The sequence below is a fragment of the Pseudophryne corroboree genome, chromosome 2, assembly GCF_028390025.1.
Source record: "Pseudophryne corroboree isolate aPseCor3 chromosome 2, aPseCor3.hap2, whole genome shotgun sequence".
In the NCBI taxonomy this organism is placed as follows: Eukaryota; Metazoa; Chordata; class Amphibia; order Anura; family Myobatrachidae; genus Pseudophryne; species Pseudophryne corroboree.
The window spans coordinates 794345990-794634347 of NC_086445.1; the positions used below are offsets into that span (position 1 = coordinate 794345990).

Sequence of the window (288358 nt, forward strand, 5' to 3'; positions counted from 1 at the left end):
ACATACAGTACATACCCAGACATACCTTACTGACACAAAAATGTACTGACACAGATACTTACTGACATATACCCTTTACTGACACACACTACTTAGTGATATACAATATACCCCTTACTGACACCACTTACTGGCATGTACTGTACATGGACACCCCTTGCTGACAAATATACAACTTACTGACACACACTACACAGACACCACTTACCGACACAAACGCTTACTGACATACACACTACTAACTCACACACACACTACTTACTGCACACACACACACACACACGCACACACACACGCACACACCACTTACTGACACACACGCCACTTACTGACACAAACACTCATAGACACCACTTTCTGACACAAACTACACAGACAGCACTTACTGACACAAACACACACACCACTTACTGACACAAATGCACATAGACACCACTTACTGACACACACAAACTACACAGACACTACTTTTTGTATCAGATGTAATCTTTGATGTATGTCCACCATGTAATCTTTGATGGATGTATGTTGAACTTTGCTATAAAATTATCCAACCACTTTTCTTAATAGTATTAGCATCCAGGATGAAAACAAGGCAGAAGCAGAAGCTCAAGAGGTAACGAGTGGGGAAGGGGGCAGCGGGAGTCCAATTGCGGGGGAGGGGGGGGAGGGGGGGGATGAACCAAGTAGGAACAAGCTGCAGGAGGAGAGGGGGGGGGCAGCGGGAGCCAAATATAGCTGTGGGGGAGCTGGTAACAAGAGGCAGCAGCAGGTGCCATTCGCTGACTGCCAGTGCTGATCACGGGAGCCAGTCGCGGGATTGAATGGAGGATGGGGGGGGGGGGAGCGCAGATGAGAAGTTGCAGGCGATCGTAGTGGAGAGGCGGCGCCGGAGCAGTAACACAATGCGGCAGCGGAGCGGACCAGGCCAGCGGGTGACTGCTTCATGATGTGCCCAAATGCAGGGGGGATGAAGGGGGGGGTACGCCGGTGCGGGCATCATGACGCGAGCGGTGGGAGACCATCGCGTGGGGGAGCTGCGCTGGTGAGAGCTCTCATAATGATAATGTGGGACCCCGGACCCAGGAGCACTGCTGCAGACAGGCGGCAGCAGCCTGAACACAACACATTCCACACTATGCGGGCTATCGCAGAGGTGTGGGGGGGGGGGGGGCAGGTTTGCTGAATCAATCAGGGACAGACTCACACATAGTCAGTCAACTCACTCGTTTGAAGACAGACGTGGCGGGCGCCCACGAGCTGCTCCTCTGTCTCTTAAAGAATAGGAGGAGTTTGGCTGGGCTGAGGCGAGGTAGATGATAAAGAAGGCATTCTCTTTCATTCACTAAGCGGTGCCGCCCTCCAGTGGTTGCCGCCCATAGGCAGCTGCCTAAAGCTGGCTAATGGTAGAGCCGGCCCTGAGTGTACACTGCTTCAGGGGCCATCTTACGTCCCACTATTGCTAGTACATGGATTGCTAAGGCTATAGTGAAATGGTCGGCTGCCTCAATGGAGGATTTGGATACAATGGATAGGGATGACGTTGCATTGTATTTGCGTAACATTCATGATTCTGCAGGTTTCATGGTGGAATCTATGAAAGACCTTGGTTCCATGGCTGCGGGAATTTCTTCCATGTCTGTTTCAGCTTGTTGGGGACTGTGGCTCCGCCAGTGGTCGGCCGACGCGGAATCCAGAAAGAGTGTGGAGTCGCTACCCTATACAGGTCAAGCTCTCTTTGGGGATGCCCTGGATGCATGGATATCTACCGCTACTGCGGGTAAGTCTCCGTATCTTCCCTCAGCAGCTCCTGCTCCGAAGAGATCCTTCTCCTCAGCTTCGCAGCAGTCCTTTCGGCCCAACAAGACCAGAAAGGCCAAGTCTTCCGGTTCCTTCTTCAGGGGAGGTAAGGTTAAGTCCAAGAAGCCTGCCGCTGCAGGTTCCCAAGAACAAAAGCCTGCTTCGGGAACCCCTAAGTCCTCCGTATGATGGTGGATGGGACGGCCCGGAGGTGGGGCCCGTGGGGGTGGGACTCAGGCTGTTCAGTCATGTCTGGGTCTCCTCTGGCCTGGATCCCTGGGTGGTGGATATTGTCTCTCAGGGATACAGGCTGGAATTTCAAAGTCTCCCTCCTCATCGGTTTTTCAAGTCGGGCTTGCCAACTCTGTTGGAGGACAGCACAGTACTACAGGAGGCTGTTCAACGGCTGGTAGAGGCACAGGTCATTGTGCCAGTACCGCCATATGTGATGGCGAAGGGTTACTATTCAAACATTTTCGTGGTACCGAAACCGGATGGTTTGGTCAGGCCCATCCTGAATCTGAAATCTTTAAACCCCTTTCTAAAGGAGTTCAAGTTCAAGATGGAGTCTCTCAGGGCGGTGATAGCAGGTCTGGAAGAGGGGGAATTCCTGGTATCCCTGGATATCAAGGATGCGTACCTTCACATTCTGGCTGCCGCATCAGGCTAATCTCCGATTCGCATTGCTGGACTGTCATTTTCAGTTCCAGGCTCTGCCGTTTGGCCTCTCCACGGCACCGAGGGTGTTTACCAAGGTGATGGCGGAGATGATGATGCTACTCCGAAAACAGGGTGTGAACATCATTCCTTATCTGGATGATCTCCTGATAAAGGCATCGTCCAGGGAAAGGTTGCGGCACTCCATTGTTCTTACAACACGGCTGCTTCAGAATCACGGGTGGATTCTGAATTTTCCAAATTCTCATTTGGAACTGACCCGGAGATTGTCGTTTCTAGGTATGATCCTGAATACGGAAGTACAGCAGGTGTTTCTTCCATGGGACAAGGCGTTGGTCATCCAATCCATGGTCCGGGATGTCTTGAAGCCACCCCGGGTGTCGGTTCATCAATGCATTTGCCTTTTGGGAAAGATGGTAGCCTCCTATGAGGCTCTGCAGTATGGGAGGTTTCATGCTCGGACCTTCCAACTGGATCTCCTGGACAAGTGGTCGGGATCTCACCTCCACATGCATCAGAGAATTCATCTATCGCCAAGGGCAAGGATTTCAGTCCTATGGTGGCTCCAATTGCCTCACCTGCTGGAGGGCCGCAGGTTCGGGATTCAGGACTGGGTCCTGCTAACGACGGATGCGAGCCTCCGGGGCTGGGGAGCAGTCACTCAAGGGGTGACCTTCCAGGGAAGATGGTCAAGCCTAGAAGCCGGCCTGCCAATCAACATTCTGGAACTAAGAGCCGCCTACAATGGTCTTCTTCAGGCGGCCCCTCTTCTAAGAAACTGGGCCATTCAAGTACAGTCAGACAACGTTAACAACTGGCTTACATAAACCGACAGGGCGGAATGAAGAGCAGAGCAGCGATATCAGAGGTCACAAGAATACTCCTCTGGACGGAAAAGCACGCCTTGGCGCTGTCAGCCATCTTCATTCCGGGAGTAGACAACTGGGAAGCAGACTTCCTCAGCAGACACGATCTCCATCCGGGAGAGTGGGGCCTCCATCCGGAGGTGTTCAAGGAGGTAACAGATCTTTGGGGTCTACCCCAAATAGACATGATGGCCTCTCGTCTCAACAAGAAGCTTCGGCGTTATTGATCCAGGTCAAGGGACTCTCAGGCAGTGGCGGTGGACGCCCTGGTGTCTCCGTGGGTGTTCCAGTCAGTGTACGTGTTTCCACCACTCCCTCTCATCCCAAGATTCCTAAAGCTCATAAGGAGAACAAGGGTTCAAGCGATCCTCATTGCCCCAGACTAGCCAAGACGAGCTTGGTACGCGGACCTTCTGGATCTACTGTAAGAAGAGCCGAGGCCTGCAGCAGGGTCCGTTCGCCTATCAAGACTTACCGCGGCTGCGTTTGACGGCATGGAAGTTGAGCGCCTGATTCTTGCTCGGAAGGGTTTTCCAAAAGAAGTGATTCCTACCTTCATACAGGCTAGGAAAGGGGTAGTGCTAAACATTACCATCGTATCTGGAAGAGATATGTTTCTTGGTGTGAGTCCAAGAAGTTTCCTGCGGTGGAATTTCAACTGGGACGTTTCCTTCTCTTCCTGCAGGCAGGAGTGGATATAGGGCTGAGATTGGGATCTGTGAAGGTCCAGATTTCAGCCCTGTCTATTTTCTTTCAGAAACAATTGGCTGCCCTCCCTGAGGTTCAGACCTTTGTGCCGCCTATGGCGCCTTGGGACCTTAAAGCGGTATTGCGGTTTCTCCAGTCGGATTGGTTTGAGCCTCTACAGAAGGTGGAGCTCAAGTTTCTTACATGGAAGGCAGTCACTTTGTTGGCTTTGGCTTCGGCCAGGCGTGTCTCCGAGCTGAGGGCTTTGTCATGAAAAAGCCCTTACTTGATCTTCCATGAGGATAGGGCTGAGCTCTGGACTCGTCCGCAGTTCCTTCCAAAGGTTGTTTCAGCATTTCATATCAACCAACCTATTGTGGTGCCATTGGCTTCTGACTCCTCAATTACTTCAAAGTCCTTGGATGTCGTGAGGGCTCTGAAGATTTATGTGAATAGAACATCTCGTCACAGGAAGTCGGACTCTCTATTTGTCCTGTACGATCCCAAAAAAATTGGGTGTCCTGCTACTAATCAGTCTATTTCTCGCTGGATTAGGTTCACTATCCAGCACGCCTATTCTACGGCGGGACTGCCGTGTCCTAATTCGGTTAAGGCCCACTCTACTCGTAAGGTGGGGTCTTCCTGGGCGGCTGCCATGGGGTGTCTCAGCAACGCAGCTTTGCCGAGCGGCAACTTTGTCGGGTTCGAACACGTTTGCAAGGTTCTACAAGTTCGATACTTTGGCCTCTGATGATCTGAAGTTCAGTCAATCAGTTCTGCAGGAGCCTCCGCGCTCTCCCTCCCGTTCTGGGAGCTTTGGTACATCCCCATGGTACTAATGTGGACCCCAGCATCCTCTAGGACGTTAGAGAAAATAGGATTTTGGTACCTACCGGTAAATACTTTTCTCGTAGTCCGTAGAGGATGCTGAGCGCCCGCCCAGCGCTTCGTTTTCCTGTTAATTGTTATTTGGTTCAGTACCACTTTGTTTAGTTGCGTACTGCATAGTTACTGGCTTAGTAACGTTTCAGACGTTTGCTGATTAGTTCAAGCTAGTTGTCTTGACGTGCCTGTATGTGTGAGCTGGTATGAATCTCGCCACTATCTGTGTTAAGTCCTTCTCTCGAAGTATGTCGTCTCCTCGGGCACAGTTTCTAGACTGAGTCTGGTAGGAGGGGCATAGAGGGAGGAGCCATCCCACACTCTTAAACTCTTAAAGTGCCAGTGGCTCCTGGTGGACCCCTCTATACCCCCACGGTACTAATGTGGACCCCAGCATCCTCTACGGACTACGAGAATAGGATTTACCGGTAGGTACCAAAATCCTATTTTACAATTGAAAAACGCGCAACAGAATTTTCTGCGCTATATAAGAAATTGTTAATAAATAATAAATATTATATGACCAGCATCTCCCTCCAAGGTTTTTTCAGCCATATTTCGGAATTGTGATCTGATCCGCATTATCATTTTATATTCCGCTACTTTCAGTGTATGTCATGCTGTAAATGTTTTCATGGTTACTTTCTGCTAATAAGATAAATTTCTATATGTCTTGTTGGTCGCCATGTGACCATATTTTTAACTATTGAGTTGTATTTCAGACTTGCCGCTTATATCCAGATGTGATAAAAATGTCTGCTCTGTACTGTGGCTGAGGCATTATTTTGCAATGCCTCAATAAAAAATGTTTTCCAATAAAAGGAATTTTTCACTTGTACATATCATAGTTGGGGTGCCGGGACAGATCTTCTGAGAGAGCCCTGTCCTGGCAAAGGGTTAGTAGTGAAGTGATAACTTCCTCTATTACTTTACTTCTGGCTACTCGGCGAGTGAAATGCACATGTGCCAGTACAGGACAGCGCCGGGGAGGATTCCCTTTCTGGAAAATAAGTGATACAGTAGCTGATAGACTACTATGTACTAATGCTCTCTGAAGACCAGAAGGGATTGCAGTAGATAACGCTGATGGTAAGCCTTTCATACATTGGATGCTTAATATTTGCAGGTATATTTAATAGTGTCCCGCAAAACTGTAATTTTTGGAGGCTTGCGCAAGAATATCTTGGATAAATAAGCCACCATATCTGTAGATGCTAATGGGCCCTACACACTGGCAGATCTCATTGCACGATATGAACGTTCTCGTTCATTAATCGTTGGTACCCCGTCGCTTATGCATGCAGGCCAATATGGACAATCTCGTCCATATTAGCATGCAGTGCTATAAAGCTGGGTGATGGGGGGGAGTGAAGAAACTTCACTCCCCCCGTCACCTCTCCCTGCCACCGGGTTGCCCGTCGGCCGTATCTGACGTCGGCAGCTCGGCGGCGGATCGCCGAATGTGTAGGGCCCTTAAGTGTATATCAGACCCACACACTCGGTCATTATCAGCTTGGTAGTGGGAAGCTGTGACAGGAAGTTTGGAGTTTCCGTGATAATATGTAGCACTTCAGCTATTTAAAAAGGAGAATTAAACCACTGATGTTTATTTATAGACTTTGAAAATGATATGAAGAGGATAACATTCCCGAAGAGTACAACAGATTCTATTGCCCATGTTACCTTAAAATAGGATTTTGGTTACCTACCGGTAAATCTTTTTCTCGTAGTCCGTAGAGGATGCTGGGGTCCATATTAGTACCATGGGGTATAGACGGGTCCACCAGGAGCCATTGGCACTTTAAGAGTTTAATAGTGTGGGCTGGCTCCTCTCTCTATGCCCCTCCTACCAGTCTAGAAACTGTGCCCGAGGAGACGACATACTTCGAGAGAAGGAATTACACAGATAGTGGCGAGATTCATACCAGCTCACACAAACATGCGAATCCGGCCAACATGCCGGAACAACTCAGCAACAGCTGAAACAGTAAATAACGCAGAACTTACCTAGGAACCAGGTAACACTGAACCATAAAAAACAACGCAGGAAAACGAAGCGCTGGGTGGGCGCCCAGCATCCTCTATGGACTACGAGAAAAGGATTTACTGGTAGGTTACCAAAATCCTATTTTCTCTTATGTCCTAGAGGATGCTGGGGTCTATATTAGTACCATGGGGATGTACCAAAGCTCCCAGTAGGGGAGGGAGAGCGCGGAGGCTTCTGCAACACTGCTTGACCAAACTTGAGGTCATCAGAGGCCAAAGTATCGAACTTGTAAAACTTGGCAAACGTGTTCGACCCAGACCAAGTAGCTGCTTGGCAGAGTTGTACCGCTGAGACATCCCAGGCAGCCGCCCAGGAAGAGCCCACTTTACGAGTAGAGTGGGCCTTTACAGATCTCGGACACGGCAATCCTGCCGTGGAATAAGCATGCTGGATTGTGAACCTGATCCAGCGGGAAATCGACTGCTTAGAAGCAGGACATCAAATTTTCTTTGGATCATAGAGGACAAACAGAGAGTCACTTTTCCTATGACGAGCCGTCCTCTTCACGTAAATCTTCAAAGTCCTCACTACATCCAAGGCCTTTGAAGTAATTAAGGAGTCAGTAGCCACTGGCACCACAATAGGTTGGTTGATGTGGAAAGCCGACACAACCGTTGGCAGGAACTGTGGACGAGTCCTAAGTTTCGCCCTGTCTTCATGGAAGATCAGATAGTAGATTGTACAAGATAAACGCCCCAATTCCGACACGTGTCATGCAGAAGCCAAGGCCAACAAGGTGACCGCCTTCCACGTGAGAAACTTGAGATCAGCCTCCTGCAGAGGCTCAAACCAAGCAGGTTGCAGGAACTGCAACACCACATCAAGATCCCATGGAGCCGTATGCGCCACAAAGGGAGGCTGGATGTGCAGAACCCCTTTCAAAAAGGTCTGAACCTCAGGAAGAACAGCCAATTGTTTTTGAAAGAAGATGGACAAAGCAGAGATCTGGACCTTGATGGAGCCCAATCTCAGTCCCATATCCACCCCTGCTTGCAGGAAAAGGAGAAAACGTCCAAGTTGAAACTCCACAGCTGGAAACTTCTTGGTCTCACACCAAGAAACATATTTCTTCCAAATGCGATGGTAATGTTGGAGATCGTCCAGATATGGAATTATATTCACCCCCTGTTTGCGGAGGAGAACCATCATATCCGCCATTACCTTGCTGAAGATCCTCTGTGCCGTAGAGAGGCCAAACGGCAGCGCCTTGAACTGATAGTAATCGTCCATCAGTGCAAATCTGAGATATGCTTGATGTGGCGCCCAAATGGGAATGTGGAGGTAAGCATCCTTGATGTCCAGAGATACCAGGAACTCGCCCTCCGTCAGTCCTGAGATGACAGCTCTCAGAGATTTCATCTTGAATTTTAACTCCCTGAGGTAAGGGTTCAAAGACTTTAAGTTTAGAATAGGTCGTACCGAACCATCCGGTTTTGGTACCACAAAAAGGTTCGAATAATAACTCTTGTTTCACTGTTGAGGTGGGACCGGAACAATGACCTCTGACACCACTAATTTCTTGATGGCCTCCAGAAGAATTGTCCTGTCCGCCAGCAGGGCTGGCAAACCTGACTTGAAGAAACGATAAGGCGGGGGATCTTGAAACTCCAGTCTGTACCCTCTGGACACTATATCCAAAACCCAGGGGTCCAGACCCGACGACACCCAGACGTGGCTGAACTGCCGGAGTCTTGCCCCCACCTGACCTTCCTCCAGGGCTAGTTGTCCACCGTCATGCGGAGGACTTAGGGTTATCAGAAGCGGGCTTCTGGGCGTGGGAACCTGCGGGAGCAGGTTTCTTTCCCTTGGCACGACCACCTCTGAAGAAGGTGTTCGAAGGCTTTTTCTTTCTATGCCTTGCGGGCCGAAAGGACTGTGACGTGGAAGATGAAAAAGGCTTCTTCGTAGCCGGTGCAGCTGAGGGGAGAAAAGGAGACTTACCTGCGGTAGCCGTGGCAATCCACGCATCCAGCGCCTCCCCAAAGAGAGCCTGACCTTTGTATGGTAGGCCCTCCACACACTTCCTGGATTCCGCGTCCACAGACCAGTTGCGCAGCCAGAGACCCCTGCGAGCCGAGACAGACATGGAGGAGATCCCCGCAGCCATGGGACCCAGGTCTTTCATGGAATCCACCAGGAACCCTGCAGAATCCTGAATATTACGTAAAAATAAATCAACGTCACCTTTGTCCAGCGTAGACGACTCCTCCTGTAGAGTGATTGACCACCTGGCAATAGCTTTAGCAATCCAAGCACAGGCTATAGTAGGTCGCAATATAGCCCCTGAAGCCGTGTAAATGGATTTCAGTGTAGCATCCACCTTGCGATCTGCCGGGTCCTTTAACGCGGTAGACCCCGGGACCAGTAATACCACCTGTTTGGACAGCCTGGAGACAGAGGCGTCTACGATCGGCGGGGACTCCCATCTCTTTCTAACTTCCTCAGGGAAGGAAAAAGCCACCAAGACCCTCTTGGGAATCTGGAATTTCTTTTCCGGAGTTTCCCATGCCTTTTCAAAGATAGCATTTAATTCTTTGGATGCTGGGAAAGTGAGGGGGGCTTCTTATTATCTGTAAAGAAGGCCTCCTCCACCTGTTCCGGAGCTGTGTCCGAAATGTGTAAAACATCCCTAACAGCCTCAATCATCAACTACACCCCCTTAGCAAGGGATGCTGTCCCCCTCAATACATCCCCGTCACCGTCTGCAGCATCAGAGTCGGTGTCTGTGTCATCCTGCATAATTGCAAGTGCACGTTTGTGAGAATGTACCATGGACCCCGAGGAGGCAGTATCAGACCATACAACCATAGAGGACTGGAGGACCTGAGTGGCATGCTCAGTCCTAGCCACCCTGATAAATAGTCCCCCTCAGAGAGACTAACCATTCTGGCTCTCTAGCTGGGATCTGCGCTAAAACAGTGCAATCCTGATTACATGGTATGGAGTCTTCCTGGGAAGACAACTCCTCTGCAGCATATGAAATAGTGTCCCTAGACATGTTGTCACACACCCTCAAACACCCCACAAACACACAGGGTATTATGTAGACAGAGCTTCCCCTCCAAGAGTGGCAGAGAGACACAGAGATTGTAGCCAACCCACACACAGCGCTATATGAGTATAGGGAGACCCTAAACCCGCGCTGGCTGTGCCCCTTAATAGGTGACACAGCCTATAATACAGCCTTTCCCCCCCCCCCCCCCCCCTTCTACAACCCCCTGGTACTGTACAGATAGCTGGTGATTGCTCTGGAGGGACCTGGATCCACTTGGCAGTGAGTGCAGGCAGGAAAAATGGCGCTGAATGCTGCTGAGTCCGCTCTGAGAAGCTCCGCCCCCTCAATGGCGCTGTCTTCCCGCTCTCTGAATGATTATACTGTCCGGAGGAGTTGTGCTGGCCTGGATCCGCAGACCCCGACAGGCTTGATGTGACCAGTGTAGGGTCCGGAGCTGGCCCAGGGCGCCCCCCCAGCGCCCCACCGCAGTACCGCTGAGCCTTCCAGGAGCGCGGTTAAGACCGCGCTCCTACCCTCTAGCCGCCCTCTTCACACTGTCCCCCCGCTTGCAAGGGGGGATAGTGACTCACTCGCCACTTCTTCAGCACCTGAGGGGGTGGCGGCTGGCTGCCGGGGTGAGCGTTCCCCTGTGGCGGGGCGCGATCAGACCCCTCTGGAGCTCACGTCCAGTCAGCGAAAGCAGTGGCTCAAGACCCCGCAGGGCGGACATTGCTCCCCCCCCCCCCCCCCCCCAGTCCCTCGCTACAGGGAGGCTGTCGCCCACAGCCTCCCTGTAAAATAACAAAATCTGAAAAGAAATAAAAAACTCTTTTTAAGAGAACTCTGTAGAGCTCCCCTAGCTGTGACCGGCTCCTCCGGGCACATTTTCCAAACTGAGTCTGGTAGGAGGGGCATAGAGGGAGGAGCCAGCCCACACTATTAAACTCTTAAAGTGCCAATGGCTCCTGGTGGATCCGTCTATACCCCATGGCACTAATATGGACCCCAGCATCCTCTAGGACGTAAGAGAAATTGGGGATTAGTATCCGCTTGTCATGTAATTGGAGAGATGTAACAGTTAACCACTGATAAATTATTGGGCACCCAAGAGATAAACAGGTGCTGTAAAAAAGCTGGAGAATAGACACTAGTCATACCCATTTACATCCTCTGACAGTAATTTTGAAATGCTTTCCATTGGTAGCTGTTGGCCTCATAGATATATATTGACTGTGGGCTGTGCTGCACAATATCCAGAAGCATTATGCAAAGTAGATTCCCAATCTTTGATGACTACAGAGGAGAGGTTCCACTGTGAAATACAGCACCATCATTTTTAATACAAGGTGTTTATGTTTGATGGTACCCAAGGCAAAACAAGAAAAAAATAAAATAAAGAAAAAGATGTGGTACAATGGATAGGCTCCCCAGTGGGCTGTAAAGCATTTCAGTACCGATCTGATAGGACAAACTGTAAGTGGTCTTGGCTGGTACCTTTCTAATAACCAGTGGCATAACTAGAGGCTTGGATATCCATGGCAAACTCTAAAGGTGGGCCTCCTATTTGATTTCTATAAACCCTTAGGTCTACTTGGGCAGCTGCAGCTGTGTAGGTAACAACAGTCAAACAGGCCCTGGGCAGATGTATTAAGCCTGGAGACGGCATAAGGAAGTGAGAAACCAAATATAAGTGTAAGGTGATAAATGCACCAGTCAATCAGCTGCTAACTGTTAATTTACATATTGGAGCTGATTGGCTGATGCGTTTATCACCTTCCACTTATCACTGGTTTATCTCCCCCCCCCCCCAATGACTTAATAATAACTCGCATTCATGGTATAGTCATAGCATAGTCAGGTTGTCAGACAAAAGACTGCACTAGTAACTATGATAAAAGCTTATTAGGATAGGGAAGACACTGTGACAGCAATTTTCTGCGTGCCAACAGAACAAACAAACTGATTACTGACAGAATCCAGCTCAGAACAAAGGACAAATTGCCTCCTACTAAATTACAGAGGAATGATTACAATGATTACATTTATTCTTTACCCCACTAGAGGGCATAAGTCTGGTTCCAATAAATACGGGCAGGGGGAAAGTGATGTGACATGACACTCTCTGACATGAGGCAGCCAAATGGTGAGGCAGCAGCTACTACATGCAGTTATGGTTATTCTACAGCTATCTGTGTATCCGTCTCTCTAACCTATTGAACATGGTAGTGTAGGTTATTGACACTTTATAAATAAAATATAACTTGCAACTCTGGGCCTAATTCAGACCTGATCGCAGCAGCAAAATTGTTAGCAAATGGGCAAAACCATGGGGGTGATTCAGAGTTGATTGTAGCTGTGCTAAATTAGCACAGCTACGATCAGGCACACTGACATGCGGGGGGACGCCCGCATGTCAGGCCCTACCCTGTAGCAGAAGTACAAAAGCATGGCACAGCGGCGATGCTTTTGTACTGTAGGAGTAACTCCCTGCCAGCGCAGCTCCTGCGCACTGGCAGGAGTTACTCTTCACTGTGAGGGCTGCAACGACTGCGTGTGACGTCACGTAGCCGCCGCGGCCCGCCCCCCCAACGGTAGAGGCACGCCTGCAGTGCCCGAACCGCGCCTCCAAAACAGCGGCCAAACGCCACCGCGGCCCGCCCCCTCCCACCCAGCGACTGCCTCTGCCTGTCAATCAGGCATAGGCGATCGCTAGATAAAGACAGCCGTCTGCATGCGCAGTTCAGACCCAATCGATGCTGTGCGAAAACGCACAGCAGCGATCGGGTCTGAATGACCCCCCATGTGCACTGCAGGGGGGGGGGGGCATATATAACATGTGCAGAGAGAGTTATATTTTAGTGGGGTGTGTTCAAACTGAAATCTAAATTGCAGTGTAAAAATAAAGAAACCAGTATTTACCCTGCACAGAAACACTATAACCCACCCAAATCTAACTCTCTCTGCATGTTATATCTGCCCTCCCCCCCCCCCCCCCCATGCAGTGCACATGGGGGTTAATTCCAAGTTGATCGCAGCAGGAAATTTTTTAGCAGTTGGGCAAAACCATGTGCACTGCAGGGAGGCAGATTTAACATGTGCAGAGAGAGTTAGATTTGGGTGTGGTGTATTCAATCTGCAATCTAATTTGCATTGTAAAAATAAAGCAGCCAGTATTTACCCTGCACAGAAATAAAATAACCCACCCAAATCTAACTCTTTCTGCACATGTTATATCTGCCTCCCCTGCAGTGCACATGGTTTTGCCGGGTTCACTACGATCTGCCGGCGGCCGGCCTCCCGGCGACCAGCATACCGGCGCCAGGAGGCCGGCCGCCGGCTTACAGACAGTGTGGCGAGCGCAAATGAGCCCCTTGCGGGCTCGCTGCGCTCGCCACGCTACGGGCACGTGGACCCCCACGAGGGAGAATAAGTGTCGGTATGCCGGCTGTCGGGCTCCCGGCGCCGGTATGCTGGTCGCCGGGAGCCCGACAGCCGGCATACTGAAGACCACCCGTTTTGCCCAACTGCTAAAAAATTTCCTGCTGCGATCAACTTGGAATTACCCCCATGGTTTTGCCCATTTGCTAACAAATTTGCTGCTGCGATCAGGTCTGAATTAGGCCCTCTGTTGTGAACTATTCAGTGCCAAATATTAGCACCCAGGATCCCATGATAGGATTTATAATCAAACACAAAACCATTTGAACAGTAATAAATCCACAATAACCTGTTTTCTTTCCATTTTTGTAAACATCTTTTCCATCATTTTTGGTAGAAGTGTGTTATAATTAAGTGCAACTTAATGCAATGCAATTAAGTACAACTAAGCTGCAATTTCAGTAAGAGACACTCCTTAGCAGGGACTTAATATTATATTCAGGCAATTAATTTGTCTGGCTAACAATGCTTCTATGTGTGTGAACATCAGAACCATGACAAGAATCTGAAATACTCATCAACATGTATTAGTAAATTGATTTATTCTTTGTGTTTCTAATTATACATGTATTTGGCCTGGAGTAACAGTAAGCATCAAGTTAGCTATGTCAAACTTGTCTTTAGAAAGAATACATTCACTTGGGTCAAGCTATAGCTCCAAAATAATAGACTTTAAAGTTATTTTTATCCTTTGTAACAATTTTTTATAAAAGTTGACCTTTCACAGCAGTTGCTAGGACATCATAGAGAGGAAAACCTGCTTTGCTCCCACCCTCTGGTCTAATAAAAACCTTCCAGGCTTTAAACAAGTTTCAAGAAAAAAACTAACAAAATTGGTTAATTGGTACTTTTAAAACTGCAATATGATCTCTTCATACATATAATAGTGAAATAGGAGTACTGTGTAATGTAACAGTCTCACCTGGTGCTTAGTTCTAGGCACACACCTTCTGAATTTAAGACACTTCTCTAATGCTTGTAATAATAGATAAGAAATGCAAAATACATTTGATATGTGTTTGATTTGAGTTTTACTAGACTTTGTATGGTTTCCAGTGGGTTGAAACATGGCAAATGTAAAGACAATGGGCCTGATGTAATGACGCCCGTGTTAGGCCGAATTCGGACGTTTTTTTTAAGGGACAATCGCTTACAAGGCCAAACAATGCCTTGTACATGATTGGCCCTTTAAAAAAAAGTCAGAGTTCGGCCGGCATCCGGCATGGCTGCGGAACTTGGTCATCATTACATCCGGCCCATAGTGTTCCAAAATATCCTACCACGATGCAAAGTCAAAACGCAAATGAGTGTAGTAACACTAGGAACAATCATGTCTAGTGTCAGATCTGTTTATATATATTTTACATTGAAAATAGGATTTTAATACCTACCGGTAAATCCTTTTCTCCTAGTCCGTAGAGGATGCTGGGGTCCATTTCAGTACCATGGTGTATAGACGGTTCCGCAGGAGCCATGGGCACTTTAAGACTTTTCAAGGATGTGAACTAGCTCCTCCCTCTATGCCCCTCCTCCAGACCTCAGTTATAGGAACTGTGCCCAGGGAGACGGACATTTCGAGGAAAGGATTTACTTTTACACTAATGGTGAGATTCATACCAGCTCACACCTCAACCATGCCGCACAACATGGAATTCAACATAACACACGCCAACAGGCATGAACCATTTACAGCAACATGCTGAAAGCGAATGAAACACAACTTGTGTAACTATAAAGAACAAACTGCAGGTAAAGTACGCACTGGGTCGGGCGCCCAGCATCCTCTACGGACTAGGCAAAAAGGATTTACCGGTAGCTATTAAAATCCTATTTTCTCATACGTCCTAGAGGATGCTGGGGTCCACTTCAGTACCATGGTGTTATACCAAAGCTCCAGTACGGGTGGGAGAGTGCGGATGACCCTGCAGCACCGATTGACCAAACTTGAGGTCCTCATCGGCCAAAGTGTCAAACTTATAAAATGTATCAAATGTGTCGACCCTGACCAAGTAGCTGCTCGGCAAAGTTGTAAAGCTGAGACGCCCCGGGCAGCCTCCCAGGATGAGCCCACTTTCCTAGTAGAATGGGCCTTCACCGACTTTGGTACCGGCAAGCCTGCCGTAGAATGAGCGTGCTGAATTGTCCCTCTGATCCAGCGCGCAATAGTCTGCTTAGAAGCAGGACACCCAATCTTGCTGGGAGCATACAGGACAAACAGAGCCTCTGTTTTCCGTAACCGAGCTGTTCTTGCGACATAAATCTTCAAAGCTCTAACCACATCTAGAGACTGTGACTCAGTGAAAGTGTCAGTAGCCACTGGCACCCCAATAAGTTGGTTTATGTGGAAGGACGAAACCACCTTTGGAAGAAATTGTTGACGAGTTCTTAACTCTGCCCTATCTTCATGGAAGATCAGGTAAGGGCTCTTGTGAGACAAGGCCCCCAACTCAGACACCCGCCTTGTGGATGCCAAGGCCAAAAGCATCACCACTTTCCAAGTGAGAAACTTCAATTCTATCTCCTGCAGAGGTTCAAACCAATCTGATTGAAGGATCTGCAACACCACATTAAGGTCCCATGGTGCCACTGGAGGCACAAATGGAGGCTGGATGTGCAGAACCCCTTTCACGAACGTCTGAACTTCTGGAAAGGAGGCCAATTGTTTTTGAAAGAAAACTGATAAGGCCGAAATCTGGACCTTAATTGACCCCAATCTAAGGCCCGCATCCACACCAGCCTGCAGAAAATGGAGAAAACGTCCCAACTCAAACTCTTCCGTAGGAGCCTTCTTGGATTCACACCAAGACACATATTTTCTCCAAATACGGTGGTAATGTTTAGAGGTTACTCCTTTCCTGGCCTGAATAAGAGTGGGGATGACTTCCTTGGGAATACCCTATCGGGTTAGGATCCGGTTCTCAACAGCCATGCCGTCAAACGTAGCCGCGGTAAGTCTAGATACACACATGGCCCCTGCTGTAGTAGGTCCTCTCGAGGAGGAAGAAGCGGAGGATCTTCTATGAGCAGCTCCTGAAGATCTGGATACCAAGCCCTCCTTGGCCAGTCTGGGGCAATGAAGATTGCTCAAACTCTTGTTCTTCTTATTATTTTGAGAACTTTTGGAATCAGTGGAAGTGGAGGGAAAACATATACCGACCGAAATACCCACTGGGTCACCAGTGCATCCACTGCTATTGCTTGAGGGTCTCTCGACCTGGAACAATATCTCTGAAGCTTCTTGTTTAGACGAGATGCCATCATGTCTACTTGAGGAACTCCCCAAAGACTTGTCACTTCTGCGAAGACTTCTTGGTGGAGGCCCCACTCTCCTGGATGGAGATCGTGTCTGCTGAGGAAGTCTGCTTCCCAGTTGTCCACTCCCGGAATGAAAATTGCTGACAGAGCTCTTACATGTCTTTCTGCCCAGAGGAGAATCCTTATCACCTCTGCCATTGCCGCTCAGCTTTTCGTTCCGCCTTGCCTGTTTATGTACGTGGCTGCTGTTACATTGTCCAACTGGATCTGCACGGGATGGTCTTGAAGAAGATGTACCGCTTGTAGAAGGCCGTTGTAAATGGCTCTCAATTCCAGAATGTTTATGTGAAGGCAGGCTTCCAGACTTGACCATTTTCCTTGGAAGCTTTCCCTCTGTGTGACAGCTCCCCAGTCGTAAATCCCAAACCTGCGTCCCTCTAGTAGGTGAGAACTGTGTAGCCACCACAGGAGCGAAATCCTGGCTTTGGGGGATAGGATTATTCCGGTGCATGTGTAGGTGGAATCCGGACCACTTGTCCAACAGGTCCCACTGGAATACTCTGGCATGAAATCGGCTAAACTGTATGGCCTCGTAGGCCGCTACCATTTTCCCCAACAACCGAATGCATTGATGGATCGACACGCTTGTTGGTTTCAATATTTGTTTGACCATTTTCTGGATTTCCAGAGCCTTTTCCACTGGAAGAAATACTCTCCGTACTTCTGTGTCCAGAATCATCCCTAAAAAGGACAATCTTGTCGTCGGTTCCAACTGCGACTTTGGAAAATTCATAATCCAACCGTGTTGTTGGAGTATTGACAGGGAGAGTGCGATGTTCTGCACCAACTGTTCTCTGGATCTCGCTTTTATCAGGAGATCGTCCAGATAAGGAATTATACTGACTCCTTTTTGACGAAGGAGGACCATCATCTTCGCCATCACCTTGGTGAATACCCTCGGTGCCGTGGAGAGTCCGAACGGCAACGTCTGGAACTGGTAATGGCAATCCTGTACTGCGAATCTAAGATAAGCTTGGTGAGGAGGATAAATGGGAACATGCAAGTAAGCATCCTTTATGTCTACTGACACCATGAAGTCCTCTTCCTCCAGACTGGAATCCACTTCCCTCAGGGATTCCATCTTGAACTTGAACCTTTTCAGGAAGAGATTCAGATTTTTCAGGTTTAAAATCAGTCTGACTGAGCCATCCGGCTTCGGAACTACGAAGAGGCTTGAATAAAAACATTCTCCTTGCTGTGACAAGGGTACCAGGACAATGATCTGATCCTGACATAATTTTTGAATTGCCGTTGTTACTGCCTCTCTTTATGGAAGAGAAGCTGGCAAGGTCGATTTGAAAAATCGGCATGGGGGGACGTCTTGAAACTCTAGTTTGTACCCATGGGACACTATTTGTAAGACCCATGGGTCCAGGCCAGATTGAATCCAGATTTGACTGAAAAGTTTCAGACGTGCTCCCACCCGAGCGGACTCCCGCAAGGGAGCCCCAGCGTCATGCTGCAGATTTGGCAGAAGCAGAGGTGGACTTCTGCTCCTGCGATCCGGGAAACGCTGCAGATTTCTTTCCTTTTCCCCTTCCCCTACCTGAAAAAAAGGGGAAACCTTTGGCCTTTTTGTATTTGTTGGGCCGAAAGGACTGCATGTGAGAGTGATGTGTCTTTTTCGCCGGTGTAGGCGCATAAGGCAAGAATGTCGACTTACCTGCGGTAGCCGCCGAGACTAACGCATCCAGCCCATCACCAAACAAGGGCTCACCTTTATACAGGAGAGCCTCCATATTTCTTTTGGAATCTGCCTCAGTATTCCACTGGCGAATCCACAATGCCCTCCGAGCCGATACTGCCATGGTAGCGGTTCTTGATCTCAAGAGACCAATATATTTCATGGTTTCTAGTACTTACGCAGCAGCGTCTTTGATATGACCTAACGTTAGGAGTATCTCGTCTCCATCTACTCACCCACGCACAGACAATGGTAGGCCTGAGTAGTGTCCCGAATATAGAAAAATGGAGAATAAGACTTAACCAGCGCTTATGTTTAGACGTCCAACTCTGACGTATTTCTTATATGTTCGTCCTCGTAGTATACCATATAAAAGGCGAAAGATGTATATAGCATAACACCATTTATTATACACAAAAACAAATAAAATGCAGCACAAATCCTGGAGTATTAACAGGTGCAGTGGGTAATTACCAGATGTTCCAGAACTGTGGTAAAACAGTTCTAAATAGGCATGAAGATATAACTGGTGGGATTCCGGATTAATCCCAGTGCAAAATGTGCATTTGCACATTTTGCACCTTGAAAAAGACCCCAGCCCGGGGTGGAAACACGTTGGTGAGATCCAGGGAGTTGATCACAGGTTTACAGTGGAGTGAGGATACGGCTGTAGCAACATCTAACCGACTACTGGGGAAAATCCGGAATCCCACCAGTTATATCTTCATGCCTATTTAGAACTGTTTTACCACAGTTCTGGAACATCTGGTCATTACCCACTGCACCTGTTAATACTCCAGGATTTGTGCTGCATTTTATTTGGTTTTGTTTTTGTGTATAATAAATGGTGTTATGCTATATACATCTTTCTCCTTTTATATGGTATACTACGAGGATGAACATATAAGAAATACGTCAGAGTTGGACGTCTAAACATAAGCGCTGGTTAAGTCTTATTCTCCATTTTTCTATATTCTGTGCACTTGTGGTGAGGGGTTGGAAGAAGCCTCACAGGAGTTTGAGCATTACTAGCTGCTGTTGCGCACGGAACACTTTTTCATTGTCTGTTGTTTGAGTAGTGTCCCATTGGCCACATCAATAGATCACCTCACTCACTTGCGCCTGTCGGCTCCTTAAGTGAAGCCATTCCAGGCGCAGGGAGAAACACCTTTTCTCTTTTACGACAGGGCCCTGTCTAAAATGCGGGGTGACTCCCACCTTTTGGAAAAAGGTAAGCTGCCTGAATTCCTTTTGGGAATCTGAAATTTCTTTTCAGGTTAAATCAGACTCCCTCCAAGAGACTGTTCAACTCCTGAGGTGGAGGGAAAATTACATTACTTCTTTACTAAAGTAAACCCTCTCCTTGTGGTAAAAGAGGGGGCTTCGTAACTTCTAACACCACCTTTATAGCTAAAACATGTTTTGAATGCTTTTTTGCTAACTTAGGACCTATTCCCCTGGAATCACTAGTGTCGACACAGGAATCAGAGTCCGTGTCGGTATCAGTTTGTACTACTTGTGCAAATTTGTATGTGACCCAGAGGGTCCCTGTGGATGAAAGGCAGAATTATTAAAAATCACATCTTCAACAGATTATTTTCAGTTTTCTGTATGAGATTCAGTAGTGATTCACACTATCATGTAACCTTTCACCCAGTCAGGCTCTTGGTGTCATATTACACCTCTGTGTCCCTAACATGTCTCCCACAGAGGAAGAGTTCCCTGCCACAGACATGTCACACACGTGCACAACCACACCACAGACACTCCGGGAGTTATAGGGGACAGACCCACAGTAAAATCTGTCAGAGGGACATAGATAGGATTTGCCAGTTCACAACCCAACGCCAGTAACACAATGTCTGTGAACACAAAATGCCCACAGACATGCAGCGCTTTTATAATGTTAATCACACAATTATATAGCACCAAATTCACTGTGGCCCCCCCTGTTTTGCACCCTGATACTTGTTCAGCAGTGGAGGAGGACCAGCGTTCTTCTCTGCAGTCTGGAAGAGAGAAAATGGCGCTGAGCAGTGTGCTGGCTGACTGAGGAGGAAGCTCCACTCTTCAATGGCGTGTTTCTCCTCAGCTTTTATGAGGTAATTTTTTATACTGGCGGGGGTAGGACTGTGCCTCAGCAACTTATGCCCCTTATTTATGCCAGTTTCCATAGGTTTCATGCTGCCCAGGGCGCCCTCCCCCCGCGCCCTGCAGTGCCTGTGTATGTGTAGGCAACATGGCGCGCTGCGCTCCCGCCAGTCGCGCTGTACCTTTAGCCGCCACTTTCTTGATTGAAGATCTGTCTTCTAACACTCACCTGTTTTCTGACATCTGGCTCTGTGAGGGGGGTGACGGCGTGCTGTGGGAGTGAGCATCTAGGCACGGCTAGCGTTCAGTTCCCTTCAGGAGCTAATGGTGTCCTGTCAGCCAGAAGCAGAGCCATGAAACTTTTTAGGAAGTTGGTTCCTACTTCTGCCCCCTCAGTCCCACGAAGCAGGGAGACTGTTGCCAGCAGTTCTCCCTGAAAATAAAAAACCTAACATAAGTCTTTTCAGAGAAACTCAGTAGAGCTCCTCTGGAGTGCATCCAGTCTGCCTGGGCACATTTCTAAAACTGAGGTCTGGAGGAGGGGCATAGAGGGAGGAGCCAGTTCACACCCTTGAAAAGTCTTAAAGTGCCCATGGCTCCTGCAGAACTGTCTATACCCCATGGTACTGAAGTGGACCCCAGCATCCTCTAGGACGTGTGAGAAAACACATCTAAAAGCCTTAATTCAGTGTATAGTGTGCCATAATGATCCCTCTTAGGGTGGGTGGTACTGCGCTGAGAACGCTGAGGGTACAAACATTCCGTTGTTACAGAAATGCTATGCGCTGTCATATGTAAGCCAATACAATAAAAGAGGCGCAGTGCAACAGGGGTATTTTAACACTGGATGGGGCCTGAGTGCAGATATCCGGGGGCCCATGTCCAGATATCCGGGGGCTGCCTCCCCTGAACAAAAAACATGGCAAGTATGTCATGAATACGCTGGCACTAGAAATATATCACTGGTGCCACATTTATAGTGTTTCCTGCAGAAACATGGTGCTGGTGCCACATTTCTGAATGTATTAATGGAATAACATTGCGGAGTGGGCAAGAAAAGGTAGCTGAGCGGAGTGTGCCCCTTCATCACAGGAGCCCATGTGTCCTGCACCACCTACACCCATTCTAGAAACGCCACTGCAGTACAGTTCATCTATTCGGGTGATCCAGAGAAGGACGCAGAACACGCAGAAGCTGCGTCATTGGCTGCAGCTGCTGTGTGTACATATACTAATGCTGCAGGAGGCGTCATGTGGAAATAGGCGCCTCCTGTCGGGTTCTGTGATCCGCTGCTGCCTCCGAGGACACAACATCAGCTCATCTGAGAAAACATTGGCCATCTGCGTAACCCCCAGGTTATGCAGGATGGCTGGTGGTATCACTAAGCCAGGGCCAGGACATATGCATCAGAAGATGCAGACTCTAGCCTTGGCACTCCCAGTAAACAGGGGTGACACCCCTCCATTTCCGTGATTGCTGCCCGGCGCCACCCCTTCCATGCCCACAAATGGCTGCAGCATGTCAATGAAGCTACAGTTTAGGGGAACTGCATGTGACAACATATGCAGAACGGGTCCTATGCATGGACAGTCCACCCACCATTGGAGCTGAATGCAAACTCTAATGAGGCAGGTGCAGTTTCTCTGTCCGTATATGGCATCCTAAGTAAGCAGCTGAGCGTACGATGACACCTGCAGCACTCCCATAAGTAAGACCTTTTCCAAGCATACGCTGAGGCACCTCCCTGTCACTCCTCAGCATCACTCACAACATTTTCAACACATTTCTGATACCGTGTGTATCCTGCGCGCCTTACTCGCATATCTGCCTGTGCGCACATGGTATCTGGACAAACATAGGTGCATGCACAAAAGAAACCCATGCATCCAACATTCTGTCTTTAGGGAAAACTTTACAATCTTGCTATTTCTTTACAACATTTCCTAAAAGTATAGTATTTAATGCACTGATGCCTGCCAATAGAAATCCCTCTGCCTAAGGGCAGTGTCCGAGGGGGGCTTTCATTTGCTGCAATGCTTTCATCAGGAATTTACAGCATAATACAGTGATGATATGCTCAGTTAGTATAACATAATAATGAATAGGGCATGATGTTCCCATCACATAATAAGATTAAGTTGCAAAAGTGCTGCATGTGGTCCTATAAAGCATCCATCAGACACTGCCCTCCCTGTGTCCTCTTCTGTGTCACCTCCTGTCAGCCATCTCATGCTGGATTGTACAGCGCTTCCTGAAACTTATTTATCTGTAAAACTCCCTTCCCCCAGCCAAGGCCCCCTCTACACCTACCCTCTCCCACTCTGTTGACATTCACTCTCCTCTGTTCCTCAAGTCTAATGTCAAGGAGTCCACCTTGACTCTACATTACTCCTCCCCACCATCTGAAATATTTCTAAAATCAGGCCCTTCCTCACACTGGTTGCAAATAAAACTCTTATTCATGCCCTCATAATTTCCTGACTTAATCCTGTAATCTATTTCTCTGGTCTTTTACACTTCTGACTCGCACTACACCAATTTATCCTCACTCTACTGCTTGCCTCATTTTCTCTTATGGCTCTACCTCTGCTGTCCCTCTCTAAGGTCACTCCACTGCTCCCTATACCATTCAGAATGACATTCAAACTCCTCTCTCATCTACAAAACTCCCAGTCTCACTGCATTTCCCTCCATCAACAGCCCATTACACACACACACACACACACACACACACACACACACACACACACACACACACACACACACACACACACACACCCCCCCCCCCCCCCCCCCCTCCTGCCCTTTTTATTCTGCTGACCTTCTCACGGACCACCACTTTCCTGTGCTGTCCTACCCTCTGGAATGCTCTCCCTTGTTCCATTCAGCTTTCATCCAGACTCCCATCCTACAGACTTGCCCTTAAAACTGTTTTTTTCATTCTGGCTTACCACTCCTCTACCTTATGCGAGTCTCTTCTCCCGTTGTGTCCACCCATATCACCTATATAGACCACAAACTTGCAGGAGAATGGACCTCTCCTCTTTTGTCTTCTCAACATAATTGTATCCTTGTGAACTTATATTCTGTATTAGTCTGTACTTATGCGTCCTATTATGTTTTATCCATTTATATAGCACTACGGAACACTTTGTGGCCTTATAAAGGGAAGCAGCACTGGATCATCTGTGAAAAACATTGGATATATGAGTAATCCTCAGGTTACTGAGGAATGGCTGGTGTTTTCACTCCGCTGGAGTCAGGAAATCTGTGTCAGAAGATGCAGACCCTAGCCTCGGCATGCCTATGTAATGGGGGCGACACGCCCAGTTGGTAGAACAGTCCTGTTATTGCCCCCGCTCTGCCCTCCAAATGTCCAGAGCATGTCAATCATACAGCAGCTTGGGGGCACTGTGAGCATACTCTCAGGAGACCTGCACGCACGCAGATCTAGCATTGTCAGTATTGTATGCAAAGCATTTGGTCAGGACCTATATGAGACTGCACACCTACTTTTCTACTATGGTAGGGAAACATTGCTTATTTTTTGCTTGCTCCTCTGTATATATTTCTCAGTTTTTATTTCATCTTCAGGAAGAATACATAAAGAACAAAGTGTAAAAGACTCCCCTATATAGCATGTCCATTAGACAGATAGATATCTTACCAAAAAGAATTCCATAATCACATCTCACATGAAAGAGCATTATAATGAAATTGCCGAGGCTGTAGTCTGGGGAACGGCAAAAAACCATAGCGAGACATTGTACATTCCTTGGGAGCATAGTGCAGGACATTGTGCTGAAGTGGAAGGAGGCAGCATCTACAGCAACGCTGCCTAGATCATAGTCACTAGACAAAGAGAGCACTTACCAGAGAATCTACTGAATGTGACAATATGTGAACTAAAAAAGTCAGTGGCTGCAAAGGAAGACCAAGAACATGGGTATACAGTACAGTCTACAGATTGAAAATAATGGGCTAAATGGGAGGGTTGCAGGTAAATATCCCCATCCCCAGACAGTACCAGGGCCCTCATTCCGAGTTGTTCGCTCGCTAGCTGCTTTAGCAGCATTGCACACGCTAAGCCGCCGCCCTCTGGGAGTGTATCTTAGCATAGCAGAATTGCGAACGAAAGATTCGCATAATTGCGAATAGAAATTTCTTTGCCGTTTCTGAGTAGCTCGGGACTTACTCTGCCACTGCGGTCAGTTCAGTCAGTTTCGTTCCTGGTTTGACGTCACAATCACACCCAGCATTCGCCCAGACACTCCCCCGTTTCTCCAGCCACTCCTGCGTTTTTCCGCACACACCCATAAAACGGCCAGTTTCCGCCCAGAATCACCCACTTCCTGTCAATCACACTCCGTTCAACAGAACGATGAAAAATCCTCGTTATGCCGTGAGTAAAATACCTAACTTTTGAGTAAAATAACTACCCGCATGCGCAGTATGCGACTAATCGCAATATAGCGAAACTCGGCAACGAGCGAACAACTCGGAATGAGGGCCCAGATGTCTTCTTGTGCTAAACACAGCACACCAGGCGGGTAACAGCTTGTCCATGGTGAAGTATCAGCTTTTCAGATTCTGCTCTTTGGCTGGGCTCGCAATCTTGTCAAGATGGATGGTATGATGAATGGTGAATATTACAGATACATCCCGGAAATAAAACCAGTTACCATCGCCAAAAAGTTTAAACTGGGGTGAAAATTTGTTTTCAAGCTGTACAATCATCTAAAGCCCTTTTGGAAGAGGATCAACAGAGTGGCTTAGAATAGATTTGATCAGATCTGCTGTTCCTCACAACTGTCCCAACTGACCTGACCCAGCCGGAGCAGTTTTGCATGGACGAATGGGCAAATAATGCTCCAGCTCAGTATTCAGAGTTAAGAGATTACTTATAAAAATACTGCTGGATATATATTATGTTAAATCTACACTGTGGTGCCACAAATATATACCAGTCATGATTAAGCATGTCATACTGACAATTGATATTTTGTAATAAAGTATATGGCAATCAACCTTCGAATGGTGTGCAAATTTCTGTTATCTTCCCTAATAGCCCTCTTTTTCCTTTTTATTTTATATATGTTCTTCTGTCTGTTCATGTAAATAACTATTTCCAAGACAAAAATCATACTCTATGTCTGTCACAACACAAATGGCATTGGATGCAAATACTAGGATGAATAGAGATGTTTCTGTACAGGAGTTAGTAGTGGGTGGATCCTAGTGGTTGGTAGTCAGGCAGTACAGGTTAAAGACTCACAAAACTGTGGAAGCTGGTTACAGGTTTTCTATGCAACAGAGTACTGCAGTGGCTGCAGTGCAGGCAAAGACCCAGGCGACTGGTGATACCAGACACAGTCCTCCAGATGCAGCAGAATAATGCAGAGACTGCAGTGTCAGAGACCCAGAGAGCTATAGAAGCTGGTAACAGGCCTGAGTTCTGCCATGACTGTTGTACAGGTGGAGTCCCATGGAGCTTCAGGAGATAAGAGACAGGTTCAAAACAGAGGTCAGGATCCAGAAAGCAGAATATCCAAAATACAAGTAGCGGCCAGGGATGGCAGAGATCATCATGATTAAAAGGAATCCAGGGATAAGCATATAGACACCCGGAACCAAAGTTGTTGAAAGCTTAGATATTGTGCAGACTACGCAATAATTACACTGGCTACAAGCAGGGTGGTTCCTAAATTATTCCTGCAATTAATAAGAACCAGGCAATTGGAATATGGATTGAGCATTGGGAACATACTGATGGCTTTAGCCTATGAAAGCTGTATCTCCTTGCAGGACATTATTTGCATAGGCCACATGGCCTGACACATCTTGGGAACTGAGAAGTTTAGCACCCATTACACATCAGTTGTGAAGCCAACTTTTCTAAATAAGTAGTAACTACCAATGTTTAATGTAATTATCCTTAAATGTTAATAGATTTAACTTATTCTGTATACTAGATCAGAAGAGTTTATGCTAGTTTGTGTAAAGAATAAGATGAGCCCATTTCAATTTACAAAAAAAACCCCAAAAAAACAATGTTCTGGCCTGGCCGGGGTTACATAGTGGCAGTATATGTACTTCTGCGCAGACTGGAGTAATAAATAGTTGGATGAAATGTCTAGAACTTCATTTTGTGACAAACCAGATATATAATCAATAAGGGGGTACTTGGCAGTCCTTAATCTGCTGGAACACTGCACACTTTCTGGGGGACATGGAACGGTCCATAGAAGTAAATCAATCAACTTTTATTCTTTTAGGAGGAATTGAAAAACACAAGTGCACAGTGTCCATTTACTGAACAGTTTTATTGCCTTTTAAGAAAAAGTCTTGTAAAATATAAATACAAAGGCAGGTGGTTTCCTTACAAAGTTTAAACACAGATTTCAAAACATTGCACACACATCTCAAGAAATTATTTTAGTTTATATACAATTTCGCTGGACTGCAACACTTTATCATACAGTCATAATATCTTACAAAAGGAAAAAAAAATAGCTCATGGTCTTTATTTTTTAAATTAAGAGCATAAAACGTTTGAACGTATGTATATATTTATATATGTATAGAGGTGTGTGCACACGTACATATAAATGTATACATATATACAGACACAGATATGCACACACTAAATTTAGGTGTGAAAACTAAATTTCCAAGATTTTAAATTAGAATACAAAACTTCAAAACAAATTTCTATGGATATTTATATATATTTATAATTTTATTTATATTACAAAAAATTTGGATTTTATCCAACATTATTTACCAAAAAACAGGTAATTTTTGTAAACATAAAAACGTCATGAAGTGCCACTCCTTTTTCCACATGACTTTTCGCATACGAATTATAAAGTATCTTTCGTGCCTTCAGTGCTTTGCAAAAAAGTCAAAGTAATAATAAAAAAAAAAATATAATAATAATAAAATAAAGTGTTACAGGTAAAAACAAAATTATATCTTCCAAAGCAAAATGTGCACTGAACTCTTCAGGACCATATAAATCTATTTAGGTTTTCTGAAAAAGACAGTCCCATGTTAGATTTATAGATATATATATTTTATTTTACACTGGTTTATATAGAATAGTGTTCTCTCTTTATAGCACATATTCACAAATAAGGAATCATTTTATTACACTATTAGGTAAGGGTCTGGCTTTTTAACAGCTGGCATAGGACGTGTCTCCTTCAGGATCCAACCACTCAACGGAGGATCCAAGTAATGTTTGCAGTTCACTTGTAAATTCCACCAGCTCGAGCATTTCTTTGCTGTCTGGACTAAAGCCTTCAAGATCGTCTGGTGAAGAAAAGAGCTGGCTTAGCGAAACCTGCTTGTAGAATTCGGCTTCAGAAATACTGGCTATTTCAAGGTGAGGATTCTCTATGCTAAAAGACTGTGAGGACGTCTTTAACCGCTTGGTTACGTCTGACAGAAGCAACCAGTTTCTTGGCCTAAGAAAAAATAAATTAATACATAAATAATTAAATGGTTGCAGTAACCTATGTAAGTATCTATAGTGCACATCATAGACCTAGTACATATAAACATTATAGGCAATATATTCTTTTTACCAGACAATAGTGACTTATTAGGAGAATAAAAGTTAACCGCCTGCCTACATCAACAGTAACCCGTTCATTAACCTTTTTGCTGCTGAAGGTTCTCACCCCTGTGCTGAGGGCATTACTAATGATGCATTCGTCACAGTCTAACATAAATATCACTGATCTTTTTGTGGGGTACCCACACAAATTATACTACGTGTTTTTTTCAGGACAGTGCGAAATGGGCAAAAAGTTTTTTTTCCTTTATTGAAAGAAAGTGAACAAAAAGTGAACTGCCATAGCAACCATTCAGCCAATAATCGCTTCCGCATTCATTTCAATGGCAGTGTCTGCGAGCGAAGGATTTAATAAGTATGAAACTGGTAGTTAGGTTGTGTGGGGTTTTGATTTGTTTTTATAAGAAATTGCTACAACATATTTGCTGTGGGACAGCACCCACTCATTGCAAAGTGTTTTATGTCTATCAATTTGGTAGACCAGCTCTTTTAGTACGAGGCTTGTCAATCCTTACCATATGATATTTTTTACTTTTATTAACATACTACACTATGAATGTTTATTATGTTTGAGTTTCTAGTATAACAAAGATCAAAGCAGTTATGGAAAACAAGCGCCGGTGGACTAATTAGTGAACGATTTGTTTGTTTCCATTTTCGGAGTATGTGGTGACACTCTTCCTACTAACGGGATCACCTGGCAGCTTAAAATAGGCGCACTAGCTTTTGTCTATAGCTATACTTGGGCCAGTGGGACCTTTATATCTAGGCATGCTGACAATTGTTGTTCCACAAGTGCCATAATGACAGGGCATTGACCTGTAGTCCACCTGTAAAGAACATTATTATTGTCTGTTATTTTACCATTAACCCCATACCCACTTCCACCAGGGGTGCAGGGCATATCCCTTTCCCGACTTTCTGAGGCATTCCAGTCCTGGACTGACGAATTTGGGGCTGGTAGTCATTATGGCAGTGTATCCCCCTGCCATAGTGCCAGCCCCCCAGATGGTTCAGCCTGGTGTTAGTTATAGGAGAATAGGGGGAGCCTTAATGCCATACCAGCCCAGGCTGAGAGGTCAGAGATGGTTTCTGATTTTAGGCGGGGAAGGGGGACCCATGCATATTTAGTTTTCATTAATCATTTATTCTCTTTTTCATATAACTGAGCCCATGACTTAGGTTCTAACCTATTCCAACCCTTTCCCAGTACACTCAAATTCTACGGGACCCAAACTGACCTAATCTGGGTATAAGTACCTAAAATGACCTATTTTGGAAACATTGTGTCTGATGGTCGCAAGGTGATCCAATGTTGCACCTTCAGACGCAGCACTCAGATCTGGAAAGCTGTCAGGAGGAGGCGCCTCCCGCAGCATCAGCCTATTAGTAGTACGGTAATGCCGCTTCTCTGCAGCTGCGCAATACCGTACAACTGTGAATCAGGCACTCAGATCTTTCACACAAAAGGTGTTTAAAAACAGCAACCTATAATAGATCATACAACACAGCATTTGATGCTTGTCCCATAAACTACCCTACCGTATAGTGTTCTATATCCTTGAGGAATGCTCCACAGAGATCCATTAGATTTTACAGTGCCGAAGCATGAGTGCTGCAGATAATAGGGCAGATGTATTAACCTGGAGACGGCATAAGGAAGTGATAAACCAGTGATAAGGTGATAAACGCAATAGCCAATCAGCTCCTAACTGTTAATTTAAATATTGGAGCTGATTGGCTGGTGTGTTTATCACCTTGCACTTATCACTGGTTTATCACTTCCTTATGCTGTCTCCAGGTTAATACATCTGCCCCAATGTTATAATTAATGCTTGTAAGAAAGTGTGTGTGAAATTCCTTTGTGAACATTTGTTTTTTTAACTATCCATATAATCCGCATTTTATAGCCTTTACAAGATTCAGGGTCCGATTCAGAGCCACACTAATGCAGATGTTGATGTAGTTGAACAATTTTTTGCATGCACCAAAATTCCTAAAAACTCATATGGTGCAGGTGTTACACAGCATGCACGCACAAATGCACTCCTGAAATCAAGGCACATGGTATCAGAAAGAGATGGGCGCTCCTGGGAAGTGGCTAGTGTTTTGGGAATGCTGCAAGAGGGTGTATACAACGACGCACAGTTGCAGGCATAGGAGGTCATAGTCAGATGGAGTACTACACCTGCCATACGGCTGATGCAAGTTTCCATATATGTCATCATTGGTTGTGCCGATCAGTATACTACTATATCCCCGCATGCTGAGAGTGGGCATCTCAGTACCACGTGGATATGTATACAAGGAAAGTCATTTGTATTTGAATAATGTGGCAGATGGGCGACTGCCAATAGATGATGTTCTGCATCCCACTCAGAATCAGGCCTTTAATGTCCTATATAAGCAGGAGCACAAATACACTGGATGAAAAGCTGTTGCACAACTGGAACTAAAATGTCAGGGCCTAAATGTCTAAATGCAAACACCTTCGCCAGAGGAATACATACAGTACCATATGTTGCCAGTGACATGAAACATGGTTGACAAGGTTAAAATGCTACGTAAAGCAAACATGATGTTAATAGCACTTATCCTGTGCTACCGACATTACCATGGTCGACAGGATCACTGGCGACATAATAAATGCGTCCTGCTCAAAGTATCATATTACTCTCTCTAGATGGGCAGTTTTGTGCAGACAGAATAATATAACAGAATATATGCAACATTCCTGTGGTAATCTCTATTGTGTACGTCTCAGTGTCTCAGTGTTAGGGAGAAGGGTGCACACTGATCTTCTGTGTGTCTGACCACACTCCCTAGTGCAGCCGCTTCCTCCCATCTATCCATGAAAATAATGGAGCAGTGGATTACTCAGAATCTGAAGAGAACAGACTTCGGTATCCCCATTAACTACCACACACGCTTAAGTGCAGTCGTTACAGAAAGCCAGTGGCACTGATGCTACAGATTTAAATGTGTACGTTCAGTGATATGCTGCCTCGCAGGTGGTCAGAACAACCAGCATGCACTAGCCAGTGTTTTAGCAAAGGAGAACTAACATCAATCAGTGAGTAATACTATATTATGCTGTACCTTTTATAACACAAAGTACAATAATGACGGGCCAAGCATAATATGGTAATGACACAAATATATTTAAAAAGCAATAACATTAAAAACAAATATAATGTCACTGTTTACCCCCTAGGTGTAAAGCAAATAAAAAAAATATGGATTGGGCAGAAATATCATACGTACATCCTTCTTATACCATATACACACATAACGAGCTATGGAAATGATGGTAGCACTAACAACTGTATGGTGGCAGGAATCTAACAAGCACAAACCTCACCATATACAGGTGCTAATGCTACAGCAAGAAGACAGCTTGATGAATGCATAAAGCTCACGTGGCTCGGTTTCCTGGGGTGTACCCCACAGATGGCTGTAGCGCTGTCTGACAGCTTTACAGGGCAGATCACAGGTGAGAAATAAACACCAACAACTGTGGTAGAACGGAGCATTCACATTCATCAACTGTCAGTCTGGTCCCAACTACAAGATCACTAGTCTCATGCAGGTGTCAGGGTTACTTATTATGAAACACAAACTTGAATGTATTTGCTGTAACAATGTTTGTTACATTTGTCTTGTTTTAGAAGTAACATGCACTGTTTCTGTATCTACTAGTTACTAGCCCGTCAAAATGACAGAACAGCATAAAAGTAATGTCAGCGCTGGCGGTTGTGTGCGCCCAAACAAAGCAACACCTGAATTGCTCCGTCAGCGCCATCTAGTGGCTGCCGGCACGCAAACCGCTTGAATTCCCTCCATAGAGGTGAACAGCATCGTTAGCCTTTTATTGTATCGGATAGTTGCTAATATTAATATATTAACTTACCCCTTTGAGAAAGAGACCTGGACATTGTAGCAAGGCAGTAGGGGGCTATCTGAGAATTCAAACTCAAAGGCATCTATAAAGCCATCTTCGTCATCATCAGGACCAGGCGGATTTGCCAAAATATCAAATCCATTTTCGTCTTTTGAATCTGCAGTTAGAGAACAGTGTTCATAGCATCAAATAATGGACAACAAAAATACACACCTAAAAGGCGCTCTTGATGTAAAGCCACAGAGCTGCCATTGAACTTATAAGAAGTGTCTTAATGAGCAGTTTCAAAAATTATGTTTAGGAAGCAGCAGAAATAGTTTCCTCATTGTTCATAATGAAGATGTTTCTGTTGCCATCTATAGAACACATGCCTCTGACAAACAGTTTTGGTAGACACCACTCAGATATCAACCCATGCTCTTTGTACATAGGGTAATTTTTCAGCAACAACTAGCTGCATTAGGAACCAAAGCCTTTGTTTATATTCATTAAAAATATAGATGTATCTATCACTTGCACTAAGTGCTATATCATTTACTGTACAGTGAAGAGGTAAAAGTCATGCTCACCACAGACGGAGCTGCCGTAGAAATCCCAGGAAAGTCCGGGGTCATCTCCATTTCGCCCCTGCAAATCCGTTAAGTACTCTGGGGGAGCAAAGATAAAAGCAAAGCTGTAAGCTATATATAATGCTAGAGTATACTTATAGCAGAACACAATACGGCCCTTATTGCTCCTTTGAAAGAGATAAACAACCATCTTTCTTCAGGATTTTCACAAAGCCCTATAGTTCGTTACTGGTTGATAACCAAGTTGGCGTTAAACATTTGCTATTCATCTGCAGGAAAAGTATTCAAAAATAATATGCACATGCTATTCATTTAAATAAGGTAGTCACATGAACTGTCAAGTTGTGTCAATTGGCATATAGCAGGTGTACACAAACATATAATTGAATCATGTAACCCTCTTTGATGCTATTAAGTTCATATACCCGAAGACAAAGGGTCTGATTCAGAGGTGGATGCAGTGGCAATGTCACACTCACGCAGCCAGTGTTTTATGTCTGTGCATGCCTCAGAGTCGCACTGCGCATACATCCTGATTGTTTGTGCACAGAGTCGCACAATAAATAAGGACACAAGGAGAATGGGATCAGTGGGTGTTCCTGGTAGGCAACACAGGGGTGGCTAGCCAGATGTCGGCGTATTGCAGACAGCAGCTGCGTATAAAGACACATAACGCCAACACAGGACGCCATGTTCAGATGGAGGAACTGCGCCAGCCATAAGGCAGTGGCAACTGATAGTGCATCTAAAGACGCACAAAGATGGATTTGCGCGCTGCCAGTTGCTATCTCAAGAGGAAGTGCTTCGGCAGCGGCATCAGCAGTCAGAAGAAGCTGCTGCAAAAGATGCTGCGGCACCTGCTACAAAAGGAGAATCAGCCCCAGAATGTATATAATATCTACATAAAACAAATAGTTTAAGGCAAAATAACACCTTCATGAGTAAAATATATTCACTGAGTATAAACTATGCAGCACTGCTAATAATCACTTCATTAATCTGGTTTGGTTGTACTATCATTTATTTTGGTCGTAGATGTCAAATAGGAAGCGTACAATCCAGCATTCCAGAGTCTAAACAGCCGTGATTCTGACAGCGGGGGCAGTGCAGATGTCGTATGCCAATGCGGGAGTTATTAAACCTGCAGGTTAAACCAGGTTTCAAGCCAGTCACAGGGATTTCTCATTATGCGACAGCTAAGATCATACTCTCGCTGCCTAATTTAGCTGTCTTTATCATGGTAGAAGGAGAGGGGGGAATAAAAAACAGTTATCACTTCGCACAGCAAAGCTGCCAGCAACTGTCTCCTGCTGTCTTACCATCGTAAAATGCTCTGGATAACGCAGAATGTGCTTGTACTTTTCATTTGGAGCAATTGCTTAAAAAAAAACCCAAAACACTCATGGGTCCTCTTTCTGGAATATGCGTATGTTGTTTGACATGCATTCAACCATGACACAACCATATCATTTTCAATGAGTTGGTGTAATGGAATAGCAACTCATGGATGCATAATCATTAAGTACCCCATGGAGTAAACAAATGTATAGAGGTTTGTAAACATTATCCTGTATCAAAACATATGGATTGCAAAGGACCCATACAGTATTTACTATCGGCCAATCACCGCAAACACTTGTCTGAACAGCAGACTCAGATTTTGCTTTGGGGGCCAAACTGGTGCCAATCTCAGTCCTAAATGTCTTGTAAAGTTGGTAATTGAGTTTCTTAACTTAAAGCAGGTGTTTTCTGTTAGGTAAGATTGTGCAAGAAAGGACACACACACACACACACACACACACACACACACACACACACACACACACCAAAGTTGGAGATTTATCCAACCGTCAACAGTGAGATGAATGCTATTTAGGAGTACCACTAACCTGCATTAAAAAAGCATTCTATGTAAGAAATGTTTCCCAAGATATAAGAGTGGAAACAAATGAAAGCAATAAAATCATCTAAAATCTACTGATCAATTCAAAAGGAAAAAAACAAACTAAAGCTGTAAAGTATTTCCCTTTCCATCTCTTGAAAAAGTTTGCTAAAAATTGCACCTTGCACATCTAGGATGATGTATGGTATTCATGTACAACGCCACAGAAATGTAGGTCACACTTTGCAGCCTTTCAAAGTTTCGATGTAATAGCAACCCAGTTTGGTTACATAAATGAAAGCTTAAGACTAAAGCTCACCAGTTAGGAAGGTTTCCATCATCTCACTGTGCGTCATTTTGGCAATTGTTCTCCCAGAGTACGTTGCCAGAGTAGGGTCAGCTCCATAGGACAGTAATAAACGTACAATTTCTAAGTGATCATTCTCCACAGCATCATGGATTGGCCTGAGAAGAGGAGAAAGCAATATTATATGAGTTAGGTGACCTCTCTCATTTAATAAGGTGGGAACGTTTATTGTCAATAAGGCAGTGAGACCACAGTCATGCCTGTAAATATGGGTCTAGTAGTGTGCCTACTTATTCCTTGTTCTTCAATACTTTCACTTTTCATAAAATGTAATTACGCTTTCTGATACTAAAATAAATGTAACATCCTCACACATAACAGTCATACATTTTCCTCCGTGGCTCTGCCAGTAGATGCTCACCTGGTACCATCCTGTGCACTACAATTGACATCTGCTCCGTGTTCTAGGAGATGACGGACGATGGTTAGCCAGCCTCTTGCACAAGCCTCATGTAATGCACAATACCCTGCATTATCTCGGTGGTTGACATCACAGGATTTGCTTTCCAGGCAATAAAGGACAACTTCCTGTAAAGAAAATGGGACAGTTAAAGTCTAGGTATTCAACTTTCTAGTATGTAAAATACCTATTGAACAATGATAAGGGGAAGAAAAAAAAATGACATAGTACACAAAAATAAAATCTCAGAAAAATAGAAAATCTCAGAAAAGATGTGAGAATTAATGCAAGTGCTACATGGAAATAAAGACAAATATGTGCACTACCAATTACATGGAGGTTGGAGAGCAGGCGGAACTTAAACTGATTTTCATATACTGATATCTGCAGTCATCTCACATTCAGTATACAGTGTCTTGCAGCAGGAGAATAATGCAATGTTAATAGACTGCAGATTTATGCAACGTTATCTGCATAGGGTAGGCCCAGCATTACTGTAAATTATTAGCATTTGTATCAATATGAAAAAGCATTATGCAAAGTTTAATACATTAAATAATTGTTAATATAGTTAAACTAATTGAAAGATGGGAAAATAAATCCACAAAAAAATGAAAATGAATGAATTTATTAGCAGTGTCAGAAACTGCACATTGCACTGTACATCAGAGTTAATGAATTGAACTTAAACTACACTAAAATAGTTAAAAACATGTTTTGAATACAAAAAAGTGTAAACCACAGTCCTTAAACTCTGTAATTCTCATTAGAGTCTATTATCCCACTGGTCAAAAGCAACAACTCGTAAGTTTACAACCTGGCGGTATTTTACTTATAAGGGACTACCTGCAGAGCCACGTTTCCATCTTTGGATAAAGACATTACTGCGGAAAACAGATATTTGTGTATAACAGACTGCAATCACCAATGGTCCTATGTGGTTCCTACTGTATTATACAAAAGTAAAAATCTTCCTTCTGCATCTTAGGGTGATATTGTAGATGGAAGGTGGCATTTCAGATGGGCTAATCAGCTGCTGTTTGTAGCTGTCACGGAATGTACTGAGCAGTGTGTGTAGATGGATTGATATTACGGTTACGCTGATCTATAGCTGAAATGTTACCACTTACATTAGATGTACCATTGATATAGTTTTAAAAAATATCTAACATTTTGTATTAAGAAAGGAGGATTCATTAGTTCCCAGATCTTTTAAGAGCCACCCCACCAAATGCTTTCCCATTACGATCAGTCTCTTGAGGAACATAAAGTTCTGTAACAGATGAAAACTGCTTTTACACATGGGGAAAAAAAGGAAAAACAGAAAAAAAGAAAAAAACTGACAACATCCTATTTTAACTAAAGTCATCTCTTCTTTAGGAACACAGATGGGAGTGAGGACTTCCACATGTACTCTTGTAAATAGACATGAAATGCTTACAGCAAGTTATAAAAAGGGTCTCGCAACAGCCGAGCAGAAAGAAATACCCCTTAGCACCAGCTGCGTGCGAGCTGGGCGATATGCATTCAAGGCAAAGACATATCCAGGCTGCACGTAAAGTGTATTGCCATTTCTCAGAAGCTGTAAGATCCAGGAAACCTGCTCTACCGATCTATAAAGGTTAAGGAGACTGCTCAGAGATGCTGCGCATGTTGATTCACTGCCTGGCGTTCAAGCTTGTTATTAGTCAGCAGGCGGAGGGAGGGGTGAGGAATAGCTCAAGAGCGTTTTATTCATTCTGATTCAAACCAAGCAGGGAGAGAGCACGCTAATCTGTGCTGTGAGCGCACCTGACCTGAGGATCTGGTCGCTAGGATACCGCATGAAGCCTTTTTCGTTTAGTCGAAGCTGCACATATTAGACCAAAGTGAGAAGCAGAGAGCTAATGAGATGTTCGTCCAAGTAAGGGAAAGACACACTTGTGTCACGTGTCAGGATCAGGTGCGGGCAACTGCATGGTACCAGCTCAGAGATCAGTTTTCTGACACGCAGGAGGCCAAGCAAGCACGCTTCAGTAACTCTACATCCTAGTCTAATGGCATCAGTTACGATACTGTTACAAGTTTGCAGCACAGCCTGAAAATGCAGACATACCTGAAAAGAGAATTCTACTGCCTACAGAAAACTTTTAATGGCTTTACTCTATAGGGCCGCTTCATTTATTAAGGGTCAATTGGCTCCTGATAATTAAGCATCCAAAGATAGTGTAGGTTCCGTAGTCGAGCTCCGTAAACACTGTTTTTGAAGTGTGCTGAATTCGGTGCGGCTGGATCAGGACCCTAATAATGAATATGAACGGGCCCTTTATGTAAAACCAGTGTTTATGCAAGTATAACGGGCCCCTAAGTGGTCATGAATAGTGCCCTATATAACTGGCTAAAATTTATTATTACTAAATATGAAATAGAGTTTTTCACAGAAAAGTATACCATGGTGTGGTATTTTTCCAATAAAAATGCTGATTATTTCACTGTACCTAGTGCTCCAAAAATATAAAGCTATAATATAATCTCCACAGGTCATGTTAAGAAGCGAGTAATGCCACTTTTTGACAAAGACTGAATTACTTACTGAGCCAAAATTATACGCATAAGAGAACTGGAGTGTTAATATTTCAGTAAGTACATCTACCCTGCTCTCCTCCAGTCCTCTACAGCAGGTAGACATGCTAGGACGGAGGTGCTTGTATAACTAAGCAGCCGGCTGTGCCTGACAGCTACATAGACTCGCTTGAAAAATAGTGTGGATTGAAGGATTTATACACAGGGCAGGGCCAGTGATGCCATAACAAATCAGTTTCCGCTTTATGACCTGTGTGAGATTCCATGGGAGAGCTTCCTTTGTCTGTAGCAGTGGGAGTTACTATTAATTTTATTTCTTAAACAGAGCCAGGCAAGAACTGGGGGAGGATATCTCAAAGTGTATGCCTACAATCATAGCCAGATTAAGGGGGGGGGGGGGGGGGATGCAGGGCATACTGTACCCCGGAGCCCCCTGAGTCCGGGGCCCCCCGGCCAAAGCACACTGTTATCACAAGCATTCCCTCTTAATGCGAGAGCCAGAATGCGAGGAGGACAATATGCAATGCAGGCAGAGACACAGGAATATCATGTTTCATGAGCTACCGACGGAGCTTCCTGACCAGAGGAGAGATAGGAGGGTGGAGAGAGCGGGATTCGGTCTCTAGGTCGACACTATCTAGGTCGACCACTATTTGTCGACAGTAACTAGGTTGACAGGGGTTCTAGGTCGACATGTTCTAGGTCGACAGGTCAAAAGGTCGACATGAATTTTTCACAATTTTTGTCTTTTTTTTAAGCTTTTCATACTTAACGATCCACGTGGACTACAACTGGGAACGGTAACCTGTACCGTGCGCAGCGAGCCATGCAAGGGGACACGGTGCACTAATTGGGGTTCCTCGTCACTCTACGCAGAAAACGGCACAAAAAAATACATAAAAAACTCATGTCGACCTTTTGACCTGTCTACCTAGACCATGTCGACCTAAAGACCCTGTCGACCAATAGTGGTCGACCTAGACACTGTCGATCTAGTTACTATCTACCTTCCATACCACACCAGGAGAGAGCTGTAAGTGACACAGGGATCCCAGCTTCTCCTCCTCCCTGCCTGGGTGTCTGAGTCCTGTGTAAACTTTTATGCAACTAAACCATTTGGGTCTAGAGAAAGAGAGACATACAGAGAGTCCTCCTGAGTCCTGTCCCAGTGTGTAAGTAGTACAGAGGCTGATGCTATTCTTGCATGTGACAAGATAAATTATTTTATTTTTCTATGTGTATTTTAAAGTTAAGTTGCTTTGTTCCACTACAATAAAATTGTATAATTTAGTTTAATATTAACAATCTATACCTCCCACCATGACCCATTCCAGGAGGGACAAAATGCTTTCTACCTGGACGTCCTTCTTAATTTATGATTGCAAACACCTGTGTTGAAACACCTTTCTTATCAATTAAATAGTTCAACACAGGTGACATCAATCATATATTAAGAGGGAAGTCCAGGTAGAGAGCATTGTGTCCCTCCTGAAATGGGACATGTTGGGAGGTACACATAATCTAATATACATCCCCCACCTTACACCGGGGGCCCCCCTGTCTTAAGTGCCCTGGGCACCCTCCAATGCTTAATCCGGCCCTGCCTACAATAGGTGTCAGGCTGACAGATAAATGCCGGTCGGTCTTATGGCCATCATTAGCAAGAGAACGTTGGTAAAGCAAGATATAGAATTTATGATTACTCTGTTTGGGCCGTCTGGAAATCACCAGAGAGTATTCTTGGTAGTGAGCAAAATGTAGACAACAGACATAGTTCTCTGAATATGAAAACCACTGGAGTGTTTCACAACTAGGTTTCAGAATGAGAAAGTAGAAGTAAAAAACTTATATTAAAACAGTAAAGAATTGTAAAATAAATTGTAAGAAAAACCTTTCTGTGCAATATTTGGTCTGCGACTTCATATGTATATGAAGAACAATAGTACTTAATGAAGAGTTAGGTTTTATTATATTTATTTTCACATACACATCTGAGATCAAACAGAGAAACATACACAGCTGCCAATCAATTGCATATTGTTCCTACATTAAGGTTTGTAGTGCAGCAAGAGGAGATGAGGTCTCAACACCTTACAATGAAAACAGCTGGAGATCTGTGCTCTCTAATAGGTAAAGCTGGATGAGAAAGACTAAGCTACTGTGCTCCTTACATTTTCATTGGCTGTATAACAGTGTCCGGGATGACCATGCTGAGATTACTGGTGCTTAAACCAAGTAACCTGGGGCTGTTGAATAAATGAGCTAAGCGGAGACTGGAGCAGGAACAAAGGGCCTTGGACTGATTCAGAAGTGGCTGCTAAGGCATTCGCGACATGCAAATTGCTGCCACTACCTGAAAATGTATCGAGACACCCACCAGCGGCTTTGCAGATCCCAGAAACTGCGTACAAACACGCAGTGGCAGCCATTATCCTTCAACACTCAACCATCATGACTGTCAACCACTGCAAATAAATCCTCACTGCAAGTGGCATCGCTAAGGTACCTTGGCTTATGCGCAGTGTGGCTGTATGCGTGGTCGGCTAATAATCGCTCAACTGCATAAACATTGTCATTGAGTACATATCTGAATCAGGTGAAAAGTATCTAGACCTCAACTTTATTTGTGGGCCCAGTGGTAGGAGGTGGTAGCTGGGCCCCTGCCACAACCGTAGTGACTGCATGGACAAACAATTTACTACTGGAACTCCTGCACTAAACAACTTTGCCAAAGCAGCAAGCACCCTAGTGGATGAGAAGTCTGTGCAGTCTCATGTCTGGAGACCGCATGAACAACCTGGAGATTGGCTCTAGTGTTCAATAGAACATCCACTCTCTCTGCATAACAAGACACAACCTGCATAACAACCACACACACAGGAGGAAAGGTGAATGAATAGCAAGTGTGGTTCAAGCCCAACTTTGCCCCAAGGCTTATCAGACTGCATGCTATGAAAATCCAATGTGCAAATCAATAAAACATGAAACAGCACTTACTTCATATCCCAACCGTGCTGCTCTTTGTAAGAGAGTCTCTCCGGCATTTTTGTTGACAATGAGACGACGTGCTTCAGGTGGCATTGGGCGGCTAGGTGTAGTATCCTGCAGGGCATTGGGCAGTGGAGACATCTGCGATAAGGCCTGTAGCAAAGGCAGCTGCTCTGGTATCTTTACAGGGGCATCGTCTGGCGAGAGCTCAATTGGTTTTCCGGACGCCCGTATGGTGACCTGGAAGAGGACATTGGACAATGAAGCAGTACTGTCAGCCCTTTGCCTTAGGAAACACTATTTAAAGTTCTAAAGCTTCTAGTGTTCAAAAACATGTTTAGCCTGTCAAAACAATAACAATTTCCCTGGGACAGGGCTTATCATTGCCTCAAGAAACCTAACTTGCTCAATTTGTATAAAAGATACATCACTTTTACAGCAACCTATAGAACTTTGTACTGTGGACCCGATACAGAGATATAAGCAATGCCGATGTTTACACAGTTAAGCGATTTTCGGCCGCACTGCACATACACCGAGTTACCTTTGCGAAGTCGCTAGCAGTGACAATTTATTCGCAAAGTGTTTTACAGGGACCATTTGGGGGCGGTTATGGGGCGTAGCAGCAAAAACTTGGGTGTGTTGCAAACAGTTTCGGAGCATGTATGCAGAAAACAAGGGGCCAGCATCTAGGTTCCCACTGCCATTATACGGGACAGTTTCCAGGCGGCTATGGCATTAGCATATATTTGCACATCTGCTGCGTAAAGGATCACATCTCTGAGTCAGTCACTGTGGTGGTTAGATGCTGGCAAATATACTGCAGTGTGACTGTTGGATGGGATGTAACAGGAAGAAGAGAGGTGTGAGAGCAACATATCACACATGGGACAATGACTACTACAGTAAGACAGTAATGTTCATAAAGTCAGACTTATCTAATTACACTGTAAATATTCTAATTTTTGTTATGGTGGAGAAATAAATTGTGCTCCTCTTCATAAATAAACACTGAGCAGAAGAAACAGGCACAGTATGAGGGCCGCATAATAAAGCGCCAAAGGACGTTACAAGGGGACAGGGAAAATGAATGTACAAATCCAGCAGACATAATACAATGTAACAAAACGAATGACTTCAAGATGTCTACGGAGAAGCAGGAAATATTAGAAATCTATAAGTGGGTGACCTTTCAGTTGCACTGCAATGTAGTTAGCACAGAACTAGCTATTAATCCTTTCAATTGTGAAACGATGCCTGTCGCATCGAAAAATATATTGTGGACCTCTCTGGAATAATTTGCCAGAATTTCATTTCACCTTATTAAAGACTGAAGAAAACTAACATATAGTGCAAATTACCCAGCACGTATAGCACCGATTTCTGAATGTGTGAACAACAGGCCCTCATACACATCAACAAGAGAAGACAGGACATTTACAGAACGTAACCGTCTGCATACAGAACTCTTACTTGATTGAAAGCATCACCATGTCATTTTCTGATTATGACAACCATTAAGTGCACCCATCACCTATTCTGGAACAGGTAAACGGCCTATACATTCACTAGGAACTAGTGACATTATCAAGTAATTTTGTTATTCATGTCTTAGTAATGTCATTAGTAGCAGTGAATGGTCAGGTTAGGTCTTGCCACAAAATGACTCCAACATCTATTAAAATGGTCTTTTATCAACGGTTCATAACTAAGGCTACCGGTATCTCTATATCATTTGAACTACAAATATATATGCAGAGCACCGATCTGGCAAGGCACAGTGAAACTTGTAGTTCAACATTTTCTGGAGAGTATCATGTTCTTCTCTCTGGATTAAAACTTATTTTTGGAACAAAGGATGAAATTTTTTTTTTTTTTTTACAGAATTACATATCAAGGGAACACCCAGTCTCCATGCTTAAAGGATTTATTGGAGCAAATCTGGCTTAAATTAGCCAGTCATTTATTAACTTCGCTAATTAAAAAGCACGTGGCACGGCACCTTCAGTTAATAATACGGTCTTGTTCCATGGTACATATAAAGTAATGAATGGTAGGAGTTATGGGTTTCACAAGTTGGAGGAGTCAGGAGACATTATGGTTGTTTACAAAAAACTATGTAAAGGCAACTACAAAGAAAGATTGCCAGCAAAACATGTGCTTATATCAATGTGGGTTCATGAGGGAAGAAGTTAGCTCAGCCATGTTCTAATAAGACTAAATCTAAGATCTTAGTTGCTGGTCCCAAGTGGGAGTATATCAGGGACGTGCAGTCAGGGGAGGCACTGCCTCCCCTGTGATTAATTATTAAAATAACAAAAAGAAGATACTTATGACACATGTTCTGTGTCATAAGTATGTTCTTTATGTTATTCTAATAATTTTAGGGCTTTAAATAGGTTTGGGAGGCACTGATAGCAGTGCCTCCCGTAGATAATGGAAACGGGGATCAAGCGGGGGGTGGGGCCAAGAAGTGGGCTGTAAAAGCCCATTGAAAAGCATAGGCAAAGCGGCACCTATAGAAGTGCCTCGCTGACATCACTGTCAGCAAGGCAGAAATAATTGGACAGCGGATCCAGTGCTGGATCCGCTGGTCCAATCATCCATACGAGGCGGCGGGACAGTAAGCTGCTCCCCTCCCTCCATCCCCCCGTAGTCCGTCACCTGCTGCTGCCTGCTGGCGATCATGTCAGGGACCCTGTGTAGAAGACAGCGTCTCTGTAGTGTAAGGCAAGTGGTGAAAGTCGAGCAGCGGCGGCTGGCGCTCTCCTCCTCCAGCCTCAGCAGCAGGTGTCTGTCTGTGTGTGCAGCGGAGCCGCGTCCGGAGTGCAGGGACAGCGAGAGGCGCCTGTGGTGAGTACAGCACATCCATCCATATCTCTATCTCTCTCTCGTGCATTGATGTATATAAGCATAAGTTTCAGTTTTTGCAGGTAACGGCCCTAATGGATTCTACTGGACAAGTGGACGTGATCGGCGTGGGATGTAGGTAAGTAATCTCTCTCTCATTTTTACAGGTACCCCTATTGGATTCTACTGGACAAGTGGACGTGACCGGCGTGGGATGTAGGTAAGTAATCTCTCTCTCATTTTTACAGGTACCCCTATTGGATTCTACTGGACAAGTGGACGTGACCTGCGTGGGATGTAGGTAGGTATGTGTGTGTGTGTGTGTAAGTGTGTTTTTAATAAACTTTTACTTTCACGGTGTGTGTGTTGTGTTTTTATTTGGGTATTTTTGTTGTTGTAGAACTACAGGTACCAGCGGGCCCGTTATTTCCTCGCACGCTGGTACTTGAGGTTCCCCAAGTACCAGCAAGCGGGGGAGGCTTGCTGGGCCTTGTAGTTCCACAACAAAAAACAATACTCTCTATCAGCCCGGCACCCACCGCCCAGGGGTGCTGGGGACAGCCTCGGGCTTCACCCCTGGCCCTTGGGTGCCTGGAGGGGGGGAACCCTTGATTTAAGGGGTCCCCACTCCTCCAGGGAACCCCGGCCAGGGGTGACTAGTTGGGGGGGTAATGCCACGGCCGCAGGGACCTACATAGGTGCTGGTTGTCTAAATACGGGGAACCCCTGTCAATTTTTTTCCTGGTATTTAAACAACCAGGACCGGCTCAAAGAGCCCGAGGCTGGTTATACTTAGGAGGGGGGACCTCACGCATTTTTTTTTTTATTTTTTTTAACCCATTCAGCCCTTTTCCATTAAGTTAATGGAAGCCCTGGACAACAAAATTGCATTCATGTCCTCCTCCCACTCCCTTCCCAAACACTAATTTTTATTTTTTTTCTATACAAATGTACAATATATCACAAGTATGATGAGCAGGCAGGTAGCAGGCATTGGCGGATTTGGACTGAGATGCAAATTAGTGGCGGAGGGCTGGGTCAGTTGATGGTGGGTGAGTTTGTAAGCCATTGGCGGTGGCAGCAAGCAGCGGCTCAGGGCAAGTAGCGGGCATTGGCTCGGCGGCGGTAGGGGCCATCGGCAGGATTCGGCGGACATTATGGCTATAGTGCCTCACCAGCCACTGACCTCACCGCACGCCACTGGAGTATATCTGTTACTTGCCATATAAACTATTAATAAAATACATTCATATTACAGCATGGGAGTATCGGGATTAATTCTTTATATACAGTATTTCTGCACTATTCAAAAGACAGTACCTTTTCCTCTGCGCTTTTTATATCCATGCTGTCATCTCCACCTAGAAACAATCTCTTCCTCCTCCTCTCCTGTGGTGTCATGTGCTTTGTCTTGCACTGTCGTTTTCCAGAGGGCTTCTCGCACTCTGTGTATTCCTCAAGCAATGACGTGACTTGGAGAGCCCTCTCTTCCTCTGTGCATGGTACACACGTCTTACGGCCATCTCTAATCTTCTGCTGCTTGGCTGTTAACCGAGGGGCTGGAGTGGGGTTTGGCTGACTCTGCCGTTTGCTGCTTGGGCAGCAGAGTGGAAAGATTTTCGTATGCGGAGACACAGAAACGTCTGAAGATGAGGGAACGGGGGAATAGGGAATGGAGATTGAAGAAGAGGGAGAGAAAAATTTAAGAAGTTAAATGCTACACAGCTGGAAAATAGAAATTAATATGGATTCTTACTGAATAGGCCTCCCCAACTCCGCTATTCCCTTCACATTAATAATTAAACAGCAATTATCTTCCTTTCAAAGCATAAATACATATATAGCAGATCAGTATGAGTTCCCAACAGGCATTGCTGTACCTTCTTCAGGACTGCAGTTTTTAAAATCCTCTGAGCATTTGCTTTCAGTTTTAGCCTTGATTGGCTCTTCTTCCAGGATCCTCTGCTTGTTTTCAGTGTCTGTGATCTCACGGCACTCAGGGAGCTCCTTCCTGCAAAGCTGTCCCAGCTCTCTGAGGTGCTGCAGATGCCGTTGCTTTTTGGGGTGCAGTCCTGTTAGCTCGATACACACCTTCAAGTTTGTGACCTCATTGCAGTGGGACTCTTCCAGGGTTTTTGAGGAAAGTTCTGTAAGGTCTCTTTCCGGCCAGTCATCTGTAAAGAGATCTATCGGTTAACTGAGATTGCAGTAACAGGCTGATACAATTCACATAAAGCACATGTAATCACAGCTCTGTTATCAGTTTATTGTGTCTGGGGCACAGTACAACCAACCTGAAAGTTTTATTCAGTACAATAAATGTCCCTTTCCTAATTTTTAGTAACAGGTACACATTTTAAGTGTAGAAATAAAATCACACAAGATTGCTCTCCCAAATGTTGCTAATGCATGGTTATGAACCAGATGGCAGCACCAGTACAAATTAATAAGTAATACTGCTAGCAGCTACTGCAATTTTTTTTTTATATAACAGCTAACAGAATCATAAGAAATAAAAGTAAGAAAATAGGGAAGTGGTATCTTGTATCAGTTATGTATTTAAATATAGGTTACAAAATCGCTTGCTCTAGTTTGCTTCTACCTTTTACTATGGAGATTACAGCAAGAATACTCACCAGGCTTTTTCCTTTTCACCCTGGCATCTTCCTGCACGGACTCTTCGCAGGTTAAACGTTTGTCAAAATCGTCAGCCAATGACTCACAAGGGTGTTTCCGCTTCAGCCCCACAAATTGTCCCTGGGTGCTTATGTCCGTTGCGAGCTCTGCTTTCTGCTTTGCTGCGTCATAGAAAACTAGTTTCTCCAAATGACATTCCGAAATGGGGACTTCTTTTTTTAAATACTGTGAAGTATCAATGAAATTGCCACTAGCCGTCCTCAGATCACCTGGAAAATACAAAGACAATGCTTAAATGATGTAGAAACCGAATCAAAGCAAGATTTTGAAAATGCACATGTATTTTAACGTAACTTCAGATTCAGCTTCAGTTGGTCACGGTTATCAGTACTCTCCAACTGACCAATAGAGTAACTGCCCCAACAAAGCATATTGACATAAATGGTTAGGAGAATACTTAACAAGTATGGATAGGGAGTTGTGTCTTGGACAACACTTTCCAAAGAGAAACACATATATTATAGATATATTTATAGTCAAAATGACAAAGGAGCAGGTTCCTGGAAATAGGAGTATCACAGGTCCGCAACTAATACAATGAATTAAGTTTTTTTTCTTGTCACATGTTGCATTGGTGATCAGAGTGAATCTATTCTGTTCCTTATATGAACTGTCAAATGTCTGACATGAGCATTCATTTCACTACTTCCTGCTAAAACACAACTAAAAATACACAGCAATTCTCAAGCTCCTTCAGCACTCCACGGAATGGATCATTTGTGGATTACTAGCTGAAAACGACAAGTCCCTGGTTATATAGTAGTTTTGCCATATCAGCATTACCTCTTTTACTGGCAAGAAAAGCAACACAAAGTTTCCACTCACATACACCACACTGCATCACATACCAGAAATGCAAAACCGGCAAAGACTATTTCCACACTAACGGCAATTCGTTTTACTCTAAGAATTAAAAAATTATGTGTAGAACAGTATTTCTTCGCAATCCTCTCTGGATATATATGACAAACACTCTATTCCCTAACTTAGACAACAAGGCACAGAATGGTTTATTAGATCTGAGAGCAGGAAAGACAAATAAGCCACTAAGATATGTTGTGCTTCTCTTTGGTCACACTTCAATTCTGTTTTGCCAGAAATGAGATCACAAACTCCTCTGCAACTCTAAGTCACTCACTGGTGTCTCACGATTTCAAATTTGCCTGTTGCTTCATTATCTTCCAGGACACGGTGTTCACGTGACTTGCACAGATGTGATGCTTGCACGCCAGTTGCTTAGATCATTCTATCATTTGATCTGAGAATCATATGACTCACGCAGCACATGCATCCCATAATTTCTCATTCGTACCGAGGAGCGGCTGCACAGAGGCATTGCCATAGCAACATTTACGAGTCTCCTGGACAACAAGTACAGCTTCACTGCCATACTCACAATGGCCCCCTGATTCCCAAACTGGATAAAAGAATGTGAAACCACTTAAGGATGATGGCCAGGTTCACTCTTCTACTATTTGGGCAGCTGCATGACTTGTGGCATTAGCTCGCCAGGGAAGAAATACAATATTAACTCATTGTAATTAAAATAATGCATTACTGGAACTACAGGAAAACAAAGTGTGACAGAAGTCTTATAAAGAGTAGAACTATGACAAGGATTCCAAGGGTGAAAATATTTACCGCACTCTGTCTACATGTAATAATATTTGTCAACACCTTGCATAAATCACATCACTCATATTGACAAAAATCGAAGCAGGACAATAAATGAATATAAGCAAATTGCTTTTAAGTAGACTTTTTTTTTTTTTTTAAATCAAACCGATTTAAAGCCGTATAGCCGCTTCATTAACAGTATACAGTAACTGCTGGATGCATTATCCAAAATACTTGCGCATTATGGTTTTCGCACAAGCCTAAATGATACTACGCTATAATACTAACGAAGTTGCAAACCGTTAGACTGAATAAGAAGCGAGGGGGGCAAGCTGCCGATTTGGCTCCGGACACAAATGATCGACCGCAGCCCTACTGTACAGAAAGTGGCATGTCTAAGTCGCATACAACTGAATGGACTCCTGAGTCTGACAATAGGAGGAAGCGCTTCCTGATCAGGTCTTTATGCATAACATGATCACAAAGTAGCACAAAAATATACAGAACTGTAATCCAAATATACTTAATTTACTAATCAGATTACATAGCATCCACTCTTTGTGGTCAAGAATTCTCAGCAATGACATGCAGGTTGGATATTTTTCTGTAATCTTTGATAAATTTAAGGCAACAAAATACTGAGCAGCATCGCTGGATAACTCACAAAGAAAAGGCCCAGATAGGGTTAAAGCTGCACTGCAGGGCTCTGAGGTTGTAATGGAACAGAAAATATTCTGCTTTCTGCACAGTAACCACATGCACAGGTTGAGATGATTTCAGCTCCACTGGTAAAATAGCGCACAGAATTCTGAATAGGGTGCACAGTGGGGATTCACAGAGCCCTTCTATCCAGGCTTGAGTGGCAATTAACACAGATGGAGCTCCAATATGCATTAACCAGGCATTGTACAGTAACCCTAACCCCTATTGTGTCACTAATGTGATGTTCACCATTAACAGACACATCGGAAATTGTGCAGACATGCGGGCTGAACAGTGACTATGATGAAATTTAAATCTACGCATACATGGATACAGAAACATTGCTTTAAATCTATGCTTTTGGAGAGTTATTGAGGTAATGTAACAAAGTATATCTCATGTCTGAATGAAGTCTTATTCAAATGTGAGGCCTATGCTTAACCTGGTAGTGATCATGCCACGTGGCTGAAAGTGGAGAGCTGTCATTATTTTCCTATTTGGCCATACACGCACTGGCCGAGATATGGCTACTCTGTGTGTGGTGACACTTAGCAGTATGTAGCTAATGCCACACAGACAGATAGCACTATGAATTGTGGGGGGTCTACAGCGATACACTGGGTCAATTGCCTACTGGTCATGATATTGTGTGCGAGACACACTACAAAGCTTAAAAAATACAAAGCATCTGAAATATTATCAAGAACATTTCTGTTTGTGGTTCACATGAGCTAGAGGTGTTTGGCTTCCTTCTTCTGCCATTAAAGATACTGGGAAAATGCCTCTGAATTATTATTTTTTATATTACCTAGATCTGAAAAAAAAAATCAGTTTTAGGTAATACTGTGGGTACAGGCTCTAGGTAAGGTTATCTATTCACCAAATAGCTTGATATGCCAATCCACATTATTAAACCGTAAAACACTGGAGATTTAACTATAAACCAGCTTCTAGCATTTACAGCAAGCTCAAAAACAGCAGAACGGAGCTAACCAGAGTGGATTATGAGGCTTTGGTGAACACTACTGAGGTCTTAGAGAAAAACCACAAGACACTGACGTCTGACTACTGGCAGGATGCCCGCACTCTCGATATCACCTAATCCCTCAGCTCCGCTATCTTTAATACACCAATGCCTGAAAAGCATTTAACTAAATAAAACCCATACTGAGCATAGGCTCTAACCCAATATCTCCATGGCTCAGACTAATGTTTGACAATTAGTTGAGAAATACACAGTTTGCTGACCAGCTACTGTCTGCTTTCCTCACCTTCAGGTTGTCTGATATTAGACTCTCCCAGGGCTGTGACGGCTGGCTTATTATTCTCTATTGCCGACTTTACTTCGGAATGACTGACTTTGCAAGCCTGCAAGTCTTTGGTAGGTGTGTGGTCCTCCCGCTCTTTCATTTCAATCTCAGAGAAGCGCATCATTGCACGCTAAAAAGAAAGGGGCAATGAACTACAACAAAAATATCTTTGCATAAAACATTTAAAAGGGTAAAATAAGCTTTTGATATGCACAACGATGAATCCACATTGTCTTACTTTGACTATGTGGCAACTATACCTAGAAAAATTAGTTGGGCTTAAAACACCAAAATATCAACGCCTGGATATCAATATAAATTTGGCTTTTGGTTGCATGCATATATTACATAGCTGTATTCATGCATTTGCACTAGCAATCCAGCCATTTCTGATATGCACTATAAAATTATCTGTCCAATCTTTCTGGTTAGAGCAAAAATTTGGTAATGTATGGGAGCAAAGGACAAATGACCATTTGCTCCCAAACACTGGGAAAAAGACAAAAAATTACATGCAGACAAATTGGAAAGATCCATTTTGGAGCAAATGCTTGATTGTCATTTGCTCCCATACATTACCAGATTTTCACTCTAACAAGAAAGATTGGATAGAAAATCTTATAGTGTGTATCCAGCTTTATTAGAATGTTGAAGTTAATCTGTCATTCACCGATAAAAATGTGAATTTACTATGACATACCTGAGGCACAGTGACAATTCACTGAGACTCATGTCATTAGACTAGTGACCTAGCAGACTGAATATTATTTATCCTAAAAACGGTCTACCTCAGTTTTGTTTAGGTTAAAGCTCTACTTTAAACAAATAACCACATAAATATTATAGGTTTATTTACATTATAAAACACCAAAACAAACTGGGTAATGAAACGGATGCTTTCTTTTTCTGAAAATGCTTTATAGCCTCTGAATACATTGCCGCATCGCTAATGTGTAACAATGTAAATGAGATCTGTATATTTTTACATTAAAAGTACTTTCTTTGTCTTAATATACATATATAATTAACATACAAACGTATGCTACTTTACCACTATTATTTTTGAACAATATATGGTAACTTGACAAATGTTTTTAAAGAAACCCATTCTTATGCTAGGTCAATTGGTTTAACTATTTCCAGACATGTATAAAAAGAAATACTTTTAGCCAGTTTCATGAAAAACGCCATCTTTAAACATCAAAATAAGGTCAGTGTAAGTCATAAGAAAAGGAAGCTTTGAAAAGTTCAGTCCAACTTATTTTAATAGGTATAGTCGCCTTTAAAAGGACAGCTATTATGAAATTTGTGATGCCAGTCTTGACATTGGAGAATGAATACTGCAGTCAGTTCCAATTCTCTGCCCGGTCATTCTCTGGAAATTATTCATGAAAAGCACACTTCTGCCCTTCTCACTTCATGCCGCCAGCCACTCCGCAAAGGAGGAGGGGCTGAACGTTAACTGTTCACAGGCACAGTGGTGCAAGCAAGACGGAGAAAGTTACAGGCCAGAATGCAGGTACCGTAACTGCTGCAGGTGTCCACTACTAAAAGCATCAAATTAAATTCAGTTTTGTATTATTCATAATAATATTAAAAGTTGAATATATTTGACAAGTGTAGTTACAGAAGGACACTGTTCAGCAGATAAGGCATCCTGAAATGAAGAGTAATTGAATCTAAACTCACAGTTTAAACAGCTATTATTCACAGTGCTGCCACGTATTAACACTATCTGTGTGTACTGTAGGTCTATAGCAAAACACATCAGCAATCTTCAAGTGGCTCCAAATTGTCTTAACTATTTAACGATAATTAAAAATGACAAAGGGGTTTAGGGTGCTTGGTAGAGGCAGAATGTGCACGTCCAATCAAGCATTTAGCCTTCATTTCTCACACGGCCTAAGGCAATGTCATAGCTGAATACGGGCTTGCTTGCAGCGAGACCTGAGCAACATCACAAACACCATGACCTGCTGACCTCTTTTGTGCAAGACACTACTTAATACAGTTCTTTAAAATGCATAAGCATGCTTTTAATACCAAACAAAGTTGATCATAAAAACAGAACAGCCAACAAGCAACAAATGTGTCAGTCAAGTTTCCTCCTAATTATGAACAAATTCATCATAAAGTATTGCTAAAAATGTTAAGTGGCAATTAAATAGGAGAGTATTCAGATGCATTGCTACATGCAAGGTAAACATCATATTAGCAGACATACATTTCAATGGATGTTGGAGACACAATGAACCATGGCCCATCACATACTTAGAAATTAAGTTAAAAAAAATAATAATGCATTAGAGTCTAATAATAAAAATGTTAATGACTGACCTCGCAGTAAGCAGCAGGTGGACTTAAAATACTGTCCTCTTGTATGCCTTCCATCTAAGTAATTAAAATGGGCACTTAATACATTATCTGGATAATCATCATAATCATCCAATTTTAAGTCAGCAAATACATTTTAGAAGAACAATGTAATACTATCTGGCTGAAGTTAGCCAGTTTGCTAGAAACACAACATATTACTATATTGTTAGATAATCATACTAGCTTTGCAGCACATTTAGCGGTAAGTGAGCATAATATTAATTCAATTAAACTTCAGTATCTACTGTTCAGAAAGTATACATTGTTTAGCCTTAATACAAATACAAACCATATTGACATTGCATCTTGGCGCTCGGACTTTATAAGGCATGTGGCACATTTGAGTTTAACAAGTGTGTGTAGCAAGTATATTGTTTACAGCTCATCACAGCGGTTAAAAGAAATATGCAAGTGAACATGTATAAAATATTCAACATAAAAATAGCTAACACAATCAAAATGTTGAACTCACAAAGCCAAAAATTATACTGACGATTTCATTAGAAACGTCAAGCTATATAAAATTTGCTATCTTGCATGCTGAGAAGACGAGCAAATTAAAAGTTTAGTAGCCAGGCGTAGTATTATTGAAGCACGTAGTATTATTTGTTCACTACCCCTGCTTTACAATGAACTCTGTTGCAAAATCTAATTTAAGTGCATACTAACTGTCTTTAGATATTTTTCCACTTTAATTAGTTATGCAATTGCTACAACGTGGGATTGTGCCTACATCATAATACGGTCAGTGTTTGCAATTTCATATGCATCCATTTAAAAATACCATGCTTAGAAAGTTAAAACATCAGTTTTATTTGATATATATGAATGCTGAGGAACACTCACCTGCAGAGCCCTTTGCTCACGGCCTAGTTGATTTGAGTCCATGTACAATTCGGTGGTCAGACATTTAAACCGGTCACCCACATAGCCGGCAGAATTTGCTATCCGTCTGGTTAAATTTGCGGGTCTTGTTTTCAGAAGATTTCCATTTATAGATTCAAATTCATCGGTACTATCTCTCACAACTGTCTCAGCCATTTCAGTATCTGAATGCCCATTTGCCATAAGAAGGGGCTTTGATTTTTCTTGTGGTTTGCCATAAAATCCAGCTAGTGCATCTTTAGTTTGACTAGATACCATGAAGCGAGCACATGGTTCAGCTGTAGCACAGTCCATGGTTTGGCTTCCACAGACGTTCTCCTGTCTAAAGTGAAAAACGGGGGAGTTCTGAGTAGGTTTGGGAACCTGAAAAGAATCATGATAGTCATTTTTTGGATTCTCATCTCTAGATATCATAGCATCTCTGTGTAGTACTCCTTGCTCTGGTTTCTGCAGGTCATTCAGAACATGTCTTTCAGGCATGAAACCATTGATGGGGAAATTAGAATCACATTTTGTCTCCCTTTCTTCTTTAGAACACAACATCTCTGTTTTAGAAGCATGTTTACTTGTTAACTGAGATGACTGGTGGGATTTCAATGTCTTATCTGAAGGAACTTCAAAAATAAGTTTTGGTGTTGAATTCGATATATCCAGCAGTCTGCCACCTGTCTCCTCATACCGAGGTCTCTCGTGTGATCTAGATCGTCTCTCTGCTTTGTCATCTTTGTTTACTTCCATTGTGGAAGGTGGTAGCAATATTGGGTGGACCATGCTCAAGGTATCTTGATAGGTCATGTAATCTCTGTTAGTTGGTATGCTGTAGGGAATACCAGGTTTAGGTGCCATTGGACCAGGAAAAAGGCTTCCATTGGGCAACAAAACAGGGTGAGGATAAACAGGAGCTTTTCCATGCAAGTGTAGATGTGATAATGCAAGGCTCTCAGAAACCTGATATGGAATAAAACTGCTTGGATATGCCAATGGAGAAGAGCAGAAGGGCTCATTCTGAGGCAAAAACATGTGTGTTGGAGGCAGGCTACTTTCACTCACTTTTATGGTGGATTCTAAGATGGAAGGTTTTGCTACCTTGCTGCCTTTACAAAGTGTGCTAGCTGGTTGAACTTTTTGTTGCATAACAGATTTATTACTGTCTGTTGGATTTTTACTTTCCCCATTTCCATTTGGAGCAGGTGAAGCAGATGCTGGACGACCTGCACTAGAGAGGCATCCGGAATTGCTTGTAATGACTCCATCAGAGCTTCCCATGCGGGGACATGAGGAACTCCTCTGCTGTGGCATAACCCTCTCTAACGCTTTCATTTTAAGGGGCATAATGATGCCACTCATGTCTTCAGTACTATTCATACCAGGTACTACCCATGACGAAGAAGCAGTGCTGATCATTTCAGGTGTAAATATAGCATTACCACATCCTGGAGAAGAGATGGCTTCTTTTTGAATGTCCCTAGTGCCTATTCCCAGGTTAGTCCCTGACCGCCCTGAAAGCAACATTGTTGACATTTCAGCATCACCAAGCTTTGATGACAGATCAAGTGGCTTTTCTCCATCTTTGTGAGGTGTTTGTTTTTCTATTAAACTAGGAGACTTGCTTTCCTTTCTTTCCTTTGTATGCTTTTTGGAGGGTGCTTGCATCTGTATATTATCACACTCAATAATTTTGTTGTTAGTCTTTGTGCTGCATGGCCTTAGAAGTGTGTGGTCACTGCTTACACTAGTATGTGCTTTTGTGTAAGCAACAGATGTAGGTGGGGTTGAGATTTTGACAAATGACGCTTGAAAATCTGAGTAGCTATCCCCAACTGGCTGAGCTGGATGGTGAAGCCTGGGCGATGGTCTTTGAGAAGGAGCCAATAATAAAGAGGCTTCTGGTGAAATACTGCTTGTCACAGACTTTGAACATGGAACCCTGGTCTGCTTATTGGTCTGCATGTGTGAATATCCATGAGCGTCAACAGACCCAGGATTAACTCCCATTTTCCAAGGTAAACTCTTTTCTAAACAATGTACAGCAGAGGCTGCTGATGGTGCAGGTATCCTCATGGGTGGTGCCAATGTTGACGGAATGTGAGGTGTTACATAGTGGGAAGGTGGAAGGTATACAAAGCGTTCACCATTTGGGCATACAGGCGAATAGGTCAAATGCTGTGGTAAACTGTAAGCGGACTGTTGAGGTAGAAATGCCTTATACATGTTTAATGAATACTTGTTTGGTGAATCGATGAAGGGGTACATAGCCGGTGATGTATTGTCCATGTAGGGGTGCACCCATGGAATTCTTAAATAATTAGCACCATTAACACCTAGAGGACTCTGCTTGTCACTAGCTGTTCTGTCCATAACCAGTGATTCACTTGTAGGGACAGATGTTTTCTGCAGTCCAGGTGGTGTTTTAAACAAAGAGTTAAAGCCATTGGGCTGTTTTCCATTCATGTGCGCGCTCTCCATTGTTTCACCAGCATTTGGCTTGAACTGAAGTTCAGGATTTCGATCAGGCGCATATCCAAGGCCTGGTATGGGATTGGAAGGTTCTCTGACTTTCTCTGTGCCTAGGCCACATAGACTAGAGTAGACCATAACACCTGGTACCCTCAAACCTTCCTGCATAAGTCCATTTCGGTCCATGCCGAGAGTGGTTAGGCCGTCCATGCGATGCACAGCTGCAGCATCCACCTTGCAATAAAGCAAAGCAAGAAGACATTAACAAATATTTTAACATGGAAAAAATAAACCAATTAAAAGATATATATTTAATTATACGGTGCTTTGTAAAACTAATGTTTGAAGTGTATGCAATCAATAAAAAATGTAATTTTAATTTATACACAAGTCATAAAGGGGCACTAAGAGGATAAACACCTTTGATACCAATTTGAAATACCTGACCTAGATACATGTTGTGTGCAGAGAACAATGGCCTTAAACATATTGCGCCTATGTAACTATGTGGACATAACTAAATATATGGATAATAATGACAAGTTCATACAACATTTAAACTACTACTAGAGAGCAAAGTGTGTACTATAAAGAGCAACTGATCATCTTTATTCATCACACCTTCTACGTGATTCAAAATGATCAGTGCTGCATATTCTAGACTCTATATTAAATAGTGTATATAATAAACCATCTATCAAAAGCTTAAATGGTCAAGTGGCTATGCTATGAGAAGTTGGGGGTCTTACATTACAGCTCTATTTGATTAGCCGGAACGACCTGTAGTCCAAAGGCAGTAACCAGCTGCCACTCACATATGGTCATATAACACAGAATCTGATGGTGTCTGACGCTTATGCAAAGATGATGATAACAAGTGTTCAAACCAAGCAAATGCAAAATGTAGCAACTCAAAGTTTCATTTGCCGCATTAATGTGCTAATAAACATAAAATGAGCTTTATGTAAAAGTCACAGCTAAATGCATATTACGTATAATATTATAATCATTGTATTCAATGCAACGATCAGAAAATATCCAAGTTGAGGGTGTGATCATGGGGAGTCCTTGACTTATAGTCTACTAGTTATGATCCCTGACACAAGTACAAGTCCCGTTAGTAGAAGATCTTACCAGGCTGTGACCAAGGTGATCCTCTCTCAGTTCAAGTCTAGCTTTCTGAAGGTCACCATCATTAATTAGAATTTTCCTAAGAAGAGATGGAGAGCCTGTGAGAATGGTTTAAACATAGTCCCGGCCACACGTGTGTTTTTTTGGAACATACAACAAATCATAATTAAAGATACAATGTTCACATGAAAGTGTAGTAATAAAGTACACACAATGTAAATTATTTCAAAACTAAATACATCGTCAGCAGCATCTCTTTACTCAAAGTGGTGTACACAGAGAAAAGGTGTATGTACTTATAATATCTTGAAGGTATATCTTTTGTAAATGTGTTTTTACAAGTTTTGGAGTATCTGACACATTTTGAAAGTGGCCTCTATAATAAAATGAAAGTAAATGTGCTGTTTCCTAGATTTGAATCACTAGATCCATTTTTCTCTTCTATATTTTTGAAAAAAATACTTTAGGTTAATGTGTGAAATTTTACCTAAAGAGGTTTCCATACAAATTCAAGTTTATGGGCAGGTAAACAAGCTCTAAGAATGGATTTCTGGATCCAGGCATGTTTCTACGATCTTTAGTTAAAGTTGTATGGACTAGTGGCCTGAGATCTCCATCTTTAGAACATTTTTAAAATATATTTACCTTTGCCATTGATTTCAACACCACCAGTTTTGCCATGCTCTGGTAAATGGAGCAGTTCCGTGTTTCTGCCTGCAGATGTTGCTATTACTATCTACAGTGTTTCTGAAAAAGTCAGTACTGTCAAATGCAACCCTTGTGATTATAAGACGGAGCTGTATTTCCATAAACTAAAAATAGTGGAGATGCGTCTGCATACATCTCCCAGCAATGGGAGTACCACTGGTGAGCCTTGCCATCACGTGATACAAATGTATATATTGTCAGTATCAGGTTTATATTTTGTATTGTGAATGAAAACCGGGAGATGGACTCTAATGTGTTTTACTTCTGAACGTTTGCTTGTTAGTCGTGTTTTCCTGAGTGATCTCTTGTATAAAACTTTTATTACTGTACAATTCCAGCAAACCATGTACTTGTTCCGGGAGAAGCTGCTCAGACAGCAACATTCCATGCGGGGAACCTATATGCTGATTAATGACGAAGGCTCACCAGATGCTATAATTTAGATTAATTAGGGCCATTACCTGTCTTCATTGATGCCACACATGCGGACCCTCTCATTGCTCATCCAGCTATGTACGTTCCCATAGAGGGGGGTTGCCGAAAGCATGTCGCCCCGTAACACTGCAGCCTTCCCTTTCTTCTCAATGTGTCCCCTGTGCGGAAACATTAGAAGGGGGGAATGAGGTGAGAAATTGGAAAGAGATCGGGCCGCGCTCGCAGTGTAAACAGAGACAGCAGCGATGGTATACAGGCACCGCCAGACAGACTCGCTCTCACCCCTCCTCCCCGTCCCCCGGGTAATTAATAATAAATGCAGGAGTTAGCTGCTGAGGTGGGGGAGATCAGCTTGTGCTAAACGCTAAGGGACATTCCCAGCAATAAAAAGGGTGAGAGGGGGCTATGCAAATCGAGGTCGTTTATAGGTCAAGGGAATAGCAACTTACTAGCTGATCTCATTAACCCCCTCAACGCTGGAGCCATTTGTCACACGCAATCACATTACGATCCTTTATGTAATGCTCGCAATCACCCTTTTTGCAGACTCCAGGCAGCAATCACTCGCCGTCACATAGCAGTTAATTGCTGTCATTATCAGACGTATGCTCTGTGCATTTAACCCTTCAGGTGCAATCGCACAAAGCCTTCATATGCCTCAGATCCCCTCAGCACTGTGACCGCACACATCCCGCACTCTCGCGTAATGCAGCAATACAAATAGAAGCATATCTGATCAAGGACATCCGTGCATTAGCAGGCTATTAGTGCTGGTATTAACCCCTTACTACTCTCTCTCTCTCAAGGCTACGAAAGCTGATGCTTCAACCGCAGTGAGAGCTGGGGATCATTGGGCGTATTATGTACAGTGCGCTGCCTGCCGTGTACGAGATACATATATAAGTAGATGGATTGGCCCTGTACGCGGCAGCGCTCCCCGCACGTATATAAATCACCGGCTGCCAGACGCGCAGGACACGATCGCGCCGCGTCTACTGATAGATGGGAATGTGTCTCAGCGCAGCAGCGCACGGAGATCGGGCGGCTCCGGGGTGGCTGCTCTCTGCAGCCCGAGCGCTACAACAAATGATGTGAGAGATGCTGGAACCGAGTGATCTAACATCGCGGCTCTCTCTGCCAAGCACGTACTGTAGTTGGGGGGAGGGTAGAGGAGGCTTCCGAGCGGCGTCTGCCTAATCCCAAAAGCAGTTGTTCTTCAAGATCAAGACAGGCACACACACATCACAGGGGGATTTCAGCGGCTCGTACCGAGAAATCCCCCGTACAGCCGCCTCCTGTTCGCAACACAGCCTGCGCTGCGCACGGAGCCGACACGCTCACAATCCTGCTGAGCCTCCGCTATACAGCCGCCCAACACATAGGTATAATGTGTGTGTGTGTGTGTGTGTGTGTGTGTGTGTGTGTGTGTGTGTGTGTGTGTGTGTGTGTGTATACACACACACACACACTATTATATATATATATATATATATATATATATATATATTATACACACACACACACACACACACACACACACACACACAACGGCATTAATTCTACTGCACTGTACAATGTGTGTGGTGCAGAATATTTATCAATACCATACTCAGTTTCACGATGTTACACGTGACCTATAACATACTTTATTCCAGCATTATGTGCAGTATACGGCAGTAATGAATGGCGCCCTATGACAGTACGGGGCTGGAATGGTTTAGGATTCAAATTTTACGGTTTTTAACGCTTAAATCCAAACTATAACGCCTTCTATAATGATCCTACAATACATACACGCTTGCTTGATAAATGTATAAACACAAGTGAATCATAGCTGCGCAGATGGATGGGATGAACATGAACGTATATATAACGATGACAATATACACAAGTGAAGCCCTGCTCTGTGTAGCGATCCCCGCACACGTGTCTGCACGGAGCACAGTACAGCAGCAGCCTTCTGGCTGCAGGGAGGAGGAGGAGGGGTGCGGGGAGATAAATCATTAGCCGGCGCTCCGAGAACTGCACAAGGCAGCAGGTGAGAGGTGAGCGGCCGCGGAAAGCCCAGCTGCGGGAGACCTATTATTTCCTGTCTGACTCCGGCCCCGCAAGCAGCCGCTACCAGGGGCCGCAACGCTAACAGACAGCATTTCCTAGACGGAGAAGCTGCCATTGTACAAACCAGGAGGCTGCGGAACGTCTTCCAACCTTATGCACAATACTATTCTGCTTAATAAGAAAGTACCCATTTTAATATAACACCAGACACTCATGGGAGATAGACAGATACACTATAATAATGACCTCTGCACTCTTAAATGGCTTCCTTGTGCAAAATATCACGCCAACAGTCCGTATTGCAGTAGGACGCAATTGAATTCTGGCATTACTTGTGCGGCACCCTGATGCGGTCAGGTATTGCCGGAGAAGCGGTGTGCATATACATATAACAAGGATAATACCCCCAAATAAACAAACATGGGTCCAACCTGCCATGAAAAACAGTTGGGTTTAAAAGAGTATTAATGGACTCAAAAAAAGAAAACAAGACACAAGTGCGTCCTATTCAAAATATGTACTATATATATGCAGTACATAGGGGTCTATTCATGCAGCAGTGAAAAGCCCTGTTTTGCGTTTAACAGGGCTTTTCTCTGCCTACTGCAATTCACAGAGCGGGTTACCGTGCGTGGTCACCTTTGTATGGTGAGTGCGATTCATGAAGGTGCTCCATGGAGTTCAGGTTCGCCATCTGAGGACGGCGTAACCTGAACTGTGGTGCGGAGACGGCAGGGAAGCTCAATGCTTCCCTGATCGCTGCTCTGCACCTCGCGCTGGCTCTGCCCCCCGACCTCCCAGCAACCACTGCGGCCTGCCGGGAGGTCAACACCCTGCGCATGCGCAAAGGGACCCGCCGCTGTACCCCGCGCATCGCTGGGAAGGACCGCTGGAGAAGACCTCACCACAGGAGCCCCAGACACCGCAGCGCATCGTCGGAAGGGTGAGTATACATGAATTGCTACTTATCACAGCTATACATTGCATCGAAGCAATGCGATGTATAGTGATAAGTAGCAATTCTGTTTTCATTTTCTGTATGAATAGACCCCTAAATATCCATGGTAACAACTCCGTTTAACCCCATTACCTGGATGACAAAACAGCATGGGGCATCATTCTGACTAGGGGGTCTATTCATGCAGCAGAGAAAAGCCCTGTTTTGCGGTAAACAGGGCTTTTCTCTGCTTACCGCAATTCACAGAGCGGGTTACCGTGAAGAAGTCCCTGACTTCCCCAGCGGCACCCCCGCTCTGTGGCTGAATCGCATCACCATACGTTTGTATGGTGACTGCAATTCATGTAGGAACCCCATCGCCATCTCAGACAGGCGATGGGGAGGCTTGTACAGGAGAAGAGCAGTGAAAACGTCCATCTCCTGCCTTCTCCCTGCCCCCTTCCGTGACAAGAGCCAATCAGAGGAGCTCAGGGCATATGCATCTGCATATGCTGGGTCACCTCCTCCTTGCTGCCCCTGCCCGCCGCTGGAGGTCTCGTTTCCCCGGTGCATGTGCAGATGACACCTGGAGGCAGGGGGGGGGGGGGGGGACTGCGCATGTGCAGAAGACCCCAGCTGCGGTATGAAGAGAGAAGACTGGAGAAGCCAGGATCGCGGAACAGCCGGATACCGCATCGCATCAGGGAACAGGTAAGTATTAATGAATTGCGTTAGAAATCTGAAAAAAACCCTGAAATAAGAATGCGATGTTTAGTGATAAGTAAAACATAAACATCGCATTCTTACATTAATAGACACCTTGATCGCTTGAAAGCTATTTTTTGCAGTGCTGCGAACAGATAGTCGCTGCCTATAGAGGAGTGTATTTTTGCTTTGCAAGCGTGCAATCACATGCAGCCGAGCACTACAAAAAAGTTTTGTGCAGTTTCTGAGTAGCTCAGAACTTACTCAGCCACTGCGATCACTTCAGCCTGTCGGGTGCCAGAATTGACGTCAGACACCCGTCCTGCAAACGCTTGGACACACCTGCATTTTTCCAAACACTCCCAGAAAACGGTCAGTTGACACCCACAAACGCCCTCTTCCTGTCATTCTCCTTGCGATCGGCTGTGCGAACGGATTCTTTGTTAAATCATTGCTCAGCAACAATCCGCTTTGTAGCCGTACGGCGTGCCTGCGCATTGCGGTGCATACGCATGCGCAGTTCTGACCTGATCGCAGTGAAAAATCTTAGCGTGCGATCAGGTCAGAATGACCCCCATAGGGAAGTGGCAGGATCACTCGGGTTTCTCAGTAACTGCACGGATTAGCACCTTCCCCAGATGTCCGACTGTGGACTCCAATGTGTCAAATCTGACACCTAATGAATACAAGCTGTCTGTAGCCATTATGGTAAAGAGGTTGATGAAAATGCAGAAACGGCCGTTGGCCATATTATGTGAATACACACCCACTTTCTATTTTATTTATGTTAAGGGACCTACACACCGTGCAATATGTACCCACGATTTAAACCAAATGGTTTCAATCGCATCGAATATGGTGCATATTGCACCGTGTATACAGGCTTGCGATGCCAATGCATGGTCCCGCCACATTGGTATCACAAGCCCACATCTCACGTGCATGCATGCCAGATTTGATCAGATCGCAAGCAAACACAGCGCATATCGCACAGTGTGTACAGAAAAGCCTTGCAATCCCGATTTATGTCACCCAAGCCATTCCCTGGCCACTCCTTGATCCCTCCTGCTCTTTTGACACTGCGCGGAGGAAGGAAAGGAAGCCATCATGCAGCAGCCAGAGCCCAGCAAAACTTGAGTTTAGGTAAGTAGTAAAAACCACTGACCACCAATGTGAAGCATTCAGCAGGAACCACAGAGCATTAAATGCAGAGATTTATAATGGCCACCGCTATTTATTCCCTGTGAAAAGGTGCCATCCACACCGCTGTAATACCAAGCCACTATTTAAATGAGATTTTTTTTTTCTCTAGCATGGTACAAATCACACATGGTTCAAATCGCACCGTGTGTATATGCAATATCGGCTCCCGGGACTTCAAAGGAAATCACATGGTACAAATCTCACTGTATGTTGGCCCCTTTAAGGTCATTCAGGGTCAGGGTCCCCCCCCCATCTAAATAAATACATGACATTGAGAATGTTTTGATGAAACCCTTGATGGTTTGTTTGTTTTTTAATTCAAACCTCCCGTCTAACGTATGATGGAGACTATGGAGGATACAACATATTTGGGTGTATTATTTAAAAGAAAATGAACCCAGCTACCATTTATCAACACATTTAAGCCCTATTCATTACCTTTTTTTGTAGGGACAGTGGCTCAGGTAAGAGTCAGCACCAAGGAAGAGTGCCAAGTAATTACTTTACCTGCTGGTTTCTAGACCCGGCTTTCCATACTGTTATCAGGCAGACAGAGGATGCCAGGGAGGAATCCAAAAATTCCAGCAAATAACTTTCACAAAGGTAGCCAATGAGCTACAATGGATAATACCATCTACGGCATTCGCTTTTGGGGCAAAGCAGCTTCTCAGAGCTTGATAAATAGGACTCACACCATTTTGCATTCTGTTGGTCATTAATCCATTATTGAAGGGAATATTCATCAACATACTCTATCTACACCCTGATGCTTTGGTATAAGACTCACCCCAATTGCGCTGATGGATACAAATATTACCGGACCTATTAAGACTGGGACAGCTGCTATGAAAACAGTTTTCCCTGAGGACCCTATCAGTAACAGTTCCTCAGCTAGTTCCCATAGATTGTAAGCTTGCGAGCAGGGCCTTCCTACCTCTATGTCTGTCTGTTTTTACCCAGTTGTGTTCTATTACTGTTCTAATTGTAAAGTGCAATGGAATATGCTGCGCTATATAAGAAACTGATAATAAATAAAATAAGAATTTACTTACCGATAATTCTATTTCTCGTAGTCCGTAGTGGATGCTGGGGACTCCGTCAGGACCATGCTGGGGACTCCGTCAGGACCATGGGGAATAGCGGGCTCCGCAGGAGACAGGGCACATCTAAAAAGCTTTTTAGGTCACATGGTGTGTACTGGCTCCTCCCCCTATGACCCTCCTCCAAGCCTCAGTTAGGTACTGTGCCCGGACGAGCGTACACAATAAGGAAGGATCTTGAATCCCGGGTAAGACTCATACCAGCCACACCAATCACACCGTACAACTTGTGATCTGAACCCAGTTAACAGTATGATAACAAAACGAAGTAGCCTCTGAAAAAATGGCTCACAACAATAGTAATAACCCGATTTTTGTAACAATAACTATGTACAAGCATTGCAGACAATCCGCACTTGGGATGGGCGCCCAGCATCCACTACGGACTACGAGAAATAGAATTATCGGTAAGTAAATTCTTATTTTCTCTAACGTCCTAGTGGATGCTGGGGACTCCGTCAGGACCATGGGGATTATACCAAAGCTCCCAAACGGGCGGGAGAGTGCGGATGACTCTGCAGCACCGAATGAGAGAACTCCAGGTCCTCTTTAGCCAGAGTATCAAATTTGTAAAATTTTACAAACGTGTTCTCCCCTGACCACGTAGCTGCTCGGCAAAGTTATAATGCCGAGACTCCTCGGGCAGCCGCCCAGGATGAGGCCACCTTCCTTGTGGAATGGGCATCTACATATTTCGGCTGTGGCAGGCCTGCCACAGAATGTGCAAGCTGAATTGTACTACAAATCTAGCGTGCAATAGACTGCTTAGAAGCAGGAGCACCCAGCTTGTTGGGTGCATACAATATAAACAGCAAGTCAGACTTTCTGACTCCAGCCGTCCTAACTATATATATATATATATATATATATATTTTTAGGGCCCTGACAACGTCTAGTAACTTGGAGTCCTCCAAGTCCCCAGTAGCCGCAGGCACCACAATAGGTTGTTTCAGGTGACAACGCTGACACCCCTTTAGGAAGAAACTGGAGACGAGTCCCAGTTCTGCCCTGTTCAAATGGAAAATTCTAATATGGGCTTTTGTAAAACAAAACCGCCCATTCTTTTTGACAATCGCCTGGCCGAGGCCAGGACTAACAACATGGTCACTTTCCATGTGAGATATTGGTCAACAGCATGGTCACTTTCCATGTGAGATATTTCAAATCCACAGATTTGAGCGGTTCAAACCAATATGATTTTAAGGAATCCCAACACTATGTTGAGATCTCACGGTGCCCCTAGAGGCACAAAAGAACTGTATATGGAATACACCCTTTACAATCTGGACTTCAGGAACTGAAGTCAATTTTTTCTGGAAGAAAATCTACAGGGCCGAAATTTAAATCTTAATGAACCCCAATTTGAGACTCAAAACACTCCTGTTTTCAGGAAGTGCAGAATCGACCTAGTTGAATTTCCTTCGTGGAGCCTTCCTGGCCTTACCCACGCAACATATTTTCACCACATGTGGTGATGACGTTGTGCGGTCACCTCCTTCCTGGCTTTGACCAAGGTAGGTATGACCTCTTATGGAATGCCTTTTTCCCTTCAGAATCCGGTATTCAACCGCCATGCCGTCAAACGCAGCCGCGGTAATTCTTGGAAAAGACATGGTACTTGCTGAAGCAAGTCCCTTCTTAGCTCCCCAGGCCCTTAGTCCTCTGTGAGCATCTCTTGAAGCTCCGGGTACCAAGTCCCTCTTGGCCCATCCGGAGCCACTAGTATAGTTCATACTCCTCTATGTCTTATAATTCTCAATACCTTGGTTATGAGAAACAGAGGAGGGAACCCATACACTGACTGGTACACCCACGGTGTTACCAGAACATCCACAGCTATCGCCTGAAGGTCTCATGACCTGGCGGAATACCTGTCCCGTTTTTCGGGCGGGACGCTATCATGTCCACCTTTGGTCTTTGCCAACGGTCCACAATCATGCTGAAAAACTTCCCTATGAAGTTTCCACTCTCCCGGGTGGAGGTCATGCCTGCTGAGGAAGTCTGCTTCCCAGTCGTCCACTCCCGGAAAGAACACTGCTGACAGTGCTATCACATGATTTTCCGCCTAGCGAAAAATCCTTGCAGTTTTGTCACTGCCCTCCTGCTTCTTGTGCCGCCCTTTCTGTTTACGTGGGCGACTGCCGTGATGTTATCCCACTGGATCAATACCGGCTGACCTTGAAGCAGAGGTCTTGCTAAGTTTAGAGCCTTATAAATTTGCTCTAAGCTTATTTATGCAGAGAGAATTCTCCAGACTTAATCACACTTCCCTGGAAATTTTTTCCCTGTGTGACTGTTCTCCAGCCTCTCAGGCTGGCCTCCGTGGTCACCGGCATCCAATCCTGAATGCCAAATCTGCGGCCCTCTAGAAGATGAGCACTCTGTAATCACCACAGGAGAGACACCCTTGTCCTTGGATATAGGGTTATCCGCTGATGCATCTGAGGATGCGATCCGGACCATTTGTCCAGCAGATCCCACCGAAGAGTTCTTGCGGGAAATCTGCCGAATGGAATTGCTTCGTAATAAGCCACCATTTTTACCAGGACTCTTGTGCAATGATGCACTGACACTTTTCCTGGTTTTAGGAGGATCCCGATTAGCTCGGATAACTCCCTGGCTTTCTCCACTGGGAGAAACACGTTTTTCTGGACTGTGTCCAGAATCATCCCTATGAACAGTAGACGTGTCATCGGAAAAAGCTGCGATTTTGGAATATTTAGAATCCACTCGTGCTGACGTAGAACTACTTAAGATAGTGCTACTCCGACCTCCAACTGTTCTCTGGACCTTGCCCTTATCAGGAAAGCGTCCATGTTTCCTTTTAAGAAAAGTCATCATTCCGGCCATTACCTTGGTAAAGACCCGGGGCGCCGTGGACAACCCAAACGGCAGCGTCTGAACTGATAGTGACAGTTCTGTACCAGGAACCTGAAGTACCCTTGGTGAGAAGGGCAAATTTGGACCTGTAGGTAAGCGTCCCTGATATCCAGTGACACCATATCGTCCCCTTCTTCCTGGTTCGCTATCACTGCTCTGAGTGACTCCATCTTGATTTGAACGCTTGTATGTAAGTGTTCAAATATTTCAGATCTCACCGAGCCGGTTGGCTTCAGTACCACAATATAGTGTGGAATACTACCCCCTTCCATGTTGTAAGAGGGGTACTTTGATTATCACCTGCTGGGAATACAGCCTGTGAATTGTGTGAGGGGGAGATGTCTCGAATTTCCAATGTACACCTGGGATACTACATGTAGGATCCCGGAGTTCCCTTGCGAGTGAGCCCCCTGCGTACTGAAACTCTTGAGATGACCCCCTACCGCACCTGAGTCCGCTTGTACGGCCCCAGCGTTATGCTGCGGACTTGGCAGAAGCTGTGAGGGGCTTCTGTTCCTGGGAATGGGCTGCTTGCTGCAGTCTTCTTCCCTTTCCTCTACCCCTGGGCAGATATGACTGGCCTTTGCCCGCCTGCCCCTATGGGGACGAAAGGACTGAGACTGAAAAGACTGTGTCCTTTTTTGCCGATATGTGATTCGGGGTAACAAAAAGTGGATTTTTCAGCTGTTGCCATGGCCACCAGGTCCGATGGACCGCCCCTTTATACGGCAATACTTCCACATGCCGTCTGGAATCTGCCTCACCTGACCACTGTCGTGTCTTCGTCTGGCAGATATGTAAATCACATTTACTCTTGATGCCAGAATGCAAATATCCCTCTGCGCATCACGCATATATAGAAATGCATCCTTAAAATGCTCTATAGTCAATAAAATCTTGTCCCTGTCAAGGGTATCAAAATTTTCAGTCAGGAAATCCGACCAAGCCCCCTCAGCGCTGCACATCCAGGCTGAGGCGATTGCTGGTCGTAGTATAACACCAGTATGTGTGTATATACTGTCATGATATTTTTCAGCTTCCTATCAGCTGGCTTCTTGAGGGCGGCCGTATCTAGAGACGGTAACGCCATGTTTTTATAAGCGTGTGAGCGCCTTATCCACCCTAAGGTGTGTTTCCCAACTCGCCCTTACTTCTGGCGGGAAAGGGTATACCGCCCATAACTTTCTATCGGAGGAACCCCACGTATCATCACACACTTCATTTAATTTATCTGATTCAGGCAAAACTACAAGTAGTTTATTCACACCCTACAAAATACCCTTATTTGTGGTACTTGTAGTATCAGAAATATGTAACAGCTCCTTCATTGCCCTTAACATGTAACTCGTGGCCCAAAAGGAAAATTACGTATGTTTCTTCACCGTCGACACTGGGGTCAGTGTCCATGTCTGTGTCTGTCGACCGACTGAGGTAAATGGGCGTTTTTACAAGCCCCTGACGGTGTCTGAGACGCCTGGACCGGTACTAATTTGTCCGCCGGCCATCTCATGTCGTCAACCGTCTTGCAGCGTGTTGACATTATCACGTAATTCCATAAGTAGACCATCCATTCCGGTGTCGACTCCCTAGAGAGTGACATCAACATTACAGGCAATTTGCTCCGCCTCCTCACCAACATTTTCCTCATACATGTCGACACACACGTACCGACATACAGCACACACACAGGGAATGCTCTGATAGAGGACAGGACCCACTAGCCCTTTGGGGAGACAGAGGGAGAGTTTGCCAGCACACACCAAAAGCGCTATAATGTATATAACAACCCTAGAAGGTGTTGTTTCTATATATGCGCTCTTAATATATCATTATATCGCCAATTTATGCCCCCCTTCTCTTTTAACCCTGTTTCTGTAGTGCAGTGCAGGGGAGAGTGGGAGCCTTCATCACCAGCGGAGCTGATCAGGAAAATGGCGCTGAGTGCTGAGGAGAATAAGCTCCGCCCCCTTTTCGGCGGGCTTTTCCTCCCGGTTTTTTAATAACTGGCCTGGGTTAAAATACATACATATAGCCTTAATGGCTATATGTGATGTATTTATTTGCCAAATAGGTATTTATATTGCTGCCCAGGGCGCCCCCAGCAGCGCCCTGCACCCTCCGTGACCGTGTCAGTGAGCCGTGTGACAACAATGGCGCACAGCTGCAGTGCTGTGCGCTACCTCTCTGAAGACTGTGAAGTCTTCTGCCGCCTGTTTCCGGACCTCCGTTCCGCCGTCTTTCTTCAGCGTCTGTAAGGGGGATCGGCGGCGCGGCTCCGGGACGAACCCCAGGCTGACCTGTGTTCCGACTCCCTCTGGAGCTCAGTGTCCAGTAGCCTAAGACTTCAATCCTCCTGCACGCAGGTGAGTTGCCAGTCTCTCCCCTAAGTCCCTCGTTGCAGTGATCCTGTCGCCAGCAGGAATCACTGATTAGAAACCTAAAAAAAACTTTACTAAATAGCTCCTTAAGAGAGCCATCCAGTTTGCACCCTTCTCGGACGGGCACAAAAACCTAACTGAGGCTTGGAGGAGGGTCATAGGGGGAGGAGCCAGTACACACCATGTGACCTAAAAAGCTTTTTAGATGTGCCCTGTCTCCTGCGGAGCCCGCTATTCCCCATGGTCCTGACGGAGTCCCCAGCATGGTCCTGACGGAGTCCCCAGCATCCACTAGGACGTTAGAGAAATAATAAATAGTAGCTGCTTGACTTTACACTGTCAGGTCTGACCCTGCAGTTCTGAGTACACACCTATACAATCCATGGCCCAATTAATTAGGTGAAAGGCCAATATGGTATATTGTTGCAGAAGCATTAGCAGATAAACAGCTTATAACGCAGCGGCCAGGTTTCGGGAGGATGCATCTTATTACCCCTTTTACGTGACCCAGGAATTTACCGGGTCTAGCAGCCTGCAAATTTAGCTCCATGACCCTGGCAGGGAGCAGAGTCAGGGACTGGGACTAAAGGGGTATATTGCTGTTGCGGTTTAATATTTGTCAGTCCGACTTCCAATCCTATAGAAGCTAATGTATTTATAGAACTGTGTGTATAGGTGACACAAAAGGCAAGCCAGGGACACACAGCTCTGCTGATCTGGAGTGTTAACCCGATCAGCATAGGGAGCGTAAAATTGTGTACCCAGCATGCAAACAGCAGGCCGACAAAGGTGGAGAGAACCACGCATGGATGGAAGATCGCCTTCATAAGCCGAACCTCCATTGCACATAGGAAGGAACTTGGTTGCAGGAACCAATGCCATTTTTCAGTTTCTAGGGTTTGATAAATGAAGGTCTCCATACCAGTGTGTATTTGGACTTCATGCAATATTGGGGCTGCAAGGATAAGCAGGAGATAGCTTATTCATTACCTGTGTAATGAATAAGCTAAGACTTGGATTTTACAAATGCAAGTAAAAATTATTATTTTCGCTCACATTAAGAGGTTTAATCATCTTTGGGGGGCCAGTCGGCTCTTGGCACCGCCTGGAACTCCTTGAACCAGCACCATCTTCAGATGGAGGTAGTGGCTTGGCCACGATTCAAAATGGGCTGCTTTTGCAGTCAGAAAATGGAGCATCCATGGCAGATATTAAAGTTATCTGCTATGGTTCCTGCTTGTTACAACATGAGGATGCTTAAGGACAAATTCAATTAGCCACAGTGTTTACCATGGGCTTGAAGCAGTGCCTGGTGTTATTCAATTACAGCCCACAGAAGTACCACAGGCTCAAATACCACATATTTCTCTTCTGCCCTTACCGTGAGTGTGTTAACTCATACTCAACTCAGGGCACTAAACCTGACAGAGATAATGAGTGGTAAGAAGAACCTACTGAAAAGTTTACAATCTATAGAATAATTGAACCTGTCTCTTACATTTTGTGGGGATCTCATCCCCCCCCAGAATCCAGTAAAAATTCAACTTGCTCCTGATGATGAAAGGGCCCCAAGAATGAACTAGCATGGTGTTCGACAGAAATGTATGGAGGACCTACCTCCTCCCATCACAGCTCTCACTGGCTGGCCAGACACCACAGCCTCTCCTCTCCCCAGCTAACCCCTCATCCACCCCCAGGGGAAGAGAACAGTGAAGAGAAAGTAAAAAGAAATCTCAGCAGAATAGCTAGGCACACAGTGACTGATGGGTCCAAAATACTGGTATATATCTCCCGAAAAGCAGTTTTACATTCCCTTGGTTATCTTCTTTTCAGATTATAAAATGTACATTTTACTATATTAAACTGCAAGACGATTTTTCAAATATGTGACACAGTAAATATCAGCAACAATTGTACTAGTGGTATAATAAAATCATTGCTAAGGGACCACAATGCCCATGTCAGTTTACAGAAAAACGTTCTAGGCACTTACATAACTGTAACTAAACACTGGGCAAAACATCTGAAAGTATGCGCAATGTATATAACATGTCCCACTTTGGGAGAAAAGATACAACCCCCAAATGAAAAAAACAACAACCAACCAACCAAACAAACAAACAAACAAACAAACAAACAAACAAACCAAGGCCATAGATGCATCTAAATATAGCATACTCTAATTGTTATAGAGGAGTGAACCCCAGAAAGACAGCTATGGGGTTAGTATCTGTGTCGCAATAGAAATGTGTCAAGGAACAAGCTGCGTTGTATTAACAGGATTATCGCTGCGCATGAATTATTCCAGGGCTGGATTTTAATTGCTCTTGGGGGAGGACTCGTTTTCTCGTGACTGCAATTTCACTTGCGTCCTGCTGCTAAATGCTGGGTTAATAAGAGGAGGGGGTGTCAGGGGCAGTGGGCTACTCACAATCTAGTGTGATGCTAAGCCTCGCAGCGCAGAGGAATATCCGACAAAAGTGATTTTTAAAACAGATTTCTGGAAAAGCGGGGCTATTGTTTTACTGGCTCTTTACAGCAGCTGTTCTGTATACCTCCCCTAAGGCTTCCTAACACTGATCAATAGGCTAGATTAAGATAAACCGATATTTCTTTTTCCGTATTATCGGGATGTAGATGCCGACTCTATGGAGGTTCTAGGCGTAGGCAAAGAATAATATATATATATATATATATATATATATATATATACACACACACACACACACACACACACACACACACACACATTACGCAATTGTATAAGGGCGTAATACATACCCGCAAAAATATTGCTGATTTATATAGTATTCTGCCCACTGCGAATGGAGAAGCTTTTAATTTGCATCTTGGAGGCAATCCCAAACAAGGGGTCCAATAAGTAATAGAAAACACAATCCAACATGCAGAAGCTTTCATTTACGGTAACCCAGGGGCAATCCTCTCTTGTGGTTCGAATGCATAGCACTACGGGCCTCATGTAATCTGCGGCGACTGTTCCGCAAGACGTCTATTACGTGCAAGCATGCGAGTGTTTTTACTTTCTACCAAGACAAGTTTCCAGGAACAGGGCAGTGTGAGACTCCCGTACCCACGTAAGATGCAACTTTAATGAGGGCACTGACAACAGTTCTAAATTGTCTCCCGTCGTCTATTTTCCACCACCAATTTCTATGGCTTGTCGCCAGCAGTCCCTGCGCTGGAAAAGATGGACATGGCCCCGGTGTTTTCTACTTCTGGATTATTAATACATTGTGCGAGAAGCGCTGTGTAATCACCCATTGCTAGGGCCAGTGGCGGCACATAGATGTCTGCGCGCAAGGCTCCCGCTTTCCCCCCGCTGTGCCGAGACGCGATCGGAGAATTAAACAGGCTCCTATTATTATACAGTCTCCGATGGAGAGAAAATAGCTGCAGCCAGCCTTCCAGCGACTCTCTCCCAGCTGTGGGCTTGCTGAGGAGACAGCCGCTGATGATTTCTGCATTCACCCTTTCAGCACCAGATTAGTAACTACAGCAAATCCACACGATGTACTGTGAGATGCTGGGGTCGGCACTATAGGGTATTCCCTAAAAGCAAGCTACAGTATTAACACGAACATTCTGTTGTAGCTTGTGGTCGGAGGAGCAACGTTTCGTGGAGAGCCCACTGGTGGAATGTGACATAAGTCCCAATACCACAAATAACTGCATGTGTTGTGCAGTTGAACACGTTCTTCATCTACAGACAAATAGACTTTGGCCCTATATTTCGGGCTGGTGTATATTACCTAATTTCAGCTGTTCTAGGACTACAAATGCCAGCATGTATTGGTTAGGCGTGGCTTCTTGGGACTCCTTCCGCAAAGGCTGTAGTGCAATACTGTGTTGACTGACTTTGGCAATGGCTGGAGTTCACGCAACACTGCCCTAGTGCACTGATAATATACATATACTTTAGCCGATAGGTTTAGCTGTTTACATTACATTGCAACACTGTTATGAAGTTCCATAAAAGACAACACTGTATCGAGTTGGTAAAGAGTTAAGATTTGTAGCAAACCCATGACAAGAGTCTGTTATCTGGCAGTGCTAGGCACAGTGCAGGGGAAACTACCACCACACAGGAACAGCTGCTTCCAGACAATGATCGCATTTCTTATAAGCCATAACTTCTGTTTTAAGCACTTTATGAACTTGAGCCAAACTATGCTATGACTTGCTCTAGCAAGTTTTTAGTTATTTTTTTTATGTGTCACCGCATCACTACAGACCGATAGGACGTAGACCTTTATCTGTATAGATTACACAACTACCATAAATGCAATATTTCAGCGTTTCCTAAGCCAGATAACAGTGGCGACGTGTTTAATGAATCTCGTGTCTGAGTACGTGCTGTAACTTCGTACGTCACCATTACCAAATCCAATTTCACTGACCGTGGAGATTCTATGATCTGCGCAAATAGCAACCAAAAGGCATGTAGGATTCCAGATGGGCCTCAAATGCTGATTTTCATGAAATGTCCCTAATAAACCCAGAAACTACGTTTTTATAACAGAGTTTTTGAGATTACAATTCTGGCGCTTGGCAGATATTGATGTACCTTTGATAAATTCCTCTTGGTGAACCTCCAGGTTGAGAAATGAAGCCTACTGACACCTGGAAGTAATCACGCAATTGTGAGCACATGATATATGTGCTAAAGTTCTCCCTTCTGTTGGCCGGTCTACAAAGTCCCTTTCAACCTGAGCTCAGCGAGTGCGATTATTGGGGCTACACACTGCGCTCAGGAGTCAGCGCCTTTGATGCTTGCCCCAAGATTTCCAGGGTATCTATACGGCTACAAATTACACAAACCATCATCACCATCTATATCTGAACACAAATGTGATTTTTGGTATGTATTTAGTGTTTTGTAACTGCACCTAGGGTGTGTTACCTGTAATACACCACAAAATTACAGTTTGTGTTTAAAATAACGTTTTGTTTTAATATTTCAGATACACAGAAAGATATAAACAAGGATGGCTGATATTTTACGGTTTAGATTTTCTGATCATCACTGCTACATAAATTTGCCTAATAAATTGCTAACACTTTGGACAATAGGTCCATGGTCTGGTCACTGTTGGACAAATGGCCACATTAGTGCCTAGCCTATGCGTAATTGTGCGGTTCCATCACTGAGCGCAGCCTGTTCCTCTGGAAAATGGAGCGCGATGTGCCTGCCTCTAGCTCAATCATGAGTCCCACACATATTAAATATAGGCTTTTATTTCCTGGAGCAGGGGCTGGGAGCGCAAGCCTTTTATTATTCGTATTAATCACGCATAACGCTTCCAGCTGTCCCTGCAGGGCTTGTATAGCTCGGGAGACAGCCCTCTGCTTTATCTCCAACTTCTCCCTAAGCAGGTTGTCTGCCTTCACCGAGGGGTATCTAAACGGCTTGTTGATGTTTCAATCTATAGATCTGTTCCAAATGGGGTTGGAAAGCTATCTGCTGCACTATTATACCGGCCACCGACGACAATCTGCAAGAACTCTAACGTGGGGCCAGTTCTATTCCGTAAATACAGATAAGGGGCTAATGTAACATTCATATTACACAATGACCTACGCTACAGGCTGTCTGTGATGGGACGTTCCCTTGATTTCCTGTGGCTGGGGACGTTCTGTGTATGTGGAATATAAATACAGCCATCAGACGCACTGTGTACATCGTGCAGCATTTCCGATCAGTTCGCTAGGAGACTGGAAGACACCCAGCTGTAGCACTACTTAGAATACGTGGGCCACAGCGGGTAATTTAAGCAGAAAACAGTCATGCAAAATAAGTCTGTCAAGCTCAATTTACTGCTGTTTCTGACATTAGTTTTCTCATGTACTCGGGTTATAAATCATACGGATGCAAAGAAAAAAAAATCCCACACATTTGTAGTAATGCAGGACTGATAACCACACAATAATCAATAGAAAGGCAACAGGAAAGTATGCCCAAATCAGCTATTAGAAAAACTGGTTTTAAAATCAGCTCTAAGCGAACCCAGAAAAGGGAGGTTTTCATTTCTGATTCCTGTTCAACATTAATTGTATTTATTTGACATTTCCAGGGATTTCACTTTCATCACCAAAAAAATATCTCATATCTAACAATTATTCCATAGGAAACGTAAAACGAAGGGGCGCTTTATATCCTAGCGCTGTGCTTCAGTGCAAGGCCAGCATTCGAGACTCCAGCAATTGGCAACGCAAGTCTTTGTATCTGCACCCCCTCCCCTTGGGCTAACTAATTATCATGAATCCCTTTCCAACTGATCAGTGTTTGTTTAGTGCTAGGCTGCTTCCTGCATCTGAATGGGAGGGAGGGAAGAGAGAATTTGCTATTCACAGAGGATACATGACGTGACAAAACATATAATAACCCATTCAGTACACAACTGACAAGTAAAAAAACATTAAAACGTTGCATATTAATGCTCATACACTATAATGATAATCACCATATAGTTCAACCCCACACCCAAAGCAGACCAACCCTAACTACAAAATTCGCTTTTAAGATCAGTAAAAAAATGATTATCCACTGTAACAGTACGGGAAATATGGTCCGTGGTAACCCGTATCACTCATCAGAGCAGAGAGTGTTCCCATTTCTGGCTCTTCCTTATAACATAAATACTAGCCAGGGGAGGCAGATGACAGCTATGGGCAGCGTGAAATGTAAAGGGATGGCCTGAATCGTTTAAAACAATGGTAAATGTGCATCAGGACAAACCATGTGTTCTGGCAGAAGGAGAACAGAGCCCGGCCACACGATGTGTAGAGCTGCTGCTATCCGACCACACTGCCAAGGGTTAAAATGCGCAGTGAGACATGACGGCCGCGCTGCCTCTGTAACGCACGGTTGGAGCCCTCTATCTGTGCATTAAACCTGTCACTTCACAGCCCGCAGTGCTTTATTGCGCTTATGAAATGGCCCATCTTGCCTAATTGCTTACATATTCATATCTTTACGGAGACAGGTTCTTACTGTTTCTTTCCCTCGTTGCTTGCTACGTACCGGGCAATATAGCGCATCGCTCGGCGCCTTTCCACTAGAGTGCGACCATCTCCAGGACATGCAGCGATCCTGCGAAACTAATATCCTGGTAAAAGCTTTTCAACACAGTTATGCATTGCCTATATTTATTTATATACTGTGCTATGGGGGTCATTCCAAGTTGATCGCTAGCTGCATTTGTTTGCAGCGCAGCGAACAGGCTAAAAATTGCCAGTTCTGTGCATGCGTATGCGGCGCAATGCGCACGAGCAATGTACGGGCACAACGAATGATGTAGTTTTGCACAGGGTCTGGCGATACATTTCAGTCGCACTGCTTGCCGCAGAGTGATTGACATGAAGTGGGTGTTTCTGGGTGGCAACTGACCGTTTTCAGGGAGTGTGCGGAAAAACGTAGGCGTGCCAGGAAAAACGCAGGTGTGGCTGGGCGGGTTTGTGACGTCAAATCCGGAACTGAATAGTCTGAAGTGATTGCAAGCACAGAGTAGGTTTTGAGCTACTCTGAAACTACACAAAAAAATTTTGTAGCCACTCTGCAATACAACCGTTCGCACTTCTGCTAAGCTAAAATACACTCCCAGTGGGTGGCGGCATAGCGTTTGTACGGCTGCTAAAAACTGCTAGCGATCAACTCAGAATGACCCCCCTATGTGTCCATAGTCGTGACTAATTTTGCACTATATTTAATAGAGACTAATGTGTAGGAAGAAAACTGGTATAGCGCTTAATGAGTGCCACTATAAAGAAGGTCACATCAAGACCATCTTAAAAGGCTGCAATAAAACCGACCAATTAGTGTTTTACAGTCGCCTGTGCATAAAGGCACCATAATTGCATGGAATATAGCAGGGTAGCTGGAGTCTGTGCCACCACGTACGGTGTGCCACGCCTGTTACCAGCTGCCCACGGCTGCTTCCACCATTCTACTTTTTAAACAAAGAAAAAGTACGATTGCGCACGGTAGTAGGTCCGTGTTCAATGTGCACATGACCACAAATCGCTAGTCACAGGAGGGATTAAGGTCACTGTAACCGAGGTGCAGGCAAGTGGTTAATGGCTAGTGACAGTCTGTGCCGGGGAGCAGCCTGCGGAGGATGTGCCAGATTAGAAGGAGTTAAGTCTCTCCAGCGATCAAATAAGGACTCGTAGCTGCCGCTTGTTGGTTCCGCCGCCTTCTTGTCGCTGATTTCATTCTTCACGGAACTGTGCGAAGTGAGCGCCCGGGGCACGGCGAGGTTACGGGGGAGGGTGTGTGCTGCCCCCTGCACCCCAGCGCTGCACCTCCTCCCTCCTCTGTTAACCACATCCTTGCCAGGAGGTGAGCGTTCATTATTGCTCTTCTGGAATGGCACTTTCTCCGGGTTGGTGTGTGGCTTACATTACACTATTGCGGTGGAGATGTGGCATGTACTGTAACTGGACTATCTGACGCAGGATAGCGCCAACCACACTAGTCACGCTATATGGCGCTGTTATAGGGTTAGGTAGTATTTGGGGGGAGCAGACATTTGTCAGTATAGTATATGATATATAGAATATATTAATAATATATAGTAGCACTACTCGGATGCTATAAGTCCTCGGATATAAGTCCATATCCCGTGCGTATATGGTTTATAAACTACTGCTGCATCTTGTGGTTTGGCTGTAGGAGACCCGGTGCGCGTTCCGAAGTCTCATACCACCACCACCTCCTTGGCTATCCGTTTCAGCAGGACCTGAAAGTGGAGTCTGGTGACCTCAGACTTATCTGGAACGAAATGGTCACTGTAATCAATAACGTCAAAGAAAAAGCCAGAGTGGCCGTCCATTGCTTGTGTGCAAGTACTTGCGCCCGGCGGAGGCACGTTTTCTCCAAGTGTGACCACAAGAACCTACCAGCTAGAGACTCCATAATACTCCCAAGCAACCGCAACCTTATGCTATGCTGCAGAGCGTTCTAATCGATTGGAACCATCTCGGCGCAGGATGTAATATGTTAAGCGCTTTACGATTAAACCGTGCCACATTGCGGGCACAGAGCAATAATCCGCAAGACCGGTACTATTAGTTGCTGCCAGGCTATATATACACACACTGGTAGATTATATTGTGAAGTAATAGCGCGACTCCACAACATACACATATTACACAATAGTCACTTTGAACTTAAAAAAAAATAATAAGAAATAATAATAATTTATGAAACCTTTCAATGTAGATCTAAGTAACACATTAATACGTCTCTACACAGCGAGATTGCATAGCAGCTCAGATGGCAGCAGACCCGCATGCAGAGTATTCATTTCACGCACTGTGGACAGGATGCGCAACCACGGGACTTTCCTCTGATATCCAAAATTACCCATTCCTCCTCCTCCCTCCAACCCACAGATCATGGTGATCAATGACACGCTACAACCTTCAGATAATGCGCTGTGACGGGGACAGAAGGGTATCTTTTAAACCGGTCTATAGATCGGAGCGATCTCGTTACGTGCAGGATGATCGCTCCGTGCGCTATGAGCCTGGGTGGTACACCGTATAACACACACTGCCTGTGCACACTGCAACGCTGCTTTTTTCCCTAGTACCCAAAATTAAAACAGCTTGCAGTTATAACGCTGAAGCAGGCGTTTACACGGCGGCATTCTAGAACAACTTGAAGTACACCGACACTAGTGTGATGTGGCAAACGTGTCCGGGACTGGAGCGAGACAACTGCTGCCACCCCAGTGGAAACACAGCAAGCCACGTACGTCTGGCAGGACATGACACAGCCTAAGCGCAACCCGTGAGGCTTCCGAGAGGATACACACACACCGCTCGGGTTACGGGTGGCTGGGTCACAGGCGAGGTGTAGCCCACGCTCATTACACAACATGAAACACTACTAGCCCCACCGGATAACCGAGGAATGTACAAACACACGTAAAATGTCACCGATTACTTTGCACCATCAGTTCCAGCGCATGGATATCACGGTAATTCATATATATAGTTTAATCCGAACCTCAGTACACACACACACACACACACACACACACACACACACACACACACACACACACACATGCTGAATTTAGTTGCTACTAAAAGATCTTGGCAAACTGTGTAACCTATCTACAGCAGCGTATCACCTCCATCCCGATATGGTAACACGACATCAGATTGTGCAACGTCCGAGATAAAGCCCCACTTATCACAGACCGCGACTATATATATATATATATATATATATAATAACCTGACCTCCTCTCCGTCCCCTCCCCATCCATGATCCTGGAGCAGTCAGCCAGCCGGGAGAGCAGGTGCCCCTGACCCCGTTTCCCCAAGCATCTCACCTGCAGTCCCGTGGTGGCTTCCGATGACGGACCCTGCCTTGTACGGAGCTCTATACCGCGGGTGACCGTGCCCGGCGCCGATCCTCTGTGTAAATCCCAATAGGAAAAAAGCAGCCCAGTCGCAGCATAATTCCAGATATGTAATAAATCCGCTTTGAGCCCAGATCCTTTCCCCAGTGACGGTCGGTGACTGTACAGCTCCACCACTTGTGTGCAGACCGGCTATCGTGATATCTGCGTTGCCGTCTCCAGACGCGCAGCGATCGCACCAAAGTTTATTATTATTTGCAGGATGCCTGGTCTGCACGCAGCGGAGCCGCTGGGAGGGATCGGGCCACTCCTCTGCCTGGAAGGAGGAGGAGGCGCCGGGTGGGGGTGGGTTAGCGAGGTCAATCTCCAAAGCCCCCAGGAAAGAAGAAAGATGAGCGGTGGGAGGTGGCAGCAGCAGCAGCAGCAGCAGCAGCAGCGGCGGCGGCGGCGGCGGCGGCCTCCTCCCCCTCCCCACCCTCTCCTCCCCCGGTGTTTGCTGCTGGGGGAACGGCGGCGTCTGTGCTGCGGGAGAAGGTGTTAGCTGAGGGGGAAACCCGATAGGAGCAGCTGTAGTCAGTCACAATAATAATGTGCGCTGCAGGCAGAACGCACCGGGGACCTCACCTGAGAACATTATGTGCTGGAGAAGAGGGAGTAATCCTCCCTGAATGCACAATAAACTAGCGCTAAACTCCCGCGGTGACCTCAGCTGCTGTAGAACCTCTTGGGAGGCAGCGCCGGGTTAGCAGATATAACGAAGCAGCAGCTGTGCTCTCTTATGTGTGATGTCCAACTGACGCTCCCAATTACCCTGCAACCATTCCCCTCATCCGAGCCTATTATTTCCTCCTGGCTGTCTCCCCGTAATGTCCTCATTACCTATCTCAGGCTGCTTGCTGACTGCTGGGTGTCTGAGCCAGTTGGTAATTGTGTACTGGTATCTGTCTCACTCCGCTTTCTGCTGCGCGTCTCTGTATCTTCCTGTACACATCTCTGCCTCGCTTCATATACGCCTCTCTCCTATCTCTGTATCTGCTAGTGCTCCGTGTGACTGGTAAATAGGGTGAGAGCCTTACTGACCCAGATACCCACCTTGCTGTTCTGTAGAGCCTCGTGTGCTGCATGTAGCAGAACCTAACTTATATCTATGTATTACATGCATGTCTATCACCTACTCTAATCTCTCAACGCAACTCGTTCCATTATAATAAGCTAGATATAGGAACAAAGCCTTTTCAACATCTATGTTTCTCTCTTCAGCCTGGAACTAATATCTGTACAAACTAGCGGACAAAAAATATCTATTTTAGGGTCTCCTATTCATCATAACAAACTCAGGCCAGCACTAGCACTAGGCTAACCTTGGTGGTTTCTTGGGGTGCCAGGGTGTTGGTGGGTGCCAAAAATGCCAGCCTATTTATCTTTTTTTTTTTTTTTTTTTTGGTCCCCTTAAATTGTGTGGAAAGAGGACTTTCTGCAAGATTTATCTATTGTTACTGTTTCTAATATGCTGAACTGCAGAAGATAGTGCTGATACCTCCTGCTTTATAGACAACATTGCAGCATGCCTCCATTTAGTATATTTCCAAAAAGCAGTACAGTGGAAACGAACGTTTTGTATCGCCACAGAATATATCAAATTACCGCTGCAATTCAAAGAGATCCCCTACTGTTGTAGCTGAGGTACCTGCCCCCTAATGCAGGCTCCAGAATCATCATGATCAAAGGAGAAAGTCAAAGGTGGTTGCTATGCCTATACCTAGTTACCTATCCTATTTTACAACACCTACAATTTATATTAGTACTGCAAAAGACAGGATCTATTATTGTATATATTTGTGGTTTTGAACTGATATAGGGGCCTACTCATCATTGGGGGGAGGGAGATTCGGGCAGCGCACAAAATTAAGCATTCCGTGGATTTTAAAACACCAGAGCAAACATTGCTCTGGTACGGGCACAGCTGCTCTGATAATCAGCTACCTCTGCAATCTCTATCACTACTGCCTTTTGTAAAAGTGAAAATTAGCACTGCCGAATCTGACCTGGGGGTCTATTCATGAAGCAGAGAAAAGCCCTGTTTTGCGGTAAACAGGGCTTTTCTCTGCTTACCGCAATTCACAGAGCTGGTTACCGTGGAGAAGTCTCTGACTTCTCCAGCGGTACCCCCGCTCTGTGCCTGAATCGCATCACCATACCTTTGTATGGTGAGTGCGATTCATGAAGGTGCGGAAAGCTCTGCTTTCCGCTTCTCCATGGAGTTCAGGTTCGCCATCTGAGGACGGCGTAACCTGAACTGCGGTGCGGAGACGTCAGGGAAGCTCAATGCTTCCCTGATCGCTGCTCTGCACCTCGCGCTGGCTCCGCCCCCCGACCTCCCAGCAACCACTGCGGCCTGCCGGGAGGTCATCAAGCTGCGCATGCGCAAAGGGATCCGTCGCTGGACCCCGCGCATCGCAGAGAGGGACCGCCGGAGAAGACGTCACCGTGGGAGCCCCAGACACCGCAGCGCATCGTCGGAAAGGTAAGTATACATGAATTGCTACTTATCACGGCTATACATCGCATCGAAGCGATGCGATGTATAGTGATAAGTAGCAATTCTGATTTCGTTTTGTACGTGAATAGACCCCCTGGTGTTGTTTCTGCGCTTGTGTAAACTTGGGTTCATGCCAGTGCATGAAGATCCCAACATCCCCCAGAAGGATCCCAACAGGGGTGGAGAGACCTGATTCCTCTATACAACTCCGGACCTTCTACCCATAGTAAGGCGGACCTTCTACCCATAGTAAGGCGCGGGCCCTTGGAACCGATGTCATCTGCCCGCTAGCAAACTCTGAGCTGACTACTAGGCGGCCCCATCAGGCCCCTAATAGTGAATGGCCCAATTACTTAAAACATGTGTAAACTAGCTTTCCTGCATGTGTAACAGGCTCATAATAGCCCCAAAATGAGCAGGCAGGAGGGAGTTTGGGGCAGAGTTTCATCTACATCTTGGTGGGGGAAAGGTTATTCCCTCCCGGAAGGCCCTTCTCTTCAGTGGACAAATCACAAGCACAATGCAATAAGCAGCAGATATTATCTTTTGTTATCAAATTGTGATAAGGTGAGTTTATCGCAGTTTAACAAACAAGGGACACACCCCAATCACCTAGCCGAGCTATGGCGATGCGGTAAACAACAAAAATAACAATTCTGAATGAGAAATCCCTTGAACAGAATGTGTGATAACTAGGCCCTGTTTTTTCAAAGAAAAGGGGCTTTTTACCACATGCACATCAGCGTTTACTAAATTGTGCATTTTATCAAAGTTTGTCTCAGATGGCTAACACCATCTTCAAATTACTCTTAAAATGACTTCAAATTACAGACTCTTCCATTGGTAAAAGATTTTCGGAATACAAAGAGGGATTCAGGTTTCTCCTCTCCTTGATGACTTCTCTGTGTGGGGCATGGATCACTAGGGGGTGAAACGCGGAAGTAGCCTTCTACCCCTTTTCCACTACCTTTAAAAACACAGGTAAATGCGCAGGAGCGCGCATTTACCAGTGCTTTTTCCTAGTGGAAACGCCCCCCCCCTGGCAAATTCCCGGATCAAGTGATCCGGGAATCCTACCCGGGTATCTTGCCGGGTTGAACATGTGTTCAATCCGGCAAGCTGTGTAGTGTGAACGGAAGCCGCATCGAGGCGACGCGGCTCCCGTTCACAGTGAATGGAAGGGCGGCGCTGGGAGATCATGTGATCTCCCAGCACCGCCCCTGCCGCGTCAGCGTCACCAACCCGGCAATATGCCAGGTTGGTGAGCGCTGTGGGAAAGGGGGCTGTAGTACGGGTCGCAGCCGTGTCAGGCTCCCGGCTGCGACCCGTAGTACAGGTGGAAAAGCTGTATTAGCTCTGTCAAATGCCAGAACTACTGTATGTGTAAAGACACTAATTAGAACATTTTCAGTATATACAGTGCTGTGCATAACTTTTAGGCAGGTGTGAAAAAATACTGCAAAGTAAGAATGCTTTTAGACATAAAAGTGTTAATTCTTAATTTTATCAATTAACAAAAATGCAACGGGAATGAACAGAAGACCCAGCTAAATCAAATCAATATTTGGGGCTGGATGTAATGCCGCCTGAATTCAGCCAACATGCAGAATTCTGGGCAAATTTGGATTGTTTTTAAAGGGGCAATCACTTACAAAGCAAAACCATATCTTGTAAGTGATTGCTCCTTTTTAAAAACATCCCTAGTTTGGCCAAAATCCCACATGTCGGAGAAACTTGGGCGGCATTACATCCCACCCTTGGTGTGACCACTTTTTGCCTCAAAATGTATTTGTACAACCCCAAACATACAGCCAATGTCATTAAGAATTATCTTCAGCGTAAATAAGAACAAGGAGTTCTGGAAGTGATGATATGGCCCCCACAGAGCATTGATCTCAACATCATTGAGTCTACCTGGGATTACATGAAGAGCCAGAAGGATTGAGCAAACCTACATCCACAGAAGTTCTGTGGTTAGTTCTACAAGATGTTTGGAACAACCTCCTTACCAAGTTCCTTCAAAAACTGTGTGCAAGTGTACCTAGAAGAATTGATGCTGTTTTGAAGGCAATGGGCGGTCACACCAAATATTGGGGCAGATGTATTAAACCTGGAGAAGTGATAAAGAAGTGATAAGCACATGGTGATAACGCACAAGACAATCATTACAGGTTTAAAAAATGACTGTTAGGAGCTGATTGGATGGTGCGTTATCACCTTCCACTTATCACTTCTCTAGGCTTAATACATCTGCCCCTGTGATTTGATTTAGATTTCTCTTCTGTTCATTCACTTTGCATTTTGTTAAATAGATAAAAATAAACTATTAATATTTCTATTTTTTGAAAGCATTCCTACTTTGCAGCATTTTTTCCACACCTGACTAAAACTTTTGCACAGTAAAAAAAAAAAAAAAGTATATATATATTTTTTTGTATAATTACTCTGATGTTTTCATCCTCACTTCTTTGGGGTCAATCCAATTAGGTGCGAGTTTGTCAAAGCGAGGATGATTTATGAAACCCGCAGAGCGGACAGTGTTATGTACAAGTGGTAGGGAATAAAGATTGTAAGCTCCACTGCAGCAGGGACTGATGTGAATGGGCAAAATATTCTCTGTAAAGCGCTGTGGAATATGTGTGCACTGTATAAATAACTGGTATTAAATAATACACCCCCCCCCCCCCCCCACACACACACACACACACAAATTTCCACTGAAAAAGCAACGCAAGTTTGGAATTGGATTGCAAATGAAACCTGCAGTGAAAAAGGCTTGCAGTACCCAACTCACACCTAATTGGATTGACCCCTATAATTTTATGTTCCTGATTTGCTAGTATTTCATATGCTACAGCATGTTGTATGTCCCTAATTGCTACAGTTGATGGGCTGGTGGTGGAGACTGGAGACAAGCAGAATGATCTTCCCTGAGAGAGGGGGCCCAGGGGCACTAAACACCTGTACCCCCCTCTTACCCTTGCTCTGATTATATGATAGATCAGTATATTTACTTAGATTAAATAGCATAAGTAAGAAAAATACAAAATTATGCCTTGATTATAATCGTCAATGCTCCTCAGATATGGATCAAAGATGAATCTGAGGCACAGCAATATAATTGAAATGGAGATACATATATAATTTCAAACACCTCCTGTGAATTATGTGCACATAGTGCCATACCAGGGCACTTCAGCTACCTGAGCAGGCCCGGGCACCCCAAGGCATCCTCCTCCCCGCACAAGGCTTGCGTAGTAAAGAGGTGGAGCCTAAAGAACCCCAAAATATAAACATAGTTGCGTATGTGCCTGAATGACCCTCAGTATGGCCCTGTGTGCACAAGTTAAACCTGTGGCAATTGAAAGAGGGGTACGTGAACAACAACACATCATAAAAAAATAAATATAAATATGCATTGGTCTCAGTTATAGAGATGATTACCATCAATAGGTAGAAAGTCACTGTATAGAACACAAATATTGTGCAAGCTACTATGGCAAGTGATCTTAAATATTATATTAGTCCCTCAAAATTTGAGCTCTACTAGTGAGACCCACAAAAGACTCTTTCCAGACCAGTTACTTAGGTAAATATCCAGAATATACTTATATTTTTATATTCTGCAATGATCCAGTGTAATTTCTTAACAGACATTTGCATTCACACAATCCTTGAACTTCCATGCTCCGCTCACAGATTACTCGAATGTGAAAGCAGAGATTACCGTATTTAACCAAATATAATAACCCCACCTAGCTGATATGAGGTAGCTCTTGCTTTAGGACTGAAGAGACAATATTCGCTTTTGTGACATAATGTACTGTATATAAGACAAACGATTAAACCTATTTTTTGTCTGGGCATCTTGGCTACAATTGTTTATTATTAATGATGATGAGGTGGTATTCACTAAATTGTTCTCAAAATACTATAAAAAAAAAAGAATGATAAAGATTGATAATAGAACACTGCTTATGTAATCAATCCAATGATATAAAAAAAAGTATTTCCATGTGCTCCTTAATGTCACGAGGGCCATACTCTAAATTGCCAGATTTATATAAACAATGCAGCATTTTATTGTATCTATTTATCTGTCTGAATACTCTGGATACTCTTCTTTTGTATACAATTGTGCTAATAAAAGAGTTGGTTGCAAAACGGTCAATTACTAAAACAAAAAAAAACAAAGTGCATGAAAACATATATAGTATTTCTGGCCATATGCAGAGACATACATATATTGAGAACTACCCAGCTACTCATCGGCAACATATGGCTTACAGTAAGTGGCGGATTCAATTACATGCGACCTGCTTGCGGCAGCTTGTTTTGCAAGTTTTTTTGGCAGATTCAGTTTGCACCTCCACAGGATGTGAGTAGAATCTGCCTTCTGCACTAAGCATGTGGAAGAAGTTGCCATGATCCGTTCAGGTGGTTTCTGTGTTTAAATGAATCATCCCCTTAGTCGTCATCATTAGCGTGCACTTGCACATTATACCCTCACTAACCGGCATATGTACGAGAAAGACAGTAGTAGAGTAAGGGCATGTTTGCGCTAATGCAGCTCATGGTGACCAACAAACACCATGAGCTGCATTAGCGCAAACATTGCCGCATATAAGGTTGTATCTAATTAGAGGAGATACGTTTTCAGTGGATAAAAATGGCCAGATTTGCGATTTTTGACGGATTGTCATTTTCACAGTATTCAATTAGACGTTGCTTTGATCGCCCGAAAATGGGCCCGCGATCGTGCGATAACACGCGGAATCCGGGATAAGCTTTTCATCTTGTGTTCTCACGGCTCCAGCAAACCATTTATCGTGGATTATGCTTTGGGTGCCTGGCATTGGGGCTAATAGAATAGCCCCCGGCGATCCTATTAGCAGCGATAAAGTACTGCTGCTAATAGGATACCATCCATAATCAGATTTTTACATGTGTACATGTGCAGTGCGAATGTGTGCAATTTACAATTTACAAACTGGCATCAATTCAATTGAGTCAGGCCCACTCTCTCTACTATATCTCGACTGTCTATTTGCCTTTAGATGAAGGCATAACTTGAATAAATTTGATAATACATTTTCTAAACCAAACATTATTTTAATGATCACAGTGGTGGTCCACTACTATGTCCAATTCAATTTATCTAAAGTTGGACTTGGATTTTTAGCATCTAAATTTAGATCAATAATGCACTCAATTGTTAAAACACAGACAGTAAATGAATGGACTATTCATATAAGTAATCCTGCCATAAGCCTTGCCAAAACCTGTCCTCTTAAATCCTCCTGCATGCCCTTAACTTTTTAATACCTTGGGGGCTATTCAATTGGCCGTGATAGTGTTGTGACTGCAAAAAACATGTTTTCGTGATTTTATTTTATCATTCCTATTCAATTATGCCAGAAGGAGGTCCCAGAGCTATTCAATTAAATGTGCGGTTATGCCTAACTAGAGGATTTCTGCTTGCGCCTCTACTGAGGTGTAAGCAGAAATAAACTAGTACCGTGATGCTGTTTTCTGCATTTAGTGTGGTGCAAATAGCATAGTGGCAAGAGAATGCCAGTTCCCGCAACTAAACACCCATTTTAAGGCAAAAGAACTGTCATCTCCCTACTAGAGATGAGAACAATTGAATAGTTCTGGGACCTCCTTGCCAGCGCTATTAACATCCAGCAGAATTGAAGCGAGCCCATAATGTTACAGCCTCTATAAGGTGGTGCCACCTATATATTGTCAACTGATGCACATCGCAGAAAGCCATGTAATTTGCATGCATGCTAATAACTGGGGTGAATGTACAACTTAAAATTGGGTGGACAACAGGTGACAAAGGGGCCTATTCATTATCATTAATCAGAGCCGCAACAGGGATTTAATGCATTCGGTGTAGCCGTATACACAGCAGGGTGCCTACCTGTAGCATCCTAAGGACGCTGTGAGCAGCACTGCCGCATTACTGGCTGCAGGGTTCCGTTACAGGGCCATGGGGCGACAATGGTGCATACTACAGTGCCCTGAGCTCTGTGCCACACCCCTAGTTACGGCACTGTCACTAAAGGGCCCATTAAAAACATGCAAATGCTAGTTTCCACATAATTTTTGTAATGGGGCCATTTTAGTTTTTGGGGTTTGCATGCAAGAATCAACACCATTTTCAGAAGGCACTGATTCTTGGAGCCCTGCTCCTTGTTATGGGAAGGATGGCTGGAGTTGCAAAGAGGGATCCCTCTGACACAGTGAGTGACCTCAGGTCATGCATGCGCACAGGGCAGACTTGACCCTATTCTGGTGTCAACATTATGAATGTCGGCATTGCGACTGTCGATAATCTAACTGCATATCCATACACCACCTCAAGTGTAACTGTCCAGAAGTTCAAGAGTGGTTGACAATCAGTACCCAGTAAAGATGATCACTAAGATCACTAAGAGGGTGATTCAATTGTTGTTTAGGTGGAGATAACCAGTGGGCGCCTGACGAAGCAATTTGATTGTTGCTGTGAGAGCGAGTGTCAAAGGCGCCCATGTTTCTGCTCACAGCCTCAAGAGATGGAAAGCAGAAATGTGCAAAAAGTCTGGCTTTTGGGTGCCCAAACAGCACTTTTTATGTTGCTCTCATTAAGGTTTCTATTCATGCAGCAGAGAAGAGCCCTGTTTTGCGTTAAACAGGGCTTTTCTCTGCTTACCGCAATTCACAGAGCGGGTTACCGTGGAGAAGTCCCTGACTTCTCCAGCGGTACCCCCGCTCTGTGCCTGAATCGCATCACCATACCTTTGTATGGTGAGTGCGATTCATGAAGGTGCGGAAAGTTCTCCATGGAGATCAGGTTCGCCATCTCAGGACGGCGTAACCTGAACTGTGGTGCGGAGACATCAGGGAAGCTCAATGCTTCCCTGATCGCTGCTCTGCACCTCGCGCTGGCTCCGCCCCCCGACCTCCCAGCAACCACTGCGGCCGGCCGGGAGGTCAACACCATGCGCATGCGCAAAGGGACCCGCCGCTGGACCCCGCGCATCGCTGGAAAGGACCGCTGGAGAAGACCTCACCGCGGGAGCCCCAGACACCGCAGCGCATCGTCGGAAGGGTAAGTATACATGAATTGCTACTTATCACGGCTATACATCGCATCGAAGCGATGCGATGTATAGTGATAAGTAGCAATTCTGATTTCGTTTTCTACATGAATAGACCCCTAATTGTGACGGAGGTTTAGCCGTGACAAGTGTGATAATTAATGGAACAATTTAACTGCTCCACCGAGCGCCCATTAATTGTCAACACCCAAAAAAAACAACTGAATTGCCCCCAAATACTCATGTTTTATAGGTAACACAGAACACCTTTAAGGAGACACATTCAACCCTTTTGTCAACCATGCAACAAATGTAAGTTATCCAAGACACAACATGGCATGGCACTCCTACGCCGCGCTCAGTATCTGTCTCTCGGTACCTGTCACTCAGTCTCTCTTCCTGTGCTCGCATATCTTTCTATTTCTGACTGTCCCTCTGCAGGCGTCTGACTGCTGCTTACGGAAGAGGCGGCTGACTCGCTCGCATTAACATGTGGGTGACTGTCGCGTAACCTACATGAGTCTGGTTGTTCCCCTGTGCGGTCTCTGCCTTACCAGTTATCTCTTTAACCTTATGTTTCCCGTGTCAGTCTCTGAAATGAGGCTATGCGCTTCCCTGTCCATTAGAAGTGTCTGTGGGCTGGTGCCAGCCTATCTGTAGGCATCTCCGTGCAGCAGCAGCAGCTCTGGCAGCGCATTCCGCGCATCGTGTCGCTGCCTCTCTCCGGTCTGCTGTCAGCGCGGCCCTCCTCCGTCTCCTCTCCTCCCTCTCCAGCCTGGCGGCGCGCCAGTTTCCACTGTCTATGGCCTCAGAGTCCTCACTAGAGCTGCAGGCAGCTAAGCTTCCAACACCTCTCCCTGTTCTGTACATGAGCGCTCCGCTCCCGTTAACCCTCTCATACTGAGCGCAGCCTGAGGCTCATAACCACCTCCGCCACGTTTCTTCCTGCCCATTACACGGCTCTTCCCCCGGACACAGCCGCCGCAAACTCCATGGGAACATCGCCGCAGAAGCCTGCTGCGGGAAAAGTCCAATGTATACGGAGTGTAGGGCTGAGTCCTGCGCCTCAGCAAGCCTTCATGCGCCCACACCTGTTCTCTGCTCAAATACCAGTCCCCCAAAGCCTGATTTCCCATCTATCATCTATAGAGCCATGCCATCCGCCCGCAGCCAGACCCCACTGCGCGCCATTCATAACACAGCCTGTACCACACTGCACACCTGGGGGCACTGACACCTCCACTCACACCCAGGGGTCACCAGGCCGGGCTGCTCCTATTTCATAATATTTGAATGGTCCTGTGACAAGTAATAAACGTTATTTGTGTTCTTTCTGATTACTTTCACATATGTACAAATGTACCTTTATTTTAGATTTTTTTTTTTCTATAAAACAATTAAATGATAGTAATGCCAGTGAAATATATACATATATAGCATTAGGTTTACACCGGTTACAAATAAGAATTTAAACCTGTGGTAAACCAGCCCTAATTGGCGGGTTCAGTATGGTATGCTGGCGGTCGGGCTCCCGGCGACCAGCATACCGGCGCCGGGAGCCCGACCGCCGGCTTACCGACAGTGTGACGAGCGCAAATGAGCCCCTTGCGGGCTCGCTGCGCTCGCAACGCTACGGGCATGGTGGCGCATATTTTATTCTCCCTCCAGGGGGGTCGTGGACCCCACGAGGGAGAATAAGTGTCGGTATGCCGCCTGTCGGGATTCCGGCGCCGGGATCCCGTCAGTCGGCATATTGCAGACCACCCCTAATTGGCACCTGGTATTTATTATAGATGTTGGCCCAATGCATAGGTTTCTGCTAAAGAAGTAGCAATGGCTGTAAAATACAAGGAGCATTCCTAAACTTGCCAATGAATAGTCACTTATACCCCTTTCACACAGAGGTTTTTACCCGGTAATTTGCTGGGTCAACCTGGGTCATTTTCTGTTTAAAAGGGTCAGCCCAGGTCGAAAATCCATGGACTTCAGTCCTGATTTTTACCAGGGTTGAAGACCCGTCAGTTTCAACCCTGGTTGACCCTTTCACACAGGAGAAATAAAAATTACTGGGTAGAACTGCTTCACCCAGCATATTGCTGTTCTGTGTGAAAGGGGGGTCTGGCTGAGATCGGCAAAATGACCCGGTACTCAAATGTTGGGTAAAAGCTGAGATTTAGGGCGTTTTCTGTGTGAAAGTGGTATTCGTTTCTCTGTTGAAGAGGAAAATAGACCTACTTGACAAAAGGCCTGATTTATTACCAATTATTTGCATAGCGCACACAGTACACACAACGCACAGTGCTTTACTGAGAAAAAGTCAGGCATTCACGTCAGACCCTGTCAAGGTATAGCTTACAGTCTATATTCCCTATCACATGGACACACAAATACTAGGGAGTCTATGCAATTAGGCAACGGCACCCGATCGCGCACCCTTCACAGCCTGGATTCTGCCTGAATTCATACAAAATTGCTTACTACCCTGTGGGGCAGTAAGCACTTTTAAACGAGTTCTGACTGCCGCAAAGTATGGCCGCTGCTGCAATGATTTGCTCCTGCGATATCATCGTGGCTAATTGGATTGACCCCTAAGTGTTTGGGTTTTTTTTCCATCAGAAGCTAATTAACCTACTATGCTTTTTTGTAGTGTGTGTAGAAAGGAAAGCATCCAGTGGTAACCCACGCAAACAAGGAGAATACATACAAACGCAATACAGAGACAGCTTTGGTCAGATATTGAGCTCATGGCTTTAGGGCTGTGAATCAGTAATGATGTACTTATTATTATTATTATTATTATTGTTCTCATTATTTAGTATATGGTGCCACAAGGGATCTGCAGTGCAGTGCCGTACATAAAGTGAAGCAGTATAAACAAAACAACTAATTGGGAAAAAAGCAAAAGACTTTGGGTCTAATTCAGACCTGATCGCTGCTGTGCGTTTTCGCACAGCGGGCGATCTGATCTGAACTGCGCACGTGTATGCAACGCAATGCAGAGGCATGACGGTCCGCAGCGCCGGGAAGCGACGAGATGGTGCGAAAAATCCGATCCCACCGGTGATCACAAGAAGATTGACAGGATGAGGGCGTGTGGGTGGCAACTGTCTGTTTTCAGGGAGTGTCCGGAAAAACGCAAGAGGGACCCGGCGTTTTATGGGAGGATTCGTGACATCAGCTCCGGCCCCGATCATCGCAGCGGCAGAGTAAGTCCTGGGCTGTGCAGAGACTGCACAAACTTCTGTTTGTGCAGCTCTCCTGCACATGCAAACGCACCCCTGCACAGCAATTTCCCCCTCCCCCTGTAGGCGGCGACTACCTGATTGCAGGTAAGCAAAAAATGCACCCTAGCAATCAGGTCTGAATTACCCCCTTAGAGGGGTATGTGATTAGCAGTTGTAATTTACCGCTGCTAATAGGTTTCCTGGAGGCTATCCAATTAGCTCCGATGCGGCGCGCTCCTCCACCCAATGTTGGCAGATATCAGGGATTAGGCTAAACATAATCCGCAATAAGTGGCTGTCAGAGATGCAATAACACATGGGATCGGGAACCTATCCCGGATCCCATGTGTTATTGCACGATCGCTGGTCCATTTTCGGTCAATAAAAACAACCTCTAATTGGATACCGTGATAATGAAACCGTATAAGGATACCGTGATAATAGTAAAAAATCCCGATATCAGGCTGTCAACCCTATTGTTTGCGAAAGGTGCTAGTTGCGTAGCAGCTGTGTTTCAACGCCAGCAACGGCACCCTCGCGATCTGATTTCTGCCCAGATTTAGACAGAATTGCTTGGAGCCCTATGGGGCAGAGAGCACTTTTGAGCAAGTTCAGGCTGCCGCAAAGTGCGGCTGATACAGTGACGACTCGCAGTGATGTCTAATTGGATGGACCTTTTACAGTATGAAACATTGCATACTATGCAACACAAGGTATATAACTATTGGTGCACATGCAGTCATAATGCCCCAAAGGTTCGCTGCCATTGCTGGCAACATGGACGAAATAAGTGAGGTTGGGAAAGCACATGAGGGAAAAGGGTCCTGCTTGTGAAAGTATACAATCTAAAGGTGAGATGCAAACACAGAGGGGAGAGACAGTGAGTGAGGAGAATAGAGTGGTGAGTTAGGATGAGACTTGAAAGGCTTTAATAAAGGAGAGGGATTTGAGAGCCCATTTGAAGCTTTGGAGAGAGGTCCATAGGTGGGCTCCAATATGGGTAAACTGGAACATGCTAACCACCATGCCAACCATGCTGTCCCATTCACTGCTCGCATAAAAATCTTCACATCACTCTAAGGGGGTATGGGGGGTGGATGGAGGTAGCCAAAAGGAAACAGTGAAGCAGGGGGGGTGGGCTGCATACGGGGTGGGTGAGACGGAGCAGAGGCAGACTGAGGTGACCTGGCATATGGCGGGTCCATCTACTAGTATTCTGTGCTGTAACATTCTTGGGGTATTTATGGTGATGTTACTCTCCTGCATGGACATAGAGCTAAAGAGATCAATGCTGTTAGCATAGGGATCACTGATTCAATTTTGAGTATGCACATAGTATTCAAAATGTGTTTTTAAACACAGAGCAAAGAACTGCACTGATTAACACATATTTTAATGATGCTCAGTAGTTTAGAAACAGGCCTGGTTGACAGTTACTATGGCTAGAATAGCTGTTATAGGAAAGCTTAGAGCAGAGGTTCTCAAACTCGGTCCTCGGGGGCCCACACAGTGCATGTTTTGCAGGTCTCCTCACAGAATCGCAAGTGAAATAATTAGCTCCACCTGTGGACCATTTAAAATGTGTCAGTGAGTAATTAATACACCTGTGCACCTGCTGGGTTACCTGCAAAACATGCACTGTGTGTGCCCCCGAGGACCGAGTTTGAGAACCTCTGGCTTAGAGCATTTGAATTTAGGGGGGAAAAAAAGATAATTTTTGTGCATTTTGCAAGAGTTTCAATGACCACGACAACTTGAAAACCTGGTTTTTGACAAGCAGCAGTAAGAGCAAGTGACTCCATATAGGACCTGATTCAGAGATACACGCAGCCAGATCTGCGTCCATCTCCTCACATGCAGGGGGCTGCCCAGCACAGGGCAAGGCCGCCCAGCATGTGTGACACGACGAACTAAGGTAGACTCCTGGCAGCGGAGCATGGCTGCGCCGTCACTCTGTCCTCCTCCATTTTTTTAATTGGATTGGCTGCATGAGACGGATGCGGCCGCGATGTGTAAGGCTGTGCACGCGCAATGCAGCCAGTCAAAATCAGTTTAATCTACACAGAGATAGCCTTTCTTACAAAATATATTTGGTCTGAGTTCCTATGTGATTCATTGTTCATCTTCTATTGTTGTGTCAAACTTAAATGATATATTAACTATACATAGCAATACTTTCCCTTATGGAAACCTAAATGCAGTTTCACCGTTTAAAAAATTGGCCTTTGCCAGGAGACAGATGAAGTTTGTTTTCATGAATACACTGACTTGTGGCAGATTTGTTCCTTGAATGACCTCGAATTGCTTGCATGCATATTGACATCTAGAGCAGCACTTGTTGGACGGTGGGGGGAGCAAGGGGTGGGGCTGTTTTTAGTAACGTCTGTGCAGGCGGCTGTTGACCTGCTTTATTCCGCTGCCTGTTTGGAGAGGAGGAGGTTTCAAGGTTCCCATTGCTTGGCTCAGCCAGCAAGTGAGAGATGACAAATCCTAGTTTCGTGCCGAGCAGCAGCTCTTGTCCCTGGATTGTCGTGGGCCTGATCAAGTTGGTTGTTTTATATGGAGTGGGACTGACACATAAAGAGCTAATTTTCACAGTTTTTCACTTGCAATGTTGGTGTTAAGTGCCTTCCCATAACTCATCACATGCCAGGGTGGCCACCAGCACACTGACACTGGCAGGTATACATTTATGTTCCTACTGTACTTTGATGGAATATGTCCAATAGGATAGTGAACAGTGTCATTATTAGTTATCGTATTAATAGATTTCTGGAGCATAAATCAGTAACTGGAAATGAACATATCTGTCACGAATATGCAAACAGCAAAAACTGTGGCCCCACATTGCTGATTTAAGTGCAGAACTGCACCTACTTGTCAGGTTATCAGATTTCATGGTAGACAACAGTGGGGGTCATTCCGAGTTGTTCGCTCGTTATTTTTTTCCGCAACGGAGCGATTAGTCGCGAATGCGCATGCGCAATGTCCGCAGTGCGACTGCGCCAAGTAAATTTGCTATGCAGTTAGGAATTTTACTCACGGTTTTTTCTTCGTTCTGGTGATCGTAATGTGATTGACAGGAAGTGGGTGTTTCTGGGCGGAAACTGGCCGTTTTATGGGTGTGTGCGAAAAAACGCTACCGTTTTTGGGAAAAACGCGGGAGTGGCTGAAGAAACGGAGGAGTGTCTGGGCGAACGCTGGGTGTGTTTGTGACGTCAAACCAGGAACGACAAGCACTGAACTGATCGCAGATGCCGAGTAAGTTTGAAGCTACTCAGAAACTGCTAAGAGGTGTGTAATCGCAATTTTGAGAATCTTTCGTTCGCAATTTTACTATGCTAAGATTCACTCCCAGTAGGCGGCGGCTTAGCGTGTGCAAAGCTGCTAAAAGCAGCTTGCGAGCGAACAACTCGGAATGACCCCCCGTGTTTTTCATATTACACCTAGTTTTGCAGATTAGCAAATGGGCTGGAAAATATGCAGGGTAGAACAGTATAGTGTATGTGGACGTAGTTACACAATTGATAAAGCTCTAAAAACTCTCAGTTTCAGAAACTGACTCTTCAGATGGCAGAAGTCCGCTGAGCCTCTTTCTATACAAAAAGGGACCACTCACATTGTGCATTCACAACCTAAGGTTGTCTATGAGCACTAACACTGCTGGGACACAATGCAGCCGTGTACTCATTCGCTGGGAATAGTAGCTTCACAGCAGTCGCCTTTATGCTGGGTACACACCAGGACAATTCTAGGGACCAGGGACGGACTGGGGTCCGAATTCTGCCCTGGCATGTGCGTGGGCGCGATGGCACTAAAGTCGGGGGCGTGCCACGAGTCGGGGGGGGGGGGGGGGCGTGGACTCACGGCATGTCTCCGTTTCCATGGAGATAGGCGGGGGTGGGGGTGCAGACTCGCGGCACGCCTCCATTTCTATGGAGACAGGAGGGGTGACGGGGGAGCGGCCAGAGCAGAGAGCCAGAGGCTGCGTTGCGTGCGGCCTTCCCGGCTCTCTGCCTGATAGGACCAGCCCAAGAGCCCATCACCCCCTTCTGACATTTGCTAGAAGTGCCAGATGGGCAGTCCGGCCCTGCTAGGGAATATGTTCATGATTTCAAAACATCGGATCGATATATCGTTAGTAAAAGTGCACATCGTGCACATTTTACTAACGTTAATGATCCGATGCCCGGCGGTCCCACGGGTCGTTCGTCGAATCTGTATATCTTCCCTGCTGCAGGGAACATCTGATGCTATCATTAATGACAGCATGCTCCTGGATGTGGCCACTTCTAGATCTTTTGCAAGATCTATCTTTTGTGTATTGCACTATATTGTTTGTCAAGGACCGCCAGGGAGCTGCCGGGTAGTTCAAGGGAAATCTGTAACGACATCGCTCATTTGCAAGTCGTTCTGGTGTGTACCCAGCAGTTAGTTAAACTTGGAAATCATAGCAAGCTTGATTGAAAAGTTGAGCAGCCTAAATACATATTTTGCTAAATAAACTTGCTAGTTTAGCTTCATTTAGGTCTTTTATCAGGGGTGAGGGGAAAGTTTCTATTAGATGCATTATTTTTGTAAGTTTGAGCTGCACATTACCATAGAAGCGCAAATGAAAAGTGCAAAATGCAATTATGAGTATAGGAACAGGACAAGTTCTTTGGTACTTTAAGGAAGACAGAGCAAAAGTTATTTCAGAGGGAGAAAAATGATGTGCCCCCCCCCCCACCCCACACACTCACACACACACACACACACACACACACCTACCTTGCGGTAAATACACCCTCTTTTTATTCCATTTATACAATAATTTTTTCCTAAATAATCTAACCTCTTTTCTGAATTTGATCGAGACTCTAGTGTATTCATGCACTTACCATGAAGTGCCATCAATCTTTCCAGCTACTCATCCCCACAAGAAACCATCTTGACCCACAAATCCATAGGTAACCTTAAAACTATGTCCAATTATGCAGAATTAGGCATCTTGAGCATTTGTGCTGAGGTTTTATACTATTGCTTCTTTATTCAGTCTGAGGTGACATTTTCTGCCTCCCTCCTTTCCCAACATGTCGTCTTTTCTATCTCTGGTCACCACGCTCTGCAAACGTGTCCAGAAAAAAAGTGAAGTATGACGCGCCAATCACCTGCACTTCCTCCTGCAATTACTACGTTAGTAGTGTGGTGATTGACAGTGTAGGTAGATTCAAGTAATGAGAGGTAGAATACATCCTTTCATTTGCTTGCCCATAGTGCAGTGAGATTGTTAGTTGCACCCTTACTATAAGGATTGCAGGAGGAAATGCAAGTGATTGGTGTGTCATACTGCCACGAGCGGATTGCAAGGGAAATCCAGCCCGGGAAATTTATGGAAGCAGCCCTAATGGGTGTGCGATCTGATGAGGGGGGTGGGATCCCTCCTCATAGGGCCTGATTGTACACAGTTGCGGCCTTCCTTGTGTCTTTTGCTGCAGTTGTGTCTGAGACCAGGGTTGGATTGGGAACTAAAAGTTGCCCTGTAAAAGTTTGTAGAAGTGGCCCGACATGGGCAGCACAAGAGATATAACATACCATGTAGCCATTGCAGCATCGCTGGATGGCAGAGTTGCTGTACTGTAGAGATGGAATAAAAGAACGCAGTGTACTGAGGCCCTCATTCCGAAAAACAAGACCAGGGTCAGACTTACTTACCCTGTGCGATGGATCCAGCGACGAAGGTCCCGGGATTGACATCAGCCCTCCAAACGCCTGGAAACGCCTTCCTTTGGATCTCCACGCCCGGAAAACGGTGAGTACCCGCCCCGGAACGCCTCCCCGCTGTCAATCTTCTTGCAATCGTGCTAGCGACCACTTTCTTCTCTCTTCTGCTGGTCGTTGCCCGGCGAGGGCTGTCGGTGGGCAACGGCGCGTGTGCACATTGCGGGCGCCGCGCATGCGCAGTTCCGACCCGTTCGCACCGCAGCGAAGAACCACTGCGTGCGAATGGGTCAGAATGACCCCCTGTGTGCGGTGGACTGGGGGGGTTGGGGCCACATGACAACACAAACAACAGGACCCACAGATGCGTTGGCCTACCAGGAATCTTACTGGTGAGCCCTATGGCCAATCCGCCCCTGCATACTGCTTTTCTTTTTGCAATCAATTACTGTATGTTACTGCATATAACCAGAAGCAGAGTCAACTCAAATCTAAAAGCAACAGTTTCAGATATAAAATTCATCTTTATAACTCTTTAATGAAATAGATCAAACAAGTAGCTCCCATTTACCAAGGCCTAGAAGTATGGTATCATATTATTAAAGTATTGCAGTGTGAAACACAGTTCTATATTCTTCTCTAGTATGGTGATATGATTACTAATATACCTGTAGAGAGGTGTTATTTCCTTGCAGAGATAAACAAAATAAGAGCTAACTAATGAGAAATAATATAGGTGTCATCAGCTCTGATAATGAAAATTAGTATTAAAATAGTGTAAGCTTTGTAAGATCATGATTTCAGAGAGTGTTTGATGAGTTTTTCCAAAGTGTAATATGTCCTGGGAATAATTAAAAAACCCTGGAAAATGGGGAACTGTCTATATGGGAGTGCGTGTAATAAGCACTATCATTTTAAACCTGTAAATGATAATACATGTATGAGGGTACTGTTATTTCATTATTTATACACAAAGTGAAATGTGTTTACATTACAGCAGGACACTGAGGTCTGAAACATGAATCAGGTTCTACTGCATTGACTAATTAGTGGTGTAATCCCGCAGCTGATAAGAAACTATATCTTCTTCTGCGCCAGTACTGGTTTTACCGGATTTGCTCTTGTTTGAGGAAACCTGGGGATGCCAAGCTCCTTTGTGATGCTAGCTTATGGTAGACACACAGACTGCCCACCACAGTCTCAGCTTCCTGAGAATGTGGGATTACAAGCACACGCCACTGCACCCGGATTCAATGACTGCACTTGAAAGCTACTGTACATAAATATTTCATTACTTTCAATAAATCAGGTACGTATCCTCTTCTGGTTTAGCCTCAACTGTGCACCTGAGAGAATCCTAAATATAACTAGCTTGCCTACTCACCTTTCTAGGCCTTCTAAAATAATGAACCGGAAGATACGGAAAACAGGGCAATATAATTCTGAGTGAAATGAATGCTTCTGATCAAGGACTTTATGGTCACTAATTTCTTGTAAAGATGTCCAATCAATGTACTTATTTCAAATAAAAACTTAAAGAAAAACAAACAAACAAACAAACAAACAAGAAAACAACACAATATATCCGACTTCCCAATATATCTCAATCTTTGGAAAAAAAAAAAAAAAATTGGTTTGGCTTAACTGAGCACTCAAATCACGCATTGTAGTGTGTTTGGACTGATTGGAGCAGACTCCGTTGGCCCTGAGCTATTCAATTAATTGCTGCTACCCCATGGGTTAAGCCCTAGAGCCTGCACTTAACAGATTTCTCTGCACAGCCTCAGGAACTTTGAGGAAATACCCACATTAAATGCATCCTCTGAGGCACATTGAGCAGCATAACCCAATAGATGTGAATTCAGTTGTTTTTGGGCTAACTGAATATCTCTTGTCGGGCGCCCATTACTTATTTTGCCGATGGGTGTGAGTGCCCATTACTTATTGCGCATGTTGAGTTCAAATGCACCGGGTTTACTTTAGACGTGTAAAGCGGCTAAACCATGCAAAGTACTAGGAGCGCTGCAGTTAGGGGCCCAAAAGCCCGATTTTGGGTGGACTAATACAGGCACTCACGCCAAACAATTGAATATATTGCCCGTATTGGGGCCGAAAAACAAATGAATTCCTCCTTTAACATACATTAGCTGCAGGTTTATTGCAAGGGTAAATACTATGATAATTGAATAGCTCCGGCCAATAAACCCAGAGCTTTAGACACGAGGCACAGAAGTAGCCATGCTCTTCTTTGCTGGGATGTTGCTGCATGATGTGCCAGGCAATGACTATTCGCAGACGGCGATTGCTTCATTAATTCCTTGGGAACAAGTTGGGGAACGTATTATACACCCCTCAGATCAGGCATTCCCAACCTTGGTCCCCAAGGCACACTTATGGGCCCTACACATTCAGCGATCCACCGCCGAGCTGCCCGACGGCGGGGGTGAGGTGACAGAGGGAGTGAAATTTCTTCCATCCCCCCCCTCACCCGGCTCCACAGCAGTGCATGCTAATATGGACGAGATTGTACATATTGGCCTGCAAGCATAAGCGACCCGGAACCAACGATGAACGAGTGCGGGCCGCGCATCATTCATCGTTGGTGCCTACACACGGAATGATATTAATGAGTTTTCGTTCATATCGTTCAGTGAAATCGCCTAATGTGTAGGGCCTATTACAGTGAAGGTTTTAGTGATACCCAGGCTGCAGCACAGATGGTTAAATCAAAATAACTGAGGTACTTATTAAGTCACCTGTGCTCAAGCATGGATATCACTAAAAGCTAGACTGTTAATGCCACCATACATTTCTGCGATTTCGCCCCTTGAGTCGCCCGGGAATTGGATCCCATTCCCCGCTGCCAGAGCCCGCCCCGAGTCAGTGGTCGGAAGCGCAGCACATCTTATCTCCAACTCCGATCTGATGTGCAAGGGACCACGCATTGGAGCGGATGTCAAACACATCTGATTTGGCCACTTTAAACCCAATTTCTCGGCCCGATCCATTGAATCGGGTGAAAAGTGCCCATATCGGACAAGTGTATGGCCAGCTTTAGTGTGCCGCGAGGACCGAGGTTTGAAAAGCCTACAATAGATAATGCAATAAATAAAAACAAACAACAAAAAACTCCCTCAGGTACAGGACGAAGGTTGAAGATCTTATGCCAGTAATTCGACATCTGATGATAAATTATAGCCTGCGCTGAGAGGATTTACATTCTTGCCGTGGTTACACGTCTCCCTCTCTCTCCCCCAGGCTATATACAGCATTAGCGAATCATTTGTGTCCAGCAACGAGCCGGTTAAAGCTGTGGAAACAAGCCCCAGCAGCTGCAGCACCCGCCCCATCCCCCCACTCTCCCGCCTGCCGGCCCTTATCAGCTTAGTCAGTCGTGGGACACAGAGCGCTGGCTGCGTCCACAGCGAGGGCAGGGACCGGGACGTGCCGGTCACACACAGCGCTGCTGCTGCTGCTGCTGCTGCTGCTGGGAGAGTGCGCGTCACTCCATGAATCACTCACTTCCCACCGTGATACGTGTCAGGTGCGATGGCAACTAGCGATCGGAAGCGAGAAATGCCTCGCTGCATGTACATCATAGGAACAGACTGCTATTCTGGAGCAGAACAGGGGAGAGAGACCGTGATCAGCAACCGCCAAGATATACAAAAAGCCAAGCTCTCCCCTCGTATTAATGGGTTAAACTGTTCATCGTCAGTTGTGTCAATCAGCATTCCTACATTGCACTGTATTAGCATAAAGGCTAATTATGGGGTTACTACTCCATTTAAGTATGTGCCACTTACAGCTATTACAGCACCTGGGCACAAGAAGTGTCTGGCTAATACATCATTACAGATGCACTTCCCAAAATGTGTACATCAAAGAGCACAACATAAAGATCATCTAGAAAAATAAAGTTTGCAATGGCTTAATAAACCAGTTGTTGTGTTATAGGCCCTACACACTTGCCGATTTTTAGAAAGATATGAACGATCTCGTTCATAAATGAACGAGAACTCGTTCATATCTTTCAGTGTGGAGACTCCAGCGATGAACGATGCGCGGCCCCGCGCTCGTTCATCGCTGGTCTCCCGTCGGCTGTGCATGCAGGCCAATATGGACGATCTCGTCCATATTTGCCTGCACTTCAATGCAGCCGCGTGACGGGGGGAGTGAAGAAACTTCACTCCCCCCGTCACTGCCCCCCCGCCGCCGGGTCGCTCGTCGGCCGTATCCGCTGTCGGGCAGCTCGGCGGCGGGTCGGCCAATGAGTAGGGCCCCTTAGTACAGAAGACTAGTGCTATCTGCACTGTGCGAGGGCTTATTAATCATCAATTGCAATTGGCAATCGCAAATTAAGTATGTAACTTGCAGCAGACACAAATCTATGGGAGCATTCATTATTGCTTCAGTGCCAGCTATTTTGCAAATCCTTAACAGTACTGATTTCAAAAGTTTGCTGGGCAGTGGTGGATTTAGAGGTCACACCGCCCCTAGGCACAAAATGATTGTTACCCCCCTCCTTCCCAAAAAATGTGTTGACTCCAGTAATAACAACAACAACATGTATTTTGGAGGAATTGCACCCTCTGTGAGTGACACTGTGCAGTATATGAACTAACCAGATCAACAATATGGGCAGGATTCAAATGTTCCCCCCTCCCTCACGTCCCCTGTCGCGCCCGCCGGTGGTATTCTAATGTTACTGCCGTTGGGCGTAACAACTTCATTTCAGCTCCCTATGCTAAAATGCCTGAGGAGAGACCCGTGTGTGTGCCCAAAGGGGTCACTTCACGATCGTGTCCATTACTTTAGTCGGGATTAGGTGCTTGAGGCGCCTAAACCAGACTGTAATGAGCGCAATCAGCGCGATAACGCGGCACATTTGAATATCGCTTCTCTATCTCCCGTCACTTTAGACAGGAGATAGCGAATGCGATATCATTTGAATCCGGCCCTAAAAATTGCAAAGTGCAGATGCCATGTTGGCAATGTATGGCACCTATGCCCCTGCCTAGATGCTCCCAGCTATCCCAGCCCATGCATCCTGGCACAGTGTCACGCTGCTTCTCCCCGGGCAGGATAGGACCAGCCTGCACACGAGTCCTAGCTGTCTGCAGCCTGATCTACACACAAAGGGAAGTCTTTACCTCTCACACAATTCCTTTGGAGAAAGTTTCTGTGCAGGGGCAGCAGGAGCCAGCTGCACATGGTCTCAACAAGCAGTGCAGGGAGGGCAGGATGGTGCCGGTCCCCAACAATCAGCCCCATTCAGTAGCATGAGAAGAATGTGTGTGCAGCCCCGGATCCTAGCGCCTGATGCCTCTCTGTCACCCTCTTCCCATCCCTGCTGACAGCCCCAACCTCACACATCTCCGTCGGCGACATTCCCCTGCAGTGAATAATAAAACAAAAAAAAGGCTGCTCTTATGGGGTTAATTGGTGGGGGGAGTGTGCTGCCCCCGGCAAGTGGCTCTCCTAGTCACATGCCTAGCGGGAAATTCGGCACTGCTCCTGAGCAGTGTTACTGTACATATGTGATCTCTGACCCAAATGGATCGCTCTTTGCAGTGTGGACTTCCTTGGGATAATACCATATGAAAATGTTTTCAGAGCATGATGAATAGCCCCCATACTAGCGTGTACACACAGCATTCCTTTTTGGGTTTCTAGTGCATGCAGGACATAGCCATATTATCTCCTGCGTAACTATGTTAATGATTTGTAACCTAAACATGAGAAAAACAAAGGACCACTTCCCCTTGTTAGGCCCCATTACTGGCCTATATTCTAGTAGTTTTTCTATTAAAAAGGATGCACCAAATGTGTATTTCTGGATCTGTCAGACTATTGAATGCTCGATTGCTGATTCAGAGTTGTATGCAAGTCACCCATAATTACTCCTGCTTTGTGTGCGTGGAACAAAATGCGTACCGTCACCCACAGGCAGGCTCCATGCATCTCTGTGGCTGGGCCGCCTCGGTCTGTATGCTTAGTTTCATAGCTGTCATCATTAGTGTGTGCTGGCAGCAGCCCCAACACCAGTGCAAAAGAGCTATCTGAAAACCGGCGTATTTACACAAACGCACAGATCTGCATAGCCCACAATTCCATCGCCACGCCCTGTTACGCCATTCAGTTACGTTATGCCACGCCCTGTTATGCCATTCAGTCACCGGTAGTTGCACATGCTTGGTTTCAGACAGTGGTGCAAATAGAAATATTTTCTTAGTGGTACTGAGTGACGAAAAATGGGCGTGGTCATGTGTTGTGAGGGGGCGTGGCCACATGCTGCTAGTGGGAGTGGCTACATGACACTAGTGGCGTGGCCACACGACAGCCCCTTTTTTTTTTAATCTGGAGGCAAGGCTAAACATATATAGTAATGCCTCCAGTATAATAGAAATATATAGTGATAAATGATAATACCTCCAGTATAATAGAAATACATAGTAATGCCCCCAATTTAATAACAATATATAGTAATGCCTCCATTATAACAGGAAAATACAGCCACTGTCGCACTCCCAGTAACCCTGACAAAGTGGGAAGAGCCGTCATGCTGCAAAGCACCATGGTCTTGTTGCTTTTTGGCACATTATAATTGTGGTAATGGCAAAGTGTGTGGCAGGTGGTACTGAGTACTCACTGCCAAATTCTTATGGGTACTCCGTACCCGAGCGTACCCGCATACTTGCACCGCTGGTTACTGAGCAGGTGTAGTTGCAAAAACATGTAAGATATGCTCTGCAAACAGACGTGTGTTCACCGCTGGATCAGCCTTTCTGTAACCTGCTGAATAGCATACAATTTATATTCCACAGCTTTGTACAATCATTTGACAAAAGAAACATAAATTAAAAACAATACTGAAAGTGGTGCACTGAGACTGAAGGAGAAAGCCTCATTTCAGTGCAAGAAACCAGCCTGTGTATTTTGAAAATATGCTTGGTAACAGTCACAGTTTCTCCAGAGCAGTGCCAATTACCAACAGCCGAAAGGGGCATGGTCTCACCATATATGGTTGAGGTTTGAATGTATTGAAAATTATTTGGGTGGATCATGGGCATGCCCTAGATTGCCTCTATTTTGCAATCCGGAATGTTGGCACAAAGCAGGCTAAACACATAGATGGCCAAACCGGCTAAAAGCCGGTCAGATCACTTGTGGCACGAGTGAAGCCTGTCAGTGTGATCGGAAGGCCAGTAGCAACTATCTGTTGTCATCTTCCAACCACATAATAATTATGAAGACTTTGCTCTGATTAGGACACTGCAGTCGTTTTTTAAGAGCATGTGCTGCATTGGGATGGGCATCTGAAACACATGGTTGCCAACCATCAATGTTTCAGATTCAATGGAAATGCTTTTCCTATTCGAAGCCAGGATTTAGACAATTATTATTACCTTTTATTTATATGATGCCACAAGGGGTCCACAGTGCCTTGCAAGGTATATAAATAAAAACAGGACTTAAGGGCCGTATTCACGGGCAGATTTGGGGAGAGATGTGTGCTGAAGGAACTGCTCAGCATACATCTCTCTCCCCCGCTCAGCACAGCGCGATGTATGCTGAGCGTGCGGGGGAAGACCGGGGATGGGGGGGGGGGGGCGCTCATTTCACCCAGCGGGTGAAATGAGCGACCTGCTAGATTGAGCCTGCATGGGGCTGCGCATCGCTATCGCTGTGGGGGGTACGCACGGAGTGATCACTGCTTAAAATCTAAGCAATCTAGTCAGATTGCTTAGATTTTAAGCAGTGATCGCTCCGTGAGTACCCCCCTTTATAGTATGGAACATTGCAGGACATGGACATGTTCATAAATATTGATGGGTCAGCAGTCATAATACTGAAATAAGCAGCAGGTTGACAGAACCCAAGGATTATGCACCATTGAAGGCAGTGGGGAGCAAATAATTGTATAAGTGAGGGAATGGGGCCTTCCTCCTGAGGGGTGTAGTACTGTATGCCGGCGGCCGGGCTCCCGGCGACCAGCATACCGGCGCCGGAATCCCCACCACCAGCATACCGACAGCGTGGCGAGCGCAAATGAGCCCCTTGCGGGCACGGTATTCTCCCTCCAGGGGGGTCGTGGACCCCCAAGAGGGAGATAAAGTGTTGGTATGCCGGCTGTCGGGATTCCGGCGCCGGGATCCCGACAGCCGGCAACCTGACGTCCACCCCTCCTGAGGGCTTACAGTCTAAAAGGGAGGGGTAGACAGAGAGGGGTGACACTGAGGAGAGAGACAGTGAGCAAGAAGCATGGAACAGTGGGTTAGGATGACAGCTGGAATGCTTTGATAAAGAAGTGGGTCTTAAAAGACCATTTAAAGTTTTGTAGAGAGGTGGAGAGTCTCATCAGGAAAAGGAAGAGTTCCAGAGGTAGAGAGCAGCACAGGCAAAATCGCGGGAGTAGGAGCAGATAATCAGATGGGAGAGGCGGCAATTACTTGTGGAGCAAAGTGGGAGGGCAGGAGTGTGAAGGGAGATAAGGTCAGAAATGTAGGAGAGGATTGGGTGAGGGCTCTGAAAGCGAGGATGAGTAGTTTGAATTTGGTTGCCACCATTGAATGCTTCTTCCAATGGTTTAACTGGTGGTGGATGATGTCCAATACACTGTGGACAGCAGGAAGGTGTGTCTACAGCAGAGTTCTTCAGGGGTAAACAGCACATGCATACTAACAATCGAATGGATACCTTGCAATGGCTACATACCATCATAAGGCATATTGTGATGGTGGCAAAAATACCGCTATTTCATAACCATCTTTCTATGGCCATACTTAATGTGCAAATACCTCTGTATCAATTATATCCAAGCGAGGATGTCCAGCGTAAGTGGCTGATCTGGCACCCAGTTGTAATCTATATAGTACTTTGAGAAACATTTTGTACTCACTGGACACAGGACAGACACACTATGCACTTGTGCTACTTTTCTGTCTACGGAGTCTGATGCATAAATATAAAACATTCCTCATAACTATCAGTAGATTATCTTGAGGTCCACTTAAAACTGCATTCACCTAAATTGTAGGGCTTTATCAAGACTCAGACACCATCAATATACATTTTTATAAAATTCCTCTAAAGTTACCAACAGAGACACTACTTACAGTGAACTATTTTCAACTAACTGGTCCACACAGTAATTGTACAAAAACAAACAACAGCAAAACCCAGGATTACAGGAACACACTGATTGGGCATAAAGGCCAGTGATCACACTGGCAGATATGTGTGCTGAGCGAAACGCAGGTGAAATGAGCGCGATCCTTGCTGAGTGTGCGGGGGGAGCAGCAGGTGAAATGAGTGACGTGCTAGATTGGCCTGTATGCAGGCCAATCTAGCACCAGCGATAGCGGTGTGCAGGGCTGCGCATCGCTATCGCTGTGTGGGGTACACACGGAGAGATCACTGCTTAAAATCTAAGCAATCTAGTCAGATTGCTTAGATTTTAAGCAGCGATCGCTCCGTGAGTACCTTATTTAGGGGTCTATTCATGTAGAAAACGAAAACAGAATTGCTACTTATCACTATACATCGCATCTCTTCGATGCAATGTATAGCTGTAATAAGTAGCAATTCATGTATACTCACCCTTCCGACGATGCGCTGCGGTGTCTGGGGCTGCTGCGGTGAGGTCTTCTCCAGCAGTCCCTCCCTGCGATGCGCAGAGTCCAGGGTAGATGCTAGAATCAAGTGGGCTAAGGGACCTTTTCTGTAAGGGGGAGGAGTTACGACGCAAGGGGGAGGAGCTAGGCCAGCGGGATAGTTCCTCTACTATCCACGCCACCGCGAGCCACCGTGCCCGAAGCGTGGCGAGCGAAGCGAGCCCGCGAGGGTACTTTTCGGGTACCCTGTTCGCCCGTAGCTCCTCCCCCTGGTGACGTAGCTCCTCCCCTCAATACGTCACAAGGTCCCTTCAGCCCCTCCGATATAGAATCAACCCAGAGTCCAGCGGCGGGTCCCTTTGCGCATGCGTAGGTTGGTGACCTCCCGGCAGGCCGCAGTGGTTGCTGGGAGGTCGGGGGCGGAGCCAGCGCGAGGTGCCGAGCAGCGATCAGGGAAGCATTGAGCTTCCCTGACGTCTCCGCACTACAGTTCAGGTTACGCCGTCCTGAGATGACGAACCTGAACTCCATGGAGAAGCGGAAAGCAGAGCTTTCCGCACCTTCATGAATCGCACTCACCATACAAAGGTATGGTGATGCGATTCAGGCACAGAGCGGGGGTACCGCTGGAGAAGTCAGAGACTTCTCCACGGTAACCCGTTCTGTGAATTGCAGTAGGCAGAGAAAAGCCCTGTTTACCGCAAAACAGGGCCTTTCACTGCTGCATGAATAGACCCCTTAAGGAGAAATCTGTCCTCCAATGATGGAATCTACCTCTCTGCACTGGGGCATGAGATAACAGGTAACGTGACCACTTGTATTAAATATATTCAGCTGTATGGCTATCCATTATAAGAATTTCAACAATATCACAAATGCTTGAAAAGTTTTACATCGATTTTTTGTAGTTTATACACACACACACACAAATATATCCAATTATCTGTTAAAATATGAATTTTGTGTGTTCCCAAATAAAAACATGTATATAATTCTAAAAGATAGTTCTGCACTAAGTAAAACTGGTGTAAAAGCCAACAGCAGCGAGAGGGTTAAGTCTGTATTGTCAGAGTTAGTTTTAGAACATTACCCTAGGATACATTGCAGACCTCTCTGGTAAAAAAAAAAAGGTTGTAGGACAGATGAACAATCACGGGGAATATTCAGCATGCTAGCGGAGTAGATGCAGCGTAACAGGCTATGATTGAACGGAAATAGTCTGCCATCTGTCCTGAAAGAGGCGTTTTCGTAGCTTGTTGTTGCAAAGCTGTTCCCAGCCGGGGGAATGCACGTCGTTAAAAGCCTGGATAAGTTCCGAGACATTTGCGGGAAAAGACTGAGATCCCACAACAAAGGCTGTAAAGATCCACTAACACTGATCCGTATGTAATAAGCAAAATATTTTAAACTCCACTGATCAAGGCCATTTTGTATTTTAGTCTGAGGACAACCATCCTACTCTACACAACTGAATATGCTGAAAGTTATATGATAAAGCCCTTTGTGAGCAGGAAGGAAAAGCGTAATGGGGGTTGGAGAATTCACCATGAAAGTTGTTTCACTGGTGCAGACGCCAGCAAGCCGCTCTGCATAGTATTTGTAATAATGACAACTACACATAAAACATGCTCTCACTTGAATGGTGTGAGTATGAGTCAGAGTCTGGTCATCAAATGAATGTGGTGAAGGTGATTATTTGTGAATGGATGGAGATGCACAAGACATTTCTGACAGCCTGTGCTCCTACCTATGAGCACGAGGCCTACATTAGAGTGACCTCATATTTTATTGTGCTACACAGGACATACATGAAGCAACTTCAATGTGTTTCCCCACTTCCACTGCTTTCACAGCGTTTCGTGTACACTACTTTTAAATGGCTGTTGTTTAAGGAACTCTATACACCCATAGATACTATACCCCATTCAGACAAAAAGCCCAGGTCATTGAACACTGGCTTCTAACCATGTCACAGCGGCCTGAAACCTGTTCACAGAACAGGCTGGATCCAGGTTACTGCTGGGTCTTCTCCTATGCTGATGCTTGGAGATGACTTCATCTCCAAGCACCGGTGAACCGGCTCTCAGTAGAGTTTGAACGGACCTGGGTTATCTGTTCAAACTGCCCTATAATCTGGGTCCTTCTAGTGTCCAAACCTGCAAGATATTTGTGTCACGGGACCCTTATACCCCTTTCAGACCGCATTTGGAGGGTCGCAACCGGGAGCCATACACATGTGCTTCCCAGGTGGCACCTGTTTATCCTGGTGGATGTATATGACAGCCCAAAGGCAGTGCATGAGCAACAGAGCAAGCTGGGTCTGAACCCAGCAGTAAAATTATAACATCCTGGCTTTTATTATAGCCACTGTCCCTGCAAGATAATCTTCATAAATAACACACAAAAATAATTTATTGCTACTGCGATAAACAATAATTGTTATCAGGAGAAAATTGTGGTATATAATAAACAGCGCTGTGGGATATATTGGCACTTTATTATCATATACAGGTAAACGTCGGCTGCGTCACTGAATTGTATCACTTTTGTGATCATCTAAACACTGAGGTTACAGAGTACAAGGTGCAATGCATGCACTAAACTATTACACTAGACAGATAAATTAAAGGGGGGTATTCACGGGAGAGATGTGTGCTGAGCGAACCGCTCAGCACAGCGTGATGTGTGCTGACAGATGCGGGGGGAGGACGGGTGCCGCTCACTTCACCCAGCGGGTAAAGTGAGCGACCCGCTAGATTAGCCTGCATGCAGGCTCAATCTAGCAGCGGCGATAGCGATGTGCGGGGCCATGCATTGCTATCGCTGAGGGGGCTACACACGAGTGATCTGTGCTTAAAATCTAAGCAATCTGGTCAGATTGCTTAGATTTTAAGCATGGATCTCTCCGTGAGTACCCCCCTTGAGACATACCATCTATTATGTGCAAATCAAGGGATACAGGCATAAATGTTAAGGGGGATACACACAGAGAGATCCGTGCCTACCTTCTAAGCAACCTGACTAGTGCTTAGAAATTAAGTACGGATCTCTCCGTGTGTATGCCCATAGTGATAGCGATGTGCAGCCCCGAGCGTCACTATCGCTGACTCTAGATCTGGTATGCATGCATGCCAAATCTAATAGATCGCTCACTTCACTGCTCTGTGAAGTGAGCCCCCCCCCCCCCCCCCCCCCCCCCGCTCAGCACGTATAGCGCTGTGTGCTGAACAGGGGGAGAGATGAGTGCTGAGCGGTTTGTGCTAGATCGCTCAGCACACATCTTCTCCATGTGTACGGAGCTTTACCCTTGCAGAGTTGAATTGGTGTGGGTTACAAATGAGCAGCTCAGCCACAAAGTAGCCAGATCGCTCTCATATTTTCCCATGCACATACATGTGTCACCAAATGTGACAGGTTCAACTGCTTTATACTAACCCATTGGCTGAAGAAGGGCAAAGTCACAATTATTGAACAATAACAGCATAAACAGATGTAATCTTACTGAATTCGCTGTCTATCCCAAAAAACAATACTCACTCAGATGTTAATCAGGATTGTACAGTATAGGTCCGTACACATGGAGAGATTTCTCCCAGAGATATGGGCTGAGCGATCTAGCACAGACCGCTCAGCCCACATCTCTCCCCCGCTCAGCACAGAGCGCGATGTGTGCCAAGTGAGGGGGGAGGGGACAGTGGACGCTCATTTCACCCAATGGTGAAATGAGTGACCTGACTAGATTGTACCTGCATGCAGGCTAATCTAATACTGGCGATAGCGACGCGAGGGACTGCGCAGCGCTATCGCTATGGGGCATACACTCAGAGAGATCCATGCTTATGCCCTTACTTATCAATGAGTGATAAATTTCACTGTGAGTGATAAATTTCACCAGCCAATCCGCTCCTAATTGTAATTTTTCAAACCCAGTCTGTGACATGGAAGTTAGGACCTGATTGGCTGGTGTAATTTATCACTCACAGTGAAATGTATCACTCATTGATAAATAAGGTCAATAATTTCTAAGCATTCTAGTGAGATTGCTTAGAAATTAAGCACTTATCTCTCTGCGGGATGTATTAACATACATCGCCGCGATGTTGGTCGCATATGTACTAACATATGCGATCTACATAGCAATGTGGTGACAGAGGCCCCTCCCAGCGATACCTGTAAGGTGGTGTGCAGGGGGGTCTCCGTCATCTCCCAGGGCTCTCCACACTCCCTCCATGCCTGGAAGCAGCAGCAGGCTGTCCCCGGCGCCTCCTCCACCCCCTGCAACCGGAAAGGACCACCGGCTGCGTTACTGGGGGGAGAAGTTTACCTTCCGAGTCCAGGCTGCCTAGAAGAAGGTATGCCGGGGGGAGGCATCTGTGGCGGTGGCCGGCAATAAGAAGCCCATAGGTTTCTATAGGGTATCGATACCCTGGGCGGCGAAAACCCGGCGGACGGGTCTTAGTACATTTGAAAATGTATGAGGGTTTTACCACATTTTTCCCTTAGTACATCCCGCCTGTATTGACTTTCTTCCCCCATGCTAGATGTCATTTAAAAGCCAATTACTGTAGGTATGCAACAACACCTTCAAACTGTGAGCAACATTCACACAGCCACATTATAGTTTCTTAAGCCCCCGACAGACATCACAAGGGACACAAACCATAAACATCCCTCATAAAAAAAAAATCCAGAATGAGGCCTGTTACGGTTATGTGCAGGGAGGATGAGAGTCTACATTGACAGAAATGCGATGTTGTTGCCAGTGGCAGTGCAGCGATCCATTAGTATTGCTGGACTCAGCCCGTGAATGGCTCCACCACCGAGGTCCTGACTGGGCGATGAGAAACATCTTTGAAAATTGTGCAGGCATCAGGATAATTTGGTGATGATGCCTACGCAGCTCTGCTGTTCACATGATTATAAGACGTAGGTAAGCTGGTGGATTGTCCGGAGTTTTGCTCTGACCCACGTAATGCCTTGATCAGCAGACGCGTACAGCCGCCTGTTGTCAGCTGTTCTGTGTAGTATACGACTTACACACACTCTGATAAAATGGTCATATAAATGAGCTCTGGCGTTCTGGCACTTTTATATTAGCATGGTTAATGTATAGTAACAGTTCTATATATTCTGGAATTGTGCATTAGACTGGGTTATGGTTAGGTTGGGCACAAAACTGTATACGTCAGACGTATGGGATTGTTTTGGCCATGCTAGTATATGTACCAGGTACTGAATGATGAACATGGGAGATAAACATGTGTGTACTTATTTTATAGCCTGCATGCTGATTACTTTAACACCATGGATGCCACAGAGTACATAGATTTCTTACCATGCCAGTAACCTAAGGGCAAAAAGTGTTTTGTTGGCAGTTGGGCTTCACTCTATAAACCACAAGGATTTCCCCAGAGATAGGTCAGGAAATAGGAATATCCCCCTCAGACTGTCCTGCAGTAGGTTAACTCTTACCATGTCAGGTCATTAACATCAAGGCAGCGGAGTATATCACCCAGAAGCACTGCAAACTGGATATTCCACATATGTTAAAACATTTGAGCATTCGATCTATAAATGCGTCAAGAGCAAGGACTGCATTTAGCCTACTTCCTATCTAGAGCAAGATTCTAGCCATAGCATCATTTATACAGCACTATAAAATGCGCAGCACGGCCGTGTCTCGGCAGAACACGTCCGCTCCGTGCTGAGTGCTGGCTGGAAGGCCGGGAGATCCGGAGAGCAGCGCAGCCAGTGTAGCCCAACAGCGTGTCATGCTGCTGCTCCCCGCCAGCGCCTGTGATGGGAGGTCTGGCCAGCTCTTAGCATTAACCCTTCGCCCGCGGTAACATGATGCTCGTCTCTGCCAGCGCGTACTGCCATCGTGCTCTGCCATCGTGCTGGTATTATACGTACGATCGTCACGAATCCCCATTACAGTAGCCCAGGAACGAGAGTAGGAGCTTCGACTCCCTACTAGGCAACAAAGAAGCCTGGCTGTTATTAGTCTTATCTAGCACTGCAGGTGTTAACAAAAGCCCGTCTGTTTAGTTTACTTACAAGGAGACTAATCAGGTATTTCCATCCTCCTAGTAACAGGAGGAAACATGTAAAGGGTTAAACCAGAGCTGACAAACTTCGGACGCTCCATATTATTCTTGCCTTACAGCAATTTAGGCGTCTGATGGAGAATGGGCAATCCTGTGTAACACCCCGCACACCTTCTAGTGTATGCCCAGCTCATACATAAGGCTGCCAATATATTAATTAGAGGACAAATTAATCTTCCAGTACCGGGGATGACACGGGGAAGGACGGTCAGGGGGTGGAATGTGGATACAGAATATTTGGGGTAAGGGGATTGCCCATTATCCGCATCAACTCCTCTGAGATCCGGTGACAAGTCTGAGACCCGCACATTTGAAGGGACTGCTCCCCTCTTTGTGGTTTGTGCAAGCAGTATCTCCAGCCTTCCTATCGCTTCCCGGTAATGGAAAACCAGAGGCCACAAGCACGCAGCTCTCCCACAGTGCTCGCCTCGCATGGGCCATTGTTTGCACCACAATGTCAATTAAGCAAACTTTGATCCCAGGCAGCAGCGCCGCGTATAGCGGTACATTACATAAGCGTATGATACAATAGCGTGAGGAATCCGTAAACCCCTTTATTATTGCTGGATTAATGGGTGTACGTTCCCAGTTCCTAGCCGTCTGCGCCATTTTACAGAGTGTTGGAGAAAAGGGGGGGGTGGTGGGGGATTTCAGCTGCTGGAGACAGCTAGGAGAAGAATTATATGCAGTGGGGGGCAGGTCTGGCAGTAATGTGCATTTCAGGTAATTATGCAAGCAATTCAGGCCTGGAGCAAAGTCTCTAAAGAATTGCATTAACTAGCTTTAACGCTTTCTCTTCCAGGACGTATTAGGCAACCAGACTCCTGCCCTTTCTACAGGAGACAAAGGGAAAGCAGACGGCAATAATGATGTGCTTTTATATGATATATATATAATATAGAAGTATGTGTGCTAGACATGGCAGGCTGATGCAGCGGTTGCAGGGTATAGATCAGTCTCTCTCTACAATTACACATACACCGCACGTGGACATCTGCAATATGGGGGTAATTCCAAGTTGATCGCAGCAGGAATTTTTTTAGCAGTTGGGCAAAACCATGTGCACTGCAGGTGTGGCAGATATAACATTTGCAGAGAGAGTTAGATTTGGGTGGGTTATTTTATTTCTGTGCAGGGTAAATACTGGCTGCTTTATTTTTACACTGCAAATTAGATTGCAGATTGAACACACCACACCCAAATCTAACTCTCTCTGCACATGTTATATCTGCCTCCCCTGCAGTGCACATGGTTTTGCCCAGTTGCTAACAGAATTCCTGCTGCGATCAACTTGGAAATACCCCCTATATGAGGAACTAATACGCACTATCTGCGAGCGCGGGACACACTGGGGGAAAACAATATATAATAATATTATATTTATATATATATCTATATCTAAATATATCTATCTATCTATTTATTTATTTATTTTCCCTCTCTATATAAATAAATATATATACACACACACACACACCTCAAGGAATTTATTTTTCAGCAAAATCATTAAACACGTCATTTTTATACATGGAAAATGTACAGCGTATGAGCATCTAAACAAAGTATCTACTGATGACAAAAATATTTGTTAAATGTAAACACAGGTGGCCACATATTAACACGTTTAGTAGATACAACGTAGCGTATGCATCACTGCATGAAGCAGCATTGGTGATAGAGATTTACGAATAGCAACATGTTTGTTAATGTATGCATTAGTCAGAATGGATGGTTATTTGATGACTAGCATTGTGTAGGGTCTAATGCATTGGTGGTCAGGGAGCACATTCTGCCCATTGTCAGTGTACGGAACTGCTATTATTCCTCTAGTCATCGGTTCTCAGCGCAATGGCTCATTCACACATGCAAATAGCCCGCGTCTCAGCAGCCACATTCCGGAGTACGGCCAGAGCCTCAGGAGCGATGAGTACCTGCACATATATAAGCAGTGTAATTCGGGACTGGACCCAATGCAGCGCACGTGGCCACTTTCTAGTAACAACTTTCATTATTTTCGGGCAGCGATCAGCAGACTTTTACAAAGGTGTCAGTGTGGCCTGAGATGTAAATAAACTCGCTGTAGTCTGTGTGACCTTCCGGGACAGGCGCAAGGAGAGCTCTGCTGTACAAAGGCACAGGCCCAGGGATTACTGATCAGTCACCAGAAAGTGGCAAATACTGGGCCAAGACTAGGATGCTTGCCTGGTACATCTGACTGTGTGGCGAGGTGCCAAGCACGGCCAGCCTGCCCAGGAGTGGCAGCACAGTAACAGGCAGCTACTGTTCTTTGCTTCTTACCTTGATGGTAAAATAATAGGGACAATCATTTTACTTTCTAAGACTGCTTTGGGAATCCATGTTCAGATTGGGCCTCCATAAAAGGCTGTACAGGCCACAGGCATAGGGGCAATCCCTACCCTTCAATACTGTGTACTAACTATGTAGCTCCTCTGTTAGGTGATGCAAAGACCCCATTACACTTCTTAAATGTAGCCTTAGGATAGTTATCAATGTTATTGTTAAAAAAAAACACAACTTCACAACTGTGCGCGCATGATACATTCGGCACTTGCTTGGCTACATTGTATGTGGCAGGGGATGATCGCTATGCGGTCGGTGAGATGAGTGTGCGCTGAGACCGTGGGAGACTGGGCTGGAGCAAGGCGCAGCCCTTCCCGGCGCTTGTCTGCCTCTAAGCCTTGAATTCATGCTGCTCCCTCCCCCACACGCTCCTCCGTCTCCCTTCTCATTTCAGCCGACAGGAAACTTGAAGTTAAAAGGAAAAACCCACACACAAACACATGCACGGAATTAGACACACACGCTGCCTGTGAAAGGACAAGAAGCGGCGCACCAATAACAGGGGGAGTTTCCCCGCTCATATGTACTGCTACTGACTCACACATAGGAAACAGAGATACAGTATGTACTGTAGGTAAAGATATACCGTATCGATATTATCCTTGCCAGACATATTTATTTATAGTTTTCATATGTCTGGATCAGACGCCTGTATACAAGTGAAAATACCCTCCCTGGAATGCTACAGTTATGCTCTAGGGTCATTGCTACCTGTATATATTCCTGGTTAAAGGGAAACATAAATACATACATAAATAATTAAAAACAACAAACAAAAGTAATAATAAAAAAAGTGACAAAGATGTGTCATTACTTTAGTCCTACATGATTTCATTGGCACTGTGATCCTTATTCAGAGATGGACGCAAATCCCGTTGCGACTGCAATTCTGCGATAATATGCAAATATGCACTGGTGACATCTCATATCCACCACTTGTGTATAAAACGCGGGAATTCTGCCACGGGATCATGCAGGGACATTCCCGGGTTGGGCCCGTTTATACCAGCATTTGGAGGCGGGACATCCCGGGTTGGCACCTTTCACACTGAACCCGGGATGGCCCTGCATTTCCTGAGAATGGGCGTCTCAGAAAAAAACACAAGACCAGGAAGTGCTCTGAATAGCCAATCAGCATCAGCAGAGGCAACCCGGGAAGGTGGGACATGTCCCTGCATCATTCACACTATCTAGGTTCCAGGGAACATCCCGGGACCAACCCTGGTCGATTGCAGGGTTGAAATGCAGGGACAGAAATCCCGGGTTTTTGTCCCTGTACCCTTTCACACTGAGAAATTTCCCGGGTTGATGCGCGTTCATGTGTTTTAACCCGGGAAATTTTGGGCTGTGTGAAAGGGGTATAAGTGATGGCTAATCTTGACACTCCAGCTGTTGTTGAACTACACATCCCAGCATGCCCTGCATCAGTTTTAGCATGGCCAAATAGCAAAACTGTAGCAGGGCATGCTGGGATGTGTAGTTCAACAACAGCTGGAGTGTCAAGGTTAGCCATCACTGGACTAAGCACTCACTGACTGTCAATCACCCTGCGTACAAAATCCTCACTGTTTCCACCGTTGGTAATCCATTGAGGCTCAGACGATGCGCAGTACAAAATAAAAATTGCTTAAATCCACAAACAGGTCAGTTAGCCAGTTACTATTGCTTAAAGTTAGGCTGGGGCCACACATAGCGGCCAAGGGTATCCCGCACTGTGTGAACACATACATTCAAATGTATGTGTTCACACTGAAATCCTGCTGTCCGGCCCAATCGCAGCGTGCTGCAGTTGGATCTGGCGGCGGTGGACTGACGCACATGTGTGGGCGCCTGCATAGGCCCCCATGTGCAGCTTCCTTGCAGCGAGACCCACTTGGCCGCTATGTGTGACCCCGGCCTTAGGCTTACCAAGCTATCCTTTAAACAGGGACACTAATGAATTACACAGGTTCTGTGGCTGGCTGGCTTCAACTCTGCATTTCACCCGGTTTTAATTAGCCACAGAACCTGTGGAATCCATTAGCGTCCCTGTTTAAAGGATAGCTCGGTAAGCCTAGTTAAAGGACTAGTTACCATTGGCCTCATTTTTGCCCCTATCAACATCTTTCAATGCCACAATTTACAACAGCAAGTCAATGGGCAAGATTCAGTTGTTTTATGCTAAAGTGACAGGAGATGGGAGGGGGGGGGGGGGGGCAATAGTCAATTGTAATTTATTTATTGTGCTCGCTGCACCGAAAAATTACCAGGTTTAGCTGCACACAAAGCTGCTAAACCCAACTAAACAAATGGGCGTGATGCAAAATGTGCCAGTTGGATGCCCAAACAGGTCATTTTTCACACATCTCCTCTCGCCACCCTGGGGGGAGGGGTGCGAGCTGAAATGCCGGCGTCGGCAGCTGTTCACGCCCAAAAGGAGCAACAACTGAATTGCTCAGTTGGGCACCTGGGAGTGACAGCTGCTGTACAAAACAATTGAATCTCATCCAATGAGGTCATTTACCATTACAATCATGCCGGCTTAAGACTGTCATGGCGAGGACTGTGCCCCTTTGAGAGTTCCTTCACTGATTGCTTATTGGGTTTTGACCCAGTATATATACTGCACTTGAATGGCCATCAGACCACACATGCATGCAGTCCAGGCTGCTGGAGAGGAATCCGGTGATATCACTAAAGGGGGGTACTCACGGAGCGATATTCTAAGCAATCTGACTAGATTGCTTAGAATTTGAGCATGATCGCGCCGTGTGTACCCCCTACATCGATAGCGATGCGCAGCCCCACGCATCGCTATCGCTGGTGCTACCAATCTAGCGGGTTGCTCACTTCACCCGCTGGGTGAAATGAGCGCCCCTTCCCCGTCTCCCCCCGCACGCTTAGAACAGAACGCGTTGTGCTGAGCGGCGGGAGAGATGTGTGCTGAGCGGTTCGCTCAGCACACATCTCTCCCGCATCGGCCCGTCTATATGGGCCTTTAGCTAGAGTCCCCATTTAGAATGATGGGGATTGTGATATGCTGCATTCATTTGCCTAATGCAGGAGATCCCTGTATCTCTTGTATTAAGCTTCTCTTAAATTGCCTCTATATTAAAATACATACAAAGCCATAAACAGCTATTTCCGCATGGTTTTAGGCTACATAAATAGGCACATTAACAGTCACTAACTATATATGTAAGCTGTCATGAGTAGGGCCCTCTTCCCTCATGTGCTTATACTTTTCTTACTTTAATAATCCTCAACTGCCCAGATCCCACAGTTTTTTGACCACCTGGAACTTATCTCTATGTTTAATGGTGTAGTTATGCTTAGTTGCCCTGTACTTGTCCTATATTGTCTTCAACTGTAAGCAGTGTTCATTCTAGCACCCTGCACCTTTCAAAATATGTGCAGTTCCTCTTTCCTGCCTGGGGTGTCGCTCTCTGTTGTGGTGCTTCTCAGCACACTCTGGTCTGTTACTCAGTGCTGTGATACAGACCAGAGTGTGCTGAGAAGCACCAGAGCAGAGAGCGACACCCCAGACAGGAAAGAGGAACTGCACAGGATTTGAAAGGTGCAGGGTGCTAGAATGAACACTATGTAAGTCACTGTTTTCCTATTTTTTTTTGTTTATGTGCATTTGTACTCTGTAATTGGGCGCTGCGGAACCCTTGTGGCGCCATATAAATAAAGGATAATAATAATAATAATAATAATAATATATACTTAGGCTTATTGGGGAAGTGCAACTACAGACAGTGAGGAAAATACCTCTTTTAAAAAGTAACCCTTGCTAACTAGTAGATCGTCAGTTACTGGGGAACTGATAGCTGCAGCATGCCCCCAGTTGGAGATCAACACCAGTCTATTTACCAGTTCTGCAGCTGTTTTGCAGTATTATTGGTACTAAAATTTACAACATTTCTTCTAGTGCCTTCATGCTGCCATACATAGGAACATCACTGGAAACAATGGCTAAAGCCCAAATTCCAGAATATCGAGCAAGCATTATATTGCAGCCTGACCTGCAGCTTCTCCTATTGTTCGTGTGAACAGTCGAGACATGCAGACATCATGGACAGTGATTTGTTTTCACATATTAAGGGGTCTATTCATGTACAAAACGAAATCATAATTGCTACTTATCACTATACATCGCATCGCTTCGATGCGATGTATAGCCGTGATAAGTAGCAATTCATGTATACTTACCCTTCCGACGATGCGCTGCGGTGTCTGGGGCTCCCACGGTGACGTCTTCTCCGGCGGTCCCTCTCTGCGATGCGCGGGGTCCAGCGACGGGTCCCTTTGCGCATGCGCAGCTTGATGACCTCCCGGCAGGCCGCAGTGGTTGCGGGGAGGTTGGGGGGCGGAGCCAGCGCGAGGTGCAGAGCAGCGATCAGGGAAGCATTGAGCTTCCCTGACGTCTCCGCACCGCAGTTCAGGTTCGCCATCTGAGGACGGCGTAACCTGAACTCCATGGAGAAGCGGAAAGCAGAGCTTTCCGCACCTTCATGAATCGCACTCACCATACAAAGGTATGGTGATGCGATTCAGGCACAGAGCGGGGGTACCGCTGGAGAAGTCAGGGACTTCTCCACGGTAACCGGCTCTGTGAATTGCGGTAAGCAGAGAAAAGCCCTGTTTACCGCAAAACAGGGCTTTTCTCTGCTTCATGAATAGACCCCTAAGGGGCCTATTTATCACCATCCGCATCCAGGATGCAGATGATAGGTGATAAAATCGCCCAATCTCGTAATTACATTGCAGGGATGTATCAATTATCGCATGCAGGAACAGAGCTTGCGATGCCTCTTCGCAGCATCATCTGGGTATTTTTCATAAAAAATACCCCGATGTCCTGCTGCGCATGCGCCGCCCCCGCCGACATCACCGATACAGCCGACGCCCTGTCGCCCCCCCTTCGCGACTACCCCCTTTTTCACAATATTTTAGTAAAAATATTGTTAATAAATAGGCCTCTAAGATCGGTTTAGTCATATTCCATCTGCAAAACCACACAAAGCTCATTATTTGGTCATATTGATGAACCCTTATATTAAAAAAGATTTTCCTCCAAATTAGGCCTTGTACACAAATTTATTTTACATTGTTTAACGTGCTTGTGAAATAAATGTCCTTTAATGACTAATAATTAAAACAAATAATGTAAGTTGTGGCAAATACAAGCTTTTACTTCCCATCAATTTTGAAATAGTGTTATCAAGCATAGAAATATACTGGAGATCCTAAAAGATTAGGTACATAGCACAATATACTAAAACCTTATTATATTAAAAGTACAATGTTTTCTTCTTGCTTCTAGTATGGGCCTGTGTATGAGTCCATAGGAAACCCAGTAGACTGGTGAAGCTTCCTTCATCCTGTAAACCTGCACTCTGCTCCCCACTTTTGGCCTGTAAAACCACTAACTCTACACTACACTTTAAGGTGACTTTTGGCAGCTGTAGTCTGTGACCTTGAACTGAAATCACTTCTCTAGACTTCCTTATGGCAGCTCGGATATTTGTTAACTGTATATAAACACCAGCAATACGTAATTAACGAACTAAAAACATTGTGACAATTGCACCATAGTCAACAAACACATAACTACATTTATTAACAGTGACTCCACCAGTAGCGCGAAAGTAACCTTCCTACTACTTCTTATATCGGGAGAACAGAGCTACAGTATACAGAGATCGGAGCGAGTGCTGCATGCTACGATCGTGGAAACCTGTAACGGAGCCCTCTCCCTCCACAGTGCAGCATTTCCTCTACAGAATGACACGGAGCACGCTGCACGATCTGCCTAGACTTCGTGCTAGATTACGATCTTCTAGTCTAGATCAGCAAATTGCAGGCCGGAACGTTTCCGTGCAGCTGGCCTTTGTGCAGAATGACAGTGATGGCTCTTATATTTCACGTAGTACTTTTATCACTGCACATTATTAGCAAAAGGGTTAATGGGGATTACAGAGGGTTGCAGTGCAAATCCCCACTCCCCTTACAGAATCACATAATTTAACCCTCTAAAATAAATGAATAATAATAATCTGTTTGCTTCTCGGGGATTGCATGAATAGAACATAAGCCTGGATTCCCTGCAGCAATATTGCGAGGGTTTGGAATACATTCACTATCCACGCCTTCCCTCACAATGGAACTGTGTACTCTGCGTCAGCTAATAGATTATCTTTATTAGTAATAACCCTTTAGGTGTAGTGATTGGCACGATGAAAGAAGAAAACCTGCGATACATACAGCTGTATGAAGATATTTAACGATCAACCACATCTTGTTTTGGCAGCAGTTCCGGTTGAACGGTTTCATTGATGACTATTGTGTTTGCAAGGGAGACTATTAAACTGAAACCCCCAAAACAAAAGCACATGTCCCTTTCTGGCTTTTGTGTCCCATCATTACGGCCAATCTGCATCACAACTAGCCCATTTGTAACGTTCTCGTAGCAATTGCTTAGCAAACACGTAAAGCCCCCGGCGCACGTTATCTAACCTCATCTTGCAATCACAGGGGCCTAGCTCCTCTTCCTCCCTGATAGATGCAGACAGCAGGGATTTCTACATCGTAATTGCAAACAGAATGCATGCATTGGAATTAACAAAGTAGCTAGCAAAAGAGACTCAATTTCTAATTGCTCTTTCCTTGGTGGAACAGGGGCATGGGAAATGAATGGCAGCCCAGGGGTTAAACGTGCATTTGCCCCGGCCGGGCCAGGGGAAGAAAGGGACTTTTATATGAGGAAGATGTGCAGTGATAGTGTAACCAAGAGGGTTAAACAAGGCAGGCATTCATCGCTAAGCGTTTGATCTTGCATGATCGTGCCTGACAGAAGCTGTGTTTCCCTCGTTTAGCAAGAAACAGCCTCAAGAGCGGCTGATTGATTAGGAGTCCCTCCCCCAACCCTTTTTATTCCGACCCCCTCCCCTGCTCAGATCACCAGGACAGAGATCCCCCGGGGATAAGGCAGTGGAGGAAAGCACATCTCATTATACGGCAAATGGCCGGCCTGCCGTACGTACACAAGGAGATATTAAACTTGCTCCTCTGTCCTCCAGCAGCTACTGTACCAGCAGTAACCCCTTCCTGGGCTGCCATTACCGGTGCACGCGGCGACTGTTACCCCGGGGCGAGTCGTTCTAACCGGTTACACGTGGCAAGAGCCCAGAACAGGCGTGGGCGCTACAATAGGGTGAGGATGTTGTTAGTTACTACTGATCGTAATCATCCAGCAAAAGCACAAACAGCCATGCATACAAAGTTCCGTACCGTAGCACAATAATTGCATGGTAATGCAATGCAAATGAATTCAAATCCTTATTGCTTACACTTTCCATTCTGTAGAACATACATCATGGTATTTCCATTCCGTAATCTAGGTGCAAGCAGAATGCTGTGAAGAGTATTCTCAGCCCTCTATATATTTTATGTATTCGGAAATGTAAAAATAATGGGGCACAATTAGCAACGCCAGTGCACAGATTAATGCACCTAATTAGGAGTCCTCCGTGCACGATTGCAGAAATGTCACTGCGATTTGCCGACGATTCCTCTGCGAGCCCTTATAGGTCAGTTGCAAACTAATATGTCTTTTTTTCTTTCTTTTTTTTTTAGGATGCAAATGGAAAGAAACCCAGGTTATCTCAGGAGAGATGCATTGATAACTATTGTATTGTTTTCCAACACAAAAGCTTGAATACATTTCCCTTATTTTAAAGTTCCCCGTAAGTGAAAGGTAAACAAGATCCTGGAACAATATTATTTAAGTTATAGTGGGTGAGAGGTGGGGTGTATTTATTGGGTTATTGATATATCGGTGCCCGTCATCCCGGCGGTCAGCAGTATGGGGCGAACGTAACGTAGCAGCAGGGCAAACGTAAAAAAGAGCCCCTTGCGGGCATGCTATGATCGCCACACTGCAGGCACGGTCGCGTGCTACGCTATTTATTCTCCTTTCAGGGGTGTTGTGGACACCACAAGAGGGAACATAGGTGTCGGTATCCTGATGCCAGTATGCTGAGTGCTGGGATCCTGACAGTCGGGATATTGAACGCATCCTGTATTTATTGCCTGCTTTCCCCAAGGACACAACCCTTATTTCTCCCTGGCAAGTGTAACACAACTTTCCTAAAACACAAATGTGACACATAATATAGTCCTTAGGACTCATCTCTCATGATTAAAACCAGTGTAAAGGGCCCCATACACTAGAATTATAATTCCCTATTTCATCCGAATTCGGGCTGATATATCGGGTGAAATCGGGCATTTTGGAGGTGTTTCCGATCCGATGCGCGTTACCGTGAGCATCGGATCGGATCCCCTAGAGTGCCTGTGCTGCACCAAACATCATGTCCGACCCCACAGGCATGGCTGGGATCGCATACGATACATCGTATGCAAAAGGACCGCATATGATGTATAGTATGCGATCCTGCTGCCGGGCAACTTTCAAGGGAAATCACATCTGACTTCAGCCTCAGACATATTGTCGTAGTGTATGGGGCTCTCTAGGCAACCAGTGACACTCCAGCTGCTGTGGAACTATACATCCCAGCATGCCTTTGCCATAGTTTTACTATTTAGACCAGATAAAATGGTGGCCTGGTATTCCACAACCCAACCAGGGAATGCTTGTAAGTGAAGGTTGGTTGGTCTTAAAGTGGATATAGGTTAGACGTTGATGTGACATGTTCCCCAGAGTCTCCATGTACCTTTTACATTTTCCATAATGCTAAACAGTCCATTAAAAACACACTCTTATATTAAGAATTTAATGTGGGCATGACCTTGAAATGCTCCAGCTGGACATGTGAAGAAATACTACGTGACTGCACTTTTTGCAGATCACAAAAGAACATTGAATGTCAGAGTGCTGGACACATTTTTACAGAAATATGGAAGCACGCGTTCAACTTGCACATTATCTGGGTGGGGGTGAAGAGGTAATCCCAGTTAAATGATGGCTTCATTTATTTTCATTGTCTTACTCCAAACATGGTCCATTCGAGGTCAATGACCAGTTCAATTGTTAGTACTAATATTGTAATAGAATAAAATAAGTTTGTGATGGCAACAGGGCCGGTGCTAGGGTGTTCGGCGCCCTCATGCAAACTATAAATTTGCGCCTTCCCATATTCCCCACCCCAGTGTTCTCTGCCAGCCAGTGTCACCTCCCCTCCTCAGTGTTCACTCCCAGTGTCACCTCCCACCCTCAGTGTCACCTCCCCACCCCAGTGTTCTCTACCAGCCAGTGTCGCCCCCCCCCTCCCCCTCAGTGTTCTCTCTCTCTCTCCCCCTCCCCACTCCCCCCCCCCCCCCTACCGATTTAGTGCTGCCTGTTGACCAGGTATAGCTGCGCCGCTTAGTGTCTGTGGTGGGCTGCCCATTGGAGTGCCTTCCACGTCTCCCGCACTCACTGGGCAGCGCAGGTACTGTACAGGCACTAACCTCCGATTCTCCCCCTCCGCATTGCCTTGCCCGGGTCAGCCTGCCTCTGAAAGTACGTCTCTGTACAGCAGCGGCTTCCTTCCCATTCCCACCCCTGCCCTGACGTTATTGGTTCCCGATCTTCCGCCCCGCCCACACACTGCCCCTACTCCCAGCAGCAACACAGAGCTCGCTCACTCACTGTGTGATTGCGGCTGCCGCTGCCTTGCTTCCTCCGGCGCGGTACCGCTCCTTCGTAAGTCAGAGTACAGCGCTACTGCTCAACAGAGATGCAGAGCAGGTACAGCGCCTCTCCAGGCCGGCGCCTACCTGCTTTGCATCCCTTTGCTGAGCGGTTTGCGCCGGCTCTGGATGGCAACTAAATGGTATGGTTATTAAGGGTCCCACTCATCATTCTTTAACTTAAAGAAGGTGAAAACATGATTTTCACCTACTTTTGAAGAAATTATGTAATGGACCTATTGACTGTAGATCAAACATACGAGAATCGCTGATATATCCTGCTTACCGTTCACTCCCCGTACCATAGTATGGGATCTCCAATCATAAAACTCTGATAACATTAGAGACTGCAGGCACATATACCATCTTCAGGAAGACTGATGGTCTGATACATTGAGGATTGCAAATGCAAAACCTTTGTATTTGCAGTCCGTAGCAATGCAAATGCAGGAGGAGGTGCCTTGATGTTGCAGTGTGGCTTGGTGGCCAAATTAACTGCATCTTGCAATGCAGTCCTTGGCCTCACCACACCCAGAAAACGGGGGCAATACGCCTCCATTTTCCTGAAAGCCGGCTGCCCCCGCCCCTCCCCATAGATGCCTCTGCCTGTCAATCAGGCAGAGGGGTTTGCATACATGCGCCGCGATCGCAGGACCAGTTCTGCACATTTGCAAAACGGGTCCTGTGCAGGAGCCTAACACCGGAGAATTGCAGTAAGGATCCTCACTAAGGGGCAGATGTATGAAGCCTGGAGAAGTGATAAGTGGAAGGTGATAAAGTAACAGCCAATCATTACGGGTTTGAAAAATGACAGGAGCTGGTTGGCTGATGCGTTATCACTTTCCACTTATCACTTCTTTATCACTGCTTTATCACTTCTCCAGGCTTAATACATCTGCCCCTAAATCACTCCCTGAGTTCACAAATGCGCACTAACCCTGCCAGGTCAGACACGGCCGTGTAAAATACCACTGCTACTAATTAGCATCAGAATCATCTGTGTAGTAGTGTAAAGCTACTTTTTGGAACAGCTGTCCTCATACCAAAACATTTAATTGCTCCGGTAATTTGGTATCTGACACTGCAACTCGTGGTGAGCTGGAGACCTAAGTAGCAGGGTTTCTATGGGCATATTGATGAACAGTCCCCTAATAGCTTCATTTTCTGCCTAACTCTGGTGCATCACAACCGTTTCCTCAAATATGTTCTGTTCCAGGGGTGGACTTCTTGCAAAGGCAAGGAGGTCTGATGGGCAAATCCGGCTGACTGAAGGCCTGTCCAAGCAACTCCGCCTCCTGGCGCTCTTATACGGGAGACTTCCGCAAGGCCACGGTTTGTGATACACAGTCTGTCCCAGTTATGTTCTAATAAGATCCTACTCTTACATATAGGTGTTCATCATGCTATGTGCAGCTACTCATCTTGATAATTACTATAACTACAGTTTCAATGTGTATTATAACTATAGATGGGACATTATTTCAAATATGTTCTATAAGGTTTTAGATTTGGGTGACTTATACTGGTCAAAAATTCATTGGTATAAAATTTTGTGTAGGACTTATATAGTCATTCCGAACTTTATTTGTATTGCATCAATGTGGTAAGGTATATGTACATTTATTCATTAGAAGTAGAGGTATGGCTTAAACCAACAATCAAGAATAAAATTAAACAATCACTATTCCGAAACTTTTATGCAACTGCCTTTAATTACCACAGTGGAGAACATACAATGTAAACTCAACAACATCTAAATTGATAAAAGTTAACAAAAATATATACACAAATAAAACCATGGTATGTTAGTAATTCTTTAAGTAATCCTAGGTTCCCCCCCCTAAACATGCCATGTTGTGGTCTTGTCCTCCCAAACCTAATTCATGCGAGTCCTTGCACCTTAACATCTCTGTTTTCTTCAGCTCACTGCAGTTTTCCCTGGAAGGAATCAGTTGATATGGGACATAAACAACCCAGACTGACAGCCTGTCCTTGATAATCTAAAATCAGTTGATCAGCCTGCACTATACACAGATGACCACATATTCAGGTACAGGCAAACAACTCCACGTTTCCAAAATGTCATCTGGTCGTCGATTCGGTTTAATGTTATTGATACCAGCCTTGCCAACCAGCACAATCTTGCTAAATCACATCAACCTCATGTCTGTTCTCCAGCCAAGTGCTTCCTGGTGGATCATTTGTGACTGTAAAAACTATAGCCTCTGCTGCCTGCTCCTCCAGTTATATATGCAAATATAAAATATTATAGTTGTTTATCTGCTATCAGAACAAATGTCTCCATTTAAAACTGCAACAATCCCTTGTGCAGAAAAGTAGTGTGGAGTACAGTGACTGCTTTGCTTCAGTGTATGGCAGATAGGATCAGCAAGAACTGTTGTAATTCACGCTCTCCGGGGAGGGGGAACACTGCAGAGTTGAGCTCCTAAGAGCTGCTACCCATGCTGGCCTGGTTGTGCTGGTCTTCCTGATGGTTGGAGGCCAGGTGGTCTTCTCAGTATTAGCATAAGTGAAACTCAGGGCTGGCATTCTGTGTTTTCCCAAAGGAAGTGCCCTGGGGACGGAAATTTAAAACCTAGGATAGTCTGAGCCCATGCCGTATAACTGGAGCCATCTGGTGATCCTATAAATTATATTGTGCTTTGAGCCTGTCATTGGCACAGCAAGACTCAGGAGTGTAGTTCATGTTCTTTTTGCACTGAAGGGGTTAATGCAATGAAGTTGGCTTCAAGTACAATTACCTAATCTCGCTAAGCTGCAAATAATGGTGCTTAATGGAAGTGGCCTGTGTCTGTTTCTCCAAGTGCCTTAGTACATAACGAACAATGCAGTGTGTGTCCATGTGGTAGAACATATTGTATTAATGGTGATTTTTCTCTCTCCTATTTACTGTCATTGAGTAAAATTACGACAGGCAGCGTCTCATAAGCTAGAAAAACATGCTCACATTGTGGAATTCTATGGGGACTGATCCTGGCAGTGGGATTTGGAAGTACCTTTCAGGGGAAACTATGAAAACATACATTTAGATATGTGATAATGAAGGTTTCTGCACAGGTTCAAAACTCCCCAAATTGTAGGAGTATTTAATAAAATGTAATTTGACCGAATGGACAAACTGTATGTGACCAGTTTATTGGGGTGGTCTTCAGGTTGCCGACTGTCGTTTATTGGTGTCTATTTTCCAATGCAGTTTTGAAAAAGATCACTGATTGGTTGCTATGGACCGCCGCGCTTTAAGGCGGGAGGGGGACTATATGCAGCTGTCCGTGATCCCCACCCACCTTTGGTGCAAGCGCGGACTGTCTCAATCTTTTGCATGTACACATTTCTGGCACCATTTTGGAGCTCTGGAGAAAGCGCCATATTTATGGTAATTGGCTACATCAGGGGTTCTTAAACTATTTTGCTCTGGGACGGACCCCATCAAGTTACAGGAGAATGGCTACTAAACATGCGTGCAGCATGTCCTTGTATGCATAGGAGCGCTGCGGAGGTACAAAACATAAATGACCACTAAAGTGATAACTTCATTTTTTTTTTACACATCGAAAGGACAAGCGCCTTTCGGACCTCGGGTCCTGTATGTGTTTAAGACATTCACGTGAATGTTACGTTTATAACCCTTTGAAGGCTTTGGGGGTGGCAGGGAGAGACGGTGGGTGACGGGGGAGAGGCACTGGGTGATTAATCTGTCAGTGCCCCCCTCCTTTGCCATCATGCTCCCAATGCTGCTGCCTTTTCTCCCTCCTCTACAACCCCCTCCCCCCCCAACTTGTGTATTATATTGTCATTTTCAAAGGCAGAGAAATATTTATCCTTATATGAAGCACATTTACAAATACTTACAAAATAATTTCTTATTGACAGATATGGAATTAGTTATGTACATTCTAAATTCTACTGACAGTTCCAGGCTTTGAGCACTGTAGAGTAATAACTTCCACAAAGTAACAGGATGGGGATGTGATATAACAAGTGTGTGACATGATAAGGAGACCTCAGGCATTATTTGTGCAGACATCTCCCCAGCACAGCAACCTGAGCCTCAGCCACAGTGTGGCCTCCATCATACAGCAACAAAGGACACTGGAGGAGGAGGGTCTGGCCTTAAGCAGCAGCCACCACAGAAGAGCACCCAGCCAGCAGCACTATTACACAATGCCGCAGCATCTACCCGCTGGTCGCATGTCAGCCCGGCAGCTGTGGGAGGCAGATAATAGATGCAGCTCTGTATAATGCAGTGTATATAGTGATGAGCCCGGCTGTGTGACACTCAGCGATCAGCCCGGGGTGATCCTCACTGTGCTGCTGCTGCTCCTCGTCTCACTTTAACTAGTCTGTGCTCTGGAGAAGCTGATCACTGCGGTGGGGGAGGACTGGAGAGCCTGATCACTGGGGTTGGGGAGGACTGGAGAGCCTGATCACTGGGGTTGGGGAGGACTGGAGAGCCTGATCACTGGGGTTGGGGAGGACTGGAGAGCCTGATCACTGCGGTGGGGGAGGACAGGAGAGGCTGATCACTGCGGCGGAGGAAAGACTGGAGAGGTTGATCACTGGGGTTGGGGATGACTGGAGAGCCTGATCACTGCGGTGGGGGAGGACAGGAGAGGCTGATCACTGCGGCGGAGGAAAGACTGGAGAGGTTGATCACTGGGGTTGGGGAGGACTGGAGAGCCTGATCACTGGGGTTGGGGAGGACTGGAGAGCCAGATCACTGGGGTGGAGGACAGGAGAGGCTGATCACTGCGGCGGGGGCAGGACTGGAGAGGCTGATCACTGGGGTTGGGGAGGACTGGAGAGCCTGATCACTGGGGTTGGGGAGGACAGGAGAGGCTGATCACTGCGGTGCGGGTAAGACTGGAGAGGCTGATTACTGGGGTTGGGGAGGACAGGAGAGGCTGATCACTGCGGCGGGGGAAAGACTGGAGAGGCTGATCACTGGGGTTGGGGACGACTGGAGAGCCTGATCACTGGGGTTGCATTATTGCAACTGCATTATTTGTGCAGACATCTCCCCAGCACAGCAACCTGAGCCTCAGCCACAGTGTGGCCCCCATCATACAGCAACAAAGGACACTGGAGGAGGAGGGTCTGGCCCTAAGCAGCAGCCACCACAGAAGAGCACCCAGCCAGCAGCACTATTACACAATGCCGCAGCCGCAGCATCTACCCGCTGGTCGCATGTCAGCCCGGCAGCTGTGGGAGGCAGATAATAGATGCAGCTCTGTATAATGCAGTGTATATAGTGATGAGCCCGGCTGTGTGACACTCAGCGATCAGCCCGGGGTGATCCTCACTGTGCTGCTGCTGCTCCTCGTCTCACTTTAACTAGTCTGTGCTCTGGAGAAGCTGATCACTGCGGTGGGGGAGGACAGGAGAGGCTGATCACTGGGGTTGGGGAGGACTGGAGAGCCTGATCACTGGGGTTGGGGAGGACTGGAGAGCCTGATCACTGCGGTGGGGGAGGACAGGAGAGGCTGATCACTGGGGTTGGGGAGGACTGGAGAGCCTGATCACTGGGGTTGGGGAGGACTGGAGAGCCTGATCACTGCGGTGGGGGAGGACAGGAGAGGCTGATCACTGCGGCGGAGGAAAGACTGGAGAGGTTGATCACTGGGGTTGGGGATGACTGGAGAGCCTGATCACTAGGGTTGGGGAGGACTGGAGAGCCTGATCACTGGGGTTGGGGAGGACTGGAGAGCCAGATCACTGGGGTGGAGGACAGGAGAGGCTGATCACTGCGGCGGGGGAGGACAGGAGAGGCTGATCACTGCGGCGGGGGCAGGACTGGAGAGGCTGATCACTGGGGTTGGGGAGGACTGGATAGCCTGATCACTGGGGTTGTGGAGGACAGGAGAGGCTGATCACTGCGGCGCGGGAAAGACTGGAGAGGCTGATTACTGGGGTTGGGGAGGACAGGAGAGGCTGATCACTGCGGCGGGGGAAAGACTGGAGAGGTTGATCACTGGGGTTGGGGACGACTGGAGAGCCTGATCACTGGGGTTGGGGAGGACAGGAGAGGCTGATCACTGCGGCGCAGGAAAGACTGGAGAGGCTGATTACTGGGGTTGGGGAGGACTGGAGAGCCTGATCACTGGGGTTGGGGAGGACTGGAGAGCCTGATCACTGGGGTTGGGGAGGACTGGAGAGACTGATCACTGCGGCGGGGGAAAGACTGGAGAGGCTGATCACTGGGGTTGGGGACGACTGGAGAGCCTGATCACTGGGGTTGGGGAGGACAGGAGAGGCTGATCACTGGGGTTGGGGAGGACTGGAGAGCCTGATCACTGGGGTTGGGGAGGACTGGAGAGCCTGATCACTGCGGTGGGGGAGGACAGGAGAGGCTGATCACTGCGGCGGGTGCAGAACTGGAGAGGCTGATCACTGGGGTTGGGGAGGACTGGAGAGGCTGATCACTGGGGTTGGGGAGGACTGGAGAGCCTGATCACTGGGGTTGGGGAGGACAGGAGAGGCTGATCACTGCGGCGCGGGAAAGACTGGAGAGGCGGATTACTGGGGTTGGGGAGGACAGGAGAGGCTGATCACTGCGGCGCGGGAAAGACTGGAGAGGCGGATTACTGGGGTTGGGGAGGACAGGAGAGGCTGATCACTGCGGCGGGGGAAAATGGATCCGACCTGGGCTATTCAAATGACATTTAAATTCGACTTTTAAAAAAGTCGAATTGAGATGCGGGGGAGGGGGGAGACGGGGAGAGCCGCGGGCAGACAGGGGAGAGCAGGCAGCGTCTACCCGGCTCCTGCAAGTGAGATCTCGCTTGCTGGAACCAGGTGGACGCTGATGTGAGCGGCGGCTGTGATACATCCTCCAGCACTGCTCTCCCCCCTGTCCTCCACTATGGTCCCTCATCTCAGTCCAACATTTTTTTATGTCGAACTGAGATGGTCAAAAAGGGGGCCAAAACTGACACGACACAAGCACGTGGCTTGGCAGCTATACCGCCGATCCACGTGCTTTTCGACAAGTCGAATTTCTCAACTTGTCGAAAATATTATATAGGTTGGAACCCCTTCCGACCTAAAAAATAAGAATTTACTCACCGGTAATTCTATTTCTCGTAGTCCGTAGTGGATGCTGGGGACTCCGTAAGGACCATGGGGAATAGACGGGCTCCACAGGAGACTGGGCACACTCTAAGAAAGATTTGGTACTATCTGGTGTGCACTGGCTCCTCCCTCTATGCCCCTCCTCCAGACCTCAGTTAGGATACTGTGCCCGGAAGAGCTGACACAATAAGGAAGGATTTTGAATCCCGGGTAAGACTCATACCAGCCACACCAATCACACCGTATAACTCGTGATATTATACCCAGTTATCAGTATGAAATATAACTGAGCCTCTCAACAGATGGCTCAACAATAACCCTTTAGTTAGGCAATAACTATATACAAGTATTGCAGACAATCCGCACTTGGGATGGGCGCCCAGCATCCACTACGGACTACGAGAAATAGAATTACCGGTGAGTAAATTCTTATTTTCTCTGACGTCCTAGTGGATGCTGGGGACTCCGTAAGGACCATGGGGATTATACCAAAGCTCCCAAACGGGCGGGAGAGTGCGGATGACTCTGCAGCACCGAATGAGAGAACTCAAGGTCCTCCTCAGCCAGGGTATCAAATTTGTAGAATTTAGCAAACGTGTTTGCCCCTGACCAAGTTGCAGCTCGGCAAAGTTGTAAAGCCGAGACCCCTCGGGCAGCCGCCCAAGATGAGCCCACCTTCCTCGTGGAATGGGCTTTCACTGATTTAGGATGCGGCAATCCAGCCGCAGAATGCGCCAGCTGAATTGTGCTACAAATCCAGCGAGCAATAGTCTGCTTAGAAGCAGGAGCACCTATTTTGTTGGGTGCATACAGGATAAAAAGCGAGTCAGTTTTCCTGACTCCAGCCGTCCTGGAAACATAAATTTTCAAGGCCCTGACTACGTCCAGTAACTTGGAATCCTCCAAGTCCCTAGTAGCCGCAGGCACCACAATAGGTTGGTTCAAGTGAAAAGCTGACACCACCTTAGGGAGAAACTGGGGACGAGTCCTCAATTCTGCCCTATCCATATGGAAAATCAGATAAGGGCTTTTACATGACAAAGCCGCCAATTCTGACACACGCCTGGCCGAAGCCAAGGCCAATAACATGACCACTTTCCACGTGAGATATTTCAGATCCACAGTTTTAAGTGGTTCAAACCAATGTGATTTTAGGAAACTCAACACCACATTGAGATCCCAAGGTGCCACAGGAGGCACAAAAGGGGGCTGAATATGAAGCACTCCCTTTACAAAAGTCTGAACTTCAGGCAGTGAAGCCAGTTCTTTCTGGAAGAAAATCGACAGAGCCGAAATCTGGACCTTAATGGAACCCAATTTTAGGCCCATAGTCACTCCCGACTGTAGGAAGTGCAGAAAATGACCCAGCTGAAATTCCTCTGTAGGGGCCTTCCTGGCCTCACACCACGCAACATATTTTCGCCAAATGCGGTGATAATGGTTTGCGGTTACTTCTTTCCTGGCTTTTATCAGCGTAGGAATGACTTCCTCCGGAATGCCCTTTTCCTTTAGGATCCGGAATTCAACCGCCATGCCGTCAAACGCAGCCGCGGTAAGTCTTGGAACAGACAGGGCCCCTGCTGTAGCAGATCCTGTCTGAGCGGTAGAGGCCATGGGTCCTCTGATAACATTTGTTGAAGTTCTGGGTACCAAGCTCTTCTTGGCCAATCCGGAACCACGAGTATCGTTCTTACTCCTCGCCTTCTTATTATTCTCAGTACCTTTGGTATGAGAGGCAGAGGAGGGAACACATAATCCGACTGGTACACCCACGGTGTCACTAGAGCGTCCACAGCTATCGCCTGAGGGTCCCTTGACCTGGCGCAATATCTCTTTAGCTTTTTGTTGAGGCGGGACGCCATCATGTCCACCTGTGGCCTTTCCCAACGGTTTACCAACAGTAGGAAGACTTCTGGATGAAGTCCCCACTCTCCCGGGTGTAGGTCGTGTCTGCTGAGGAAGTCTGCTTCCCAGTTGTCCACTCCCGGAATGAACACTGCTGACAGTGCTAGTACGTGATTTTCCGCCCATCGGAGAATCCTTGTGGCTTCTGCCATCGCCATCCTGCTTCTTGTGCCGCCCTGTCGGCTTACATGGGCGACTGCCGTGATGTTGTCTGATTGGATCAGAACCGGCTGGTTTTGAAGCAGGGGCCTTGCCTGACTTAGGGCATTGTAAATGGCCCTCAGTTCCAGAATATTTATGTGTAGGGACGACTCCTGACTTGACCAAAGTCCCTGGAAATTTCTTCCCTGTGTGACTGCGCCCCAGCCTCGAAGGCTGGCATCCGTGGTCACCAGGACCCAGTCCTGTATGCCGAATCTGCGGCCCTCTAGAAGATGAGCACTCTGCAGCCACCACAGTAGAGACACCCTGGTCCTTGGAGACAGGGTTATCAGTTGATGCATCTGAAGATGCGATCCTGACCACTTGTCCAAGAGGTCCCACTGGAAGGTCCTTGCATGGAACCTGCCGAATGGAATTGCTTCGTATGAAGCCACCATTTTTCCCAGGACTCGTGTGCAGTGATGCACCGATACCCGTTTTGGTTTTAGGAGGTCTCTGACTAGAGATGACAGCTCCTTGGCTTTCTCCTGCGGGAGAAACACTTTTTTCTGTTCTGTGTCCAGAATCATCTCCAGGAACAGTAAGCGTGTGGAAGGAACCAGTTGTGACTTTGGAATGTTTAGAATCCAGCCATGCTGTTGTAGCACTTCCCGAGATAGTGCTACTCCGACCAGTAACTGCTCCCTGGACCTCGCCTTTATTAGGAGATCGTCCAAGTACGGAATAATTAAAACTCCCTTTTTTCGAAGGAGTATCATAATTTCTGCCATTACCTTGGCACCCTCGGTGCCGTGGACAGTCCAAACGGTAGTGTCTGGAATTGGTAATGGCAATCCTGTACCACAAATCTGAGGTACTCCTGGTGAGGAAGGTAAATTGGGACATGCAGGTAAGCATCCTTGATGTCCAGGGATACCATGTAATCCCCCTCGTCCAGGCTTGCAATAACCGCCCTGAGCGATTCCATCTTGAACTTGAATCTTTTTATGTATAGGGGGGTACTCACGGGAGAGATGTGTGCTGAGCGATCTTAACACAGACCGCTCAGCACACATCTCTCTCCCCGCTCAGCACAGCGCGATGTGCTGAGCGAGGGGGAAAGCCGACGGGGAGCCGCTCACTTCACACAACGGTGAAGTGAGCGACCCGCTAGATTGAGCCTGCATGCAGGCTCAATCTAGCACCGGCGATAGCGATGCGCGGGGCCGCGCATCGCTATCGCTGGGGGGCATACACACGGCAGATCCGTGCTTTAAAATCTAAGCAATCTAGCAAGATTGCTTAGATTTTAAGCACGGATCTCTCCGTGTGTACCCCCCTTATGTGTTCAAGGATTTCAAATTTAAAATGGGTCTCACCGAACCGTCCGGTTTCGGTACCACAAACAGTGTGGAATAGTAACCCCGTCCTTGTTGAAGTAGGGGTACCTTGACTATCACCTGCTGGGAATACAGCTTGTGAATTGCCTCTAGTACAGCCTCCCTGCCCGAGGGAGTTGTCGGTAAGGCCGATTTGAGGAAACGGCGGGGGGGAGGCGCCTCGAATTCCAGCTTGTACCCCTGAGATACTACTTGAAGGATCCAGGGATCCACCCGTGAGCGAAGCCACTGATCGCTGAAATTTTTGAGGCGGCCCCCCACCGCACCTGGCTCCGCCTGTGGAGCCCCACCGTCATGCGGCGGATTTGGAAGAAGCGGGGGAGGACTTCTGTTCCTGGGAACCTGCTGCGTGTTGCAGCTTTTTTCCCCTTCCTCTGCCTCTAGACAGAAAGGACCCGCCTTTTCCCCGCCTGTTTTTCTGGGGTCGAAAGGACTGTACCTGATAATACGGCGCTTTCTTAGGCTGTGAGGGGACATGGGGCAAAAATGCTGACTTCCCAGCTGTTGCTGTGGAAACAAGGTCTGAGAGACCATCCCCGAATAACTCCTCACCCTTATAAGGCAAAACTTCCATGTGCCTTTTAGAATCTGCATCCCCTGTCCACTGCAGAGTCCATAAGCCTCTCCTAGCAGAAATGGACAATGCACAAAAGGGCCCTACACATTTAGCGAGGTGCCGCCGAGGTGCCCGACGGCCGATACAGCCGACGGGCGACCCGGCGGCGGGGGGGCAGTGACGGGGGGAGTGAAGTTTCTTCACTCCCCCCGTCACCCGGCTCCGTAGACTTGCAGGCAAATATGGACGATCTCGTCCATATTGGCCTGCATGCACAGCCGACATGTCCCCAGCGATGAACGAGCGCGGGGCCGCGCATCGTTCATCGCTGGTGACTCCACACTGCACGATATGAACGTTATCTCGTTCATTAATGAACGAGATCGTTCATATCGTGCAGAAAGATCGGCATGTGTGTAGGGCCTATTATTCTAGATGCCAGCCGGCAGATCTCCCTCTGTGCATCTCTCATGTACAAGACTGAGTCTTTTATATGCTCTACGGTTAGCAATATAGTGTCCCTGTCTAGGGTATCAATATTTTCCGACAGGGAATCTGACCAAGCAGCAGCAGCACTGCACATCCACGCTGAAGCAATAGCTGGTCTCAGTATAACACCAGTGTGTATATATAGACTTTAGGATAGCCTCCTGCTTTCTATCAGCAGGTTCCTTTAGGGCGGCCGTATCCGGAGACGGTAGTGCCACCTTTTTAGACAAACGTGTGAGCGCTTTATCCACCCTAGGGGGAGTTTCCCAACGTGACCTATCCTCTGGCGAGAAAGGGAACGCCATTAGTAATTTTTTTGAAATCACCAATTTTTTATCGGGGAAAGCCCACGCTTCTTCACACACTTCATTTAATTCTTCAGATGGGGGAAAAACTATTGGTAGTTTTTTCTCCCCAAACATAATACCCTTTTTTGAGGTACCTGGGTTTATATCAGAAATGTGTAATACCTCTTTCATTGCCTCAATCATGCAACGAATGGCCCTAGTGGACATTAAATTTGACTCATCGTCGTCGACACTGGTATCAGTATCCGTGTCGACATCTGTGTCTGCCATCTGAGGTAGTGGGCGTTTCAGAGCCCCTGATGGCCTTTGAATTGTCTGGGCAGGCACGAGCTGAGAAGCCGGCTGTCTCGCATTTGGCATGTCGTCAAATTTTTTATGTAAGGAGTCGACACTTGCACGTAATTCCTTCCATAAGTCCATCCACTCAGGTGTCTGCCCCGCAGGGGGTGACATCACATTTATAGGCATCTGCTCCGCCTCCACATAAGCCTCCTCATCAAACATGTCGACACAGCCGTACCGACACACCGCACACACACAGGGAATGCTCTTAAAGGAGACAGGACCCCACAAAAGCCCTTTGGGGAGACAGAGAGAGAGTAGGCCAGCACACACCAGAGCGCTATATAATGCAGGGACTAACTGAATTATATCCCCTATAGCTGCTATAATATTTACTGCGCCTAAATTTAGTGCCCCCCCCCCCTCTCTTTTTTACCTTTTTCTGTAGTGTAGACTGCAGGGGAGAGTCAGGGAGCTTCCTTCCAGCGGAACTGTGAGGGAGAAATGGTGCCAGTGTGCTGAGGGAGATGGCTCCGCCCCTTTTTCGGCTGACTTTTCTCCCGCTATTTTCTGTATTCTGGCAGGGGTAATTACCACATATATAGCCTCTGGGGCTATATATTGTGATTATTTTGCCAGCCAAGGTGATTTTATTGCTGCTCAGGGCGCCCCCCCCAGCACCCTGCACCCTCAGTGACCGGAGTGTGAAGTGTGTATGATGAGCAATGGCGCACAGCTGCAGTGCTGTGCGCTACCTTGGTGAAGACTGAAGTCTTCTGCCGCCGATTTTCCGGACCATCTTCTTGCTTCTGGCTCTGTAAGGGGGACGGCGGCGCGGCTCCGGGAACGAACACCAAGGACGGGTCCTGCGGTCGATCCCTCTGGAGCTAATGGTGTCCAGTAGCCTAAGAAGCCCAAGCTAGCTGCAAGCAGGTAGGTTCGCTTCTTCTCCCCTTAGTCCCTCGTTTCAGAGAGCCTGTTGCCAGCAGGTCTCACTGTAAAATAAAAAACCCAACATATACTTTCTTTCTAGGAGCTCAGGAGAGCCCCTAGTGTGCATCCAGCTCGGCCGGGCACAGAAATCTAACTGAGGTCTGGAGGAGGGGCATAGAGGGAGGAGCCAGTGCACACCAGATAGTACCAAATCTTTCTTATAGAGTGCCCAGTCTCCTGCGGAGCCCGTCTATTCCCCATGGTCCTTACGGAGTCCCCAGCATCCACTAGGACGTCAGAGAAAAAAAGTCGAAAACTGCCGTCTTTTCGACAGACGGCAGCTTTCGATGTCAATTGAATATACCCCATTATAGATGAACCACTGACTATGGATCATAATTTTTGTTAAATAAACCACTTTGATAAGAAGGACAGCTTCAAAACTTTAAATGCAAAGATACTCGGTGCCAGGGTACTGCAAATGTTACAGGTAAAATCTAAAATTCAGATATATCTGGCCTGTTTAAAGTAACCTAAAAGCAGAGGTGCAGCAGAGATGGGGGGCTAAGAGGTCATGAGAACGGGCACCGGAATTGAGGGTGGCGCCGACAACTCCGCCTGGCTCCCTCGGCCAGTTGCTCCTCCAAACCTCCAGCCACGATTGCCTCACAGCAGTGCAAGCACTTTGTCCTCCTACAAGCTTTGCACTCTATTCATCCAGACTGCGGTAGACTGTACAATCAATCTAATACCCTCACCGTAAAGCACTGCTGTATAGTGAGGATTTTAGATTGCTTGTAAAGTCTGCCCCAGTCTTAATGAATCAAGTGCTGAACAAAGCACATGACCATGTAGGGGCAGTGGTTTGCTGTGTGCCACTGCCACTGTCAGCAGGGTGCTGTGTGCTAGACAGTGTGTGGTAAGTATATTCTTGGTTTAATTGCCATTCCAAGCCTGCTCTGTCTCTCTAGATCTAGATTAACTCCATATTATTACCATCTAATAGATGTTTCTGTGACGCTGTTGGTACTAGAATGCTAAGAATAACAATTTTGTGTGGCTCTAAGTCAGTGTACATTGTTGTGTTTTCTTTTACATAAAGGGGTACCACCTGACGAAAGCTTGAGACCATCTACAAGCGGGCAGGATGCTCTAGGCTTCTTGCTAACAAATAATGGACCTGGGAAGGTTCAAGCCTGGATGATTGATTGTGGAGAAGGCTAGGCCCATTCAAGGACGGATATTAGAGCCAGGTCACAGCAGTTAGCACAGGGGTAGCCAGCCCTGGTCCTCGAGAGCTACCAATTCACGTTTTCCAGACCACCCAGCAGGCAGGAGCACAGGTGTACTCATTAGTTACTGACACATTTTAAAATAGGTGGTGCTAATTACTTCACTTGTGATTCTGTAAGGAGAACTGGAAAACGTTAACTGTTGGTAGCTCTCGAGGACCAGGGTTGGCTACCCCAAAGTTAGCACATACCCAAACCCTTATTTAGGCCCAATGTTTAAAGTGCTCAAATATTTAACAGGTATGGCTATATTTACTAAAGCTAGGTTTTTAAAGCTGATGGTTGACTGCAGTTTTTTTGCAGAACTTAAAACCGTAATAAACTTAAATGCAAAATATGCCTACACTTTAAATCCTGCAGGCAAAACCACTGACAATCAGCAGCTTTTAAAATCTAGTTTAGTAAATATATCCCATAGCTGCACTCTTGCAACAGAGGCCAAGCCACGCCCCTACGCATTTTGTCACATAAACTTCAATTGTAAAGTGCAACGGAATTTGCTGCGCTATATAAGAAACTGTTAATAAATAATACACTTTGCCAAAGGGCTCACGAAGTCTATGTGACGAAACCCGTAGGGTAATAGCTTGGCATTGTGATGTCCATGGTCTGAAAGACTCTGTGGATGAACTTGGTGTTTTGCTGGAGAAATCCATTATACATGTATACCTGCAGTGTATAACCCGCCATCGTTGGTACACATGCTAATTGTTAGTTCCTGATGTGATTGCTGTAATAAAATGTTATAACTTTTAATGCTCTATGTGGCGCCACCTTGATTTTGTTTTTTATGTCAATATAGCCAGATACCGGCGCTTGGCAGTCAGAAAACAGACAGCGGCATCCAGATGCTCAGGATCCCAACATCTACTTACCTGCAGCCTGACCCTACCTCCCCCATCCCCCCCCCCCCCGCAGCCTGACCCTGACCTTAACCCTCTCTCTCCCCGCAGCCTGACCCTAACCTCCACTCCCCATAGCTTAAACCTAACCCTACCTCCCCTGCAGCCTAACCCTAACTTTTCCCCCACAGTCTGAACCTAATGCCAGGATCCTGGCCAGATCCCATATAATATATACACACATATAAACACACACACATGTTGTGTGGCCCCTTTGTTATGTACACCTGCTTGTGTTGCAAGCTGGGGTTTTTCTTTTCTGTTTTCAGAGCTTTCACTCCATTTTCCCTCTCTCCTCTTATTTTATCACTCTCTTCATGCTGTCTCTTCCCATCTTTCATTCCATCCTTATCTGTCTATTGCGCTTCCTGGATTTTTATCCCCCTCTTAATCATCTCATTGCTCTATTTCTATTTCTCCCTAAGGGGTCTATTCATGTAAGAATGCGATGTTTTTTTTTTCTTATCACCAAACATCGCATTCTTATGACAGTGTTTTTTTCACATACTTACCGCAATTCATTAAGGCTGGCATGGGTCCCGATGCAATCCGGTATCTTGATCTCTCACGATGCCGCCTTCCCTGGTGTTACCGCGGAATGTTGGTGCAGTTCGTCCCGCGCATGCGGACTTTGATCCTGTGCTTGATTTTCCAGGCATCTGCGCATGCGCCGGCATCCTCCTCCTCCGTGTTGTCATGACATTTCAGCGGTGACGGTAGGAGTGGTGCGAGGGGCAGCGGGCAGTAAGAAGGAGGTGACCCGACATATGTATATGTTGGGTCACCTCAGCGGCGGAGTGGCTGGGGGCAAGTGGGCAGTCATGAGGAGACCCGGCATATGCATATGCCTTGGGCTCCTCTGATTGGCTGCTGTCACAGAAGGGGGCGGGCAAAAGGCAGAAGAAAGGCGTCTTCACTCCACTTCTCCTGTAACAAGCCTCCCTACTCCATCCTGATATGGCGAAGGGGTTTTGCGAAGTGAAATTCCTACATGAATTGCACTCGCCATACAAAAGTATAGTGATGCGATTCAGGCACGGAGCGGGGTTGCCACTGGAGAAGTCAGACACTTCTCCGCGGTAACCCGCTCTGTGAATTGCACTAGGCAGAGAAAAGCCCTGTTTAACGCAAAACAGGGCTTTTCTCTGCTACATTAATAGACCCCCTAAGACACTCTTCATGCAGTAGACTGTGGTGAGTGTTCTCTATCGCTATATATCACATCATACGTATTGATGCAATGTACAGTACTTTCAAGTTGTAATTTACAAGTACTAAACTGTCCAGCAAACCAGTCCAAAAAGCAGGCCCCTCAACAGTCCCGGATAGAAGTGTGGTACACCGATATCGTGTTATCGTCAAGTACTGTATGTGCTGACAGCACAGTGCCAAGGGCGAAGCAACGGACAATGGCCCTCATTCCGAGTTGTTCGCTCGCTAGCTGCTTTTAGCAGCATTGCAAACGCTAGGCCGTCGCCCTCTGGGAGTGTATCTTAGCAGAATAGCGAACGAAAGAGTAGCAGAATTGCTACTAAATATTTTCTTGCAGTTTCTGAGTAGCTCCAGACCTACTCCTTGATTGCGATCAGCTCGGTCCGTTTAGTTCCTGGTTTGACGTCACAAACACGCCCTGCGTTCGGCCAGCCACTCCCCCGTTTCTCCAGACACTCCCGCGTTTTTCCCTGACACGCCTGCGTTTTTTAGCACACTCCCGGAAAACGCTCCGTTACCACCCAGAAACGCCCCTTTCCTGTCAATCACTCACGATCAGCAGTGCGACTGAAAAGCGCCGCAGGATCAACAGCAAAACTGCTAAGTTTTTAGTTAAATAACTAAGCGCATGCGCGCTGCGTACCATGCGCATTTAGCAACAAATCGCAGCATAGCGAAAATCGGCAACGAGCGAACAACTCGGAATGACCACCAATGACAGATCAGAGCAGACCAACATCAGCATCCAGGCTGTATATTGGAAGCAGCAGAGCAGCTGGAGAACTAACAACTTCCGAGCAGCCAAAGGACAGAGATTAAGGGGTATATTCATGAAGCAGCGAAAAGTGTGGCGAAGTGAGCCAATGGAGAAGTTGCCCATGGCAACCAATCAGCTGCTATGTGTAATTTTATAGAATGCACTTTGAAATTTTACCTCAACACTGAATGGTTGCCATAGGCAACTTCTCCACTGGCTCACTTCCCCACTCGCTCACTTCCCCACTCTTTTCATTGCTTCATGAATAGACCCCTGAGTCATCACTGTGGGGAGGAGACCAGCAGCAACAGGGTGGAGGCACATCCCGGAGATCTCTTACAGGCAGAGTCAGATTTGGGGGGCTTGGCTTTTGCTCATCCCCCTGTTCAAAGTGCATGGTGTTGACTGAGGGTCACTGTGCCCTAAGGATGCCTGGCGGACCGTAAATCTGGAATATGAGGCACATAGGGATCTTGGTGTAACTTTCCTCCCCATGCAGAGCATCACATCAATCAGAGAAGCGGGTGACGACTGTTTCCACCATTCACCCACACTGCCGCCATGCTTGGGCTACATCAAATGAAGCACCATATACAAGGCTGATTTTGTGTCTTACATTGATGGCAATAGGTGGGGCACTCCAGGGCTGAGGTACTGGCAAAGTGGGTCTATGTACAGCACCTGTAAGTGTGTAGACAGACTTCAGCCATCCCTCCATGCGCCTATCCGTTGGTTCCTACAGTGAAATGACAGTGGTGAAAGGCAGAGTAGAAGACACCACTAGACGGGTGACATGAGAGTCCACCGGCGGTGGAGTTTCCAACTTGTTACTCAACTCCGCAGGGATAGGAAACGAGCCAACATCCTTTTAGACAGGGAAATTTTCTTTCCTGGAGAAGACCAGGCTTCCTGGCATATGTCAATTAAGAGGTCAGAATGAGGTAAAACTACTTTAGCAACCTTCTGACGTTTAAACTTATCAGGTTTCTTAGACGTAGTAGGAGGTTCAATCTCATCATCAATCTGGAGAATCAGCTTGATAACCTCCACTAGTTCAGGAACATCAGTCCGAGTTGTAGATTCCTCATCAGAAACAACTGTATCTGTATCAGAAGGATCAGTATAATCCCCATCCTCATCAGAGGAATCATCCGAAATATTAGTGGATTGTGAGGAAGAAATGGCCTGCTTAGAGGACCCTTTGCTCCCAGTAGGACGAGGGTTAAGGTTTGTGTTTAACCAAGGACTGACTTAATTGCTGTAATTGGGTTGACAGTAAGTTGTGTTACAAGTGTAGTCAGCATATTTGAAAAAGCAGCCCAAGGTGGGTCTTGATTAGCCACAGGTGCTGCAGACTGACTGGAAGGTGCAGGGCAACCAGTATTGAACCCTCAGCTGAAACCTTTTCCTCAGTCAAATCCGTGGTGCCAGCACTGCATGATGCAGGAGCATCTGCGGATTTCCCGCACTGTGTAGCAGACATTATTGGGAATGTAGCCTTAGGGCGCAACAGTACAATATAGCCAGACAAAAACAATAGCTGCAAAAAAACAACAACCTGTATTAGGTGACAGCAAATGTAAAGCACAAACAGAGGATTTAAGCGGTGTGAGCTGATTGAAAAACACAGTGAAAAATACAAAACAGTATATCCTGTGGAACACTATATGGTATATGAGACCCGAACGCACTTAGCCCCCCAGGGTACAGAATATAGTGATAGCAATATGTGTGATACACAAAATAGAAACCACACAGCAGTTATAGGCACACACAGTCACAGGTACAATGCAGAAATTATTACATATAACCAATAAAACTGCACTGGACTAGTAATACTACATATAGATATGTATGTATACAGATATAACAATGCACAGTAAACACTGGATGTACATCACAGAATACTTGTACTAAATATTCATATAGTAGTGCACTTGTTCTTAACTAACGCTGTCTAAACGACATGTAGAATACTTAAGTGTCCTGTAAATGCACAGCGCTGATGAGGCAGGCGGCTTTACAGAGGAGACAGTGCCCAGCAGTCCCAGGATCAGCGCAGCTATGTGAAATGGCGCCCAAACGCTGACAGAGAGAAATGCATCTCCAGGGCGGGAACACCTGCTGTAGATGGCGCCTGGAGCTGGGGGAAGGGCAACCGGTCAGCGCCTTATCCCCTCTGCTAGACTTCACCACCGGGTACTATGGATCCTATAACAAACAGATTTTTGTAAATCCGACCTGTGCTCACTGCCCTGGTGGATATAATGGGGTCCCTGCACGGCCACAGTGTCCACACCAGCGGCGCAGTCCGTCTCTTGGGACCACGACCGGATCGCGATTTACCAGCGGGTCCCACCTGGGGGACCCTCTTACCTCCTCCCTGAAGTGCGGCCACGCGATCCAGAGCAGCAGCGGTGATGTGTGCCTGATGATCGGAGCTCCACCGCTGTAAGTACCCGGGAACCAGGCCGCGGGAGTATACAGCGCCGCTGGACGGAGGTGATGGAGCTGCAGCACAGAATGTCAACATGACATACACTGCAACTAGTGCTTGTGCTGCGGCCCTTGAAGTCTTCCAAAAAAGTTCTTTCCAGGGGTGCCTAGCGCAGCCCCCCTGTTAGTGACCTGCACTGCAGGCACCAACTTACAAAATGAGCTCCAATGCCTGGAGGCGGGGATATAGAGGAGGCGGTGCAGTGCATCCTGGGAAGAGTCAAAGCTTTAGCCAGTTGGTGCCTCGGATCAAGATCCAACTCTACACCCCAATGTTATTCCTGTGGAATCCCAGTATACCCCACTGCAGAAAGAACAATACTATCTATTCTTTACACATTAATTCCATGCCCACCACAACAAAGGATACAGGGAATAGCCCTGGGCTTTTAGCATAGGCCTGGTGGTGCCTCAGAATGAAAATAGGTGAATCCCACACCGGTCCCCCCCTACGATCCCATACCAGCTGAGGCAGAGAGATGTGGGGCTGATTATGGTTATTTAGCCGGCCCCACACTTTTTTTTTTTATTATTCTTTTTGAACAGCTTTGCTGTTGGTTTGGACCTTTAAGTTTAAAAACAACGGCATTTAGAGCTGAAAAAACTAACTGATATCGATGGCGGGTTAAATTTTAGATGAAACTCGATTAACAATAGTCGTTTTTCTCACAGTTAAACTCCATCGATCTTCATTGGGTTCTAAACCAAAACTGACAGAAACCTAACAGACGCTTAGTAAACTTGCCCCATAACATCCTATGCAACCAGGATACTAATTGCTACAGTGCCGTGATTATTGCTACATAGGTCCCCAAAGTTTTAACTGTAAGGATATTTTTTTTCCTGCAAGCAATCTGCCTCTCAGTAATTCAGTAATACTGCAGCCAATCTCTTTTAGCAACCTTTAGCAAGAAACGACAGAGAACAGGGGAGAAAAAATAAGAATTTACTTACCGATAATTCTATTTCTCATAGTCCGTAGTGGATGCTGGGGACTCCGAAAGGACCATGGGGAATAGCGGCTCCGCAGGAGACTGGGCACAAAAGTAAAAAGCTTTAGGACTACCTGGTGTGCACTGGCTCCTCCCCCTATGACCCTCCTCCAAGCCTCAGTTAGGATACTGTGCCCGGACGAGCGTACACAATAAGGAAGGATTTTGAATCCCGGGTAAGACTCATACCAGCCACACCAATCACACCGTACAACTTGTGATCTGAACCCAGTTAACAGCATGATAACAGAAGGAGCCTCTGAAAAGATGGCTCACAACAACAATAACCCGATTTTTGTAACAATAACTATGTACAAGTAATGCAGACAATCCGCACTTGGGATGGGCGCCCAGCATCCACTACGGACTATGAGAAATAGAATTATCGGTAAGTAAATTCTTATTTTCTCTAACGTCCTAGTGGATGCTGGGGACTCCGAAAGGACCATGGGGATTATACCAAAGCTCCCAAACGGGCGGGAGAGTGCGGATGACTCTGCAGCACCGAATGAGAGAACTCCAGGTCCTCCTCAGCCAGGGTATCAAATTTGTAGAATTTAGCAAACGTGTTTGCCCCTGACCAAGTAGCTGCTCGGCAAAGTTGTAAAGCCGAGACCCCTCGGGCAGCCGCCCAAGATGAGCCCACTTTCCGTGTAGAATGGGCTTTTACAGATTTTGGCTGTGGCAGGCCTGCCACAGAATGTGCAAGCTGAATTGTACTACAAATCCAACGAGCAATTGTCTGCTTAGAAGCAGGAGCACCCAGCTTGTTGGGTGCATACAGGATAAACAGCGAATCAGATTTTCTGACTCCAGCCGTCCTGGAAACATATATTTTCAGGGCCCTGACTACGTCCAGCAACTTGGAATCCTCCAAGTCCCTAGTAGCCGCAGGCACCACAATAGGCTGGTTTAAGTGAAAAGCTGAAACCACCTTAGGGAGAAATTGAGGACGAGTCCTCAATTCTGCCCGGTCCGTATGAAAAATTAGGTAAGGGCTTTTATAGGATAAAGCCGCCAATTCTGAGACACGCCTGGCTGAAGCCAGGGCTAACAGCATTACCACTTTCCATGTGAGATATTTTAAGTCCACAGTGGTGAGTGGTTCAAACCAATGTGATTTTAGGAATCCCAAAACTACATTGAGATCCCAAGGTGCCACTGGAGGCACAAAAGGAGGCTGTATATGCAGTACTCCCTTGACAAACGTCTGAACTTCAGGAACAGAAGCCAGTTCTTTTTGGAAGAAGATTGACAGGGCCGAAATTTGAACCTTAATGGACCCCAATTTGAGGCCCATAGACAGTCCTGTTTGCAGGAAATGCAGGAAACGACCCAGTTGAAATTCCTCTGTAGGGGCCTTCCTGGCCTCGCACCACGCAACATATTTACGCCAAATACGGTGATAATGTTGTACGGTTACATCCTTCCTGGCTTTGATCAGGGTAGGGATGACTTCATCCGGAATGCCTTTTTCCTTCAGGATCCGGCGTTCAACCGCCATGCCGTCAAACGCAGCCTCGGTAAGTCTTGGAAAAGACATGGTCCCTGCTGGAGCAGGTCCCTTCTTAGAGGTAGAGGCCACGGGTCTTCCGTGAGCATCTCTTGAATTTCCGGGTACCAAGTCCTTCTTGGCCAATCCGGAGCCACGAGTATAGTCTTTACTCCTCTCCTTCTTATGATTCTCAGCACTTTTGGTATGAGAGGAAGAGGAGGGAACACATACACTGACTGGTACACCCACGGTGTTACCAGAGCGTCCACAGCTATTGCCTGAGGGTCCCTTGACCTGGCGCAATATCTGTCCAGTTTTTTGTTGAGGCGGGACGCCATCATGTCCACCTTTGGTTTTTCCCAACGGTTCACAATCATGTGGAAGACTTCTGGGTGAAGTCCCCACTCCCCCGGGTGAAGATCGTGTCTGCTGAGGAAGTCTGCTTCCCAGTTGTCCACTCCCGGAATGAACACTGCTGACAGTGCTATCACATGATTCTCCGCCCAGCGAAGAATCCTTGCCACTTCCATCATTGCCCTCCTGCTTCTTGTGCCGCCCTGTCTGTTTACGTGGGCGACTGCCGTGATGTTGTCCGACTGGATCAACACCGGCTGACCCTGAAGCAGAGGTCTTGCCTGACTTAGGGCATTGTAAATGGCCCTTAGTTCCAGGATATTTATGTGAAGTGACGTTTCCATGCTTGACCACAAGCCCTGGAAATTTCTTCCCTGTGTGACTGCTCCCCAGCCTCTCAGGCTGGCATCCGTGGTCACCAGGACCCAATCCTGAATGCCGAATCTGCGGCCCTCTAGGAGATGAGCACTCTGTAACCACCACAGGAGAGACACCCTTGTCCTTGGAGACAGGGTTATCCGCTGATGCATTTGAAGATGCGATCCGGACCATTTGTCCAGCAGATCCCACTGAAAAGTTCTTGCGTGGAATCTGCCGAATGGAATCGCTTCGTAAGAAGCCACCATCTTTCCCAGGACCCTTGTGCATTGATGTACTGACACTTGGCCTGGTCTTAGGAGGTTCCTGACTAGGTCGGATAACTCCTTGGCCTTCTCCTCCGGGAGAAACACCTTTTTCTGTACTGTGTCCAGAATCATCCCTAGGAACAGCAGACGTGTCGTCGGAATCAGCTGCGATTTTGGAATATTTAGAATCCATCCGTGCTGTCGTAGTACTACTTGAGATAGTGCTACTCCGACCTCTAACTGTTCTCTGGACCTTGCCCTTATCAGGAGATCGTCCAAGTAAGGGATAATTAAGACGCCTTTTCTTCGAAGAAGAATCATCATTTCGGCCATTACCTTGGTAAAGACCCGGGGTGCCGTGGACAATCCAAACGGCATTGTCTGAAACTGATAGTGACAGTTCTGTACCACAAACCTGAGGTACCCTTGGTGAGAAGGGCAAATTGGGACATGGAGGTAAGCATCCTTGATGTCCAGAGACACCATATAGTCCCCTTCTTCCAGGTTCGCTATCACTGCTCTGAGTGACTCCATCTTGAACTTGAACCTTTTTATGTAAGTGTTCAAGGATTTCAGATTTAAAATTGGTCTCACCGAGCCGTCCGGCTTCGGTACCACAAACAGCGTGGAATAATACCCCTTTCCCTGTTGTAGGAGGGGTACCTTGATTATCACCTGCTGGGAATACAGCTTGTGAATGGCTTCCAATACCGCCTCCCTGTCGGGGGGAGACGTTGGTAAAGCAGACTTCAGGAACCGGCGAGGGGGAGACGTCTCGAATTCCAATTTGTACCCCTGAGATACTACCTGCAGGATCCAGGGGTCCACTTGCGAGTGAGCCCACTGCGCGCTGAAATTCTTGAGACGGGCCCCCACCGTGCCTGAGTCCGCTTGTAAGGCCCCAGCGTCATGCTGAGGACTTGGCAGAAGCGGGGGAGGGCTTCTGTTCGTGGGAAGAGGCTGTCTGCTGCAGTCTTTTTCCCCTTCCTCTGCCCCGGGGCAGATATGAGTGGCCTTTTTCCCGCTTGCCCTTATGGGGACGAAAGGACTGAGCCTGAAAAGACGGTATCTTTTTCTGCTGCAAGGTGACTTGGGGTAAAAAGGTGGATTTTCCAGCCGTTGCCGTGGCCACCAGGTCCGATAGACCGACCCCAAATAACTCCTCCCCTTTATACGGCAATACTTCCATATGCCGTTTGGAATCCGCATCCCCTGACCACTGCCGCGTCCATAATCCTCTTCTGGCAGAAATGGACATCGCACTTACTCTTGATGCCAGAGTGCAAATATCCCTCTGTGCATCTCGCATATATAGAAATGCATCCTTTAAATGCTCTATAGTCAATAATATATTGTCCCTGTCCAGGGTATCAATATTTTCAGTCAGGGAATCCGACCAAGCCACCCCAGCACTGCACATCCAGGCTGAGGCGATTGCTGGTCGCAGTATAATACCAGTATGTGTGTATATACTTTTAAGGATATTTTCCAGCTTTCTATCAGCTGGTTCCTTGAGGGCGTCCGTATCAGGGGACGGTAACGCCACTTGTTTTGATAAGCGTGTGAGCGCCTTATCTACGCTAGGGGGTGTTTCCCAACGCGCCCTAACCTCTGGCGGGAAAGGGTATAATGCCAATAACTTTTTAGAAATTAGCAGTTTTTTATCGGGGGAAACCCACGCTTCATCACACACCTCATTTAATTCATCTGATTCGGGAAAAACTACGGGTAGTTTTTTCACACCCCACATAATACCCTTTTTTGTGGTACTTGTAGTATCAGAAATGTTCAAAACCTCCTTCATTGCCGTGATCATGTAACGTGTGCCCTACTGGAAAATACGTTTGTTTCCTCACCGTCGACACTGGAGTCAGTGTCCGTGTCTGTGTCTGTATCGACCTGAGGTAACGGGCGCTTTAGAGCCCCTGACGGTGTTTGAGACGCCTGTACAGGTATTAACTGATTTGCCGGCTGTCTCATGTCGTCAACAGTCTTTTGTAAAGTGCTGACACTATCACGTAATTCTTTCCATAAGACCATCCAGTCAGATGTCGACTCCCTAGGGGGTGACATCACTAACACAGGCAATTGCTCCGCCTCCACACCATTTTCCTCCTCATACATGTCGACACAACGTACCGACACACAGCACACACACAGGGAATGCTCTGATAGAGGACAGGACCCCACTAGCCCTTTGGGGAGACAGAGGGAGAGTTTGCCAGCACACACCAGAGCGCTATATATATACAGGGATAACCTTATATAAGTGTTTTTCCCTAATATAGCTGCTGTATATATTTATATGCCAATTTAGTGCCCCCCCTCTCTTGTTTTACCCTGTTTCTGTAGTGCAGGACTGCAGGGGAGAGTCAGGGAGCCTTCCTCCAACGGAGCTGTGAGGAAAAAATGGCGCCAGTGTGCTGAGGAGATAGGCTCCGCCCCTTTTTCGGCGGCCTTTCTCCCGCTTTTTTATGTAAAAATAGGCAGGGGTTAAATACATCCATATAGCCCAGGAGCTATATGTGATGTATTTTTTGCCAAAAAGGTGTTTTTATTGCGTCTCAGGGCGCCCCCCCCCCCAGCGCCCTGCACCCTCAGTGACCGGAGTGTGAAGTGTGCTGAGAGCAATGGCGCATAGCTGCGGTGCTGTGCGCTACCTTAGTGAAGACAGGACGTCTTCTGCCGCCGATTTTCCGGACCTCTTCAGTCTTCTGGCTCTGTAAGGGGGACGGCGGCGCGGCTCCGGGACCCATCCATGGCTGGGCCTGTGATCGTCCCTCTGGAGCTAATGTCCAGTAGCCTAAGAAGCCCAATCCACTCTGCACGCAGGTGAGTTCGCTTCTTCTCCCCTTAGTCCCTCGATGCAGTGAGCCTGTTGCCAGCAGGTCTCACTGAAAATAAAAAAACCTATTTAAACTTTTACTCTAAGCAGCTCAGGAGAGCCACCTAAATTGCACCCTTCTCGTTCGGGCACAAAATCTTAACTGAGGCTTGGAGGAGGGTCATAGGGGGAGGAGCCAGTGCACACCAGGTAGTCCTAAAGCTTTTTACTTTTGTGCCCAGTCTCCTGCGGAGCCGCTATTCCCCATGGTCCTTTCGGAGTCCCCAGCATCCACTAGGATGTTAGAGAAATAGATTGCACTCAGCTGCATAGCAAATGTGAAAGTAATCTCTTGTTCGATTAATATTTGTAGCTGTTAATAGAAGCTCAAATCTAAAGAAACTGGACGTTTTAGATCGCTAGTGCTTTAATATTCTAATTACAATTTAAAAATGACGTTTTCCAAGTAAAGTCTAATTGTTACAGCACAGCAACAGGAAGCACACAAATTCGTAAGGTGTTCCATATTTTTCCCTCTTGGCATTACCAGCCACCAGCCTGTCCCTAAAGCTCCCATTGTCTTAAGGGGGGTACTCACGGAGCGATATTCTAAGCAATCTGACTAGATTGCTTAGAATATCAGCATGATCGCTCCGTGTGTAGCCCCCTCAGCGATAGCGATGCGCGGCCCCGCACATCGCTATCGCTGCTGCTAGATTGGCCTGCATGCAGGCCAATCTAGCGGGTCGCTCACTTCACCCGCTGGGTGAAATAAGCGCGCCTCCCCCCGCACGCTCAGCACAGATCGCGCTGTGCTGAGCGGCAGGAGAGATGTGTGCTGAGCGATTCGCTCAGCACACATCTCTCCTGCATCGGCCCGTGGGTACTGGGCTTTAGCATTTCCCTCTCTCTCCAAAATGTAGCTCTCACATGCAGGGCCCTTTCTTCCCTCTGTTCTCGGTCAGCCTTTTAAGTCCTTGTTATAATGACTGTATGGTGAGTTTTGTAGCTCCTTAGAAATAAATGGTAATGATTATTTTCTGAAGCATTCCAGAAATTAGATTTTTAGGAAAATTAGACCTTGGACCATACAAAATATTTGTTGATTACCATATATGTTACATTCCATATAAAGGGGGGAATTCAAATGTTTGAAAGACGGTTGGGTGTCTGTTTTGTCCTGTCTATTAGATAGGAAAAAACAGACACTCAACTGACTTTTTAAACATTTGAATTCCCCCCCATAATATGAAAGTACATTTTATAAAAAAAAAAATGTATTGATTCTGAAGCAGTATGAACACAGAATCAAGCAGTATACAATGTCATAATAATCTAATTATGAAGATACAAAATTACACTTAGGTGTCCTACAGAAATATGAAACAGATAGTACATGCAGAAACAAAGGATAAAATGGGATGTAGTTACGTGACCAGCGGTCAGGAGACCACGATCACATTACCGGCACCTACATCTCGCACCCCCCTAATCCTGACAATTGGCATATCGACTAGCAGGGACTATTCCACGACACCCGTAGAGTGGGAATAGAACCTGTGGCGAGTGTAGCTTGCCACCGAGCCCGCAAGGGGACTTGTTGCGCTCGCCCCCCCAATCCCCCCCACCCCCCCAGGCATTCCGCAACCGGAATCCTGGCGTCGGGATGCTGATCGTCTGGATCCCGGGCGCTGGTAACCCATACCGAACCCCTATAAAATATATACTGACCACCGAGCAAACTAAGAAATAAAGGTCACAAAAGAAAATGCAGAAACATAAAATAAAAGTGCCATGCGGACTAGGAGTTACAGACAGGGCTATAGGAGGGTCATAAGGGCAGTGCGGATGGTGTAATGCAGGTATGTCCAAACTGCGGCCCTCCAGTTGTTGAGAAACTACACATCCCAGCATGCCCTGACACAGCTTTAGCATTCTCTGACAGCAAAACATGCTGGGATACGTAGTTTCACAACAGCTGGAGGGCCGCAGTTTGGACATGCCTGGTGTAATGGTTATTATTACTGCCTCACAGCACTGAGGTCATGGGTTTGATTCCTACCATGGCCCAACTGTGGAGTTTGTATATGCTCCCCATACTTGTGTGGGTTTCCTCCCACAATCCAAAAATAAGCCTAGTGAATGTGTCTATGTGTACATGTGAAAGGGAATACAGATTGTAAGCTCCACTGGGGCAGGTATTGGTGTGAATGGGCAAATATTCTCTGTAAAGCGCTGCAGATTATGTGCGCGCTACATAAATAACTGGTAATAAATAATCAACCAGTTGCAGTAAATAGCAAAGAAGATGCAAAGCTTTGGAAAAGCAGCCGCTGCGTATGCAATGGGAGAATAGCTATGTAACTTTCCCAGAAAATTGGTAACCCTAGAATCTTTGGTCTGAAAAGCCTCCAGCCCATCGATGTAGAACAAGAAAAATAATGCAGGGAGAAGGTGATAAGAATCAGATAGAACTCTAAGCATAGTGACAATTCTTAAGTTTATGAATTGGCGCAACCACTGAGGCAGGTCTGACCGGATTTTGGTATAGTCTAGGTCAGGCATGTCCACACTGCGGCCTTCCAGCTGTTGTGAAACTACATATCCCAGCATGCCCTAACACAGTTTTGCTGTCAGAGAATGCTAAAGCTGTGTCAGGGCATGCTGTTATGTGTAGTTTCTCAACAGCTGGCGGGCCACAGTTTGGACATACCTGGTCTATGTCATCATGTAGGAAAGTGCAATAGAGGGAAATGGCTTTTTACCTGGGCATGAGCCGAGAGAAGAGCGTGTCAAAGTTATTATCCCAGTCCAAATCAGAGAGATGGTGGAGAACTTGACTAGCATAATGTTGGGGTTGGTAGTATAAGTCAATAAATTCTGGGGCTTGGATGCAGTGGTCAATGCCAGGCTTCTATCGCACCTCCTTGCTGAGAGGCATCCAACCAGACCCCTCCCAGCACTCCTTGCGACACATGTGTAAATAGTACCCCGGGTCCTAAACCTGGAAGCCCTAACAACACAAAGGACAGTTCTAACCACAAGAGCTGTGTTGTGTTTTTCTTCACACCGATATGCATGCGGAGAGTGGCGGGATACATTGGAAGCAAAATGCGATGCTTGCTACATCCTGCCCAAAAGCTCATATTTGTCCAAAGCCTGAGGGAATGTGAGGGGCCATTTGTTAGATTTTATGAAAGTAAATAATTTACAAAAATATATATATAAAACCCACCACCACCACCACCACCACCACCACCACCACCACCACCACCACCACCTATGGGAAGCTAAACAACAATTTTGACTAGGCTGTAACAAGCAAACATTGTTAGGCTAGATCTGTTTTGTGCATAGGTTCCTGGACAATTATTTATAAGTATTATAAATGAAGCATCTCTTTTGAATAGCACCTTACAATTGATTCCCCTTTGGGAAACAAACCAAGCAAGGTAAAAAGATTGGCAGGTGACGCTTCACCCTAAGGATATAGCAGAACATGCATAGAGAGTAATGCTTTCTGTTTCCTAGAACAAAGTTTCTTTGATGTCACATTTTTACTGGTATTGTTTTATTTAACCTCTGCTTATGACAAATATTATACCAAGGAACTAAGGAAGGGTTCTGCTTGTGCGAGCACTTGGTGAACAAACAGGAGCATAGGGCATCTCTTCCTGAGATTTATTACACCTCTGCTGGCAGTGCCCAGTGTTCAACCAGCAATGACCTCTAGCCCAGTACAGTCAGACAGTCAAAGTGCATATAGCAGTACAATATCCACCACATGGGGAGACTTCAGCTAGTCACCAGGAGTTTTTACAAATTACGATCAGTTTAATACAATGATCGTTAATAAAATGTGTGTTTTATCAGATAAAGGGCTTTTTTCCTATGTATTACGGCATTTCTTGGCTCTCTCTGGCAAAGTGTGGTGAAGCCTATTTATTGAGGATCACCTCAGTGCATATTGCGCCATAATCCTCCTTTCACTATTGCCATAACAATATAGCAATTTAGGAAATAACCAAGAAGAAAAATGCTTTATATCTTTAACTAAAGTACTTTCTCATATATGAATTTTTATTAAAATACAAATTATATTTAAACTTCATTTTAAATATTTTGTAAAATTTTTTTTGCCCCAAGTGAAACTGGAGGCCCAAGTCAGGGATTCTAGCAGCTCGATTGCGGATATGTGAACAGGCAAAGCTCGGCCGTGCCTGCAAAGATGCATCAAGACGGGTCTGCAAAGCTGGCCCGGCAATATTTTTAAAGTCAAATGTGCCAATAACAGATCTGTGGGGCTAATTCAGTAAGGATTGCAAATTCTGCCAATGAGCAGAATATATAATCCTTTGTTAGCATGCTGGGGGCCGCCCAGCACTGGGCAAGGCCACCCAGCATACTGACCCCCCCCCCCCTTCAACAAACAGAAATTGCTGTCGCAGGAGGTCCGCCACCATGTATACGATTGCGGCAGCTGCGTGTGACATCACACCGCCGCCGTGATCACGCCCCCATTCGCGCAGCACCGCCCCCCACCCATTTGCCCACCTCCTCCGGCGCAATGCTCCGTCTCCGCCCTGCAATCCAACCTGAATTAGGCCCTGTATCTCAGCGGTAAGAGGCAACATTTCCATTTGTTGTTGAATATATAAGCCATTGTGATTTGCATGGAGACCCTATTTAATTAGTGTGGTCCTAGTTATTAAACTTGTTTTTCACAGTAAGTGATTTGCTTGGTGACCTCTGACCTTAAGCAACTAGTTCAAAAGAGTTTTTTTATTTTTTATTGTGTGACACCAAAAAGACAACACATAGCTGTGGAATCAATGACAGGCTGTTGTGACATCATGTCCTAATGATCCTAATGATGTTATAGCTCTATTAACAGCTGGAATGAAGCAGAATGTACCCGCTGTGTGCTCTGGGACGGGTTTCCTGCCAATGTTATACTAGGCATTTCAGCATGCACCCCCAGGGAAAAGACTTAAAATGGGAGAGCTCTCCAATGGATTAAACCTCTGAATTGGTAATTCACTAACCTAAAATCAATTGCATTTCTGAATGAACCTTTGTTATTTATTCAATCAGAGGTTTGACTCGAGGACATAGCAGATCAATTAATAGAGAAGGCAACACACAATGTTTCAGTACATAATCAAAAGCAGAAATGTCACCATACAAAAAAAATTCAAATATCTGTAGCTACATATTGGTCTCATGTCTGTTTTAATATTTCACATCATAAACTGATAGAGACAGACTTGCTCTTCCTGCTGAATGGCATCTTGGCAAAGAATTTTTGGTGTTTCTGATTTTAGTATTGTAATTTAACACACACACACACACACACACACACACACACATATATGTAAGTTTTACACACAGCTGTACTACATGGATGCGATTGATCTGGAGTGTGTGAAGGATAAAAGGATTGTGGGATCCAGTGGGCGGGGCTTCTGACGCTGACTAGCAGCCGGATGATAGCTAGTGGGGCATAGCTAGTGTCAGGAAGCCATCTAATGTATACAAATGTGCTGTTATAAAAAAATTATTACCATATAGTGTGCAACTCTTGTTACGGATACCCTTTCTCGTCAAGAATAATCCCTACCTTTCAGTACCTGAGGGATATTACAGTTTAGAGATGCATAGATGGGACCAGCATTTGGAGGGCATGCTGCTTCCTGTAGCCTATTTGGAGTATCTATGGGTGACTCCAGGTGAGCTGGCTCTCAATTTAGATATATATTTTTTATGTGCCATTATCATGTGGCCTTACATTAGGCAATTATATGGCCCAGAGTGGGTGCTGTTTCAGGCACCATTAGAGACTTCCAGTATCAAAGGCGCCGTAAGGAGGGCCAGAGGCTTAACCATATTTTTGCAAAAATACAGTATGTACTACATTTTCTATTAATATGTAGTGTTCAAGTCTTGATACTGATACCCATTGGTGTACTGGGAAAACCTTCCCCCCCCCCCCTCCTTTTTTTTTTCCTTGTCAACATTTGTGATGAGTAAAGAAGCCATCTGACTAAGCAGACTGTAAAGAGTCATTCAAATGTAAGCAGATCTCTACAAAATGGTGTTAGAAGTGGGATCCTTCTGCCAGCTGCGATTTGCGTGTCAGAGACTAGGCGCTGCCTTGCTGGGTTGGTAAGTGGGGTTAACCAGCCCGTTGAAAAAAAAAAAAGAAAACTGATTTATGTACATATATGGAAAAGTTATGAAAATGACAAATGTGTAAATTCTATGCAGTGTCCTTGAAGGGAAATAAGTGTTTACATAGCGTGAATTTGTTTGCAGCAAAAAAAAAGTGAGTTTCAGTTAAAAAATAAATAAATACGTGTGTGTGTATTATTCTTTCTGCCTTGTTAAGTAAAGGTGTAGTGTAGTTACCTGTGCACAAGACAGCTAAGTAGAAGTGGTTTCTGTGAAAATCTACTTTAAGGGGAAGTTTTTTGTTTTTTTTGGTAGATTGGTTTTTTGTACCTCTCTAGGATGTAACAAGCAGCCACTGGCCGCTAAGACTCTACAAAAGCTAGGAACTGGCTTGTCGGTATATGTAAAAGAGACCCAGTTTCACTATCCCATTGCCACAGATTGTAAGATGGCGGCAATGGACCTGAACTAATGTGGTCGCCACGCAGCAGTACCAGCATGGCCAAATCCTAGCTATCACTGAGGCTCAGGGGGAGTGCAATAGACTTTTGCTGGCAGAGCTCAGTCAGCTCTGACAGGGTGAGCACGGATCTGCCATCTTACAAAAGAGGACATCCTTAGATGACGTGGAGGCATTTCTGTTGTCATTTGAAAGTATGGCAACTCAACTTAACTTAATAAATGGGCACCAAAAGGAGAAGGTGGCAAAATTGGCTCCTTATTTGATGAGCGAATAACATTGGCCTATGTGGATATGACCAGTTGCAATTCTGTTGCAGTTAGGGGTGGGGCTCAGACAGCAGAGAGGGTTGTTAGGCCAGTCCTCAGGTGAAAACCAGCACAAGATTTTGGCACAGACTGCAGAATGACCCCAGAAGGGTGCTTTGAGTGTGGAAAACCGATAGATTGTTCAGTGGGGTGACTAGGCCTTGTGTTCCCTGTTCATTTGACCATATGCTCATCCATGGCTAGCTCAATGCTGTTCCAGGTGCCTGCCCTGATACAACAGGCGGTGTTGGCGTTAAAGGACTCAGGCAGTGAAGTCACCTTGGTGACCAGCACTCTAGTTCCAAAAAGCCCAACAGTCTGGCTACTGCAGGTAAAAGTCCTATGCATCTACAGGGCAACAGAGGAATGCCTGTCTCCCGTTACAATGAGAGGACAAATGGTACAAGTATTATATATTTATTTCTTACCAGTTATTTATATAGCGCACACATATTCCGCAGCGCTTTACAGAGAGAATATTTGGCCATTCACATCAGTCCCTGCCCCAGTGGATCTTACAATCTAGATTCTCTATCACATGTACACACAGATACATTCACTACATGCCCACACATTCACACTAGGGTTCATTTTTGTTGGGATCCAATTAATCTACCTGTATAGTTTTGGATCGTGGGAGGAAACCGGAGTACCTGAAAACTCACGCAAGTACGGTGAGAATATACAAACTCCACACAGTTAGGGCCATGGTGGGAATCAAACCCATGACCTCAGTGCTGTGAGGCAGTAATGCTAACCATTACACCATCCGTACTGCCCCAACAGCAGAATAAGGGGGCATGGCAACAGCACCGTGGTTGCCATACCTCCTTATTCTGGGGCATGGCTTTCCCTTCTTCCAGGAAATTACATTTGATTAGATAATTTTCATCTATAAAAATCAAAGAAAATTTACCTTTTGTAAATATGCCCCTTAGACATAGCTTACCCTATGACAATTCTCAGTTTTCAGCACTTTAAGGGGTATACTTACTATCAGATCCTACTTATCATTTATCTAGCACCTCCTAGAAAATAATAGCTAGAATCTAGTTGCTATGGGCAACATCTCCACTTCTAAAATTTTACACTTCAAATGTAAATATGCCCCATAATCTCAGCCATGGCAATGCAAGCAGACCCACTGTCTGCAAAAGTCATTACATACTGCTGAAAAAGGCTGGATGAAATCTCAGTGTAATCTTGACTTTCTCCAGTATGAACATAGTCTAACAGCACTGGCTTCTCTCACTAAACAAAACTACTTTTAGACTCTTTCCAACCAATCATCGATCCTTACTGCCTCTTTCCCACATGGACTACCATCTCCTTTTCAGCCTTCGACTCCTGCCAGACCCTGTTGGCTTTTTTGCCCTCTTCTACCTTACATCACCGTCTTTTCTCTCACTCTTCTCTTGCTCCCCTGCAGTTGGATTTCCATCTGATACACTCCACTGGGACGGTCTTCAAAGTTACCAACAAATTTCCTTTCAGATAAATCTAAGGGGCACCCCTCCATGCTCACCCTCATGGATCATCATGTTACTTTAAATAATGTTAACCACCTTCTCCTGCACAATTTTCAATGCATTGAAGAATATGGCTCTGTTCTCTCCTAAATCACTTCCTACCGCTCTAAAGGCTCTTTGTCTCTAACAACAGCTCTTACACCCCTGCTCCCACTGTTGGGGTAACACAAGTCCAAATTTTACCCACTGCTTTTCATTATGTATACCTCCGCACGAATTGGCACATTTAGACTCCAAGTATACCTATATGCGGATGAAATGTAACTCTCCAATCCTTATTTTTCTGACATTTGCGGATGTCCCTCTGCCGCCTCTCCGTAGATGTCCGATTATGCTTAAAGATCAAACTGTCTATACTCTGCTCATCATCTTCCCTGAGTACATTTCACCATATCCAGTTTTTTTTTTTTTAATCAAAACTGTGGCTACTTCCCATAAAACATACTAGAACACAACCCTTTCTAATCCCTTGGAGCTATGAAAATGGTCATCCACTCTATCATTATTTCCCGCCTCAAATACTGTAAAATGTTCCACTCTGAGCTCTCTCTCACCCATCTTTGTTCACTTCAGTTAATCCTCTACAGCATGGCAAGACTAATTCAGCTTCACAAATGCACAAAGTGGGTCTGTCCCAAGTGTACAAAGTGTGCAGTGCATCTGCCCTGAGTGTACAAAACGCGTAGTGCGTCTGTCCCGAGTGCGCAGTGCAGGGCCGGCTCGAGGCACGTTCCATAGGAGTGGCCGCGCGGGGCACCAGACTCCTAATGGCGGCCATCAGCCAGCCCGTCAGATTTTTTAAATCAGGCGCCGAGGAACTGATGCCATATTTGAGATGGTGTATGAGAGAGAGACCAAACTGAGAGGCAGGAGAGACCCGCGCTGCACTTTTCTCCCCTCAGCCACAGTGTCAGCAGCAGACGAACCGGCGGCAGCCAGTGTCTGTGGAGCCCAGCGTCAGTGTTAGGAGAAGAGAAGCCCAGCAGCGGAGGAGCCTGGCACCGGTGTTCGAAGAGGAGCCCAGCAACAGGGGAGCTGGCGGAGGTGAGCAGCACTACTGGGGGGCATATCTGTATCTGGCACTGGAGGGATTATCTGCATCTGGCACTGGGGGCATATGTGTATCTGGCACTACACTGTGGGCATGTGTGTATCTGGCACTATACTGGGGTCATTATGTGGGCATTGTGTGTGCATGTGTATAAGGGGGTGTGATTATGTATAGTTTGATATCAATATAAAATTGCGAAGCCACGGGCACTTCAAATTTTCTCACTCAGGGTGTTAGTAGGCCTGGAGCCGGCCCTGGCGCAGAGTGTATGTCCCAAGGTTACATAGTGCACAGTGTGTTTGTCCTGAGATTACAGAGTGCACAGTTTGTCCCGAGTGTGCAGTGCGTCTGTCCCAAGTGTACAATGTGCATTAGTCCTAAGTGTACAAAGTGTGCAGTACGTCTGTCGGAGTGTATGAACTTTGCAACGAGTCAGTCCTGGTTGCAGTGCATATGAATTGTTTAGAGAGTGTCATCCCAGAGTGGGTGAGCAGTGCACCTGCACGTGTCCAGACTGGATATGGTGATATGGCCTAAGGGTGTGTACACATGGTGAGATTCGGGCTATGCCCGATTCTCACTATGCGACAGGGGCCGGGTCGGCACATAGTCAGTATCGCAAGCACATAATGAGTGTGCTTGCGATACTGGCTATGTGCGGTTTTGGCTAAATGTAAATTTTGACTATCTCTTCTACAGTCTATCTTTTCTTTCGAAGCCGACCGCGCATCGGCATCGAATCGGGATCGCAAGGTGACTGTCACCTTGCAATCTGCACTAACTTTTCTTCCGAAAATCTCACCGTGTGTACACACCCTTAGTATAGTACCAAGCCCTCTATTACATCGATACAAAAATATTGCGCTCCTTCCCAAACACCATTATTTTAAAGAAACATATGTACTGAGGATAGAAGGTTTCCAAAAAATATATATATATATGTTTTTCATATGTATGATCTTAGTTTTTCCCCTTCTATGATTTTATATGTGCATAAAGAGCCTTCAAATATGTATCTCTCTTTTGAAAGAGTTGTTTCATTACAATATATCATAAGATTAAAAAGTGTCTTCTATGGGGGTTATTCCGAGTTGATAGCTCGCTAGCAACTTTTTGCAGCGCTGTGATCAGGTTAAATCTCGGAAAAACTGTGCATGCGTATGCACCACAATGCGCAGGCGCGTCGTACGGCTACAAAGAGGATCGGTGCTGGGCAATGGATTTAACAAAGAATCCATTCGCACTGCCGATCGCAAGGTGATTGACAGAAAGAGGGCATTTGTGGGAGTCAACTGACCGTTTTCTGGGAGTGTTTGGAAAAAAGCAGGCGTGTCCAAGCGTTTGCAGGGCAGGTGTCTGACGTCAATTCCGGGACCAAAAAGACTGAAGTGATCTCAGCGGCTGAGTAAGTCCAGAGCTACTCAGAAACTGCAAAAAACTTTTTTGTGACGTCGGCTGCAACAGCGTTCGCACATTTGCAAAGCAAAAATACACTCCCCCATAGGCAGCGACTATCTGATTGCAGCGCTGCAAAAAGTTGCTAGTGAGCGATCAACTCGGAATGACCCCCAATATGCACTCCTAAATAGCAGAACAGTACAGGCTCCATCATCTTTAACAATCCAGTTTATGATCATGATTGTGGCACAAGATTATTAAATAAATTTGCCTACAGCCACTAGAGTTTGGCACCATTGATGCTTTTAAGTCATGCACTTTGTCAATAAGTGGTTTTAGGGCATTTGTAGACTAGTACGCTAGCACACAGCCTGAAAGGAAAGTAGATTGCATTAAAAGGTATGTCAATTAATTAACAACCACACTTGAAATAAATTAAATCACATATGGTTTCTATATGCTATTTATATTTAGCCTATGGTGTTGTTGGGACTAGTCTTCAATAGCATATACTGTAGATGACAGGAATATGTGGTATTACTATAGTGTGTGGGATGATACATTGACCAATCTCCCTTTTCAGAGCAATACATCCTAAACACATAAATTATCTATGGGGGTAATTCCAAGCTGATCGCAGCAGGAATTTTTTTAGCAGTTCGGCAAAACCATGTGCACTGCAGGGGAGGCAGATATAACATTTGCAGAAAGAGTTAGATTTGGGTGGGTTATTTTGTTTCTGTGCAGGGTAAATACTGGCTGCTTTATTTTTACACTGCAAATTAGATCGCAGATTGAACACACCGCACCCAAATCTAACTCTCTCTGCACATGTTAAATCTGCCTCCCCTGCAGCGCACATGGTTTTGCCCAGTTGCTAACTAAATTCCTGCTGCGATCAACTTGGAATTACCCCCTATGTGCCTAGCATGTGATTGTTGCTCAAGCTCCATAAATATAAATGTGCTGGCTCTCATTTTTATATGACAGACACATATGTAGAATCCACCAGTATGTATTAGAGATGAGCGGGTTCGGTTTCTCTGAATCCGAACCCGCCAGAACTTCATGTTTTTTTTCACGGGTCCGAGCGACTCGGATCTTCCCGCCTTGCTCGGTTAACCCGAGCGCGCCCGAACGTCATCATGACGCTGTCGGATTCTCGCGAGGCTCGGATTCTATCGCGAGACTCGGATTCTATATAAGGAGCCGCGCGTCGCCGCCATTTTCACACGTGCATTGAGATTGATAGGGAGAGGACGTGGCTGGCGTCCTCTCTGTTTAGACACTTGATTTACTAATTTTGGGGAGCATTAGGAGTACTCAGTAGTGTACAGTGCAGAGTTTTGCTGATAGTGACCAGTGACCACCACTTTTATTTATAATCCGTTCTCTGCCTGAAAAAAGCGATACACAGCACACAGTGACTCAGTCACATACCATATCTGTGTGCACTGCTCAGGCTCAGGCCAGTGTGCTGCATCATCTATTATCTATATATAATATTATATATCTGTCTGACTGCTCAGCTCACACAGCTTATAATTGTGGGGGAGACTGGGGAGCACTACTGCAGTGCCAGTTATAGGTTATAGCAGGAGCCAGGAGTACATAATATATTATATAGTGAGTGACCACCAGACACACAGTGCAGTTTATTTAATATATCCGTTCTCTGCCTGAAAAAAGCGATACACACAGTGACTCAGTCAGTCACATACCATATCTGTGTGCACTGCTCAGGCTCAGGCCAGTGTGCTGCATCATCTATATATATTATATATCTGTCTGACTGCTCAGCTCACACAGCTTATAATTGTGGGGGAGACTGGGGAGCACTACTGCAGTGCCAGTTATAGGTTATAGCAGGAGCCAGGAGTACATAATATTATATTAAAATTAAACAGTGCACACTTTTGCTGCAGGAGTGCCACTGCCAGTGTGACTAGTGACCAGTGACCTGACCACCAGTATATAATATTAGTAGTATACTATCTCTTTATCAACCAGTCTATATTAGCAGCAGACACAGTACAGTGCGGTAGTTCACGGCTGTGGCTACCTCTGTGTCGGCACTCGGCAGCCCGTCCATAATTGTATATACCACCTAACCGTGGTTTTTTTTTCTTTCTTTATACATACATACTAGTTACGAGTATACTATCTCTTTATCAACCAGTCTATATATTAGCAGCAGACACAGTACAGTGCGGTAGTTCACGGCTGTGGCTACCTCTGTGTCGGCACTCGGCAGCCCGTCCATAATTGTATATACCACCTAACCGTGTTTTTTTTTTCTTTCTTTATACATACATACTAGTTACGAGTATACTATCTCTTTATCAACCAGTCTATATATTAGCAGCAGACACAGTACAGTGCGGTAGTTCACGGCTGTGGCTACCTCTGTGTCGGCACTCGGCAGCCCGTCCATAATTGTATATACCACCTAACCGTGGTTTTTTTTTCTTTCTTTATACATACATACTAGTTACGAGTATACTATCTCTTTATCAACCAGTCTATATATTAGCAGCAGACACAGTACAGTGCGGTAGTTCACGGCTGTGGCTACCTCTGTGTCGGCACTCGGCAGCCCGTCCATAATTGTATATACCACCTAACCGTGGTTTTTTTTTCTTTCTTTATACATACATACTAGTTACGAGTATACTATCTCTTTATCAACCAGTCTATATATTAGCAGCAGACACAGTACAGTGCGGTAGTTCACGGCTGTGGCTACCTCTGTGTCGGCACTCGGCAGCCCGTCCATAATTGTATATACCACCTAACCGTGGTTTTTTTTTCTTTCTTTATACATACATACTAGTTACGAGTATACTATCTCTTTATCAACCAGTCTATATATTAGCAGCAGACACAGTACAGTGCGGTAGTTCACGGCTGTGGCTACCTCTGTGTCGGCACTCGGCAGCCCGTCCATAATTGTATATACCACCTAACCGTGGTTTTTTTTTCTTTCTTTATACATACATACTAGTTACGAGTATACTATCTCTTTATCAACCAGTCTATATATTAGCAGCAGACACAGTACAGTGCGGTAGTTCACGGCTGTGGCTACCTCTGTGTCGGCACTCGGCAGCCCGTCCATAATTGTATATACCACCTAACCGTGGTTTTTTTTTTCTTTCTTTATACATACATACTAGTTACGAGTATACTATCTCTTTATCAACCAGTCTATATATTAGCAGCAGACACAGTACAGTGCGGTAGTTCACGGCTGTGGCTACCTCTGTGTCGGCACTCGGCAGCCCGTCCATAATTGTATATACCACCTAACCGTGGTTTTTTTTTCTTTCTTTATACATACATACTAGTTACGAGTATACTATCTCTTTATCAACCAGTCTATATATTAGCAGCAGACACAGTACAGTGCGTTAGTTCACGGCTGTGGCTACCTCTGTGTCGGCACTCGGCAGCCCGTCCATAATTGTATATACCACCTAACCGTGGTTTTTTTTTCTTTCTTTATACATACATACTAGTTACGAGTATACTATCTCTTTATCAACCAGTCTATATATTAGCAGCAGACACAGTACAGTGCGGTAGTTCACGGCTGTGGCTACCTCTGTGTCGGCACTCGGCAGCCCGTCCATAATTGTATATACCACCTAACCGTGGTTTTTTTTTCTTTCTTTATACATACATACTAGTTACGAGTATACTATCTCTTTATCAACCAGTCTATATATTAGCAGCAGACACAGTACAGTGCGGTAGTTCACGGCTGTGGCTACCTCTGTGTCGGCACTCGGCAGCCCGTCCATAATTGTATACTAGTATCCAATCCATCCATCTCCATTGTTTACCTGAGGTGCCTTTTAGTTGTGCCTATTAAAATATGGAGAACAAAAATGTTGAGGTTCCAAAATTAGGGAAAGATCAAGATCCACTTCCACCTCGTGCTGAAGCTGCTGCCACTAGTCATGGCCGAGACGATGAAATGCCAGCAACGTCGTCTGCCAAGGCCGATGCCCAATGGCATAGTACAGAGCATGTCAAATCCAAAACACCAAATATCAGTAAAAAAAGGACTCCAAAACCTAAAATAAAATTGTCGGAGGAGAAGCGTAAACTTGCCAATATGCCATTTACCACACGGAGTGGCAAGGAACGGCTGAGGCCCTGGCCTATGTTCATGGCTAGTGGTTCAGCTTCACATGAGGATGGAAGCACTCAGCCTCTCGCTAGAAAACTGAAAAGACTCAAGCTGGCAAAAGCACCGCAAAGAACTGTGCGTTCTTTGAAATCCCAAATCCACAAGGAGAGTCCAATTGTGTCGGTTGCGATGCCTGACCTTCCCAACACTGGACGTGAAGAGCATGCGCCTTCCACCATTTGCACGCCCCCTGCAAGTGCTGGAAGGAGCACCCGCAGTCCAGTTCCTGATAGTCAGATTGAAGATGTCAGTGTTGAAGTACACCAGGATGAGGAGGATATGGGTGTTGCTGGCGCTGGGGAGGAAATTGACCAGGAGGATTCTGATGGTGAGGTGGTTTGTTTAAGTCAGGCACCCGGGGAGACACCTGTTGTCCGTGGGAGGAATATGGCCGTTGACATGCCAGGTGAAAATACCAAAAAAATCAGCTCTTCGGTGTGGAGGTATTTCACCAGAAATGCGGACAACAGGTGTCAAGCCGTGTGTTCCCTTTGTCAAGCTGTAATAAGTAGGGGTAAGGACGTTAACCACCTCGGAACATCCTCCCTTATACGTCACCTGCAGCGCATTCATAATAAGTCAGTGACAAGTTCAAAAACTTTGGGTGACAGCGGAAGCAGTCCACTGACCAGTAAATCCCTTCCTCTTGTAACCAAGCTCACGCAAACCACCCCACCAACTCCCTCAGTGTCAATTTCCTCCTTCCCCAGGAATGCCAATAGTCCTGCAGGCCATGTCACTGGCAAGTCTGACGAGTCCTCTCCTGCCTGGGATTCCTCCGATGCATCCTTGCGTGTAACGCCTACTGCTGCTGGCGCTGCTGTTGTTGCCGCTGGGAGTCGATGGTCATCCCAGAGGGGAAGTCGTAAGCCCACTTGTACTACTTCCAGTAAGCAATTGACTGTTCAACAGTCCTTTGCGAGGAAGATGAAATATCACAGCAGTCATCCTACTGCAAAGCGGATAACTGAGTCCTTGACAACTATGTTGGTGTTAGACGTGCGTCCGGTATCCGCCGTTAGTTCACAGGGAACTAGACAATTTATTGAGGCAGTGTGCCCCCGTTACCAAATACCATCTAGGTTCCACTTCTCTAGGCAGGCGATACCGAGAATGTACACGGACGTCAGAAAAAGACTCACCAGTCTCCTAAAAAATGCAGTTGTACCCAATGTCCACTTAACCACGGACATGTGGACAAGTGGAGCAGGGCAGGGTCAGGACTATATGACTGTGACAGCCCACTGGGTAGATGTATGGACTCCCGCCGCAAGAACAGCAGCGGCGGCACCAGTAGCAGCATCTCGCAAACGCCAACTCTTTCCTAGGCAGGCTACGCTTTGTATCACCGCTTTCCAGAATACGCACACAGCTGAAAACCTCTTACGGCAACTGAGGAAGATCATCGCGGAATGGCTTACCCCAATTGGACTCTCCTGTGGATTTGTGGCATCGGACAACGCCAGCAATATTGTGTGTGCATTAAATATGGGCAAATTCCAGCACGTCCCATGTTTTGCACATACCTTGAATTTGGTGGTGCAGAATTTTTTAAAAAACGACAGGGGCGTGCAAGAGATGCTGTCGGTGGCCAGAAAAATTGCGGGACACTTTCGGCGTACAGGCACCACGTACAGAAGACTGGAGCACCACCAAAAACTACTGAACCTGCCCTGCCATCATCTGAAGCAAGAAGTGGTAACGAGGTGGAATTCAACCCTCTATATGCTTCAGAGGTTGGAGGAGCAGCAAAAGGCCATTCAAGCCTATACAATTGAGCACGATATAGGAGATGGAATGCACCTGTCTCAAGTGCAGTGGAGAATGATTTCAACGTTGTGCAAGGTTCTGATGCCCTTTGAACTTGCCACACGTGAAGTCAGTTCAGACACTGCCAGCCTGAGTCAGGTCATTCCCCTCATCAGGCTTTTGCAGAAGAAGCTGGAGGCATTGAAGAAGGAGCTAAAAGGGAGCGATTCCGCTAGGCATGTGGGACTTGTGGATGCAGCCCTTAATTCGCTTAACAAGGATTCACGGGTGGTCAATCTGTTGAAATCAGAGCACTACATTTTGGCCACCGTGCTCGATCCTAGATTTAAAGCCTACCTTGGATCTCTCTTTCCGGCAGACACAGGTCTGCTGGGGTTGAAAGACCTGCTGGTGACAAAATTGTCAAGTCAAGCGGAACGCGACCTGTCAACATCTCCTCCTTCACATTCTCCCGCAACTGGGGGTGCGAGGAAAAGGCTCAGAATTCCGAGCCCACCCGCTGGCGGTGATGCAGGGCAGTCTGGAGCGACTGCTGATGCTGACATCTGGTCCGGACTGAAGGACCTGACAACGATTACGGACATGTCGTCTACTGTCACTGCATATGATTCTCTCAACATTGATAGAATGGTGGAGGATTATATGAGTGACCGCATCCAAGTAGGCACGTCACACAGTCCGTACTTATACTGGCAGGAAAAAGAGGCAATTTGGAGGCCCTTGCACAAACTGGCTTTATTCTACCTAAGTTGCCCTCCCACAAGTGTGTACTCCGAAAGAGTGTTTAGTGCCGCCGCTCACCTTGTCAGCAATCGGCGTACGAGGTTACATCCAGAAAATGTGGAGAAGATGATGTTCATTAAAATGAATTATAATCAATTCCTCCGCGGAGACATTGACCAGCAGCAATTGCCTCCACAAAGTACACAGGGAGCTGAGATGGTGGATTCCAGTGGGGACGAATTGATAATCTGTGAGGAGGGGGATGTACACGGTGATATATCGGAGGGTGAAGATGAGGTGGACATCTTGCCTCTGTAGAGCCAGTTTGTGCAAGGAGAGATTAATTGCTTCTTTTTTGGGGGGGGTCCAAACCAACCCGTCATATCAGTCACAGTCGTGTGGCAGACCCTGTCACTGAAATGATGGGTTGGTTAAAGTGTGCATGTCCTGTTTTGTTTATACAACATAAGGGTGGGTGGGAGGGCCCAAGGACAATTCCATCTTGCACCTCTTTTTTCTTTTCTTTTTCTTTGCATCATGTGCTGATTGGGGAGGGTTTTTTTGGAAGGGACATCCTGCGTGACACTGCAGTGCCACTCCTAGATGGGCCCGGTGTTTGTGTCGGCCACTAGGGTCGCTAATCTTACTCACACAGTCAGCTACCTCATTTCGCCTCTTTTTTTCTTTGCGTCATGTGCTGTTTGGGGAGGGTTTTTTGGAAGGGACATCCTGCGTGACACTGCAGTGCCACTCCTAGATGGGCCCGGTGTTTGTGTCGGCCACTAGGGTCGCTAATCTTACTCACACAGCTACCTCATTGCGCCTCTTTTTTTCTTTGCGTCATGTGCTGTTTGGGGAGGGTTTTTTGGAAGGGACATCCTGCGTGACACTGCAGTGCCACTCCTAGATGGGCCCGGTGTTTGTGTCGGCCACTAGGGTCGCTAATCTTACTCACACAGCTACCTCATTGCGCCTCTTTTTTTCTTTGCGTCATGTGCTGTTTGGGGAGGGTTTTTTGGAAGGGACATCCTGCGTGACACTGCAGTGCCACTCCTAGATGGGCCCGGTGTTTGTGTCGGCCACTAGGGTCGCTAATCTTACTCACACAGCTACCTCATTGCGCCTCTTTTTTTCTTTGCGTCATGTGCTGTTTGGGGAGGGTTTTTTGGAAGGGCCATCCTGCGTGACACTGCAGTGCCACTCCTAGATGGGCCCGGTGTTTGTGTCGGCCACTAGGGTCGCTTAGCTTACTCACACAGCTACCTCATTGCGCCTCTTTTTTTCTTTGCGTCATGTGCTGTTTGGGGAGTGTTTTTTGGAAGGGCCATCCTGCCTGACACTGCAGTGCCACTCCTAGATGGGCCAGGTGTTTGTGTCGGCCACTAGGGTCGCTTAGCTTAGTCATCCAGCGACCTCGGTGCAAATTTTAGGACTAAAAATAATATTGTGAGGTGTGAGGTATTCAGAATAGACTGAAAATGAGTGTAAATTATGGTTTTTGAGGTTAATAATACTTTGGGATCAAAATGACCCCCAAATTCTATGATTTAAGCTGTTTTTTAGTGTTTTTTGAAAAAAACACCCGAATCCAAAACACACCCGAATCCGACAAAAAAAATTCGGTGAGGTTTTGCCAAAACGCGTTCGAACCCAAAACACGGCCGCGGAACCGAACCCAAAACCAAAACACAAAACCCGAAAAATTTCAGGCGCTCATCTCTAGTATGTATGCCAAGGTTAAAATGTGCATAGCGGTAGAGCTGAACAGATGCAGATAAGCTGGCAGAAGTACAAATGAGGTCTGCCTTGGAGCTGGAGAACAAGTGACTAATACATATTGGGGAAAGAATCGGTTTCCTCTTCATTTACATTTTCTTCCCTCTACTATCCACTGCAATACTCACACACAGCATTGGGCCTAATTCAGAGTTGGTTGCAGCAGCAAATTTGTTAGCAGTTAGGTAAAACCATGTGCACTGCAGGGGGGGCAGAAATAACATGTGCAGAGAGAATTAAGGGCCCCATACACTACAACGATATGTCTGAGGCTGAAGTCGGATGCAGTTTACCTTGAACTCCCCTGGGACCTTCCCGGGAGTGATTCCATACGATTTGGTATTTTTGCATAAGATATATCGCATGCGATTGATGAAGCCGCTATAGATCGCATGCAATACATCGTATGGCATACAATTGTACCATGAGATATATCTGATAGGCTGGATAGAGGGCTACATCGCATGCGATATATCACATGCACAAAAAACACACTTTTTTCATCCGATTCCATACAATTCCGATATATGATTAGTGCAACACCAACGACCTAGGGGATCCTATCCGACAGCCACGGGGACGCGCATCAGATTGGATACGATCTAAAACACATATGATTATACGCAATTTCATACAATATATCAGACGGATATATCGGAATCGTATAAAATCGTCCTAGTGTATGGGGCCCTATAGATTTGGGTGGGGTGTGTTCAAACTGAAATCTAAATTGCAGTGTCAAAATAAAGCAGCCAGTATTTACCCTGCAAAGAAACAAAACCCACCCAAATCTAACTCCTCTGCAAATGTTATCTGCCCCACCTGCAGTGCACATGGTTTTGCCCAACTGCTAACAAATTTGCTGTTGCGATCAACTCTGAATTACCCCCATTACCTCTTTCAGCCACATCTCTGGAGCAACGAAATCATTCTCATACACTCCTCTCTCAGTCTTACGGGGGGCACTCACGAAGAGATCCATGCTTAAAATCTAAGCAATCTGACTAGATTGCTTAGATTTTAAGCACAGATCACTCGTGTGTACACCCCACAGCGATAGCGATGCGCGGCCCCGCGCATCGCTATCACCGGTGCTAGATTGGCCTGCACGCAGGCTCAATCTAGCACTTTGCTCATTTCACCCGTGAAATGAGCGGCCCCCCGTCCTCCCCCGCATCGCTCAGCATACATCGCGCTGTGCTGAGTGGCGGGAGAGAGGAGTGCTGAGCGGTCTCTCCCGTGTATATGGGCCTTTACTGAGGCACAAGTTTTTGAGACACAGAGGTTGCACTGTGAAATTCCTTACACATCTTGCACATGCGACAATACGAGTGCAGAGAACTCTAGTGACTTATGGGAGTGTTGTAGGCAAGTACCTAAAGCTCCATGGAAGTCTACATATGTAGAAGGGAAGCCTGCTACTTACCAAGTCCTGGCATTTAGCATGGGACTGGTGCTAGTGGCGATTCTAAGAAATGCCTGTTGCGGCGGCTGGCATAAATTCAGTGGGCGGCGCGGCTCTCTGCTTGCAGATGCATGGATTCTCGCATTAGCTGAATGGAATCTCGTATTAGCATAAGGTAGTAAATCTGGCCTCTGCCGGTGATTATAAATACTGCAATTTTGTGTTTGCTCCTTTATATCTTCTCAAACCCCATATGGAACTCTCTCACCGCGCTTCCCACCATCTTACTCACCTACCTTGGGCCGATTCAGAGTTGCATGCAAGTTTAGCTGGGCATAGTTGTTACGAGTTTACAGATATTATTCGCAACTCCACTTGCGGCTGAATGGGTGGAGCTGGTTGGTAAGGAGGTGTTCTTACATAGGCGCAGTTCAGGAAGGGCGAGCTGACGGAAATGTGGGCTGTGCAGAATTGTGCCCGTGTACATACGGTTCTTTTGCAGGGTGGGGCTAGTGTAAATGCACTTGATAGTAAAGATGGCTAGTTAAACAAGCAGATTCATACGGATGATGAGGCCACAGACGCATGCAACTCTGCATATGGGCAAATATGTTTCGTTCATACCATACATGAAGACAAGATAGGCAGAAATGGTTCTGAAATGATGGTACAAGTTGGGGTCAAGTCACAAGCAAGTAAATCGAAAACAACGTTGATCAGACAGAAGTAAAATGAAGCAACAAAAATCCCACTGCAACCTGTTGCTCGTACACCAGACAATGGACCTAGCAAGCTAAAATACAGAAGCAGCTGACAACACCGGAATTCACAATCACATGACAGATTGCATTGAAACGGAACAGTCTATATAATAAGTGCCTAAAATTGGGCTATCAGCTACAGTGCTCTTGCTAAGGAAAGGCACACTGCCGAAGATAGCGAGAATGCAAGGACAGGTTTGTTACAACTGGCATTAATAGGGGGGCACGGCACCAGCAATTACACTATAACAGTTTCTGCCAGCTGTTAAAGACCAATTAAAAGCTATTTCAGTTCGGTCTAAGAGACCCTGAGATCTCTGTATGTTTAATTAGCATCCCACTAACTCAAATATGACCACAATGAGGCAAAATGATTTAAGGATCCTGAAGAAAGCCACCTGTGAACCAAAATCATACGCGAGATGTGAAATGAATCAACGCTGAGAAGAAAGCTCAAAGGCAAGGAAGGAAAGTTATAACCCAGAGGCTTCCGGCAGGAGCGCACATAGATTAGCTATTCCGAGATCTGTTCAGTGGGAGGATTAAAGAGACGGTTAAAAGGAGGAGGGGGGGGGAGCATTGCATGATTAACTCTTTTGTTGCCTGTTCACAATACCTCATGGTCAAAGTTTACATATTTACTGTAATCAGTATTACAACAGAAAGCTTGGAAAAGAATACAGATATAGGAGAGGTGGACGGTTGTGCCCAGAAAGCATGTAAGGAGGAGCTGAACATAAAAAGATCTATTGGAAGTAATCCTGTGGTGAATTTAATATATGGTGATAAAGGCTAAGAGGCTAGATAGCAGTAAACATAGGGCAGACAATATCTGCTGAATCATTTTGCAATGCAGTCTGATATTTTTGAGGACATAAAGGATGCGACAATGCAGCCTGTATCTGATCAATTTCATTGATCTCTTTGTGATCACTCACATGACGTATGCGAGAATGCGTCATATAATAAAATTGAGTATACACAGAGCATAGATGACAAACTGTCAACTGTTCCATGTAAATGAGACGTTCATGGCGCAGTATATAAAACATCACCTTAGAAAATCAGAACTCTAGGTGTAACAGTCCCCCATACCTTGACAATACTTGAAAATGTTTATACTGATCTGCCTAAGCAAATATAAATAGAATGCCAATCTACGCTTTTCTGTAACAAGCCGATATGACACTCGGAGGGTCTCCCGGCAGTGTCCTTCAACAGGCTTTGTGGCAGGATATGTGGTGTGCAGAAAAGAAAAATCTTCCCTTACAACTACAGCTTTATCTGGAATGTATTCTGTTGCGAGGCAACGTCATACTTTCATTGTCTGACCAGGCAACTACAAAATTTATTCTGAGATACACATCACACATTTCAGTGTGGTAAATGTTACCTCTTCTGTGAATTCAGTGTTATATCTGTAATTATTAACCATTTCCATCATAGAAAAGACACCCCAGCATCAAGGCCACAGATTAGCCAAAATAATGTCAATTAGCAGCATACCTTTCTCCCCAGCATTGGAATATCTGCATTTATATATTGAATCCTATGCTGAGCACTCAGACATAAAATAAATAGATTACATAGATGTAGATATATATTTTAGCAATTGATTTGGGATTGGATGGGTATGTAACTAGAAACAGTGGTTCAGCAATAGGGGCGGCCTGCATCTCCGACCTCTGTATGATGCATGTGTATAGGGTAGGCATGAAGGTAAAAACAAGATATAAGGGGCGCTGACAACTAGGGTTGCCAAATCATCTCTTTAATAATGGACAATGAATCAGTGGCGTCAGAAGGGGGTGCAGGCCGCACCCAGGTGTAACCCTCAGAGGGGATGACACCAAAATGCCGGCTTCTCACACTCACAGGACCCGAGTGCTGCAGTGTGACAATCTCCTGTCATACATGGGGAGCCCACACTGCATTTACTGGTTTCCGGGGGCAGCCGAGCATCTTCGGGTGATGCTGGGCTGACCCTGGAGTGATGTCACCAAGTTCCCACATGAGGTCATGTCTCTCCATCTTAGGTCACACCCCTTTTTGACTGCGGATGTGCTAGAGGAGTGCGCACCGTATGTCACCAGACCTGGTGTTGCCTCTGCAATGAATTGCACTGATTCTTTGGCGGGCTGACTTCTAGTCTCCATTTCACCTGGTTTTATTCAGCCATAGACCTGTAAGGGGTGTAGTATGGTATGCCGGCGGCCGGGCTCCCGGCGACCAGCATACCGGCGCTGGGAGCCTGACTGCCGGCATACCGACAGTGTGGCGAGCGCAAATGAGCCCCTTGCGGGCAAGGTGGCGCGCTACGCACGCCACGCTATTTTATTCTCCCTCCAGGGGGGTCGTGGACCCCCACGAGGGAGAATATATGCCGGGTGTCGGGATTCCGGCGCCGGTATACTGTGCGCCGGGATCCCGACATTCGGCATAGTGAAGACCACCCCCTGTAAGACGTGTCCCTTATTAATGGGATGATCTGGCAACCCTAATGACAAGAGATAAAAGGCAGATATTAGAGGAAAAGCTTGCATACACATGAAATGTCCATGGATAAAGTAGCTGTGGTATGATTGCAATGTTATTGGAAAAGAGGGGCTCTGGGTCTTATTTGCATTAGGAACCAAAAACCCTAAACTATGACACCATCTTAAAAGGTTACCATGGAACAGAGTGCTTCACAAAGCAGTCCACACAACGCTAATTCACTTCCCACCTTCGCTTCTAAAATTACACCCACTTACAGAGCCTTAAGGTACAATAAACAGTAAATGCACTAATGATATCTCCAGCAATCTCACATTTCCATGCTCCGGTTCCCGGACCGCTTGCAGACGAGCCACATTATTTACTAAAACGTTCCGAACATATATTTTCCAGAACTGAAGTGCATCATGTGCAGAAGGGGCTCACGCAGTGAGTAAGGGGGTTAGTGAGGTATGTCTAGAGTGAGTCAGATTTTAAATAGTGTTATTTTTTTCTTACTGCTGGGTGAAAATTTAGTTTCATTGTTAATTTAATATAAAGAGCCCTCAAAATTATGCAAGATCAGGAAGCTGTCCCTAATTGTGCTAATCATACAACTGCAGACAAACCAGACGGATAGCGCGCACATAGTGTTAAGTTCACTCCTGTTTCCCATTTGCATGGGTGTGCCTGTCTCCCGATGGCTTGCTGATGATTTGAAAGGGAATGGTTCTCTCCACGTCTTCTTACACTTTGCGTACACACAGGCACGCGAATGTATTATGTGCAGACAGCTCAGCTGCTACACACCTCTCCCCGGGGAGCGGGATATAAATAGACTCCCAGCAGTCTGACATGACACTCTCTATTGAACCAACATCAGAGACTGGACAGAGTGCACCTTCCAAGCCAAATAGGTTTTTATTGCTTCCCAACTAATGACGTTATTGCAGCTTCCAGCTATTTTATATGTTATACAGTTATTGCAATGATTATCCAAGATATTCTGCAAATGGGAGTGGGATAGACACAGGTGTCAGATCACAATTCAAAGGATAAATTGCTTCTTGAAAATATATTTTTCATTTTGGACGAAAGTGGATGGACCTAGTACCAAAATATCAGTGGAGTTTGGTGTCCACTCAAACCAATGTGTTTTCCTGCAGGCAGCCTACTGGGGGCAATGTGGTAGGAACTTTCACCACATGATTAGCTTGCTGCCTCATAGCACATGCCTTTGATTCCAATGAGGACCCTATTTGTGTGGAGTTTGTACATTCTTTCAATGTTCTTTTTTTTTCCCAACAATCCAAAAAACATACTGATAGGCCAATTGACTTGTGACAAAGAAATGAGCCCAAATTTGTGTGGTGTGTGTGTTCACGTGGCAGAGAATATAGACTGTAAGCACCACTGGGACAAGAATGCGCGACACTACCCTCTCTTAGCTGTCTTCCTAATTCTCTAACCTTTCTTCCTCCATCTCCTCTCATGTCTCCCTTCCACCCCACTTCCTCTTCCAGTAGGTGTTTCCCCAGGGTTCTATTCTCGGACATCTCCTATTCACCCTCTATATATTCTCTTTTGGCGTGCTCGTCAGCTCTTTTGGCCTCCAATATCATCTCTATGCGGATGACTCTCAGAGCTACCTCTACTCCCCAAAACTTTTCCCGTCTCTCAGGTCTCTGATATTTCCACCTTTTAATCTTTGTGTTGTATTAAATTGAACCTGTCTAAGACTGATCTGATAATCTTCCAGACTCCAGAATAACCTCACCTCCAACAATTTATTTTATCTATTGACAGCACCACCATCTCCTCTAGCCCCAAAGGGGAAGTAAATCATATTTTTGTTGCTCAGGATCCAAATGGTCAGAATGCCAACAGCAGCATCCCGACAGTAAGTACTGGGGTTAGTTTTAGGCACTTAGGGGGTTGATTAGGGTTAGGCTCCTGGAGGGTGCAGCTAGGGATAAGGCTGCTGGAGTGGTCAGTTAGGGTTAAGATTAGGATTAAAATACTTACCAAAATCTTTCTGAATTTTGAACCCCAGGATGCTATCGGCTTTCTGAATAACTGGATCCTGTGCGCCAGGATAGTGATACAAACCCACCCCGAATATGCACTATCTTGGAGTTATTCTTGACTCCTCCCTCCTCCCTTAACATCACACATTCAGTACTTTCACAATCCTGTTGTTTCCATCTCAAAAATATCTCCATGATCAGATCCTCTCTCACTCTGGAGGAAATTAAGAGCCTCACTCACTGGTCATCTCCAGACTGGACTACTGTAACCTCTTCTTATCAGGCCTCTCTTGTCTCCCACCTTTCTCCACCACATGCAGGCTAGATCATCTTCCTCTCCAAATCTGCCGTCCCCCACTGTCTCTCCTTCCCCTCCAGAACCCAATTCAAACTTCTTACACTCACTTAAGCGGGTGCTCATGGAGAGATCCATGCTTAAAATCTAAGCAATCTGACTAGATTGCTTAGATTTTAAGCACAGATCACTCGTGTGTAGCCCCCTCAGCGATAGCGATGCGCATCCACGCACATCGCTATCGCCGGTGCTAGATTGGCCTGCATGCAGGCCAAACTAGCACGTCGCACACTTCACCCGCTGGGTGAAATGAGCGCCCCCCCCCCCCCCCGTCCTCCCCCGCATCGCTCAGCACACATCTCTCCCGTCTATATGGGCCTTTATAAAGTCCTCACCCAATTCTCTCCTATTTACCTGTTTGACCTCATCTCCCTTTTTGCTCCACAAATGACTGCTGCTTCTCCTCCCAATTGATTACTTCCTCCAACTCATAACTCATGTAATTGGTGTCGGCTGCCGACGAAACCTCCTTGGACAGTCACATGAAGATGGACCGTACACTGAAGTGTCCGACACAGAGCTTGTTCTGGCATGTAATGTTAGATGATGCCAAGACCAGCAGTAAGTAACGTGATGTGTGTTGGCAGCTTAGGTTCTCCAGTGATCTTGTTTCCCCCAGGTCACTGCCTATAATAGAGCTCTTACAGCAAGTGGCTGTGGACAAAATAGGTCCCCTGCCTGTGCCCAGTAGATTGGGGAAGACACACAGCCTCCCCGTGGTGTATTCCACATGGGATCCAGAGACTGGTGCTCTGTCCACCATCACTGTGTAACAGGTAGTGAACAATGGTGTAAGAGTGGACCTAGGTTACAAAGTAGGTTCCCAGGTCATAGGCTGCTAGAGGAGAACTAGAGAGCAGGTCTGACAGTAAGGGCAGATGGATGGCAAGTAAAAATGACAGATGTGCAGTGTCTGGGGTATAGAGTGGGAGGAGGCAGGCCCAAACCAGCAGAGGTAGAGGCAACCAGAGACTGTCCATGGCCCACAAACACAAGACAAGCACTGACCTTAGGAACTGTAGGGCCCTATGGACGAGTTGGCTATGACTTTAATTCTGTAGTGACACCCCTTACAGATTTGACTAGGAAGGATCTTCTCATATCAGTGTACTTAACACCCTCTTGTGAGTTGGCATTCCAGTCATTGAAAGAGGCTCTGGTACCAGCTCCAGTGCTAATGGCACAAATACATGAACAGGACATTGTGGTATGAACTAATGCGCCTCTGAACGGGCCCACAGTGGACTGCAACCTACTTTGTAGGAAACTGACAGACTGTTGTGGCAGAGCCTTCGACATTTCCCAACAAGGAAAGACCCACTGCTATATGGCTGAACTGTCTAGACCGGAGTAAGAGCCCCTAGGTAGCTCCCTTTAGCCCCAAAAGACTGTGGGATCAGGAGCCAAATCATTTGTACATGGCCCACTGGTGGCCTGCAAGGATGGGAGGGAGGGGGGTTGAGGAGTGTGGCCAGAGACCACGACCATCTGGCTAAAATGGCTGCTGTGGCACTGAAGGGCAAATCGGCGCAAGGCACCAATTTTAAGATGTATTACCAACGCGAAGCGTCTATGTTTACAAAATGTATATGTTAATTTCTGGATGTGCCGTGGCCCTAGAACCTCTCCGGTGGTTTAACCCCGGTAACTGTGTACTAAGAGTTGCTAATGATTCTAGACCGCATGTGATGGATATCTGCTATGTAAAAGTTTTGTATTGTCTCAGTTTCTTTGCAAACTTTAATAAAAACAGAGAATATATTTTCATCTTTGATAAAATGTAATCATAACTATGGGAATTCGAGAATGGTATCCAGTTGCTCAGAGTGCACCAAAAATTGCACAGGTTCACAGAGCCGCAGAATAAGAGGGATACTTTGAGGTTTGAATTAATTTTTGTTACCTCTAGATAATTCAAACATGTATTAATACTCCAATACTTACAGTATACTTGAGCCGAAAATGTCTGACTTTAAACAAGTATGTAAAACTATAAATACAGAAGTAACTACATATCGATAAACGTAATGTATATGTTGCTTGTTAGCATTTCTGTCTCAAGTGCAGGTTACTGACCCACTGGTTTTACATATGCTAAAAGTGATACATGGCTGTTTTCCATCTACAATATAAGCCTGTGTGGTTTGCAAGATGCAGCGAAGGAGCGCAGAAACAGTTGGTAACGTAACTCTGCATTTATGAATTGGGAAACGTTTGCAAGGGACACCTGAAAGCATGAAAGAGGAACTTTTTACATTCTCGTAATGCAGGAAGTTTAGCGTATAGCTTTCATGGTCTGCGTCCTTTCCTCCAGGATATGCTAGAAACAGCTGCCACCTTGCTTGGAGGCTGCCAAATATTCTCAAAGAGGCATCTGGCTAGTGCTGTAATAGCGATCAGATCAATTCTTAAATTAGAGACATATGTAAAAATATGCCAGGGCTGAAATGGCAGCAGAGATTCCTATGCACCCTGTGCCTGGTCGGTCATTCAAAGCCACATACATTATGTGTACAAATTCATTTAGAAAATGAGATTACACAGACAGATTATACAGGAGTGTTTGCCCCATTGGGTACTACTGAGTCTATGCAACTTCACAGTAAATTTCTTTACCAAATAGTGAGAATTTGCTGCCATGGCCTGCTTCATACAGTTTCCTCTGTTCGCCATTTCTAGAACAGGGTGCCACCCGGTACTTATGTAGCCGTTCCACAAATCTCTGACTACATCAGTAGTACATGATGTTTTGATGGCCAAGGACCCCATTTTAATCATTAGGTTTCCCAACACAAGTTTGTGTGAGATGTAATTGAGAGGCAGGGAAGTGTTTTTCAGGGTTTTGATCATAGAAATGATGCATACTATGCCCTGGTGACCAAAAATGTACAAAGGAATTGTCTTGCAACAAAAGTGAAGGCAGCATGGGTGTAGTTTGGAAGAAGTGGACCTGAAAGTGTGCACTCCCGCACATCATCATTCTCATGCAAAGCCAACGCTAGACATCCCTAGCGAGGGCTATGCCGTCGAATGCAGCATGACCACCGCTATCACACCGCCGCTGTTGGCATCGGCAAATGTGTATGCACTTGCCCATGCTGGCTCCCATCGCTGCCGATGTTGCAGGGTACACACATTGTATAGTGTGTACCAAGCTTAAATATAATTTCATAGCTACAATCCCACCCCCCCCCTCCCCCCCCACTCACCCTCCAAAAAAAAAAAGCTGGTAAATACTGGTGTTTGGCTCTCAGATCATTACTCAGATGCTCAACACCTAAGAGCTTGGTTGGATGACGACCGCATACACTATCTGATGCAGTCAACGTCCAGATAGATTTGAAGCCTCAGTAAACATCTGATCAATCCTGTGCATTTGTTTCTGTTAGGGACAGTATTTTGGGGCTCATTCATTCAGTTTTTTGGCTACCTGCAAATGTATATGGACATTCTTTATCTATTTTTGGCGGGAAATCATTCAAAACTCATGAGGATCAAAGTACAAAGTACATAATCTGCAGCTTTATCCTACTCCAAGCCCTGGGTTCTAAATTACAGGTACTGTTGACTTTACAAACCAAAGTTACCTGGATGAGCTTTAAAACCCAATAATAGTTCAGCCAGTACAGCGCAGTGTGAGAGGAGGTAATAATGTAGACGGCCGTGTACACGATGTCCATGACACCTGCTTGCCGTCTCAAATGTGAAACCTGCGGTCATGCTCCAGCATATTTATTGCCACTGAGGGGAGTGTTGGATAAAATAGTCTTTTGATTCAGTCTTGTTGTGTCTGTGTAGTTCCACAATCCCAGCACCATCTATCTTTTGCCAGGCTCTTGTAAGTCCTGCTTGTGTGTCTCCCATAATCAGAGCTTTGTGTAAGCGCAGGAGAGTGGTGAGGGCTGCCCGCAATCTAACAGCTGTCACATTATTTGCACTAGCTGTAAACAGCCTTCACATTCTCTCCTTACCGCATAGTTAAATCCAGGCTAACAATTCACAGCGAGAGCTCAGCAACAGCACCAGCCTTGTGTCTGTTCCTGGTGCTTGAGTTGCAGCTGGCGACCTCCCTTACAAGGATCCCCTTTTGCCCACCTGCCACAGCATCCAGGCTGTGCCAACTTCTCCTTAATAAACCACATTACTTATGTGCCAATGTCAGGTTTTTTTGCTGTTCCTGACAGTTTGCCTGCTTAAAGAAAATAAATAAAAAATCTTTAGCTAAAAATAGAAGCTAATGCTCCCCTGCGCTGCAACAAAATCCTTACCAGCCAAAGCCACCATATTACTTCCTCTTACTGCCTCTCATTTCCATCTTACAGTCTCATGACTATGGGATTATTCTGACTATTGACAACATAGAAAGGGTTAATCAGTCCTACTCGCCTGTCGTGATCACTCTCTAAAAATGAATAACAATCTTATAATATATTATTTTCAACAGAAAAGTATATACAGAAGCACAAGGATGCCATTCTAGGTGCATATAAAACGTCCTCACTACTGTAATACTCTACAGCTTTGTATTGTTAATATAAAGCCCTAGGTGTAATGGTGACGGGGAAGGTTACAAGCGAGTGGCCTCCTGGGTTGTTATTAAACAATGATCTATTTTCAGCGCGGCCATCTCCCTCTGCCACATATACAACAAAGCAGTGGCCCCTGCACAACAGTCCCTCACTGTAATACAGCACAATGTATGGGGAAGATTACAGACATCACATCCCTACACTTGATAGTCCCTCTTGTCCTGCAGTCTAGAATGGCAGCTTTTTATGAATCTGTTTCAGGTTGAACATTTCCATAATCATCAGTATTAGGGCAAATTACACGGCTAATCAGTCCTTAAATGGATTTTAATTAAACAGCCATTCCAGGCTCAATTCTGTGGATTTAAGAAAATACCTTTCCCCTCGGAGCAACAACACGCAGAACGGGTGGGCTGAGGTGACACTTGTCAGGAGTGCCTTAACCGTTTATCTGCTGGATAGCTGGTCAGAGGAAAGAAAACACCAGTCTGTTTATTTCTAGCTTACGTAGGTAATTCAAGTCTAAATTACCCTACATGTCTTCTACATTCATGATGTGAACTTTTACTTTTGCATAGAAAAGTGTTATACTTTATTATAAAAAGGTCTATCAAAATGAACATAGCGTTTACAACAAAATATCCAAACAAGTTTGCTGCACTTAACACTTTAACACTTGTATAGTACACTGATCCAGAGTCGCGCGCAAGTTGGCCTCAGAAGTAAATGCGGCACTCTGCCCATCTCCAGAGTTGGCCGACTCTATTGTGGAAACAGCAGTCATCAGCATCACTAAACTTAGTGCAACAGATCTGTGTGAAAACAGATGGATCTCTGACTTGGCTCACATCTAGAGAGCCCACAAAACCGCAGACATGCCTTTAGTTATGGCCATATTCAATTAACCGTTTACCAGGGATTTTTTGTTCACACCTTTCTGAAGTGTGAACAGAAATCCACGGTAAGTAGGGCCTTGTACCCTCACTGCCATGATTGCGTAAAGCCATAGCTCTGAGCACTTATCCCGGACTCTATGAGGTTGTTCCGTGGAAGCACAAATATAATGGGTGCCCACTGGAGCAATTAAATTGTGTGTGCCCATTAGTACGCTTTGCGCAGCTAAACCCTTCTAGACAACTGTTTGGGGCGCCCAAACTCCCATTTGATGATTTTGCTCCCAAGCACACATTTCGGCTCGCACCTCAGGAGGCTGCGAGCTGGAATGCATCCCCCAGCTACATGTGCACTCGAATGGAGCAACAATTGAATGGTTTGATTGCAGCTCTGCATTATTGTAGGCAAGCAATGTAGAAGCCAGCAATTTTGTATATTTGTTATAGAATTTTAAGAAAAATATGTTGCCATTTAGTATAAAACTGTATTTTGTTAAGGTCAGTAATATGTCAAATTCTGACCATCCACATACTGGGCAGTGATCTTGCAACTCGGTTCTCACAGCACAGGATTGTAGCTTCCCTGGGCAGCTGTAGTATAGTAAATATGTAGTTGTAATATTTCAACAACAAAACATTTAAATATCTGGTATACATGCTATTATGCTGATCGTTGGAAAATATAATGTAATAAAATAACCTGTACACACACTTTCCGACAAGCATTTGCTTCTCATTCGCATTCACAAGCATCATTAGGACCTAATACTCACTGGCATTTAATCTGCTTTACAAAAAAAAAAAAATTATATATAGTTATTGGAAATTATCTCAGATTTAGTTGTAGGTATTTTTAAACACTAGTCTAATGCATAAAATTGGCTATGAGGCCTAAATTCATGGTTCTCTCTATGCCGGAAGGATACCGATGCTGGGTACACTCTAGTAGATATATCTGCAGATCAATTGATCTGCAGATATATCTATGGACGGACCGGGCAGTGTGTGGGCACTGTGTATGCTCAAATCCATCGGGACGGACGTCACAAACTGGGCGGGCGTTTACATGCGCCTGGCCAGTTCAGCTGTCAATCACTGCCACCTGGTGCAGCATATGTACGGACGATCGGCTGACCGCTCGTACACACACAGCGATGCACCAATATATTGGTAGATATATTGGTCATCGGATGTGCTGCATGGCAGACGTGATATGTCTGAACTATGGCATTCACAGGCATATCGTTCGTACACACTGGCCGACAGACCCGCGATAGAACAGCCGATATATAGATATATACGAGTTATCTACTGTATGCTTTTATAAGGCATAATTTCTCAATGCCTGTGTATTTTTAAACCTTAAAAAATTCAAGTTATCTTATCACATAATCCAGACACCTTTACAAGTAAAGAGCAGGTTAAACAATCTGAGCACTCTGCAACAATTAGCAGCCTGGGGACATACACACACACATCAAATTATAATTAGAAGATTTTCAAACAAATTCGGCACACTGGACCACAGTGTGATCTGCCAACTCATCTCTATGTAAACAACTACTGAGGACTGGATCATAGAGCAAACTGGCAACTCGTGCCCTGGTGGATTCAATTGGTATAATCTGGACAGGTGAGGAATAGGTTGATTTTAAGACGGTTTATTATATCCACCTTTTACTGCAATAAGCCCCACCCAGACAATTCATTTAATTTTATAATCCTCCAGGGCAAGTGTGTTCAGCTAATAAACCATATGAAAAAAGCACACTGGAATACACATCCTACAAAGCAATTAGTTTAGAAAAGTAGACAACAGGTGAATCCCAATTTGACTTATTCTTTATTTTGTAATAAAAACAGAGACTAAAGGGCACCATACACTAGAACGATAGTGCCTGATTTCAGACAATTTTGGGCATTCTGGTCGATATATCGGGTGAAATTGGGCATTTTGGAGGTGTTTCCGATCCGAATTCCCATGATGGTCGGATCGGCTCCCCTAGAACGTTAGTGCTGCACTCGTGATATGTCGGTTTCCGCAGGCATGGCTGGGAACGCATACGATATATATCGCATGCAAAATCTACCAAATCGTATGGAATCGTATGGAACCACTCCCGGGAAGCTCCCAGGAGAGTTCAAGGGAAACCGCCTCCGACTTCAGCCTCAGACATATCGTTCTAGTGTATGGGGCCCTTAAAGCTCGGTACACACTGGGACGATGTGTACTCAGCCGATATGTCGGCCCAGCAGGCTGACATATCAGATCATGAGTACACATTGAGCTATGTAATGAAGGTCAGAGCGACATATCACTCCTTCCTTCATTACACATGCCGCAGTCGCTAGCATTATCACTCAGTAGGCCGTACAGCAGGGCCTACAAGGCAACATCACTAGTGACCGTGGGCATGCGCAATGAGTGATACGCCAGACTTTTCGCTCCAATTCGCACAGAAACGACAAATCCGTCAGATAACATCCCAGTGTGTACCCATCTTAAGACAAACCGGAAACAGACAACTTTCCCATCATGTGACCGCCGCCATATAACACAAGTAGGTCATGCAGAAAACCACAGGGGGAGGGACTGTAGTGTGCTCTGCACCGTGCACGCTACCTCCATCTGTAATAAAGTAAAAGTGCAGGATGTGGAAAATGCATTTGGTGGAGCTGTGAAATGTCTGGTGAGCATAAGAGGAGCATGTGGTCGCATGTTGGGGAGTATGGGAGAATGTGTGCTCATTTCGGAGTAAGTGGGAGGTGTGAGTAGCATATGATGGAGTTTTGGAGCTAATAAACATCACTCATTTAGATTCATGTATGGCTTTGAGGAATGTTTATTTCAAAATGTGCAGATTTTAAATGGTGACCTAACACAAACAAACGCTGTTACGTTCCTTCATGGTTTATCTTATTATAAACCAAGCAGAAAAATACTAAATCATCCCTCTATAATGGACCTCCAAGCAGCAGCATTACAGAGTATAGTTTCTTTTAGCATTGCGGCTCTAATGCTCCCCCTCCCATTCTGCATGAATAAGGAGTGTGAGGCCATCCATCACATCTCTGGAGAGGATCGTGGTGACACTGTCTGGATGTCACCATCACTGTGTCACAGGGTGAGGTGGCAGAAGACATGATACATAGGAAGTGATTGAGATGCAGCAAGCGCTCCCATTATAGCAGTGACAAGGCTGGATCTGGTCTTATCAGCATTTCTCTGCGTTTTTATCCCATCCAGCCTGAGCTCTGGGGCTTCTAGACTTAGCAAAGTGTTCAGTCCTTGCCCTTCGCCTTCATTTTAATTACAATGGGATTTGAAGCAAGTGGATTGATTTGCATAGGCAGATGTTAACACTCGCACTGCCAGAACCTTGTGTTTTTCCACTGGTTTTTTTTTTTTTCCCTCCTTCAGTCCTCTGGCAGATGAACATGAAGGAAAGAAAGATTCTGAAAATATTCACACAAAGGTCACGCATTGATAGAATGATTTGCACTGCCACTAAATTACCTGCTGTTAAATGGGGTGTACAAACGTAGCACAAATTACCTGTGATTGGCCTAGTATATGTAGAGAACTGCAGATCCAACAAGAATTTTCAGACTCAGAACTTCTGTCCCTGCAGATGTGGATCTGGATATGCAAGAAATACACTAACACAGCTAAAGTGCAACTCCCATACTATTTTTACAAAGTCCCAGAAAAACAAACTCACATAGAGCAATTACGAGTGGCTGTTTAGTGTATTCCGTGCAGCTGTTGTGGTCAAACATTGATCAGTGTACTTTGACCACTTGACAGTTTGAGACCTGAGCTGGCAAAGGTCTCAAACAGGTCTTCAGTTCTCAATAGGATGCAAGCGGCTCTTTCCCCGCTCCAATTCCCTATGGATTATTTATTAAGTGCAACTGGTGTTTATGGGGCCCATTTATCATGGATTGCATATTGAATGCGATCTGGGCGGGATCTTACCACTCAGGATAGCATTGCAATATGCAATACTATCGGCTAGATTTATGATCCAACACCCGCAGGGACAGGTGGTCCGAAAGGAGTTAGTCCTTGTGGTGTGCTATGAGGCTTCCGGGGGATCTGCATATGTGCGGTCAGCTCAGACCGTGCTGCACAGAGGCCACTTCTAGGGAGTGTTCCTCTGCTGACTACAAGTGTGATGTGTAGCCCATAGGCTACAATGGGCTACCACCATCTTCAGATGGCGGTAGCTGCGGGGAGCAATAGCATTCCGAGTATTGGTAAATCTGGCAACATCGCATCCTCCAAAGAGAACTATGGAGGATGCGGCTGTGGGCTCAATAGATACCTGCTGCGGTCCCTCCTTCTCACATTCAGCTGTTACTTAATATTTGCGGCTAACTCCTGAAAACAATCTAGCTGCAAATATACTATGATAAATGGGCCCCTCAATCTTATATTTGAGAAGCTCTTAACGGTGACACACACGATGACAAAATCGTTCATTGCACTTTCTTCCCCCATAGGGGTTCACAGTAAAATAAGCACTGTTACTCTCATGTAATTATATGCAGCAGTGCATTGCTGATAATTACATTGCCCCCTTCTTTTACATGATTCCTTCTCACCAAACTAAATGTGATAAACAAGACACTGAGAACATACTGAGCAATATATACCATGATGCCCCATCCCTAAAAACTTTTACACTCCTGCAGATGTATTTTCTCCTCATATCCATGTTTTTGCTGTCTGAAAAGTAGCACTAACATAAAAGTAGGTGGATAACATCCAAAGAGCACTTACAGTTCTGCACATTTGTGAACTTTCCTGAGGGTAAACCTCCGATCCTCACCAGCAAAGAAGATTAGTGGAACATTCTATTCTGCAATTACTTTGGCAGAAATTGGCAGTGGAGACCGGGAGGAGTTACGCGTGTAAGAAACACTTATGTGTGCGCACAATGCTGGAGAGATGCTTCACACTGGGGAGAGGGGTAACAGAACTCTGCACTGCTAGCAGCGCACATATTTAACATAAAGAGAAGGAGGTCAGCAACAGTGACAGCCTTTGCCAGAAAGAGCACAGTTCAAGGGGGAAACCAGTTACTGACATTTTTAAGTGCAAACCCTGCATGTACTCAACAATATGCCCAATTTTTAGTCTCAAGAGCACATTCCAAATATTTTGCAATGCATCAATTTAAGTTTTACAAGTGATTCATGTTTTTAGTGGCTTTTTGCCAAACACCTATTTGCTTTTTCGGAAGCAAAGATGTGCCAAAAATGTATCATTTATTATGTAAAGAAACATCGAAATATTAAAACTGTGCTTATTCTAACAAACCATTAATTTACGTCTGACACAGCGTAACATAGTTTGCCACTGTTTTATCTAATGGCCATTTCTAGGTCTAAACTACCAGGCATAACATTCATGAACTAGAAGTATGTTGAAGCACAATATAAAAACAGTTCTTTCCTAACTGATGCCATTCTGCCTTGTGGTGCCTGTTTTTGCAGACACATGGCAATCTTAGGAACCAGGTTAGTTTTGACTATTATGGAAAAACAAAAACAAAAACCACAACATTTTAAATCCAGATGCAAAATCAAAACCTCAGTTACATTCCCCCAGTGGACTGAATACAGCTCATAAAGATATATGATTTAATAAATAGAGTAATAATATATTAGAGACTTCTATTCAGATTCCTGCTTTGTATTCAGAGATCTTGCTTTTAATTTGAAAAGGGACAATAAAACGGTTTTTGGATAACAATTTCTACAGGTCCAATTGTTCATTATATGAGGCCAAAGATTTCCTTAATGTCTGTGCAGAACCTTATGTACCATACTGACACTTCCACGGAATACAAAGAAAAAAATATATATAAACATAGACTATGTATGGGCCTAAATCAGAGTTGATCGCAGCAGCAAATTTGTTAGCAGTTGGGCAAAACCATGGGGGTCATTCCGAGTTGTTCGCTCGGTAAAAATCTTCGCATCGCAGCGATTTTCCGCTTAATGCGCATGCGCAATGTCCGCACTGCGACTGCGCCAAGTAAATTTGCTATGCACTTAGGAATTTTACTCACGGCATTTTCATCGTTCTGGCGATCGTAATGTGATTGACAGGAAATGGGTGTTACTGGGCGGAAACAGGCCGTTTTATGGGCGTGTGGGAAAAAACGCTACCGTTTCCGGAAAAAACGCAGGAGTGGCCGGAGAAACGGGGGAGTGTCTGGGCGAACGCTGGGTGTGTTTGTGACGTCAAACCAGGAACGACAAGCACTGAAATGATCGCAGATGCCGAGTAAGTCTGGAGCTACTCAGAAACTGCTATGAGGTGTGTAATCGCAATATTGCGAATACTTCGTTCGCAATTTTAAGATGCTAAGATTCACTCCCAGTAGGCGGCGGCTTAGCATGAGCAAATCTGCTAAAATCCGCTTGCGAGCGAACAACTCGGAATGACCCCCCATGTGCACTGCAGGTGGGGCAGATATAACATGTGCAGAGATAGTTAGATTTGGGTGGGGCGTGTTCATACTGAAATCTAAATTGCAGTGTAAAAATAAAGCAGCCAGTATTTACCCTGCACAGAAACAATAGAACCCACCCAAATCTAATTATCTCTGCAAATGTTATATCTGCACCCCCCCCCCCCTGCAGTGCACGTGGTTTTGCCCAACTGCTAATAAATTTGCTGCTGTGATCCAGTCTGAATTATCCCCTTTGCCTTGTGCATGGGATACCAATAATGACTATGCCAGCCCTTAGATCAGTGTTATGTTATAATGTCAACAGCATACAGCAAAGGAAAGGCCTGCCTGTGTTTCATCCATGTGCTGTAATGTTTCTATAAGCAACCAACATCTAAAGAAACAAGAATACAGCTAGTGATGGGGTTATGACGATAAGAAGTTATACCAAAATGCGAAAGATGGTGTCGCTGTGCATGGGAGACAAAGGTGTTGTATCAATCTAACTTGGGACAGCAAACAGTTCACCAACAGGAAAATAAGCTATACCAAGACCACCCCTATGAGGATATACTGTACAGTCTGCGTAAAGTCTCATATTCATTATGCGATCACCTGTGCACGAAAAAAAAAAAAGAGATGCCTCCGTTTGCACTACCTTTTTTCCATATTATCATATGAGTGTGACTCATTGGAACCAGCACTCTAGGCAGCTGAACAAAGAAGTGACCCTATAGTTAATGGCCAGTGCAGAAAGCAAAGTTTCTCTTATCGGAGTGGCTCCATTTGGAATTTCCCAGCAGTGACATGGCTAATCCGAGCAGTGTATGGTTTCAGTAATACCCAATGCTTCTAGCATTATACCCGTGGTCCATAGGGAGATCACAGACGTCCCGGGTTAGGAAGAGGTAGAGGAAATGAGTCTTCCATGTCTAGATTTTGGCTGCATGTGTGTGCTGCACTTTCCCCTACTTGTCAGCTTAAGAGTTATTTTGTGTTGTTGAGAGCGGGAGCTATAATTCTACTTGCCTAGGGAAAGCTAACAAAACACTGTCAGCAGAGACAGCAACACATTCTTGTGAGGGCTCAGCGATCCGTGCCTCGTACTGCACAAAGGCTTTTAGGGGGCGAGAGAGACGGAAAGAGAGAGACAGGAGAAGGAGGGAGGGCTAGAGGGAGCTCTAGTGTTTCCAGGCGGGCGTCCCCTGGGAGCTCACAACCAAGTGTAACTTCAATCAAATGCTGACTTCTCCTGCGGGTGCTCAGCAGGGAACCTGATCTCACCAGCTTAGTGCCTGGCCTACCTCACTCCGCAGCCTTACCCAGACCGGCATTCTCTTGGGGGGTGGGGGGAGGACAACAGGGACAGAACATTTCACTCGCTCCACCTGGTCTTTTATGTATTAACTTTTATTTGCATTGATCTGAGGACTTGGAAGTACTGTCACGGATTTGCGCATTTGACGCAAGTAACTTGCGTTGCAGTTATATTGCGCATCATTATCTGTAGACGGCAAGAGCTAAAGATGATGCAGATGATCTGTAGATGATTTTTAATATATGAGAACGATGACAAGACTGTGCCATTTGTAACAGATCTGAGTCTACGAAGTGTAATCCCGATGTTATGCTGTTTATTCTGATATGAGGATCTGACGCTGTGGAGACAGAGCTGCTACACTACGAATGACGGCAATGATCTAGATGTGCGGCCTCTGCAGTCAGATACGGGGCAAGTATGCATCCCGATTCTTGTAGGAGCTATTTCATTAGCATAGCCCATACTGGAAGCGCACCAATAACGGAACACATCACACTAGGCAGTGTGTCAGCGGGTAGCAACAAAAGACTGTAACCCCCACAGCAAATACTCATTAACCCCTTGCTTGCTCCACTGGAGACTAGCGCCCAGCTGGCTAATACAAGGTTAGAGAGATTAGTTCGCGGCTGGCAGTGCGGGGAGCCCGGCTCGCTGGCAGCATCAGCGCTGTGTACCCGGGACATGCCCCCATATGAGCAGAATGCATGAATGTCGTCCCTGCTAAGCTGCTTTAGTTGTCACTTGGGCAGCCTCAGCCAGACACATCGACTTCTACGTAAAAGCTACAGTACATGCTCCCAAGAGAGCTGGAGGTACTGCTCACCCACTCCTGGGTACGGGCACACAACAGTCATTGATAAAGCCAAACTGGACAACGAAGCCCAATAGCAGCGCATAGCAGGCAGGAGGACCGGACATTACCAACCACAATACTGGGAAATACACACTTTCCTGTAGAGCACCACACAGACAGCTCTGCTGGGCATAGATTGTCTATAGTAATGTATAGTTTGTCTGGTACATAGGGGGTCATTCCGAGTTGTTCGCTCGCAAGCTGCTATTAGCAGCTTTGCACACGCTAAGCCGCCGCCTACTAGGAGTGAATCTTAGCTTATCAAAATTGCGAACGAAAGATTAGCAAAATAGCGAATAGACACCTCTTAGCAGTTTCTGAGTAGCTCCACACTTACTCGGCATCTGCGATCAGTTCAGTGCTTGTCGTTCCTGGTTTGACGACACAAACACACCCAGCGTTCGCCCAGACACTCCTCCGTTTCTCCAGCCACTCCCGCGTTTTCCCCAGAAACGGTAGCGTTTTTTCGCACACACCCATAAAACGGCCAATTTCCGCCCAGAAACACCCACTTCCTGTCAATCACATTACGATCACCAGAACAAAGAAAAAACCTCGTAATGCCGTGAGTAAAAAACCTAACTGCATAGCAAATTTACTTGGCGCAGTCGCACTGCGGACATTGCGCATGCGCATTAGCGACTAATCGCTCCGTTGCGAGAAAAAAATAACGAGCGAACAACTCGGAATGACCCCCATAATGCAATGCGGACTGTTACATAGTTACCACATACAAGATTAATCACACATAGCTGTGTAAATAGTGCAAACATTCAATTTATCATCTTATTTTATATATCTGTTGTTTCAAAGTAGTATACACACACTATATATATATATATATATATATATATATATACATATAATGTATAAAACCATATACAGCCAGTAGTCTTATACTCATAAAAAGGAAGCTGAACTTGCAGGACAAACCCACGTGCATTTCGGGGATGCGGTGATACAAGAACCGGTATACAATAATGCGGTGCAAAGCGCACTTATTCCAGATTTCACACCAAACCGATACATTTCATTTTGTTTGGCTTCCGCCTTTAATTTTAAACCCCTCCCTTTTGCAATGCAAATCAATGTGGCAATTACCATCTAAAAGCTCTGCCGGCCCTAGGTCAATGTAAATTGATCATTGTCCGCCTTCTACAGAATAACACCGGGAGTCTGTGGAGCGTAATGAGATTATCCTGGAAACTGTCTTCTAGATCACAAATTATATTTCATGCTGTCAGGATCTTTTCCTAGCGGACTCCCTTGCATGTCTAATCACAAGGCTCCAAAACTCATTAGTTTAGTAGATGGTGGGGGGACATAATCCTTCATCTGCCACTAGCACTGAAGTGACTGCAGCAAGGAAGGGGTTAATCCCTGAGAAGAGATCCTCTCCTCTTTAATTCATAGGCTATACATGCTCCATCTGTCTCCAACCTGCCACCCCCTAGCCTGAACCCACTGTACGCAGCCACGGCATTTGCAGACGCTATAAAACTAAATCAGGTATTTTATGCAGCATTGTAAACGGCCTGTAGAGACAATTTTCATATCAGCAAGCAAATTTGTACGTGCTGGCTGCCCGATGTGGTGTTTTATTCTGCCAGATCTGAAAATGACTAGTCCCACATTTGTGGGGTTTAGCATCCATCATGTATATGTTTTTAATACAAGCGACCCCCAACAGGCCAGGACAACTTTTTGTTAATTTGGAACGTACTTTTTCTTTTGAGTCAGGAAACTGTATTACTTCTCAAAAGTTGCCTCATAAATCCACACATCATGCATCTGTCAGAAACTGGATTCCAAATTAAGCATGTTCTGAGGAAGTTCTGCTTAAATTGTTTTAAACAACATGTAGACAATATGTGGCCCTCTAAGTAGCTGAGCATGCTGGGTGCTATAGTTCCACACAATAGCCTTCCCTTCTAAAGTTATATGCCTACACTCTAAATTCAATCTTCCTTACAAAAAATAAAATCATTAGCTGTCAATATAAAAAATAAAGCGCCCTTCAATAACCCACTTGGCTGAAAATGCAGTCAAAATTTATTACATGTGACATTGTCCAAAGATGTCTGGTTAATATAATGTCAACATTTCTGAAATTATACATAACCTACACACTGACATCTCAATATATAACATCTGAAGAGGAAGGCCTGGATAGTAAAGGGTTGTTTTATTGAAATCAATAAGACAATACTTAGAGAATCTACAATGTGAGGGACATTCAACAAAACCTATACCTATCATTATTATTATTATTATTATTATATAATATCTATATGTATTAGTAAATGTGTACATACCGTACAGAAAAGAAGCCTATTTTTCAATCCTTGCACAAAGAATTCAATATCTAGAAATAACACACAGAAGACAAATTAGTACATGTGTCCCTATAAATACTTGTAAGACAATTAGTATATAGAATGTCAAATGAAACCTCTTAAACCTGCACATTGGTAAATGAGGAAATCCTGAAAATAAAACAATCTTAGCCTAATCATTATACTGGTGTACCAACTGTGCGTACACACACACACACACACACACACACACATATAGTATACGTAGCTTTGTTTATTGGAATATTTTCTTCACAATTACACGTTTAAGACATAATTATGGAGTGCAGATCTCTCCAGGCTTTTTTTCTGGCCTGATAAAAATTGCACATAAACGAGCAGACTTCTAATGCAACTACACAAATCATTCCGTGCAGGCTCCACATAATTGCTCAGGAATCATTCTGCACAGCTCTGATTGTCAGGAAGAGGCTGTTTTGCACTGCAGAGAAGAGAGGCCTATTTGTGCCACGTAATGCACTAATCCCATCACTCATCCAGGGTAGGAAACTGCTATGAGAACAGCACTTACTAGAACATGGAACAGAAAAAAAAAATAAAACCACAAAAAATATGGCATATAATAATGGACCATTTAAGAAAAATATATATATTTTATGATACCAGATAGCACAATCAAATCTCATCAAGGTACCACTTAAGTTAACCACCCCAGCACCTTCAAAAAGGAGCAGTTGATCAAACATGATAGGTAGAAATAGGTATATAACAGCAAATTGTTAACACTTATAGCTTTTTCGTTAAACCAAACAATATATGTAATGCTCTAGCATAATATACCCTTAGATTATACATAGAAGACAGAACAGACTTAAATGGTAAGTGCATTCTACAACCCAACTTAATTTGTTCATTTTTCATTTTTTATAAAAGATATGTTGTGACCAATATTCTAGTACTCCACATTATTACTTAAAAGTATTCATATCGTATTTACCTGACTTATGTAGATACCATGTGGGGGAACACTGGGTATATAATGGAGCCATAAGGTTCTCTGTGCCCATGATTTATGTCACTAGCTTCAAATGAAATTATATGGACCTGTATTTAATGTTTCAGCCACAAAAATGGCAGCATGACTGTGTGCAAGTGACTGGTATTTTACAAAGAACCTGTCAACAGGTATAGTGCAACTGTAAATTGAATTACATAGCTGGGCCTGCTGAACATAGGAAGTGTGGAATGCAGACGCTAACATTTGAGCCGGAGGATTCAGTTTAAGCTTACTTTTGCACAGCAGAGCTGGTGCCTCGGGACAAACATGTGGGTAGGAGAGACCAACACATGCATAGTCCAAGCACCAAGTGCAGACCATAGGCAGGGTGTGCCAAACAATCAAGCTATGTAGCAACATCGATAAAATGCATCACAGCACTTTCTGACATGTCTCATTTAAAGCCAATCTTATTTTTGTGAACCTTACCCCCCCCCCCCAATAAAAGAAAAGAAAAAAAAAAACAGATGTGCTAGGCTAAAAACTTGCTTAGAATCTGAAGTGTATATGCAATCAACAGAACAATTGCACATACTCAATTCAGGAACAATACACCTTCAACTGCAGCTAGAGTAGCATAGTCATATGGGTGGCAGATAAGAATAATGTTTGAGGGGATATTTATCAAATCTTGGAGAGAGATACAATTGTGAGAGATAAAGTACCAATCAGCTCCTGTTATTTTCCAAACAGCCTGTAAAATATAAGCTAGAAGCTGATTGGCTATTATTTTAACTCTCACAATTGTATCTCTCTCTCTGAGTTTTGGCAAATCCCCCCCCCCCTTAGATTTAAAAGTCCCAGCAAACTAATACAAATTAAAAAAGTTCCTTAGTATCTCTCACGTGTCTGAAATTGGAGGAAAGAAACTATATAAAAGTACTTTATATCCATAATTAGACATGTAGAACTAAACTTAGTTGAGCTGGAAAGGAAACAATTAACTATTATTTCCTTGGTTTGTCAAAACATAAAAAACTGAACATGGGGGGTCATTCTGACCCATTCACACGCTGCTGTTTGTCGCAGCGGTGCAAATGGGTCGGTTCTGTGCATGTGCGCTAGCCGCAATGCGCACACGCATTGTTGCCCGGCGACTGTCGTCGCTGGGCAACGACAAGAATACCGAAGAAAGCGATCGCTACCGCGATCGCAAGAAGAGTGACAGGTGGAAGGCATTCCAGGGTGTCAACAGAACGTTTTCTGGGAGTGGAGCAGCGAACGCAGGCGTGTCCAGGTGTTTGGAGGGCGGATGTCTGACGTCAATTCCGAGACCTTCATCGCTGGATCCATCGCACAGGGTAAGTAACTGCAGGGCTAGTCTCGTTTTACACAAAACTTTTTTAGCATAGCAGGGCTGCACAAGCGATCGCAGCCTTGCTATGCTAAAAAACACTACCCTATAGGCAGCGGCTAGTTGATCGCACGAGCAGCAAAAAGTTGCTACGTGCGATCAACTCGGAATGAACCCCATGGTCCTCACAGCAACCAGTCCTTGAGTCACAAGACATGTAAAGTAAATGTACAGTGGGCCTAATTCAGACCTGATCGCTAGCAGGCGATTTTTGCACTGCTGCGATCAGATAGTCACAGCTTACTGGGGGAGTGTATTTTAGCTGTGCAAGTGTGCGAACTCGTGTAGCAGAGCTGTACAAACAAATCTTGTGCAGTCTCTGCGCAGCCCAGGAATTACTCAGCCGCTGTGATCACTTCAGCCTGTCTGGGACCGGAAATGACGTCAGGAACCCTCCCTGCAAACGCTTGGACACGCCTGCGTTTTTCCAACCACTCCCTGAAAACGGTCAGTTGCCACCCACAAACGCCTTCTTCCTGTCAATCTCCTTGCTATCACCGTGTGAATGCATTCTTCGCACAAAGCCATCGCTGAGCGGCGTTCCACATTGTACCCATGCGACACACCTGAGCATTGTAGTGCAAACGCATGCGCAGTTTAGACCTGATCGCAGGCTGTGCGAAAACGCAGCCTAGCAATCAGGTCTGAATTACCCCCAGTATACTTTAATATGTAACCAATAAGTTAAATGAACAGATTATAATGTTGCAACAAGGTAATAGAGTAGTCCAATTCCAATGTACAATAGTGACGGACTGCTGAGATGTGCATGCCTGGTTTTAGGGCTGTGCTTGCCATACAAGTTTTGTATAAATAACATTGGGTTGTATATGTAGTGCCAGAGAAGGACAACTTGTGTCTCGTCACTTCCAAATTAACTACAAGTATCAGCATGCCTTATCACCTGTAGTTTGCCACTACATGTTAGTCCTTCAACAGATGGTGAGCTCCTAAATTGCCTTTAGTCTGGTCTAAGGAGAAAGCCAGGGCTTGCTGCATGTTTGTGTGGCAGGAATTAAGGCTGTATATGGAGATTAATAATATTGTTTTTATTATACACACACATAATTGCATGCGGCCCCATATGACCCCTCTGGTTTATTGTGAAATGGGGTTTAGGAAGTGCCCTGCTACTTTCCTCCGGCTTCCCGGCAATGGTTAGCAATGTTCTGCTCTCGCAGAGCCGTCCTGCTGCTTAGGGAAGGAAAAAAAACCTCTCCATTAGAGACGTCTGCTGGCTGAGGCTTCATCGGGAATTTCAATCATCTGCCTACTCCCGCCTCTACCAGCGCTATAGCATGGGGAGGGGGGTGCACAAGTCACAGACGATTACAGGGTGTGATAGCTCTCACATAGGAAACGTTACAAGGTGCAGAGGCCGGACAAGGGTGTGAAGCCGTAGAGGAAGAGGTGTGTGAACGAGGTGTGCGTCTGGGATTTTGGGTTGATAAATGCGTGCGGCTGTAACTGCAGTACCCAGGCTGCAAAATGTGCGCAAGACAGTAAATGCAACGTTTAATATTATACGACAAATGTATACAGCCTGCAGCTTTCCATACAACCTATGGGCTGTTAGGGCTTGATGGCACTTGTAGTTCCGCGAGTAATGCAGAGCCACATTCCTGCTGTGTACATTCCAATTAAGACCTCGTGTATTTTATGTTGATTTGCTATGCAGTCTGCTGGTTTCAATGGTACTGCGTACTACAGCATAGAATAGATGGGGACTGATCATTAGGATATAAGGGCCAAAACTCTGCTGCTTATTGGTCACATCGGGATGGATGTCCCCTACAGGAAAGTGCGCTGCGGAGACAGTACGGCACAGCTATCCTCCTTCCTCAGGTGCTGCCAATCATCTGTCCATTAGCAGCATGGAAGTACTCATGTCACCGTCTATGCGCAGGGAGAGAGATCCTACGGCCCGCACACATTATCAGCGAGCATAATGATTAGTCTGTCATTGCAAATATCGGGGGGAAAAGAGGGTCAGTCCTAGGACAAGAATGTGCGTAAATGAAATATGTATTATATGAACAATAAAAGGGTATGAGCACATACACAGGGGCGACACGGGCTCTGTAACCCCGGCAGTGCTGCACACACACAGGGGCGACACGGGCTCTGTAACCCCGGCAGTGCTGCACACACACAGGGGCGACACGGGCTCTGTAACCCGGCAATGCTGCACTGAAGAGGTAAATAACAGCACAGCTTATCCGGCGCTACGGTGCATGTTCAGACATGTATTACACATTTCTCATTTGGGTTCTTATTGCAGCTCGTAAATACCCATTTACAAAGCTCGTCTGCCTCTTGGATAAAATGTGAGAGCCATTTATTCTATCAGAGAGAAAGTTATATTGATTGCTTAATATCGGAGCGAAATGCAATTTAAATAAAGCAGACAGGCTGATCTGTAAAATATACCATAACTACACCCCTCCACCCCCCATACACATATACATATTCTCAAGCCAAGTACAAAGGAGACGGGGAGAATGCAAACACAAGATGATGTTATGAAAACAAACATAAGAGGAATGCGAGATGGTTTGTGTGATGGGTGCCAGGCCTCTGTGTGTTATCGGTGTGTGTGTGTGTGTGTGTGTGTGTGTACAGCAAACACACAGCACAAGACTGGAGGACCCACTTCAGGGCCTGGTTATTCTCCTTTATTCCCAAACCTTTCCGTGGACCTCTTATAATTAGCTAAGGGGGCAGGGAGGGGGTGAATGTATCAGCACTGCAACACGGCCCATCGCAGTCTCCGGCTCTGAGCATCTCTGCGCTCGCAGGATGCAGCCCCAGCCACCAGCACGGACCACTCCACAAATCCCCGGGCTGCAATTACCGTAAGAAGCACAGACAGCGTACAGCCAAAGTGCACCACATGGGGAATATATCCATTTATTACACGGCCGATACAAAGTAACCCTGCAAGAGCCGTTACACTGCACAGATGCTGGCGATATTACATTATATCACGGTACACGCGCAGGCCTTGCACAAGTAACTAATAAAAGTAACTATGTGCAGAATGCCCTCCATTGCTCGGCCGCCTCCTGCCATTACACGCCGTCTATCCCGCGTTATGCCAGCTGCGGATTTATTGGAGAGTCAGCCAGAGCAGTAATCTGCGGGATTAGGTGAAAACCGGACCGGACTAAATTCCGGAATGCCGGACCGGATCAGCTCCCTGCAGCGACCTCTGCCACTGGGGAGCTGTGAAAGCGTAATCTGCTCGCAAAACACCCCAACGAGCACATCGTGTACTTGTAAACGCTGGCCAGTCTGAATTAACCTCACAAAGAGGAAAGTTATAGATTGCAGATATCTGGTTAGCTGGGCCACATATACAACTGCAACCTGGAAAAAGCAAAATCTAGATTACGAAGGATAATACATAAAAAGCAAATGTCTCCGCTTGTATCTAAGCAATATTAGAAATGTGACTGTATTCTACATAGTTACCTATGTAACCCCCCAGGCACATGTTCATGCAGCGCTGAAGGTGACTATGGATGTGACTAGGGTGTAGAAGTCTGGCTCCCATGCTCCAGGTAGGATTAGCACTAGAATATTTATTTTGCCTTTTATCCTGACATTGTGCCCGCTGTCTGCGTGTCGCCCACGCGAATACGATCTTTCAGAGTGACTGAAATGCCAGTTTGGCCACCTAGGGGTTAAGCACGGAGTAATCTCACAAGACCTGCTCTGCTAGCTGCTGCTCTCTAATCCCCAGCTGCTGAGAGATCGCTGATTGCAGGGATACGGTGTGGAGATAGCAGTGCAATCCTGCAATTAGGCAGCAGAATAGCTAATGGGCTGTGCAAGTCATTGATCCAGAGAATACTTCCTAATTAACTCTCTGTCACCTATTTGTGACAGCGACTCAACATGCAGCTCGCACATGTCCCCTTTCCTGGCACCCCATCTAAGAGGGGCTTCCCGCTGGAGAGAAGGGGTTCAGCCTTTTATCAACCCTTTAAGTCTGGAGAGTAACCCTATTAACACCCACAGCACCTCATTACCCCGAGGGTGGTATGAGTGAGCCCGGGATTTTGTGCCGTGGTTAGAGGAGAGGAGCGCAGACAGAGATGGGAGGACGTGACAGGCATTCACATGGAAAGATAAACATAGTCCGTGTGCAAGCTGGAGCGCTCATACTAGTATTTACAGCGTAACCGCATCAATTTATATATATACACGCCTGTGTACGTCCGGTATTAGCGATCGGAAGGTTGGAAACTTCCCTCTGGCTCAGAATCGGTTATTTCCAGGGGGTTCTGTATAACAACGTTTTTATATATTCTGGTTTAGGAAAGAGAAAGTGTGCGCAGCCGAAGGGCGCTGTAGAGTTACCGCCAGGAGCACCCAGCAGACACGGTGCAGTGCGAAGAGGTGAGGAGCTGGGTTACGACCACCCCCACTAACTAATGAAGTGCATTGGAAGAGGTTAATCAAGCGAATGTGCTAATCGATTGATAACAAGGTGGAAATGCCAGCGGCCCGCAGCTGCACGTATTATCTCCGCCAATAATCCCCCGAATGCACACACAGGGGAGCAGGAAGGGTGTGAGAGAAAGACACGGTTGTCCTTGAGACACACGTGTGGCAGAAGTGTGTGTAAACATAGAGAAAGCAGCGCAATAGCTTTATGTACTGAGGGGCGCAGTCTGACGGGGGGAGGGATTCCTCCAGCTGTAAGAACAGCAATTACAAGCCAGTGAACCATTACAATCTGATTAAACCTCGATTAATCATTTCCCTGCCAGTGACTGAAGCACAAAGAACGTATCGTATGCAACAAAACTGATATATAATGCTGTGGGTATTTGCATTATAGAAACCATAGTGGTCTATTCAATTAGTTGTCCCTTCCCCCTCCACCCAGGAGTAAGTGCAGCTGGATGTCACACGGTACCACTGGATTTGCAGAATTTTGTTTCGCAACCCTATAAGGTAACATACAAAATCAGCAGGTCGGGGGTGAGATTGGGCCACGAGGGGACAAGTTCTGCTATTTCTGGCGTTTATACGCTGTTGCAATGACAGCTCACCCTCTGTGGCCCAACTGAACTGGCCCCAAAGTATGTTTATAGGGAGACTGTAAATATAATTATCTATCCTAGCTATTCCAAAGATTTGCCTTTACGGACCCAAAAAGTGAATATTTTAAAGGGGATCAGTATGAGATCCCAACGGTCAGGAGACAGATGCCAGGATCCCGGTGACAAGCTCAGCGTGTCCCCTGGCAGGCTCGCTTCGGTCGCCACAGGGTTCTATTCCCCCTTGAGTAGTGGCATGGACCACCACCCAAGTGGGGGAACTAGCCGTCAGTCGGGACTCCGACCACCGTTATTCCAACGTTGGAATCCTGACCGCCGGGTTCTCGAGCGATAGGTTAATTTACTGCCTCCCTTTTAAAGATCTCCTCATTATTACGAGATAAATAATTGGCACCACCTGTGAATCTCTTAAAATATTTCAGCTAGCAGAGGAGATTTGGAAAACATTCACTGTCAGGGCCCCTGTGAACACTTGTCTTAAGGCCAGTACACACTACAGAGATGTGTGTCGAGCGATCTGTCACAGACCGCTCAGCACAATGTGTGCTGAGCGAGGTGGGGGACACGAGGGGCCACTCATTTCACCCAGCGGACCATTTCACCCATGCAGACAAATCTAGTGCCGGCGACAGCGATGCACACTATAGCTGGGGGCATACATACGAAAGATCCATGCTTAAAATCTAATGGGCCCTACACATTAAAAGATCCGCCGCCGAGCAGCCTGACGGCGGATACGGCCGACGGGCGACCCGGCGGCGGGGGGCAGTGATGGGGGGAGTGAAGTTACTTCACTCCCTTCGTCACATGGCTCCATAGAACTGCAGGCAAATATGTACGAGAACGTCCATATTGGCCTGCATGCACAGCCGACGGGGCACCTGCGAGGAACGAGCGCGGGGCTGTGCATTGTTCATCGCTGGTGCCTCCACACTGCAGGATATGAACGGGATCTCGTTCATTAATGAACGAGATCGTTCATATCTTGCAGTCAAATCGCCCAGTGTGTAGGGCCTATAAGCAATCTAGTCAGATTGCTTAAATTTTAAGAACGGATGTATCTGTGTAACATACTTACTTGCCTACTTTTGAAAAGTAGTTTCAGGGAGATTATAGGAGCGTCATTGAGGGTGCGCGTCATGTTCCGCCTAAAGGGGCGTGTCTATCTCCACCCATGGGCGTATCCAGTGGCGGAACTAGCAAGCGGTGGGCCCAGGTGCAACAAAATGCTTTGGGCCCCTCCCCCACCTCATCCCATCCAAGTCCACCCCCTTACCCCTGGAGAGGATCTGGTGAGGGGGACCTGCTTACGGCCAAAGAAATGGATACCTAGCAACAGTGCCGTAACTAGACATTTTAGTGTTGTGTGCAAGAAACGGCATTGGCGCCCCATATATATAGGGGCAGTGTACGCCGTAGGCGCGTGCAAAAAACATAGGGGGCGTGGCTTCATGGGGAAGGGGGTGTGGCCACAAAATAATACCAATTCATATTACGCTGCACAGTAGTCTCCATTATTCAAATTACGCCGCACAGTAGCACCACTACACCAGGTAGAGCACCTTTTACACATTGCGGCAGACAGCGTCCCCTTTTTTACACATTACGGCAGACAGTGTCCCCTTTTTTACACATTACGGCAGACAGCGTCCCCTTTACATATTACGGCAGACAGGGTCCCCCTTTTTACACATAACGACAGACAGCGTCCCCCTTTTTACACATAACGACAGACAGCGTCCCCCTTTTTACACATTACGGCAGACAGCGTCCTCTTTTTACACATTACGGCAGACAGCGTCCCCCTTTTTACACATTACGGCAGACAGCATCCTCTTTTTACACATTACGGCAGAGTGCCCTTTTTTTACACATTACGGCAGACAGCGTCCCCCTTTTTACACATTACGGCAGACAGCGTCCCCCTTTTTACAGATAAAGAAAGAAAGAATAGATTATACGTACAAGCTCCTCGGTGCAGGCAGATGATGATCCCGGGCAGGGGAGAAGGAGGAGGAGGGAGGGGGACTGGAGCCGCAGCAGCGCAATGTGATTGGTGGAGGCGCTGCTGCAGCTGCCCCTCTCCTTCCATATAGGCTGCCCGCCGCCGCTGTGATTAGGGGGGGTGAGGGGCGCATCCCAGCATTCAGGAGGTTAGGCCAGTATGATGGATAGATGAAAACTAAACCATTATAACACAGAAGTACTCCCAGAGCTGCTCACTTACCAGCCCAGCCTGCCCTGCCGGGACCAGGCACTTCCCCAGCTGTGGCATGGGTGACCCATGATGAATAACACACAGGACACCAGGGGACAGTGGTGTAATACAGCCCAGGAAACACATGGCACCTCACCTGCACCCATTGCACATAGGTCACCATATTCAACATATCTGTAGCACCACGTTACCAGGGGAAGCCACTCCCCCATTAGCACCCTCATGAGTCCCAGGGGCTGTCTGAAACTGCTGTTATCACTTACTGGGAAGGCCTCCCTTCTTTATTCTCTCTAGCAGCCGGGAACCGCTCTGCCATTCTGCCCTCCGCTGCTCCCTTTCTTCCGCCTGTCTCTCTCTCACTTCGGCTGCCACACACAGCTACAGCAAGCCACGCCCCCCCCTAACATACCCGGCAGCGCTGTCACTCATACGCTAGAGCCCGGCTCCCATCCTCTCCTTTGCGCACCGCTACTTCAATCAATCAAAGCGCACAGTCCCGCCTCCCACCGTGACTACAGAAGGCTGCATGCTGTCAGGCTCCGCCCCCAGCACTCTTGGACAGGCGCATGCGCAGTCTGCTGTACCACGTAGTGCATATGAAAACCGTGAGGATCCGGAAGATTTGCAGGGCAGCGGGAGGCTCAATTAAAAAACGGGAGCCTCCCGCTGAATGCGGGAGGGTAGGCAAGTATGGTGTGTACCCCCTTAACATATAAGTGCAAATAACAATTGTCTAGAGGTTTAACTAAACCAATCTACTACCTAGCTCTACCCTCCCTCTTTCCATGAAACCAGTAGCAGTTTCTTTTATAACACACTGTAAACACATCCTGAGTCTGTGGCTGCAATCCGTACACAGCAGTCCCCGAAGACAGACATAGGCGATCACACAGACATTAGAATAACAGCAGGAAGGAACTTTCCCAATATGTTACACTTCTATTCTGTGTAAATCCAGACATGTATGTGAGCGCAGTATGCAGGAGCTAATCACATGCCACCATTCATAGATTTGTAGAACAATGAGAGCCCAGCCTAGAATTATTATCCACTTCGCTAAGTGACTTTGAAGATAACAAGGTATCATGTCCACAAAGATAAATGATGAACTAGTTGTACCACAGTCCCTTCTGTCACTCTGATAGATAGGTGGTTGGTTATTTGCTTATCATCAGAAGACTGATAAGAGGAGAATCAGGCCCCATCCCCCCCTGCACGCCAAACATGCTGAGTGGTAAAAGCCAGGTCCTCAAGTACAACCAAACAAGTCACATTTTGTGGATTTTTTTATTCATGCACAGGTGAGAATTTATTTTACTGCGTATCAGTAAATATCCCACCAAGGGTTTCCCAAACTTGGAGTCCCAATTAACAATGAGACATAACACTTCAGCACTCACTGAAGGGTTTATGCCCTCCTTTCAGTATTTTACAGTGGTAAGCATAGCGGGGATCCGTTCAATTTGCCGGCTGTTGGGATCCTGACACTCAGGATACCGATGCCAGAATCAGACACTCGGCTTTGCCGCCAGCTGGAATACTGGCGCACAGGGGCTATTTCCACTCGTGGGTGTTTACGACACCCATAGAGCAGGAACAGAACCTGTGGCGAGCCCGTAGCGCGGAGAGCGCAGCTTGCCTGCAAGACCTGCACCACTCGTCCTGCGCTGGCATTCTACCAGACGGGATATCGCTGTCGGGATATTGACAGTTGGCATCCCGCCAGGCGGGATTAGGCATGTTGTTCGCTTAGCACTGCCTGTCACAGTACAGTTTACGCCATTTATGGATGGTGGTAGCCATGCAGTCACCAGTGCCAGTAATGGGGATCCAGCAATAACCTTTGCGGCTTCAACGAAGACTCCCAGGCATTGCTGGGTCCCCACAGGTTGAAAGTGTCATGCGCATGACTCAGGGGCCCATCACTGGCAGCAGTAGGCTGCAGGCAACAGAGCGGAGGAGGCCATTAAAGGGGAAGGGTGGGATGACACTGGCCAGAGAGGTAAGTAATATTAAATATCAACAGCATATTCATTATTAGCACTGCAATATTAAATATGTCGCTGGTAAGAAGCAGCGCCGACTACCTTGTGCAGGGGGTAAGGGGGGAGACCGCTAAGCCCATATAAACATACATGTGTAGATGTATGTAATATGTGTTGGCGTGTGTCCAGATAGGCAGTGGCCCTGTATACCACAGCTACCGTGCAGAACCCAGGACTCAGCATTAGGCTTCCCTCTCCTAAGTCCACCCCCAAGACTCCTGTGAAATTAGCCAATGAGAGTCTGGGGGCGGGCTTAGGATAGGGAAGACTAATAGCGAGTCCCGGTTTCTACATGGTGTGGTATACAGTGCCACTGCCAATCCAGACACATGCCAGCACGTATATTACATACATCTACACATGTATATTTATTTGGGCTTAGCGGCTCCCCCCCTGCACAAGGTAGTTGGTGCTGCAGCCGCCACTGGTAATAAGTACCATTGTTAAATGGGGTCCTTTGTCCTCAAGGCACCCTAACAGTCCAAGTAATAAGTTTGTCAATGCTACCCCTTTCACATCTCCAATGCCGGATCCCACCCAGGAATTGGAAACGGGTTCTTTCTGGGTGGGATCTGGCATTGGACCCTAACAGCAGGCTTCCCAACCAAGCAAAATGCAGAGTCGGGTTGCCATAGCGGCAAGGGGCAAAGCCGGCAACGGGGGAGGAGGCAGCACTGGGAGATGGGCTCATCTCCGCACCGCCTCTCCCTATGTAGTGAACGGGTCCCAGGTCGCATGGACCTGGCAACCCGTTCACACTGCCACTGACCCAGTATTCAGGCGACCCGAGAATTCTCCATGGCCCCTTTCACATCACACAGTGACCCGTGTCGAACCGACAAAATATACCGGGTCGATACCAGGTTATTTGTGCAATGTGAAAGGGGTATGCTTGTGTGGGTGTAGTATGGTTTGCCGGCAGTCGGGGTCCCGGCGACCAGCATACCGGCGCCGGAATCCCGACCGCCGGCATACCGACAGCTGGGCAAGCGCAAACGAGGCCCTTGCAGGCTCACTGCGCTCGCCACGCTACGCGCGCCACACTATCTATTCTCCCTCCAGGGGGGTCATGGACACCCAAGAGGGAGAAAAGATGTCTGTATGCCGGCGGTCTGGATTCCGACGCCGGTATGGTGGTTGCCGGGAGGCCGGCCGCCAGCAACCTGAAGACCACCCCCTTGCGTACATATGGTGTAATCAAGCTGATGTAAAGTCACCTGTGTTAAGCATTGATAGCCTCAAAACCTGAACTGTGAAGGTGCTTGAAGTTTGAGAACCACTCCTATGGTTAACGCGAGTGCCTATTTTTTGACAGGGTGATTCTCTGCCTCCACTAATGCGTGCATAGGCCGAGTTCCACGCATGTGCAGTATGCGTGCTGCATCTGAACCTGGAATCAAAGCGAGCTATCGCTTGGCCTCCAGACTTTTATCAGAGCCTGTGTCCAGGGGAGTGAAAAATAAGAATTTACTTACCGATAATTCTATTTCTCGGAGTCCGTAGTGGATGCTGGGGTTCCTGAAAGGACCATGGGGATAGCGGCTCCGCAGGAGACAGGGCACAAAAAGTAAAGCTTTCCGATCAGGTGGTGTGCACTGGCTCCTCCCCCTATGACCCTCCTCCAAGCCTCAGTTAGGTACTGTGCCCGGACGAGCGTACACAATAAGGGAGGAATTTTGAATCCCGGGTAAGACTCATACCAGCCACACCAATCACACCGTACAACTTGTGATCTAAACCCAGTTAACAGTATGATAACAGAGGAGCCTCTGAAAGATGGCTCCCTACAACAATAACCCGAATTAGTTAACAATAACTATGTACAATTATTGCAGATAATCCGCACTTGGGATGGGCGCCCAGCATCCACTACGGACTCCGAGAAATAGAATTATCGGTAAGTAAATTCTTATTTTCTCTATCGTCCTAGTGGATGCTGGGGTTCCTGAAAGGACCATGGGGATTATACCAAAGCTCCCAAACGGGCGGGAGAGTGCGGATGACTCTGCAGCACCGAATGAGAGAACTCCAGGTCCTCCTTAGCCAGAGTATCAAATTTGTAAAATTTTACAAACGTGTTCTCCCCTGACCACGTAGCTGCTCGGCAAAGTTGTAATGCCGAGACCCCTCGGGCAGCCGCCCAAGATGAGCCCACCTTCCTTGTGGAGTGGGCCTTTACAGATTTAGGCTGTGGCAGGCCTGCCACAGAATGTGTAAGTTGGATTGTGCTACAGATCCAACGAGCAATCGTCTGCTTAGACGCAGGAGCACCCATCTTGTTGGGTGCATACAATATAAACAACGAGTCAGATTTTCTGACTCCAGCTGTCCTTGCAATATATATTTTCAATGCTCTGACAACGTCCAGTAACTTGGAGTCCTCCAAGTCACTTGTAGCCGCAGGCACTACAATAGGCTGGTTCAGATGAAATGCTGACACCACCTTAGGGAGAAAATGCGGACGAGTCCGCAGTTCCGCCCTGTCCGAATGGAAAATCAGATATGGGCTTTTGTAAGATAAAGCTGCCAGTTCTGACACTCTCCTGGCCGAAGCCAGGGCTAGTAGCATGGTCACTTTCCATGTGAGATATTTCAAATCCACATTTTTTAGTGGTTCAAACCAATGAGATTTTAGAAAGTCCAAAACCACATTGAGATCCCACGGTGCCACTGGAGGCACCACAGGAGGCTGTATATGCAGCACTCCCTTAACAAAAGTCTGGACTTCAGGGACTGAAGCCAATTCTTTCTGGAAGAAAATCGACAGGGCCGAAATTTGAACCTTAATAGATCCCAATTTGAGACCCATAGACAATCCTGATTGCAGGAAATGTAGGAATCGACCCAGATGAAATTCCTCCGTCGGAGCACTCCGATCCTCGCACCACGCAACATATTTTCGCCAAATGCGGTGATAATGTTGCACGGTTACTTCCTTCCTTGCTTTAATCAAAGTAGGAATGACTTCTTCCGGCATGCCTTTTTCCTTTAGGATCCGGCGTTCAACCGCCATGCCGTCAAACGCAGCCGCGGTAAGTCTTGAAACAGACAGGGACCCTGCTGAAGCAAGTCCCTCCTTAGAGGTAGAGGCCACGGATCTTCCGTGATCATCTCTTGAAGTTCCGGGTACCAAGTCCTTCTTGGCCAATCCGGACCACTAGTATCGTTCTTACGCCTCTTTGCCGTATAATTCTCAATACTTTTGGTATGAGAGGCAGAGGAGGAAACACATACACCGACTGGTACACCCAAGGCGTTACCAGCGCGTCCACAGCTATTGCCTGCGGATCTCTTGACCTGGCGCAATACCTGTCCAGTTTTTTGTTGAGGCGAGACGCCATCATGTCCACCATTGGTCTTTCCCAACGGGTTACCAGCATGTGGAAGACTTCTGGATGAAGTCCCCACTCTCCCGGGTGAAGGTCGTGTCTGCTGAGGAAGTCTGCTTCCCAGTTGTCCACTCCCGGGATGAACACTGCTGACAGTGCTATCACATGATTCTCTGCCCAGCGAAGAATCCTTGCAGCTTCTGCCATTGCACTCCTGCTTCTTGTGCCGCCCTGTCTGTTCACATGGGCGACTGCCGTGATGTTGTCCGACTGGATCAACACCGGTTTTCCCTGAAGCAGAGGTTCTGCCTGGCTTAGAGCATTGTAGATTGCTCTTAGTTCCAGAATGTTTATGTGAAGAGACGTTTCCAGGCTCGTCCACACTCCCTGGAAGTTTCTTCCTTGTGTGACTGCTCCCCAGCCTCTCAGGCTGGCGTCCGTGGTCACCAGGATCCAATCCTGTATGCCGAATCTGCGGCCCTCCAATAGATGAGCACTCTGCAACCACCACAGAAGAGATACCCTTTTCCTTGGAGACAGGGTTATCCGCTGGTGCATCTGAAGATGCGACCCTGACCATTTGTCCAACAGATCCCTCTGGAAAATTCTTGCGTGGAATCTGCCGAATGGAATTGCTTCGTAAGAAGCCACCATTTTTCCCAGGACTCTTGTGCATTGATGTACAGACACCTTTCCTGGTTTTAGGAGGTTCCTGACAAGCTCGGATAACTCCTTGGCTTTTTCCTCCGGGAGAAAAACCTTTTTCTGAACCGTGTCCAGAATCATCCCTAGGAACAGCAGACGAGTTGTTGGCATTAACTGGGATTTTGGAATATTCAGAATCCACCCGTGCTGTTTTAGCACTTCTTGAGACAGTGCTAATCCCATCTCTAGCTGTTCTCTGGACCTTGCCCTTATCAGGAGATCGTCCAAGTATGGGATAATTAATACGCCTTTTCTTCGAAGAAGAATCATCATCTCGGCCATTACCTTTGTAAAGACCCGAGGTGCCGTGGACAATCCGAACGGCAGCGTCTGAAACTGATAGTGACAGTTTTGTACGACGAACCTGAGGTACCCCTGGTGTGAGGGGTAAATTGGAACGTGGAGGTACGCATCCTTGATGTCCAAGGATACCATAAAGTCCCCTTCTTCCAGGTTCGCTATCACTGCTCTGAGTGACTCCATCTTGAACTTGAACTTCTTTATGTACAGGTTCAATGACTTCAGATTTAGAATAGGTCTTACCGAGCCATCCGGCTTCGGTACCACAAATAGAGTGGAATAATACCCCTTTCCTTGTTGTAGAAGAGGTACCTTGACTATCACCTGCTGAGAGTACAGCTTGTGAATGGCTTCCAAGACCGTCTCCCTTTCGGAGGGGGACGTTGGTAAAGCAGACTTCAGGAAACGGCGAGGTGGATCTGTCTCTAGTTCCAACCTGTATCCCTGAGATATTATCTGCAGGATCCAGGGATCTACCTGCGAGTGAGCCCACTGCGCGCTGAAATTCTTGAGACGACCACCCACCGCCCCCGAGTCCGCTTGAGAAGCCCCAGCGTCATGCTGAGGCTTTTGTAGAAGCGGGGGAGGGCTTCTGTTCCTGGGAAGGAGCTGCCTGTTGCTGTCTCTTCCCCCTTCCTCTGCCTCGTGGCAGATATGAATATCCCTTTGCTCTCTTGTTTTTAAAGGAACGAAAGGGCTGCGGTTGAAAAGTCGGTGTCTTTTTCTGTTGGGGAGTAACTTGAGGTAAAAAGGTGGATTTCCCGGCTGTAGCCGTGGCCACCAAATCTGATAGACCGACTCCAAATAACTCCTCCCCTTTATACGGCAAAACTTCCGTATGCCGTTTTGAGTCCGCATCGCCTGACCACTGTCGCGTCCATAAACTTCTTCTGGCCGAAATGGACATAGCACTTACCCGTGATGCCAGTGTGCAGATATCCCTCTGTGCATCACGCATATAAAGAAATGCATCCTTTATTTGCTCTAAAGACAGTAAAACATTGTCCCTATCCAGGGTATCAATATTTTCAATCAGGGACTCTGACCAAGCTACTCCAGCACTGCACATCCAGGCTGTCGCTATAGCTGGTCGTAGTATAACACCTGTATGTGTGTATATACTTTTTTGGATATTTTCCATCCTCCTATCTACTGGATCTTTAAGTGCGGCCGTCTCAGGAGAGGGTAACGCCACTTGTTTAGATAAGCGTGTGAGCGCCTTGTCCACCCTAGGAGGTGTTTCCCAGCGCGCCCTAACCTCTGGCGGGAAAGGGTATAAAGCCAATAACTTCTTTGAAATTAGCATCTTTTTATCGGGGGCAACCCACGCTTCATCACACACCTCATTTAGTTCTTCTGATTCAGGAAAAACTATAGGTAGTTTTTTCACACCCCACATAATACCCTGTTTAGTGGTACCTGTAGTATCAGCTAAATGTAACGCCTCCTTCATTGCCAAAATCATATAACGTGTGGCCCTACTGGAAAATACGGTTGATTCGTCACCGTCGCCACTGGAATCAGTGCCTGTGTCTGGGTCTGTGTCGACCGACTGAGGCAAAGGGCGTTTTACAGCCCCTGACGGTGTTTGAGGCGCCTGGACAGGCACTAATTGATTGTCCGGCCGTCTCATGTCGTCAAACGACTGCTTTAGCGTGTTGACACTATCCCGTAATTCCATAAATAAAGGCATCCATTCTGGTGTCGACCCCCTAGGAGGTGACATCCCCATATTTGGCAATTGCTCCGCCTCCACACCAATATCGTCCTCATACATGTCGACACACACGTACCGACACACAGCAGACACACAGGGAATGCTCTTAACGAAGACAGGACCCGACTAGCCCTTTGGGGAGACAGAGGGAGAGTCTGCCAGCACACACCAAAGCGCTATATATATGACAGGGATAGCCTTATAATAAGTGCTCCCTGTATAGCTGCTTTTATAATATAATTTTTGCCACTATTTTGCCCCCCCTCTCTTGTTTTACCCTGTTTCTGTAGTGCAGTGCAGGGGAGAGACCTGGGAGCCGTCCTGACCAGCGGAGCTGTGTAAGGAAAATGGCGCTGTGTGCTGAGGAGATAGGCCCCGCCCCTTTTACGGCGGGCTCGTCTCCCGCTCTTTAGTGGATTCTGGCAGGGGTTAAATATCTCCATATAGCCCCCGGAGGCTATATGTGAGGTATTTTATAGCCAAATAGGTTTTCATTTGCCTCCCAGGGCGCTCCCCTCCCAGCGCCCTGCACCCTCAGTGACTGCCGTGTGAAGTGTGCTGAGAGGAAAATGGCGCACAGCTGCAGTGCTGTGCGCTACCTTTAGAAGACTGAGGAGTCTTCTGCCGCCGATTCTGGACCTCTTCTTGTTTCAGCATCTGCAAGGGGGCCGGCGGCGAGGCTCCGGTGACCATCCAGGCTGTACCTGTGATCGTCCCTCTGGAGCTGATGTCCAGTAGCCAAGAAGCCAATCCATCCTGCACGCAGGTGAGTTCACTTCTTCTCCCCTAAGTCCCTCGTTGCAGTGATCCTGTTGCCAGCAGGACTCACTGTAAAATAAAAAACCTAAGCTAAACTTTTCTAAGCAGCTCTTTAGGAGAGCCACCTAGATTGCACCCTTCTCGGCCGGGCACAAAAATCTAACTGAGGCTTGGAGGAGGGTCATAGGGGGAGGAGCCAGTGCACACCACCTGATCGGAAAGCTTTACTTTTTGTGCCCTGTCTCCTGCGGAGCCGCTATCCCCATGGTCCTTTCAGGAACCCCAGCATCCACTAGGACGATAGAGAAATATTTATTTAAATATGTAAATTTGGGTGACAATATCACATCTAATCTGCATTATGGTGCCCATTTATTAATTTCCAGGTTTTAAACTTGATGATGATCATTTCTTATTGTGGCAATAAGAAATGATGTGCTGCTGTCCTAGCTGTGTGAAAGTGATTGAGAATTCAATAAATTTGCATTCAGTTTCTGGAGCTGGCCTCGCTACTGTGCATGTGCGGTCAGCTGACTATGCATGTGCAAGAGAAGAGTGGCGGGGAGGGATCCTGCAGATCCCTCTCCTGGTACCTTTGGTAGAGTGATTGGCTGACACCATCTAAATATGGCGTTAACTTCCAAGAATCCTTTGAAAATTCTTCATTGAAGACTCCCCCATAGAAACCTATGACAGCTGCTTTTGCAAATGAAAATGGGGGCTATTTCTGCATTATTAGCATGTCGGCAATCCTTGTTCGACCGAACAGTATCCCCCATTCTCATTGTCGACACTATGAACATTTACCAGGAATGATGTATCAGAACAGAGGGCATGCCTACATCAATACACAGCAATCGATACACATGTTTAATACCCCTTTTACACTCGCAGAAAAATCCCGGGATATTGCACGTGAACGCGCATCATCCCGGGATTTTTGTGAGTGTGAATGGGTACAGGGACAATTTCCCGGGACGAGCATCCCGGGATATCAACCCAGGTGTGGACCTGGGTTGAATCCGAGACCGTCCCGGGAAGCTGTGCAGTGTGAACGGGTATACCGGGTCAAGGCGACCCGGCACCCGTTCTCTGCACAGGAGGCGGCGGTGTTTGGAGAAGATTATCTCCAAGCACCGCCTCCGGTAGAATCAGCGGTGACGTCACCGACCCGGCAATATGCCCGGGTCGGGCCGCGAATGTAAAAGGGTCATTCCCGGGAATGTGTCCCGGCAAATATACCGGGACACATTCCCAGGAATGACCCGAAACTGCGAATGTAAAAGGGGTATTATTAATACATCAGCGATTATCTGACCTTATTCTTGGGATCCTTCCTGGGATAAGGCTTCCAGTTATAGGGGAAAGATTATTCCTGGGATTAATTGTCCAGCTCCTGGGAAATACTCCTAGGATTAGTTGTTCATTTACAGAGGAGTAATCCTGGGATAAACCGCCCAGTAACTTTGAAGTACTCCTGGGATCAGTTATCCTTACTGGGGACTACTCTTGTGATCAGCCATCTGGTTACAGGGGAGTACTCCTGGAATCCGGTGTCCACTTACTGGGAAATACTCCTAGGATCAGCCGTCTGGCTACAAGGGAGTACTTCTGGGATCAGCCGTCTGGTTATAGGGGAGTACAGTTACTGAAGAATACTCCTGGGATCAGCTGTACAGTTACTAGGAAGTACACCTGGGATCAGACGTACAGTTACCGAGAAGTATTCCAGGGATCAGCTGTCCGTTTACTGGGAAATACTCTTGAGATCCACTGTCCAGTTACACGGGAGCACTCGTGGGATCAGACGTCTGCTTTTACTGTGGGGTACTACTCCTGGGTTCAGATGTCTGGTTTACTGGAGTAGTCCTGGGATCAGCCGTCCCATTACAAGAGAGTACTCCTGGGTTCAGATGTCTGGTTACTGGGAAGTGCTCCAGGGATCATGTGTGTGGTTACTAGGGAGTACTCCTGGAATCAGCATTCAGTTATTTTCCAAGTTTGACAACGGATAGAACTAAACAGCAACTCTATTCCTTGCGGTGATCCCCTGCTCTGCGATTTGCTGTCTTCTCCTTCCAGCCCAACCAAGCAGTTGCTTCCGTCCCTGGGAGCTCGGGCTGCAGGTGGCCGGCTAGAGGGGAGGGGTAGTGCTTCCCCCCTACACAGAGTACTTTGACAGCGCCATGTTGTTCTCTGCACTCACTTTCTGCTGATGCTTTCTTAAAGGTACCCTCTCTCTAAAAATGCGCCCTAATTCCCCTTATCCAATGCATCTCCTCTTCTATGTCCTCTCTATAAAGTAGATATCCTCCCTCCTCAGCTTCTGTAGATCAGCACTGTGTGGGGTACCCCGGTTTATGCTCCCCCTCAGTTCCCAGCACTCCTCACCACAAGCCTCTGACACCCCCACAGGGGATCCTCCCTGCCTGGCTGCTGTATTCTCACGACACAGGCTTGTTCCTGTTATTGTTTAGTGCGAGGGAAAGCAGATTGCAGCCTCCCAGCCCTGCGCTGCAGTGTAACTCCCCCGTCCCTCCCTGGCACCGCCACGCCGAGCTCCGGCAGTGTAGCCCGACAGACACCGATGTGGGTTTGGGCGGTCAGGTCACTGCTCAGTCTCCCTGGGGCACAGACATCGGCGGGACAGCTCTGGCAGAGCTTACAAGTTAATCAGATGCTGTCTGTTCTGTCTGCATTGTGCTTCTTGCCCAGAACCTGACCTTCCCTGCCCGCCACTCACTCTCCGTCCACGCGTGTCCCCAGGTTCCCTCTTCCCTCGTCGCAGGAAAGTCTCTCCTTACTATAGCAGCTTGTCAGCCAGGCAGGCACCGCGCTCTACCCATAAGGCCAGAGAACCGCAATTACCATAGAGCTCCTGTGAGTTGTCTCTCTGCAGGCGGCCCGATCATTGCGAGCACGCTGTGCCCTACATACAGACTGACAGCTCTCGGGGAGAGGAACCCTCCAGCTCTCTGTAATGGTGGCCATAATAAGGGTACCATTGGCTATAGTTATATATACACAAAATATATAGTGCTGCAGGACTCTTGTGGCGCCATGTAAATAAAGAATAATAATATATATCTATATATAGATGGATACATAATGAGGGCAGAATTTATGGAGAATGAGAACACGTCACGATAGGGTAGCATCTAGATTTGTGGAAAGGACCTTTCCCATAATGCACTGGGTCAATGTCACAAATGAATTGGAATACTAACTTGTGGCGAGCGAAGCAGAGCGCAGCGAGCGACACATGGGGCCTGAAGCATTGCGAGCAAAGCAAACCCGCAAGGGTACAATGCAGCATAAATAAAACAAAATACCCTACAACAAAGAGAGTGGAGAAAACATTAACATGCTGTAGAGGCAGAAGAGAACTTGTGCCCCCACTTGATGTCACATCTGGGTCCTTTCCATGACTGGAAAATAGACAGACACTCCAGATAAAGGCAAGGACAAAGCACAAAGAGCTAGTTGCACCAGTGGTGGAACTGCTTTCTGTCACCTGTATTGTTAGACGGAACTAGTTTCCTCTCTGCTGTAGCCCTGACTCTGACATTGCCCTAACAGGTGCCCAACCTTTTCCCGGGGTGGAGGCTGCCCAGCTGCTGCAGGACGCAGGTCTGTGTTCTTTATGCACAGTGCATAGATGCTCCTGAGTCACCTCAGCGTTGTTACATATACCATCCATGAAACTAAGGAGGTGACTTAGGCGCAGCTCTCTGTGCCTCTGCGCTGTATGTGCATGCGGAACAGAGTAGAAGGCCCAGTAGGATATATCGTACAATTCGGAATCAGCCCCACAATACTGATTTCCTCTTGCCTAAAACTCCTAATATACCCAAATTAACAGAAAAGGGTAGAAAAGGTTCCTATTACCCATGCTGGAGCTGGGTTCTCACGCACCTGAGCCCAGGCAGGAAGCGCATGCAACCGGGTGTACTATGTTATACCGACGCTTGGGATCCCGAGCAACGGCATGCCGGCAGCAGGGCGAGCGCAAAAGAGCCCCTTGCAGGCTCGCTGTGCTCGCCGTGCTATTTATTCTCCCTCCAGGGGTGTCATGGACACCCCAAGAGGGAGAATAGTTGTCAGTATGCTCGCTTTTGGGATTCCGGCGTCGGTATGCCGGCTGTTGGGATTCTGGCGTCGGTATGCTGCGCACTGGGATCCTGACAGCCGATATATCGAATGCTTCCCCGTGCAACCTAATGCCCTGTTAACAGCGCATCCTCCTCCCTCTCTTACACTGTTCCATCCGCCCTGCCTATAATGGTTTTTCCTTTTCTTTGTGGAGGATTTTATGACTTGAGAAAACGTCACATTGGTGCCTCTGTTTTTCTTTTTAAAATGATGGAAGCCCTAACTTTTATCCTCTGCAGTTCTTTATTAGTCAACTTTCATACTGTATACCTGCACTAACAATTGTGTGACTGAGCTACTTGTTTTTCTGAAGAGCTCTGATCTTTTTTTATAACATATTGGGGTCTATGTAATAGCCTGCGAGAGTTGCAGGTATGAGTGTGATTCCAGTAAGTTACCTGGATTTGCCTTTTAAATTGTTACCACTTTAAAAATATGGACTAACTCGCCAGAATTGATCTTGTGCCTGCAACTCATAAGCTCTTACGTAAGCCCTTTTGTGACTATTCAAGTGTTATGCATTACGTACAGGCCGTTTAAGATTACTTGATACAACATTTTGGATATACATTTAAATATGTCCCACCCTGTTAGCTGCATAGTTAAAAGTACATTGAATTAATGGGATGTGGTCGAATACCGGCAGTTGGGATTTCAAGGGCCAGAATCCCAACACATCACAGAGGTAAGTTCAGAGGTTAGGTTTAGACACTAGGTTAGGGTTAGGCTGCGGGAAGGCGGGGGGGGTTGGCTATGGTAAGGCTAGGGGAGGGTCAGGGTTAGGCTGCGGGAGGTTGTGGAGTAGGGGAATAGAGACAATACTTGCCAGGATGTGTCATGATTCTGCTGTCTGTTTCCTGATAGTCAAGATCCCAACTGTTGGAATTTCGTACCCATCCTGAATTATTGACCTAAATAGCTTACACTGATATAAATATCTGTATTAAGAGGTCCTAAGCAAGAATCTTTTTTGGGACTCAATATAAACATTATGTACTTGATCTACACCAGTATCCAATTAGCCACAGTCATTTTCCGTGGCTAATTACCGCCAACAGAGCTATCCAATTAGCACTGATGCCAGCGCTTATCAGGGATTTTGTTTCCCTGACTCAGACAGCCATAACCATTTCCCCAAAAACAAGCTTTTTTCTTCTTCTGCGATCGCAGCCGCAAAAATGCATAGGTCTGTGACCTCTCGTGGATCTTATGTATTTTTGCAAGATAGCAGTAACATTTTTGAACCCAAAAAACAGGGGCCTAATTGGGTAGGCGCAAAAAAAGCGATTAAAAAAAGTATTGGGCCTGAATATTTTTCTGGACTAATTGGATACTCACCCTGAGGGGTAAATTTACTAAGATAGGAGTTTTATTTAAGATGGGATGTTGCCCATAGCAACGAATCTGACTACAAAGCAGCCTCATATACCCTTTATGGCTTCTTGCCTATTATAGAGGAAAGTTCCCTCACAGTTCATATAAGCTGTGTAGGAAAAGTAGGTGTGTAAGGGATCCAGTCAGGACCCCGGCGGCCGCTATAGGTATTATGACTACTGGCATCCCAAGTGCCGGGATCCCGATGCTATCCCAGTGTCTAAATGTACAGTTTATTAAAGGGTTTATTCAGTTAGTGGCGAGGGGGGGAGTTGCTATTGCAGCAGCATAGAAACATCAACAACAGCAGCTGAACTCACGAGTTGTAAGCTACCGTAAATGCGGCATACAGCCACACTTACAGTATGTGGTGAGTAGGCTTGTATTCAGGATTTCTCTAAAGATTTCTCAAAACATTCTGTACAGATTGGTATCAATGATATCAGTGGCTACAGGGCTGTAGGGCCCTACAGACGCGGCGATACGCCGCCGAGCTGCCCGACCGCCAATACGGCAGACGGGCGTCCCGGCGGTGGAGGGGCAGTGACGGGGGAGTGAAGTTTCTTCACTCCCCCCGTCACACGGCTCCATACAAGTGCAGGCAAATATGGACGAGATCGTCCATATTGGCCTGCATGCACAACCGACGGGGCACCAGGGATGAACGAGCGCGGTGACTCCACACTCAAAGATATGAACGTTATCTCGTTCAATAATGAACGAGATCGTTCATATCTTTGAGGACTGTCGGCCAGTGTGTAGGGCCTATATGCCTTTCACAGGAACACAAGTGTGATCAGCAGGTTACCCCCAAACATGCACAATTTCCCACCATGTTGCTGTAATATATATATGTATATTCTGTCTCTTGTCTTAACAGCAGAAGCTTGAAGTCACCAGAAAATAGCTCTTTTCTCTCATTGCGTTCCAGCGTGAGGAAATTATGAGAAAATGCTCATCTTAACAAGCCCTAAGGGTTCGCTCAGACAAACTCACAATGCATTCCAAACGGAACATGTTGTGCGCGAACTGCTATAAAATGTATCCTAGCACCTGCAAGCCTCTGCTGTTCAGATGAGCGGCACTAGAAATTGTGGGTTAGCCCGAAGAACAGGAACATTCCAAATACAGCGTAGGCAATCCCAGAAATACGTTTGCATGAACGAGCTGTTAAAGTTAACTGACATCTGGCATTGTGTGCTTCCCTCCTTTTCTGTGATGTTCAGGAGAGTTAGAGCTTGTTCCTGCATCCAGGATTTTTCCTGTCAAGCCCCATGGATTCCTCAACAGCAGAGTCATGCATGCATTAAGGTCAATGATCCTATTGCCTGCAGTGCAGTTAGCTCACAACCTGTTTAATCCTGGGTGATACGTAAGCAAAATGTAATATAACATCAGACTATTTACAATTCACGTTCAACATATTTTTATGAATACATTTGTATATTAAAGATAAACTTTAGAGACCACATTAAATCCATCACTTTTTAACACAATTTTTACATTCTGTTCCTTTGCAGTGTGTGTGTGTGTGTGTTTTTGTTTCTTTGCTTCCAGTGCCCCAGATAGAGAGCATGGACAACGCATGCTGTATGCAAATGAACTGTGACATCTCTGTTAACGCTTAAGCTGGGAACACGCTGGCAGATATATCGGGCGAGCGAACGGACGATATATCACAAGCCAGTCGGCGGGTGTGTACTCCCAATATGTGTGTGATCTACGTGGTTCACAGACATATCACATCGGCTATGCAGCGACCGCACCAAACACTTGCTGCAGAGACCGCCGGTGACTGACATTTTACCTGACTGGGCGGACACATAAATGCCCACCCAGCTGTGATGTCAGGTACAGATCGGGCGGATAATTGGTAAGCCTGTATGCACTTGCCATTCGTTAGATACTGTAGGTGTGTACCCAGCTTTAGACACTGTTTTTAATTCAGTTCCATTGCTTCACAAGTGCTCGCCAGGCAGAAGATCTGTGACATTAGAAATTCAATTCTCAGCAATGTGACACATCACAGTATATTATGGTAGCCAAACATTGGTAATGTTGCTGTGCACCTCTATAGGTGCGAGGGGAAAATTAACAATATTACTGTTTACACAGTGTCTTCACCCAACAGATTTGGGAACGATCGGAATGCCGGTTGTCGATATTTTGAAGCCACACTCCGTCCGGCGTCAGGTATATTGACGCCGGGTTTGTGTCCTCCCTCAGGATTTCGGCATCGGTATATCGACCACCGGGATCCCATTCGTCAGGAAGGTAACTACTTCCCGTCTAAACATGCTAAAACGTCTGCAAAAGGAAGACACAAATACTGCATTTTTATAAAAAGGCCTGTAGTGCAAATACTTTTTTTTATTTTTTTATTGGTGTTAAATGCTTGACCATCTCAAAATTATAGCACCATGAGTTTTTTTCTACATCATTACCCAAATTTGATCTTCTTGTTTGCTGCGTGTGGCAGTGTTGCAAATCTTCTGTGCTGTTCCGATCATAATATGTCTAATTTTAAAGCATTACTTCTCTAACGACAGGACTCTTTGTAACCGACACACAATGCTTTCATTTTTCCCTCCTATTTATCTATTGTATTAAACTGGGCTTAACTAGGGCATTTAAGATGGTTTGCCTTTTTTCTTAGTATTAATTTAGCCCATACGATGGGGAAACAAATGGGAGCAGAGCAGCGTGTCCTGAGTTAAAAAGGTCTTACTGGGAAGCTGGAATGAATCGGACATGCACCTAGGTTTCCTCAATAATGTTTTTATGGCTTTGGGAAGGAGTACTGAACAGGCTGAAAGTGGTAAACAGGAGGTGGGGGAGGGGAGCATCAGACTTACACAATACAATGTCAAGTAGAAGTGCAGGAATGTGCTGTTTAGTTACTTCATTCCTTAACCTCATTTTCTTTTAATCTTTTACAAGTATTTTAGCCAGGCCTAAGTAACACAGACAATGTCTCCTATTAACTGTAGACACCTGTGTATACGTCTGTCATGTCTCTAGTAAATCCCTGCTACCGTGCAAATTGTACATATATTACACGGACTAGAATCTTAACGAGTTTCAAATCAGCATATAATCTGTAAGTGTGAATATAGGCACTGCAAATGAGACTCAGTATTAATGGTGAGTACACAGTACAGTTATATAATGCATTTTCCCCTGGTGGCAATGATTATACTTATTAGTTACAGGGTTAAACCAAAAGATCAGTTATATGTCTATTTTAGCTTGATTTCTTATGACCTCTACACACAGCACGATGCGCCGCCGAGCTACTCAACCCAGCTACCCAACCCGGCGGCGGGGGGGGGGGGAGTTAAGTTTCTTCACTCCCCCCGTCACCCGGCTCCATAGCAATGCATGCTAATATGGACAATCTTGTCCATACTGTCCTGCATGCATAACCGGCCAACGAGCATGGGGCCGCGCATCGTTAATCGTTGGTGCCTACACACTGCACGATATGAACGAGTTCTCGTTCATTAACGAACGAGAACGTTCATATCGTGCAGTGAGATCTGCCAGTGTGTAGGGCCCTTTAGTCCTGGGCTGCACAGAGACTGTATAAACTGATTTTTAGCAGCTCTGCTAACACATAGGAATGCACACTTGCACAGCGAAAACACACTCCCCCTGTAGGTGGCGACTATCTGATCACAAAAAACGCAGCCCAGCAATCAGATCTGAATTACCCCCCTAGACCTCATGGGGCCCTAAGCAAGATACGATTTAGGGCCCCCTCCCTCACACAATCCATAGCACTATATTTTCAATTCTGATTTATGCCTCTTTCATTATTTGGTGTTTTTCGTCCTTAAAGTCTATTACCCCCCTTCACTGATTGCACCATGTCCCCTCTCCTCTAATTTCCATTAATACACCACTCAGCTGCATTTTAGATCAGTGCTCCCCTCACTGAATGTAGCAGGTCCCCATTATTACACCCTCACTCACAGACTGCATTGTATATACCTCACCCAGGCTTACTGACTGTAACAACATCCAAGCCTAAAATATTCATTATTATCCCCCTCACCCTCACTCACTGACTGCATTTCTAACAGCATTTTGTAATACCCATTATTACACCCAGCAGTGGATTGGGATGGAAAACCAGGCCAGAAAATATATGGAAGCAGCCTTAACGGGGGGTGGGGTCTGATGAGGGTGGGACCCTCATAATGCCTGATTGTACGCAATTGCGGCCATCCTTCCGTCTTTTGCTATAGTTGTGTCTGAGACCAGGGTTGGATTGGGAATTAAAAGTGGCCCGTAAAATTTTGTAGAAGTGGCGCGACATGGCCAGCACAAGAGATATAACATACCGTGTAGCCATGGCAGCATCGCTGGATGGCAGAGTTACTTTACTGCACAGATGGAATTACAGAATGAACGGGGACAATGCAGTGTACTGAGTGTGGTGGACTGCCTGTAATGTGGGGGTGAGACCACATGACAACACACAAAACAGACACCACAGACACATCGGCCTACCAAGAATCTTCCCGGTGAGCCCTGTGGCCAATCTGCCCCTGATTACACCCCTCAGTCAGTGACAGTATTGGTTATATAAGTGCCCCCCTCACTGGTTGTAGTGCTTGCTACAATCAATGAGGAGGAGGGAGGGGGAGGCATTGATATATGACGTCTGACAGTCAAGTTTGCAAACTCATTGCGGTAAAAGTGCTACATACCTCATTGCTGAATATCACTGTGGTCGCCTTCATAGGACTTCCCTTGGGAAGCTATGCACCGATGCCAGCGCCTAGTCCACCCTTCAAAACTATTTTGGAACTGGTTTTGTGGAATGGCCTTCAGAGCTGCCGTCAGATTATTCCTGATGTCATCAGGTGCAGGTGTATTGTTGTGATACAAGATTGTTGGAAAAATGTTTGGGTTATTTCAGTCTAACTTTTTCATGCACCCTTTCCAGTACTTCCAAATAGTAAACTTGGTTGATGTTCACTTGCTCTGCTATGCTCCTAATAGCCAGTCGACGATTTTCACACACAATTTGATTAACTGTTGCAATGTTTTCTTCGGTTCTGCTCGTTGATGGCCGTCCTGATCTCTCATCGTCAGTGACACTTTCTCTTCCTTCAGAAAAACATGTCACCCATTTGTAAACTGCTGTTTTCCATTATCCCCGAAAACTTGCAATACAAGCTCTCTGATTTCGCTTCCACTCCTGCAAAGTTTAACATTTAATGTTTGTTCGTTCATTGCTCTAATTCAAGCTTTGAAATTCTTGCGACAGCATACCAAAACACACACACACAATAATAGACGCCACTAATCGATCAACATCAACCCAGCTGTGAATCCCTGATATGCCAACACCACAGCGACAGAGCAGCATCACAAACACAAGGCAGTTTATAGCACATCTATGAAACCTTGCCACACAGCAGTGACAGAAAAGAAAAGTGGTGCAAGATGGAATAGTCCTTGGGCTCTCCCACCCACCCTTATGTTGGATATTAAAAAGGACATGCACAGTTTAACAAACCAACCATTTCAGCGACTGGTACTGCCACTTTTGTGCTTGCTTTGTTTAGGCCCCACAAAACAATTTTTGGAAAGTATACCTCCGATCACTAATGAGGAGGTTGATGATGAGGGTGTTAATTAAATTATAATCTTGTAAAATAAATGAACTTGCAGCAAATGATGTAAAATGGAGGAGGTGCCTAGGTGACGTCCCTACCTCTACTAACTTTGGCCTCACAAATAGAGCAGATGCCTTCACAAACATTATCAGGATTTGGGTAAAAATAATTCCACATCCAAGAGGTGGCTTTTTTGGTCTTATGCCCAGGCATCACAACGGCTTTCTTTTTATCACAGACAAGAACTGCAGAAACTGATGGCTGACTTACACAAACATCAACATCCTCAATGTCAGATAGTCGTAGTACACACATATTCGCCTCATCCTGTTCCACTTCCACACAAGTGTCCTCAATTTCTATTATGTCCTCATCACCATCTTTATTTCTACTGGCCCCCACATATGCAGAAGGTACAGAAATGGTAGAAGGAGGCGAAAGAGGACAGTGTGAGAAATGTCAGACTCACACATTGCTAATGTGGGCACGCCTAGACTCTCCTCAGGGATATGTGACAGTTCTGTACACACAATTTGTTCTACTGCCTTGGTGGTATCATTTTTTTTTTGAGACCTCTCCTAGTAAAAAAGTTTTGCATCATCATGCGGGCAAAGAAGATACCTCATTGACTGTTTCAGAACCACCACTCATAAATAAAGGCTACGGCCTGAGAATTTCCTGCGTGTGGTGAATGACATGTTGCCAATTTTGTTTTTGTCTGTAAAATGTTGTTTTTTTATTTCAGATGCCATGGTTTAAACCCTCTATGCCCTTGAGCATCGGCTTTAGATAACGTTGACGGACTAGCATCGCCATTGTTGCTGCTCCTGCTCTTCTCTATATTGATCGTTATCTATTTTTAACTGTCAACTTGATTTATACTGTGTGGAGTCACAGGGCTTATGTGAAGTGAAAAAAGCACACTGGGTTGCAGAGCATATTGGATTTGGTAGGCAGAATGCACAGAACAGTACAAACAAATTATACAACAATATATTTTTTATATTTTTAGCTGGCAGCTCTGCTCACACAGTGTAGAGTCAGACTGCTTTTACGCACCCGCACTGCGGTACAGAGCATACTGGGGTAGGTAGAGTGCACAGAACAGTACAAACATAATATACAATATATTTTTTAAACTTGCAGCTCAGCTCACACTGCGTGGGGCAGGGGTGGGTAATTATTTCAGCTGAAGGGCCACTTAACACTTTCCAATGAATTTTCGAGGGCCGCCATAGGCATGTGCCAAAAATATAGGGGTGTGGCTTCATGGGGAAGGGGCGTGGCCACAAAACAATACAGATTCATATTAGGCTGCACAACAGCCTCTATTATTCAAATTACTCTGCACAGTAGGTAGAGGTCCCTTTTACACATTACGGCAGGTAGAGCCCCCTTTTACACATTACGGCAGACAGAGCCCCCTTTTACACATTACGGCAGGCAGAGTCCCTCCTTTTACATATTACGGCAGACAGAGCCCCCTTTTACACACAACTTTGAGAGGAGGGGGGTAATCGGGCGTTACAGACATGGCTCTCTGTCAGCTTTGGTGGGGGTGGACTTTAAGTTGTGGCAGGGAGGAGTGGGGGCGGATGTGGGGCATTACAGCCCACAGGTCACTATAAGCTTTTGGGGTGGGTTGGATTTTAAGATGCTGCGCTGGCAGTGAGAGGGGGAGTGGGCTCGGGCATAACGGCTCAACCTCACAGTAAACTCCTGCGGCTGCGGGGGGATCGGGCGTTACAGCCTGTGGGTCACATGCTCAAGATCAGGAGGACGGCTTTAAATTGCAGCAGCGACATGGAGATGGGAAGGGGGGTCGGGCATTACAGCCCGCGGCTCACCATTAACTCCGGCGGCAGCAGGGGGATCGGGCAGTATTGCCCGCGGCTCACACTCCATCAGGGGTAGGGGGTGGTCACTGGTCAGGCTGCACTGTAAACTGCGCGCCTGTTGTTGGGACGCTCAGTGTAACCTGAGGGGGTGGTGTCTGGGCTCTGGCGGCAGAGTGGGTGGGATCGGGCATTCTCTATCCCCCCCCTCCCCTGAACTTATATGGCAGTCTCTATGCCGCCCACCCCCCTCCCCTGGACCCATATAGCAGCTTTTAAACAACAGATTCCCTCCCTCCCTGGACACAGGTTGCTGTTTACTCCCCCTACTCGGGACCCCAGCCCCCCTCAACAGGCAGCGCCAGCTATGAATTTACCAACCTTTGAGTTGTTGTTTTTTTAAGGACAGATCAGCTCCCGCTGCCCAGATGATCCGCTGCCCGCTGGAGAGCTCAGCTCCCGCTGCCCGCATGAGAGATCCGCTGGCCACTGTACAGATCCACACTCTTCTTGATGTGGATCCGCCCCCCGCACCGCCCAGCGCCTGAGACGTCGGAAAGGAAATCCCGGTCAGCAGCCTCTGTGACGTGACCGGGATTTCCTCAGCGGCGCCGCGTCTCTCGGAGCTGCTGTAGCGCAATGAGAAGCGGCTCAGCCAGTCGGGCCGCTTGTCATAGCGCACTGGTGGGGGACAGCGGGCCAGGCAGGATCGGTTCGCGGGCCGCATCCGGCCCGCGGGCCGCATGTTGCCCACCCCTAGCGTGGGGTCAGACTGCTTTTATATGTACATGAAGTGAACAAAGCACACTGGGGTGTAGTGCGCAGAACAGTACTAACAAATAATAATACCCAGCTCAGATACTTTTATAGTTTTATGGAGTCTGGACACAAGCATATGAATCAGCAGAGCACAGCGCAGCATAATGCAGCGTGCCTGAGAACAGAGTGAAAAAGTCCCAGCCACAGCGCCCTTATATAGAATCCAAATACTGCGAGAATCTGATTCTGGGAGGATGTCTCAATTTGGAATCCGTGCCTGGTGGGAAAAGCTGAGCCAGGGATCAGATAGACTTGGACACCGGAAGTTAGGGGAAGCTAAAATTATCCAAACCACCACTAATTTCTAGTTAATACCATCTGAAAATGGCGTATAGTTTCTACATTGCCATAATAATGTATGGGGAGGCTTAAAATATTGGCCCTCATTCCGAGTTGTTCGCTCGCAAGCTGCTTTTAGCAGCTTTACACACGCTAAGCCGCCGCCTACTGGGAGTGAATCTTAGCATAGTAAAATTGCGAACGAAAGAATTCTCAAAATTGCGATTACACACCTCTTAGCAGTTTCTGAGTAGCTTCAACCTTACTCGGCAGCTGCGATCAGTTCAGTGCATGTCGTTCCTGGTTTGACGTCATAAACACACCCAGCGTTCGCTCAGACACTCCTCCGTTTCTCCAGCCACTCCCGCGTTTTTCCCAGAAACGGTAGCGTTTTTTCCCTCACGCCCATAAAACGTCCTGTTTCCGCCCAGAAACACCCACTTCCTGTCAATCACACTCCGATCGCCTCAACGAAGAAAAAGCCGTGAGTAAAATACCTAACTGTATAGCAAATTTACTTGTCGCAGTCGCAGTGCGAACATTGCGCATGCGCACTAAGCGGAAAATCGCTGCGATGCGAAGAAATTTACCGAGCGAACAACTCGGAATGACCCCCATTGGTTCTGTGCTGTATGCAAGAGAATTGTGCAGTATCTCCAGGTGAATGGGTCCTTTAAATATATGAGAAACATGTGGAAACTACTGTTTGCGCATGTTTAATGGACCCGTGCACCTTGGAGAATAGGCTCCTAAATGCAGTAGCACACAGTATGAAATATAGCACATAATGTTGCTGCAGAAATAAATTACATTGGAGATTGGAGTGTATAGATCCACGGGTACGGGTCGTTGGGTCGACTCAACTTAGGTCGACAGTCATTTGGTCGACCACTGAAGGTTAACATGGACACTAGGTTGACATGCACTAGGTCGACATGGGCATTATGTCGACATGTGATGTACTAGGTAGACAGGTGAAAAAGTCGACATGAGTTTTTGGACTTTTTTGGTGTTGTTTTCTTCGGAAAGTGACGGGGAACCCCAACTAATGCACCGAGTCCCCTCACATGGCTCGCTTCGCTCACCATGCTTTCGGCAAGGTGCCTCACTCTGCTACCGCTGCGCTCAGCACAGGTTACCGTTTCCAATTGTAGTCCACGTGGATCGTCAAGTATGAAAAAGTCCAAATAATGAAAAAAATATGAAAAACTCATGCCGACCTGTCGACCTAGTACATGTTGACCTAATAACCATGTCGACCTAATGCATTGTCAACCTTCATTGGTCGACCTAATGACTGTCGACCTAAGCTGTGTCGACCGTATCCCAGATCTACAATATTGTTGTTTGACAATCTAATAACTCTCTGTTAGCATTGAGTATAGATGTGGGAATTACTTTATTATATAATATTAATGAACTTTAAATGCCATGGGGTGAGAGATTTTTTTTTAAAAGGGTGTTACCCATTAAGGGTTTAATTCTGAGTCGGACACAGAGTGGCTGCAGAAGCCTGTTTTATTACTTTCTGCTAATGTGAGATTCTGTTCAGCTAATGCAAGGGCCCGTACATCTGCAAGGGGTAAGCTGCGCCGCCCATTGGTTTTATGCCAGCTGCCATAACCATATTCATTGTTACAACTATGGTGGCCCATTCCGGGATCGGCGGGATCCCGGGATTTTGGCCTAAATTGGCCCGGGATTGGAGCTTCCAATCCCGGGATTTGGGCCAATGCTTTTTTTAATGCCAGGCAGCATCTGAGCCAGTTCAGCATGCGGCTCAGATGCTGCCCGGCTCCCCCTGCGCCCGGCAGTGCGGCTGTGTGCAATGCACAGCGTGACATGGTGTTAGAGGTCACGCTGCACAGCACAAGCGCCTCGCCGCTGGCCTGGAATGCCTGCATCTGCCTCCTGCCATCCATACTCACCACCTGCCAGACCCGCCGCCAGCTGCCCGGACCCGCCAACAGCACCGCCGGCTGCCGCACGGACCCGCTGACAGCACTGCCGACATCCAGACTCGAGGAGAGTATTTTTTTTTTTTTAAATGTAATACTAGCCAATCCTGGGTATCCCGGGATAGACTGCTTTTCAAGTCCCGGGATTGAAAAAATGGCCCGGGATTGGCCTCCCTAGTTACAACACATCTATGACTTTCTCACAAGACGGGGAGGTTCGATGTGGTCACATTGTCGATGTCCAGTTCCCATCCTGAAACTCCCAATTTCATGGAAAGACAGATCGGCCAAGATCTGTCTGACTCAGAATAGGATGGATATATCCATAAAAGCGTGAATTCACATCTGCTCATGAACTGTGTGCAAAACGTCACTGTTTGCGCCTGTGCACAAAGATCCATCCGACTAAGAATCAGTCTCTCAGTGAGCAAGCCTACAGGTGAATAGAACAATATTAATTTGAAACTGTAACAAAACAATAACCACCTTTAATCTCTGGGTCATAACGCAGATGAACTGTCCAAACCCAGCAATGTTCTAGAAAATTACATCCTACGCTGCCGGCAGCTGCTGTGTCCAAAGTAATACTTTACGGAACCTGGTTTTATCTTGCAGTGACCTACATCAGCGTTGAGCCAGGAAAATTGTTAAGCTCTTCTCAAGTAAAAGAGGGTTAGTGACAGGTCTAGCAAGTGTTAACCGCAAGATATTTTGCTTCACAGTGTAGCCCACACCACAGTATGGTGTATATTACAATCCTGGAGTTCCTGGGCCCAATTCTCTAATTTCATCCTTACCTACCTAAATGCTTTCAGCTGTGATAAACTTGAAAAATCGAAAACATGTTTGATGTACAGCAGGATTTTGTCTGTTCAGGAAAATAGTGTTTATTTGATAAACCCTGTCTTTTTTCACAGTTACGTTGCTGGTGTACATGTTAAGAGATTTAAGCGAGCAGATTTATCCACCGGATGTGTTTTAAATGCAAATAGGAATCCAGGGCTAAGATTCTGATCTAATTCAGTGTTCTAGTTTTCACTGTGTTTCCCCAAAACGTCTCCTCTTTCAAAGCAGAAGTGAAAACGTGTGTACAGTTTGAAACTTGAAACTAAGAAAAAAGCTTGCTGTTGCTGATCAGGTTAATTTTCCTTGCGTGGGAGCTGCTAAAAGGCAACTGTGCTAACTTCAAAGGAGATCAATTAGATCTTAAAACAATAGCTAGAATGAGATAAATGCAGTTATATAGGTACCTGCACCATGGGGAGAAGGTGATGTAAACAAGTTTCAAATAGTAGCACCGATAAACTATGGAGACAAGAATTTACCCCAATCCTGTGCAATAAGGTAATGGTGAGTCAAACACAAAGTGGCAGCAGTTGCAGGCAGCTGCGGAAACCTGATTTGCTACCTTATGCTAATGCTAGATTCTGTAGGGCTAATGCAGGGGTTCCTGTGTCTGCAAGCAGAAAGCTGTACATTGATTTTTACGAAAGCTACCACAACCGTTATTATTAGTATCGGAACTTGCACCAGCTGCATGCTTGGTGGAGGAGATTCATACAAGCTTCCCTTCCCTATATGCGTGACTCAAAATCACACAGAGATTTACATACACACCATACTTGCCTACTCTCCTGGAATGGCCAGGAGGCTCCCGAAAATCGGGTGACCCCCCCGGCCTCCCGGAAGAGCAGGCAAGTCTCCTGATTTCAGGGGTCCCCCCTGCCCGTCCGCCCACTTAGTGTGTAAAGTGGGCGGGCTGGGCAGCCTCCTATAGTGTAACGCCAGCGATCGCGGCATTACAGAGTGGGGGCATGGCTTAAAGGAGGTGACACTGTAACACCGCCCCTGTCCCACCTCTATCCTGCCTCCGGTCCACCCCCTCCTCACGTTACAGCCCTCTCCTGCCCCCCTGCTGAGCCGACCTGGCTGCTCTCTCCCGCAGAGAGCAGCCAGAATGTTGGTAAGTATGATACACACACATATACGGTAATCGTATTATCCCTACCAAGTTGTCACAATGAAATGACCAGACAATTTCTGCCAAGTTCCGTCTGATTAGGGCGGACCTAGGCAAAAATGTGCAACTTCTAAATCTGCGCATGCACTGTATGTAAAGACTCCTCATAAGCACCCACGTGTAGAAAGCTGTCTGAATCAGGCCCATACTGTGAAATTGCAGATTCTGTAAAGCAATTAGCCCAATAATGATCCTCTTAAAATCAAAAGCATCATTATCAGACTTGGTTAAAAAATATGTAACTAGTAGATGCTGGTGATAGCATAGAACAGGCTTTCCCAACCTCGGTCATTAAGGCACACTAACAGCCTGCGTTTTAGTGATATCCATGCTTTTGGGCCCATTTATCAATCAATATTTGCAGCTATTTCACACGTTTTGGTAAGTTAGCCACAAATATTACGTTTTGCCCAAATATATGTAGGAGGGACCGCTGCAGATATCTCCTGTACCTGCTGCGATCCCTCAATTCCCGTGAGCAGCTGCATCCCTCATAGCTTTCTATGGGGATGCGATGTTGCCTGAATGCAAAGTATTCCCAATATAGGCCCCTGCAGCTACCGCTATCTTCAGATAGCAGTAGCCCATTGTAGCCTATAGGCTACAGATCGAGGCTTTAAGGGGGGTACACACGGAGAGATCCGTGCTTAAAATCTAAGCAATCTTGCTAGATTGCTTAGATTTTAAGCACGGATCTGCCGTGTGTATGCCCCCCAGCGATAGCGATGCGCGGCCCAGCGCATCGCTATCGCCGATGCTAGATTGAGCTGCATGCAGGCTCAATCTAGCGGGTCGCTCACTTCACCGTTGTGTGAAGTGAGCGGCCCCCCCCGTCGGCTTTCCCCCTCGCTCAGCACATCGCGCTGTGCTGAGCGGGGTGAGAGATGTGTGCTGAGCGGTCTGTGTTAAGATCGCTCAGCACACATCTCTCCCGTGAGTACCCCCCTTTAGTTCCAGCAGTGTTCCCTAGGAATCCTCTGCTGGAAATGACTGCCATGCATTGTGATCAGTGTGAAAGCACGTGCACAGCAGCCCCTGCACAACACTTTGCACATCGCAGGGATGGGCTCCTTTGGGGGGCATGTCCCTGCCTGTGTTGGATAATACATTCACCCAACAAATATTGCGCCCAGATCACATTGCACATTACACCAGGTAGAGCCCCTTTTATACATTACGCCAGGTAGAGCCCCTTTCACACATTACGCCAGGTAGAGCCTCCTTTCACACATTACACCACAGTAGAGCAGAGCTTCTTATATACTCTTACGCCAGGTTGAGTCCCCTATACACATTACGCCAGGTAGAGCTCCCTTTTACACATTATGCAAGGTAAAGCCTCTTTTACACATTACGCTAGGTAGAGTCCCCTTTTACAATGCCAGGTAGAGCCTCTTTTACACACTGCACCAGGTAGAGCCCCCTTTTACACACTGCACCAGGGAGAACCTCCTTTCTCTGACGTCCTAGTGGATGCTGGGAACTCCGTAAGGACCATGGGGAATAGCGGCTCCGCAGGAGACTGGGCACAAAAAGTAAAAGCTTTAGACTAGCTGGTGTGCACTGGCTCCTCCCCCTATGACCCTCCTCCAAGCCTCAGTTAGACTTTTGTGCCCGAACGAGAAGGGTGCAAGCTAGGTGGCTCTCCTGAGCTGCTTAGAAGTAAAAGTTTAAATAGGTTTTTTATTTTCAGTGAGTCCTGCTGGCAACAGGCTCACTGCATCGTGGGACTAAGGGGAGAAGAAGCGAACTCGCCTGACTGCAGAGTGGATTGGGCTTCTTGGCTACTGGACATTAGCTCCAGAGGGACGATCACAGGTTCAGCCTGAATGGGTCCCGGAGCCGCGCCGCCGGCCCCCTTACAGAGCCAGAAGAGCGAAGAGGTCCGGAGAAAGCGGCGGCAGAAGACGTTCCTGTCTTCAAATAAGGTAGCGCACAGCACTGCAGCTGTGCGCCATTGCTCTCAGCACACTTCACACTCCGGTCACTGAGGGTGCAAGGCGCTGGGGGGGAGCGCCCTGAGACGCAATAAAAACGATATAAAAACCTTATATGGCTAAAAAAAATGCATCACATATAGCTCATGGGCTATATGGATGCATTTATCCCCTGCCAGTTTCCTGAAAAAAGCGGGAGAAAAGGCCGCCGTGAAGGGGGCGGAGCCTTTCTCCTCAGCACACAAGCGCCATTTTCTTTCACAGCTCCGCTGGAAGGACGGCTCCCTGACTCTCCCCTGCAGTCCTGCACTACAGAAACAGGGTAAAACAGAGAGGGGGGCACTATTGGCAGCTAATATATAAATACAGCAGCTATAACAGGGAGTAACACTTATATAAGGTTATCCCTGTATATATATATAGCGCTCTGGTGTGTGCTGGCAAACTCTCCCTCTGTCTCCCCAAAGGGCTAGTGGGGTCCTGTCCTCTATCAGAGCATTCCCTGTGTGTGTGCTGGGTGTCGGTACGATTGTGTCGACATGTATGAGGAGGAAAATGATGTGGAAGCAGAGCAATTGCCTGTGTTAGTGATGTCACCCCCTAGGGAGTCGACACCTGACTGGATGGTAGTAATTAAAGAATTACGTGACAATGTCAGCACTTTGCAAAAAACTGTTGACGACATGAGACAGCCGACAAATCAATTAGTGCCTGTTCAGGCGTCTCAGACACCGTCAGGGGCGCTAAAACGCCCGTTACCTCAGATGGTCGACACAGACCCTGACACGGATACTGAATCCAGTGTCGACGGTGACGAGACAAACGTAATGTCCAGTAGGGCCACACGTTACATGATCACGGCAATGAAGGAGGCATTAAACATTTCTGACACTACAAGTACCACAAAAAAGGGTATTATGTGGGGTGTGAAAAAACTACCAGTGGTTTTTCCTGAGTCAGATGAATTAAATGAGGTGTGTGATAAAGCGTGGGTTTCCCCCCGATAAAAAACTGCTGATTTCTAATAAATTATTGGCACTATACCCTTTCCCGCCAGAGGTTAGGGCACGTTGGGAAACACCCCCTAGGGTAGATAAGGCGCTCACACGCTTATCAAAACAAGTGGCGTTACCGTCTCCTGATACGGCCGCTCTCAAGGAACCAGCTGATAGAAGGCTGGAAAATATCTTAAAAGGTATATACACACATACCGGTGTTATACTGCGACCAGCGATCGCCTCAGCCTGGATGTGCAGCCCTGGAGTGGCTTGGTCGGATTCGCTGACTGAAAATATTGATACCCTGGATAGGGACAGTATATTATTAACTATAGAGCATTTAAAGGATGCATTACTATATATGCGAGATGCACAGAGGGATATTTGCACCCTGGCATCTAGAGTAAGTGCGATGTCCATTTCTGCCAGAAGAGCGTTATGGACGCGACAGTGGTCAGGTGATGCGGATTCCAAACGACATATGGAAGTATTGCCGTATAAAGGGGAGGAGTTATTTGGGGTCGGTCTATCGGACCTGGTGGCCACAGCAACGGCTGGAAAATCCACCTTTTTACCCCAGGTCACCTCTCAGCAGAAAAAGACACCGTCTTTTCAAACCCAGTCCTTTCGTCCCTATAAGGGCAAGAGGGAAAAAGGCCGCTCGTTCCTGCCCCAGGAGCAGAAGTCCTCCCCCGCTTCTGCCAAGTCCTCAGCATGACGCTGGGGCTCTGCAAGCAGACTCGGGCACGGTGGGGGGCCGTCTCAAGAATTTCAGCGCGCAGTGGGCTCACTCGCAAGTGGACCCCTGGATCCTGCAGGTAGTATCACAGGGGTACAAATTGGAATTCGAGACGTCTCCCCCTCGCCGGTTCCTGAAGTCTGCTCTACCAACGTCTCCCTCCGACAGGGAGGCAGTATTGGAAGCTATTCACAAGCTGTATTCCCAGCAGGTGATAATCAAGGTACCCCTCCTACAACAGGGAAAGGGGTATTATTCCACGCTGTTTGTGGTACCGAAGCCGGACGGCTCGGTGAGACCAATTTTAAATCTAAAATCTTTGAACACTTACATAAAAAGGTTCAAATTCAAGATGGAGTCACTCAGAGCAGTGATAGCGAACCTGGAAGAAGGGGACTATATGGTATCTCTAGACATCAAGGATGCTTATCTCCATGTCCCAATCTACCCTTCTCACCAAGGGTACCTCAGGTTTGTGATACAAAACTGTCATTATCAGTTTCAGACGCTGCCGTTTGGATTGTCCACGGCACCACGGGTCTTTACCAAGGTAATGGCCGAAATGATGATTCTTCTTCGAAGAAAAGGCGTATTAATTATCCCTTACTTGGACGATCTCCTGATAAGGGCAAGGTCCAGGGAACAGTTAGAGGTCGGAGTAGCACTATCTCAGGTAGTGCTACGTCAGCACGGGTGGATTCTAAATATCCCAAAATCACAGCTGATTCCAACAACACGTCTACTGTTCCTAGGGATGATTCTGGACACAGTCCAGAAAAAGGTGTTTCTCCCGGAGGAGAAGGCCAGGGAGTTATCCGAGCTAGTCAGGAACCTCCTAAAACCAGGACAAGTGTCAGTGCATCAGTGCACGAGAGTCCTGGGAAAAATGGTGGCTTCTTACGAAGCGATTCCATTCGGAAGATTCCATGCAAGAACTTTTCAGTGGGATCTGCTGGACAAATGGTCCGGATCGCAACTTCAGATGCATCAGCGGATAACCCTATCTCCAAGGACAAGGGTATCTCTCCTGTGGTGGTTACAGAAGGCTCATCTTCTAGAGGGCCGCAGATTCGGCATTCAGGATTGGATGCTGGTAACCACGGATGCCAGCCTGAGAGGCTGGGGAGCAGTCACACAGGGAAGAAATTTCCAGGGCTTGTGGTCAAGCATGGAAACGTCTCTTCACATAAATATCCTAGAGCTAAGGGCCATTTACAATGCCCTAAGTCAAGCAAGGCCTCTGCTTCAGGGTCAACCGGTATTGATCCAGTCGGACAACATCACGGCTGTCGCCCACGTAAACAGACAGGGCGGCACAAGAAGCAGGAGGGCAATGGCAGAAGCTGCAAGGATTCTCCGCTGGGCGGAAAATCATGTGATAGCACTGTCAGCAGTGTTCATTCCGGGAGTGGACAACTGGGAAGCAGACTTCCTCAGCAGAACAAGAAACTGGACAGATATTGCGCCAGGTCAAGGGACCCTCAGACAATAGCGGTGGACGCTCTGGTAACTCCGTGGGTGTTCCAGTCGGTATATGTGTTCCCTCCTCTTCCTCTCATACCAAAAGTACTGAGAATCATAAGAAGGAGAGGAGTAAGAACGATACTCGTGGCTCCGGATTGGCCAAGAAGAACTTGGTACCCGGACCTGCAAGAGATGCTCACGGAGGACCCGTGGCCTCTACCTCTAAGGAAGGTCCTGCTCCAGCAGGGTCCTTGTCTGTTCCAAGACTTACCGCGGCTGCGTTTTACGGCATGGCGGTTGAACGCCGGATCCTGAAGGAAAAAGGCATTCCAGATGAAGTCATCCCTACCCTGATCAAGGCCAGGAAGGATGTAACTGCAAAACATTATCATCGCATTTGGCGAAAATATGTTGCGTGGTGTGAGGCCAAGAAGGCCCCTACGGAGGAATTTCAACTGGGTCGTTTCCTACATTTCCTGCAAGCAGGATTGTCTATGGGCCTAAAATTAGGATCCATTAAGGTTCAAATTTCGGCCCTGTCGATCTTCTTCCAGAAAGAACTGGCTTCAGTGCCTGAAGTTCAGACGTTTGTCAAAGGGGTACTGCATATACAGCCTCCTTTTGTGCCTCCAGTGGCACCTTGGGATCTCAATGTAGTTTTAGGGTTCCTAAAATCATATTGGTTTGAACCACTTGCCACAGTGGATTTGAAATATCTCACATGGAAAGTGGTAATGCTGTTGGCCCTGGCTTCAGCCAGGCGCGTATCAGAATTGGCGGCTTTATCCTATAAAAGCCCTTACCTGATATTTCATTCGGATAGGGCGGAATTGAGGACTCGTCCTCAATTTCTCCCTAAGGTGGTTTCAGCGTTTCACATGAATCAACCTATTGTGGTACCTATGGCTACTAGGGACTTGGAGGACTCCAAGTTGCTGGACGTAGTCAGGGCCCTGAAAATATATGTTTCCAGGACGGCTGGAGTCAGAAAATCTGACTCGCTGTTTATACTGTATGCACCCAACAAGCTGGGTGCTCCTGCTTCTAAGCAGACGATTGCTCGTTGGATTTGTAGTACAGTTCAACTTGCACATTCTGTGGCAGGCCTGCCACAGCCAAAATCTGTAAAAGCCCATTCCACAAGGAAGGTGGGCTCATCTTGGGCGGCTGCCCGAGGGGTCTCGGCTTTACAACTTTGCCGAGCAGCTACTTGGTCAGGGGCAAACACGTTTGCTAAATTCTACAAATTTGATACCCTGGATGAGGAGGACCTGGAGTTCTCTCATTCGGTGCTGCAGAGTCATCCGCACTCTCCCGCCCGTTTGGGAGCTTTGGTATAATCCCCATGGTCCTTACGGAGTTCCCAGCATCCACTAGGACGTCAGAGAAAATAAGAATTTACTTACCGATAATTCTATTTCTCATAGTCCGTAGTGGATGCTGGGCGCCCATCCCAAGTGCGGATTGTCTGCAATACTTGTATATAGTTATTGTTACAAACAAATCGGGTTGTTTATTGTTGGAAGCCATCTTTTCAGAGGCTCCTACGGTTATCATACTGTTAACTGGGTTCAGATCACGAGTTGTACGGTGTGATTGGTGTGGCTGGTATGAGTCTTACCCGGGATTCAGGATCCTTCCTTATTATGTACGCTCGTCCGGGCACAGTATCTTAACTGAGGCTTGGAGGAGGGTCATAGGGGGAGGAGCCAGTGCACACCAGCTAGTCTAAAGCTTTTACTTTTTGTGCCCAGTCTCCTGCGGAGCCGCTATTCCCCATGGTCCTTACGGAGTTCCCAGCATCCACTACGGACTATGAGAAATAGAATTATCGGTAAGTAAATTCTTATTTTTACACACTGCGCCAGGTAGAGCCCCCTTTTACACATTGCACCAGGTAGTGGACCTTTTACACATTGCACCAGGTAGAGCCCCCTTTTACACATTGCACCAAGTAAAGCCTTTTACAACAGGTATGTGTGTCTGTGTCTGTTATACTTACGTTCGCCTCCAGAGCAGCTGATAACACCTGCGGGCCTATTTCCCCAGTCTCTCTGTTCTCCTTACAAGAGTACGTCAGGACTCTGTAGGGGTGGAGCATAAGGAGGTACAGGATGACGCAGTGCTGTTGCCCAACTGCCTGTGTGAGCAGTATCCGGACTAGTACGGCAGCAGTGGCGCATCTGTGCGGATGTTGCTGGTGGTACTGCGCCCACAGTGCATATGCGCTGTGTGGCAGGCACCACTAGCACACCACTAGTTACAGCCCTGCTCTTGAAACACCATAACTGTATGTCAGGAGAAGGCTAGAATACTATTATTACTGACATGCTAGCTGCTCTGAACGATGTGGAAGGCCTGGCTTAGAGATGTACGCAATGCTGATGTTTACACAGTTGAGTGATTATCGTCCGACTGCACATGCATCACGGTTGCACTGTACGCGTGCCCAGGTGCCTTTTAAAACGTCACTCGATGTGAGGATTTTTCTACAAAGTGATTGACAGTCAGGGACCATTTGGGGGCGGTTACAGGGAGTGGCGACAAGATACAGGCATGTCGCAACCATTTTATGGGTGTGTCTCAGCATACATCTGCAATCTCATACACAGAAAACATGTCGCCAGCATGTCAGTCCCTGCAGCCATTCTGCATGACCATAGGGTTACTATGAAGGTCAATTACTGAAGGATCTGTGACCACCGCTGCGTGTTTGTATGCAGATTTTTGTATTTGCAGTGCTGCTGGTGAGCCTCTCAATCCATTTCCAAGTGAGTACAGCATTAGCAAATTTTTGCACATCTGCTGCATACTGAATCGCAGCTGCGAATGCATTATCGTACATCTAGGAGTGAGACCCACAGTGCATAATAAATGGCATAAGATCATTGCCAAAGGAGGACAAAAAACAAACTACTTTGATGGAAATAGATGGAACAATGGAATACTGCCCCATACATTAAGATATGTCAGCAAAGAAGTCCAGCTAAGCGCTCTAAATCTGGTCAAGGAGCTTATAAAGATACAAGTGCTACCCTGACAGTGATATCAGTGCCATAATAAGAAGTGTATTGCAGTAATGACCAATCTGCAGAGCAACAGCTCATAACTGGCATCAGCTGCAGCTGCCTGTCTCCATACCTAGTATAGTCCCTATATAACACCCTTGCACAAGATGCATGGAAACAAGGGACCTTGTGAATCTCAGAGTAATTAATGAATATATTCCATATGATAAAATGTTATCAAATAACCTAATGAATGTGTACAAAGAGGTGTACAAGACACCAGCACATCCAAATGCCAACATGCAGGTGCAGGGAGAGTGGCCCACTGGATGCCTGGTGGAAGGTAGTTCCTCACAGACCATCAGAGACACCACCAGGCCATGGGATCGGCTTGTATTAGTTCCTGATTTCGATTTGTATGGCATTGAACAGCCACAGGAAAGGGGCTGTGCAATTCCATCGAAATAAAATGCGAATGCAGCAGGAGTAGGAGTCTGTAGGAAATAGACACCTACTGCATGCATCTGCAAGGTCCAAGTGCTGCATTTCAGAACAAAGTATTGGATCAACATCACAACATAGACCCTGTGCTCGACATGCTTACAAAACGGGGGCAACACATTTTGTAGGCATGCTGAATGCTGGCCCTGCTAAGCCGAACAAATGCCGCAGCATGTCAGTCATGCGGTGGCTAAGGGGCATGCACAGACCACTTATAATTTAATTTGTACATAGGCCATCGGGTTTTCATACAAATTCGAATCAGGCCATGAGAATGGTGGTGCACCCTGCTCTCAGATATGATTACTGGCTTGACCTTTGTCTTTCATCACTGACCACCGCTTGCTTGACCCACTTGCAGAACCCACGCATACTGATCCAGCTAGTGGTTCTGGACTTGCCTGCCTAAACCCCTGTCTGCTTGTTCATTGTGCACTTTGATAATACTGAAATATCCTTAGGAAAGAAAGCTATACCTTAAACACACCTTAAATACACTTTACCATGGAGCCGCTGCGGTCGCTGTACTTAACACACACTCTGCGCACTTTGTACGCTATTAGCGTACAAAGTCCCGTACTGCGTACGGACTTCGCGTACAAATGCCGCGCTGACGGTACAAAGTACTCACAGCGCGTACACACCCAGAGATACACCACAAACCCTGAACAGTTATGCAATGCAATGAAAATACGCTTTAAACCTTAGCAGGGCAATGAAGACACGACACCAATTGTGATTTTACCGCTGGGTTCCGACACCACAGTGGATTATTGCTAAAAGGGGGGTTACAATACAAACAATACAATACAATATAACATAACAGAGTAAATGGCTACATTCAATGGTACCTACGTGAGTAGATTCGCTTGCGCTTCCCGGCCCGGTCCTCGGTCATCTGATAGATAACTTTGTGAGTCTTGTGTCAGACCAGGCCTGCAGCAGCTTTCTTTATACAATTCTTCCAAAAAGCAATACAATAGATACTGTAATCTCTTTGTCCATTGGACATAGGAATGCACATTTACAGTACAGGAGAGGTCATAGGTCGGTTTGAATAGGTAGGCGATGTCTTTCCCAACTGCTCTTGTGGGTGGTCTCCTCTGGATTCCCGCCGCATACATAATGTACAGTAAATACAGTTTAGGGCAGTACGGATGGTGTAATGGTTAGCATTACTGCCTCACAGCACTGAGGTCATGGGTTCGATTCCCACCATGGCCTTAACTGTGCGGAGTTTGTATATTCTCCCCGTACTTGCGTGGGTTTCCTCCGGGTACTCCGGTTTCTTCCCACAATCCAAAAATATACTGGTAGGTTAATTGGCTCCCAACAAAATTAACACTAGTATGAATGTGTCTGTGTACATGTGGTAGGGAATATAGAGAATGTAAGCTCCACTGGGGCAGGGACTGATGTGAATGGGCAAATATTCTCTGTACAGCGCTGCGGAATATGTGTGCGCTATATAAATAACTGGTAATAAATAATAATAATAATATCTATATTCTGCTCCTGCACATAACTATCCGCAGGAACATGCGATCTTTCTCAAACCAACACCGGAATGTTACCCTTAAAATACCCTTCAGCTGGATACCAAACACCACCTTATGACCTTGTTCTGTCCCCTCCTATTCTGTAAAGGTGAATCCCTTTGTTCTGTTACCATTTAAACTGTTGTTACTTTCTGATGTGGTGCAGGGATACTATGTGTACATTGTGCACTATTTGGATTAAATATGTAATGTGTTTTGATAGCCTTCCGTGCGTTCACAAACTGTACCGTAAATACTCATACCACGCGCTAATGCGCAGGACTGCGGGAGCGACCATACGCAAATTGCGGATATGCGCACGCACAACAGAACAAGTGCACGCAGGGAGGCCATCTGTGTGTAGTTTGTACGTGATGTGTGTACTGCAATATTTTTCGACTTTGACAGTCCACCCTTTGGCAGTCACCAATAACTGCCACTATCTAATCACTAAACAGAAAAATATCTATACAATATCTACAGAAGCTTTGATGATCGGAGAGAGTTGAAGGTGGGAAATGTATGACCTAGTGGGATAGTAAAAAGCATGTATGTATGAATCCATGTCTGAGGGGCATGTATCATCGTGCCATATATGTTCTAAATAAGCTTCGAGGTATTGCGAAGTATACATTAAATCCTTCTCATCCTATACTAAGGGTCTGTAAATGGGCCAACAAACACTACAGAGCTCTTTTCGGCTTCTTGTTCCAACAAATGGGGTGCACATTTATTTGATGATACATGGAGGGGGAACATATGTGAGTGCTAGTATGTGGATATCACCTGTTGACTATGTGTGCTATTAACTGGAGGTTGCAGAGATGAAAATAAGACACATCTAAAATACATTCACATAAACATTTTGGGTAGGGCTGATGTCTTTTCCGGATGGATGTATCTGGGCAGAGGGGGAAACAAAAGAAAAACGGGTGAAAGAAACAGGCCATGAAATTAATTTGCAATCCTTATCATAACACGGTCTCTATGGATGGGTCATAAATTAAATCTGCTGCTATAACAGCGCCCTTGCTCCTTAGACTCATCAACTTTGTGCCGTGCTTGCGCCGCATCAGAATTCGAACACACCTAAATATCAAACCAATAATTATGACGACTCCCAGGATGCAAAGGAGAAACTTCCCTACACTCATAATAACATTTTGAGCCCACTCTCCTAAACCTGAGAACCAATTTTGTGGGTTCAACCATGAGACCCAGCCGGTCAGTTCATTACTCACAGTCGCCAAGGTAAGGTTGTGTTTCCTCCTGAACTCCCACTTCAACTGCAAGATATCCATCTTTTGATCGATAATCTCCGTTGGGTCGTCAGTACTGTTCGTAATATACGTACAGCACTTCACCCCATATTGAGTTGCCAGAGTAACACAGTACCCACCTGTCACGGCTGTGATATAATTTAGGACCATCCTGTGCTGAATCAGTTCCTTCTTGTAAGCTTGTAACTCCCTTCCCGTATACCTGAAGGTGTCATCATACATCTCAGTGATATTATCTATCAAGTTCGCTAGCGCATGGATATACCTATAATTTATAATTCCTATGGCAGTACGGGTGATGTCTAATGCGAGAAGGAATTGAATTCCGGTGGATTCGTGGATCAAATCAGAGGCTGCGTGCTCTGTCCTATCTATGAGGTGTCTCTTGATGATGTGTTCATAGTGAGTATGAGTATAAGGAGCCTGAGCACTGCGGTGAACGTCTTTCATCTTATCATGGGTTATGGTCATGACCTCTGGCAGTACTCTCCCAATATAACACAATCCCTCTGAGCTCGGGCCAAGCCACTTGTACGCCTTCCTCCCACATATGAAATAGGCATCATCTGGGAGAACATTGGGGACAAAATATAACATCACCATATTACAAACTTTCCAAGTGAAGAAACCAATCCCTAGTTCTCCCATCTGCTCAGTACAAGTATCGGGCTGGATGATATGAGCACAATACCCTGGCGATACTTTTCCAACCCACATGGTCTTGCTTCCACGAGTAAACCTATACCGGAAATACCTTCCACTGTTGGCTATTTGGCGTACTAGTTCAGAGTCTATGGGTATCCTATCAGCTCTGTGTGAAAAGGTCATTGTCTGGTTATCCCACGTCACTTCCCAATTTCCCGGTTTTCGGTAATTGGAAATATTGAAACATAAGGATCTGTCTAAATGATACTGGTGGAGCTTCAAACTAGGGGGCCTAGAGATATTTAATTTCTTGTCCACCGGTCTCCCACCCCGTAATTTGAGTACCTCATCTATTGCTAAAGGGTAAGGTACTAATCCTGACTTGCTCTGACCTTGAGGTACCTGTGAGCACACCCAGCATTCTGTCTGGTTTAAGACCTTACCCACTAGTGAGTGGTAATCACTCAACGGATGACGGTCCATGTCGATATTAAGGTTGGACTGACATCTCTGGATGCACCCATCCTCAACTATATTCTCACAATTCCTACAAATGCAATATTCATCAGACAATAACCCCTCACAGTGCCTCCGAGCTCCTTGACTACCAGAGCGCTTACTGATGCCAGCCTTTACCAAAATGATGTGCTGATCCTGAGATCCTACAAATTCGTACTTGCCATCAGAACCCATTCCAGATCCCTGCTCGACCTCTCTGGGACCCCCACCAAAACAAACTGTCCTTATCAAAACCAGAATTACTAACAGAACCCGAAACGCAGTCTCTTGTGATCGATCCATTTCGTTAGGGGAAAGGAGAAAAATAAGGAGAAAAGAAAGGAAAAAATGTAGGGGGAGGTGAAAAAAAAGAAAGTGGTACGACAACCGTTCTAGCTCTTGTTACTCTCTGTGCTCAGATGCCCCTAAACAGTCCTCTGCCTCTCAACTTTCCTGGAACAGACACTCCAGTGATACGAGATTCTCTACACTCTGCTCTTTGTCACGAGTTCTCTCCGGGTCAGCGACCTTCTTGCAGTGGGACGAGTGGATCCACGTCTCTCTTTCGGCGACTTTCAATCCTGTTGTGCTAGTTAACAAGACTTGATATGGTCCTTCCCACCTGTCTATGAGGCAACCTGAGCGTAAGAAATTTCGAATCATCACATAATCCCCAGGTTCAATGTCATGACAATTACTGTTCGGTAGGTCAGGAATCACCAGCTTTAAATTTCTCTGTTGATTTCTCAGCTGCTGGCTCATCCCAACCAAATATTTCACAGTCACTTCATTATTACATTTCAAATCATCCTTGGGGTCTATCATTACATGAGGTTGTCGACCAAAAAGGATTTCAAAGGGTGATAGGTTAAGGGGAGACCTGGGAGTGGTTCTGATGCTGTACAACACTAGTGGCAAAGCTTCTGGCCACGACAATCCAGTTTCAACCATTAATTTGCTCTGCTTGTTCTTAATAGTGCTATTCACTCTCTCCACCTTTGCACTCGCCTGTGGACGGTACGGAGTATGCAGCTTGCTATTAATTCCCATCAGTTTGCACATGACCTGAAAGACTTCACCTGTAAAATGGGTACCCCTATCACTTTCAATTATTCTAGGGATACCATATCTACACACAAATTCCTGCACAATTTTCTTTGCAGTGAACGGAGCAGTATTTGTGGCAGCAGGGAACGCTTCTACCCAATTTGAAAATACGTCAATACAAACTAACACATATTTTAAATTCCTACAGGGTGGTAACTGTATGAAATCGATTTGTATTACCTGAAAAGGGCCGTCTGTCGGAGGGATATGGGATGGCTCTGTTGGTATTGACTTTCCAATATTCTTCCTCAAGCAAGTAAAACATGTCATTGCTCTCTTACCTGCATGAGAAGAGAATCCTGGCGCACACCAGTAGGCTCTCACCAGCTTACACATACCCTCTTTACCCAGATGAGTCAGACCGTGTGCTGCCTCAGCTAAGCTTGGAAGATATGCTCTGGGGGCTGAGGACTCCTGGCCATACCCCTTTGACCTCCAGACCGCCTTTTCCTGTGAGGGACACAAATTTTGCATTTCAATTAATTTTTGTGTGTTGATTATGTTGAATGTCATCAGTGATGTGATATTCGTTTGTATGGGGGTGCTGGCTGCTGATTTAGCAGCTTCGTCTGCCCGGCTGTTACCAAGTGAAATTGGGTCTTGGTTGTAAGTATGTGCTTTGCACTTGATAACAGCCACTCTGCCTGGTTCCTGTATCGCTGTTAGAAGTCTTTTTATGTGGGACGCATGCGCTACAGGTGTGCCAGCTGCCGTCATGAAATTTCTGAGGCACCATAGGGAGCCCGAAATCATGCACCACCCCAAAGGCATACCTAGAATCGGTGTATATATTAGCTGACTTACCCTTGGCCAATTCACACGCTCTGGTTAGGGCGACCAACTCAGCAACTTGTGCTGAGTGCGGTGGGCCCAGGGGTTCAGCTTCTATGATACCTCTGTCGTCTACAACTGCGTATCCAGTGCACAGGTCTCCCGAGTCCGTCTGTCTGTGGCAACTACCGTCAGTGTAAAAGGTAAAGTCTACCCCTTCCAGTGGGTTGTCACTGATGTCAGGTCTCGCAGTGAAAGTCTGATTCAGGTATTCCATACAGTCATGCGTATCAGTGTCTGCACTAAATCCTCCTTCACCATCATTCTCATCCTCCACCCTTTGTGCCTGTCCAGGCACACTTGGCAAGTAAGTTGCAGGATTTAGTGAGCTGCATCTCTTAATGGTGGTGTTCAGTAAGGCTGATACTGCATGAGGTGTATGGATGGTCAGGTTGTGTCCTAACACTACGTCCTCGCTTTTACTTACTAGCAAAGCTATCGCTGCAACACTTCGCAAGCATGTGTGGAGAGACCGCGCTACAGTGTCCAACTGTGCATTGTAGTAAGCTACCGGCCTGCTGGCATCACCATGTCTCTGGGTTAAAACTCCTGCCGCGCACCCTGCACTTTCTGTACCGTATAATTCAAAGGGCTTCCCATAATCTGGCATACCTAATGCAGGTGCCTGTGATAGGCACTGTTTGAGTCTTTCAAATGCCAGTTCGGACTCATTTGTGTGCGAGACCCGTTCTGGTTTGTTTGAAGAGACCATTTCTTGCAAAGGTAAAGCCAGTATAGAGAACCCTGGAATCCAGTTTCGACAGTACCCACACATTCCAAGGAAAGTGCGGATCTGTTGCTGCGTTTGTGGTAGAGTCATGTCGCGAATCACCTGTATTCTATCAGCGGTGAGGTGTCTAAGTCCTTGAGTCAAGCAATGTCCCAAATATTTTACCCTGGTCTGACACAACTGCAACTTATCCTTTGAAACCTTGTGTCCCGTTTGGGAAAGATGAAACAGAAGCTGTTTCGTATCTTTCAAGGACGATTCGAGTGAATCAGAACACAACAATAAGTCATCGACATACTGTATTAGCACTGATCCACTCTCAGGTTGAAAGGATTGTAAACAGTCATGCAAGGCCTGGGAGAAAATACTCGGGCTGTCAATGAAGCCTTGGGGATGACGAGTCCAGGTGTACTGTAGTCCACGGTATGTAAATGCAAAGAGGTATTGGCTGTCAGGGTGCAGACGGACAGAAAAGAAAGCAGAACAGAGGTCAATAACAGTGAAAAATTTCGCAGTAGGGGGAATTTGCATGAGGAAGACAGCTGGATTGGGCACTACGGGGAATTGGCTCTCAACTATCTTGTTTATCCCCCTTAGATCCTGCACTAGCCTGTAACCCCTCCCCCCACTCTTTTTCACAGGGGAGATGGGACTATTGGCAGTGCTGGACGTCCTGACTAGGATGCCCTGTTGTAGCAACCGCTCTATGATGGTGTACACTCCTAATTATACCTCTGGCTTCAGAGGATACTGAGGGATTTTTGGAGCTATCCTACCATCTTTTACTTGCACTACTACTGGAGCTACATTCGCCATCAATCCAGTGTCTTGTCCATCTTTGGTCCAAAGGGAACCCGGTATTTGTGAGATCATTTCCTCTACCTTTGATGGACACTTGTCTATAACAGCAGAGTGCGACATTAGCCTTTGAGGGGTGTCTAATATATCTTGCACTTCTTGAACGTGATTCTCGGGTATATCCAAGAAGACACCCTCAGGAGTACAATATATGACACACCACATTTTACACAATAAATCTCTGCCGAGCAGATTAGTCGGAGCCGATGCAGCCAGCAGAAAAGAGTGTTTGGTCTGAAGGGGCCCTATCGTAATCTCTGCCGGTCTACTCAAAGGGTAGTGTTGCACCGTTCCTGTTACTCCCATTGACAAAATTGTTTTACCCGTGGTTTTTATACCTACAGTCGAATTTAGCACTGACCTGGCCGCCCCTGTATCTACAAGAAAAGGTAATGGTACACCAACTACATCAACCGTGACCTCAGGTTCACTACCAAGGCTAGCAATCAACTTCATTGGCTGCAGACTACAGGTGTGGCCCAACCCCTATTGTGTGGTGAGACCCTCCCGCAGCGCATTGGCAGCTACGATATGTGGGGGAGGTAGCTGAGAATTTCCGGAGGTCTGCCCATCTCTCCTTGGTGGGTACCTCCTTGTTTCCCCTGCACGTGGCTCGTAACTTCTCCTATGTGGTCCCTGATCCCAATTATGTGAGTAGTAGTGTGGTTCGTATTCTCTGTCTAGGGGTCTATCTTGGCTATGCGCTCTACTACTCTTACAGTCTTTGGCAAAATGCCCTTTCTTCCTACAAATGTAACATGTTCTAGGTCTGTCCCAAACAACAGGGGTCCGGGTTTTCGGCTGATGGGGTTTTGCCGTAAGGGCCTGTATACTTACCGTCATCAGTTTTTCCCCCTGTGACTCCCTGTGTTTAATGATGTTCCTATCATGCTCGATAGCGGACTCTCTCAATGCAGCGACCGAGATACCTCTCCAGTTTGGTAGAGAGGTCTGTACCCTTGTTCTGAGTGCCTCCTTCAACCCGTCCATTAATACTGAAACAGCTACCTCCCTATGATGTACATTGTCTCTAATGTCCTCGATCCCAGTGTATCTAGCCATTTCCTGCAGTGCTCGATGGAAATATTCGGATGCCGTTTCACCTTCCTTTTGTCTTATGGAAAAGATTTTATTCCATTTGACAACAGTAGGGAAATATATTCCTAATTGCAGATTGATTTGTCGTACATTCTCCTGAGTGTACTCATCAGTGAGAGGTACTTCTGCGTCTAAGTTGCAATCAGTTATAAATTTCGCGGGGTCAATATTGGAGGGTAAACATACCCGTAGCACTGTTCGCCAATCTTTGTTTGTGGGTTCGGTGGCGTTACCTAACTCTTTAATGAACCTCTGGCATGCGACTAGATCTTTTCTGGGATCGGGAAATTCTGACATAATTGACCTTAATTCTGTCCGGGACCAGGGACAATGCATGGCAATGTTCCTGACGGGAGTTACTCCCTGAGCGTCAGTCTTCCCATTGGGGACTGCGATCACCCTGACAGGATTTAATTCAATTACATCATTTTGATTTGACTCTACAATGTGAGGTGCTATTGTCTCTGCATAATGTATGGTACCGTACTTACCTGTGGACACGACCTCACTTATCCCTCCACTAGGGGGCCTGACTACTGCTCTTGTTGGTTGGGCCGTGCCTACCTGAGTGTCTTGTATGGTGGCTGCTAGAGAGAGTGCCGATATCGTGCTGGGCTCATCTTCTTGTTCGCAGTCCTGGGGAAAATTTAAAACAGGGTACAACTGGCAAGGGTTAGCGTTAGTACATTTTGCAATTACAATCCTATTCTGTACCGATGTATCATTGCCTGTAGCCATTTTCTCCTCAACAATATATGGTGGTGGTGGTGGTGCGGTCGCCATTGTTTTCCCACTAGGTTTGGAACCTGCTGCGCGAGCTAATTTCCTTTGCATATCCCCCTCCTGTTGCCATAAATTTAAACAGTCTGTATGTTTAATCCTTTGTTTCTTGGATTTTATCAGACATATCCTTAACCTTAAGTTCTGTAATACCTCTGGTTCAAAGCTGCCCACTCTAGGGAATGGTACCCTATCATTGTTAGTCATACATACCCACTCATTGCATAAAACTTCTGTGTGTGTGAACCATATTTTTCACACACGATAAACCTTGCTGAGCCTTTTGGCCACAATTCTGCCTGAACCCTGTCTAAACGTCTCTTACTTGAGCAACTGGCTCCCATATTTGTGGGTCTCTTCTAATAATTAAAAAAAAAAATTCCCACAAACACCAAAATACTCAATATAAGTAGACGGTGGAAGTATACCCGAGCGCCTTCCAATCGCTCTCGCCCACGCTGGCCAGTACAACGATACACTGTTGGTAGCGGATCGCAATGTACCCAACTTAGGGCTCCTATCAGACCTTACACCGTAATTTCTTTCGGTGGAAGTTCTGTTTGGAATATTTTCCTGAGAGAGGCAGTGAAAATTTCCTTTTCGGTATCTTTCAACTGGAATTGTTTGTAGGGTGAAAAACAGAGAAATTAGATAACTATCTTTCACCCTTTCCAGTGAAGCCCACCAGGGAGATTTCCCGAAGTTATCAAAGAAAAAACCCTTTGTCTATACAATCACATCTGCGCATGCTCTTCCACAGCGCATATGACACAATAATATTACATTGCGCTGTGCAGAACAAACGGACATGTGATGCAATAGCACAGCCTATAGATACTAGTTATCTATATGCCCTACGATTGCTGTAGACCATCTAGCCTAGACCACTAAGAGTTGTATGGGATACCACTCAGTCCACTAAGACCACCTAGTTAATAACGCAGGGTTGCGAACCCTACGCCACCGGGCCTCTACTAACCCAGTGTGTCCACCTAGACCACCTAGCTTAGACCACCTAGACCACTTCAGTATCCACTCACTCCTGCATTCGCTCACTCAAATACACTTTATTTTTCTGTACAGAAAATTAGGATTCATTCAAGTTGGCAGCTTTACCCCCAGAGGCAATTTAAAAAAAATTATTTATACTAAATTTTGTTTTTATACTAAATTTCTTTAGAAACCGGGTGGTTTGGTGCTATTGTAGCGTGGCTACTGTCCCACCTTTAAACTAAACGAACCTATCGTGTGGTTTTATTATGCGCGCACAACCCTACGCAAGCTTGCGTAATTACGCAACCGTGCGTACCTCTATGCCACGTGTGCGGCCTTGCGCTACGTGCACATTTTTGTACGCTGTCCTCACGTTCCGTACCACGTATACCAATGTGCGTACGCAATAAAACAGATCACACAACTTCTATAAATGTGAGCAATAAAACTACTATTGCCCACTAAACACAACACAGTTTCTTTCTGTATAAAGCTTTACAACTAGGCCAGACTGTGTTTGTGCTTTACGCTTACTTCCTTAAATATTTTTTTTTTTTTAACTATATAGCAACAAATATCTCCGGTTAATTCACACAAGTATAAATGAATCTAGCAATCTGAATGTTATGGCAACAATGTGAGAGAGTATGCAAAGAGTATGGGTGCTGTGTACGGTTTTGGCGCCAAAAAGAAATTCACAGATTTTAAATAGCTTTTTTCCTGTTTACCTTACGGGTTCTACCAGCATCTCTACAAACCATACAGAGCAGACGCCATCTAATCAGCAATCAAGGAGGGTTTTCAGCATCCATCGACCAAGAAAAGGATACGTAAGATACTTTCTGTCCACCCTTTTGCTGATAGATTGAGTCTGCTGTGACCTGTTAGGTAGTAAGTATGTGGAAAACCGGAGAGCCCCCAATTGATAATGCTGAAATATCCTTAGGAAAGAAAGCTATACCTTAAACACACCTTAAATACACTTTACCATGGAGCGTACAAACGCTGCGCTGATGGTACAAAGTACTCACAGCGCGTACACACCCAGAGATACACCACAAACCCTGAACAGTTATACAATGCAATGAAAATACGCTTTAAACCATAGCAGGGCAATGAAGATACGACACCAATTATGATTTTACCGCTGGGTTCCAACACCAACAGTGGATTATTGCTAAAAGGGGGGTTACAATACAAACAATACAATACAATATAATATAACAGAGTAAATGGCTACATTCAATGGTACCTACGTGAGTAGATTCGCTTGCGCTTCCCGGCCCGGTCCTCGGTTATCTGATAGATAACTTTGTGAGTCTTGTGTCAGACCAGGCCTGCAGCTGCTCTCTTTATACAATTCTTCCAAAAAGCAATACAGTAGATACTGTAATCTCTTTGTCCATTGGACACAGGAATGCACATTTACAGTACAGGAGAGGTCATAGGTCGGTTTGAATAGGTATGCGATGTCTTTCCCAACTGCTCTTGTGGGTGGTCTCCTCTGGATTCCCGCCGCATACATAATGTACAGTAAATACAGTTGATATCTATATTCTGCTCCTGCACATAACTATCCGCAGGAACATGCAATCTTTCTCAAACCAACACCGGAATGTTACCCTTAAAATACCCTTCAGCTGGATACCAAACACCACCTTATGACCTTGTTCTGTCCCCTCCTATTCTGTAAAGGTGAATCCTTTTGTTCTGTTACCATTTAAACTGTTGTTACTTTCTGATGTGGTGCAGGGATACTATGTGTACATTGTGCACTATTTGGATTAAATATGTAATGTGTTTTGATAGCCTTCCGTGCGTTCACAAACTGTACCGTAAATACTGATACCACGCGCTAATGCGCAGGACCGCGGGAGCGACCATACGCAAATTGCGGATATGCGCACGCACGACAGAACAAGTGCACCCAGGGAGGCCATCTGTGTGTAGTTTGTACGTGATGTGTGTACTGCAATATTTTTCGACTTTGACAACTTGCTCTTGGATTGCTTGCTAGATTAGCCCTGGTCTCTCCCTTGCCTGACTGCTGGATTTCTCGTGTTTTAGATCCCTTAGATTTGTTTACAGCATTAGCCCCTGTCTCTTCCTTGTCTGCCTTCTGGATTACTCATGTATCAGACCTTTAAAATGTTTACTGGACCTGCCTCTGTCTCTCCCTTGTCTGCCTGTTAAGGGGGGTACACACGGAGAGATCAGTGCTTAAATTCTATGCTTAGAACTTAAGCATGGACCTCTCCGTGTGTATGTCCCACAGCGATAGCGATGCGCGGCCCCGCGTGTCGCTATCACCAGTGCTAGCTTGAGAGCATGCAGGCACAATCTAGCAGGTCGCTCATTTCACCGCTGGGTGAAAAGAGCAGCCCCCGTCCGCCCCCCTCGCTCAGCACCCATCACGATGTGTGCTGAGCGGGGGGAGCGATGTGTGCTAAGCGGTCACTGATAGATCGCTCAGCACACATCTCTGCACGTGTGTACGGGGCTTTAGACTACTCATGTATCAAACCCTTGGATCGTTTACCAGACTTGTGTCTGACGTAATGCTGCCTGGTTGTGATTACTGAATCTATGTACAAGATCCTGGTTCTGCTGACTCTAACAGAGAATCTGTTACTCAGGTGAGTGATTATTTCTCATTCTAATATACTGCTGTGTGCCTCTGCAAATAGTCCAGTGCTAGAAAAATTGAGTAATACACATTGCATTGACAGGTGGAAGGAGGAAGCCCCAGGTAAATCACAGGACATCAGAGTGACCATCAGACCACATGAAAGGCTGGTTTCAGAACATTCATTATTAAATAAAACCTAAAACTAAAACTTGCTTCATTGATTTTATGTAGAAAACATAGATACATTCAGTAGTTACCTCTATATTCCAGCTATAGCGTAAGGATCCATCAACGTAAGTAAATGATTCATCTCACTCAGGGATCTACTGTCAAACTTAATCTGTCCCTGAAACATATTAAATGCATGTTTAAGGCAGAATTAAGTTTTTTGCTGATTTCTTAAACCTATTAAGCAACACTGTCAGGCCAGAGCAGGTAGACCACTGCTTCCCCTCACAGCCATAAGACTGCACCTTATATAAGTCATACTGTCCCAACATTAGTTGCAAGATGGTGGTGTTTTGTTCATATGTTTGTAAATCCAGTCATCAGGACACAGAGACGTGTGAGTTCACTGCTGTGCTGTTTATTCCATCACCAACTCCAGACACACTGCACACTGGACCACCCACTTCCCAGCACCCCCCTGGTCCTAGGGACCATCACTGAAGATTCAGGCTTACACAGATTAGTAAGGGAGTGTCTACAAATATTAAGCATTCTAATACACTAACATCACATCCTCTTTTCTTTAAAGATAAGCCCTATACGCTTCAATGCAACAATTAACAACGTCATATTAAGAACATCATCTAACACGTTTCAATGAGTCTCAGGTCTTCGTATTTCCCTTTTGGGTTTTTCACACACAGTCTGTGTTTCATCGACCATGTTGGACCTTTCTAGAATCGTGGTTGGTTCACCATTATCAGGATCATCATACATGTCAGATGAAGGGTATTCTTCAGTCGTGTTGTCTTCATTATGGTTAGGTTGAGATCTTAAATCCACCCGATTTCTTCTTACTTCCGTTCCATGCTCTGTACGTATAATATAAGATCTTGGTGCTACTTGTGCTTGCACAATACCTTTCTGCACCCAAATACCTTTCTCGTGATCTCTGAGACAGACTTGGTCACCCGATTTTAGATCAGATAAGCGTCTTGTTCGCCTGTCATGGAACAGTTTCTGTTTCGCTTGTTGACGTTCGTTACTCAGTCTGACCAACGCTGAGTTATGTGTATTAAGCAGTTCATCATGTATCGGGAGATTTGCTCTAATCCTCCTTCCCATCAGCATTTGTGCAGGAAAAAGTCCATTCTGTAAAGGTGTACTGCGGTAGATTAAAAGACTTTTGTAGAAATCTTCTTTACCTTCTTGAGCTTTTTTCATGAAACTCTTTACAGTTTTTACTGAACTTTCCACCAACCCATTTGAGCGTGGATAGTGGGGATTTGACGTAGTATGGACAAATTCCTACTCATCAGCAAATTGTTTAAATTCAGCACTGGAAAACTGAGGACCATTGTCAGTGAACACTTCCATAGGAACACCATGCCTTGCAAAGATTGACTTCAAGCAATTGATTACGGCTTTACTAGTAGTTAGAGTAATAATCAGTCATGACAATGTACGTTTTCCCATTACAATCAAACAAATCTGCGTCAACTTTCTGGTACGGTCTCTCTGGCACTGCGTGAGGACTCAGTGGCTCGACTTGTTGTTTCGGTCTATACGTAAGACATAATTCACATGTAGCTGTAGTCTGTGCTATGTCTTGGTTCATTCTTGGCCAATACATAACTTCACGCGCTCTCCGCTTACATTTTTCTTCTCCTAAGTGGCCTTCATGTATCTTGCACAGCATAGTTTTTCTTAGTCGTGCAGGTACGACAAACCTATTGCCTTTGTAAATAATACCATCGACAACTGTAAGGTCACTGCGGTACATCCAATAATCATGGATAGACAGCGGGCACGCATGTTTTTCTGCTGGCCAACCTTTCAGAATGATATCTTTCAACACTTTCATTGTGTCATCTGTCTCAGTTTCTTTCCTAATCTGTTCTTGTCTTGCAAGAGACACTGGTAGAGAAGCTACGATCAAATTAACATAGGCTTCTATCTCTTCATCCATCAGACTTTTGGAACCTTCACTTTTATCCACAGCACGAGAAAGTGTATCAGCAATATACATGTATTTGCCAGGACAGTACAGCAAGTGTACATCATATTTCTGTAGTCTGATAAGCATTCGTTGAATTCTCATGGGACAGTCATGTAATGACTTAGTCATGATAGCTACCAATGGCTTGTGGTCAGTTTCCACTGTAAATGTTTGACCATACACAAACTGCTGAAATCGCTCACATGCATATGTGATCGCTAGAAGTTCTTTTTCAATCTGAGCAAACCTTGTTTCAGCACTTGTCAGTGCTCTTGATGCATAGATTACTGGTTGCCATGTATCCTCATGTTCTTGTAACAGCACTGAGCCTAGGCCAAATTGTGAAGCATCTGCTGAAATTCTTATTCTTTTCGCAGGATCAAAGAATTTTAACACTGGTTGCTCTGTAATGATCTGTTTCAAGTTTTGCCAACTTTCTTCTTGTTCATGTGACCACATCCACTCGTTATCTTTGTCCAACAACCATCTAAGAGAGGCTGTTCGTTCAGAGAGTTGAGAAATAAACTTTCCTAAGTAAGTAATCATTCCTAGGAATCTTCTGACGTCGTCTTTGTTGTTAGGACGTTCCATGTTCACTATGGCTGATATTTTCCTTGGGTCTGGTTTTACACCTTGATCCGAGACCACGTCGCCCATAAAGGTAAGTGTATTCATGCCAAATTCACATTTGTCCTTGTTTAGCTTTAGATTCCCTTTCTTGACAAGTTCCATTACTTGTCTCAATCTAGAATCATGTTCTTCCTTTGTAGATCCCCAGACAATAATGTCATCCATCATTGTTTCAACACCTGGAATATGTTCAAAAATCATGTGTATCTTTTTGTGATATACTTCTGGAGCAGACAATATTCCATATGGTAGTCGAAGAAATCTGTATCGACCTTCTGATGTATTAAATGTACAAAGCTTTGAGCTGGCCTCATCTAGCTTCATTAGCCAGAATCCTGAAGATGCGTCCAATTTACTGAACCATTTTGCTCCCGCAAATTGCGACATGATTTCATCTCTGGTTGGTAGTTTGAAATGTTCTTGTTTAATAGCTTTGTTTAAATCTCTGGGGTCTAGACATATTCTGAGTTGTCCATTTTTCTTTTCAACAATTACTAAGGAGCTTACCCATTCAGTAGGCTCATCAACTTTCTGTATCACACCCAATGCTTCCATGCGATTTAACTCTTGTTTCAGTTTTTCACTCAGCGCAAACTGCACTTTTCTACAGGGGTGTATCACTGAAGAAACTTGCGTGTCTATATTTATTTTATGCTCTCCAGGCAAACAACCTAGACCTTCAAACAAGTCTCTGTATTCTGTAAACATCGATTTGCAGTCATCTTCTACTTGCGATGTCACCATAAAAACTTTCTTTAGCAAGCTTTAGTTTCTCACAGGAACTTAATTCTAGAATCAGTTGCACATTTTTATCCACAATCAGTAGTATGTTTTAAACTGTTGTCCCTTGTATTTCAGTGTCACTAAGCATGTACCTTTCACAGGAATTTCCTCCACAGTGTACCCTGTAACTTTCACTTTGGCTGGATGAATTTTAGGTTTTACTCTAAAAGTCTTATAGTCTTGAAATGATATTAAATTCACCTGCGCGCCAGTATCAAGCTTAAAGGGAATGACAATCTCGTTCACAGTTAAAGGGACAATCCATTCTTTCTTATCTGCACTGCAAAGTTCAATGCAATCCACAAAGAATTCCTCTGTTTGTTTAACAGCATGCACTGTGGTTATTTCCCTTTTCATTTTACAGCATTTGGCAAAGTGATTAAGTCTACCACATTTCATGCAGGTTTTACCATAAGCAGGGCACATTTTAGGATTGTGAGCATTTCTACTACACATTTCCTTATTAGACTGTGGATTAGACTGCTTCATTCTTGAGAATGGAGGTTTGCTTAGCTCTGTGTTCTGCACTACATAGACAGCAGCATCAACTTCCTTGTGTAACGCTTTGGCTTGAAATCTAGTTATTTCTGCAGATCTGCACATGGGTGGTCATTCCGAGTTGTTCGCTCGCTAGCTGCTTTTAGCAGCATTGCACACGCTAAGCCGCCGCCCTCTGGGAGTGTATCTTAGCTTAGCAGAATTGCAAACAAAAGATTTGCGTTCGCCTAGACACTCCCCCGTTTCTTCAGACACTCCCGTGTTTTTCCCACAAACGCCAGCGTTTTTTCACACACGCCCAGAAAACGGACAATTTCCGCCCAGAAACACCCACTTCCTGTCAATCACACTACGATCACCAGAACGATGAAAAATCCTCGTTATGCCGTGAGTAAAATACCTAACTTTTGTGTAAAATAACTAACCGCATGCGCTCTGCGAACCTTGCGCATGCGCAGTAAGCGACTAATCGCAATATAGCAAAAATCGGCAACGAGCTAACAACTTGGAATGACCACCATAGTCACTGCCTTTTCTAGTGTTAGGTCTTGCTCTCTCAGCAATCTCTCTCGGAGTCCATTATCAGGTATTCCACAGACAATACCATCTCTAATCAGTGAGTCCTTTAAATCACCAAACTCACAGGTTTTACTGAGTGATTGCAGCTCTGTAACATACTGATCAAATCCATCTGCAGACTTCTGATCACATGTGAAAAACTTATATCTTTCATATGTCACATTTTTCCTTGGCACAAAGTAATCTTCAAACTTTTGCATTATAGAAGATAGCACCATATTCTGCCCCTCATCAAACTGAAAACTATTATAAATGTCCAGCACATCCTCTCCTATCACATGGAGGAAAATGGATGCCTTCGTTTTGTCAGCCTCTGTATCAGCTCCACATGCAGCAAGATATATATTAAACCTTTGCTTAAATCTTTTCCAGTTTTCAGACAAGTTACCAGACATCAGCATGCCAGTTGGAGGAGCTAGTTTATCCATGGTTACTCACTGTTTGAAGAGAGGAGCACACGGCAGGCTTTGCAGACACTATCACAGCCTTACAGACTGCTGCAGGATTCTTTCACACTCTGAGAGCACTAGTTTTGGCAAAACCTATAGCCGCTGATTGAAGCATCAGCGGTATGTGATGGAGGTCAGTTGACACATTGAATAGCTTAACCAGGTCCTTGGTTTATTAACCAGTTAGAACAACAGGGTGTGAGACAACATAGGATTAATGCAGCATAACTCAGACGCATGAAGTAGGATACAGATCAAGCCAGGAGCAAGTTAACAGAGGTAGCATGCTGTATCTGGGATTTGCACAGGATAATATGCACGCAGTGGTGGCAGTGGGACTTGTAGCTCCACAAGCAGTAATGACACAGTATTAAGCGGTGGCACTGCCACATCTGTAAAGTTCAGGTAGAGACACTCAGCATGTCCTACTCTTATAGAAGACAGAGGAAGAAGAACGTGCGGTAAGCCACACATGCGCAGAAGGCACATTGGGTCAGAGGTCGAGCATGCTCAATTAGTGTACCTCCGTTACTATAGGAACAGACCGAGGAGACAGCACAAACGCTTTCCAACATCAACAACCCGCCTCAGCCGTCACTCAAGACTGTCTCTGATTACATGAAAATACGTAAATCATTCTTGTAACCAAAAACACAGGAGGTTATATAATATAACACAACATGGCATACCTCATTATAGGCCCCAGAGTTTTAGGATCTAAAAAAATTAAAATTTGTTTTTTTCAATCCACGTTTTAGTATTTTATAGGTTTTCGAAAATTCAGTTTATGAATTTATACGTAGTATGAAAATTAAACAAACCCACGCAACTTATCATTATGTTTGAAACACTGTGCTTTTAGGGGAGATGTACTAAGCAGTGAAAAGAGTGGAGAAGTGAGCCAGTGGAGAAGTTGCCCATGGCAACCAATCAACATTTATAATGTATATTATAAAATTATACAGAGCAGCTGATTAGTTGCCATGGGAAGCTTCTCCACTGGCTCACTTCTCCACTCTTTTCACTGCTTAGTACTGTACATCTCCCCCTTTATTACAGATGTGTCCTACTACTTCCTTGCAGCATTTGCTCCCGATATGCTGTAGGCCACAGGAGGCTGTGATCCTAGAAGCGAATGGATCGTGGGTGCATGGGAATCTCGGAAGCCAGCAGTCGCGCTGCGTACGATATGCAGCAAGGCTGTAACAGAACAATATAAATTACTTATGAACACTGCTCATTCCACACAATTCCACAGTAAATTTACATAGTTTCAACTTAAGTAACAGAATTAGGTCTTTTTAGGTTGCAATTGAAAAAAAAGGTTATTTTAGGTTCTGACACCCAGATTAGGTTAGTTTAGGTCCTGTAGAAATTATTACCTCTTTCATATCGCACAAATAACCCAGTATCGACCTGGTATATTGTCAGGTCAACGCGGTTCGCTGTGCGGTGTGAAAGGGTCACAGCAGAAATCCTGGGTCAGGAGCAGTGTGAATAGGTTACCCGGGTCAATGAGACCCGGTACCCGTTCACTGCATAGGGAGAGGCGGCGCTGAGACAATGTCATCTTGCAGCGCCACCTCCGCCCCCGACGCCGGCTCCATCCCCGTCCCTGGATGGCAATTCGACCTGGCATATTGCAATGTGTAGGGTCCAATTCCCGGGTGGGACCCGGCATTGCGATCTGAAAGCGGTATATGTATGTTATTCCCTGGTACATAAAACATAAAAGTAAACTGAAATTTTGAATGTAGTAGGAAAGGATTAAAATAGGTTAGAACCTGAGAATCCAGGGCTTACTCAACATTCCAAAGTGCACTCTAGTCCACCTTTTTGTAGTAAGGCATTACACGCACGTCCGCCCTTTGGTTAACAAATCTGCCAGGTTTCTCTTACTAGTCACATAAATCACTTTGACCAAGGTGCTATCTACCAGCTCTCTAATAAAAAATTGTGTTTTATAGCAATGTGCTTAGAACAGCCATGCTAAATGCTAGAAGACAAATCGACTGCACTCATATTAGTGGAAAACTCTGAATTTCTGGAGGGGGGTTTCCAAATGTTTGATTTTAGAGCGATTGTCGCATCCCAAGAAGGATGCATAATTAGCATGTAACAAGATATAGTCTATCCCAAGCAAAATACAGTATGTTTAATACAGTACTTCAGGAATATGCAAGTCCAATGTTCATGGTAAGCTACTTACCAGATTCTCTCTCTGGTGCGCTCAGATCCACAGACATGCGCACACAGCAGACTTGGTAGGAAAATCTGCTACCACTTGACATATGCAGCAACTCCATTCCGCCCTTTATACTGCATGTAGTGGCCACTGCCCAGGTCGTGGAGAATGGGGGAGTCCGGGCAACTGTAACCCCCTGCGTTTGCCTATGCACATTGTCACATGCTATGCTGATGGTGTCATTCATGTTAAGAAGACTCAGTTCACACAAAGGGGCACATTTACTAAAATAAATTTCAGGCTAGCCCCAGAAAACACTTGTTGTCGTTAGCCGCTGTAGCCTATGGGCTACTGATTGCAAAAGTTACTGGGAGAGGGATCCGTAGGCACTTTTCACTCATGCATGCGTGGTCAGATGACATTACATGCGCAGTAGCACTGTTGGAGAAGTGAAGGGATCGCATTAGCGATCCCTTCACTTCTACAACACCACAAGGATGAGCTCCTTTTGAGGGCCCTTTCCCTGCGGGTATTTTGTAATAATCTGTGTATTAATTCATTTCTCTATCGTCCTAGTGGATGCTGGGGTTCCTGAAAGGACCATGGGGAATAGCGGCTCCGCAGGAGACAGGGCACAAAAAGTAAAGCTTTACGATCAGGTGGTGTGTACTGGCTCCTCCCCCTATGACCCTCCTCCAAGCCTCAGTTAGATTTTTGTGCCCGGCCGAGAAGGGTGCAATCTAGGTGGCTCTCCTAAAGAGCTGCTTAGAAAAGTTTAGCTTAGGTTTTTTATTTTACAGTGAGTCCTGCTGGCAACAGGATCACTGCAACGAGGGACTTAGGGGAGAAGAAGTGAACTCACCTGCGTGCAGGATGGATTGGCTTCTTGGCTACTGGACATTAGCTCCAGAGGGACGATCACAGGTACAGCCTGGATGGTCACCGGAGCCTCGCCGCCGGCCCCCTTGCAGATGCTGAAACGAGAAGAGGTCCAGAATCGGCGGCAGAAGACTCCTCAGTCTTCTTAAGGTAGCGCACAGCACTGCAGCTGTGCGCCATTTTCCTCTCAGCACACTTCACACGGCAGTCACTGAGGGTGCAGGGCGCTGGGAGGGGGGCGCCCTGGGAGGCAAATGAAAACCTATTTTGGCTAAAAATACCTCACATATAGCCTCCGGGGGCTATATGGAGATATTTAACCCCTGCCAGAATCCACTAAAGAGCGGGAGACGAGCCCGCCGAAAAAGGGGCGGGGCCTATCTCCTCAGCACACAGCGCCATTTTCCTCACACAGCTCCGCTGGTCAGGAAGGCTCCCAGGCTCTCCCCTGCACTGCACTACAGAAACAGGGTAAAACAAGAGAGGGGGGGCAAAATTGTGGCAAAATTATATTATTAAAGCAGCTATACAGGGAGCACTTATTATAAGGCTATCCCTGTCATATATAGCGCTTTTTGGTGTGTGCTGGCAAACTCTCCCTCTGTCTCCCCAAAGGGCTAGTGGGGTCCTGTCTTCTTTAAGAGCATTCCCTGTGTGTCTGCTGTGGGTCGGTACGTGTGTGTCGACATGTATGAGGACGATATTGGTGTGGAGGCGGAGCAATTGCCAAATATGGGGATGTCACCCCCTAGGGGGTCGACACCAGAATGGATGCCTTTATTTATGGAATTACGGGATAGTGTCAACACGCTAAAGCAGTCGTTTGACGACATGAGACGGCCGGACAATCAATTAGCACCTGTCCAGGCGCCTCAAACACCGTCAGGGGCTGTAAAACGCCCTTTGCCTCAGTCGGTCGACACAGACCCAGACACAGGCACTGATTCCAGTGGCGACGGTGATGAATCAACAGTATTTTCCAGTAGGGCCACACGTTATATGATTTTGGCAATGAAGGAGGCGTTACATATTGCTGATACTACAGGTACCACAAAACAGGGTATTATGTGGGGTGTGAAAAAACTACCTATAGTTTTTCCTGAATCAGATGAATTAAATGAGGTGTGTGATGAAGCGTGGGTTGCCCCCGATAAAAAAATGCTAATTTCAAAGAAGTTATTGGCTTTATACCCTTTCCCGCCAGAGGTTAGGGCGCGCTGGGAAACACCTCCTAGGGTGGACAAGGCGCTCACACGCTTATCAAAACAAGTGGCGTTACCCTCTCCTGAGACGGCCGCACTTAAAGATCCAGCAGATAGGAGGATGGAAAATATCCAAAAAAGTATATACACACATACAGGTGTTATACTACGACCAGCTATAGCGACAGCCTGGCTGTGCAGTGCTGGGGTAGCTTGGTCAGAGTCCCTGATTGAAAATATTGATACCCTGGATAGGGACAATGTTTTACTGTCTTTAGAGCAAATAAAGGATGCATTTCTTTATATGCGTGATGCACAGAGGGATATTTGTACACTGGCATCACGGGTAAGTGCTATGTCCATTTCGGCCAGAAGAAGTTTATGGACGCGACAGTGGTCAGGTGATGCGGACTCAAAACGGCATATGGAAGTTTTGCCGTATAAAGGGGAGGAGTTATTTGGTGTCGGTCTATCGGATTTGGTGGCCACGGCTACAGCCGGGAAATCCACCTTTTTACCTCAAGTCACTCCCCAACAGAAAAAGACACCGACTTTTCAACCGCAGCCCTTTCGTTCCTTTAAAAACAAGAGAGCAAAGGGATATTCATATCTGCCACGAGGCAGAGGAAGGGGGAAGAGACTGCAACAGGCAGCTCCTTCCCAGGAACAGAAGCCCTCCCCCGCTTCTACAAAAGCTTCAGCATGACGCTGGGGCTTCTCAAGCGGACTCGGGGGCGGTCGTCTCAAGAATTTCAGCGCGCAGTGGGCTCACTCGCAGGTAGATCCCTGGATCCTGCAGATAATATCTCAGGGGTACAGGTTGGAACTAGAGACGGATCCACCTCGCCGTTTCCTGAAGTCTGCTTTACCAACGTCCCCCTCCGACAGGGTGACGGTCTTGGAAGCCATTCACAAGCTGTACTCTCAGCAGGTGATAGTCAAGGTACCTCTTTTACAACAAGGAAAGGGGTATTATTCCACTCTATTTGTGGTACCGAAGCCGGATGGCTCGGTAAGACCTATTCTAAATCTGAAATCCTTGAACCTGTACATAAAGAAGTTCAAGTTCAAGATGGAGTCACTCAGAGCAGTGATAGCGAACCTGGAAGAAGGGGACTTTATGGTATCCTTGGACATCAAGGATGCGTATCTCCACGTTCCAATTTACCCCTCACACCAGGGGTACCTCAGGTTCGTCGTACAGAACTGTCACTATCAGTTTCAGACGCTGCCGTTTGGATTGTCCACGGCACCTCGGGTCTTTACCAAGGTAATGGCCGAGATGATGATTCTTCTTCGAAGAAAAGGCGTATTAATTATCCCATACTTGGACGATCTCCTAATAAGGGCAAGGTCCAGAGAACAGCTAGAGATGGGATTAGCACTGTCTCAAGAAGTGCTAAAACAGCACGGGTGGATTCTGAATATTCCAAAATCCCAGTTAATTCCGACAACACGTCTGCTGTTCCTAGGGATGATTCTGGACACGGTTCAGAAAAAGGTTTTTCTCCCGGAGGAAAAAGCCAAGGAGTTATCCGAACTTGTCAGGAACCTCCTAAAACCAGGAAAGGTGTCTGTACATCAATGCACAAGAGTCCTGGGAAAAATGGTGGCTTCTTACGAAGCAATTCCATTCGGCAGATTCCACGCAAGAATTTTCCAGAGGGATCTGTTGGACAAATGGTCAGGGTCGCATCTTCAGATGCACCAGCGGATAACCCTGTCTCCAAGGACAAGGGTATCTCTTCTGTGGTGGTTGCAGAGTGCTCATCTATTGGAGGGCCGCAGATTCGGCATACAGGATTGGATCCTGGTGACCACGGACGCCAGCCTGAGAGGCTGGGGAGCAGTCACACAAGGAAGAAACTTCCAGGGCGTGTGGTCGAGCCTGGAAACGTCTCTTCACATAAACATTCTGGAACTAAGAGCAATCTACAATGCTCTAAGCCAGGCAGAACCTCTGCTTCAAGGAAAACCGGTGTTGATCCAGTCGGACAACATCACGGCAGTCGCCCATGTGAACAGACAGGGCGGCACAAGAAGCAGGAGTGCAATGGCAGAAGCTGCAAGGATTCTTCGCTGGGCAGAGAATCATGTGATAGCACTGTCAGCAGTGTTCATCCCGGGAGTGGACAACTGGGAAGCAGACTTCCTCAGCAGACACGACCTTCACCCGGGAGAGTGGGGTCTTCATCCAGAAGTTTTCCACATGCTGGTAACCCGTTGGGAAAGACCAATGGTGGACATGATGGCGTCTCGCCTCAACAAAAAACTGGACAGGTATTGCGCCAGGTCAAGAGATCCGCAGGCAATAGCTGTGGACGCGCTGGTAACGCCTTGGGTGTACCAGTCGGTGTATGTGTTTCCTCCTCTGCCTCTCATACCAAAAGTATTGAGAATTATACGGCAAAGAGGCGTAAGAACGATACTAGTGGTTCCGGATTGGCCAAGAAGGACTTGGTACCCGGAACTTCAAGAGATGATCACGGAAGATCCGTGGCCTCTACCTCTGAGAAGGGACTTGCTTCAGCAGGGTCCCTGTCTGTTTCAAGACTTACCGCGGCTGCGTTTGACGGCATGGCGGTTGAACGCCGGATCCTAAAGGAAAAAGGCATGCCGGAAGAAGTCATTCCTACTTTGATTAAAGCAAGGAAGGAAGTAACCGCGCAACATTATCACCGCATTTGGCGAAAATATGTTGCGTGGTGCGAGGATCGGAGTGCTCCGACGGAGGAATTTCAACTGGGTCGATTCCTACATTTCCTGCAATCAGGATTGTCTATGGGTCTCAAATTGGGATCTATTAAGGTTCAAATTTCGGCCCTGTCGATTTTCTTCCAGAAAGAATTGGCTTCAGTTCCTGAAGTCCAGACTTTTGTTAAGGGAGTGCTGCATATACAGCCCCCTGTGGTGCCTCCAGTGGCACCGTGGGATCTCAATGTTGTTTTGGACTTTCTCAAATCTCATTGGTTTGAACCACTAAAAACTGTGGATTTGAAATATCTCACATGGAAAGTGACCATGCTACTAGCCCTGGCTTCGGCCAGGAGAGTGTCAGAACTGGCAGCTTTATCTTACAAAAGCCCATATCTGATTTTCCATTCGGACAGGGCAGAACTGCGGACTCGTCCGCATTTTCTCCCTAAGGTGGTGTCAGCATTTCATCTGAACCAGCCTATTGTAGTGCCTGCGGCTACAAGCGACTTGGAGGACTCCAAGTTGTTGGACGTTGTCAGAGCTTTAAAAATATACATTTCAAGGACAGCTGGAGTCAGGAAATCTGACTCACTGTTTATACTATATGCTCCCAACAAGTTGGGCGCTCCTGCATCTAAGCAGACTATTGCTCGCTGGATTTGTAGTACGATTCAGCTTGCACATTCTGTGGCAGGCCTGCCACAGCCAAAATCGGTAAATGCCCACTCCACAAGGAAGGTGGGTTCTTCTTGGGCGGCTGCCCGAGGGGTCTCGGCATTACAACTCTGCCGAGCGGCTACGTGGTCGGGGGAGAACACGTTTGTAAAATTCTACAAATTTGATACCCTGGCTAAGGAGGACCTGGAGTTCTCTCATTCGGTGCTGCAGAGTCATCCGCACTCTCCCGCCCGTTTGGGAGCTTTGGTATAATCCCCATGGTCCTTTCAGGAACCCCAGCATCCACTAGGACGATAGAGAAAATAAGAATTTACTTACCGATAATTCTATTTCTCGGAGTCCGTAGTGGATGCTGGGCGCCCATCCCAAGTGCGGATTATCTGCAATAATTGTACATAGTTATTGTTACCTAATTCGGGTTATTGTTGTAGGGAGCCATCTTTCAGAGGCTCCTCTGTTATCATACTGTTAACTGGGTTTAGATCACAGGTTGTACGGTGTGATTGGTGTGGCTGGTATGAGTCTTACCCGGGATTCATAAATCCTTCCTTATTGTGTACGCTCGTCCGGGCACAGTATCCTAACTGAGGCTTGGAGGAGGGTCATTGGGGGAGGAGCCAGTACACACCACCTGATCGTAAAGCTTTACTTTTTGTGCCCTGTCTCCTGCGGAGCCGCTATTCCCCATGGTCCTTTCAGGAACCCCAGCATCCACTACGGACTCCGAGAAATAGAATTATCGGTAAGTAAATTCTTATTTTCTTATTGCTGTGAATAGAGGCAATAAGAAATTAGAATTATCGAGTCTAGATCCCAATAATTAATAAATATGCCTCAAAGTCTGTTTCAGCCACAATACCTCTTTGTATGTTTCCGTGAGTGCCATATACTCCGCTTCAGTGGTAGATAAGGCAACAGAAAGCTGTTTTCTGCTAGCCCAGCTGATGGCTGCACCCACTAGTGCAAACATGTATCCTGTGTAGGAACGCCTACCGTCCTCATCTGATCCCCAGTCGTCATCACAAAAGGCTTGTAAATCTAGACTTCCAGTTTTATAAAATGTTAGTTTTAAAGAGCAAGTACCTTTCATGTATCAAATGTGCTTCACGACAGACCAGTATTCCAGTGTTGTTTACAAATTGTCTAATGTCATTGACTGCATGAATACTATCTGGGCGTTTGCCAACAATTGCATACACTATGCTGATGTTTTTGCAATTGAGCGATTACCTGTAATCTGCACATGTCACTTCTGCAATGCACACATGCAGCAATTGAGTGTTGGACCATTTTTGATTCCCTCTGTATGCAGGAATAACATCTCCAGCACCTCGGTTGCGGCAGACATTTTGAGTGACCATACACTTACTTGAGGAGTCTATGTTTTCTGAATGTGCACACAGGGGGTGATTCAGAGCTGATCGTAGATGTGCTAATTTTAGTATGATCTATGATCAGTTTCTTTGACATGCGGGGGGACGCCCAGCACAGGGCTAGTCCGCCCCGCATGTCAGGCCCTGCCCCCACCCCACCCCGCACGAATGTGAAAGCATCGCACACCAGCGATGCTTTTGCACCCGCCAAGTAGCTCACTGCCTGCATAGCCTAGCTGAGCTGACAGATGGCTACCCGCCGCATCCTGGGTTGCAGCGGCTGTGTGTGATGTCACGCAGCCGCCGCGGCCTGACCCGCAATGGTCCGGACACGCCTGGGTTGTCCAGACCGCACCCCACCAATGGCATTCTAATGCCGTTGGCATGCCCCCTCCCACCCCTCGAACGCCTCTGCCTGTCAATCAGTGCACACGAGTGCACTCCACAAAAGCCTTCAGAGTGCGATCGCTGCCGTTGCAGCGACTGCCTCTGAATAACCCCCACAGTTGCAAAGGCTCTGGTGGGTGTCTATAGAAATCCCAGCAGCTGTTCAATTAGCATATTTTTAATATCCTCGGAGTCAAAAATGGCATCTGCAGCAGCATTAGCATACAACTCTGAATCAGGCCTGCTGCTAATTTCTTATATTTCTGCCTTGGAAGTTGGACACATAACTTTTGTTATTTTTGTATTCTTGTCACTTGGTGTATGCCAAAAAATGTGCCAGAGTCCCCTGCCGTAAGCTTAGACCCCTGCCATAAGATTACTTATCTGTTTTACCAATCTGGCACCCAGTTTCCTAAGAGACTCTCTCCACTGTCCTGTGGCTCCATCTTAGCTGTGGCCTCCAGGCCCATCTCCCTGCAGCGTCCCACGTGTTCCTGGCGTTTACTCGCGGCTTCTCCCTCTGGTGACGGCTAAAGGACACCACCATTACAGTTTGTATTCTACCACATAACGTCTGTAACCAATCCCCAGTGAGGATAGTGTATAAAGGGACTTACAGTATAGTCAGTCGGCGCCAGTGCAATGTCATACACTGTCCTGTGTCCTGAATTCTTGTGCTCCTTAGTGCTACGCTCTACATAACTATAATGAATAACTTTCTTTCTTTCCAGTTGTTCTACAAACAGTAATCTGCTTTGGAGCGTAAACTTTTAAAGTCAAATTCTAATAACACAGCCACAAGAGGAGAAATGTGGCACAGGAATGGGACTCACGAGGTTGAGGAATAGGCTCCAGCTGCAGAGGAGGTTCTGGCAGAAGGAAGAAAATCACCACATCATTGCTGCACTTATACCTGAGGTACCTATAGGTGCAAATTGATATTTACTGCAGTAAAACCATGATCAGACAAAGACATAAGCAAGGATTGGTCTGCTACCTAAAGAAACATTTATTCAGCGCCTGATGCCTAGAAGTTATAAGACTAAAGGTGCATACACACGGTGCGGTGCGGTGCGATGTGTATGTACTTACGATTTTGACTATATAGTCAAAATCGTAAGAAAAGTTAGCACATATCACACCGTGTGTATACCGATGCGCGTTCCCACGGGGTCGGTGTCGCAAGAAAAAATAGACTGCGCAGGCAAGGCAATTCTGACTATACTCTCTCTGCACAATTTTGACTAGGGAGATCGAAAAGTCAAAATCGGCATTTAGCCAGAATCGCACCGTGTGTATGCACCTTAAGCACTAAGCATACCATACAGCACGTTAAGGATTTCAAAAGTGAAGCATGTTAACCTTTCTGACTTTTTGCATTACAAGGAATTAAAAAGTGCTGTGAAAAAAGAACTAAACCAAAGGATTTGAATTTGCATATTTTGTAACTAGTTTAAATTCAACTGGACAGATAATTTTCTATGCAGTTTCTGTAATAAGTTACTATGTACCGAAATGCAATATAGACTTTTTGATTTTATTATATCGCTTGTAAGAGATTGGAGTTAATAAGAAAGGGTGGTAGTATTCAGTATACCTGTTGTTGGGATCCCGGCGCACAGTATACCGGTGCCGGAATCCCGACACCCGGCATGCCGACACCTTTTCTCCCTCTTGGGGGTCCACGACCCCCTTGGAGGGAGAATAGATAGCGTGGCGCGCTTAGCGCGCCACCGTGCCCGCAGCATTGCCAGCACAGCGAGCCCGCAAGGGGCTCATTTGCGCTCGCCCCGCTGATGGCAAGCCGGTACCCATAGAAAAGTATGATACACTGGTTTGTGTAGACTTACAAACAGTTTTTCAGGCAGTCTAAATTATATATTATGCACAGCAGTGGACAATATAGAATTCTGCTAAATCCTCAGCCCTGTACTCACATATTTTCTTCACTTTGTGGGCATGGTTATTTGTCTTCACCCTTCACCTAGTGGAAGAGTTGGTCCCTATCACCCCTTGTCATGTATGGTATCCGTTCAGATGGTCGACCATGTTATGGTCGACAGTCATTAGGTCGACCACTATTGGTCGACATTGACATGGTCGACATGGACACATGGTCGACACATGAAAATGGTCGACACATGAAAAGGTCGACATGAGTTTTTTTTTTTTTTTTTTTAAATTCTTTTGGGGAACTTTTCCATACTTTACGATCCATGTGGACTACGATTGGAACGGTAATCTGTGCCGAGCGAAGCGAAGGTACCATGCCCGAAGCATGGCGAGCGAAGCGAGCCATGCGAGGGGACGCGGTGCACTAATTGGGGTTCCTAGTCACTTTACGCAAAAAACGACACCCAAAAAAGTAAAAAAACTCATGTCGACCTTTTCATGTGTCGACCTTTCACGTGTCGACCATTTTCATGTGTCGACCATGTGTCCATGTCGACCATGTCAATGTCGACCAATAGTGGTCGACCTAATGACTGTCGACCATAACATGGTCGACCATTCATACCGGAACCGTCATGTATAGCAGTGCCTTTCTGTAGACCTACCAGAGTACACAAAGGTAATAACACTCTCTCACCTCAACAATAACATGTATAAATTATTTGATTGTTAGTTTCATTCAAAATTAGCCCCAAGCAGCACTGCCTGCTGTCGTGGAACTATAAGTCACAGTTAAACACACTGACACTGGTATGCTGGTTAATTCCACCACTGCTGGAGAGTGACAATTGGTTTAAATTGTGTTTGGTGAACAAATACCACATGTAATACTGCATAATGCCCCATTAAGTTTTTTGGCAATGGGGAATGGGGATGTATGTAATAACATAGTGACAAAGGGCACTGTGGGGGGCAATAGCGGCACTTTGCCTCATCCAAAGGTGCACATAGTTTATGTGCAGCTGTGATTTCATTTGCAGTAAACTTGCAAAAATATGCTAGTGACTCAGCCACCAACTTGTGCGCAGAGACGCCCCCTGTTCACATACATAAACATTGGACGCACATCAGTCAGACCATGGGACCTCTCAGCCAGCGCCGGCTCGAGGCATGTTCGTCTCGAGCGGCCGCGCAGGGCGCCACCCTTAAAGGGCACCGCACACTGGCGCCGCCATGTCGGAGCCTGTAGCCGGCCCTGTCCTGTAGCCTGCAGCAGCTGTCCTCCCGCGCCGCCTCCTGTCAGTGAGCTGTGCGCGCTATGCGGCGCCGGCGTCTGATGTCAGACACCGGCGCCGCACAGCGGGCACAGTTCTGTTTCAGGCAGCGGCTCGCACAGGCAGCACGCACAGCAGCACTCCCCCTCCCTCATAGTCAGCACAGCAGGTACTGGGGGCATATGTGGCACTGTGGGGGCATTTATCTGGCACTATGGGGGCATATCTGGACTGTGGAGGGCATATCTGGCACTGTGGGGAGCATTAATGTATCTGGCACTGTGGGGGCCTGGGGGCATTAATGTATCTGGAACTGTGGGGGGCATTTATCTGGCACTATGGGGGTCATTAATGTATCTGGCACTGTGGGGGTCATTAATGTATCTGGCACTGTGGGGGTCATTAATGTATCTGGCACTGTGGGGACATTTATCTGGCACTATGGGAGCATTTATCTGGCACTGTGGGGGGCATTAATTTATCTGGCACTGTGGGGGCATTTTTCTGGCACTGTGGGGGCATTTATCTGGCACTGTGGGGGGCATTAATGTATCTGGCACTGTGGGGGGCATTAATGTATCTGGCACTGTGGGGTCATTTATCTGGGACTGTGGGGGCATATCTGGCACTGTGGGGGGCATTAATGTATCTGGCACTGTGGGGGGGCATTTATGTATCTGGCACTGTGGGGGCATTTATGTATCTGGCACTGTGGGGGCATTTATGTATCTGGCACTGCTGGGGGGCATGTCATGTGCATCTGGCACTGTTGGGGGGGCATGTCATGTGCATTTGGCACTGCTGGGGGGGCATGTCATGTGCATCTGGCACTGCTGCGGGGCATATCATGTGTAACTGGCACGGCTGGGGGCATATCATGTAGTGTTCCCGTGTCTCAGTGCAATACCTGGTGCAATGTGTCGCAGTGCTCTGCCTGGCGCAAAGTGTCTAACGTGCTCTGCCTGGCGCAAAGTGTCTAACGTGCTCTGCCTGGCGCAAAGTGTCTAACGTGCTCTGCCTGGCGCAAAGTGTATAATGTGCTCTACCTGTCGCAGTGTGTATAGGAGGTTCTATCTGGTGCAATGTGTATTAGCTGCACTACTATGTGGTGTAATGCGAATTGCCACTATTATGTGGCCACACCCCTTCCCCACGAAGCAACAGCCCTAAATTTTTGATGCGCACCTTCGGCGCGCACTGTCCATGATTTCGAACGGAGCACCAAGCATTACGGTATGTACATAATTTTGCCATTCTAACTTAAAAATGTGCCCTCCCTGTGATCAGCACCCTGCCCTAAAAAAATCCTAGAGTGAACACTATCATGTGTAGCTGGCACTGCTGGGAGGCATATCATGTGTAGCTGGCACTGCTGCGGGGCATGTCATGTCTATCTGGCACTGCTGGGGTGTATATCATGTCTATCTGGCACTGCTGGGGGGCATGTCATGTGCATCTGGCACTGCTGCGGGGCATATCATGTGTAGCTGGCACGGCTGGGGGGCATATCATGTAGTGTCTCAGTGCAATACCTGGTGCAATGTGTCGCAGTGCTCTGCCTGGCGCAAAGTGTCTAATGTGCTCTGCCTGGCGCAAAGTGTCTAACGTGCTCTGCCTGGCGCAAAGTGTCTAACGTGCTCTGCCTGGCGCAAAGTGTCTAACGTGCTCTGCATGGCGCAAAGTGTCTAACGTGCTCTGCCTGGCGCAAAGTGTATAATGTGCTCTACCTGTCGCAGTGTGTATAGGAGGTTCTACCTGGTGCAATGTGTAATAGCGGCACTACTGTTTGGTGTAATGCGAATTGCCACTATTATTTGGCCACACCCCTTCCCCACGAAGCAACGCCCCTACATTTTTGATGCACACCTTCGGCGCGCACTGTCCATGATTTCGAACGGAGCACCAAGCATTACGGTATGTACATAATTTTGCCATTCTAACTTAAAAATGTGCCCTCCCTGTGATCAGCACCCTGCCCTAAAAAAATCCTAGAGTGAACACTATCATGTGTAGCTGGCACTGCTGGGAGGCATATCATGTGTAGCTGGCACTGCTGCGGGGCATGTCATGTCTATCTGGCACTGCTGGGGTGTATATCATGTCTATCTGGCACTGCTGGGGGGCATGTCATGTGCATCTGGCACTGCTGCGGGGCATATCATGTGTAGCTGGCACGGCTGGGGGGCATATCATGTAGTGTCTCAGTGCAATACCTGGTGCAATGTGTCGCAGTGCTCTGCCTGGCGCAAAGTGTCTAATGTGCTCTGCCTGGCGCAAAGTGTCTAACGTGCTCTGCCTGGCGCAAAGTGTCTAACGTGCTCTGCCTGGCGCAAAGTGTCTAACGTGCTCTGCCTGGCGCAAAGTGTCTAACGTGCTCTGCCTGGCGCAAAGTGTATAATGTGCTCTACCTGTCGCAGTGTGTATAGGAGGTTCTACCTGGTGCAATGTGTAATAGCGGCACTACTGTTTGGTGTAATGCGAATTGCCACTATTATTTGGCCACACCCCTTCCCCACGAAGCAACGCCCCTACATTTTTGATGCACACCTTCGGCGCGCACTGTCCATGATTTCGAACGGAGCACCAAGCATTACGGTATGTACATAATTTTGCCATTCTAACTTAAAAATGTGCCCTCCCTGTGATCAGCACCCTGCCCTAAAAAAATCCTAGAGTGAACACTATCATGTGTAGCTGGCACTGCTGGGAGGCATATCATGTGTAGCTGGCACTGCTGCGGGGCATGTCATGTCTATCTGGCACTGCTGGGGTGTATATCATGTCTATCTGGCACTGCTGGGGGGCATGTCATGTGCATCTGACACTGCTGGGGTGTATATCATGTCTATCTGGCACTGCACTACTGTAGACATTATGGAGGAGATTCAAATGTTTGAAAAGTCAGTTGGGACACCCAACCAACTTTTCAAACATTTGAATCTCCCCCTATGTGTAGCTGGCACTATACTGGAGACATTGTGTGTAAGGAACACTACTGTAGCTGTTATGAGTAAGGCTGCTAATTGTGTGCGTAGAGGGGGTGTGAAAATATATTTATTTATAGTTTGATAATATGAAGTTGCGAGGCCCCACCCACTTTTCCAGGAGGCCACACCCACTTTCCCAGGAGCGCGCCTTCGGCGCACACATAGAGTATGGGAGGGGGCGTTTTGAAATTTTCTCGCTCAGGGTGCTAGTAGGCCTGGAGCCGGCCCTGCTCTCAGCAACCCTATGCTGTCTCAGACTGAGTGGCTCTCCATAGCTGCCGTGGTTTCTCCAGCTGTGAATGAACTTGCAGTGGGTGACTAGGCAATGCCTAGAAAATGGCCCAGACTCACCTGTGTTTTTCTAGCCACTTCCCATTGCCTCCCCCAAAGGCAGACTACTTGTCACTCATTCTACAAATAAATCCTCTGTGCACCTGCACTCGCCAATCAGTCAGTGTGTGTGCGCAGTGCAGCTTTGGTATATATGCAGTAGTACAACATTGCTTTGCATCATCAAACATCAACAGTGTGTGCACCTCTGATTCAGGCCCTATTGATACTGGGTAGGGGGAAAAGAGGGGGGGGGGTTGGCGTTTATGCTATTGGGGATCTATTAATCTATAACCACTAAGAGGTGGGGGGTAACTCTGCTGGGGATCTATTGCCTCTGTGGGAGTGAAATTTTACAAAAGGTCCTACGGACACTGGGGAAAGGGAGTGAAAGACGCCACATGACATTAAAACATCTAAATACACATTTTTACAAACATCTTAATCTTAATAAATGTACAAAATGAACCCAAAACTTTTGGTTACAAAAATGTCAGTTAAGAGAAATTGTGTTGACTTTTAAAGTTTGTTTATTTTGTATGTATGGAAATCAGGACAGGGTAAGTATTTTAGTTCATAAATCTGTTATCTGTTGCCAGTACAGTTGTTGTAGGTCGAATAGGCTAATTTAAGCAATTTTTGTGCATATTTGGTACTTTTTAAAGGAATATCAGCTATTCAATAGGCTGGGGGTATCAATGTTTTGTGTCCAATATGAAAACATCATTAACATCAATGTTTTTGTTTGATTTGACATCCCTACCCCTACTTTATGTGTTGGCCTCATCCACCTCACTAGTGGCGTAGGGACACACACATAAGTGCACACACTTGCTTACAGCTGCAGCTACAGTTATTCATTGAAAGTCTTCTTTTGGCACATTTGGGCTCCACCAGATAGCTTTCAGGTCTGCAGAGCTCTTCTTAATCTTTTAATGGGATTAATGATCAAGGTTAAGTAATAATATGAATGAGGTATGCTAATTATGGTGGATGCGATTGTTTTTGCGGAGTGGATTATTTTGTGGAATTCACTAAAATGCCATATTATAGTGGTGACTGGGATGCTTTGTGTACTGTAGGGAGGTCACTGGAATGCTCTGTACTGTACGGCGATCACTAGGATTCTCTGTATTGTAGTGCAAACACTAAAATGCTCTGTGTACTGTAGGGTGGTAACATTACTTTGTTATTACCATTTCATTTACGGGAGCTAGCGCATAAGAATATGTGCTGCAAGCTATAGTAACTACTTTCATTCTCTAGTCTGAGGATGCACCAGCTTTCCCAAATATCCCAAATAGATCTATAGGACTAGTAGATGTAATACAATATATGTAGGTTGAAGAAGAGTGCTACACTTTATTATACACGGTCGAGTCACATTATTATGACCACCATCTAATAGCCAGAGAAACCACCATGTGCAGCACTGACAGCAGCTAGACAGGGAGTGACTCGATAAGGTGCTGGTAGGTTGGCACAGATATCTGGAGCCATGCTGACTGTAGTGAATCCCACAGCTGCTGGAGGGTGCGTGGTAGAGGATCCATAGAGCGAACATAACGATCAAGGTGGTCCCACAGATGCTCAATTGGGTTCAAGTCTAGAGAATAAGGGGGCCGGGGAAGTACTTGGAAATCTTGATCGTGCTCATCCAACTACTGTCGGACATTTCTAGCCATGTGACATGCTGCATTGTCTTGCTGGAAGATCCCATCTACCTCAGAAAAAAACAATCAGCATGTATGGGTGTACATGGGGCCTAATTCTGAGTTGATCGCAGCAGCAAATTTGTTAGCAGTTGGGCAAAACCATGTGCACAGCAGGGGGGACAGATATAACATGTGCAGAGAGTAAGGGGCCCTATACATGGGAGAGATGTGTGCTGAGCGAACCGCTCAGCACACATCTCTCCCGCCGCTCAGCACAGCGCGATCTGTGCTGAGCGATGCGGGGGGAGCTCATCTCACCCAGCGGGTGAAATGAGCGACGTGCTAGATTGGCCTGCATGGCAGGCCAATCTAGCACCAGCGATAGCAATGCGCGGGGCTGCGCATCGCTATCGCTGTAGGGGGTACACACGAGTTAAACTATGCTTAAAATCTAAGCAATCTAGTCAGATTGCTTAGATTTTAAGCATGGATCTCTCTGTGAGTACCCCCCTTTAGATTTGTGTGGGGTGTATTCAAACTGAAATCTATATTGCAGTGTAAAAATAAAGCAGCCAGTATTTACCCTGCACAGAAATGAAATAACCCACCCAAATCTAACTCTCTCTGCAAATGTTTTATCTGCCCCCCCCCCCCCCCCGCAGTGCACATGGTTTTGCCCAATTGCTAACAAACTTGCTGCTGCAATCAACTCAGAATTACCCCCATGATCTGCAAGGATGGATTTATAACCAAATTGGTCGAGAGTGCCTTCCATATAGATGATTGGGCCCAGGAATGCCACGAAAGTATTCCCCAGACCATAATGCTGCCATCACCAGTTTGTGTTCTTCCAGCAATGGTTGCAGGGTGTTCTCCAGTATTTCTAGCCTGACATGCCAATGTCCAGCCGTTCGATGAAGCAAAAAACGTGACTCATCTGAGAGGAAAACCCTTCCAATTACAATACAGCCATGCATATTGAAGCCTTTTCCACCAATGCACCTCCGTTAGCATAGGTGCAGTGACCATCCATTTGCTTCAGAGCCCCATATGTTCACTTAACTGTCATTTTAGACACATGTTTGGTAGCCTCCAGGCTAATTTTGACAGTGAACCACCCCACTGTAGCGTGTTGGTCGGGCCTCATGCACCTTTATAGCCAACGTTCACCATTCAGATCAATGGCACGTGGTGTCCGCAGTTTCCAAGTAGTCTTTTTGCAATGGTGACATTTGTCCAGTCACAATACACCTTTACCACAGCAGCATGCAAACAATTCACAAACTGGCTGTATCAGAAATACTGCCACCCTAGGGCCGAAAGCCGAAAATCATCCCAATTTGCAACTCAGAAAAATTGCCCCTTTTACCCATGACAGCAACTACAGGTTGAGTCTCCCTTATCCAAAATTCTTGGGACCGGAGGTATTTTGGATATCGGATTTTTCCGTATTTTGGAATAATTGCATACCATAATGAGATACCATGGTAATGGGACCTAAATCTAAGCACAGAATGCATTTATGTTACATATACACATTATACACACAGCCTGAATGTAATTTTAGCCAATATTTTTTGTAACTTTGTGCAATAAACAAAGTGTGTCTACATTCACACAATTCATTTATGTTTCATATACACCTTATACACACAGCCTGAGGGTCATTTAATACAATATTTTTAATAACTGTGTGTATTAAACAAAGTTTGTGTACATTGAGTCATTAAAAAACAAAGTTTTCACTATCTCACTGTCACGCAAAAAAGTCCGTATTTCGGAATATTCCGTATTTCGGAATATTTGGATAAGGGATACTCAACCTGTAGTGATATGTGTGCAGATGGCTTATCGCACACCTTATATACCCACCAATCCAGCGCATGGCACGTGACATACTTCAGGGGCTACGCACTGCCAACGTCAAATGTAAGAGGTGGTCATAATAATGTGATTCGATTCTGGCCAGCAGATGCTAGAGGACCAGTGGTACCTTTAGTAACAGGGATGACAGCTACTCTCACATATGAAAGAGTGGGACTGTTCAATTCCATAGATTTGTACATCTCTGAACGTGCCTATTGTCGCATTAGCATTCCAGTGGGTGGATAATTATAAAAAAAATATCCCTAACCTATGATTTATTGTAAAAGGCATTAGTTAGATGGCAACTGTGGGTTGAGGTTGCAAGTGTGAAACCATATATTTTTCAAAAGCTCAATAAGGATGTTAGCTACACTCTCTCTGCACAAATATTAAGCAGACCAGGGCCATCTTAACAGTATTGTAGGCCCTGGGCAAAGCAATGCACTGGGGCCCTTACACACCCATTCATGGGAACCAATTTAAAAAAATCATGACATGCCCCTCCTGCAGCCGTGCGCCATCTCTCTGCACATTCTTCCATATTAGCGAATAGCTGTCAGAACTCTAATTTGTGGATAGCTCCAGTCATCCACCAGTCAGCATTCTGACAGCCATTCACTGTCCCGCTGCAGGCTGGAAGGCACGAGAGAATGCTGGCTTGCCGCTCGGATTGTGTGACCACCACCCACCTGTCCTTGAAGGCTTCTAAAAGTGTGGGGCCCTGGGCGCTTGCCCTGTTTGCCTATAAGTTAAGATAGCCCTGGAGCAGACATACTGATGTCCCCTGAAAACATTAACTGCTTGTGAAGCTGTCTCCAGTTGTGCAGCAAACCCAAAAGTCAAACACTCTTTCCATACCTGTGTACTTCATGCACTATTCCAGAGGTTCACAAACTTGGTCCTTAAGCACCATAATGGTCCAGATTTTAAGGATAACCAAGCTTGGGTACTTAATAGTATCTCAATCAATTTGATTTAAACATCTGTGCTTAACCACGGATATCCTTAAAACCTGGATGTTAGGGTGCCTTAAGGACAGAGTTTAGGAACCACTGCACTCTTCCTTTAACCACTTGCCTTGCATGGTCACATGCTTTATCTGACAGGATGCAACCAGTCAGATGTGTTAGCAGCTGCAGGGAAGGGAAACTTCCCTCCACTGCTGCTCTCAGGGAGACCGGAAGGTCCCTTTGCCTCCCTACAACCTCCCATCAGTGTTGCCATGCTGCCAATCACTGCTGGTCAGCATGGCAGGACTCCCCACCCAGCGGCTGCAGATAATAGCAGCTACTGGGGAAGTGTAAACCAACCCCCCCACCAAGCTCCCCCTGTGTACCTGACAGCTGTCTGGGGTGTAAAAAGAAATGTCGCAATGATACTGATGTTCCAATGATTAAAAAATAAAAAAATAAAAAAATCCCAAATGTATTTTTTTTTTTTAACTAAATTCATTTTGGTTAAGGTTAAATTCATGTTCTGCACCTAATTCACTCATAAAAATTCTGAGCGTTTTTTGGGGGGGAATAATCATCAGTTATCTGGTTAAACACTGATTATTTAAAGGAATAATGTGAAAAAAAATACAAAACACTATTGCCCAAAACTTTACTTTTTTAGCCTTCCCTTTCCAACTTAATGCTAAGAAATTGCCAAATAAGGTGGTCTAACACCTGGTATGTCTATAGAGTCATTGGTTAGAAGTTAGTCGGGGGAATGTAATAGATACACAAAACATGCTCTAGGAACGATTCTGATCTGCTTGGGTGGAACATGCTAATATCTGATTGTTTGCATTATGGATGAAACACATGCTATATGCAGAGAGATGCCTCTCACTAGGATAAAGCTGTGTGAGAGTCCGAGATGAACTTGTAAACACAAGTGACACACTGACATATTGGGTATTCCAATTCCAGGTCACACATGAGGTGTACATACAGATTGTTATGTGTAACTTTCACATTCTCCTTGTGCCAGGAGATGTAAAACTGCTACTGGCAATGTTTCTTGGAAAAAACACATGGGCCCAAATGTAACAGTCTAGATGAAAAGCAGCATAAATTTAAAAGGGAAAACCAATGGTGGTGTTTTCACGGACAAATAGACAAGGCACAGTAACTAAACATAACTTTTGATACTCTTTCTATTGATACTTCCATGATCAATAAAATAATTAATCTTGTATATGCCTAGAAGCAATAAACGTTGCTGCACTTATTGCTGACCAATAGAAAAGTGCATAAGATATCTGACTTGCTTGATTGCATTGTTCTATGAACACTCAGAAAATGAGGTTTCATCCTATCCTTAACGCTCATTCCGTACACGATCGCCCCAAATTTACAGCCACTGCTGCATTTAGAGAAAGCATTCACCAGAGTCCAATGAAACCTTTTTTTTCTGAGTATTTGATGCACCCCAATATACTGTGGATGCTTTTTTTTGGCTCCCAGATAGATAAGGCCTATTATTGGCTATACTTTATGTTTTCCTTTGCGTAACCAAGGGTGACCCTTATAACTCACAGTATTACCCAGCAGGCCTTCCCTACTGCTAACAGGCTTGGAGTTTCCTGTGATATCTTCAGTGGTGGTCTTGAGCTATACTAGTCACTGCTGAAGGATTGCTGCTCGATCTTGGACAACTTGGTGTGATCTTCATAGTTTTTGTTAAAATTTCAGGAACCAAAAACACAACATGTAAATGAGTAAATCTGAGAATCCTGCTATTCATGTTTCTGTGCTTGATAATCCGTCTATCCAAGTTTCTGTGCACGTATTTAATCTACTTCCAAGCCTGGATTCCACAGTGCTGCAGCTTTTCTGATTCTGAGCCTCATTCTTTACTGCCAGCGATTGTCTCTATTTCTCCTATAAAGGGTTATGATGAAGGGGTCAGTGCATTGTCTTCTGACACTAGTCCGTCCTTCACGCTATCATGCTGCTCTTTCCACCCAGCTCAGCAGATTTCCTTATTGGAAGCTATTCTCTGCACATCTGTGCTGCACAATGCATGCGTCAGAGGTATTGTTGTTGTGGATCACTGTGTGCCTGACCGTGCTTTGGAGAACTTGATAAATGGTTTAAAGATTCACCTGTGAATGGTTAAGGAATTCCTGAACCCATGATCTGTTGGAGGTACTTAAGAAATAATGCAGATAAATCCAACTTGATAATTGTTAAAGGCATATGTACAGCCCTATGACACCCAATATTTCACCCTCACTTTATTATGTTACAGGGTTGATCTATCCCTGCTGCAAGAAGCAGGTTGTTGAGAAGCTATGGGCTTCAGTTTAGGGTTCAGTGAAAATCCAGCTAAAGGTTGCAAGTTTTCACCTGGACAAACCGTGTAGCAATTAGTGGGGCGCAAAATGCAAATGGTATTTTTTTTGCATGCAGGAAAAACACTAACTGCTTTTGCATGTAGTACACAAACACTAACATTATTTTCACTCTACGATTTAGAATTGAGCCATGACACCCCTCCCTACCTCCTCATTATAAATCTGTCAGCGCATTTAAAATATTTGTAGCAAACAGTGGTTGAACTGATCGTTTGTGTCTCCTGTTCATTCCAGTGCCACTTTGACTATTTACATTGTAAGGGGGTATGTATGTAATCGGGTTGAAGTTTGTAAAAGTGCAGACTTTTTAGTGATTTTGGTGAAAATGTGTTACCATTTGATGATGTAGCAGAAATTCTGTACACACAGCAGATGCCCTGAGACAACGAACAGCCCAGTTACTTACAGAAGTTAAAGTGGGCCGGAATGGGGTGGAACTTCGTTACATCACTTCTAATGGAAGGCAGAACCAGTTCCGCCTCCATCTGGCCATTATAGAGCATTGGAACCCAGGACTGTGCATTTTAAAGCTGGCAGCAGCCACCACTATCCTGGCTCGCGGACAGACCGGCTGCTAATTAAAAGAAGGGGAGCCTTTATTTTTTAAAGCTGGCATGAGCCAATCATGGCTCGCGGACTGCCAGCCAATTAGAAGCTGCCAAGTGGCAGCGTCTCATTAAAAAAAGGGAATTTTTTAGGGAAATTCGTTGGCGCTCCAATAGAGATCTCTGCTGCCTCCCACTTTTAACCAGGATCTATCCCAGAAGATCCAAAAAGAATACAGAAACAGTGGTAAAGGGTGGTAAAAAGAGGATGGCGCTGAGAATAAATGGCTAATACTTATCTAAATGTCGGGATATGTTGACCGTATGAGTTCTCTTCCTTCCCCTTTTATTTTCTTTGAAGGTGTCCTTCCAAAGAATTTCAGACAATGCATGCAAAAAAATTGGAATAACTAGGTTATATTCTAGTTCCAATTTGGAATGTGTTGTTCCTGTATAGGTCTATATGTTATTTATCTTAACAGATATATCTAGCTTACACATTAAATAATATGTCACAGCACATAAAGGTTTCTTTTCAGAGATGTTTAGAGCCAAAGGTCTCTCAATGGAATATCTTTCTGAGGCAAATGCGTACCTCAACTTACACTATAATAATTGATGGCAGACTTATCAAGGTATCTTTTTTCAAATAACACCAGGATTCAGTCATAGATCGATTGGTATAGACCATGCACAAACGAAAGTTTCCACAATGCGTACCTAACTTACACTAGTTAGGTGCACTGTCCTCATATAAGGGTATCTTTTTGAGTATAAAAAATCGTACCAGTACTCACAGACGTTCATATATGTTGCAGTCGCATCAAGGTTTCTTTGTCTTTCAAGAAGATAGAAGCTCATATATAAAAAAATATATAGCAAATTTTAATAAAAAATAAGATTTTACTCACCGGTAAATCTATTTCTCGTAGTCCGTAGTGGATGCTGGGACTCCGTAAGGACCATGGGGATTAGCGGCTCCGCAGGAGACTGGGCACAACTAAAGAAAGCTTTAGGACTACCTGGTGTGCACTGGCTCCTCCCACTAAGACCCTCCTCCAGATCTCAGTTAGGATACTGTGCCCGGAAGAGCTGACACAATAAGGAAGGATTTTGAATCCCGGGTAAGACTCATACCAGCCACACCAATCACACCGTATAACTCGTGATACTATACCCAGTTAACAGTATGAAATATAACTGAGCCTCTCAACAGATGGCTCAACAATAACCCTTTAGTTAGGCAATAACTATAAACAAGTATTGCAGACAATCCGCACTTGGGATGGGCGCCCAGCATCCACTACGGACTACGAGAAATAGATTTACCGGTGAGTAAAATCTTATTTTCTCTGACGTCCTAAGTGGATGCTGGGACTCCGTAAGGACCATGGGGATTATACCAAAGCTCCCAAACGGGCGGGAGAGTGCGGATGACTCTGCAGCACCGAATGAGCAAACTCTAGGTCCTCCTCAGCCAGGGTATCAAACTTGTAGACTCTTACAAAAATGTTTTAACCCGACCAAGTAACAGCTCGGCAAAGTTGTAAAGCCGAGACCCCTCGGGCAGCCGCCCAGGAAGAGCCCACTTTCCTCGTGGAATGGGCTTTTACAGATTTAGGGTGCGGCAGTCCAGCCGCAGAATGTGCAAGTTGAATCGTGCTACAGATCCAGCGAGAAATCGTCTGCTTAGAAGCAGGAGCACCCAGCTTGTTGGATGCATACAGGAGAAATAGCGAGTCAGTTTTCCTGACTCCAGCTGTCCTGGAAACATATACTTTTCAGGGCCCTGACTACGTCCAGTAACTTGGAATCCTCCAAGTCCCAAGTAGCCGCAGGCACCACAATAGGTTGGTTCACATGAAAAATTGATACCAGCTTAGGAAGGAATTGGGAACGAGTCCTCAATTCCGCCTTATCCATATAAAATACAGATAAGGGCTTTTGTATGACAAAGCCGCCAATTCTGATACACGCCTGGCCGACGCCAAGGCCCACAGAATGACCACTTTCCACGTGAGGTATTATAGCTCCACGGATTTAAGTGGCTCAACCCAATGCGACTTCAGGAAATCCAACACCATGTTGAGATCCCACAGTGCCAATGGAGGCACAAACGGGGGCTGACTATGCAGCACTCCCTTAACAAAAGTCTGAACTTCAGGCAGTGAAGCGAGTTCAATTTTGGAAGAAAATCGATAGAGCCGAAATCTGGACCTTAATGGAACCCAATTTTAGGCCCATAGTCACCTCTGACTGTAGGAAGTGCAGAAATCGACACAGCTGAAATTTCTCCTTTGGGGCCTTCCTGGCCTCACAGTACGCAATATATTTCCGCCATATGCGGTGATAATGGTTTGCGTTCACTTCTTTCCTAGCTTTAAATAGCGTAGGGATAACTTCCTCCGGAATTCCCTTTTCCTTCAGGATCCGGCGTTCAACCGCCATGCCGTCAAATGCAGCCGCGGTACGTCTTGGAACAGACCGGCCCCCTGCTGCAGCAGGTCCTGTCTGAGCGGCAGAGGCCATGGGTCCTCTGAGATCATTTCTTGGAGTTCTGGTTACCAAGCTCTTCTTGGCCAACCCGGAACAATGAGTATAGTTCTTACTCCTCTCCTTCTTATTATTCTCATTACCCTGGGTAAGAGAGGCAGAGAAGGGAACACATACACCGACTGGTACACCCACGGTGTTACCAGAGCGTCTACAGCTATCGCCTGAGGGTCCTTGACCTGGCGCAATATCTTTGTAACTTTTAGTTGAGGCGGGACGCCATCATGTCCACCTGTGGCCTTTCCCAACGGTGTACAATCATTTGGAAGACATCTGGATGAAGTCCCCACTCTCCCGGGTGGAGGTCGTGTCTTCTGAGAAAGTCTGCTTCTCAGTTGTCCACTCCGGGAATGAACACTGCTGACAGTGCTAACACATGATTTTCCGCCCATCGGAGAATCCTTGTGGCTTCTGCCATTGCCATCCTGCTTCTTGTGCCGCCCTGTCGGTTTACATGAGCGACCGCCGTGATGTTGTCTGACTGGATCAGCACCGGCCGGTGTTGAAGCAGGGGTCTAGCCTGACTTAGGGCATTGTAAATGGCCCTTAGTTCCAGAATATTTATGTGTAGGGAAGTCTCCTGACTTTTCCATAGCCTTGGAAGTTTCTTCCCTGTGTGACTGCCCCCCAGCCTCGAAGGCTGGCATCCATGGTCACCAGGACCCAGTCCTGTATGCCGAATCTGCGGCCCCCTAGAAGATGAGCACTCTGCAGCCACCACAACAGCGACACCCTGGCCCTTGGAGACAGGGTTATCCGCCGATGCATCTGAAGATGCGACCCGGACCACTTGTCCAACAGATCCCACTGGAAAATCCTTGCATGAGACCAGGCGAATGGAATTTCTTCGTAAGAAGCTACCATCTTTCCCAGGGCTCGCGTGCATTGATGCACCGACACCTGTATACGTATTAGGAGGTCTCTGTCTAGAGACGACAACTCCTTGGACTTCTCCTCCGGGAGAAACCCTTTATATCCTGTTCTGTGTCCAGAACCATACCCAGGAACAGTAGACGCGTCGTAGGAACCAGCTGCGACTTTGGAATATTCAGAATCCAGCCGTGCTGTTGTAGCACTTCCCGAGATAGTGCTACTCCGACGAACAACTGCTCCCTGGACCTCGCCTTTATAAGGAGATCGTCCAAGTACGGGACAATTATTTCGGCCATTACCTTGGTAAATACCTCGGTGCCGGGGACAGACCAACGGCAACGTCTGGAATTGGTAATGACAATCCTGTACCACAATTTTGAGGTACTCCTGGTGAAGAGGGTAAATAGGGACATGCAGGTAAGCATCCTTGATGTCCAGTGATACCATGAAATTCTCCAGGCTTGCAATAATCGCCCTGAGCGATTCCATTTTGAACTTGAACCTTCGTAAATAAGTGTTCAAGGCTTTCAATTTTAGAATGGGTCTCACCGAACCGTCTGGTTTCGGTACCACAACATTTTGGAATAGTAACCCCGGCCTTGTTGAAGGAGGGGTACCTTGATTTCACCTGCTGGAAGTACAGCTTGTGAATTGCCGCCAGTACTACCTTTCTCCGAGGGCAGCAGGCAAGGCTGATGTGAGGTAACGGCGAGGGGGAGTCGCCTCGAACTCCAGCCTGTATCCCTGTGATACTATTTGCAGAACCTAGGGATCCACCTGTGGGCAAGCCCACTGGTCCCTGAAGTTCCCGAGACGCGCCCCTACCGCACCTGTCTCCACCTGTGGAGCCCCAGCGTCATGCGGTGGACTCAGAGGAAGCGGGGGAAGATTTTTGATACTGGGAACTGGCTGCTGGTGCAGCTTTTTCCTTCTTCCCTTGTCTCTGTGCAGAAAGGAAGCGCCTTTGACCCGCTATGCTTTTCTGAAGCCGAAAGGACTGTACCTGAAAATACGGTGCTTTCTTAGGCTGTGAGGAAACCTGAGGTAAAAAATTTTCTTCCCAGCTGTTGCTGTGGATACGAGGTCCCAGAGACCATCCCCAAACAATTCCTCACCCTTATAAGGCAGAATCTCCATGTGCCTTTTACAGGCAGCATCACCTGTCCACTGCCGGGTTTCTAATACCCTCCTGGCAGAATGGACATTGCATTAATTCTGGATGCCAGCCGGCAAATATCCCTCTGTGCATCCTTTATATATAAGACGACGTCTTTAATATGCTCTATGTTAGCAAAATATTATCCCTGTCTTAGAGTATTAATATTATCTGACAGGGTATCAGACCACGCTGCAGCAGCACTATTTATGCTGAGGCAATTGCAGGTCTCAGTATATAACCTGAGTGTGTATATACAGACTTCAGGATAGCCTCCTGCTTTTTATCAGCAGGCTCCTTCAAGGTGGCCGTATCCTAAGACGGCAGTGCCACCTTTTTTGACAAACGTGTGAGCGCCTTATCCACCCTAAGGGATATCTCCCAACGTGACCTATCCTCTGGCGGGAAAGGGTACACCATCAGTAACTGTTTAGAAATTACCAGTTTCTTATCGGGGGAACCCACGCTTCTTTACACACTTCATTCATTCATCTGATGGGGGAACAAAACACTGGCTGCTTTTTCTCCCCAAAAATAAAACCCCTTTTATGTGGTACTTGGGTTCATGTCAGAAATGCGTAACACATTTTTCATTGTCGAGATCATGTAACGGATGTTCCTAGTGGATTGTGTATATGTCTCAACCTCGTCGACACTGGAGTCAGACTCCGTGTCGACATCTGTGTCTGCCATCTGAGGTAACGGGCGTTTTTGAGCCCCTGATGGCCTTTGAGACGCCTGGGCAGGCGCGGGCCGAGAAGCCGGCTGTCCCACAGCTGTTACGTCATCCAGCCTTTTATGTAAGGAGTTGACATTGTCGGTTAATACCTTCCACCTATCCATCCACTCTGGTGTCGGCCCCACAGGGGGCGACATCCCATTTATCGGCCTCTGCTCCGCCTCCACGTAACCTTCCTCATCCAACATGTCGACACAGCCGTACCGACACACCGGACACACACAGGGAATGCTCTGACTGAGGACAGGACCCCACAAAGTCCTTTGGGGAGAGAGAGAGTATGCCAGCACACACCAAAGCGCTATATAATGCAGGGATTAACACTATAACTGAGTGATTTTCCCCCCAATAGCTGCTTGTATACATATATTGCGCCTAAATTTAGTGCCCCCCCTCTCTTTTTAACCCTTTGAGCCTGAAAACTACAGGGGAGAGCCTGGGGAGCTGTCTTCCAGCTGCACTGTGAAGAAAAAATGGCGCCAGTGTGCTGAGGGAGAAGCCCTGCCCCTTTTCCGGCGGACTTTTCTCCCGCTTTTTTATGGATTCTGGCAGGGGTAATTTATCACATATATAGCCCTGGGACTATATATTGTGATGATTTGCCAGCCAAGGTGTCTTATATTGCCCTCAGGGCGCCCCCCCCCCCCCCCCCCAGCGCCCTGCACCCATCAGTGACCGGAGTGTGAGGTGTACATGAGGAGCAATGGCGCACAGCTGCAGTGCTGTGCGCTACCTTGGTGAAGACCGAAGTCTTCTGCCGCCGATTTTCCGGACTCTTCATGCTTCTGGCTCTATAAGGGGGACGGCGGCGCGGCTCCGGGAACGAACACCAAGGTCGGGTCCTGCGGTCGATCCCTCTGGAGCTAATGGTGTCCAGTAGCCTAAGAAGCCCAAACTACCACCTGTTAGGTAGGTTCGCTTCTTCTCCCCTTAGTCCCTCGCTACAGTGAGTCTGTTGCCAGCAGATCTCACTGTAAAATAAAAAACCTAAATATACTTTCTTTCTAGGAGCTCAGGAGAGCCCCTAGTGTGCATCCAGCTCAGCCGGGCACAAGAATCTAACTGAGGTCTGGAGGAGGGTCTTAGTGGGAGGAGCCAGTGCACACCAGGTAGTCCTAAAGCTTTCTTTAGTTGTGCCCAGTCTCCTGCGGAGCCGCTAATCCCCATGGTCCTTACGGAGTCCCAGCATCCACTTAGGACGTCAGAGAAAATCTTATAAGAAAGAATCACAAAAAAAGTGAAATAAAATATTGGCTGCCGGAAGACACCGCCCGTGTTAAGGATTGGGAGGACCACTTTATTCAGCGCATAGGGATCGGTACCTATAGAGCTAAATAGATATATTTTCATGAAGCATTCATTTAGTTTTAATGCTCTGCAGATGAGGTGTAGATTAATTTACCTGGCAACAGCAGCTGCAGTTCTTCTCCTTAGCCCAGCATACACTGTTGTGTGTGTGCTGGACTGCACTGTGGCCAAGGACAGCTCATTGAGTGACGTCCGCGACCTGCGATTGACGCGCAATCGGAACCAGATTCCAAGAGCTTCCTCTTCTTTTAATTGCTAGCCAGTCCGCAGGAATGGCTGGTGGCGGCTGACAGCTTAAAGCTGCACTGCAGCCAGGACCCAGCCGATGCTCCCTGCTCCTCTTCCAGTCAACACCCAGTACGGACA

General features: G+C 46.0%; 1 protein-coding gene and 1 long non-coding RNA gene across 8 annotated transcripts; one reads left to right on the plus strand and one right to left on the minus strand.

Annotated features, from left to right (window-relative positions):
* Nucleotides 1–26793: 26793 nt before the first annotated feature.
* On the minus strand, nucleotides 26794–216153 carry BCOR (BCL6 corepressor). 5 transcript variants are annotated; one of them, XM_063955580.1, is made up of 16 exons: nucleotides 214578–216153; nucleotides 194704–194753; nucleotides 57926–58057; nucleotides 56760–56835; nucleotides 53130–55859; nucleotides 52245–52298; nucleotides 49869–50037; nucleotides 46218–46487; nucleotides 45462–45755; nucleotides 44902–45224; nucleotides 40741–40971; nucleotides 35143–35309; nucleotides 34734–34879; nucleotides 32533–32610; nucleotides 31973–32120; nucleotides 26794–27952 (listed from the first exon to the last, which is right to left on the minus strand). In XM_063955580.1, the coding sequence occupies exons 3-16, from the start codon at nucleotides 58009–58011 to the stop codon at nucleotides 27661–27663; spliced, it is 5064 nt and encodes a 1687-aa protein (XP_063811650.1). In that variant the 5' UTR covers nucleotides 58012–58057; nucleotides 194704–194753; nucleotides 214578–216153; the 3' UTR covers nucleotides 26794–27660. The 5 variants fall into 5 exon arrangements, with proteins under 5 accessions (XP_063811650.1, XP_063811651.1, XP_063811652.1 ...); XM_063955581.1 differs by lacking the exon at nucleotides 194704–194753; XM_063955582.1 differs by lacking the exons at nucleotides 194704–194753; nucleotides 214578–216153 and adding an exon at nucleotides 80434–80512.
* On the plus strand, nucleotides 123025–141557 carry LOC135051254 (uncharacterized). 3 transcript variants are annotated; one of them, XR_010242135.1, is made up of 3 exons: nucleotides 123051–123388; nucleotides 123811–123931; nucleotides 141066–141557. It is a non-coding gene; the product is annotated as an uncharacterized LOC135051254 (long non-coding RNA). The 3 variants fall into 3 exon arrangements; XR_010242136.1 differs by lacking the exon at nucleotides 141066–141557 and adding an exon at nucleotides 127085–127500; XR_010242134.1 differs by lacking the exon at nucleotides 141066–141557 and having other exon boundaries at nucleotides 123025–123388; nucleotides 123811–124445.
* Nucleotides 216154–288358: the final 72205 nt, after the last annotated feature.

Excerpts from the sequence above, each read along its gene's own strand:
- BCOR (XM_063955581.1), bottom strand. The coding sequence starts at position 58,011 with ATGCTTTCGGCAACCCCCCTCTATGGGAACGTACATAGCTGGATGAGC. Across the intron at positions 55,860-56,759 it reads ATCACCTTGGTCACAGCCTG|GTGGATGCTGCAGCTGTGCA; the intron begins GTAAGATCTTCT and ends CTTTATTGCAAG. Across the intron at positions 32,121-32,532 it reads CTACGGCAGCTCCGTCTGTG|ATTCAAAAGACGAAAATGGA; the intron begins GTGAGCATGACT and ends CTCTAACTGCAG.